Consider the following 221743-nt stretch of genomic DNA (forward strand, 5'->3'; position numbering starts at 1 on the left):
ATGACCTCTGATGATGGGGCTGAACCACACCTCTGAACATGCCCCAAATTCTTGTTTTGGATTCCTGGCTTTCCAGCTCCACACAAGTCCTTCTCAGCACCCTCACAGACCGTGCACATGCAGGGATGCCCCATGAGCACCCTGGGACTCTGGTGGGATGCCAGGCTTGTGCTGCACCCATCTCCCAGCAGAGCCTTTCAGGCTGAGTCCCATCAATAGCATAAGTGTAGGCTCAGCCTGTTCCTCAGCAGCTGTACCTGGATGAAATGTAAAATGGCCTGGATTGGACAGGACCTTAAAGGTCATCTAGTTTCAATCCACTGCCATGGGCAGGGTTGCAAACCACTAGATCAGGCTGCTCAGAGCCACATCCAGCATGGCCTTAGTGATAGAACAAGGGGCAACAGTTTTAAACTGAGACAGGGGAGGCTTAGGTTGGATCTTAGGAGGAAGTTTTTCCACACAGAGGGTGGTGAGGCACTGGAACAGGTTGCCCAGGGAAGCTGTGGATGCCCCAGCCCTGCAGGCATTCAAGGCCAGGCTGGATGTGGCTCTGGGCAGCCTGGGCTGCTGGTTGGTGACCTGCACACAGCAGGGGTTGGAACTGGATGAGCACTGTGCTCCTTTGCAACCCAGGCCATTCTCAGATTCTATGATGGGGCATCAACAACCTCTCTGTGCAGTCCGTATAGCAGTACATCAGTAGGCTCCCCTAACACAAATTCTTTCAAGAACAACCACATTCCCTACTCCCTGCTTGAGTAACTACACACAGCCAGCTGTCAGCATTACTTTCAATTCCCATTATGTTGGGGTTTCTTCCTGGACCATGACTTTTCTTCATAATTCTCACCTTTCACTGCTCATAACTTACTGCACAGAGCTACTTGGCTCTTGATTAGCGCTACTGAATTTCAACAGTTTTATTCTTAACAAGCAGCTCTGGATGCCACAAAATAACCATAATTGGTTTTGGAGGGCACGGGGTCTGAAGGCCTGGTGCTACAGCCTGGGAATGGAACCTGGGCAGTGCTCTGACCTCACCACTGCTCACCATCCCTGCGTGCAGTCACACTGCTGTCACACAACAGCACCAAACCAAAGCCTGAGCTTTCATCCTCCCCTCCATGGCACCAGTGAAACTTTCCTTGCCAATGCACAGCAGTGGTAACATTTGCAGCAAAGGCACATGGGTCAGACACAAGAGAATTAAAACCAGAAACAACTGTTAGGAGGAAAAAAAAAAGAATTAAAACACTTAATTGCTGCAAAGAAATACACAACAGCAAACAAACTGCAAAAAGTATTTTTTTATGCCTACAGCCATAGGGGACAAGCCAACGGCTATATAGATGCCAAATAAAATAAATCGCAGCCCTAAAATTAGAGGGAGACAGATTTTGCACATATACACAGCAACTCAGCATTCAGATGAATTTATTGCAAAGAATACAAGGCGTGTCATGTTTGTCACTGCTCCTCATTTCCTGCTTCCATCTGCTTAGACCCTGCTGAAATCTGCTGTTGTACATTACACTACCTCTTCTCTCGGGATCTATCTGGTTCTTACCATAAGTGTGAGCAATGGAAAGGCCAGCGTTAGGCCTGGTGCCTCTGTTTTGTACACAGAGACCCTGTGCCTTTTCTGCAGTACTGCAGGATCTAGAGACAAGCAAAACGCCCAGCAAAGTTGAAATAAAAATAAAGCAGAAAAAAAAAACTACTCCACAATCTGCTCCGAAGGCTGTTCCATGCTATGGAAGCATGGCACTTCTCAGCAGCAAAACCCAAATCAAATCGACAATCAGCCTCACCAAGAGAAACGTGCAGCATCACAAGACAGAAGAAGGTGCATAGAACCTGTTGTTCCATTAGGAGCTGCCACGCGTGGAAGCTGAATTACACTGGAATGGCAATTGCAGCTCACCTCCAATACTCATTAGGGCAATTACTGAATGGAATTTAGCACCATATCTCACTATCTCACAGCAGGGATGTGGATGAGTGCATCCCACCAGTTCAGCTCTCAGCAGGACCTGCACTGGGTATCACTTGGGGTGCCCAGCCTTCCTTGGGAGCGCTGTGCAGCTATGCTGGAACACTCTGCAAGCCTATGAATGGATCCAAAAAGGTAAAAAAGGTAACGTGGATCAAATACTAGGAAAATAGATGCCGAACAGATGGATGACTTGGAATAACAACAAATTTAACAGTCCACAGAATATTCTCAAAGAGTAATGGGTAAACGCACTGTCCATCAGAAGTGATGCTCCTGGAGTTGACTCAAGAAACTCCTTATAAATGAATCATGGAATGGCCTACTTACAGAATGAGCCTACTCATAGTAACAGCAGTCAGGATATTTCATTACAACAGTCTGTAAATGTTCCTCTTATCACTACAGAGAGATCTACATGTGGAAAAGAATATTAATAACACAGGAAGGTTGACTTTTAATAGGCTCTGCAATTCTTGCCCCATCTGTCTCCATTTCTGCAGGTAGTACAAAGAAACCCAGCAGTGCTCTCCAACACTCCTGTGTCAAAACAGCAACCCCCAGCCAGATGTTTTCCTGCACCTTCTCTCGCACTGCACGAGCCATCAGCACGCAGGTATTCCAAACAACAAACTTCACACTTTGCTGTCTGAGGATGCAGGGATGTTTTGTTGCCACTACAAAAATAAAAATAAATCACAAAACAAAACAAAACAAAGAAATGTCAAAACCAAAGATTTGGTCTGAGCTGGTAGTAATTATTAATTTTTGCTCCCAATGTCACCGTGCTCCCTTCAAGACAGCCCTGCTACAGATTGGCCACCAATCCAGAAGGCCACAGGAAGGGCACCAGAGGGAACTTCTCATGATTCTTTTTTGAAACCTAAGAGCGTTGTTAAGGTTTAGAGCAGAAGAAGGTCAAAAGCCTTATTCTAAACTATTCCAGGAGAAACATTTACACATTCTCGCTGCTGAAGAGAAATGATGAAATTTTACAAGGTTTAAATAAAACGAGGCCAGTAGCTAATGCTGAAAGCTGGCATTTTACCAGCTGCCAAGAGCAGATCAATAAATAACCACCTTCAACTACAGCAAGAAAGGCTTAGCAGTATATTATCAGTGACCTGCAATCCAGGGGAAGGACGTGGGCTGTGCTGTGCAGGTGTTGGTGCAGGGGGCACAGCATCAGCTTTTCCATACCAGTCCAAGCAGCTGTCCCGCTGTCCCTGGTGACACCAAGCAGCTGAAAAGTCCCTCGTTCAAAGTGTTACCTTTCTCTGCCTCTGATCACCCTTCCATTTTTGTACAGAACCTGCACAGACTGAGGATGCCTTTAATGTCATAATGTTTTCATGTCTCAAAAATATATATATATATATATATATATATATATATATATATATATAACCAGGGGAAAGCATGACTACAAAGCAAGGCAAGTGCCTGAGCTTTATTTAGGTGTTGTAGAAAACACTGCGCAGAGAGCACTGTAAGGAACAAAACTGCAATGCCCTTCTTTCCTCTTAAAGTGCAATTACTGTGAATAGCAGCTTTGGAATTCAAGGATTTTTCATAGAGGAACTACTTAGTATGCATGCAGACCCCGCGTGAAGACAGACAAACAAGTCAGCGCGCTTGGCAAGGCCTCTTGGCGGTGGCTGTTGGGCTCAGCACTGCAGCATCACCACCTGCAGCCGGGCTGCGCTCTGCCCCTGGGGCTGCAGGAGCTCAGGGAGCACAGAGTGCACAGCCCAGAGTGCCAGCAGCTCCTCATGGGTTCACAGAATGGCTTGCATTGGAAGGGACTTTCAAGGTCACTGAGTTCCAAGCCCTGCCACAGGCTGGGTGCTCCCAGCAGATCAGGCTGCTTTGGGCACCTCCATGGATGGGCACCCACACTTCTCTGGATGTTGGCATGGGTTGGCAGTGTGCAGCAAGGGGACAGCAGCACAAAGACTGCTGCAGGCAGACAGTGAATCTCTGCTGCACGTGACCTCAGGCCCCTGGTTACAAGACAGCAGGAGAAAACACGTCTCACGTTGCAGGCTGCCTTGCCATAGCATCCCGATAGGTGCCCAGGCTGATAAAATGGGGGTGATGGTCATGGGCAATGTACCTGTAGGTTCAATCAGAAACTTGCTGTTATTAAGCAGAATTACTATTTATAGAGCAATTGGCACCAACTTCTTCTCAGTGAATTGGAAAGAGCTCAATTAGGAGAATCTCAAACAGCTTCCCATTTTGTCTGCATTTCCGTGACACTGAAATAAACCTCATTTTCTAGGCTTTTAACCAGCAGACTTCCAAAACACGCAGTGAAAATAAAGTCCTGAAACAGCCGTCCTGGCTGTGTCAGAGATGTACAGAACAACAAAACGAGACAGCAACCCATCCAAAACAGAACACAACAGCAACATTCGTGACTGAGAAAGATCCCAAGAGGAACTCAGCAGGATGTGAGCGTGCCACTGCTGATGGAGGGCTGGCACCTGCACAGCACAGCACAGCTGCTAATAGGTGAACTATTAGCTGTGTTGCTAGGATTTTTGCATGTTAAAAACACAGCAATGTAGCACTGTGAGGGTGTTCATGCTGCTGCATACAGCTCAGGAGCTCCAGGTAGAACCATGAGCTACCTGAGCTACACAATACAGGCAATGCATTGGCACATCACCAAGGTGAAGTATCTTAAAATCCCAAATCAGCCCCAAATGCCTTTTTACCTCAAGCCAAAAATATCAGATTTATCAAATACAGGGCTGGGATTGGAGTGCACAGCTCTCTTCTGCAGACTGACTCTGCTGCGGCTCTGCAGCTCAATGCTGTGCTTTGTCACAAGCCTTAAAAGCTACAAAGCACATGTGTGCATTTAAAGCAAACGCACTGCATCAGCTCTGAGGCACTGCAAGAGGGCTGCTGCTTTTCTTTTAGAAGGGATAGAAAAGACACGAGGAAAATACTCTCGAATGCACATTTCAAATAATTTCTTTTAGTTTGGAAAAAATAGGATCTGGATTAACGATTTAACCCAGCATGAAAACAGACCATCTCTGGAACGAGCATGAAGCCGAAGTACTTGACAGAAATTAATATAGCAGCTGGAAACTGGAGTATGCAGCACCGGAAAAATCCTGACATATATTTACTACAGGTGCAATGGAAAACAACAGAATTATCTTCCAGTGATCCATAAAACAAGGAATATATCAACTGACATACAGCCGAGACCACAGCATGGATTATGGGGCTGCCGAACGCACCAGATAAAGCCATAAAACTGCAGAAAGCAGCAGCATTTTTTTTTGTTTCAGTCTGTTATTCTCTACATTTTTAATATAATTAAATATGTGAACCCAGAGTCATCTGTGTGACACTGCTGATTCAACTGTGATACAAATAACAGTCATTTGCTTCGTTATCTATGTTTCTTTCCTAGAGAAGTCCAAATGGCCAGAGTGCATCGATTATTCTCCAGCAGGGGAGCAGAGCAGCTCAGCTGGATGGGACCTTGCTGTTGTGCTCAGCGTGGAGCCAACCCTCACATGGCAGTGATAAGCCTCAGGTGTGCATCCCAGCGACAAACACAGCTGTGCACTCCTCTGATGCTCTTTGGCTTTTCGAGGGCTCAAGGACTCAAACCTCTTTTATCCCTCAAAACTCTTCTGTATTTGCAGGTTTAACATTCTCAGCTCCTTTGGATTGCAGCAGAGCACACAATACATCAGAACAGCAGGGTTTTTTTATTTAAAGGCTACTGCATTTTTATCAGATGAAAGATATATAGTGAATACTAAAAAGAAAAACCAACCCAAAACCAAAAGAAAGAATGACATAACCTGAGACAAGTAAATTGTTTTCCTTTTTCAATACAATCTCACACTCCCTGGCAAGGTATTGCTTCCATGTTAAGAACAGGAGGCGAGGGGTGTACAGATCCACAGCAGTGAATGGGAGAAGAGTCCGCGATGAATAATAGACTCAATAGAGCAGGAAGGTGAAAGCAAAGCAGGAACTAACTTGGCACCAGACTAACAGCCACCTGCATGGCACCAAAAGGCCTCAACGCTCCCTGCTGGAGCTGCAGCAAAGCAGAGGAATGTCCATGAAGGAGGGCAGCACCCTGGGCAGAGTCTGGGCCACCGGGTGCCTCTATGGCTGACCTCCTGTCCGTGCCCAACAAGCATCAGATCGACCCAACATAAAGCACCCCAGTGCCTTGCAAGGCTGCTGCAGGTGCTCATGTGCTCACCAGAAGCACAGAACAGCCAACACAAAGTGCTGGCAGAGCAGGAAGGGCTGCAGCACTGCACAGACAGGATGGCATAGAGAGGGAGCACAAACCAACTTTAATTTCATTCCCTCGTGGGGCTCAGTTTAAGGCCTAATGCTATCTTAATGCATTTCCTGGCTCCCATAATTAAATTCACTAATCCTCAGCCTTAAGGTATCAGCAAGTTAAGCTAATTTAAAGTTACTACCTGAGCTTATATCCCTCTTTTTTTTTTTTTTCTTTTTCTTTTTTCCCTTTAGCAGAGAAACAAAGTATTGAACCCTCCCTGTGACAAGTAGGTATTTTTGTCTTGCCTTTAATTGTTTGCTCCTTCTCCACTGTTCTCATTCCTCACTTTAGAGGTTAGGGAGGAGGTTTAACATATTACCCTGTGGACATTCAGATGCAGCTGTGTACCTAACACAGAGCTACAGAACAGAGCCTCACTGCAGCCTGGCCACACAGCTGCCCCACATCCCCACAGTGCCATGGTTACAATGCACTCATAGACTCGTATCTGCTTCACAGCCCCTACTTCTCTGCTGCAGGTGCTGGGTTTGCTGAAGGTGATCCCTAAGAACCCAGCATGTCAATCACATCTCCTAGCACAGCAATCCTGACTGACATCATGAGCTAAGCAGGCTCAGGTGCAATAATCTGCACACCACAGACAAGCACAATTACCAGATAAAAATCTCACAGAAACATGACTAGTTGGAAAAATAAACGCGTCCCGTTATCTGCAACGAAATCACATTTCTCCATCACTACAAAATTACCTGCAGGCACAGGGCAGCTCCAGGCAGACGTGGGCACCTTGCTGCTCGGGTACCACATACAGGTGTCTCACAGAGGAGATGCTGAATGCTCTGAAACCTCTTTTTCCTATAGACGAGAAAAAGGTTCTTAGACAAGATCTGCAAGGCCCAATCTCAGAGTTAATGAAATACTTAGCCATCTGTTGGCCCTTGGAAGCAGTAAAATTGCTTCTGATACATTTTTTGCAACAGCAGGCAAAGTTTGTTAGGAATAACAATAACCATATGTAGGAAAAAAGTTAACTCACCTGACTGGCAAGCAGGCCTCTAGCAACAGAACGCTCCTTCTCAGGAAGCAGCCTTCACCCAGCAGACCTTCTCCTTCCAGGGGTGAGCCTTTATGTGAGCCCAGGGAGCTCATTAAGGGTCCCACCCAGTCAGGTGGGAAGCAGAGGTGAATTGCATGCCCCCATGCTTCCTGGGCCAGCCACCCCCTGCACCAGGTGATCAATCATCAACTCAGGCCATGACAGAACAGTTCTCTTACACTAACTCAGGGCAAACTAACAGTGTAATGCTTTGAGAAAAAAAAAAAAAGTTTTGTTTTGAGTCCACACTTCCATCAATTTTCATATCTCAGGGTTTATGGTAAAGGTTTTCATTAAAGCACTACTTCCAAAGTGGATTTCTTCCCAAAACACCTGCAAGATGCAGCACAATTACTGTTATCTCTGTCCTCTTCTATTCCAGATGCTCTCCAGCTGATGTCAATCCCAGCAATACAATACAGGCAAAAAGAATAAGACTTTTCTCTCCCATACCTGCTGGCAGCTCACTGCTAGGAGCACTGCTATGCTGATGTGTTTCTCCTCAATGCCCCTCTACAAATACTGTCATTCAGGAAAAAGTTAATCCACCCAGGTATTTCCTTCTTGAAGTTTAATTACTCCCTTCCAGGGAAACAAAACACCCTACTGCACAGAGGAACCACGTTTCACTTATTTGTACCACTTATTCTTGCTGAAACGATTCTGGTGCCATAGTGCATTTTCTCCCCAATTTCTGTTTGTGCCGAATCAATACCTAAAATAAACCAGATGAAGCCAGAATGATGGATTACAAAATGTATACGCCAATAGCAGTGTATATATATTAACATCAGCCCTCGGGTGAGCACTATCTTAATTAACATCTTATCTGGTACAACAAAAGGCACAAAGGTTGCTCTGCCACCACCAGGAGCAGAGGACCCTGCCAGGTAGGTGCAAGAACTGATCCATCCATCCATCCATCGCTCTAGAGGAGAGCTGCTCACCACACTTCAGCTCATCCCACTTCACATTAATTACACTTTTAAAAGGTAGTCAGGATAAGAAATCACAGGAAAATAATCACTGCTTTATTGTTTATTCCCTAATTGCACATGTAATGAGGGAAATTTTAAGTAGGGTACCTTAGAACTTGCACTCTAATGATGCTTTTACTCTGGTCTGAGTGCTAATGCCCTCATTGTTATTACTGATTGCTGCTTTTTAGTGGCTGCTCAAAAATGCTCTTGTTAAGAAATCCCTGTAAGGCACTGCAGTTATACATTGCACATGTTAAAGTTTCAGTTAAGGAAGCCAACGATTTCATTTATGAAAAACACATTGTGTATCTTGATGTCCTTGTTACAGCCTCTTATTAATGTGTGAGGCTCAAAGTCTTGGCAAAAACCTTTTGAATAAATGTTAACATTGAAGCGTTTCCCACTGATGTGAAAAGCAGTAAATCAACATAAACTCAGCCCTATTTTGTTGTTTTCCCACCTCAACATGCATTTTGTCACAATTCAACAACACCACGCCAACAGCACTTTCTCCTTAGCAGTAAATGCTAAGAGCTGAACTCAATATTATTTCAAAAACTGGTTTTCAATTTCAGGTTCATTTGAAATCCTATGGTTCAACTCCTATGGTGGTTCCCAACAGCTGCCAACAAGAAGCAGGGTCCCCAGCCCAGTTCTGTGCGCATGGACCTACAGGACCAGGATGGCTCAGGCATGAGTGCCCTGCATGCAGAGTGAATGAGGGGCTCTGGAGGATCAGCAACTGGATTCTGTATTCTGCTCTTAGAGGTATGTGAAGAAACCTCACTTCAAGATGAAATTATTACCGCAGTGACAGTGGCACAATTAGTGATGGCTCGCCTGACCTTGAAATAATCGGCACATCAACAGACACCACACTTCTGTGTCTTCTGGGGTTTTAATTCTGGAAATGAAAGTTTCTGCTATTTGAAATTAAGTCTGGCACGAAGCAGAGCCGTTACCAGAGCTACAGAGTAAGACAAGTTCCAGCTCAGAATAACAGCATTGCTTCATATGTTTACTGCTACGTATCCAGTAGAGATACTTAATGAAATTCACTTTGAAATCTCTGCTGTGAGAGCAAGCCATGAGAGCCACAAGAAAATTCTATTAGGGTTCTTCTCACCTCCACTCAGTGCAGTGGCGGAGCAACGCAAAGCGTCTGACAGAACGTGGCTGGGCCCATCTCCATTCCCAGCAGGTCTGTTTCTGCAGGGGCAGCCCAGCAGCACGCAGAGGGTCCTTGCATGTCCTCACAGCCCTTCCTTGAGACGAGAGAAGCAGCATGATGTTCTCAAGCTGGCAATACTCAGCCTATCGAACACGATCTCATGTGCTTGTGAGTAACAGTACTTTGGTGCAAACCTTTAAAGCGTTGGAACGTTTTCTTTAAGCATACTTTTCTATTGTAAGGTTCGTACATAAAAGCTTAACCTAGAAAAATCTGTAGAAACGACTCCTATGAGACATTCTCAAAAGCTTCATAATGCTTATGAGCAGACAAAGATTGCCAGAACAGCACAGAACCATTCATTGCATTGGGACACCATCCTCAAAACAGAATGCTGCTCTGCTCCCCCTGGGCTCCTCTGGCCCCAGGCAGGTGAGCATCCTCCCCACCCCCCTGGGACCCTCAGACACTCTGCATTCTGCATCAACTCACCTTATGATATTTCAACACAGGATGCTCAACTGCTGCAAGGAAATCAAAATAGCTGAAAGGCTTCCCAAGATGAGTCAGCAAAGCCAGCATTTTACTCTCAATTCCTTCCACAACACAACAGGAGGCAGCGATAGCCAGACGATTCAACAGATTGGGGCACCTGCTTTTTCTTTAAGCTTGCGCCATGAGAACCTTGTCCTTCATGCAAGTTTTGTAACAAATGCTTTCTTTCAGCTGCATCCCAGCCCATCCCCAGCCACCCCACAGAACCATGGCTGCCCCACAGAGCCCCCACTGAGCAGCCCCAGTGCTCCAAGAAGCAAGGATGGGAGCAGCACACAGCCAAACCCATCTGCAGCCTCCTCATCTGCCTTCCTTAACACAAGGTCTCCACAGGACACAGCTAACGACTTTTTCCACCTTAAAATAAGTGGACCCATGCTGTGCTAGGTCACAACCTCACTTAGCTTTGTGTAGGAAGGCTCAAGTCAGGTTAAAAGAGAAGGAAAATAAATATTTTAAAACTAAAATTAGTCATATGGTTTCATGTCAACTTCCTAACGTGCACCACCAGCTTCTCTCATTTTTATTTCTTTCCTGCTCAGATCGAATCATCGGTGTGTCACCCTGAAGTAGCAATATTCAAGTTTAGCCTTAGGCAAGCAAGGGAGATGATTTTAAGATGGAACTAGAATACAAAATACGATACATTTCTTTATTCTGATTATATACAGCATACGTCACTCAGGACCATTCCTTTGTTTTTCAATTGTTTAAGTCTCCATCATTTGACATAAAGTTTGCTTACTTCCAGATTTAATTATCAGCACAGGATGCTGCTTAAGGGCAGGTGCCCATTAAGTCAGGAAACACTGCAGGATTAGCTACTGTTCTCCTGTATGAGAAAGTGGGTATGAGCACTGGGAAATATTTCAGCTGGCCCATTATTATGAACCATTCCTCACAGCAGCTATTTACTGGCAGGCTCAGGCTATTAGAAACCCGAGGGCACGTCAATTATATCTGTGCCAGCACACCCTGAAGGAGAAAGCCTCTCACCTGGTTTGTTTTCCCCACCTCCCACGGCACTGTCCTGAATCAGAGATGTGCACCTACTCACAGGAATGCAGTTCTGCTGCCAACAAGGCTGCAGCTTGCTGTGTTACATGGTGCTCACCCTCCAATGCCAAACGAGGTTTTTTATTCCAAGTAGAAACTTCATAATTGTTTTTCACACCTTAATACAGTTAGCACCAACAGCCCCATTTCCAGCAGCAGAAGGCTGCAGAAGGTGGCAACATCATTGATTTTGCAGTGGTTACCCAATCATTTGCAGCAGTGTAATGAGCTGCAACTGAGCTTTCTCTGCTGCTTTGCACTGCTTTGCACACTTCATTCGCTGGCTCTGCTGCTCTTGCATCCTGCCAGTGTTGTACTGCAACAATTTAATAAAAATGTCCATATCTGCACAATGTTTTGGAGAGACTGGAAGTTGAGCATTTAAATCACAATCATACCCAGGAGTAAGGCTCTAATTTCGTGGTCCTTTTGACAGAAATGCAAGTACCTGCAGTACTCTGGCTGCTTCTGCTGTTCTCGCTGCTTGTGTAAGAAAACCTTCCTGGAGACAGCCCTGCAGGTAGGGAACACCACACACAGCTGCCTGCAGCACCAAGTACATTTGATGAAAGCAGGACAAGAGTACACACAAAGCAAACTTGAAGGGGCTCATTTTCCCAAACGGTGGGAGGCATTCACCCCCTTCCCAGAGAAGATTATACAATCACAGAATGGCCTGGGTTGCAAAGGAGCACAGCGCTCATCCAGTTCCAACCTCCTGCTGTGTGCAGGTCGCCAACCAGCAGCCCAGGCTGCCCAGAGCCACATCCAGCCTGGCCTTGAATGCCTGCAGGGATGGGGCATCCACAGCCTCCTTGGGCAACCTGTTCCAGTGAATGAAGATGCCTGAGAACAAAGACTTTATAAATGCCTTTGAATTTGGAAAATATGCTTCCAAATTAACGTTACCTTGCCTGCACACATTTTTCAAATATCGCTGGTAGGTCTTCTTGTGAAGACACAACAAGTGGCACAGCGGGTCAGAGAACAGAAGGGGAATCTACAACCCACTAATCCCACTACAACCCATTAATCCCATAGCTGTGAGTCTTGTATGAAGTACTGCACAGTTGTTCCTGGAGAACCTTCTCTGTGCAGGTTCTGTAGAGCAGTAACACACATATAATCACACTATCACTGCACTATTCAGTCCTTTTCCTGACCTAATTCAGAGGCACTGACCCACACGGGACCAAAACTTAACCATCTGGACCACTGGAAGCCTCCCTCAACTCAAACAAAACACCAAGACTGATTTCAAAGACATTGTTGTCGTAGTTAACAGTCCACATTTAAGTTCCTTTTCCACCAAAGTTCTGCCATCTGCTCCTGCCATGTTCTCACCTGACCCATTTTTCAAACCGTCCTCTGCTGACCCCCATTTGTGACAGCAGCTCAGGTGATTCCCACCAGTAGAGCCTGAGGCACTTACTGCATCCAGCTCTTCTCCAACATCACTTTCTCGACCATGACTCGGATCGCTATCATTCTACTACTGATTACCCACTAACTACAAAAACAGGACAAGTGCCAGCCTTAGCTTTCAGAGTGCGTTATGTTACGGCTGTCAATTCATCAGAACCTTTTTAGCATATCTTGTGGTTCTACAATCAATCAGAACACATTCTGACTGGTTCCTTTTGTGCAGAAGATAACCTGGACGGTTCTCTCTCACTCACACTGTTAACCCTGATGGCTTTTGTCCTTCCCAAGCTGCATTGCCTGGAAGCACCACACTCTCAGCTGCTCCTTTAAAACTCCTTTTAAACAGACGTGGCTGTGGAAGTTAAAAGCTTTCCTGTGTTGGACTGCTTGCTTCTACCAGACAGCTGATCTGAACAACCCATCCTCACGGCAGCCACCTGCATTGCTGACCTCTGTGCAGGATTCACAGACTTGCTCCAGCCTTTCAGGTTATTTACTTTGCTCCAAAAAACAGAGGTCTGCAAGACAGAAAATCTCCAGTTCCCTGCAGCCAGCCCCACATCCAGCCAACACAGACAGAACTGCTGTCAATTTTCTGCTTGTGCAGCTTTTCAATCTCACTTAGCTTTTCAGGGGCATTATCTGCGTGTTGTAAGGGCAGCTTCTGTCACAGCCACAAGATTATAATCTTTCCACACAGATTTGAATTCCATAGCTCCTTCTGATACAATTCATTAATTTACCCTATTTGACTCTAAACTGTCTTGAATATATATATATATAGCAGAGTTCCTCCATAGCATGTCCAGCTCTACAGACCCTGTTTGATTTCAATCCTGAGGAGAAAAAAGGAAGACACTCCTCTCTCTGATCATCTTTCCCTTTTCTTCAGAGCAAAAGTAAAATACATGCTTGCCTAAACTGGCAATTGCATGAGATGCAATAATTTAATTCAGACTTAGCATGCTTGTAACACTTGAAACCTGCAAAGCCACAGAGATCGGGGTAGACAGGCTTTTGTCTCTTAGGTTCTTTTATTGTACTCAAAGTAATGCCTGTGCACCTAAGGCTGGATTTAAGGAGAATCAATGAAAGGATTTAGTGAACAGAAAGGAAAAACCATGCCAAGAACCAGCATCCACGTGAGCAGCCCACGCAGCACCAGAGGTTGCTCACCCACTGGTACATAAAGCTACATGAAATGCCACCTGGATCCAGGCAGAAAAGATTAACATCGATGCTCACAGAGCTGCCTACCAGAAAGAGACAAACTTCCCCTGAGATTTATCCCAAGTAAGAGCATCCTCTAGGCTTGGGAATTCAGGCCTGTGTCCCTTTCAGCCTGAGATGCAAAGCCTACTACTGGTGAAGAACAGAAAGCCACAGAACACCTGATTTCTGCAAACATCCCCAGTATTTTCTCAAACAGGAGCAATGCCATACACCAAAGCCCTCACCATTCTTGCTTATGCTGCGATCCTTCATTGCATTTCACTCACACATCTACCTCCCGAGCTTCCACATGGGCTGTAACAAAGGAGCACATTTGTCTCCCTGGTCCCCAGGAAAGCTCATTCCTGGATAGATTTTTTTAAATAATCCCAGCTTCCACCTCTCACTGCTGGTGCTCCCACCACCACCATCACCCAGCTGAGGACACTGCCCTGCTCCTTCCCAGCTTCCCCTGAGACCACGGCACTGGCTGTGCTCCCCCTGGACACTGCTGCACTCTTGCAAAGCAGGAGTGAGCCCCTTGGGTTGGCTGCAAGAGCACAGGAGAAGCTCAGATAAACCAGACAACAACATCAGGACCTCCTGCTGAAGGGCACAAGCTCCTCACACCTTCCTCCATACAGCGTGAGGGGCAGAGGCCAAGCTCTGGTCAGAAAGCAGCAACCTGATGTTTGCAGACAATTTCTGGCCAATTACAGACATAGAATTTAAAACACACTCAAGCAACATCATTAATGCTACAGCCAGAAAGGCACTGCTGTAATTCTTTACCATCTTAGGGGTGCACAACTCTGTTTGGTATAACGCTCATCCAAGCCTGAAATAAAATGTTTCTTCAGCTGAAGTTTCCTTCCGTCCCCTGGGTCATTCTCTCCGAGTTAACAGCATCCCCTACATCTGACTTAACTACATTGCATAAATCTAACTATTCAGTGACAAAAGCTTATATAAACGAGTGATAAAACTCTTCTCAATTCCCCCACCAAAGGCTGGAGCTAAACAGGAGATTTAGGGATTCAGATGAACCAGGAATAGTCAAAGGCTCATCTGAGCGAAGTCTGGGATAAAGCAACAGGAAAACATGGCATCAGAGCACCTCGTTCCTCACATGTGATGTGATCACCCACCCCAGCACCAGTCACCCTCAGTGAGCTCGTGGCAGCCCCTCAGGAGCCCTGGCTGCTGCCCTCACCTCGCTGGGGTCCGAGCACCTCAGCTCCGCAGCCCCACAGGACACGGAGCCCCACCAGCAACGTCCCACCAGCTCAGCACGCAGCTCTGCCACCTCCCAAAACGTGTGGGCCCTCCTGCATTCCTACAGCATGAGGATGGATGGCGCCCACCGCAGGACCTGGTGCTTCTGCTGGTTGACATCGCAGCTGGTTGTCATTGGAAGCTGACACTGCTTCCAAGATGAGCTCCAGAGCACTTCAGAGGAAGACCTTGGGCTGCATCTCCTATTGAACCTGTCCTTTTTTTGCACAAATAAATATTCAGGAGAGACAGAATTAGAATCCAGAATATCTTTGTCTCACTTTGTCCATCCCAGGAGTCCTCTCCACCATCCACTGTAGTTATTTTTTCCTATCACTTTGCTCTTAAAGCGCATGTTTTTCCTATTAAGTAGAACAACTCCAGTAGAAAAAGATTGAGAGGTTCGTTCTGCAGAATACTCCTTAGCCCAGTGCTTTGAATATTTATTGGATATATGGGAAAATAAAGAATTGAGCGCAAATCCCACACTGGAAGAAATTAACGACGTGTATTCAGGACTCTCAGTGCTGACTAAACTATTTGTACAATTCAATCCCAAAGATACGAAGCAAATGCGCCATGAAGGCTGGTGAATAGGGACCAGCACCCAGCACGGCTACAAAAGAAGGCCAAAGGAGGGAGAAAATGGTATCTATCACCTCAGGCTCCCCAAACAAACGTTCCAAGAAACCTGACCATCCTTATGAGGCAAGGATTTGCACCTGTGGCCACAGCCCACCCAACATTGGGCGCAGGCGGGGAGACACTGCTGATGGGCCATGGATCCATCACAGCATCCTCAGAGCAGCGATGGCCAAAGTGCCCCAATATGGGCTGGGCTGGGCTGGGCCTGACCACCGACACGTCTGCTGGAGAACTGGTCACAAGGCTGAGCATGGGGAGCCAGCACCCACCCTTCCTCTGCAGCCTCCACTTTTTGGGGTGCTTTTCCAGTTCACTGAAGGCAACGAAAGCTGCTATCAGGACTGCCACCTACCCAACATAGTTTGATTATCTAAAAGCCAGCGGTGAAGAGCTGCTAAGATCCAAAGGCACTCCCAGGAACAGCATGCTGCTGAACAACCCATAGGACTGAATGTCAGGGACTTCCCAAAACAGTGCATCCACCACCACTGCAGACACCTTCTGCCACCCACCTCTTTCGAGCCATAGCCCCAGCTCCAAAGCTGAACTCCCACCTTCCAACCTGGCTGAGAGCACCACAGCTGCATACCCTGCAGGAGCTTTGCCTAATGGCACAGAGTGCTCTGAGCCTCTGCAACAGCAAATATAACCTCTGTCATCCTCCCCTGGTTCCCGTTCCACGTGGTCTATCCTGACGTGTAACGCTGTGACCACTGAACACTGGTGCATGCAGCACAGACATTTTCAAAAGTCGTAGTTATTCAAGCATTCTCCCAGCTAGACACGGCTATTAGGTCTGTTCTGAACACAAAAGGCTCTTTGAGTACCTCCACTATTTCGAGACGTGAAATACTGTTTCTTATCAGCTTTTTAAATGAATTGAACCCAAGCATTAACACAAGAACAGTTAGACACTCATCATCTAGCTGCGGAATACGACGCTACAAATGCAATGGAAGCAGCAAGGAAGGACAGGGATACAGGAGCAATTCTTTGTGGGCACACTGAAGCCACCAGTGATCCAACATCTACAAACCAGCACAGATGCAATCAGGCTGCATGCGGCCTTCAAGTCCTCCTGACCATTTACCACCAGCAGGATCTCAGCCCTACAAAGCCAACCCCACATGAGCACTGTGCAGGGAGGCAGCTGGGTTTCCCTCTATTCTGACCTGGGATGGGCAGGCAGAGTGAAAGCAGCTGAGTGATCAGAGAGCAGCACCACAAGTACGATGCCAGAAGACATGCTAAATGTTCTCAACATAAAAACACATCAGTTTGCTTTTATTAGTATGTAACTGTGCTAACAAGTCTCGGGCACAGATTTAGTGGGATGAGGGCCAGGAGCTCTCCCTTCCTCAGGAGCAATCCCCAGTGTAACAGCTTTTCCACATCGCAGCTCACACCCTGTGGATCCACATATGCTCCCAAATCCCAACCTCATGTATACAACAGGACTTAATCCCTGGAAGAGACTACAGCTACAGTAGCCTTTAAAAACAAGCAGGAAAGAAAACCATTAGGAACAAACAAACAAACAGCCACACCGGGATCTGCTTCTAGCAGGGCTCTGCATTGCAACAGCTGCTGCAGTGGGAAGGGAACAAAGGGATCCTGCTCTTCAGGCCACCCCAGCATGATGGTTTTAGTGAGCCACAGGAAGAGGAGCAGCTGATGCTCAAAGCTTCCCAAAATGCTACCCCTTCTTTAGGTTGCGTCTTACCTTACAATAGCTTGAAGTCATCTACATCATCTCATGATTTAAAAGCAAGCAGGAAAAATAAAATAAAAAGGAGCGTGCTCAGATTTATAACTGTGGGGTTTTTTGGGGTTTTTTTTTGTACAGCTCTCAGCTTTCTCTGCATCTGAGTGCAATAACCATTTCCAGAAGTCTGTATTAAATCTTTACTGAAGTGCCTCTTCAGGAGGCAGGATTTATTGGTGGCAGCTGGCTGAAACAGCTCTGAGAGCACACGGGCTGAGCTCATCCATCTCAAAGAACAAAGCCAACCATCACTCGCGCTTATTTCAACTGTACACCCATTTTCTTGAGTTCAATGAAAGTACGATCACCAAAACAATCACTCTGCAAGCATTCTGTGCTCTGTACCTTCCCAAACCCAGCTGGCAGCAGCTCAACACACGGTGCAGGAGTGGGTTGGGCAGCCAGGAGATGCACTCAGCCCCATCACAACGACATCGTCCTTGAGAGCTGTGCTTGGGACAGGCCAGGCCTTGCAAATATGGATGAGTAGGAGGTGGGTGATGATGGGCAACTTCACCATTCCTCCAATGACAGACTCAAGTAGGAAGGCGCAAAACAGATTGTTTGGAATCGATTGAAGAATCCCAACTTCCACAACCCTTACAGCCCAGGGCTCAGGCTTCCTAGAAGAGGCACGTAAGATGGCTTCAGCTCCCCTCCAAGCAATGAGAAGAGGATTTCAACCCCAACGCCACAGATGAGGCCAGCACCCAGCAGTCTCTCCCCTGGCAGCATTCCTGTGCACATACACAGCTCTGGCAGCTCCACTTCCCGCAGGCAGGATCACAGCTGGGGAATCCTGTAGTTCTAAACTCACTGAGTTGCTTTGACAGAGACAACTCTGCACCCATACAAAGGGCTGTGCCACAGCTGAGGCAGCCTGATAACACTGGTAGCACTCGCATGCATTTTGCCCCCCAGTATTTGCTACCACATACATCAATTTAGTGGGGGGGGGGGGGAGGGGGGAGGTGTCTAAACTCACAGGTACCTAGGACAAGTGTACTTTCCCACAGTAAAGCTGGCTGGAATGTAATTAAAGCATGGAGGAAAACTTGGAATCCAAGGAAGCAATAACCTACAAAAGAGAGCTGAACCTACAGCAGGAAGGTTTGTACCAGGACCCAGAGCAATAGTACCAAATCAGGCTGGCTTCAGCCCGGAGAACTGCTGTTATGTGCCGTTATGCACTGCTTTTATCCTGTAACAAGAAAAGCTGAGCAGTCTGCAGCCTTTACTAAATGCAAAGGGATCACAAACCAGATCTGATAGCTCTGCCTTCCCTCCCAGAGTTATGGGCACAGAGCACCAATGAGACAAACTCAAACTGGCACACTTGAGGGGGGAAAAGACACACAAAAAAACATCCCAACCTGCTGCCAATCACACTGAAAGAGGTGGAAGTGGGTAAATCTTCACCAGCTCTCATGTAGGCTGGGTCTTGGTTTTCACATTTTCCTCTTAGCCAGCAGCAGTTAGAAGAGCATATACCTTGAGACACTGAAACAATGTGAGAGACTGCGATTAAGGATGTTTTTATTTGTTAAACATCTGAGCTTGCTAAAATTCAGAAGCAAAGACTCAGCCCTAACAGCACAAGAAGCAGAACGCCGACAATCAGCCAGCAGAAAGGCCGTATTTTTCAGCCATACACCTCCCTCGGCTCAGCCTTTCTTCTTGTGAGCTCAGCTGTAGCAATTAGGAGAATAATCTGTAGGAAGCTGACCCCCAAAAGCCTCGCTCAGCTTTCTCCAGCTGTTTCCTTCTTTATGTTGCCTTCAAACTCAAGCTCTGAAGAGACGATTCACCTCAGCAGGACTCCAAACTCTACATCTGCTCTGGGGGCATAATGTTTGCTGGCTACGTGGAAATGGTCTTTAAACTAATGGAGTCACCAGACTAAACAAAAATCCTCTCCGCTAAATCCACACGCTGAGGTTTTATTTTCAATTATATTTATGGCTGGATGTTTCAAGATTATTATCTCTCTTCTCTAATCATCAATAGCGCCGCTTTGCAGCACACCCAGCGTTCTGAAAGCATGGCACTCTAGAAATGCAAATCTGAGCCATCTTTTTGTAGGTTAAAACTGCCCACACCGACCTGTCCAGCAACACAGACAAAACTGCTGGAAGAAGCAGAAGGGCTCCAAACCACAGCGTAACGCTGCTCTGAAAACAACACGTCACCGAGCACCATGACAAACTTGTTCTAAAAGTCAAAGAATCACAGCATGGCCTGGGTTGAGAAGGAGCACAGCGCTCAGCCAGTTCCAAGCCCTGCTGTGTGCAGGTCGCCAACCAGCAGCCCAGGCTGCCCAGAGCCACATCCAGCCTGGAGCTGAGCTTTCCATTGCTGTGTGAAGTACGGCCGCATCCTGCTCTGCGGCCTGGGAGGAACCCTCAGCAAAACGGAGGAGAGCTCTGGAGATCATTTTGACAAATAGACTGAAAAAAATCTTTTTTTCTGGTAGGAAATCATTGTGGCTAAGAGTAAGGAAGCACACACCACGCAGCCATCTGCGTGCCTCCCTGTACGAGCAACACATTACTAAAGGAGGAGGAAGGAGAAGGTAAATGGTTTTTTCCCTCTTCTCGCAGAGGAGTTCCGGTATGTGATTCTAAGGACACGCGGGGTGAAGTTCCTGCAGATCACCCTTCTAACAAGGAAAGCACATTGCTCCTTGGCAGACTGCAGAAAGCAGCTACTTGGTGACTACTTGGAATAAAATTCGCACTGATCTTTATATTTGATCAGCAAAATTTTTCCTTCGTAATTTCTTTTGTAAGAAAGAACACATTATTTCTCTACAGCAAAGCTGGGAAGAGGAATATCTCCACTAATGCGAAGAATTACAAAGTTTGTGTCCTGTATTGGTCTTCAGCATATCCAACACCACAGATCACAGGCAGAAGCCCACATTTACATCTGTACACCTCTAATTAGATCAGCCAATGGGTTCCTGGATCTCCTTGGAGAGAAAGGAAAGCACTCACGTCTGGCCGTGCAGCGGGCAGCCGTCCTTCAGAACAAGCAGAACTTCAAGCCTGATCTGTAACAACTTTCATTTTTAACTTAGCAAAAACCAGAGGCAGATGGAACACAGCAAAGAGGGTAAGAGAAAACTCATTATTGCAGAAGATGAATTATTGCCCACAAGTCTCTTAGGTCACCTCTGCTATGCCATGAAACACACACACTTAGCACAAGGTTTATTAGAATAGGGAGTATGACAGAATGGGGCTATTTTTACCTGGGCTGAGCAATATCCAAGCTCCTTTTCAAGCAGTTAAATGAAACTCGTACCAAGAAGGACAATAGGAAGGAATTCATTCTAAGAGGACACCTCTGAGCCCAGGTTTTGCCCTTATTCCCAGCTTTCTGCTGCTATATGTGGTGAAGCAGACCGGTTCTGCCTTCTGCCAAGAGGGTAACTGGAGACACAGGAAGTGGCCATGGATACCCCAGGCAAACCCGCTGCTCTCAGAAAAGACACTGCCCAGGTTATGTAGCAGCCAGGATCCCACCACATTTGCCTTCCACAGCAACCGGGTATGAATGCAAACAGCGAGAGCTCGCCATCAGATAGCAGCAGGGCGATAGGAACTGCACACAGAAGTGCAGAGATAAAATTGTATTGACAACTTATCTGGCTGGTACAGTATTCCTTAGAACAGGAACGTATCCGCAGCCCGTGTTGATAGCATTCTGCTCAAGATGCCTTTGAGGAATCTCTACACGCCATGCAGAACACAAACACTGTCAATTCTCAATGGGCCAGAGCTTCACCCTTGGGTTGCATCATCAATTCCCCAGAATCCATGCTGGATTTCTGCCTCAGCCCCGACGCCTGCTGTCGCACATTTCTTGCAGCCGAGGCAGTACGCAGGAAATCCCAGCAGCACACACTGAGCAGAGCCACGCAGGGGATCCTCGCCCCTCCGCTCCCGTAAACAACAGCTTATCTGAAATGAAATCATTAAAACTTCATTTATTTTCACTAACCCAAACTGACGCGCACCAGATTTAATCCCAGAGTTAAAATCTTTTATCTTCCTTTATTTTATGTAGAGAAATTATTTCCCTTTCACACAGAATCCTACTGAGAAGTGCCCTCCTTACCTCCAGGCATGCTCCTGAGGGCACTCCAACTGCTGGCAACCCGCTGTTACTCCAGATTGGTTAGTGACAATTTCCCAGGACAGACCATGCAGAAAACCTATTTCCCCCATCACGGTTTCAGCCGGAGGTAAAACACGATACCTGGAAGCAGAGCTGGGGTCACCTCTGGCAGAGCAATGCCTGCAGACACAGCGAGTGCCTCCTGACAGCAACGTTTGTCAGAAGAGATTTGCACGTTTCTTTGAACTGATGTATTCACATCCCACTCGTTATTTGAGAAAAAATCTCACAGACCTTATCACAAAGGAACTCGATGCTACGGTTGTGCTTTTCCCCCTCAAGTCTGGGTTTGTTTTTAAAGCACCAAACCTTAACGGTTTCTTTGAAGAATTTTCTTATCAATCATTTCAGCAACTGCAAACAACGTGAGTGCAGAACGGGCTGCCTCTGAGCAACACGAGCAGTACTCTGCTTTTACAGCTTGGAATGAACTTACCTAAAGGAAACTGGCACTCCGATTCTGATCTGTTACAGCAGGTAATCCTGTCACCCTACAGAAACCAGCATTGACACTGGCATGGAGGCCCACAGTGCCCCCAAAGGACTGGGGACCCTAAAGCAGCGGGCACAGCAGGAGCAGCCGTCAGCAGCCTGCAAGCAGGCCTTGGTGCAGAGAGCTGCAGGAGAGATGAACAGATGGGAGGACAAAGGCAGGAATCAAAGCACAGAACGCAGCAAGGAGGGCCTCAGCCAGCGCACGCTCTGCAGGTTTTGTGCCCTAAGTGGGTCAAGTGAGTTTCGTCCCTTACTGCTGCCAGCAGCAACAAGTTCTGAAATGAGACAGGCAAAACCCTATGGGGCATAGACAGCGTTGTGAGTGTGCATGGAAAAGAAGGATATGCTGCAAGCCCTCTGAACAAGGAGATGTGGCAAGGACACAAGGCTCACTTCACTGCTGTGAGCAAATCACGCTTTGCACAGCAGAGTTTAGCCAAGGCACAGTGAGATGCACCACAAGACGACACGTGGATGTACAGAACATGCAAAGTACTTTTCTGACTAACCAGCGAGGTCCAAAAAAATAAGAACTTACACAGCATGCTGACAGAACAAACAGAGCCTTGGTAATTGCATTCAGTCCGCTTATCAATAAGAATGATTTTTCCTTCATCTTAAAAGTTTCCCAACACTCTGCTATCGAAGCAGTTTTGTGATGCTGATAAAAATCCACTTTATTTGTTGGCACCCTGTGACCACAGGTCTGTGAACACACGAGCTAAAAATCTCTGGAGCAAACCAAGAGTTTTTTGGGCAAGTCTCCAGAAATTGGCCAACTATTACAAAAACAAAATCATCGCAGCTACCCCCGTACAGCCATTAACAACAAAAGGCTCTGCTCTCCCTGCACATCCACATCATTCAGTGCTGCAACACTGGCATATGGGGAGATAATCCCAAGCAGGATGATTCTGGATGCTAAGCAACCATTTATTTAGACCAAGTGGGAACACAGATTGGCCATTGTACATGAGTTTCCACGTGACAATGCACAGCAGCTCCAGCATGCTCCTTGGCACAAGGCACAGTTCTAAGAAGAAAGAAGAATTTAGTCAATATTTGATCTAAAAGCCCCGGAACACAACGTGAATTACAAAGATGCTTAATACTGAAGATTATGTTCCCTCCTCTGCAACAACAGGCTGAACCAAAAGCCTGTCGGTGTCAATGGAAGGGTTCCTACTGCTTTCTCCTGCCTTTGGCTTGAACACAGAGGGAAAAACAGGATTGCTTCGGAGCCCTGGGGAGGGGAGAAGCCCGGCAGCAGGCTCCAGTGTGCTCAGAACCATGGGAAGGACCTGGCAGAGGCACCTGGCCGTGCCCTGCTGGGCCAGCCCTGCAGTCACCCGTGCCCCGTGCCTCTTCTGCAGTGCTTTGCTGCTTTTGTGACGAGCTTCAAGACGTCCTGATGTGTGGTTTCCAAAACTGAAATGACATCGCTTGGAAGCTCCACTGAGCTGACACACACAGATGAAGGCTCAGCCTCAGCCCTCTCTGGACTTTGGTCCCACTGCCTCTTGGCCAAGAACCAACTTGTGCCTTCCACATCAGCCACCCTGAAATCACAACTGCAGCCGCGACTGTGGCAGCAGTGCCACGAAGGACACCCGAATTAAGTTTACTTTCTACACGGCTATAAATTCTGTTCAGACAACGGCAGCAGCCTCAGATTTTAGCACCCATCTGTACCATTTGCTTCCCCGCACATACTTGCTGTAGAAGCAGCACTCTTAAAGAAGCGATTCGCAGCTTGGGCTGAAGCCTTTCACACACAGCGCCGACGCACCGACGGCCGCCCACGGCAGCACCGCGGGGCTGCGCCGGAGCCGCACCGCCACCTCCCGGCACACGGGTGGATAAGAAGGGAACCCCTCCGAAGGGACCTGAAAGAGCCGATAGAAGTACATAGGCACGTGCTTCTCTTCCCAGCCAAAGCGAAAAGGGATGAAGTCCTGTTGAAGGGCCCAGACTGCCCCCGCACCTCCCCGACTTGTAAGATGAGGACTTTACGTTAGGCAAACGTCTGCAGAACTGCCTTGAATTCCCATGTTTTGCTTCCCACCAAACACGTCAACTCGTTCCTATGGCTGTCTGACACGAGCGGCCTGTTACCACTGTCCTGCATTCAGGATTTCTTCCACATGACCAAAATGCCATCCTCGTGTTGGCAGAGCTGGGGGAGAAAACACACGTGGAGCTGCAGGACTCCCAAACGTGTTAACTCCAAACCAGCAATTAAAGCTACATAGCAAAGACACATAGAGACAGGAGCACTGCCTAATGCCACCTGGGCATTACGATGGGGTCACAGAAAACAGTGAGCAGCAGTTCCTGATGTTCAGCGTCTACACTCAGTGTAATACAGCACCTCAGGGATCTAAAGGTGCACTGAAATATTTCAACTGGCAGCTCAGAAAACAGCATCAGGATGTTAAGTTCTGACAGCTCATAGGGAACGGCCCAACCCAGTACTGAGCATAACACAGCCCTACCATCACCCACCCCCTCCAGCTGCAAAGGACAGCAGCTCAGCTCCTGCAAGGCTCAATTCCTCCCAAAGACAGGTGGGACACCTTGCAGGAGAACCTTCTGTGCAACAGTTTGGTTTTGAAATATCTACAGAAACCTTGGGGAAAAGAAGTTCTTTAGGTAGAATCACAGCATGGCCTGGGTTGCAAAGGAGCACAGTGCTCATCCAGCTCCAACCCCCTGCTGTGTGCAGGTCACCAACCAGCAGCCCAGGCTGCCCAGAGCCACATCCAGCCTGGCCTTGAATGCCTGCAGGGATGGGGCATCCACAGCCTCCTTGGGCAACCTGTGCCAGTGCCTCACCACCCTCTGGGGGAAAAACTTCCTCCTAATATCCAACCTAAACCTCCTCTGTCTCAGTTTAAAACCATTCCCCTCGTCCTATCACCATTCACCCTCTGGTATCAAACTAAATCTAATGCAAACCCAAGTTCCTAAGTTATAAACAGAGCTTAGTCTGAAATCCAACAACATCACAAGCTCCTACAACTGCGATCCATCAGTTCCACAACCACAAACACACCGTACCAACTGCGATGCACAGCACAGCCTCAGTCACTGCGCAACACACACCGACACCTCAGTGGGCACAACAGCACACGCAGAGCAACACGCTGCAAACAGTCTTCAAGCATTATTTTCAAGGGAGACTGGACAGAGATCAATTTGAGAACAACTCTTACAAAGCACCAAGCCCCGCTCCGGTGTAATTTACCATTGTTCCATTCGAGTGAACAGAAATAATTTGCACCAGTTCAGAGCCAGCCCATAAAACGTGTGTATTTGCAACATGCTATAAATGAACAACAACAGCGTGGTCTTTAGAAAAAAGCACACAATTATGGAATTGTGAGCAGTGTACCGAGAGAAACAAGGTCACTGCCTGCTTACTTGAGATGTGGTTATACGCATTTGACCTTTCTGTAATAAGTGGTAATTTCATCCAAAACAACCTTTCAGAGGAGAAGGAAAACAAGTAAGTCACGTATCCTGCAGCTGCAGTTCATGATGAGACTCCCAGCCCTAATTTAAAGGTCACCAGCAAGACTTTGAAAGTGAGATTGCTCTTCATTTCTCCCGTATTTCAGACAACGTCACTGGGGTGAGTGGTCCATAACAGCAACACTGCACAACTGCCAGGCCAAGGCTTCAAGCTTCCCCTCACAGTTTACCATCTCATTAGGCCTGCCAGCATCAAGAAGAACACTGGGATAAATAATTATCTTGCTAATGTGTGTCACAGCATCTCTAGCAGCACTGCACTCTGATAACAAGCTGAGCAGCTGAGGACCTCCCTATGCAAGCTCTGCAAACAGGTTGGGTTGGACAGCCAGCTCTCACCTCCATCCTGCAGTGCCTCCACAAACCGAACCGAGACAATAAAACAGCACAAGGCAGCAAAAAGGAGGACTTCATTTAAGAAAGAACACAGCAGCAGTGAGAGCTAGGGCACTTTGTCTTCAGCGGCAAATGAACGCAATGCATTGCCAGCCACACAATCAGAGAAACAGCCGACAGCAAGAAGCATTTTGAGATGTTGGGAGGAAAAATGAAAAAACACAAAACAATGTCATATTAGGGAAATACTGTTGTTAAATGCAGTTCCCCAAACATACCTGTCAGCTACTACTGTGCAGATGCTGTCAGTCCAAGCAATGCTTGTGAGGAAGATGCTGACTCCAGCATCATCCATGGGCAGCCTGACCAAGTCTCTTTTTCTTTGCCTCCCCAAACTCATTTCAACAACCAAGTGTAATTAAAGTCAGGTGATGCTAACCTAAGACCAGAGCAGGCTTCTTCCATAGCCATTCAACAGCTTTTGAGACAGGAACGATGTTTGGTCCTCACCTTTGCCTACTCAGCAGCCTGGCTTTTTTGACCAGAGCCATTTCTTCTACAGAGGAAACACCAGGCAAGGGCTGCTGGTGGCTCTCAGTACCTGCATCTGCCCGTTCTCACACCTAAGGCTCCTGCACCTTTCTGGAACACCTGAAAACCTCAGGCTTAGGATCAAGGCAACAAGAAAAAACTGAAGCCCTGGAAAAAAAAAACAACCCACCACAGCTTTAGCATTCATAGGAAATATACAGTGCTCTGGTCCAGCAAAAGCTGACTGTGAAGTTTTTATTAAAGTTTAGAAATGCCAAGTGAGGAAAAATCCAACTACAAACCTCCTTTCAAGAAAAACAAGACTGCTGCTTCCACATAGCCAACGTTACAATAAGCAGGGGTGACAGCGAGCTGGAGATGACTTGGACACACGTTCCAATGGTGTTCTTTCAGCTGCACACAACCAGCAGTGCTGATCTTATCAAACTGCTCCTCTCTGCCCTCCTGCACTCACAGCTGCTGCACCTGCTCACTGAAGCAGGAGGGGCAAAGCAACTTGCCAAAGAGCAGAGGTACAGAAAACTCAGTGCTGGAAGCACATCCAGCTTCTCAGGGAAACAGCCATTCATCCGTCTGCGCGTATCCTAAAGAATGGCCATGCAAAGAATGCACTTGTTTCTCTAGCTAGACCCTCAAATCACTTCTGAACCCTCTACCATCCAGTTACCTGCTTCAGGAAAGACCAAGTTATGTATTATTTAGATTCTGCTCCTCAGTTTTGCAGCCTCATATTTTCTATAGGGAAAATAACTAAGAAAAGCATTATGAAACTGGCTACTGAGAGCAAGGTGATACCTGCACAGACTATCTTCAAAGTTCTGCCAAAACCCAGATCTGCTGCTCAGTCACAACTTCCCTATCTAGTGCCTTTATTTCTGCCTTGCAGCCATCATTCCAGAGCAGGACTTTGCTGCCTGCATGCACAGCCCCAGCCCTGAACTGCAGAGAGGAACTCAGCACAGAGCGGCTGAGGCAGGAGCTGAGATGCCACCTGCAGCCTCACACCCACAGCTCCACATCATCTCCTTTTCCATTTTTCCTTTAGATGGAACATTTAGATAGTTTTAAGCACCCAGTCTCTGAGATAAATTGCATCTAAAGGTTACAGTGCAAAACCAGATATCTCAGTCCTATACAAGATCACTTACTAATTGCCCCACATACGAACGCTCATAAATTTGTTCATACACCTTGACAAAGGAATTGATTTACCATCACAGTGAAATACTGCATTAAACACGCATAATTCTTTCTTCATACTGCTCCTCCCCTCTTAAAAGCGTTGTTCCACTGCCTGTCATTCTGAATTATTCTTCTTTAATCAGAAATCCCAGTGATTTATTGAGCCGTTCTGCACACCCAGCTAACATTCATCTATACTCTTACTCTAATTTCAACACAACGTGTGCTGTTGTCATACCAACATAAGAAAGTTATGGATTTCATTTAAAGCCAAGTACAGTTCTGGAGCACTAAGATAAGATAAGGGACATTTTTATTCTTTTACAATATATTTTTCAACAACACAAATTTTAAAAAAAGACTTCAAAACGCCGTATTTTTGAGAGCATAAATATTATAGAATCAGCAGTTTGACACCTTGTAAGATATCAACCAAACATTGCTTTAAAGAATAAAACAAAAACCCAAACCCAGCATTTTTCTTACTCTCAAACCCTTTAACAAAGGAAACACTGCAGACCAAGATGCCACACAGGACAGGGGCTGCAAGGATTTGTCCCACGATCCATCATGGAGATAAAAATGCTCATTTCTTACCCAGCCCTCCGCTCACAGCCCAGCAGCTTTCATCAGCTCCAGCTTATGTGTGTTAGCAGCTCTGTTCCATCTCAGGAGATACCAACCAGCACCATGAAACCTGATCAACATTACAGCCTTGGAATGCACTGAGTTCCTCACTCACTCAGTACAAGAACCCCTGTGAGCTCATCTTCTCACCTTGGAAGACCACTGCAGCGTTTGCCAAGACCAAGCTGTACAATCTCCTCTACAGCTGCACCGATTTGGGGTTCATGCAGGCTGGAAACATGGCTGACACACAACACGTGTCTGAAACCAGCACGCCACCACAGAACTAGTGGTAAATCACCAAAAAGAATCGCTCCGACACAGTTCCACCTGAACACGATGAACAACCTGACTTCTCAGTCAAAAGTAACACTGTGTAACACTCATCCACACAAACTGCCTTGTGTGTGATAACGCACGACGTGTCGTTTGATAACGTTATCTGTCAGTGGACCACACTGCATCCCACGCCCAAACACCCTGCAGAACATTTGTGTTCTGCCACTCGGAGGTTTGGAGCTCAATAGCAGTAGATGGCAGGTGTCAAATCAAAGTGTTTTTTGGCTGTGCTGCATCACCAACAGCCTTGCAAACTTGAGAGCTGAACAAACCCTACCAGATGTGTGCTTTACTTGCAGAACCGAGGCCACGTGGGGAAACAACCCAACGCTTCCACGTGCAGACACCAGCCTGTGAACTTCACCGCCCTCAGCGCAGCGCAGCTCTGCCCCGCTCAACGGGACGTGGATTTTTGGTGCCCCCCAACCTGCGGGTCGATGTTCCAGCAGACACACCGCGCACTGGCAGAAGGCGCCTGCAGAGCTGATGGAGCAGCTTACCAGGAAACAAGCTCAAATCAAAGGAAGGCGCACACCCGAGCTGAGAAGAGCAGCACGGAGATGTGACCACAAACAGAGCGGTTAAGAAACCCTAAGATAAGCAGAGAAGGGAGAGGAGCAGCCGACCGGGCACGGACACGAGACCGCAGAGCCCTTCTGCTGCTGGCGCTCCACGCCGCGGTGTGAGTCCGGAGAAAAACCACTCCTGCACAGCCTGCGGGTTCAACGCCCACAGATGAGCTCGGAACGACACACCGCCATCGGAACGAGAGCACGGACCGACGGACCGCCCCACACAGGGCAGCAGCTTCACGCCCTCAAGATGGCGCCCTCCTCCTGCTCCACACCCTCAAGGCTCCCACAGCGCCCGCGCGATGCCCCATCCCCTCAGCCAATGAGCGGAGCGACCGCGGCCCGGGCAGCCAATCGGCGCGGGGCGAGGGCGGGGCTAAAGCATGGCGGCCGGGCGGGACGTGAGCGGCGGGCTGGAGCCCGTGGCCGTGGCGCTGTGGCCGCCCGGGGAAAGCCCGGCGCCGTTCCAGGTAGGCGGAGCGGGGCGGCCATCGGGAGCGCGTCGGCCGGGCGACGAAGCCGGCGTTCGGCAGCGCTGAGATCGCTCGCTCACCCGCGGGGGGCATCGGCGTCACCGAGCCGCGCGTCCGCCGTCCTTCCGACGCGGGCGGCCGTTCGGATAGCCCGGGTACCCGGGAGAGCCCGGTAGCGGGCTCTGAGTGCCGCTCTCCCCGCAGTACAGCCCGGACTGCGTGCCCGGGGCGGACGGAGCCATCGACCCCACCGAGGTGACCTTCCAGGGCTGCCCGTGCCGCGTCCGCTCCTGCACCGCCCGCTCCTGCCCGTGCGTGCGGCTCGGACGGCGCGGCCGCGTCCCGCATTGCGCCGCGCCGCTCTTGGAGTGCAACGCCATGTGCCGCTGCGGGGACGGCTGTCAGAACAGGGTCGTGCAGAGGGGTCTGCAGGTCAGGCTCCAGGTGTTCAAGACGGCTAAGAAGGGCTGGGGCGTCCGCGCTCTGGAAGCCGTAGCCGAGGGGAGCTTTGTCTGCGAATACGCCGGGGAGGTTTTGGGCTTCGCCGAGGCACGCAGGAGGAGCCGCGCCCAGGCGGCCCAGGATCCGAACTACATCATAGCCGTGCGGGAGCACCTCCACGACGGGCGGCTGATGGAGACCTTCGTTGACCCCACGTACATCGGGAACGTGGGCAGGTTCCTCAATCACTCCTGCGAACCCAACTTAGTGATGGTGCCCGTCCGCGTTGACTCCATGGTGCCCAGGCTGGCGCTTTTCGCTGCCACCGATATTTCTGCTGGAGAGGAGCTTTGCTACGATTATTCTGGGAGGTTCCGTAACTTACCGCCAACTGAGGGGGAACAAAAAGCTTCAGAAGAAGGCAGCGTGCTGAGGAAGCCGTGCTTCTGTGGGTCCCGGACCTGCGCTGCCTTCCTGCCCTGGGACGGCTCCCTGTTCCCCGCTGCAGACACACATTCACAGAGCTCTCCGTAGCTCCCTGGCCATACGTAGCGATGCCATTTTCTCCAGTAGTTGAAGTGCACCTAGATCAAACTGCAAACATCAAAGAACTATTTTTTGTAGAAGTATAAAGCGAGGTTTTGAGTAACAGCTGAGAACATAAGATTTTGAGACCACCTTCATGCAGCGTCCCAGAGGCTGTTTTCAAGGTGGATGATAAGAAGCTTCAGGGTGTTCCAGTCTCAATTACTGACCCGGGATTGGTGCTTTCTTCTTGTTTTCAGCTGACAGCTTACCATATGTTAACAAATTATGTCTTTAATTTGTACTAAAGCTTTCAGAACGAATGAGCGTTAACACAGGTATGGAGAAGGGAGCTGTGGTAACAGCAACAGGCAGCTCTGGCAGTCACACAGAGGAGTGAGAGAGACAAAGGAATGCTGGAATTTGCACTAAGAGGCATTAGATGTCTTAAACCTTGTTGTAAGAAATAAATCTTTAAAATGAGTTGCTACAGTTCTCTTGTTCCACCAACCGCAATTCTTACACATGTTCAAAACCTGCCCTAAAAGGCTAACTTAAATGCTTCCCACCTGCTTTTCCTCTTCCAGTCACATGAAGCAGCTTGCCAAAATTCCTCATTAAGGGACTGTTCCTTTTTGTTATTGTTTAGCTTCTGTGCAGAGCGCACAGAAGGCTCATGGATGTGGTTTAGATAGATGGGATGATTGCACTTCTATCTTGAGGCTCATCTGCTGTGATTTCTGCAGTAACAGCAAGCATTGCTTCTACATTACTTTCCAGCACTGTAATATTGCACTCCAAAAGTAAAATCAGAGTGCAGCCCAGAGCAGCGTGGCACTGCTGTTCTGGCTTCTGAGATGGATTAAAGTTGGAAAGTGAAGCACAGAAAACAACAGACTGAGAAGTTAGAAGCTATTGTTTTCTTTTCTCTGTTTCTACAGAGGCAAACAGAATGAGGCAATGCCTGCCTCCTGCCGCAGGAAAGAAATAATTACTGCATCTTCTTTTTGTTATCCTTGCACAGAGATACACACACGTGCTGCTGTGCACGGCCTCCCTGCGGCGCTGCAGGAGAGCAGCTGGGGAGCGTTCTGTCTGCACTCCTGTCACTACAGAGGAACAGCCACAGGAATGCAGCTGCTGTGAAAGGTACCATTCCCACACAGCGGGGGCAGCAGCTTGATTTCCTTTGGTCTGAGCTGGGCTGTCTGATTCTACAGAACTGTGTGGTTCTGTGACTCAATGCACGCTTTGCTAGGAACCAGAACACAGCTTAGACAGCAAGATTTCTCGTCTTGTTGAGGGGCTTATCTGGTTTTCTTCTCCCCAAGGGCATCGTGGCAGCCACCCAGATACTTTCAGCCTACAGGACAGGAGGTGTGGGAGTAGATGATCCAATCTGCTTCCTCTTTTTCCTCCTGGAAAAAGTTTCAAGATAGGTTTGTCTCCTGTATTCCTGTTCCTGAAGATTAGATGGGTTTTCAAGATGACAGCACTGTGTGTTAGCTTCCTGTTATGAATACATACTTGGCATGATTTCGAGTAGTTAAGGAAGTGTAAATTCAAAACCCAAAACAGAGGAGCACATTAACAATACCTGCTCCTTGCACCAGCAGCCTTAAATCCGAGCTCATTGCCTTCTGCCCCTGCAGTCCTACCTGCCCAGCCCCCACCCGCTGCTGCTGTCTCTAACAAGTGAGCTGAGCAGTTATTGGGCCAAAACAAACTTCCACACGCAGAGCAAGAAGGGTCTGCAGGGCTGTTAGAAACAGCTGCACTAAAGGCCCATCACAGCACACCTTTGTGTAAACAGCAGGGCTGTTAGCACTGCCTGCTGCCCTCGGGTGTGGACCGGAATCCTAAACGTGCCCTAGCAAGGAACTGAAAAAAAAAAATTGATATGAAGTTGTTTTTAAATAGCAAAGTGAACTTTCCACTATGCAGAGCTATATACAGCTTTCTGTTTGCTTTACTCCGAGGCATTTTTCCAGAACAAAAACGAAAAACAACTCCGCAGAATCTTTATGAAGTGTATCTCTTAAGGCAGAATTATGCCTTTTAGAAAGGGAGAATCAATTTTATTAAGAATTAACAAAAGACGTTTCTAATACACAGATTTAAAACCTTTCATGCTGGTAAAACAACCTCAGCATACAAAATATTTGCCACAGAATCCTAGCTTTCACCACGCTGGTGTGTTCTGAATCATTTTCTCTGCTGCTCACATGAGTTTCCCACTGCCCCAGAGGCTGATGCTCAGGGAAGGGCTCCCCTGATGCTCTCCTGTGCCTCCCAGCATTGAACACCAAGTGCAGAGGGAGCTGGATGGGCTTGTAAATACAGGTTTGTATTCACCTCACACTGCATTGACCCGCACCTACTTCACCACTGCTGGGAAAGAGTGTCATCAATGCAAAAGTTCTGTTAATCCACCACATTTTTCACTGTTATCTCTGAGAGCATCTGACAAGACTGCCGAGTTCAATCCATTTAACACAGGCACTTACACAGCCTGACAGAGGTCAGCACCTCTGCTGCATAACAGGTCCAGGAGGAGAGCGGTGCCGGGGCAGAGCTGACAGCACAGACATTCCCTGTGAAGGCTCCAGTTAGCACAAGCACCCCCTGCTGCAGCAGTGGTAGTTGAGAACACTTTGTGACAGGGCTGAACTACATTCAGATCCTGAAATGAGGTAGTTCTCAGTATACCCCCTTCTCCTTGCTATCGTTATTCTTTCAAATCAGGAGAGGTTGTTTTGTTTGGGTGTTTGCTTTGTGTTGGGGAACAGACAACAGCTTCTTAGTTTATCTCATTAAACCTTAGGGCTCATAGTTCCGTTTGCCATATTTTGATTTGAATGAATTCTATTCTAGCAGTCATTCATTAGCCTCAGTTTCCAATGCCATATTTGCAATTTGGAAGTTCTGAAATTAAGCCTACAACCCAGCCAAGAGAAATTCAAAGCACGTTGCCAGTATTTTTCCCCACCAGTAAAAGCTTTCAGCGTGAAGAAATGCTTGATATTTTATTCAAATACATACATTTCTAATCCTCACAGTGATGATTATCCCTCCCCTCCAGTTGCAAAAGGCACTTCTTCCTATGGAGCAGTTAGTATTGCACCAAAAAAGCACATTGCTGGATATGATTTTCGCTGCCATTAGAACGCAATACACCAGCTGCACTAAGTGTCCCTGTGTTGTCTTCGTGTCTTTTCCAAATGGTAAGTATGCCTCCTACAAGGTTATGGAAGCAGTAACTGCTTCAGATTTCTTTTAGAGCTATCCAGGAGCCTATGAAATCCTCATTTATCAGATCTGAGTGTGGAGATTCAAACGATACATAAATACATTTAGTTATTAAAGAACTTTTCCAAAGGATCTACTAAATACAGTTAACATTTTAAAACACTGTCAGCATGTTTCTGCTCAGGTTTGTGCTTATGTAACTCCAGGCTACTCCCACTGAAAGCAGTACCTCTAAGAAGCTTGGTCACGATGAACGTCCAGGCCATGCTCCCCAAGCATAGGCACACACAGCTTCAAGCAGTGCTGGTGAGTGCTGGAATCTTCCTGTCCAACAGGAACTTTAAGCACAAGATTTTCCATTCTCAGCAGCAGGTAACACTGCATGCCTCTTCCCTGAATGCAGTGCAGCCATGTGGTCACTGTGGGTCCGGCGAGGCATCGGCTGCACAGCGAAACCCCAGATTTGAAGCTGAGCTGTCAGGGGTGTTTTGGCTGCGAGCTGCACAGCGATACCTGTAGCAATAAGACTAGAGAGAAAGAGGGACAAAGATCACTTCAGAGCCTGTCTCATCTTGGGTTACTTCAGGCAAAAGCTTGTTAAGAGTGATAGAGCAAACCATTTCAAATGCAGCTGGGAGGACCAATGAACCAATGCAGGTCAATGTCACTGTGCTAGAAAGAAGGTAAATATCAGCATAACGAGAGCAATTGCAACAGACACAGGAACTACTTTGATGTTATCAGACACTTGGCCATTCAGAGAGCACTAATAACGCATCCTGCTCCAACCAAAGCAGAAGTGACCACCATCAATGCCTCCATCTCTATCAAGATACTGATGGCCAATAGTGACCAGGTGCTGACAGCTGTCAAAAAGCATTTTGCTGAATGAAATGTAAAAAAAAAAAAAGGAAAGAATGACCAGAAAAAAAGCTTTTCCCCAGTATGGTCAGGATTTAAAGGATATTTGTAATTGAAATATAATCTGGATCAGTGGCTATGAAAATATTTGTTTAAAATGATGCCACTGCTAAAGTGATTCAACTGCACTGCATTGCAGAGATCCCAACAAACAAGGCAAGGCCAGAAGTCTTTATAGTGAGATGCACACACTGGACTGGGAGGTGCTTTGTACACTGCCTGGCTGGGCAGATTTGGTCATGTCTCAGTGCACATTCATCTCATTATGCTCCTTAGGGGGAAAAAAGAAATGCTATTCAGTGTAATTTATTGTTAATTAGCTGACGTTAATCATGGTGATTTCCAAACACCACAAAACCAACCAGGTTTGGCGCATAGCTACGTTAGGTTAGGCTGCCCAGAAGCAGTCAGCACTGCAGCAAGGAAGAACAGTTGTGCTGTTACCAGGAAGGGCTGCAGTGGCTGCACAGCTGTGGCACATGCCAGCACAACGCACCCAAGCCGTGCCCCACTCCAACACACGTGGCTCAGGGATTTTTTTCTCAGCCCTGCCCTCTGCTCAAGCCTCCAACAAGCAGTGCCACCTCCCTCGGGCTGGGTCAGCTGCACACGGTCAGGCTCTGAACCACATTTCTGGAGCAACTGAGTTATAAAGCAAAGTGCTGGGGAGGGAAGGAACGGCTGGCAGTTGGTTGTTGGGTTTTTCCCTCCTTTAAATCCAAATCTTTTCAGGAATTTGGGCTCAGCTACTCAGCCACTGCCTCTGTACAGTTCTGAGGGCAGCCACAAGATGCCAGCGGGCAGACAGCACTGCTCTGTGCAGCCCTGCAGAGGCAGCAGGACCACCACGCTCCTCTCTGCCAGCACCAAGTTCTCTCCATCTAAGGAGATGCTCAAAGCCCCGTTCTTTGCAAGCTCTGATGCTGACACCAAGCAGAGAGCAGCTGTTGGCCTAAGCAGGAAGGGAGCGTGCTGCTCTGACCTCGTGCTGCACAGGTCCAGCCCTCGATTTCAACAGCAAACTGTTTGGAAGGATTTGGAAGCTGGAAAGTGCATGCTGGATTCTTTGTCAGCTTTAAGAGGTACAACAGCAAGTCTAAGTAGATTTTCAGGTAACCAATACAAAGTCCTTGTACTAATAGCACTTGGATTTTTGTCTCGATACTCAGCCTAGTTTTATCACCTACAAAATACACCAGGACAGACCAGAATCTTCACAAGCCTTTAAAATGGGTCACATTATTCATCACCAAAGACGAACCTATTTGAGCGTTAATTTAATCAAAACCACTAATTAACTTCTGACATTGATTTCACCTAAGAAGGAAATCAGTGTAGAAAATGGGATCTCACTGTATAAATATTTAATTTAATTATGAGGATGGTTTCCCAGCTGCAGACTTTGAAAGGGAAGAAGGAACAGAACAGCTTTAGTGACAGTGAGAAATACCCGAGTGCTTTCTGCAGTGCAACGTGAACAGTTTAATACATGCTTTAAGAAAGAAAGAATAATGAAAAAGATAAAGGAAGAAGCTTTGTAGACTCTATCCTGTATTTCCCACTCACAGTTAAGCCCAAATAACACGAATGGTGATTGCTCTGTGGCTGTACCCAGATTTCCAGGAAGAATTTCAAATCAGCCACCAAGCCAAAACAGTCATCATCTCCCAGCCATCCCTCTCCAAACACTCTGTATTGTTCGTGGGTCAAGAATCATTCTTGAAGAGTATTTAACTGTCATTACTGTGATGTAGTTCCAGAGGAAAGATCACTGAGCACAGATGCCCATCCTGAAAAGTGGTATTTTTATTTTTAATCTGACAAACTAACATGAATTCCTGCTGATTTCCTACAGAAGATGATTTTCCTACAGCAAATAAGTATTTTAATCAGGATGTAATAATATTTCTTACTAACTCCAGTACTGAACTCTTCAGCACTCTCCCCAGCATCAGAAAATGTTTATGACAACACTTGGGGTAAGAACACAGCTTGGCAATCACATCAGTAATGTATCCTTTGGAAGCTCTTGGCTTCTCCATATTTCTTTACTTCTTAAGAAGACATTTACACAGGGCTGTGTGCCAACCCAACTCCTTTCCAAGCTGACCAATCTGACAACAGCAATTCAACAACTCTCAACTGGAAAATAAGCTCAGGGCTAGGAGTCCTCCAAGATCAAAAACCACCTTCTAGGAAGGAGTGAAGTGAGACTGAACAGAGAGACCCCTACAGCTTATGCAGAGCCCATGGTAGGTGAGAAGCACTGGCAGCTGCCACATTCCTGTCCCACCAAAGACATCGTGTGTGAGCTCAGACCCAGCTGCACACGTTTCAGACTTAGAAATGTGCACTGAGTTAAAATTTGCACACAACGTTTGTGGTACTTTCCAGGTCAGGTCGGCCCTGGTGATGTGAGACAAAGGTTTTGAGTTTCAGATGACGAAAGGTCACCTGTCTTTTACACCGAGTTTCATATTGAGCTCCACATTATATAAAGATACACTTATCTAGAGCTGGAATCTCTTGAACAAGCAGTACCTTGGTCGAGTTGCTTTCAGTTTCCCATGCAACCGAAAATTCTGCAAGTCAGAACTAGAGGAGCTTCGGTTTTTCTGGCCAACACTATCTATGCTTACTTCCTCCTTGCCACACAGACATCTGTGTCTCCTTCCAGAGGGAAACAAGTACTATCCAGTAGAACAAATAGGAATATCCATATAGGTTTGTACAGGATGTTTTCAATTTTCTGGTGAGGTCAAGTACCAGCTGCCCAGTACCTTCAGGTTAGAGTTATATCATCATAAATAAAGAGAATGCAAGTAGAAAGTGGAAACTGCTAACGACCCCCTGGCTGAACAATTAATGGTGCTGTCAGCTGTTTCACAGTACCTTGTGGCACATGTATGATCCACCCTTCTTCACTCGGTCCGTCCCCGACGAGGGCCCTTTCTGCAGATGAGAGGACACTGTCAGCACTCGCAGGAACAGCAATTGCCAATCATAGGGTTAGGGGAAGAAGCTGTGAGAGCAGGGAGATGGAGAACAGCATCCAAAGGCGCTGATTAAACAAACCTTCAGCTGCGCCCGAACCAAAAAGCTTTAAAGCAGTTCAGATTGTGTAGTTTTTGACTTTTCCCAGGATCACATATTTCCACATACCAGCCTGCTATAGTGAAAGATGAGACTCTCATCAGCCCCTCGGCTCCATGCCACCACCACAGGGTGTCAGATCAACACATCCATGGGCCACTTGTGGCCGGTCAGAGATGGGGGGCTGTAATCCCCAACATTCGGTGCTTACTGCCTCCCAGTCCAAAGTGCAGACTGAAGCACAAGCTAGTGACTGTGCTGCAAGACATTCTGTAACAGCTCCCGCTGCTGCGTGCTGGATCTCTCATTATGCAGCTCTGTGACAGCTAAAAAGGTCTGCAGAAAGCACTGTGCTTACGAGCTACAATTCTGTAATTGCATGTCCATTTGCAGTGTAATGTAGGTGATTTACTTTAACTGCTTATGAAATTGGCTCTAGAATTGCTTTAACAAAGTTATTTCACCATTCTTCTTCAACTCCAACTCCAAATAATGGCCCGCTAGTTCAAGGAGACACTGGGCTCCCATGATAACACTTCTGCCAGCTTTGTTGCATATTTATTGAGCATGAGAGCAATTCTCCCCTGTGGTTCCTTTTAGCTGAGTGAAGTAGTTACTACTGCACTCATCTACTGCTTAACAGTAGAGACTCCTGCCATACTGCGTGTTCCTACTGTTGATATCAAGCATTCCTATAAGCTTTTTAGTGTCCATGCACATTGTGAAGCTACTTTCAGGATGAAGCCACAAGAATATGTCCTATAAAAGCAACAAGATCAAGAAAAGCTATTTTATTAGAGAAGTGGCAAGGCAAACCTAAAAGATAACACAGCCACTGAGCAGCCTCTCAGTTAATTTGCATGACGTTTTATTTCTGTCTACATTACGTTGGCGTGCAATCAAAACATTTCCTTATCACCTCCCAGCCTCAAAGAGCCATCCACTCAAGGCATAAACTGACATGGCTGTCACTGGATCATGCCTGTAAATCTACAGAAAATCTTATCAGAAAAAAAGGAGGGATACAGGAAGAAAAAAGCCTGTATCTTCTGCTAAGGCCATCACATACAACCAACAAAGGCAGGTTGCAAGAAAGTCATCAGCTCAGTTTTTAGCAGTTAGAAGAAAAGAATTCATTGCCACAGAGCATGGAGATGATAGAAGACAGACTACAGAAAGGTACCATAATAAGTTAAAAACAAACTACTGATGAAAAATAAAACCTGCCCGTTGTTGTTCTTCTCATGCCCAACTGACAGCCCATGCATCCAGGACATATCAGGAGAGAGCTGTGCTTGCTGTAAGGCACAAAGGACAAAGCCTTGACCAACAAAATGCAGCTACTGCAGCAAATTTTCCCTTCATGCTGAAGCCTTACCCTGAAACATCTCTCACTTACTGCAAAAGCTTACAGGAAATCGGACAGAAGGAGAACTGGCCCACATTTAACGTCCTGCAAGCATCCGAGGAAAAGCACATCCACACACTGTGTCTGCTGGCTTCCAAGCCTGGCTGCTCCCCTAGGGCAGGTTTCCTCTTTTTCAACATCTCTGGAAGCTGCTTTCCTAAAGAGTGCATATGGGTGCAGTGTACCCCACTCTCTCATAAGTCGCTAATGGGCACAATCAACTCAGGCAACCTGTTAATCTCATTTCAGGGAAGCCAGGGTACACCCAGCCATAAGAAAACTGACCTAAAAAAGCCACGAGAACAAGCCAGAACACAATGGAGCTGTTCAACAGGATTTCCCATTACAAAATGAAACTCAGATCCAGAGCTTCAGTCTTTGCTGTGAGCTCTGAAGTGACTCTTACACTAAGAGAGGTGTGCTACTTGAGGGTCGGGAGGGCGGCTGTCCAAACATGCAGCTCTAACTGCTGGAGCACGTTGGGATGGGGCAGCGTACTGAAGAAGCATGAGAACTAAAGTAAAGGCCTAACTTCTTTCTAGTAGTTCCAAATAACTTTGATACTCGATTTTTGCCTGGCAGAAGATACTTGATAACCATGAAGTTGAACTCTCCTCCCCCAGCCTCTGAAGATCACAGCACTGATACGCTTTACCACCACACAAACCTCACACGGGGATCTCCAGTAATCTATGTGAAACAGCATCCCCTGGGTAGATAATTCTCTCACATCACTGAAGGTGAAGAGTTCATCACGACACTGAGGAAGTTCTCTGAAAAGCAGCCAGTGGTTGTGTTCTCCTCCAGTGTGCAGCTCAGCTCCTCTACAAAGGCTCTGTGCATCACCTAGCTCCCTATCAGGGCCATAGGGGCTGATCTGGAAACAGCACATTAGATGTTCCAGATGTGTCAAGAAACTTTCACTAAGCTCTGACCCTCTTGAATCCATCTATCTTTCAGGCAAAAAGAACATACTCCATATATGGGTTATGTTGAGCTGCGCTCTGGAGAGGCCTAAGGAGGTTGGCACTGATAGTTACAGTGCTAATGATTTCTAATGTCTCAGAAGATACTGCAGCCTGGCTATTCGGGGACATGTCTTCACGTTATGAGATTCAGTTTCCTTTTCCATTTCATCAGAACTCTTCAGAGCTCACACTAGAGGGCCCAACCTCAGACACGATATCCTGACAACTTGTTTACAACTGAAAAACTAAAATCGTAATTATTAACACCCAATAATTAAATCCTTTCCAAAGCATCTGGGAAATGTTTGTGTTGAATTTAAAAATCCAGGCCAACTCACATCCTCTTAAGTTTAATAGAGAGCAAAATTCTCAAGTCAGATATAACACTTGTTTCCCACCATCACCTGAGTTTAATGCAGAAGCACTACTGCACCAGCATTATAAATACAGCAGGAAGAAACGAGTGGCCAAAACTGAAGTGGCTGTTAAAGTGAGCAGCAGATGAACAAGAACAGGGATAACTGCAATATGCTGCAAACCACCAGACCTGTGTTCTTTCCCAGGGACACAGATGCTGTTTGTCTCTGAAAGAGCAGGGGTGGGTGCAGGGTCCTTCCTGCTCTGCTGAGGTAGCACATGCCCATCATTGTGCTGTGGTGCCAGGCACTGAGAGAAGAAAAGCAGAAGCTTTCCTGGCTCGGACCATGGTTACCACAGTCTGGAACAAAAAGCTCAGTGCTGCTTACTTGCTTCCTTCTACCCTGACTTACCAGGCTGCACTGAATCAATACTCATCTGCTCTGACAAGAAAGTTCACTAACTTTGTTCTTCACTTTCATCCACATCTACATTCTGCTAACTATTCAAGGCTTCATCTTCATCTTGTTTCTTTGGTTGCTTTCAGCTATTGAAGACTGCCTGTGAACAGAAGTTACAAAATAGCCCACCCAATTTTTAAAAATCAAGCAAGGAAAAAAGCTACAGTCAAAGCAGTTCAGTCACCTGGAGAGATGTATGTAAATTCACCATCTGATCCATAGTTACACCTACCAAATAAAACCTGTGGTGTCTTCCTGGAATACAAGTAACCTGGAATCAGCCAATATGCTTGGTACATTGAGAGGTCTCCATCAGTGCACTGAAACTGCTAGAACAGACCTCGTGCAATTAGGCCCAAGGAGGTACCTCATGCTGGCGACACCATCCTGATGAAACAGCAGAATGTCAGCCTCTGCAAGCACTGACCAGCAAAGTTTAACAAGTTCCTCAAGCTGCTTCCAGCTGCTGACTTCCCACAGAGGTCTGTGATTATGCCCAGCACACCAGACAAAGACAATATGTACAAGACCACAGCGTGGGGATACTCAAATCCTGCAGGAAACAGATAGCTCCTGCCCAGAGAGGCTTAGCTGGTTTTCTCATTACAGATAACCATATCTGAACAAAACAAGTTCTGTGAGAGTGGAGCAGTTCACTTCTCAGATTTAGTCATCCTAGATAAATGAGAGAGGATATGTAACATTAGAGCTTGAATCTGCTGAGAGATATGGTGCAAGAAAACCAAAACACAAAGCTCACCCTGCTGGGCCTCTTCCACTGGCTGCTGTAAAGATAACCAAAGATTAACCCCTTCAAAGCCCAGAAAGCTACTTCTCTCCATAAACATCAGCTTTATTACATGCTCAGCTTAAGTGAGCTAGTAAAATCCATTAAAATAATCCAGGATGGTTTGTTCTCTACCTAGAAAAAAAATAAATAGTGCAGCTTGTAGCAAAACATCCCCCTCCCATTTATTCCATTGCATTAGCAAATTCTTTGTTTCACCTGATGTCAGTTTGGAAGCATTCAACTCCTAACCAATGGCAGAGGCCAAGAAAAGAAAATGAAATTGCACTACTGCACTGCTATTTCAGTGCTGGTGATTTGTGGTGTGACACACAAAGAGGAGCAAAGAACAGTAGGTTTCTGATCAGCAACCAAACCCAAGTAGTAAGAGGGAGCTGTGCCTTTATGTGTGCCATTAATATACTCACAGGGTCATGAGCTTCATCTGCTGAATGATGAACAGCCCACCAGTCAGATGTCCACTCCCAGGCATTTCCTACAATGTTGTACAAGCCATATCCATTGGGAGGAAACGCAGTGACCTATACAAGACAAATAACTGCCAGTTCTTTAAACCACCCCACATGAAATAAGGTATTTAAAACCTGAAGACCGTTTTGCTGAAGGTAAGTTGATTCCTGCCAAGAGCTCTGCCTTCGTGTCTCACAGACAGACAAAGCAGCAGTGCAGAACTGTGACGCCTTGGCTTACTCCACTCCAGTAAAACAGAACAAAAGAATGAACAGCTATGATCCTCGATGTTCTCAGCACTGGGTCCATTATGGCACCTGGCCTACTCTCATCAATTTTGCTGACTGATCCTCTCAAGAGGAGCACTGTCTGACAAACAAACACAGGACAGCACACAGCATCAGCACTCGTTCTTACAACTTCTAGATTCCCCTTCCGCACCTAAGAAAACAACAGTGGCTGTCAGCTCATCCAAGCACAGATTTCTTAACTGATTAAACTTTTAAACTGCCACTTAATTCATATTCCTATCTTGAAAAAAAACCCACCCCATTGTTTGCCATAGTGGACAGGCTCCAAAAAGGGAAGCTGCATTTCTTTTACTGTACAATTTTTGTAGCTTGGGAACACCTAATCAACAGTGAGAGCTAAAAAATGGTGATGTCAAAAGTAGAGGCATGAGGGAGTTTCAGCATCTGACTCAAAAGTGCTTGGAAATGGGGAAAAGGGGTCAGTTTGAGAAGGACTCAAAGTTAAAATGCAGGTAATCTTTTCAATTAAGCTTTTAAAACGTATCCATTGGTAATATGCAAGCCTGCAGTGAAATATACTGGAACTTGAAAATCAAAAGGTAAAAGTACAGAGATGGAAAACATCCACATTCATTATGTTGAACATGGACCTCGATGTTAGGAAGTTAATTTCCATATGGTGATTGACTTTGAGACACTCTTACCGGTGCAGTTCCTTTGTATCCATCTTCTGCAGTGTTGTTACTTGGGAAAACTCCCTGCCAGATGTTTGCATAATGCTGACCTTTCGGCTGAAGCTTGTTGCCCCATGGGAAAAGTCTATTAAAAGACAGAAAAACAGTTGTCAAACTCTTATTTTATTCTTTTTAATAAACGAAACACTTTATCCATCCTTTTACTGACCACCTTACTCTGGGGAAGCTGTTTGTATTTCAGTTCCATTTGTACTAATACTTTCTTTAAGCACGAAGGCTTTAAAGAATAACAAGGCTTCTACAAGGGCAATTTGTTACCAAATGAGGGAAAGGCAGCCCTTGCTAGCACTGCCACATGCAGCATGCAGTTCAGGACACAGGATGGAGGGGTCAAAAAAAACAAAAAGAAAACCAACAACTGTTGTTCACTTGGTCTCCCCCTTCTCCCATAGGCCATGGTCACCTAAAAGGTATATCCACTGATCCTAATGCTGTGAAGCAACACATGCAATTACTTCTCAAGCTCCTTTGTAACTCCTTCAGTCTTGGCACTAAGCCCTTTTTTGTTTTATCCTCCACCTCCTGCAATAGCAGCAGTCCTATACCTTGGCTTTGTATCACATCTCACCCTCCTGGGCTCTTTGCATTGACTTTCTGCTATACATCTTAGGTGACATAAAGCAATATGCTCAGAGAAAGCCTGCGTTACATTTACCATGGAGGCATACACTATACAAGACAGGCATGGAGGGAAACAAAAAACCCTCTCAGCTTTTCCTTATCTAGTAACTATCAGTTTTAAACACGATAAGAGACATCTGTGGCAAGTACCTTTTCTCAAGGCCCCCTCGACAGCTGTACTCCCATTCAGCCTCTGTTGGTAATCGCTTCCCTGCCCACGTGCAAAATGCTACAGCGTCATTCCAGGACACGTGAAGAACTGGATGGTCCATCCTGGAGGGCAAAACAAACAGGAAAGGCCATCAGCAGAAGCAGCTGGTCTCACAGCAGTGCAGAAAAAGGACTTCACAAAATTCTGAAGAGGTGGCCACAAAACACTGTGAGGAAGTTTACGCCTTCAGTTAGAACAGACAAGTTACCAGATCACTTCCACAGAAAATAAGCTATTTGAAGAAAAACAAGGAGCTATGGTAGGTGCTGGATGGGTAATGCAGCCACCAGACAGAACGGTGAATGTGCTTTTATGTGTAGCTCCACAGCAGCACAAGTCTGGTACAGCTTGCACTCTCTCATATCAGGAACCTGCTGCACCAAAGAGCCAGCAAGGAGCTGCTGAATTGCTGCCTTCTGGGGAAATGCTCAGAATCCCAAAGGAAGACACCAAAAGTAATTGAAGACTGCAGCAAGACCCATTTCTCAGCTGACTTCATAGTATCTTAACAAGTAACTAAGACTTGATAGGTAAATATACATTGCAATTTAATGGCAAATAGGATCACTGTTCAATCCCTTGCACACTCCTCTTTTTGCTGCAGGTTATTTGCTTTCAGCTGTGGGGTTTTTGATGCAGAGCAATGTGATCTTTTGCAGCACCCAATCCAGGAAGCAGTCACCTGCAGAAGTTTAACAAAAAAGTATTTTTCCATGTTCTTTAGGCAATCCACAGTTTACAGAAAGGCTCCCATCTTCCCCTTGGTTTGTTTCCAGGACTGCACTTGGAACCCTACGCTCTCTTTCCAGAATGAATGCCCAATTATTCTTGTCACAAGGATCATTCCATCTGAGCCTCTGACAGACTGATAGGCTTCAAGAGCTGAGGATACTGATCCAGAGGAATTCCTATTCACTTCTCTTCTCTGCCTTGTTTTAACAAGCCTGTTAAAATAGCCTGCACCTATGCAAGCAGAATACTGCTTTCATATGGAAGTTCATAGCAGTTGTACCAGCCTAAGTTTGCACTATACTTCTGCAAGGCAAGATTTGCATGGCACTTTTCCAGCTGTTATGTGCTGACTGTGACCTCAATTTCTCAGTCTCCCCCTAACAATGCCTCCACATATTATCTCTATTTTTGCCTCAGATAATTCTTTCATTGCCCTTGGAGAAGAGACAATGGATTTGTTACTAAGCAGTTCAGCCATCAGATGATGTTACATTAACCTAACCCTGTTCTTAGGGGACTCAAAAACATGCCAACATCCACTAGATCTAGGCTAGAGAGCCTGGCTATTTCCAGCAGCAGTTGTGAAACTTTAACTAGTTAAGCAGTTAGTGTCAACTTCTTTGTCATTTGCCTAGTGAGAGAAGTAATTTAAGAGGTCAAAAATGAGGACACTGACACCTAAGTAAGCACCCAAGTCAAGTAAGATGTTTACAGGCATATTTACAGCAAGCAGTGTGTATCATAACAGAACAGCCCTTGCACCTTACCTGCTCAGGATGCTGGAGCCAGGACCCTCGGGTTGCCTCCAGTTGGCTCCCTTCACAGGCAACCACCAGGGAGCAGCTGCAACCTGAAAGGAGACAGAAATGGACAGGGAAGATGCTCTCAAATTCCCATCTAAAAGCTATTCTGAAAACACAAATCCAGTAACAAATGGCTGTAAAGCTTTAACTCAGTGCTCAAGGCTCTGCTTGTAGCTGGCTTATCTACTACATTCCACATCACCTCTGAGGAACCAAGGCAATCTCTGGATTCACCTTACAACATTGCTGGCCAGAAAATAACCAAAAGTATGGATCAGAACAGTGAAAAATATACCCAAAAAATTAGTAAGAGGCAGGCAAAACCTTGAGCATACTTCCCTGCAGTGCTGCCTCCCGGCTGTCTCTTTCCCTCCCAGATTTTCTCACCTGCACACCCGATTTAAGCCAGGCTTTATTCCTTGGGAAGGCACGGCCTTCAGCACACTTCCTGAGGCAGATCAGACTGTCCTCTCTGAGATTCTCCTGTATAATTCTTCTGAAAGCACACGTCAAATGCACCTCGGGTGGCAGTGGTTGAAAAACCATCTAGAGTATTAGAGTTTTTCTCAATCTTTTCACAGTGTTGTTCCCACAGTACATTCAGACCAATTAACCTCCTGGCTGATTCTGGTCTGACACATACTGCAGGGATAAGAAACAGCGTTAGCTTAAAGTGTTTTCATTTCAATTTTTTTTTCTCCCCAGACTCCATGTTTTAGAATAACTAAAACAAAATCCTGATGACATCCTCTAACAAGGGTCAAAACACACATCTTACAACACTTCTGCTTCCCAGCTAACTTAACTGAATCTGAAGTACTTGCTGTCAGCTTCCAGAAGGTGGAGACGGGAGAGACACAGAAGTGAAGCTTTATGTATTGATTTAAAAGTTGGCTTAGTGAACAACATCAAGCTCACAAACTGAATGCTGTGTAACACTGCAAACATCCAGCACTTCTCTGACCAGAAGTCTCCAATTTGGCTTTGCAATACCAAGGAAGTATTCATGGAATACACTCATTTAAGGACTTCTCCTACTAGGTTTACTTCCAAATTACCAAAGCAGTAAAATCTCTTAAAGATCTTGCTTTCTGATCTCCCTAGCATGAGGAGGAAACAAATCCATATCAGCCACGTAACAGTAGCTCAGAATGTAACAAAACCATTGACCCTCTCTACAATTAGAGGCCCTCATGCTTTTTTTGGGAGGAGGGGAAGAAAAGTATTTGATCTCTCACTAGAAGCTACAGCTTTGTTACGGAGCACTCAAACCCCAAACAGGACTTTCCTTCAGCTCAGCTCTCATAGTGCTATCTGAAGCCTCAGAACGGCCAAGCTGCTGATCAGATACTACAGATAACAGGCTGAACACCAGCCTGATTTATCCAATTCCCTGTTTTGAGCTTTAGTCTACATTCGAGAGGACAGAAAGCTCAGGTCAGAATTTGCCAATTCTTACAGCAACAGAAAAGAGCCACGGTTCCATTTGCTGAAAGTTCTCCCTGAATACAAAATACCAGGAGTAGGATTTTAGCCTGACAGTCACTGAGTGCAATACAGCATTTTATCAATTAAACTGCTACTTTTCAGAAGAATGTCTGCAAATGACTGCAAAGACTTGCACTACAGAAGACTAATTTTGGAAAACATTTTCACTATGCAAAAGAAAAAGCAGATGCTTTCAATCAGAAGGGCTTATTTTAAACAGAAAAAAATACAGTCTCTCTGCATGAGAGCACTACGTGTGCTCGCCTTCTGTTTCTGGCTGAACTGAACACCAAACGGCTGCCAATACCTTCAGAACACCCAGATCTTCAGAGGACGCTGACAACAGTGATGAACTACATGCAGCCTCCAATAATTAACTGGAAGCTAATTTAAGTCAGCCACTGGCAGCACTGAGCACGCACCAGGATGCTCTTCCCAAAAGTGAAAGTCACGTACCTGAAATTTACAGCCCTTTCAAAAAACTTCTCAGAAGTCTGCAAAGCTTTTAATTGCTCTAAATCTAATTAGCGGGAAAGCTAATTAGTAATATTACAACATCACATTTAACACAGCAAAGCTCTCCCTTACCACTAATGAGCTTAGCTCCTTTCGTAACGCTCCGCATTCTCATGCCTCGCTGCTAAGTGTGCTCTGTGGGCTGGCAGCAGACTCCTGAAAAAGCAGCTGCAAAGGCTGCTGGAGAGATCCTGAAGACACACAACTAGAAGAGGCTACCAAATCCATACTGATTCCCTCCTTATAGCATAGCTATCACTTGCAACAGCACCAGCTAAATGAGGCTGCTCTAGTGTCGCACAGCAGCCCTGGTGCATAAGGAAGGTGCAGTTCTGGTAGCAAGGAGCATTTTGGAAGCAGAAAAGCTCAGTACTCATTCTGGTCTGATCAAGAGGGAAACATGGCATTATCCAGCTCTGCTTCAGGATTAAACTTCAGGAACTCACTGTTCTGCTTATCACTGTTAGTACTGAAGAGACAAGAACACATGATAATGCCATGAAGATCAATAGGAACTGCAACCTATTTGAGTTTTCCACTCAAATGAAGCAATTTGCTGAGCTGAAACCTACACTCCCACTATCAGCTTGCATTAAATTTAAAAAGCTTTAAGTACTCAATTTTCTTATCAAGGCAGGCTGTGATATCCTCACTTTAACTGCTCCATTAACTGGTGACTTTCTGACAACTTCACAACTGTCTTGAAGAAAAATTCCAAAAATTACTGGATAGGGAAACATCAGCAAAGTCAGTTTCATCATCAGCGTTATGCCATGTTCCTGCAGAAACAGTAGGAACATATCCCACATAAAACACAACCACAGCCAGCAGCCATGAAAACACCTGTATTGATCTTGGGGCTCACAGCACTGGCCACTTTGGGAGCTTCCCCTCCCCTCAAGCCTCACTTCAGCCCCAATTTTACTTTCTAATCACATTTATCACATCTTTAATTTGCAAAAGCATGCTCTTAGCTACAAAAGCAGTGTGTGCATAGGCTGGAAGCAGGGAAGTTAGGAAGCATTATCTTTGAGAAATACCCAGTGGTGTGGAGATCTTCACTACTGTGAGGTAGTAGTAGTTTTTCAGTCAGGAATATCATTTTGAGTTGAAGATTTGCAGATACACAAATCTGTTAACTTTTCTTCCTCTATGCCATATCCTAAACTTTGTGCAGCTGACTCATCAACTGAGGAAAGAGGCAGGCAGAAGACAGAAAATTCAGCGTTTTTAGTAGGGCAAGCAGTTTAAAAAATAAAAATTTAGAGCATACTGAGTAACAGATGAGCTACTGGCATTTTCCCTTCAGAAACTACAGAAATCTCTTTAGGTTAGGCCTGAGCCACAAGCCCCATTACACCTATTATCATTGGCGTATCTTCCTCATGCCCCTCAAACCCTTCCCCTGGCTAAGATTTGGGCACAGATGCCTCCCATCACCCCCAGGCTCATTATCACAGCACCTCCCTCCCCTGCAGCAGAGCTTTCTGCCATCTGCAGGTAGTGTTACCTGCACCTGCCTGCAAAGCGGGCCGTGGATCTGCTGAGCCCTGGGCTCAGCCCCAGCAGTGCCAGACACCAGCAGGCAGCAGCTATCCTGGTCTGCCGTGTTAGCATGGCCCTGCTCGGGGCTGACAGCCACCCACCAACGCTTTGGCTGCTTGCTGCCACTTCACATCCTGCTCAGGATAAGAGGGAAACCAGTGGAAGGCACAGAGATTTGCATCACACGATGAGGGGCAGTTTAAACAGGTGGAGCTGTGCTGTGGTTCCCACTCGATTGAAAAGCCATTTTCCAAACACAAGGCAAAGCCCTTCGGCAGATGCACGCTGCCTGCTCACCTCAGCCAGCCTGCAGTGCTGCTTCTCCTTTTTATCAGCACACTGCAAACGGCACAATCATGACCTATTTCTATGCAGTACATCATCCCCATAGCAACAGGCTTGTGTTTAAATTGAAACAGCTGTAACTGAGTCAGGGAGACATCACAAATGTAAATAGTGAGAAAGTGAATAGGGGTTCAAGGCTCAGGACAAAGAAGAGATCTTTTCCAGCTTGTCACAGTAGCTGCAGCAGGGACTCTATGTATGCAGCTATCATTCATACCTGCACTTGAAAATGCTCTGCAACAGGACAAACCTTCTGTAATTATGTATATAAACTGAAGTGAAACTTGATTGTGAGATTCTCCACCACGTTGGGAATTCAGTTCAATATAGTAGTTGGAAGCAGAAAGTTGAAGCATCTCCCCACCCCCATGATAACTCATCCTGGACATCAGCAGCACCTGTAATGTTACCACAGGTCTTACATTATTGATTATATCAGTTAAAATCTCAAGCTCCACCAGAAGCTGTAGTTAAAGAAGAATCTGTTCTCATCCTTCTAAGGTTTTTAGCCTCCCATATGAGCTCAGAAACAGAAGCACAAAGGCTAGATGTTCAATACTGAATATTGATATTGTTTGCATTATTGTTAAGAAGTTTTAAATTAAAGCACTGCAAAAATGAAGCATGACAGTTTTATAGAATTAAATATGTTTTAAGTCAGTTAGTGAAAGGATTTCATATTTAACTGGAAAAGAGCACTCTACCTTTCTGAAGAGACATTCTCCTTCACATAAGAAAAGGTTATCTCATTCAAATAGTATAATACTTCAATGCCATTTCAATTCTCCAAGAAAAATAGCTAAAATTATTCAATACTAAAATCCAGTGAGATTAAGTGCAAGTTTTGGAATCCAGAGAAGCTTCTTTTGAGGAGCTGATATTCCTGGTGCGTTCCATCTTTGGAAGCTCATTTTTCAGCCAACATCTACTTTTGCCCTCCAGCTGGTCACTTTTTCCAAGTGAATATAAGCTTTAAGAAAGAGGCACGCACAGATGCACCTACAGCCTGAGGCACAAGCTTCACCCAGCTTTAAAGCTGGAGTTTATGCTGATAAAGATAGACCAATATTACTGGTTAATTTCCAGTGAGAACTGCGAGCTTCTTTGTTTGGTCTCAAGATGAGTGAACAGTTTAAGAAAATCGAGTCCAACAGTTCAACAGCTCCACCTCCTCAGCTCCTTGCAGGGATTTCTGAAGCACTGAGGCCTGCAAGAAGGAAGCTCACCCACCTCTTCCTTTGATTTCAGTTTCCTCTGAAAGGTTTCTGAGAAAGCAAGAGCCAGCTGCAATAGAGGTGACTTAAAGTACCAATGGATGTGACTGCTTAAGCAGAATATATGTTGACATCTTAACAGTGTCAGGAACTGATACAATAACCCGATCCCTTTTCCCCTATGCCACAGATAAGCAAGTTATTATAAGCTGACAAGAGGTACACTTTCCCAAGTCCATAGTGAACGCTGGGAATGCTGTCCTACCTGCAAGCACGAGTATTTCAAATGAATCCTGAAATGCACAATGTTTTCCTCGTTATCTAGAGATAATGCTATAAATGAGTAAATTTGTACAGAAAGACTACTGCAGAGATTCCAAACAAAAAGGGATTAAAGGTGTCCAGTAGTTCTAGACTGAGAGAACTCCAATTTAATAGTGCTTGCTCAAGTCTGCCAGCAAACTGATTTCATTGCATTCTCAGGCCGTACATTAAGTACAACCTGAAAATAATTGATAAGCAGATTTGAATGCACTCTGTCTCCTCACTGCAGAGTCCATCTGGCCTAAAGGCAAAAATTAATTCTATCTTCCACAAGCCAAGGACTAAAATGCTCCCACAACTCTCCGGTGAGCAAATTTGACATACTCTGTGCTTCAGACTTGGTAAGTGCTGTTCTGTTTACCTTTTTCATAGTAGCTGCACAGCAAGCAAAAACTTGCAATTATTTGCAAGAGCTCTTAAATCCCTTCACGGGCAAGTGCACCTCACTGCCTGCTCATCTGGCAGACACAGCCTTCATGATCTTCTCTCTAGGAAGCATTGAAATCCCACACAAATGAAATAATGGCACCAGCCACGGATTTCCCCTCTCCACTTCCTCCTTAATTCAGTCAGGGAGACAAGCAGTCGGGCAAGCAGTCTCATCACAATACACGAATAAACATCATCTCTAAGTTTTGAGGCCTTCTTTCCCCATCCACCTTCCCATCCTCCAAAAACAAGAAAGAAAAAGTGCTGACTGCCCAGCTGTTGGCAATTCTAGTTTGTGCTCTCGGATATTTACACTGAAGACCAAGTATCCAGGAAAGGCCACAACTTAATACACGTAATAGATGAAGTAAATTAGCAGATGATTTTAATTTATGAAGCTATCAAAACAAGCAAGCCCATGCAAGTAGTTCTGTTTTCAAAGGTCTTCCCTCGCCCTACAAAATCCTACAAGAGAAGAAGCCCACGCCAGTTTTGTCAGCATCACCTTCATCTGTGACCATGCTACATTTCTACTCTCTGCCACGTTACCGCAGCAAACTCAAGAGACCAAAACTAAAACCTGCTTCTCCAGAAGCCTAGAACAATTCAGTTACTGGTTGCTACACCCCTTTTTACTGTTTCCTTCCACACAAGGGTTTGGTCCAACCTACATTCTTCAGCAGTGGATATCTAGGAGACTTCACCTTCAGGAAACGCACACCCAAAGCTCCAACAATTACTCTACGTGCTAAGCTGGCTTGCTCCTGATCAGCTTTCACAGCCCCACCTCTGTGCTAGTGCAGCTGTCTGCTTCTTTTCAGGGACTACAACAAAACCATTCAAATAAGACATGGAGAAGCCTCAGTGCCCAAATAGAGCAAAACCCCAGACAGATATCACCCCCACCTCCCCCCCCCCCCCCAACACTCCACTATAATCACAAGCTGTCAGACACAAACACATTTGGTTCAATACCTTCACTTCCACCTTTTCCCAATTTTTCCCCTGCGTTTGAAATACTGCTCACAAAATGCACCCCCCTATTGCTTTTCTTCTGTTCACATCTGCATTCAGCTGGAGAACAGCCTCAAACCACATCTAAGCCACAAAGGCAAAGCAGTAATAGAGTCATTTTTCCCATCAGTTTAGTGCAGTACAAATGACACTTGAAGAGTAGAAATAAGCCATAGATGTTCATGATGATGGTTATGGTTCAAGATACATACTACACTTTACAATACCAGCTGACTCAAGCACACTTGGACAAAGAAGCCTTAGTCTTCTCTAGTGCTGATCATGACAACTTATTGAAGCAGATCAAATTCATGCTGCTTATACCTTCTCTAATCACATTAACAGTTACACTGTGGTTGTCAAGTTTTAAAATATGTTCACTTTTTTTTTTTTAAATAGAGTTAGATTCCTTTCATCTTTTTCCCTCAGCTGGTATTAGCAGAACTGAAGCATTTCAGGGGCCATCTAGCAAATCAGAGGCTACCAGTGTTTCTGCTGGTGGTTCAGCAGATCTCTAGGAAGGATTTGCTTCTGCAGAGCCCTTAGAATCCCTCACAGTAGCTGGAAAGCTTCTGCATTTTAGTTTCTTGTCATTTGTCTATAGCAACGTGTTCCTTGAAAACAATGCATAGCAAACTGCCAGTGCACATCTTTTAGTTTCAGCAAGAGGGGATAAGCATTGCCTTCACACAACGTGTGTCTGAGAAGCAGTCTGAGCTGCATTCTGAAGTCACATCCATGTAGATGACGCTTCTCTTCCCTGCAACAGAAAAAACACTCACCTGTTCTGGTCTACAAACTGCGCTGTCAAAGGCAAAAAGGAAAAAAGAAAACCACCAACTTCTGCACAGTACTCTCAACATCATAATCTCTCAAAGAAAACGCATCCAAGAGCAACAAAAAGACAGAGCTGTGACAGCTCTATACAACAAAGGACTAAGCTGCACGCTCAGACACTAAGTTCTCCTTTCAGCCCCACCACTGATCTGCCTTCTGACACCTCTCCCCTGCTCAAGAGCCTTCCCAAGAGTCAGATGGTATGCAGCTGGTAGGGGGACAAGCAAACGAGAGGAGGAAAAAAGGCATTTACTTTTTTACCTTCTCACAACATTACAGTTTTTTAGAGCAGAAGTTTGCCCACAGCAACAGCATGAAGTGCCAAACAAGGCAGGCAGTCACTGTTTCACCAAAATAATCAGTACAATCTTTCTCCTTGTCTGTTTCAAAGACACTCTTTATGTCAGTAACTTGCTGAATGACCTAATAAGAAATACTGAAAAACACAGCAAAAAAAAAAAACCAGCTCCTGGAAAGTTTACTTTAAGCAAGCACAGAAAATGCTCATTAAAAAAAAAAAAAGCAGCCAAAAAGAGCAGAGTGGGCTCTGTTCCAGTTCTGTGGCATAATGCTTGCTCTGTTAGCACTACAGGCAGTACTTTAGGATCTGGTTGACACACCCAGCAAGCGGCTCCCAACATTGTGTTTGTTTACACCAGCAGCCAGGACTGAACTTACACTGGAATTCTGTTTATTTCTTTCAACAGAACGCCTGGTTGGAGATTTCTGAATTGTGGAACTAAGGCAGGAAAAAGAATTCTTCCATACCAACAGCTGAATTTTCTCTTGTGGAGCTGCGATGATTGCAGCTGCATTTATTCACCATTCAGCACCAATGATGCTAGTATTTGGCTACTGCAACGTAACCATCTCAGATCTCACAGGACACAAATGGTGACCTTCAATAAAATACATGTACTATCCTCATGCCCTTTCTTTCCTTGCAGTAGGAAAACAAATCCCACATTTTTGCCATTTACAGCACAGACTCACAGAGGTCAGAAGTTTCAATTAGTCTCTAAGTAAAATTAAGCTCTACCAATATACTCCCTCAACCAAGAGGTCAGTTTAAATAGAACTATCAATGCTGATCACTCCAAGTTACCACACCACCCATTTGCAAGGAAAATTCTACTATTTTGGTGAAAAGGACTCAATACAAAAACCCTGGGTGCTCTCAGCTGTTTGACATAACAGGTACTAATTGCCTTCCTTTTTAGCTACCAGACTCATGTGGATTCTTTTTGCTTTTTTTTTTTTTCCAATACTCAACTCCCCTAAAGGAGAAAACTGCATCAGCTCCAGCTTTACAAGCAGTGCAGCCACTGTCTGAACAGAGGCCACTGTCTTGCCTTAGAGGAAGTGAACTGGAAAGAAAAATAGCAAGGCAAGTGGGATTCTACAGATTTTTTTAAAACTCCTCCATCCATCACCTTTTTGTATAGCGGTTTGGAAATATCATAATTAAACATTGTTGCCATAATTGCCAACACATCTACCACAGTGATTCCCAAGCAGGCTTTTCTTTGCCACGTTACTCACTGCCTGATGGATTTCAGCCTTGACTTCTTCACTCAGCATTCCCTCAAACACGAAGGAATCTCCGAACTTCTCTGCCTATGGAAAGAACAAGATTTGATCACATTATCAAAGGAACATTATTTTCAAGATGCCAGTCGCATCTAGAGCTTTATTCTATCAAGAATAATGAAATTCAAACAGTAACTTTGAGTTGTTCTTCAAAGAATCTGTTTTGGAATGGAAAAGGCAGCATTTTATCCCAGGATGTCATTGTTCTTAACAGCCACTGGACAGATGGCTGCTCAAAGAGCTTCTGCAAGTTTTTTTTTTATTTTATTACTTCTGTTAATTAAAAATGCAGTTCCAATAGCCCCAATTGCTTTAACATGTTACAATGAATAATCTAACATTCAAGGACATATTGCTGTTTGCAACGAGCAATTCCTGTTCAAACTCGAAATCATTACACAACCTTCGTTCATAATTGAGCCAAAAACTAAGAAGAGCTGCTTTTATCTAGAGCACTATTTCTATCTAAAAGGATTCTGTCTTCCTGATGAGAACCAGCTTAACAAAAGAACTCAGTAAAATGTCTCCTTTGAGACCTGATCATTACCCATGCCTTTATTTGCCTAAACGTTTGACAGGGTTTTCTGAAAGTTGTGTAGGAACAATTGGCTGTCAGGAAAGATCAGTGCCTCATGCACAGGCAGCTCCTTTCTCCCAAGTACTTTAGCATATTCTTTCTTACCCCATTGTTCCCAGTACCCTGCACAAAACCATTATGATACCTGCTATTACATCATCTTTAGGCAGAACCTCCTACCACTCAGCTTGTTATCAAGTAGCTGCAATGAACTAGCCTGCAGATTCCTCAACAATCACATTATTTTTCAAATCTCTCCACCCCTGCTCCTTTTAAATAAGGGAAAAAAAAATCTAACAATGCTATTGTACTGATACAAAGATGTTCTAGGACCCAAAGGTTTTAAAAAAAGGGAAGTAATCCTCCTGTACTTGGGACTGTCGAGGCCCCACCTCAAGTACTGTGTTCAGTTTTGAGCACCTCAATACAAAAAGGACAGTGAGGTGCTGGAGCAGGTCCATAGAAGGGCAACAAGGCTGTGAAGGGCTTGGAGAATATGCCTTATGAGGAGTGACTGAGGGAACTGGGGCTGTTTAGCATGGGGAAGAGAAGGCTGAGGGGAGAGCTTATTGCTCTCGTCCAATACTGAAAGGTGCTTACAGCAAGAGTGGGGTTGGTCTCTTCTCACTGGTGACGAGGGAAATGGCCTTGATCTTGAAGGTCTTTTCCAACCTGAGCAATTCTATGATTCTACTCTTCTAAAAAGTCTGCATAGGCATCTTCAGCCATCCATTAGTTTCACCCAGGCTGCCTCAGTTACACTGGAAAAAAACTTTTTGTTTCAGACACTAAAAGACACTAAAAGTTGCAGTAGCATCTATCTTTGTGTCCTCATAGACTCCCAGGCAACAAGGCAAGACGATTCCATCTCTCTGCTACCTACATCCAAAATATTCTAGCATGCAAATCCCAATCAAATACTGCATTGCGATGTCCTTCAAAAAAGAAGAGGTTAAGTTTTTAATGTGGTTTTTCTCAACGTAGACAACAATGAGAAGGGGCTACACAATTCCACCTTACCTCAGTGAGGTACCCAGTAGAATTCACAAATCTCTCAAATTCCTGATTGCTGACCTCATATCGATCCATATAGAAGCTGTTAACATGGACTCTTCTTGCAGGCCACTCTCCATCTTGCTGTATTTCAGGCTCATCAGTGCCCATAGTGAACACTCCTCCTGGAATAGCAACCATCTACAAGAGGAAACAGTTAACATCAACAAGTTATGAAAATGTAAGGCTGAGAAGACTCTTATTGGTTTTACCCCCTCCCCCCCCAATCTCATCTTTGGAGGTACCTGTGCTCAGAGCAGCACCTGACAGATGAAAACAGCACAAGAAAATGACAGCCTTGACATTTCATTCACCATCTGCTTGAAGGGAACAGTAAGACAACTTAAACTGAGAGCAAAAATCCCATTTGTAGCTCTTTCTGCATTTAATCTGGGCAGTGCAGAATTTTCACCCAGGATAAATGAGCAAGAACATACTTTCTTACTGTATTAAAAGCCAAGAAGCAGTACAGAACACAGATATTTTTACTTATTCTTAGATAAGCAGTTTTACATTTTACTCAATTCCTAGGAAGAATGGAAAAAGAAACTTGAGATTACAGAACTGTCAAGCACTCTTCTGAGGACAAGCACAGCATGCATGTTTGCACACCAAGTTCTTATGGGCCTTCATTTCACAGGAGGCACTTGCAGCATTTGATCACTAGTCACACTGCTAGCAGGCAGGCAGCGCCTGCAGCAACGTGGGCAGAGGAGACACAGCTTCACATCAGTATATTCCACTCTGGATGACTGGCCTTCACAAGTAAAGAACAAAAGCAAACGAGGAGCAAAAGAACATTTTTACTGCTTCAATAAAATGTCTTTCAGCCATTTTTCAGGGAAACAAAGTTTCCCTCCACTTTTCTCAGAAGGCAAAGGCCCCAGAGGTCTTGTCCCAATGCAGCACATGTTTCCCAAGACCCCCCTGAAACCACAGGTGGATCAAACTATTTCTTGCCCAACAGCCATTCCCACAACACACAACAGCACCCCCAGTCCCACTCAGAAGCCTTTGTTAGAATGACAAGTGACAGCTACTGCTCTGCAATACCTCCCCAGGCAACGTTTGGAGGACTGATGTTACCAGGAGGCAGTTTGCCAAGACACTGCCCAACTCATCAACACAGGAATGCATTAGGGAGGAATTGTCTGTCTGCTTTTTTTTTCCTCCAGCATTCCAAAGTTCTTCTTTCACTTAGGTCTCACCCAGCAACACTTAAATTCACATAACTTGCAGCAGGGTTACGAGAAGCACTACAAATGCTTTTCCTTTGAATCAGCTACATTTAAAGTTAACTGTGTCCTCATTTACACTTCTCCACTACAAACGATCTGAGCACTTACAGATAGTCTGTAAAAGAATCCATAAAAGGGCTTCAGGATAAATCTGCTTACATTTTTCAGGCCTTTGGGAATGACAACATGGAAAGAGTTCACCACTTCCTTCTAACCTCATTCCAATGTACTGTAGCTAAAATAACTCCTTGAAGTAGCCTTCAAAGCAAGACTGAAATCTCAGCAGTGAATCACTGTCTGAAAGCACGTGAAACATTAACTCATTCTTTACAGTCTAGAATTCATTTCCCAAACCTGAAAAATCCTGACAGACTGCCCATCCAAGACTGACATCCATGAACTTTGATTCCACAGGACTACCAGCCTCCAGCAAGGCACATTTCACAGCCCTACCTCCTGTTTGGAAACAGGACCTTCCCTTGTCAGCTTTATGATAACATCAGCACATTTGGTGTCAACACAGGCTGCAGGGCTCAGATGTCTGGCAGCATTCTTCAGCAAATAATGGTGGAATGTGGCATTACATGTTTCTACAGCAATATCGCATCCAGAAAGAACACTGTAACATTAATTAAGCCATTAACAAACATCCAACTTCGAAGTACAGGTGGCTAACGACAAGAAACTAGTCCTTAAGAAGCATCACAGCTGAACTACGGAAGCAGAAATCCAACAGCAGAGGCCGACAAACGTCATCCACTGTGCCGGGCAGTCAGAGACTGTTAGCCTTATGGCGAAGCCCACGGTGAAACGCCAAGATCTGTTCCCTTCAACACCCCGTTTCCCATAACAGACCACGTCTCACGCAGCAGGGCACTGGGCGTCAGCAGGCCGGATATTAGGAACAATTTATTCTCTAAAGAGCGGTGATGCCCTGCACGAACTGCCCGGGGAGCGGAGGGGTCACCATCCCCGGCAGCGTTCAGAACGGTGGAGATGAGGCAGTGCGGGACGCGGTTCCCGGGGCTCAGTGCGGGCGGGTCGGACAACAGACGCCCCGAGAACGCGGCTCCTCGCCTCCCGCCCTCCCCTCGGAGAGCGCCCAGATTCCCGCCCCAGCCGCCGCCCGCCGCTCACCTGCCCGCGCCCAGAACTCCTGCCGCCATTGGCCGCCGCCGAATACCGCCGCGCCGCCGCCTCTCGCTCATCCCCACTACCGCGACTAGCGCCGCAGCCGCAATTCCCGCCGGGAGCTGCCTCCTTCGCGGCGCCGGCAGCCACCACCAGCCCCACTCCCAGCAGCAGGAACAAGCGGCGGAGTACTGCGGGCGCAGCCATATTGGCGAGAAGACCACGTGCCAGCCGCAGTCACGTGATCGCCCGCCTCTTAAAGGGGAAGCGGCGCCTACCTCCTACTGCCCCTCAGCGGGGTCCGTTATCTGGAGAGGAGCTGCTGCAGAGAAGCTGGAGGTGGAGGGCGCCAGCAGCACGGAGATGGCATTAATGGCAGAGACTTGGACTCGTTCGGGTCGAAGGCTGCGAACCCCAGTGTGCTGCGTTTAGTCTGAATGAGTTCAACAGCAAAGTGGAATGTGAGAGTGCACAGAGCCTTCTGGTGAGTGCGCCTGCATCTCCCCGTTAACGGGAGGCGGTGCAACCGAGCATCATCTGAGCATAAGGGCTGAGGAAAAAGTAAACAAATACTAAATTGCCGGGGGCACGTGTTTGTGTCCCTGTCCTGGGACTCGGATGTTTCATGCTTAAAAATGGATTTTACCAGGTGTGGCACAAGAAGTCTTTGTGGCAAGAACACCACTGTGAACCGGAGGGGGAAAGGGAGGAACCGACTTTTCTTTCCAGGTGAACACCAAACCCTGTTGTTGCAGCCCTTGGGCTCTTTTTGCAGGCGCTGGTGGCTGAGCAGCAGTTTGTCACCAGCCAGGTGAACGGCAACACGCTAATGTGCAAGTTGAGTGGGTCAGGACTGGAAAAATACTTTATGAATGCATAACAGCCTCCTACTTTGCCCTTGGGAGAGGCAGCAATTTGCTTCTAGTAGCAAAATAGAAATTGCTACCCCACTCTGTGCCAGCTCGGCTGGCTGGGGCTTTGCAATCAGAGCAGCAGCAATTTCCACTCACTGTCCCTCTGCTATGGAGCTGAGGGAGCAGCAGGTGCGCTCAGCTGCCTTCCTGTGTGCCATAAACCCTCAGCCCTGCTCTGGTATCCCCATGTATGCACTGCCTGGGGAAGGCATGGAGCCTGAGGCAGATCCTGCACCAGTCTGATGGTGAGGGACCTGTCTCACTCTGAACCTTCTGCACCCTCTGCATCAGAGAACAGCACCTTGTTTTCTTTAGTTTTTCCTGTAGGTCACTGCAGCTCTTGAAGACTTTGGTGCTCCAACGTGAAAATCTTTACTTTGTGTGGAAATTTCTGTTCAGGACCATCAGCAGAATGTATTCACTGGGTCCTCCACTACGCTGAGGGGAATTTTTATTCATTATGTGGGATGTTAATTGCATATATTTAATATCATTTTCCTCGTACAAGTGGGGACTATGCAGCAAAAAGCTTAGCTAGATAGAAGGCTCTTAGTTTGTTTTCTTTTGTATTTGTACAAAGGAGCACTACTTAGCTCTATTGGCTCCATGAAATTTTATTGTGTGCTAAAATGACAGTGCTGAGAGTCTTCACAGGCATGCATTCCAATTATCTATCATTAGTCCCTTTTGCCCTGTGACGTACTTAGAAAATCAGCAGAGTGGAGGAAAATAAAAGCATACAAATTTAATTATAAAATCAAGTCACCCTTGCTGCTTCAGGGTCAGAAGCCATAAATATTCCTTTTATGCAGAAACAGTGATCCTAGCCCCATGCAGTAACAGATCTATGAAAGCACAAAGTAATTATAACTTATTTTCTCCTTTCAAATTTCCAAAGCAATTTACTGAAATGGCAGCAAAATCTAGGTATCCAAATTCGACTGTCTTCTGGAACTCCAAGCAGTCTGCTAAGACAACTTGTCCTTATTAAAGCCGTGGGATCCTGGCTGTGTCAAAACCAGCTCAATTCCATCAGCTAGCACAGTTTTCTCATGTATCATGCCTACTTGTTCTCATTGCCTGTTTTCCTAGAATTCTTTTCTGCCTTGTTTCTGTACTTCCATCAGTAAGATTTATATTCTTGTGTTCTCTCAGGAGACTAAACGAAGCAATGGCAATGACAGTTTGATTCTGAACAGCATCCAACTTCCAGCTTCTAATCCAGAGGACTTCTGAGAACTTTCATTGGTGTCATTTACCCATCATCTTTATGCTCCGAAGTCATTACTTCACAGGCAGCTAATCTCTTCTGCACAGGGTTTAATTATTCTCTCTGCTCTCACTGATTACACTGTGCTCCAGAATTAAGACACTGGTTTCACTGTTATTTAAAATATTACAGAAATAGGATCTTTCAGCACTTAGCTGAAAAGCTGAGGTGTTGCCTAGCATTCCTCTGTGTTGCTAATGTTTTTCATCTCCTACTGCTGCAGTGCTAGCATAGACAACTCGTACTGGAAGCTTTTGTGATCATCTATCTCTTCATGGAGACAGGTCACGTGCAAATTAGCCTGTTTGATCCCTGCAGTCCTGGTGGCTGCCTGAAATATCTTCTGTTCCTCTTCTTCCCTGGCTTCTGCTTGAGCAGCTGAAACAACAGCAGAGGAAGAAGTATGCAAACCAACTCAGCAGCCTGGAGTGCTTTCTGACTGAAATAGTCCAAGCAAGTCAACAATTAATTGTAAATTAGGCAGCATTAAAAGAAAAAATTAAAAATCACATGCACAAACAACAAAACACTTCTTGCAAGGTGTTTTCTTGTGACAGAAATCACATAGATGGTTGGGCTGAACATCTGTATTACAGCTCTCTTAAAATTAAGGTGGTATCTACTATTTAGTCTTTTTTTTTTTTTTTCAGCACCTCCTCCCTGAATTCTTGAACAGCTTTTGCTCCTTGGACCCTTTTTTGTATTTACACACAACCTAAGCCCAGTCTCTTGTTTGCTGGTGATCTGATAGGACCCTATTCCTCATCTCTCCATTCTCCACAGTACTTTTGAGTGTGAATTCTGTCATTTCCAGGCTGCCCTACCATTTCATCTGTTCTTAAAGCTATAAGATTATAGGAGCCTTACAAACTCACTGTGCTTGCAACAGCATCCCAAAGAAAAATGGAAACTTTTCCTGTATTGGAAATGCCTGTGATTATCTTCCCAATATCCCTTCAAATCTTTGCATGACTTGGTCAGTATTTGTGGCTGAAAGGCCGTCACTGGCACATCCTCCACAGTCACTGAAGAACTGACCCAGCAAAGGTGTTCCGTGAGAAAAAACGTAGCCTCTGACATTCCAGAGAGGCTGCAGAAGGAGCAAGAGATTGACAACATGACTGCTGCAGTAGAAACAAAGAGGGGTGCCTGCAACACTTTAGACACCAAACTGGTCATTTGCAGACTGGGATGGTGCAGAACATCCCCAGGTCACCCCTGCTGTCTTCTGCGCACCTCAGCTTCGCGCTGGCAGGCTCTTTGGGAATTATTTTATGTGCAACTTCTCACATACTGCTGCTGCTCTTCTGTGCACCAAGAACAGAGCTCTGCACGCTGATAGCAACAGGCACAGCTCCTCATGTTGGCTGCAACGACTTTTCCTTCCACTGCTGCCCAAAGCACTGTGCCTACATGCACCCAGCGTTCTGGCCCTTGCCTGCCTTGGCTGCTCAGCTCTGCCAGAGATTAGATTTGATTACATGGGAATTCATTAGGATTACCTAACGATATTAGGCACCATTATTCTGCCAAATTTCTGATGAGTAACGGCTTTGTAGTACCGCAGCCAGGGATGGGAATAGCACAGCTCCACCGCCGACCTCCGCTTCAGTTTCTAAGCGGTGGACCTCAGCCTTGCACATCCGTGCTTAGCAGCACCGGTTCAACTTGTTCACGGTATTTCAGTGCAGGAGCAGCACGGTGGGCAGTGTGTTGGCAGCCCTGAGCCAGGCCTGCTCCTGCAGCTCCACAGCAGGCCAGGCAGCGGGCATCGCACCGCCTGAGGTGACCGAGGCCGGGTGCTGTGCGCTGCCTGAGGTGACCGAGGCCGCAGGTGGGCGGGGGACATTTCCCGCCCTGTACACCGCAGCCGAGCTCTGGACGTGCCCGCCTGTACCCCACGGCAGGCAGAAAACTGCGGTGCGACCACAAACCGCATCTCCAGAGGAATATTTTAAGGACAAATAGTTTATTTACAATAAACAAAAGCGAGCATCGCTTATTTCCCACTGCTGCTCGCTGCTATCAGTAGCGGCGTCGGCCCGTGGCGCCGACGAGGACCCCAGCCTGGCAGAGCGCTCCCTCAGGGAACTCCGCGGCGGGCCCGCGCTCCCGGCCCGGCTGCGGGCGCGGCGCGGTGCACGCTGGGAGCCGTAGTCCTGTCAGGGCGCTGCCCGCCTCCAGCGCGCGGCGCGGGGAGCGGCCGGGACTCCGCTACCCAGAAGGCCCCGCGCGGCTATATAAGGCGCGGCGGCGCGCTCGGGGCGCAGTAACCATGTGGATGCGTGGCTGAGGCGGCGGCAGCTCGGCGCAGCCTTCATCCTAACGGAGCGGGCAGCGCCGCCGGCCAGCATGGGGCTGCACCGCTAGCCCGCCCCGCGCGCCGCAGCCAGGTAGGGATGGGGGGAGGGCGGCGGGTCCGGCGGGAGCCCTCTCGGTGCGGCGACAGTGCTGCGGGTGGGAGAAGCGGCGGTGTGGGCAGCGCGCGGGGCAGCGCGCGTGGCCGCTGTGCGCTTTGGCTGTTAGCAGCGCCGTGCCCGTGCGGGCGCTCGGGCTCCTCACTCCTCCGCTGCCCCGGGGCGCCCGGCCCCGCGGTGCCGTCCCGGCCCGAAGGCCCCGAGCCGCGCTGCCCGGCCGTGTGCGGGCTGTGAGCTGCTGAGCCCGCTCCTTCCCAGCCGAAGTTCCTCCGTGCTCGCGCACCGCGCTGCTCCCCGCGCTGCGATGTGAGCCCGTTTCCTTGCACGGCGCTGCGGGCCCTCGATGCCCCGCGGTTCTGATAATGGTAATGGGCCGCCGGCTGACCGCTGCGGGGGGGGGGGGGGGAGTAGCGGCTGTAACGGAGCGCTTTGGAGCGAGCCGGGACTTCGGATCCAGAGGGGTGTGGGGCGGGTGGAGCGGGGCCGGAGGAGACCGTGGTGATGGAGGAGAACCTCCGCTGAAAGGGAAGGCTGAGAGCTGGGGAGGGCAGCCTGGGGAACAGAAGGCTCCGGGAGTCCTCGCTGCGGCCTTCCGCTACCTGGAGGGAGCCGATAAGCAGGAGAGAGACTTTGTGCGTTGTCTGTTAGCAGTAGGACACGGGGAGTGATTTTAAACTGTGACGGGGAGATTTAGATTGGATACGCGGGGCCAATTCTCGCAGTGAGGTCCCGGCAGTGCTGCCCCATCCCTAGAGGAGCCCTGGGCAGCCAGAACGCGGCGGGGATTGGCGTTGCGGGGGCTTTGAGGGCCCTTCCAATCCAACCCTTCTGTGCTTCTTTGATAACCAGATGTCAAAGCCAGCAACTTGTAACGGTGTGAATGGGCGGTGATTGGTGTGCGTCAACAAAAAGGAGTCATTGTGAGTATAAAAAACACAAACAATTCCGTTGTTTTTTCCAAACAAGTTGTTACAGGAGTGCTGTAGGGTAGAACTGTTTATCTAGCTAATTGCTTTTAATGTTTCTTAGCCATTTTTTTTTGTCAATAATATTTTTTTCTTGTTAAAATACCTTGTTCTGCCCTGAGGCTGAAGACTTTGCCCAGCTGTGTTTCCCCTGCTCCCACCTGCTTGTTTTGCAATGTTCATTAAGCCTTGAAATAGGGAAATGGGTTTTCTGTGAGAGAGGTTCATAAATTAGGAACTAAACCAGCAGAGTAACCCTCGTTTGCCTTTGCAGTTGTGGGGTGGAGCTTAACTGTGGGAAATTGTCTTCTAAGATTTGCTTGCTGTGAGCAGCAGCATTGGAGCGTGGAGAGCATGAGGGTGCACAAGTGGCTGGAGCCTTTGGTAGTGGCTGTTGGAGCTGCAGGTGTGAGGAAGGGCACCCAGCATGAATCCCTGGTTGTAAATGGAGGAGAGGAAGTCAGTAGGGTCTTATGGCACAGCACTGTGGAGATGGATGCTATTGAAGTGAAATTTGTGTTTCAGTACTACGTAAAACAGGACCCAGACATGCAGAGCCCTGTCTTGTCATCTTGTTCTGCCCTTTGGATGGAGCAGTCAGTGAGCTGACAGTGCTGCTCCCCAGTGATGCTGTGCAAGGTCCTTAGTGCATGGTGTGCAGTGCAACTAGTGGCAAAGCCACTTGTAATGAGAACTGTGGTGCTGCTAGGCTGTAGCTGTGAAGGCTGCTGTGGTTGTAGGGCTGTGCCTTGGGGCAGGAGGGATGCAGGACCCCATGGGGGATGGAATGGAAGCAGCTCACAAAGCAGCTTAGGGAGATCGAAGGGGCTTAGAGCTGGGAAGTGGTGTGCTGGGAGAAAGTTATGTAAATGCAGCAGTTCTGTCATAGTGTGGCTGTGATATTAATCTGGGTACATAAATATTTTCCTTATGGAATGTTCCAAATGAGTTTCTGCTTCTTGACGTAGTACTTTCACTTATTCCAAATGAGTTTCTGCTTCTTGACGTAGTACTTTCACTTATTCCAAATGAGTTTCTGCTTCTTGACGTAGTACTTTCACTTATTCCAAATGAGTTTCTGCTTCTTGACGTAGTACTTTCACTTATTCCTATTGCTTCTGTAGCTTTTCATTGTGTAATAGTGCAGAAGATGAGTGGGAAAAACTCTGAGCAGTTCTGTACAGCCCCTGTATTGAGCCTGAGTGCACGCAGGTGCTGCTTTACAGGTGGTGTCAGGCAGGGAACTCCATTGGCAGATCCTATCTGCGTCTGTGGTGACTCAGAGTGGTTCCATCATGCATCTCCTGTTTGGGAAACTGTAGCTCCAACTGGAATGAAGCTGCAGAATTCAGCTGTGTGTTCTGAACCTAGCTGTGGTTTTGGTGAAGCCTAACAAAACTTGCATGAGAACCAACTTATTTTTCCTTCCTAACAGTGCTGTATAGTGAGGAAAAAGTCACTGTAGACCTGTGCAAATTAACCCTGTAGGGAGAAAAATGTGTGAGAAGTGTGTGGAAACAAGCGTTCCTTTGCTGGCACACAGCTTGCAGCGGTGTAACTCCGTCCCTGAGTGCCAGAACACTCCCTGGGGGGTGGAGCAGAGAGCTCAGAGTTTGTGCTTCTAGCATCATTGCTGAACAGATCTGCAAGGGCTGGTAAAAGCCTCTGAGAAGCCAATTTTTGGATTGTTAAAGTGTTTAGGATGTTACAGTGTTTCTGCTGCTGGAGTAACCTGATACTGATACTCCCTATTACCTGAGTTATAGGGGAAGAGGCCTGGATGCTGAATCCGGATACAATGGTGTGTACTTAAAGGATTCATTGCTCTCCTCATCCCTGCCCTGTGCAGGGTGTGTGAAGGCAGAAGGCAGTGATCTCTGTCCATGTACACGCAAGAAATTTGATGACAGTAGGCCAAAAATGTATGCTGCCAGAGGGCTGTGGCTTCTTTTTTAATAATTTCTGGGAATTGCTTAGTAGCAGTTTAGTATGAATGTTCAACAAATATTTGGTTTGCATCCTGGCAAAATCTTTCCTCCTCTTGAAAAATTCAGGCATCTGCCAGGAAGTTCTGAAGAAAGAAGTGTTAATTGTAGTATTGTGGTGTCTGTGCCCTGTCTGCAGCCCATGCAGACACAGGGACAGATGCTGCTTGCTGATGGTGCTGATCTGAAAGGTTAAGTGAAAACTGATGTATCTTCTGATGGACATAAATCCAGTTGGCCACTCCTCCATCTGCAGGGGTTAAGCAGATTCAGTTGCTGATGCTCTTTATGAGCTAAGTTGGTACGGTATTTCAAAACTTTGCTTCAGAAGAATGACTCGTGCTTGAGTTCCAAATGATTGCTGGGAGGCCAACATGTTCACCCAGCCTGAGAGCTTGAGCCTCCCCTGCTCTGCAGCCACAGCGGCTGGGTTTTTGGGTCAGGAGGGTGCAAAGTAGGTCCCCTGGCCACCAGTGGTTGCCCACGTGCTGGTCATGTGCTGGCAGGGGCTCCTCCTCCCCGGCGCCTTGTCCCAGGCACTTGGGCTCTCTCTTCAGACCTGGTTGCCTGCTGAGGTGTCCAGGAGGGAAGGAGCCAGCTCACCCCATAGGGCTGCTGCAGCTGCGAGCCGGGCACGACTCAAGTCTTCAGCTGGAAGCCCTGCTAGGGGAAGAGAAGCGTTGGCACTACTGCCAGCGGGGACCTGAAGCTACCAGGAGCCATCCTGCAAAGCCCAATCCTGGAAGGAGACTCCAGCGACACCATGGAGGGCAGAGAACCTCCACCAAGGTAAAGGAGGAGGTGGGAAGTACAGCACTCAGGATAGGTGAAAGAGTTGTGTGAGGACAGTCTGGGGAGATGGACAGGCAGAACAAAAATGCTCCCCTAGATGTAGAGATGTAGAGTATTTGCCAGAAACTTGCATCTCCTGAAGGAAGAAGTGTGGGCTGTAGGAGGCAGCCCATCGTGAGTGAGGTCTGGTAGGTGTATGGCTATGCAGACTGCTCAATGTTTTATGTGTTTTCCTGGCCAGGCTTCAGTGGATGCTGTAAACCATGCTCACTCTCCTTATTCCTGACATTGGTTGCTCCATTTCTTTTGGCATGTTCCAAGTCTCTCCTAATAAAATATTCTGGAAAATGCTGTGTGCTCATAGGGCTTCACCAGGAAGCTGGCATCTAGGCTGCTTTCTCCCACCAAGTCTAGAGCCAGTAAGTATGGGCTTCAGTAAGCATCAACTTCAGCAAGTGCTGCCCACTTCTAATGGAATTAAAAAGTTGCTGTCAGGTCACATTTGGTTTGAAACTTTAAAAATGATTTGTGCCCTGACAGCGCATCTCTAATAGGTGCTCTTTTTTGGCTCCTGCCTGTCAGTGGGATCTGTCAGCTGTGTTTCTGACATCAGCCTGATGGCTGTGGTGGGAGCTGCCTGTCACCGCATACTGCTGCCCAGTGCCTTGTTAGGGGTGTTTAGGTGGCTTTTCTGTCATGGCCAGGTGGCTGTTTGCCCACCTGGATGCTCTGGACAAGTAAAAATAATCAGTGTCATGCATATTTGTTGTGTGGAGAATGTTCTTGAGGTTAAAGTTGACCAAATGTGTTCCTTTATCTGTTTCTCCCCTTTCATTAAATTGTGCTTCATTGCACCTATTCCATGTTACCTTCTGAGTAACTTTCTAATTGTAATGGCAACTGTAAATAAATGGGTTTTTCTGCTCAGCAGCAAAAGGTATGGCTAGAATGCAATTAACTTGGTCATTGTCAAGCTGGATGAATTTAAGAGGTGTGCAGGGAGCCCTTTATTGGCTCTGGGCTCAGCCTGCTGTGTGCCCGTTGCTAAGTCCTGTGTGCTGCTGCATCCTTCTCATCCTCCACCTGCAAGCTATAGAAAAATCTTCTGTGTTTAAGCATTAAGACTGAGAAATACTTCCTCTGAGAAAGCGCGTTTCTCCTTTTTAATCTGACAGTTCATCAAAAGAGAACTTGTCTGTGGATAGCAGGCTTCTGGACATGAGAGGCTGCAGTTAAATGGAAAACAAGATCGTGTGGTAGATAAACATACCGTGCTGATATCTTTTAAAATGTGTCATCTGTGCAATGACAACACCTGTCCCTGCTGTTGGAGCCTGCAGCCTTTGCTCCACGGCCCAGCCCTGCTGCTTTTCCTTTCCCACTGGGCTGTGTGTGCTATGGTCTGTTAAGCCAGGCTTTGAAAGTGGCAGCGCTGCATTTTGCAGCCCCAGAAGAGTGCTTATTCACTGGGTGGTCTTTAAATAGGAGCTTCCTCCTTGCTTTAGCTGCTTTAATGGAGTTCTTAGGAACCTTTCTGACAGCCCTCCGGGAGGAAACCTTCCTTCATTCTTTTTTAAATTGAAATAAAAATGGGCAACAGAAGCTTTTTTGTTTCAGTTTTTATGACAGGAATGGCACCTGTAAAAATAGGTACAAAATGCTGGGAGGATTCCATCTCAAGCATGTAGAAGCCATTAGAAAAGTGTATGTTAGGAGCAACATTAGACTGAGGCTGTAGGTCCGACTTATGGATCGGATCTTCTTGTGAAGTTTCAGTTTGCAGAGGTGCTCCAGCACCCAAATTTCACTTAAACCCTGGGAGATCAGGAGCGTTTGGAAGTAATCTGCATGGCCTGACGCAGAAATGTCAGGGGCACAGTTCTGCTCGATTCTGTCCCGTAGGTGTGTGTGGTCTGCTGGGTTCCCATCTGACCAAGTCTTTGTGGTGCTGGTGGTGCCTGCTGAGTGAGGGCAGTCCTCACATGCATGGTGATGGCTTTTGCCGTTAAGCAGTCCTTTGCTTCCTAGCTTTTGTTGTCTCTACTCTTAAAAACGGATTTCTTTACTGTTAAAAACCAAACCTGATCTTTGGCTGCGGAGCTTCCTGTGTGCAGCATTAACCTGAAGCAGTGCAGCACAGTTTGAGATCTGATTCCTGCCTAAACAGTCTAAATAGGGAAGAAGACTTTGATAAGTGCTGCCCCAGTTTCTGAAAAGTACGTGTAAGATCACAAGTCTCTATTTAATTGAGCAGTAAACTACAGTGAAAATATGATAATAGAGAACAGAGCACGTCATGGGACCACAAGGCACAGCGAGGAGCTTTCTTGCTCAAAATAAACATTATTAGAGCCATCTTCAAAAGATAAAGTCATTTGTATCGCAGTTGCTGGAGACCTGCTGTCAGTGATGAGATTTAGTGGGTCTTGTTTATTTTACAAATAGGATTTGCAGTCATAGGGTAGAGTATTAAAATCCCACACAAAGCAGATGCATGAGAAGTGGTATCTGCAAAATAGCTTGATATTCCTTGAGAAGCCTTTCAGTGCTCAATTGCTGAAGGTGAGGAATAGCATCCTGCAGGAGTTTTGTTTCGGTCGTTCCCGTCTGTAAGGAGGAACTTCAGACAGGGCCTCAACTCTTGCTCAAGGGAAACAAGCCTCCGGCGTTGCTCTGAAGCCTGTTTGCTTCTGAGTGTGGAGATTGGATGAGTGATGGGAGAAATTAGTGTGATATGTTTACAAAGCAGTTGCGTTTCCTATTCCGAGATCTTCAAAAAGCAGATGTCTCATTAAGGTATTTGATATGTAACAGTCAGTTTGATTTCTAAATGTTTTCACTGCTAATTCTGCTTTAGCTGCCATTATGAAGTGTGTTTGCATGGGAACACGAGTTGAAATCTCCCAGCTGAGATTCAGTGACAGTATCAAACTTGCTGTGGCTGAATCAAGGTCACTGGGCTGAGCACATGGCCTGCCTGCACTGCTCCTACTTGTTGGCATTCACTGTGTGCAGTGCAGCCCGTTTTAAGGGTGTGCAAGATGGAATCTGTATGGATGTGACCAAAAATAGGCCCTGTGTTTCCTATGGTTGCTGTCCCATCATAGAGCAGGCTCCAGCATGGAGCAGCAGGGCAGTGCTCATGCTAAAACTCTGGAGGTGTTCCCTTTGCTTTAGTTTGCTTCCTGATTTAGCTAATGCACTCTCATAGCCAGTCCCATGCATCAAAGCTATAGGAGGGCAGAATGACTTTGAGAGGTGCGCCTTGCAGATTCTGCGGGGTTCTGTATTTGTTATTTGTGTTTATCTTCTTAAATAGGGACTTAGTTCTGTTTTCCTGTGCAGGTAAATTGTGCCTAAAATGTATCTGAAGACACACTGGCTTTTACGTAGATGACAGGCGGGTTGAAGTCATTGCCTGCATAACTGGAAGAATTTAAGCTGTCAGGGCTTAAAAAGAAAAATAGTAGGAAGTGTTCATCTTTGAGGTGTTTTTCTGTGCTCATGGGTGAATACAGCCAACTTCCCAATGCAACAGCCTGCCTCTAGTTCATATTCCATTTCTCATCTCAAGCATTGCACAGTTTGTCAGTATTCCTCCTTTTCCCCCAAAGCAGAAGCGCCTTTGTCTCCTTTAACAACTCGTGTTGCTGCTGCCCACCATGCAGCCATCTGTGTTACAAACCTCCAACACGTGTCTGGAGAAACCCAGCTCACCTTTTCCGTGCCCGTATGCCCGCATTGCTGCACTGCTGTCATCTCCTGACCTTCCATTTGTTGAGGAGTTTTAGTTCAGCTCTGATGACGTCATGACGGAGCTGCCAGGAATTGGTTCTGTGCAGCACCAACGGTGCCCTTGGGGTCCTCCCCTCTAATAATAATCAATGGCTCTTGGCACTGGCATATCTAAAATAAACAAATTTCAGAGTGAGGCTTATGTTTATCTACAGAGCACAATTGCTTTTGGAGCAGTGATTTTGCTTTGAACACCACCACGGGCTGTGCATGCGGGAATCCCCATCCCTCGTTCCTCAGGGGTCACTGCTGCCAGCCTGTGCCCGGTGCTGTGGATCCCACGTGTGAGAAAGTCTGCATGCCCCGGCCGTGCTGTGAGCATGGCTGTGTGTGCCCAGGCTAACAGAGCTTTCCCTCCGGGCTCCCCAACACAGGGAACACACAGACCTCCATACAGCTGAGATTTCAGGGTCACACTGACAACCGGTTGCTTTGGGTTTACAAGCTGGTCACCTGGGAATGTTGCTTTCAAAAAGCTTAGAATTGTTTTTTTGTCTCAGATATCCTAGTCGTCCTAAGACTCAGAGGTGGCAAATACTCAATTTCTGTTAGTTTAATGCAAATAATTGATTAACCAGAGGACTAATTTTGTTAGGCATCACTAGTGCTTGGGAGGAGGCTAGGAAAGCAGCTTACAACTAAACAGAGCTGCTTTGGAAATGATTCCCTTCATGTATGACCACAGTATGGGTCACTCAGCCCCTCGCCCCACCTGCTGGAACCTGGGGGGAAATGCCAAGTGGGAAATAGTTACTGCGATGCCAAAATCTGATTGCACATCCTTAGGCCTGCTTCTGTTCAGTGGTCTGGGATATCAGGATTTGTTGGGTTTGTTTTTTGTTTTGTTTTGTTTTGTTTTGTTTTTTTTCAGAGAAAAAATTGATTTCCAGTAGAACAGAATAATTTTGACCTGCACATTTTCTTGGAAACTGCTTTGGTAAACATCTGCCTCTTCCAAAGGAAAATAATGCAGTCCTGGGAAGTAATTCCTGCTGAAAGGGATTCTTACTTGCCATGGTAAAACGGAGGAGTTAAGAGCTAGAAATGCAGTGTGTGTAGGGATGCTGTAACACTGCACAGCCCCAAGGCCCCGAAGTATCAGAAATCAGTGCAGGTGTCCAAGCAGAGCGGGCGTTGTGCCCCCAGAATTACCACACTTTCTCTATGCTTGGCTGCTCCTTGCTTGGGATCTATGAGCTTAAGGCAGAGCTTTCATTGTGAGGATCTGAAAGTTTGTTTTGTAAGAAGTTTTTGTAGTTAACTTCCAAGTCAGGAAATCAGGAAAGCTGAGATTCTGGTGATGCTAATTCAGTCTTTCTGCCTATATCTGATGTTTCTGGCATGTATTTTAAAATAGATAGTGATGGTTTCTGTCCACTTATGGAGAGGGAAGGGAAGTTTTGGTGTGTTGTTTTTTTTTTTTTCCACATTGAGGGTGCTTTTCCACACAGAGGGTGGTGAGGCACTGGCACAGGTTGCCCAAGGAGGCTGTGGATGCCCCATCCCTGCAGGCACTCGAGGCCAGGCTGGATGTGGCTCTGGGCAGCCTGGGCTGCTGGTTGGTGACCTGCACACAGCAGGGGTTGGGACTGGATGAGCACTGTGCTCCTTTGCAACCCAGGCCATTCTATGATTCTGTGGTCTGGGCTCTGTAGCATATGCAGTGGCTGAAGGACTTGGCACTAAGCAAGCAACCTGAAGCCAAACACATTGCTTCTGCACATGCAGGTTTGATTTCAGAGGAGCTGAGATGCCTCACTCTGCAACTCTGCATGTGATCTTAGCCTGTTCTCGTTTGGGTTTTTCTTGGTTGCTTTTTTTTTCTTCATTTTGGTTTCAACTGTACAAGAGGCACAATGACTTACGGCCATGAGAATGTCCAACACATGTTTTGGCTTAACAGCTATGTTTATTGCCCCCCACCCCAACGCTTTGGGCCAGGGAGTGAGGAGGGATGGTTGTTTGCAGCTTTGCAGAAGAGAAGTGCAGCCTTCGGTTTTTGCCAGCACTCTGATATCTGCTGTGTATTATCAGCATTAACTTTTAAATCCCTCAAATCTGTCCTCGTTGATCTCCAGCCTTGCTTAATAAACTTGAGCCTTACACCTTTGGTAAACAAGTTAATACTCAATGAAAAAGGATATTTATCCCACGCGCATGTCAGGGCTGAGCTGTATATCAGCACGATTTCCTGCTGTGTATCTCCTGATGGTAGCTCGCTGGGAGTTGATATTGGTGTGTCGTGCTTGATGTGAGGGAGGGTGAACGTTTGTGGTTATTTTTCCTTGCAGCCCTGTCCTGGGCTTTGCCCTTTGGAGCATCGCCGACCTGCGGGGCTGAGCGGCTCAGGGTGATTCAGTGCTGCCTGCTGGTAGGAGGCTCATGGGCAGAGAGCTTAACTCAGTGTTTTGAGGTTGGTGATCAAAAGCCACAGCTTAGGAACGTCTCCAAGAAACCAGTAAATGGCTTTTGAAAGGACATCTTTGAAAACTCTCTGGTCGGGCTTCTTTTTATCAGGGCTCCTGTTGTTTGTCTCTCTCTGTTGCTGTGGCAGATGGAAACTGGCTGTTCTGTATTTGTTTAAATGGCAGGTAAGTCCTGTGCCATTCAGCCCAGGATTTGGGGCTTTGAAGGAAATAATGGTGTTCTTAATGCTGCAGAAGCTGTCGAGGCTGAGTCGTGGCCCCTCTGCCATGCGTTTGTTTTTAAACAGGATTGAATGTTCCTCATTTCACAGGGATTTGGCTTCTTTATATGTCATTTAAAGTATTTGCCCCTGAAAAATCTGAAGCTTTACATTTTCAGATGTGAAATCCATTGTGGGGCATATTGAGTGGGTCTTGCTGTAATGGCCTGTTTGAAGCAGCAGCTCTGGGTACATGGCTCACCCCAGCATTCCTGTGGGTGACAGAAGCTGTTCCTTTCCAACTCCAACGATTTCTATGGTTCTGTGAATCATGGCACTGTTTTACATTACTATTCCTGTGAGTGCTATTTCAGCACACCAAAGGACCTTTAAATACACTCATACCTACCTCCCATTGTGGCGGAAGTGTTTTAGGCAGAGATACGGGCTGTAATACAGATGGTACAAGTAATGGAGCTTAAACCGAAGCACTCTTCTTCCTTTTTTCCCTCTTGCATGGGATGAGACACTCTGGCACGCCTGGTGTGAGGTATCTGTGAACATCTGTGGGGTAGGATATGGCTTCTAGAGAAACAATCCATGCTGCATGGGATGCCAGCAGCCTGCTGTTTTCCCCTAGCTTATTTTTCTAAGCAGGCAATTTGGCATGCTGTGTTGTCCTTGATACCTGAAATTCCTTTTTCCAAACAAATAAACACAAGGAGTCCTATTGTTGTAACCTTCAGCGATTTGTATGGTGAAATCGTTCTGCATAATAAGTAGTAATGTTTCACTTTATTCTTCCAGGGGCTCTAAGCCAGAGATGACTGACAAGATGTCGAGCTTCCTTCATATTGGAGATATTTGTTCTCTCTATGCAGAGGGCTCAACCAATGGATTTATTAGCACTTTGGGGTAAGAACAGCTGTTCTCTTGTACAAAACACATGTGTAAGAACTAACAGAGCTCAATCGGCTGTCGTGGGCCCGACTTCCAGGCAATGCTGGGCAAAGACAAGTTGCGTTTCTGTACAGATCTTGCCCTAAGTTTAAAAATGGCGTGAAATAACTATTGCAAGTTAGATTTCCTGGGAGGATGAAGGACATATCGATGGCTGTGGTATGGTGTTAATATACTTGGTGGGGAGGAAGAAGCTTTCCAAGGTTAAGCTGTGGGTAGAGGGAGTGAATGAAAATAAATGATTTTCATGTTGTCTGTGCCATGTCCATCCGTGTGTCCTGTCCTGTCCCTTCCTGCCCACCCCAGTCAGCAACAGACAGGCCCCAGAACTGATTGGAAAAAAGAAGATAGCGATGTACGTGTAGGCATTGGAAAAACAAAATTGGAAACCCTGAGCCAAACCATTTGTACACCACCGAATTACTGCTCTGACTAGTTGTGTCTTGTCCTACGGTGTTTGAGGTTTCTCAGAAAAACAAAACTGTACTTCTTCAGTCAGAGGAGAACATTTTCCATCTTTCGGCAACAGCCAGCCACCCTGGAGCTGTGCCGGGAGCCGTGCTGTGCCTGCTCCTGTGCCCTGAGCTTCCTCACACGGCTCCTCTGTGCTGTCTTCTGCAAATCCATCTGAGCAGGTGCTCTGTGGGAGAGAGCCTCTCGAGCAGGAAGACGTGCATCCCACCTCATTGAACAGAAAGTAGTCCTTCACATAGGAAGGCTCTGCAGAGAAAGCAGAGAATTGAAATGTAGCTTTGACACGAGCGGCAGGGTTATGTTTGATTCTGCTCAACTACCGCTTAAGAGCAATCTCTCAGAATGTTGGAAGCTGGCAGTGGAGCTGTGTATGAATTTGGAAGAGCTTCCAGGGGGCTGGATGAGATGCAGGCACATCTGCCACCTGGTTTTAAAGCAGTGGGAAATTAGTGGGAGGGAAATAGTGTGGCACGTTGCTGTGTTCTTCGGTAACGAGTAGCAAAGAAGCAACCAGAAAGCTTGATGATGTGGTGAGTGGGCACGCACACAACATACTCTTTCTCATTTCCAGTAGCCGTAAGGGCCTCAGGGTGGGTACAGTGACAGCAAATTTTTTGATGCCTACTGTCCAGATGCATCTGATAAATGAAGCTCCCAAGCAGGGTACAAAGACAGCATCCTGGTAAGTCTCTCAGCAGGAAACAATGGGCTGGAATCTCATCACAGTGACTCCAAACTAACTTGTAGGTTTAGTCCTCTAGCTATTAGGATTCTGGAAAATAAGGGGGCAGAGAAGGAAGCAGACACTGAAGATGCACCATGATCTATTATAGGAAAGAGAAGAAAATATGGGATGCTGCCAGAAGGGAAAGAAGGTATGATAAAAGCAAGGGAATGTAGTAAGTAGGGTTGGTTGAATAGTATTTGGCAAATGTATTTGACAAATTTCCCAGGTACTCGTCAAATATGAGATGCACACTGTGCAGTATTCGATCGGCTGCGTAACTGGCCAAATACTATCTGCTGAAAACTGGCACAATGAACTGAGCAATACTATACATTTGGCTTTTTTATTCCTAGTATTGAAGCAAGTTTGGCAGTAGATAATTCCAAAACAAGTAGAAAGTTGTTATGTTTAATCCTATACAGTGCATGATGAACATTATGCAGTGGCTGTGGCTTTGATGGCATTGCTGAGCAGATATTTTTCACCATGGGTAGTCCTTCTAGACATTACAGGCCTGAAGCACCTATTTGTTTTAGGCTTGATGAGATGTTCTGATGGCAGATTTGAAGATCCCTCAGCATTACAAGCATCCTCGTTGATTCGATTAGTACTGTTTTAAGGTAACGGCATTATAGAATGGCCACACGTCTTCTGAGCCTAATTTGAGCCAGAAATCCCAATTGCTATGTGAAACATGAAATGCATTATCATCTTAATAAGCCTTCATAATCAAATTAGCTTTGTCCCGTATTTAATTTAGTCTTTGTCCTGGAGAAAATTAAAGAACCAAAGAGAAGATTCAGTGTAATCGTGCTTTATACCATGTGGAGTTCTGACAGTCTTATGTCATAACGATGTGTAATGACTTGTTCATGTGGCTAATGAAGGTTGAGAAACAGATACTGCTCTACATTCTAATGTCATTTTAGCCAAATAACTCTCTTTGAAGAGTGTTCCCATTTAATGCTCCTATGACGTGACTGTTGTTTAATCAGGACTTTACTCTTGCTGTTTCCCAAACTCAGTGCTGTCATCACTATGATTGCTAGCGTATACAATATCCTCTTCTGTGTTTTGTACCTTGTGAAGTTATTTTCTTAGCAATTTGGGAAGCTCCTCCTTACTTTCAATTGAATCTCAGGATGAGAGGGATATACACTGCACTGAGAGTAACTGTATGGGGGATTATCAGAGTAACCCATTTGACTTTCAATACCTTTTGGCCATTCGTTCACTAGAAGCAGGTGTTTCAGTGAGCTCAGATATTAGTGCTGTCATTCTGGTTGGAGCACGTGCATGTTTGTAAAATACCGAACAGGGAGAAAATCCATGGGGAAAAAGCAACTTACTCTGAATGTTTGCATTTGCAAATCTTAGATGCATAGACCTGTCGAGTCCACTTAGTCTCTCTGACCTCTTAATTCTTATGCACTTCTTGACTTTCCCTAACTGTTGTCTCCAGATGCTCCCTGCATGTAACCGGCCTCTGCAAGGAACAACTCTCATATTCTAGATCTCAGTCTCTCAAGTTGATCCTGCATGAGAATGGACCTCTCAAACCTCTAAGACCTCTGAATTTTATGTTCTACGTCTGTGTAGAAAGCCTCTTTGACAGATTGGTTTTAAGCGGCCAAATTGTATAACTGAACATCAAATCAGAAACAACAGAATATTTGGTTCCAGTTGCATTCCTCGCAATTTGGAAATGCTGTCTGATAATGGAGCAGCTCCACGTTGACACAACATGCTAGGAGCAGAGCAGAGATGACAAGTACATCTTAAATGTTTAATGTACTCTGTGGGCTTTGCATTGAGCCTCCAGGTTTTTGGGTGTTTATTTTGTTGCCAGTGTGCGTTCACAGGAGAAGCTCTGTGCTGGCGTTTCCTATTAAAATCTCTTGGGTTCACTTATCCAATTCACTTCCTTTCTGCTAAAAGGAGGTTAGTTTGCCCTCCTGTCTTTGCTAGTGTTTATGACTGGGAAGCAGGAGGGTGTATTTATGCCTTCTTATCTGCTGAGGGTCAATTTTTACTGTGGCAGTTGATGCTTCTACCTTTCTTGATACTTAAGGAGAGCCGTGTAATCAGTGTCCAGTTCACCCGGTCACATTGTCCTGTTCTGTCTTTTAATGCAAACACAATTACACCATTATTCAAATCTGTCCAAGAGGCAATAATTGTTTTAAGGCTGTTTATCACTCAACTAGAATATGGGCTGTTCTGTCTGCACCTCAAAGAGGGGACAGAAAGCAGATGCAGTTTACAGGAGCAATTACTTACTTATTGTCCCACCTATCTAGAAGCATAGCTCTGGGCAACAGTAGAAATTAGCTGCATGCTTCTTAGAGAGATTTGGCATTTGGGCAATGTCTTCTGCTGAAGTGGCCACTCGGATATTTATTGTGGATAAACCACTTTGGTTTTGCTAGCAAGGATGTAAGCTATTGCAAAGGAAAAGAATCTTACTTGATTTCTCATTTCTTTGCAGCCTTGTGGATGACCGGTGTGTTGTACAGCCAGAAGCAGGTGACCTTAATAACCCACCCAAAAAGTTCAGAGGTGAGTTTGCTAGGCTGTTTGTTACCATCCAGGTGGAAGAAGTCCTTCATTTTGTGCAAACTGTTCTGAAGCACCTCCCTTTCTATGGAATATTTTAGCATTGCAGTCTTCCACAAAGGGCAACTCATAAGGGGGGTGGAAAAAATGCGTGTGAATGTCTGTGAATTGAATTGAGTTGTTGGACATGAAGGCTCTATGAGGGGTGGCTGCAAATGGGGTCTGGCTTTCACATCTGTCCTACCAGAATGTCCCTGTAAGTTTCAGTTCTCTTTCCAGAGAGTAGTTTGGACGCCAATGATTCAGGTATTGAAGAGGCAACCTGGAGAAACTTAAAAAGTCAGTGTTAAACTCTCCAGAACAAGGGTGATGATATTACATTATCTAGAGCACTAACTAGGCAATCAAATCAAGAAACAAATCCAGATCTGACTGAAATGGCTGGGCATAGAAGAGATTGGGGACAAGGTGGGGGATGGAAGAGAAAGGGAAGGGGTGGAGAGAGAGAAAAGCAATTATTTCTAGCATGGTTTAGGAACTGCAAGTACAAAGAAACATTTGTTTGGCATAAAATGTTGTTGGACGTTGTAAAAGTTCTCATGTTACTTGTAATTTATACATTGAGAAAGAATGGTATGAACCTTTTCCAACCTTTGTAGTCACTTCACTAAAGCTTTTGTGGGGAAGTTTATGCTTAATGGTAAATGGCAACGGAAGTCATAAAATTTTAGCAGGCATTTCAGTTGTTTATATGTGTGCTTTGTAAGCGTGGCTCAAGATAAAAACGCTTTCTGCACTAATATATTTGGAAGAAATGATGATGAAATTTATCTCACCATCTTCAACGCAAGTGGAAAATGCCCCTTTTTAATGCTGAAGCAGAGGCACTCAGACACGTGTGGGGGTGTCGTCTGTGACACAGTCAGGAACTACAGCCCTGTCTCTTCAGTCCACGTGTTTTAAGGGCACCTTCCAAAAATACCTTCCTTGCAAACAAAACACAGCCTTCCCTAAGGTATTTGTCTGAACAGCATCACTTACTTTGGGGATATAAAGCAACAATGGGCATCTGGTGGAAGCCATTCAGCAATCCCAGGATTTTGTTCCCACATACTTCAGGTTCAGACTTGCTTTGCTTCAGAAAGGCTGGAGGAGGAGTGGAACCTTGGTGTGAGCTGAAATTGGTGTGAAGTGCTGGGAGCAGTCACTGAGGAATAACTTCTGGAGATCTTGTTAGTGCAGGGCCAAAGTGAATCGCATGGCGGTGACTGCCATTATGGCTTTGGAAAGGCGCAGTACTGGAAAAATGCTCTGTGCCATAACCTGGCTTCTGGTGCCGTGAGATCGTCCTTGCTACGAGCTGTGCTTGAAGTTCACTGTGTTTGTGTGTTAGTAAGTCACTCCCTGCAGAATGCTGACTTTATGTTGGGCTGAGAACACGAGGGAAGCCCAGAGTGCATGTGGAGCGGCAGCGCGGCTGGAGCTGGGAGCGATGGAGCCCAGTCAGCCTGCTTCAGGGAACCAGGGGTATCCTGAGGACAGCAGGGCTGCTTTCGTTGGCAGAGCTGTGGTAAAAATAGGTGGAGAGATTTGTCTGCTGGTGGTGGAGCACGGGAAGGGAGAGAGTGCTGGAGGCTGTGAGGAGGGATGGAGCTCAGGTCAGCTTCGGGGTGCAGAGTAAGAGCATAACGGGGGAGGAAAAAGAAGGGCAGAAAGAAATAGAGGATGTGTTAGATGGGAAAACCTGAAGTACCAAGCTGGAAAGCAGTAATAGGCCTTAGAACTCCAAAGTTATTAGTTCAACACACTGAAGTTGCAATGATGGTTTACCAGCAGTTATTGCACATATTAAATGCTATTATGTCTTCTGTCCTCAGAATATTACAGGAATGCTTGGAGGTGTGCGAGCTCATTTTTCTCTCTTCCTTTTCCCACCCCCCCCAGATGCAGACAGCACCCAGAGTGGTTTGAGGTTGAGTGGTGATTACGGTCTGTGAGATTTCTTTTTTTTTTTCTCTGGCTTTCAGGACCACTTTAAATGATGCTGTGGTTTGGTTTGTTTGTGTTTGTTTGAGTTTGGTTTTCCTTTTTTTTTTTTTTTTAAAGTCCAGTGCATGTCTGTCCCTTCGTGTCTTCAGCTTCAACAAATTCCATTAAAAACCCCTAAAATTCCTTGCGAATGATAGGACTCAAGAATTGCATTCACTAGTGTTTCTTTTTTAAAATGTTGATATGAAAATTCATGGGGAAGTAAGTGGCTTGTCTGAATGCACTGTGTGCAGATGAGATTCCTGGAAGAAATCCTAGTTATGGAAGTCTCCAAAAAAAGTAAGTGTGACAATTCCTTAGTTATCTGCACTGCTTTGAACAAAAAAAGGCATTTTGCTATTTTATACAGCTGGAATTGATGCTCAGTCTGCTGCCTGTGAGTATGACTGTGCATCCAAGCAGTGACTGTAAATGAACATGCCTGAGATATGCATGGATTTATGTGGAAAGTACGAACTAGAGCTGACCCTCCAGACGGGTTAAAAGCAGCACACTATTTCATTAGGAATGATTTGTGCTTAAATGCACAGAGACAGATTGCTGCTTTGCAAATGAAACGGGTCAGACCTGGCGCAGTGGCAAAGCAGAAGCAGAGGCTGGGGCTGCAGCTGCTGGATCTGCTGTGGTTGCTTGGATGTACTTTCACAGAGGCTTCGCTTGTGTTCATTTTGGATGGGAGCGTAGCAGTGTGCTAAGCCCAGCGTGTTTGCTTGGTGTGGGACACTGGTGCTGCAGTGAGGCAGCCCGTCTGCCAGCAGCTTGTGGCAGCTCTGTGTTTGGGACACGCAGGCTGCTGGGCCCTGCAGTGCTGCAGGAAGCAGGCATTGATGGGTTAACTCCTCCAGCAGCCACCTCCTTCCAGAGCGCTGTTTTAGTAGTTGCTGGGCAACACGCTTTTTTTGGCAAGATGTTCAAGGAATGAACCCATATCTCTTAGACTTAAAATACCCTCATGGAGAAGCAGAAGATGAGCGATTCAGATTCTGTTTGTTCTTTTGATCCTAATCCATACTGTGTGCTCTTTATGAGCGCTGCTGTCAGGAAGCAGTTGCCCTGCTTGTCTGGCACTGCCACGGCCCTGCTGCGGTCAAGGGCTTCAAACTGCAAGTTCACCTTCAGCACATGCATGGCCTGGGCTCTGCAGAGAGGCTTTAACACAGAAATTTGATGTATATATGTGCACGTCCCAATTCTTTTGATGGATTTCTCTTAAATTTGCACTGTGCTTGGCACTGGTTGAAGTCAGCGCCCCTCCATCACAGAAATGTTTGAGAGCAGTTTTGTTCTTAGCTTTGCCATTAGTGGTGTGAAGGAGAGCATGGAATTTATGTGTTGATAAGTGCTGATACAGGCAGTGGGGTTGGAGGATTTATGTGTGTACTTCCTTATTTACCCCTGTTCAACTGATGCAGACTGGTGTGCAGCTCAGCATTAGAACTGAGGCTGAGGGAATTGGCAGTTAGAGGGTTGCGTGCTCAGCTTTCCCAAACACTTTAGAATGTGAAATAATCAAAATAAACACCCAGACTCCTCTGCCTCTTAGTATAGCAGAAACATTAGCAGTGCATTAAAGTGCACTTGTTAGGTGGTAAGGTAGGTCAGCTCTGTCCCTGTACTCATCAGAATAATTTTCAGCAGTGTAAACCCCTTGGTATTGTGTGTTTGGCTTCAGATAAGCGTGCAGCCTGAAATCCTTGCTCCCCACGTACCTGTGCATGTTGTCCTATGTCTGGTCTGCTGAAAGCCATTATATCAGCTCAGATTGCTTTTTAAACTTCGACGTAGAATAATCTGAAGTGGGTGACTTGTGTGTGCACTGCCTGAGTTGGGGTGGGTGCTCTGCAGAGTGGAGCAGGTTCCAGGGCTGACCTGACCGTGAGACAAACGTGCTGGACATGGCTGCGTGGCCAGGCTCAGCTGTCTTTTTCTCTTGGAATAGAGACTTGTAATGCTGGTGAAATGTGTGGGTATATTAACTAAAAGACGTTTTTTAAAATGCTTGAACTCGTGTCTAAATGGGGCCTTTTCACTTTGATAACAGAGAACAGATAACAGATGCAATTGCAAAATTCCTTTTTCATTCCAGGCAGAATGTTTGGAAGTGCCTGAGTGCTGAGTTGAAAGCTTAGCATGGTTGCCTGGAAGAGCTCTGTGCAGGGTGCAGTGGAGTTGTGACTCCTCTGTTCTGTGCTGTCCGAGTCAGACTACAATGCACGTGCTGAGTACCAAAACTGAACACCAAGTGGGACAGCAGCACTGAGCACCTGCTTATCTGACTTCTCTGTTTTCCCAAAGAGGCAAATGTCATGCAAAGAAGAACTGATGCTAAGGACACTGATAAGATGTAGTGGAAAATCAAAAGAAACTTCAAGGTTAGAATGATGGATGAGGGAAAGAAGGAAAGTAGAGTCTAATATTGTGCCTGTAACATCTTTAAGACTGAAGTATTGGTCATTTATTGGTGGAAGAATATATCTTGCAGAAGGATACTGTTAAATATCTGCAATACGTTTTCATGGGCTTGATGAGGAATCCTTTAGTATGAGTTGAAGTATTTATATAACTGTACCAGAAAACTGCCAACTGTGAGTAGGCCTTTGAATTTGATGCCCTTTATCTGATCAAGAAATCCTGAGCGCTGCCTCTGAAATGTGAGTTTTTAGCCCACTGCATCCTACATACAAGCAGATGTTATAGGCAATTGTCACAGTGGCATTTAGAGCTTTCAAAAAACTGGAAAGACAGAAATGTTGTGTTTTTGCACACAGTAATGTGCTTTGTATCTGCTGAAGCTTGAAAGGTTCTCAGAAGGAATCCAAGCTGAGAGCTGCTGCAGCGCATGCAGGAGCACACCCAACATCCTCCCACCCTTCCCAGGCAGGAGGCAGGCAAGGTGCAGTGCTTTCCTGAACACCTCATTCCCAAACATCTGCTGTATCCTATTGCTGGGGTACCAAGGCCATGGTGGAGACAAGGTCTGCGTGGTACGGCTTACAAGAGAGTCGTCTTCATTTGGCACAAGAAAAGAGCTGCAGGCACTGAACAGGAAGAGGAGATGGGGCTGCTCGGCTTCTGAGGCACACGCTGAGCACTGGCTGAGCTGAGTTTGCGTGCTGGTCTGTGCTTGGTGTGCTGTGGTTAAGCAGCTGTCTGCCAGCTTCTGGGGTAAGCGCTTTCATCTTAGCTGTTTTGCATCCAGATGAAGGCAGAGCGAAGCCCCTTTGAAATATAAAGTGGCCATTAATATGGTTAACTGGAGTGGTGTGTGCATGGCACAGTCTGTTGGCTCAGGTACTGCGAAAGAACAGGGAGAGTTGGACTGTGAGGTTTTAGGACCTGTGTGCTTCGTTTGCCCGTCTAAAAAATGCGGGTATAGGTTCTTTGCTGCTGAAGCAGTAGATGGGGGAACCAGGCAGGGCAGTGACCACGTACTGAAAATGAGAAATAAGCAGAGTTCTGGTTCGAATGATCATTCTTTCTCAACTGCTTTCACAGGTCAGAGCTTTTTCCCTTGTGGAAAGTTCAGCCTATTTCAGGTAGGATCAAGGGAGGGATTGCCAAAAAGCAGTGCTTAGCTATTAAGTAGAACAGTGCTGTTAATAAACCTAGCCCCAACCTTGTAGACAAAAGAATACTGTGGCTTTGTTGCCATAGTTTCAGTGCAAAATCTGACCTTAGCTACAATAACATTCGGTTAGAAAGAACTAGCTAATCAGTTTTCTAAAATTAGTGTGTTCCCTAGTACATAAGCCAGTATGAACAGGATATTTAATGAAATATTATACTTAGTCACAAGAGCCCAAGGGAGTGAAATGCCTTAATGAATTGTGGGGGTGGGGTGACATTGGTACATATCTTTTAATATAACAAAGTTATTAAAATTTGTGGCTTGCTTAAAATTTAGGGTATTTCAACAGTTGTGTTCCATATACTTTACTCTGTTTCTTCTGAAAGCTTTTGCTCTGTTCTGTAAGCTGTGAAGACTGAGATGCTAGTGGCCTTCATCAATACTGAGAACCCATGTGCTGCTGCCAGAGGACCCTCAGGGAAACTGCAGATTTACTGCCAGCACTTCTGGCTGGGAGAACCTGAGTGCTGCAGAGGTGGAGGGGTCTTACACAGAAAGGTGCAAATACTAAAGCAGGTGGGTAGAGTCATCAGTGAGAGGTTTGTGAGGAAAGAACTGTGTATGTACTGGAAGAGAAACAGGTGTTAGGGATTAGACCAACCCTTCCCCAGTTGGCTAGAGTGAAGTTTTCTTACGTGTAAGTTGTTGGGGTTTTTTTGGGTATAAATATGAAAAAAATGCAAATCTGGGGAGATTAACCAAGCTGGTGGTATCTCTGCAGCTGTAAGTCTGAGAAGTAATGCTGGCAGTGCTTCAGTTTGTCTGAGAGCAGTCGGAATAAGAATGGTGAGGCCCTGGATGAGCACAGCAAGCCATAAAAATGGGCTGTAGTGAAGGCCAGACCTGGTCCGGGTGTCTGCAGCGAGCAGCCTGTGACACCTGCATCTTCCTCTGTTCCCATATTGCTGCTGGAGATTGAATGCTCCTTCATTTCCATTGCAGGATTTGGGTTCCTCTTTCAGGATGGTCTTGCCATTCAAACTTCTGCCTCTGTGTGCATCACCAGGTTAGAGCAGAAGCAGTGCCTGGAACTGTTCAGGGAAGCAGAGGCCTGCCCAGCTGATGGGGAGCTGCTCTGGCCCTGCTGCACACAGGGATGCTGAGCACGTGAGCTGACTGCTGTCCCCTTATTGCGAAAGTCAGAGCCTTTAGGCTGTCATGTCTCATGGGAATGTTTCAGATACTGGAATAGCCATTACAGATTGACTGATGCTAAATGCAGTGTTCCTGGAAAATTTTATTTTAATGAAATGTGTATTATTCAGCCCATTAGGAGATACTCGAGTTACAGTTAACTTTGTACCTAATTTGTGAAAATACTTGCTGTTGAGTTCTCATATTGGCAACTACTGTGTTTTGATTATATAACTCACAGAAGTTCAGTGAAGACAGAACTCCTTGTATTTCAGGTGAGGGATCTTTCCGTGGCTCTCAGTCCAATACTTAGAGTAAGAAATCACCTCTGTGCTCCACGGCCAGCAGAGAAGCAGTGACACTGCTCAAAGCACTGCTGCAGGATTTGCTCCTGCTTTAGCTGGAACAGATTATCTCTGGTTCAGATTTTATTAAGGGTACAAAATGCTTTGCTATGCAAAAACAGTCTGGTAGCACTTAGACCTTGTATTCAGTGAATGTCAGCCCTTCTGCTTGTTGAAGTTAAAAATTATACAAGGGAAAAAATAAGCACAGGACTTGCAGGCATGAGGAAGTGAGAACTGGATGAGAGAGTAGCCATCCTGAAAAGGAAAAAATCTTGGCTGTATCCACAGAAATCCTTCCCCCTCCATAGCAGCACGTGGTCCCCAGCCAGCACCAGCTAACTTTAACCAGCCCAGGAAGGCAGGGTTTGGGAGGGACGGTGCCCCACAGCCTTTGGGACCGGGGTACGAGCAGAGTTGTTTGTGTTAGGGATTCCAGCCCATGACTGCTCCTTAGGCTGTAAAGCTGGGGCTTGTTTTCTAAGAAACAAGAATAAATCTCAGTATTATTAGAATGTAATCAGTCTCTCTGTGCAAAGAGGAAATGTTTGCTTCCCTCCCCGCGGACTCTGCAGTGAATTGTTAGAGCCTGAACATGCTGGGATACTGAGTGTGTCCAGAGAGGACTGAGCTGGAGTTCTGGCTCACTTCAGAAAGCAGAAATGGTGGTACTGATCTGATGAATGCTCCATCAGCCCCGCGTACAGGTTTGGATTAATCAGCACCAAAGGTTTCAGAGCAGGGCTGAAGAACGATGCGGTGAATTTATGGTGGCACGGATCGAGAAGAGTCTTGGCTGTCTGTGCTGAAGCCAAATTCCAGCATTCTTCTGCTCCTTCCTGTAGATGCTCCTATCCAAGGCATCCAGCTGCCTTTCGCTCTTCGTTCATATCGCAACTTCAGTACTGAGCAAAAGTTGTGTCTTGGAGTTTGTTGGCTTCTGTTTTTCAGAAACATACAGATTTAAAAGCAAGTATGTTATTCCATACTTGTATGATCACAACAGAGTGATGCTGGAAAGCCAATAGAACTTGTAGTACTGGACTGCAGGAGGAGCTTGGTTACTGAGGTTTTCTGGGAAACAGGAATTGTGCACCTTCACCAGGGGCTGCAGGAGCATCTGGCTGGGGCTGCAGGCACTGCGTGCTCATGGCCCAACACCACGCACCCCTTTCCATGCTTCAAACAGCAGTGCCAGCACCCCGCAAGCTGATGTCTTAAAGACTGCAGGATAAAGTCTGAAGGCAGTGCAGGCCTTAAAGATAACTCTTTATTGCTGCCGAATGCTAAAATAGGCAGAAAATTGATTCCCTCCTACTCCCTGTCAGGCAGATGGCCCTGGTCATAAAGAATGACAACAAGGAGAAGATCCTTCAAATATGATTTACAAGTTCTAATTTCAAATACGCATTTTTTTTTCCCCATATGCTATCAGTTGTGTTCTTAAAGGTTTTGTGTTGTGGGAATTTGGGATAAATAATCTATGGAGTGGTTGCTTCAGTGCTCGACTCCTCTTCAGTGAAAGTAGCAAATCAACCTCAGAAAGAGGAAGAACTGACAATTTCATCCCTATCCAATATTCCCTACTTCTTTGTGTGGTTACTGTAGATTACAGCATTAGTGCTGAAATATGAGACAACTTGACAAAAGATAATTCTGCATTTGGATCAGAATTTGTCTGCAGAGAGTCCTTTGGAATTTAACAGCTTATCCATCTTCTGTCTCCTTATAGGTAGTGCGTGTGAATGTATATTTATATAAGCACACATTAAGAAATACAAAAATGTAAGAGGAGGGTGTATGTATAGGGAATTCTTTATTCATGTAGAACCTTATATGAGCATCCACTAGGATTTCACATCAGCATCTTCTAACCTTGATATTATGGCTGGTGCATAGTTTCTAATTTTTCTGGTGCAAAAATCAAAGGGTGATTTCATGTTTCATTGCTCTTAGTATTTAGCTGAAGTTGCATGATTGATGTTGAATGGTCAGCAGCAATTGCCATGGCTTTTTGGTCCTTCCATTCCCAGTGCTCCCAAGCAGCTTTGAGGACCTCAGAGGCACATGGCTCTGAGAAAATGTTTCTATGATGGGAACAAGTGTGAGTAATTAGTGCTTTGTTTCTGTGAAGTGTTTGATAGAGGGAAGCCCTCGGCTGTGTTGCAGCTCTGCTCATTCCATTTGGCGTGGACGTGGCCTGAGCAGTGACTGCAGCAGTGAGGTGATGGTGGCAGTCGGTTTGGAGAGGGCTGTGGGGAAGATGCCCTCACATGAGGCTGTGTGGTGGGGAGGCTGTTTGTGGGCAGGGAGACTCTCACGTAACTGTTGAAAAGAACATGAAAACGTGTGAGGTTTTTCACTTTCTGAAATTCAAAGGGAAAAAGAAACAAACCAAAACTGTGGGGAAAGCTGTGAAAGTTCTTAGAGAAATAAGTCAGACAAAGCGATTCTTTTTTAGACATTTTCAGGAGAGGGGATTGCTCTTCTCACAAAGCATTTTCTTCCAGCTTGATGTTACAGCTTTCACTATGGAAATATCTGCTATAGTGAGAATCGTTGTGATCCTTTGCTATGGTCAGTTGGGCTCCAAATGCTTTTGTCTGATAACAGGGAGAGGATTAAATGGAGCTGTCAACTGACCGTGCAAAACTAATTCCTCCTCGCTGTGCCGTGCTTTCCCTTTAGGTGCCCCTGATGTATGCATTTCCTGCATTCTATATTGTCCCCTTTCTGGGGACAGCAGGAAGTCCTGGATCTGCTTGTCTGCCCTGCGTTGCTGAGTGCAGTGAGCCTGCTCCTCGCCTTGATGGCCTGCTACTGCTGTAGCTGTAAAAGCACAGCGGCAAGAAATGGGAAGGGATTTGTTAATGGGGCGGTTTTGTTTTTGTCTTTTAAATAAAGAGCTGAACGCTAAACCCTCAGATTAGTCCTGCAAATCCATTGCTGCAGACATTTGTGCTCACTGTGTGCCATCCCTGGCCTGCAGGAGTTTCTCTGAGGCATAGATCCTGGTCACCAAGCGGTTAACTGCTCTGAAGAGCAATGCTGTGCTCGTGCAGAGTTTAAATTATGGCTAATACAGGATTAAAATTAAACACTGTGTTGGGAACTAGACATCAAAGTACTTGGGGGGGGAAAAAAAGTGGCAGGAAAATGAACTGCAGCCTTAGACTTAAAAACCCAGTAACTTTAAAAGACTAACTTTTATCCTTCAGTGATTTGAAGTGCCTGTCACTTAGAGTTCCTTCCCTCAAGTCGTAGTTAAAGGCTCATTTCAGAAAACCACAGTGACTCAGCTGCTCTGAATATCTCAGCTAGCATGTGGCTCTTGCTGGAAGCCCGAAGATTTTCTTCCACCTCCGAAGATGATTTTTATTGGTGGATACATTATTGGAAGAATCTTTTGCACTATGCTAATTTTAAACATAATTTAAATATTTAGACTTTTAAAGAAGTATAAAGGCATGGTACTCTGGTATTGCTAAGTAGAAAGGAGGGCATTTATTTATAAATACTTACTGTTTTGCAAATACAAAGTTATGTTTATCTAGATTTTTTTTCCATCATTCCAAGTGACTGCTCCATAAACAGTGCTTGTATTTATTGCCATGTAATCCGGGATTATTCTGATCTCTGCTGAAGAATTGAAAACAAGTTTCTTGCACTTTTTTCTTCAACTCAGCTGGAAGAGATGGGCGGTGCTTTGACCTCCTGAGATCTGTGCCACACGGGGTCATCGGTGGACATCTCCGCATGGAGCTTGAATCGCACCTTGTTCTGGCTGTGAGCCTGGATAAATCCCCTGTGCATCTGTCCTGTGCGCCTCCCTCCAGCCCTGCACCTTGAGGACAGTCCCTGCGGTGTGCTGGGAGGTGGTGCTGCACAGCACTTGTGAAATTAGTTGTGTGTCCTGGTGAGAGAGGTTTCCATGTGTGTTGAGGGGAAGATTTTATCAACCTGCAGATTGTATAGGAAGAAACTGTGTCCATCTACGCTTTGATGTGGTAGGGTTGCAATATTTCTTTTCATCTTCATGTAGTGGACAGAAGCCCAAGGGAGCTATGGATACATGATGTTGGATGGATACTTGTAGTAATGAGAGACAGGAAGCTGTGTGATGAAACGCACCTTCCATAAGAGACGGTGACCTACAGAATGGCTTCTTCAGCAGTCTGCATCAGGCACTATCCTGTGTGGGTTTCAGTGCTTTACAGTCCTGGGCAAGCAGCTTTCAGGCTGGGCTTGTTGCATTCATGTGCAGTTAGTCCAATCCCAATTGAAATGTCAGCAACTGACTGAATTGCAGAAGGCGATGATTCCCGATTGCTAATAGTGTTCCAGTGCTCGATCTGAGGGCACAAATGATCCCTTTTTCTCTCTTTTTCCCTATGGTACGCAGAAGTGTTGCCATGGAGGAGAGCGGGGGGCGGCGTGGGCAGGAGCAGCTGCTTTGGGCCATGGAAGGCTGGGGGAGGAGAATGGGAAGAGCTGCACGAATCTGCTCCTGCAAACGGTCCTGAGAGCTCCGTGCTGCCAAGAGTTGGGTGCGATCGTCGGGGGAAGCTTTGAAGGCATGTAGGGATCTTTTGAAGAGCAAGTTGGAGTTGTCTATGGTGGTGGGCAGGGGAAAGAGATGGCGCTTCATGGCCCCCTGGGTTTGGTCAAGGTTGTCACGGCTTTGCTCTGCACCTCTCTGTATTGTTTGAAGAAATGCTGCTTTTCAGTGGTGTGGCTCTTAGAGTGTCTGCCTGTAGATGCTTCTGCTGTTCTAAAGTGCCAATATCACACGTCAAAAAGGAAGGTGTATCTGAAAGAAGGGCGTAAACCTGATGTTGATCTGGGCATAGAGGCTGGAAGATCTGACACCAACAGCTGGGAAGCATTTTTAGTGTGATTATGATACAAATAATACTTGAAAAAAAGCAATTGTAACAAAGGAAAGAGGGGTGAGGAGCCAGCAATGTTGAAAGATTTCAGTGCCGTTTTTCTGAACTTTAAGTTTGTCAGTGCTTTGTGGCTACTGATGGTGTCTGTGATCCAGGAGGGCTCCTTGCTGACTGCACTGATGCCGGCGTGGGATGTGCTCAGTTGGGGATACAGCTGGTGGTATTTAATAACTCTTCCCAGCCCATCCATCACTCTGAATCCAGCTTTCTTTGCCACTGATTGATGTATTGTCATTATGTCATAAGGCAGATGAAATATGGCTTAGAACACTGAAAAATAATGATTTGTGGAGAAGGAAATTTGGAAAATGGATCTAGCATGAAGTAGCTTGAATAAATTGATAAGTCAGATGCGTGTGGCCTCAATGTTGGGGCAGTCATTTGGTGCTTCCCTGGGCAGCGCCTGTGCATTGCTGCTGTGGTCTGTGGGCTTTGCATAGATTCTGTCCCCAGAATCAGCTGAAGGTTGGGAAAAACATTTGGATCTAAAGTGTGTGCTTTGAATGCTAAGGAAAAGCTTTACCTGGGTCGTAGCTTTAGCTAGGCAAGGATTATATCATCACTTTTTTCCCCTCCCCTTCTTTAGCTAATAGTGTTGCTGTGAAGGCCTCCCAGCTGTGCCCAAGACACACTGATGTGCAGATTCACTCATCTCTTGGCAGCTGGCAGAAGAGGGGACTGAAATGAATGGATATGTTGATTCACAAAGGCTGTGGGAAGGCACTAATTAATAGGCTTTGAAACTCCTTGACTGGTAAATATTGTGTTCTTGAGGCTAAACAGGCTTGGGAAGCAGGCTGTGCTGGGGCTGGGCGTACAGATGGGTGCTCCTTGCCTGGTGTTGCTGTAGCACTGGTGTCACTGCTGGAGGGTCGGTGGGAGCCAGGCGTTAGCAGAGGGGAGTCCCTGGAGCACAGGGGAGAGGAGCACCTCTTGGGTTGGTGCAGCTCCTGTAGGGGAGTTGAAGAAGAAGCTGGGAGTTCTATTGCTTGCATGCTTTTGTGAAAGTGTCAGCATCATGCTGGGTTTGGGTTCAGCTTTGTCTCAAACGGTCCAGTCAAAAGAGGCAGAAGTTGTCATGTAGCATTATGGCACCTAAATCCAAACTTCTAGCTCTGCTTAGCTGGACAAGGAGTTAAGGCAATGAACCTTAAACTTTCCCTTAAAGGGATGTTTTAGGTCCTTGTTTTCCTGCATTAAATTTCAGCTCAGTCTCTTTTGAAGTTGGAAAAAAGGACAGTGTTCTGCTCATCTTCGTCCAGCAGCACGAGGGCAGCTCTGTACAGCAGGGTGAGGCACGTGGCAGCCCCGTGCAGGGAAGGCTTGGTTTTCTCTTGCCTGTCTCACTGCACCAAGTGCAGGACGCTCCAGGTGACGCCAAGTGCCCCATCAGCACCTCTGTCCAGGCGTAATCAATAGGGAGTCTGTAGCTGGTTTGGGATGATGGCATTGCATTAAAAACTAAGGAAAAATCCCGTAAGAATGGAGCGTAGGCTCCCGCAGGCTGGGACAAATGCCTGTGAGCCTCTGCTGGCAGGCTGCGCTTCCGCTCCTGCTTTCTGAACATTTGTTCTTCCCATTTGCAATCCGGTCCAGTGCAACGGGCTGATTCGCCTTTCTGCTGTCCAGCTGTCTGACTGTAATACAACGTGGGTTTGCTGCTTTGGCTCAGAGCTTTCACTTGCCTTATTTGGTCAAGTAGTGCTGTTTGGCTGTTCCTGGAAGGGGCTGCTTTACTAGTTTAGGACTATTTTCCACTTTCATTTTTGATCTCTGAAGCTGTGGATTTTGTTCCAGCAGCAGCGCTGGCAAGGCTTAACTCTCTACACTAGCTGAATATTGTACGTTGTAGAAGTGCTCCAAGTGTTTTGTCCTGCACTGCAGCACACTGCTATGCTGCTGCAGGCAGTTTGGGCAGATGAAATAGATGGCTGCACTTGCACTTACAGTATGCACAGCATAATCGTCAGCATAATCTGCTTTTTAAAACAGCAGTCAGTGTGCAATCTTCAGTGCTAAGGCTGTGCCATAGAGGGTTCATCCAGATTTTAATTAGCTGCATGATTTGTGGGTGTGCTGTGTGCTCTGTTCCTGAGCAGAGGAGTGGCAAACGTGAAGGAGAGAGCTGGGCAGATTGGGAGGCAGATTCAATAGGCTTCAGCAAGAGCATCTCTGGTCCCCTGCCAAAAGGAGGGTGACTGTTTAAAGTAGAGACAGGGAGTGGGCCTCAGTAAGTGAGGTGAAAGGCTCAGCCAAGCACAGGAACGGGAAGTGAGGAATAAAGCTTTTACACTGGGAAAATGGATGGAGACACTGGTGTTAAACCTATGTGCGTGAGACTGGAGCTCAGCTCAGCAGCATGGCTGATCTGTTCAAATCCAGGATGTTGTTTCCTATAATTAAGACAGGTCTGGCTTCTTTCGTCGTTATTTCATTTTTTCTTTGGTTTGCTAAGGCCTACACATAGTGCTGCTTAAGTCCATCCATCACCCATTTATTGGAAATTGGAACATCTGCGTGGCAGCACCTTATGGTACTGCTCTGTGCCATGCTGCTGGTAGGTTTGCTGCAAGCCTTACAGAGCAGAACACAACTTGGAAATTCATTCGATTATCGTGAAAAATGAAGAAATGTGTTCAAAAATATCACTGCAGTTCAGTGGGGGCATATGGCAAAGCACTGAGATGGCCAAATCCAGGGAGGGAGAGAATACAGGCACCTGCTGCAGTGCCCTGGGGAAGGGTCTAGGTGTTTTAGGAATTGAGTTGGAACAGGAGGAGTCAATGTTGTGCTGTCAGTAAAAGTACAGATACTGCTTTGGAATATATAAAAAGAACAGATGCCAAAAGACATGGTAAATTATTTTTTTCCCTGTTTGACTTGTTGGCAGAGCCTCATGTGGAGCATGCTGTGTAATATTGCACCTTGTTCTTCAGGAAAGAGAGGAGCCAACAGAGTGCGATGGTCAGGAACAGGCTTGCGTTTTGGCAGCTTTGGGCACAGCATCCAGCTGAGAGAGGGGATGTTCTGTTGGCCGTGTGTGCATGGAAAAAGAAAGAAGCAATGGCTTAAATTGTAAAAACAAACAGGTTAGGTACAGAAATAGTGGGGCACAGGGATAGATTGCTACAGGAGCTATGTCAGGAATGGAGCAGGCATGGCTGCTTCTGCCTTTGAGAAAAGGATGAGCTGAGTAAACTTTCTGAGGGTCTTTCAGCCCTGTGAAGTTGCAATGTGGGCAGTTGTGTGGAAGGCAGCAGGGCCACGACCTGGGGAGTGAGCAGGAAGGAACCAACGGCCCTTTCAGGTGAGGTATCCCAAGCATGCTGTTACCACATGAAGAATGGAAGCACTGAGTTCAGGTTTATTATTTCTTCAGTTCCTCTAAGCTAGACTTCAGTAGTGTTACCGAGCATTTCTGTGGTGTCCCTCCAATGTGGGACATTACGTGAGCTTTTTGCCTAAGCCAAATGCGTTTGGTTGAAATGCATTAAAGGCTGAAAATCAAGTTACTGTATTGAACAGCTGAAAATTCTGCCTTTTGCCTTCTGTAATGTGCTGTGGTTTTCTTACAGCATGCACACAGAATGTGTTTAAACAGAAGCAACTTGCATTGTGCTGTTCAGCCAGCTCTAACAGCCCGGCCATGTTCACTCCATACTGTTCCTCACTGATGTGTTCAGATGGTGTTTGAAATCTGATCTACTCCTTGCTCTTCCCCTGCTCCATATCCAAACCCTTCCCTGCCTCCTGCCCCCACTTCCTGGCCCATCCAGGGCTGCAACTCCATCCTGGAGCAGCAGGAAAAAGTGAAGAAGCAAACATGGACATTATATCCAAAGGGGGAACAGTTGAAATAAAATGAAGTGCAGGCAGCAGATGCTTCTGGCAGAAAATGCTACAGACAGACGCTGAAAAGACCCAAAGGAAGAATGTCGCCGTGTTCACATTCTGACACTTGTGTTTTAGTGCCTCGCAGTGGGATTTATCGTGTAAACTATTAAAAAGGAAATAGAGGATGGCTTCCTGAGTTAAGAGTACAGCTCTCGAGGCTCTGACAAAGGTTGAAGCCAAGGTGCTTTATTTAAAAATGCTTCTGCAGTGCTTACGTATCTTAGTTTGCTGAATCCCCTTTGTATAAAGTATGACATATTTCTCTTTGCTGCATGTAGGGCTTAATTTTCAGTTCTGTGGGAGAGGGAAGGGACCGTCCCTCAAACTTGCCTCTTGGTGAGCTTTGCCTCTTGTCCAGGATTTCTTTTCATGCAGGACCAGAGGCGGAGATGATCTAAGAGGGTAAAAACGTTGGCTGAAACCACCGGCTTTCTTCAGATCCTGGGTTAATCCTAATAAATGTTTGCAGTTGTGAACTCTTCTCATGTGTTCCTTTAGGTGTTGAGGGTTTTTTTGCCTTTTTGTTTCCCTGCTCCTTAGCATCCATAGATACAATGTGCTCCATAACGCTCCAGTGACACAGACAGGCACTCTTTGCCCATCAGGTTTCTCGGGGAGTTGTGCTGATTCCTGGCTGCCTCAGGGTGTGATGTTCTCCTGCTGCTGCTGGGGGAGAACGTTGTGGTGAAGCACAGCTGGCCTTCATTCCTACTGCTGGTGTTGCTGCTCCTCGGGGCTTTGTGTCTTCATGAAGCACCTTTACTCAGCAGTGCTCATACCAGAGGTTGAAAAACGTAACTGGTCTTTCCTGCAAATGTTTCCTTTTGGAACTGCCTGTATATGTAGTGTCTAAATATTTCTCTCTTTTCGAGTAGCAGCTTTCTTTTTGAAGGAGACCAAAGAGGTTACATGCAGAAATAAAACAAACACTGGTGTATCGTGAACTCTTCGGTACCTAAAATGTTTACTTAAAGGTGTTTCTCTTCTGTTACTCCTTTGGTGTTTTTTTGGGCACTTTGTTACCATTGTGGTTAGGAGGGCTTCTGGAGGCCTTTGCTTGTTGTGCTGTGTGATGTCTTTGCTTTCATTCTCAGTTTTCCCCGAGGCATGGCCGCGTGTGCAGAGCATGGTGAAGTTATTTTTCCCTGCGGGGGGAGCTGTGTGCTTCTCCTCCTGCTTGGAATGAAGTTACCTTGCTCATTTTTAACCAAGGAGCAGCTTTATCCCACAGCGATGTTTAGTTGTACTGTGCATGTTGGCACCCTGTTTGTGACTGCAGAGTTACTGACAGCACTGGGTGGAGGCACATTCTGCTTCCTATTTAAAACATCTTTGCTTTTTAATGCATATCACAATAATAAGTGCTCTTGATTGAATAGACATTGATATTTAGTGTCCATCTTTCAATTGCGTGATTTCTTTCGCTTTGAAACCACTATTGTGGTTTATTTCTTTCCTTGATTTCGTGCATCAGCTCTAAGTTAATAATAGCTACCTTATTTCCTACACTGTTACAGCTTGACAAATCAAGTAGTGATTTCCATCAGTAGAACTCTTCATAAGTGAGTACTGTGGCAGGAGAGCCGTTGCCATAACATCTTACAGATATGAATGGAGGGTTGTTAATTTAACATTAAAAAATATCTTCAAATCACAGGTCACGCAGCCTTTCCATTGAAGTGTTAGCTGCAAGGGGGATTTCTACTTTGTGCTTTAAAAAAAAAAAAGCATTGAAATTTCATGGAAAGGGTAAGATGCAGCAGAAATTTCAGATAATTTAGTCATGTAATTGGTCCAGAGTTGGAATCTCAAAGTGTTGGTTGCCTTGCAGTGACGTGTGATCATGATGAGTGAGATCTGCCGGTTTGATATACGGATGTCCTTTTGACCTGCACTGATGTTTTCCCCAGTTGTTCCATGACCAAACTGTTGGCAATGTGAGAGAGGACTTCAGTGCTCTTCTGCTGGCAAACCGTATGCAGCTGAGGTTTGTTTGCCTGCTGCTTAGGCTGGAGCTGCTGATGGAGTGGGCTCTGCTGCGATAGTGGGGCAGACAATCAGTGTGTCCTGACACAATTCTGATCTGAAACACTCCTGCTCTACTGTGAGCAAAGCTCGTTCACTGCAAAGTGAAAATGAAAGGATGTCTTCTCATCACAAAGACAGTAATTTCAGTAGATCGGGTTCTTTTCTCCTCCTTCTTTATGGAAATGCAGGAATGATTAATAATGAACACGTTCCTGTAGCTGCTGTTGCTTTATGTTCTTTGAGCCTCTTAGGCTGTCATCTTTTAAGCATGTTTTAAACAAATTCAAATAGAAAAACATAGAAAAAATAAAACATAGAAAAAATATATAAACAAATAGTCAAAAAGAGCAAGTATGGAAGTAGACAGTGTAGTGCTGCAAGGGCTGCTGGGAAGGTGAAACTTGCATGGGATTGAATATATGTATTTTTCTATTCTGTATACCTCCTGCATGGAAATATTTCAATTAAACACAGAAAAGGTCTTCAGTTTGTCTTGAAATAATTTCTTTCTGTGTGAATGCTACCATCTTTGTGAACATGTGAGCACTGCAAGACCTTTGTCACTGGCACTGAGAACTTGGATGTCCCATGTTCCCCTCACTGCCAGGTTCATTGCCTCTTCATCTGCTGTCCTGTTATTTTTTTCCAGGATGCTGATTTTATTATTTTCTTGTATTTATTCTCTACTGCGTGCGGGTTTCACCCTTGGGGAAATACCAGCTATGGAGATACAGAACACAAGAAAGAGCAACTCCTAAATTCCAGTGGGGATTTGCTAATCTTTTAATTTTGTTATTGCTGTGCAAAAAGCAGTTGTTTTTTTTTTTTAATCAAGTAATGAAGGAGTAGCTGTGTTGGTGTTAAATACTCAGCAGGCTTTGTAAATGGCTTAATGAAGCATCTTCATGTTTTTCCTCCTCTGAAAGTGCTCTGCAGCTGGATCTGTCCGAAGGGGCAGTTGTGGTTGGAGCAATGGCCTGGAGGGTTATTCCTTCTCCACATCCCAGCATACCTCAGGACATGGTGTTTTCTAGTGTTCCTGATATGCCTTCATTATCCCTCTGTGTTTCTGGTGCATGCAGAGGACGACCACACATTGCTGGTGTATTTCTATGAGCTTCAGGTGGCAGAACCCGGGTGGAGATCCAGATGCCCAAACAGAGAGAACTCGCATGCATTTATGTGCAAATCCTCTTCACTTGAGGCAAAACGACTGCTGACAGAAGAGCAGAATTTAGCCTGGAAAGCTTGAAACACATGTTTAATACGTGTCTATATAAATCCCATTCATCCTCTTTGTGCATGTGCACAATGAGGTAATACACGGTTACGTGGGTGCTTATTTCCTCCCGGCTGGACCTTTGTTCAGTGTTTGTGCTTGACAGCGTGCCCTCACTTAACCAGCAGTTATGTAGCATTTCATTTTTCTGCTTGCTCAGTGTGTGACTCTGCCTTCTTTCACTGCTTCTTATGAGGATCTGAACACCAAATGCGTTCCTTAGCAGGTGAAGTTCAACAAGCAGTGTTTTGTATGGTGTGATTAACTCTGCAGTGATGGCTTTGTTTATTGGCTTGGTAAATCACAGAATGGCCAGGGCTGGAAGGGACCTCAAAGATGATGAGTCTCCAACCCCCTGCCACACGCAGGGCCACCAACCTCCACATTTAATACCAGCCCAGGCTGCCCATGGCCCCATCCAGGCTGACCTTGAACACCTCCAGGGATGGACGGGGCATCCACAGCCTCTCTGGCAGCTGTTCCAGCACCTCACCACTCTCATGGTCAATAAATCTTCCTGAGCCCATGAGCAGAGAGCTGGGCTTTTGTCTACAGGGAAGTCAATGAGATTCTTCACTGCTTTGGCTTCGTTTTGGATCTATTGGATAGGCCCAACTTACCCGAGGGCGGCATCTGACAAGAGCTCGGTTTCTCTGTTGCTGTGATTGCAGACCTCTGACCATGGTGGTGCTCAGCTGACTCGTACTTGCATGTTGATTTTTGGAAACGTGAGCCTGTAGAGTGTGCAAATCAATCTTTATGCACAGAAGGCTCGTAGATCTGTGGTGAAATGCGCTGCTCCAACCAGCCTCTGGTGACCGTGTTGAGGTGAATGCCAAATTACACCTGGTTTGTCTCCTCAGCTGCTTAAGAAACAGATTTAGAATGAAGAATAGAAGCGTTTTATTGTTTGTAGCTTTTTACCTAGGAAGAAACCTAAGAAAAACATGTCGTGTTTTTCTCTGTGGTGTGGGACAAGGTCAAATGCTCACAAGGGGGGTTGCTGCAGGCAGCTCTGCAGGTAGGAGTGAAGCCTGGCTGGGAAACTTCTCTGATTGAAGAGCCTGGAAGCAAGTGTGCTTGCACAGTGACTAAATCTGGCATGCCATTAATTCTTCCGTGTGGTTCTGTTAATTGCTGTCATTGTGTGAACTGATGGTTTAAGCAAAAATAGAAAATTTTATGACTGATGTGTTGCTTACAACGCATCATCTTCACTGAAAGTGCCCTTCTGCAGCAGCTCTGAATGCTGCTCTGTGTTGTCAGTCACTGTGATTCATCTTTATCTAAAGGAAAAATAGGTGGAAGAGTGCTTGCCTGGAAAGTGCCCAAGTGCTGTGAGGTCAGTGCTCCAGATGGGGCTCTGCGCTCCCTGCTGCTCCAGCCTGCTCCTGGCTGCCCCTGCTGCAGGTCCTGCACCTGATGTGCCTGTAAGATATGTGAGGTAGCAGCCAAGCCTTACAGCCACATTGTTTCCAAAGAGGTGCTGGAACAGCTGTGCTGGCATGTGGGGCACTGTGCTCAAACGTGCAGGCTGCTGCTTTGGGTGCTCTCTGAATAGCTTAATTTGTTTACTTGCCTGTATGGTTGCTTAGCGGCACATGGGCAAAAAATAGTAAATACAGCTAATTCAGTTGTATTACTGATAAGCCAGCATCTCTTGAATATAAAAATGTATGTTTAATGAGGCTTATCAGCTGTAATTCCTGACTTTTGCTGGGCAGGACATTAAGTAAACAGAGGTGGTGAACTTGGTGAGGAACCCGGCATCCCGGGGGTTACCTCTGCCTCTGAGCTGTGCACTGAGTGCCTCTGCTGCTTCACACTGTCACACAGGGGTGTTTTCTTCTGCTCACAGCCTTACCGTGCTGTTGTCACCAGTTTCTTGTGCCTTGTTTTCCTTAGCAATAGAAGGGACTCGTTTAAAACAAACAAAACCTTGAAACAATCACACGGGGTGATGCAACGTACTAACTGAAGTATGAAAAGCAAGATTTGAAAGTGTGTAAGATGGATCAGTTTGCCTGGGAAAGCATTGAGAAGTGTTACCATTTTAGTACAATGGGTTTTCGGACTGGGACAAGCGGTGAATTTTCCGGTCTTGCATCAGATGTTTGGCAGCAGCAGTTAATTTTTATCATTCATGGGGCAACGTTCCTGTTGCCCAAAAAAGCATGCGTCTGATCAAGAGCTTTCTGGAATTTGTTTATAAAGCTTTCCTTGCTGCTGAAATATTTGGACAATTCTAGCAGCAAAATCCTAGTTAATTACAAATGGTTGAAGCAATTTCCATGCTTATTTCGTTGTTTTTGTAGATTGTCTGTTCAAACTATGTCCTATGAACCGGTACTCTGCTCAAAAACAGTTCTGGAAAGCAGCAAAGCCAGGAGCTAACAGCACGACTGATGCAGTGCTACTCAACAAACTGCACGTAAGTATTCATGTTCTGGTGCTTGTTGATTATAAACACTCTAATCTGTACTGCTTTAAAGAAGCATTTCTAGTCACCTTCCCACAGTTACCAAGGAGGCACCAGCAGAGGGTGTTGAAATCATTACACAAGACTCCTTTTGAGGCATTGACTGAGATCTCACTTCTAAACACCTTTTGGTTTGTGATGGCATACTGTTCACAGCCTGTGTCCAAACAGTGGGATGCATGGTACCAGGTTGGAGTTACAGCCATTTGAACTTCTCTTGGTGACCTGTGCTGACTGCAGTGGTGCTCTTTGTGGGCCTGTACTTTTCTGTTGGTGCAGACAGGATGGTGCAGACAGCTACTCAGAGGAGCAGGCTCTTGGGATTGCAGCTCAGCACATGAAGTGATGGGTGCTAGCTGTGCTGCTTGTGCCGTGGGAGCAAAGAAAGGCTGATAGATCTGCTGAGGTTTCTCATGTAAACGCTGCTGCTGGATCTATGTAAAGGTTGCTGGGTAATTATGACTAATTTATAAGGCCAGACTGCCTCTCTTTCCTTATTAGCTTGCAGTATTTAATATTTTTCTGGGTAAGATGTTGTTCAGCAGTTGAAAACCCAGCCAGGCAGTTGATTGCTGTTTTTAGAGTTGCTTTTTTTTTTTATAAAAAAAGCCAACTAACTTAAATACCATCTGTTGACTTTAGAGTTAAATAAAACACATGTTTATGTTAAAATTGCATAGGCTGGAGTACTTCATGTCAAAATTACAATTCTAAGTATTTTTAGTTTCTTAAAGCCTATATTAAGCTCATTGAAGACAGAAATACAAAATGGCCCTGTAGGAGAGTGTCATTTGCTGATTGCCATATGGCTGCCTTGCTCCTGCGTTTTACTGAGACTGTTAGGCTCATTTTGCTTCTGAAAACAGAATTTTATAACCCAGGAGCAACAACTTGACCAGGTGAAAGTTACTTCTTCACTGGCTGTAGCACAGAGGTCAGTCCCTTGTGCTGTGTTTCTCCTTCCCCCTCTACGATGATATGAGAAGGAGGCCGTGCCATCAAGCTTTAAGCCTCAGGGGTTTCTGGTTTTATGTTTTCTGATGTGTCAGGGGAGGGGAGAGTTCAGGTTCATGTATTTTAAGGAAAGGTATGTTCTAAATACTGTATCACACGGGGAAGACACTGTGTAATTGCTCTGGATTGCTGTCTCATTTAAAGTTGTCTTCTCTTCCTTTAGTATCTTCCAGTTCAGGTGCCTGGGACTGTTACGTTACTGTTTTCTGACGGGGTTCCTGCAGAGATCAGGGATTTGATTTTCCCAGTGTTTATCCCCAGCTGAGTGTGTCCATACAGGCAGTGCCCCAGCCTGCACCTGCTGTCTGCTTGGCTGGCTGGGAGAGCCTGAGGCCGTGCAGTTGTACTGGGAATGGTTCAGCACTGAGCCTCTGCGGTGGGTGTGCGCAGTCACATCCATCCCAGTGCCTGAGTCTGGTGCATGGAGTTAAAATAATTTGATCGTGTGTGCGCTGCCTGTGCACCAAAACTCTTTTCTGTCAGTTATGTGAGCACATGTCACTTATTGGTACGTGGAAGGCACTAACGCCCCTGTGTTTTCTGTAATACGTCTTAGAGGAGAAGCAGGCTGTGTCCCCAGAATGTGTGCCTGCATCTGTTACCTCTGCACGTAGCTGGATTTCTTTAGCAGGACATGCAATTTTTATGAAAATCAGCAATGCAGGATTTAGTCGTATTCACTTGCCTTTTTTGGCTTCTGTTTGCCTGCTGGTGCAATTTATTGTCTGCTGTGGCATGTTCACTGCTGAGGTCAGGTTATTTTAAGTTAATGCCATTTAAGGGATTTAAAATCTGGGACACTTGTCTTTCTTTGGTATCGTGAATCAGTGCTGCTTGAGAAGCTGACATCTAGTGGCCAGAGAAGTGCTTCTTTCTCCTTGAGTGACAGTCAGATGTGGGAGATGGTTTTGAAACCCGTCCGAAGCCTTAATCATGTTTGCACAGAGCACACGATGTCCCTTGTTTACAATCATGTGATACCTCACCCTGTGCAGGCAGAGGATTTTTCTTGGTTACTGTCATGGATAGCTGAGGCACTGCTGTGTTACCCGAATAAATCTTTATTGATGCTATACTCGGAAGTCAAGGAAAAGAAAATGTTTTTCAGTAATGAAAAGAAAATTATGCAACAATTTATGCAGCACTCTATTTCTGAATGGTGGGGTTTTTTTGAGTTTGAATGAGCAGCTGTACCCCAGGCTCTCATGGAGAAAGAGCTGGTTATCATACATGGCAGTATTCTAAGAATAAGAAATTCTGTATGAGCTGAAGGTTATGGAACTTGAATATAGTATGCAGGTAACTTTTCCTGTGCAGTCGCTAAGATTTCTTTTCTAATCCTGCTCTACCATCAGGAATATGATAAAGCATTTATTTATTTCTCTCCTATCTTTTTTATCTCATGTTTTATTGCAAGATTTTGTCAAATTCAAAATATGTGTTGTTTAAATGGTGACCAAACAATTGAAAAAACGATGAGAAATAATGCTGTTGGAAATAACAAAGAGGAACATGCTGTATCGTGCACTCATTTTTTCCCAGTTCTGTGAAACACTTACAGATAACCTTGGTGCTTTGGCCACACTGGCTATAAAACAGCAAAGAAATTGTTTGGCTCTAATTTCAGCATGCAGCCGATTTGGAAAAGAAGCAGAACGAAACTGAGAACAGAAAGCTGCTGGGAACAGTTATCCAGTATGGCAATGTTATCCAGGTGAGTTGTGAGCATCTCTGCAAGCTGAATGGGGGACTTCAAGCAAAATCCTAGAGAGAGTGACTGCAAATTCATGAAGTTCATTGAGAAGAATCTGTAGTTTTGAGTAGTGTGGCAGCACTCTGAAGTGTGATCCCATGAAGCAAGGTCTGAAGTCCATAAGGATGCAGATAGACCAGTGTTTTTTGTGATGGATTAGCTGTGCTTTTTCTCCTCCGAGGTCGTGTAATGATTTCATTGGGAATTCTTTCTGTGCTGCTGCATCGCTGGCTGTGTGCAAATGGCACTGTGCAGTTCCAAGCACAATTTCTTGCAGCCAGGTGATCAGACATCAAATGGCAATCTGCCTCAGAGGAAAGTGAACACATATAAGCAGTTACGGTCCATTTAAGCAAAGGATATACCACTGAAGTTAAACCCAAGAAAAATGGAAAGAACGATAACTACATAATTGAAAAAGGCACCCTTAATAACTGGAGTACAACGTGAGCAGATGCTGGATCACCCTGAAACCAAAGCAAACTTACCTTCCAGTAGATTTGGTGCTGCAGCCCTTCAGGAGTAGGGCTAATTACCAACTAGGTCCGATTTGCCCTAATTCAAGGCAGTGGGTGACGAGGAGCACGACAGAAGGGGCTTGGTTATTGCATGAAGTTGGCTGGTTGTCTTTTACCATTTGGCACGTCCTAAAGCATTTGCAGTTAGGTTAGCTGGAAGGGCTTTGTGCAGGAGCACAGTGTGCTACTGAAATAAGCACCAGCAGAAACGTGCCTGAATTCATCACAATTTTCCTATAACGTGCTTTAGGTTTTACTTTGATTCCTGTGTAACACTGTGGTTGTCCTATACATGCTCACTGTCTGTTGAGGGGAGGAAAAACGAGCATTCCTAGAACTGAACTCTAATTCTTATTCTAGCTGCTTCACTTAAAAAGTAACAAATACTTAACAGTAAATAAGAGACTGCCAGCTCTACTAGAGAAGAATGCCATGAGGGTGACCTTGGATGAAGCTGGAAATGAAGGCTCCTGGTTCTACATACAGCCATTCTACAAGCTGCGCTCCATTGGAGACAGTGTAAGTGCTGAGAAAATCATCTTCATGTATTGTTTGCATGCAGCTTGGAAGGAGGTCTGTCATGCAATTAATGAAATACACAGGTATTTTAGTGCATGATATTGCAGAAACAACCTTTTTCCTGTTGAGAGGGAGTGGAAAAAATTGCTATGGTAACTTGTATTTTGAAAACATGCAATGGGTGAACGTTGGAAGGAATAAGGGGCTTAATTATGGTAGCTGTGCACAGTTCCTGTCCAGTTCTAAATGAGAGGAACTGCTGAGGTTCTTCAGCAGATTTGGAGTAAGTGATTAGCATCTAAGCTTTTGGTGTTGCTAGCTTTGAATCAAAATTACTCAAATATTTTACGTGAAGAATGAGGTAATAATGAGATCAAATGGCTCTGTTCATGGGAAGACTGGAAAATAACTCATTTGGTGTGTAATGCATTACTGTTGTACAAGAGATCATGCATCAAACTTAAGAAATTAAATATCTGAGTCACCTGGTTGTACAGTCTGTCTAAAACACAGCATCAGTAAGCATTAGTGTGCTCTGTGCTATAACCCAGCCGTATGCTTGGCACGTAAATTCAGTGGGCTTTATAAAATAATTCCTCCTGTGAACTATCCCAAGCATTTTCATGTAATTGTTCCTTTTGCACACACTTGCACGCATGCATGCCAAGGCAGTGCAGTTGTAGTGGCCATTAACCTCTTCAAATCCTGTGAATTTGCAGGTGCTTTATCGTAATGACCAGTTGTCTTCAATCCGGAGGAGGATTTGTATTTTAATTTAAGTAAGGCTTGGCCCAGGCAGAGGGGAAGAACAGGACATTTGCTGTCCATAATAAAGTGCATTTGCCTTGAGTCATATGCCAGCCTGGTCGAGAGTCTGATTTTACAAATGAAAGTGCATCTTGGAGGAGGAGGATTTTTGGCTGACCTTTTGCTATCGGAATTACTTGTTAAATGTTAACCAATGAAACAACTTCTTGAGAAGCAGCAGATAGATTTGTTACCAAAATTACAGGCTATGTTTCTTCTGTAAGCCTCTAAGTCCCTTGGTATGGGATTATTTTCCTGCCTGAATGACTGAATCTATAGTAAGCTTCTGGTGCAATGGAATCCTGATTTTCTTATTCAGACCGGCATCTCTCCAAACTACGAGGCTGCAATTTCCTCCCATCACTTTTTTTTTTTCTTAAACAAAAAACAAAAAAACATGCTTTCTGAGATTCAGGTTTGTCTGATGCTGTGCTTACCTACAGGTTGTCATTGGAGACAAAGTAGTCCTGAACCCTGTCAACGCTGGTCAACCTCTTCATGCTAGCAGTCATCAGCTTGTTGATAATCCGGGATGCAATGAGGTAAGGGCAGACAGACAGAGCTGGTAGCACAGGAGTTGGGAACAGCTGTACAAACCTCTGTAATTTCAGCTAAGCTGCTAGGGCTTGTGTTGTAGGAAAATTAAACCTTGGTAAGTTCATTAGCACCTGTGGTGATGTTTAAGAATTATCTTGTAACTCATCTTCTTAATGTCTCTGCAAGACTTCTCTTGTACCTTTTGTGCACTGAACAAAGGTTGAAATTTGATCTGTTTTTTTTTTGACTGGATAGAAATGAGATTATTCTTCAAACTCAATAGCCATGGCTCTATGATGTGTGACTTACTGGTGAGTCAGATCTGTAGTTAGGTTTTTCATGAGCAGATGCAGAAGTGGCTTTATTTAAAGTAATGCAGGAGTTTGTGTGCCCTGATGAACACCAGGTTAAAGAAATAAAGCAGTAGTTCTGTGGCAGAGCTTATGCAAGCACAGGACAGTGGGACTAACAGTTTTGTTTCTCCTTTTAGGTCAACTCTGTGAATTGCAATACAAGCTGGAAAATAGTCCTTTTCATGAAATGGAGTGATAATAAAGATGACATCCTCAAAGGGGTGAGACTCAAAAGTTTACTTGCTTGTAACTTGTTCACTGGTGGGTAATGTCTCTGTCTCTACTGATCATGCATTCTGGGCTTTGACAGGGGGATGTAGTAAGATTGTTTCATGCAGAGCAGGAGAAGTTTCTGACTTGTGATGAGCACAGAAAGAAGCAGCACGTCTTCCTCAGAACGACCGGGAGGCAGTCTGCCACTTCTGCAACCAGCTCAAAAGCACTGTGGGAGGTGGAGGTAAGATAAGAACTGTGACCTGGGCTGGGGGTGGCTCTGTGGTGGCTGCTGCTCTTTAAAAACCACATGCCTGCATTACTTTTGTTAGCTAAAAATCTTCCTGATATTTGAATTTAACATTTCCTTTATTTGCAATGTTTTCTGTGCGAAATCAAAACTGAGGGTGATTTCTAGTGCTGTAACAGATAGCTCTGAAATACGGGTTCTTGACAATTCAGAAAAGAGTACAGAGAAGCATCTGTGATGTCATTTTTCTTACCAGTCTCTGAAATCTAAAGCCAGCTAATAATCTCAACTGTCCCGCAGAGTGCTCTGAACATTCTGTTTCTGGTGTGCAATGCTGTGATTATGCATATCTCATTTGAAAGGAGATAGCAACCTGTGCTAGACTGTGCATTGTCTGAACCATTTTTCACTGTACTGGGCTTTTACATAGCGACTAACATCTGTGCCATTGTTGGTTTCAAAAAATACTCTCCCTCTATTGGTACAAAGGATAAACCAGAGCTATTTTATGTCAGTATGGTTTTAAACGTTTGCCATTTGCACTGCCTGTGAGAGCCATAGAATTAGTTGTAATGCTGCGTGTGTTTTTCCTATTGTCATTGCAGAAGTATCTGATTTGATATACAGCTTTTCCCTATTTCTGTTGAAAGCTTACCTGTAATGAGCATTACTTGAGAGCCTTACACAAAAGCCAATGATTGCTGTAACTGTTCATGTGCATGCAGTCACCCAGCGATGAGTGCAGTGTGCTCAGAGGTGATGCAGTCCCTGCTCAGAAAGCAGAGATCAGCTGTACTGAGTATTCCTAAGTGAGTGTACCTGGAGTGGCCAACACAGAGTAACAGGTCAGCTGATGTTGGAGGTTCTGCTTGCTACAGGGCAAGTTTGCAGTCTGTCAGATTTCTCTTCCAGTACTTCTGTACAATACTGCTACATTTCAGACCTTTCAGAAGGTTGAACATTAGATACAGCACACTAGTTAAATATTAGTTCCAGTGAAACTTGATGGCTCTGCTGCATCTCTTTAGGAAGTGTTTCAAGAACCTAGCAACGATGCCAGTTGCGAGCACTTTCTTTCATTACTTAATTGCCATCTTGCGCCCTGATCTTCCTGCCGTCACCCACCAGAAACTCCAAATGGAGCACTAGTCAGTACCCAGAATCACAGAATTGTAGGGGTTGGAAGGGACTTGCAGAGATCATCGAGTCCAACCCCCTGCCAAAGCAGGTTCCCTACAGCAGGTCGCACAGGTAGGCATCCAAGCAGGTCTTGAACATCTCCAGAGAAGGAGACTCCACCACCTCCCTGGAGCTCTTTGTTCTGTTTCCTCTTTACCTGTAAGGGAAATATATATGTGAAGTGCTGTATTTAAAGAGAGAAGTCACTCGTGTATAGTGTATCTGTTCCTCTTTCATTGCAGGTGGTACAGCATGATCCTTGCCGTGGTGGTGCAGGGTACTGGAACAGCCTTTTCAGGTTCAAGCACCTTGCTACTGGGCACTACTTAGCAGCAGAGGTAAGTGTTGGGGTTGTTTAGGAGCTCTCTGCCTTTCCTTCTCAGCATCCTATTCCTTTTATTCTTTCTGAAAACCTCCCATTTCCCACCCTAAAAAATGAGGGAAGGAGAGTAGTGTTTGGGTCCTTTAGAGTCGTTACTAACATGGATGGTAAACGAAGTCAGTTAAAGAGGCTCGGATGAATGCTGCAGTACAGGGATAGTCTTGAACATATTGCACCTCCAGTATGAATTCTAAAGGCAATTACTCTTCTACAAAGGGTAGGTGCTAACTACTGGTATACTGTTTTGTGGGTAGTGAGAATGAAGTTGAATTAGTATTTGAATAGCTCTTAAATGGCTGAGCCCCTCTGGGGAAAATGAGTTCCATCAACTAGTGTTAGCTTCTCTCAAGTCATGGATTTCCTAATAGGAAAGACTGACTGTAAGATGGAAATGCAGTTAGGCTTCAGAGCAGGCTGGTAAGAACTGCAGATAATGCTTAAGTGTCCAAGCACAAAGTAAGGTCTGGTTTGCTCACTGTAGTTGATATCTTTCCACACTGAAGTAAAATTTCAGGGCATCTTATAAAATTAAATGCATAAAATGTCAAAGCATTATAATTTTGTGAGTTTTGCTGCTTTACACTTGTAAATGTTCATTAAAACTAATTGTAAGTATTTCAGGGCACAGATATACCAATATGCCTGTACACAAACCTCTATAAATAATGGCTGTCCTGGATGTAAGGGTGCAGAGCAGGGCTGAAAGGCTGTCGTAGCTCATGTTGTTGACATGAGAGTTTCAGTGGGAAAGGTCTGGATTAAATATCCTACTCCTAACAAGCAGATTGGAAAAGCAGCAACAGTTTGTCATGTGTACATGAACAAATCCTTTTCAACTATGGTCCAGTATTGAGCTTTTTCAGTACATTTTGGGTTTGCTAATCAGCCAATTAGAAATAAATCCACTTGTGTATTATATCTGTTCTGCATGCCCAGTAGAACCATAGCAGCAGAGCTCATCTTTCACAAAACAAGTTTAGATTGTGCTGAGGTTGTTTCCCACTTGTAGCACTGTTAGAGTTTTGACATGCATGTGATTCTGTTTCATCAGGTAAACCCTGACTATGAGGAAGATGACCAGGAGTGTCAATCCTCAGTAAGTATAGGCAAGAGTATGATCTTGCCCCTGATTGAGAGGGCTTGCACAGGCTCTGGTACTCAGTTGGCCAGTGCATAGATCGTTGAGGCCTTGTTGCTAGTGCAGATGCTGAGAAATTGTGTGTCATCTGAAGGCTGTTAGGGCCCCTGCAGGGTATTAAAAACTGGAGTAGGCTTTAGTGAGAAGCAATACACCTGTGACCAAACTCACGTGTTGCTTGGACCCCTTGCCTTCCCACTTCATAGTGTGTCTTTCTGTCTTCCTCTTTCTTAAACCTTTGCTTTCTTGAAGCACTCTTTGTATAGGTCTGAAGAGCAAGTTGCTCAAGGTTGGCATCAAATGTCATGTGTTCCTAGTGGGATGTTCACATCGTGCTGTGCCAGTCAGCCATTCTTGGCCTCCTTGTTTAATTCATGAATACCCTCTCATTTTAGTGTGTCACGGGAAAGCCATGCTGAAGGGCCTGGAAAGAAAGAATGGCAGGGTGGGAATGATTTCAGTGCCCTTCTTTCTTCCATTCTTTCTCATGAAAGCAAGTCTGTGTCCTTCTCAGTAAATGTTTTTGTGTTGAAGATTGGGTGTGCTGATGCTTTGTTCTGTTAGAAGCTTCTCATTGGTGTCAAGGAGAAACAACATTGCTTCAATGGGAGAAAACAGAACTGGAACAGCATTTTCAATTTTAGCTTACGTTTTTTAACTTGGATGAAATTGTGGGCTTGTGTGAATTTCTCAGTCATTTATCCTGAGTAGTGGGAGATTTGCTACACTTAGAACTGAGAAGGAACTATTCCCATATTTAAAAGGAGGTGAACGCTTTGATAGTGCTGCAGGGATGAGATTACCTCTGAAAGGGATTTGTCATCACAGCCTAGCCATTAAGAAGCTCGCACTTGCCCCCAGATACTGAACTGTTATCCTTATTTCTTGGTAGCTTAGCAAACACTCATCTTCTGCCAGCTGGTCTTTAGTAAATGTAGTTGTACAGTGGGGAAAAGCATGAACAAAAACTCCACGCTGCTGTTCTTCCAGTGAGGGGGAAAAATATCCAATGCTAAACTGGTTTTTTTTGGCTTAACTTGAAAGTTAATCAGTGTGTCTGTCACTATAGATATCCTTCCTGCTGGTAGTGCACTAATGCCTTATTCCTGAGTGCAGTAATAATGGTAACACTCGGCTTCAGAAGTGTACTTTTTTCCCTACTGTGTTTTTTTAACCACTAGGTGGCAAAAATAGACCATGAAGAGTAGGATCAAGAGCACATAATTCATTTCTGACATAAAATTACTGCACTGCTTAACATTCAGTCATGACAACATGGTGTGGGCTGCTTACCTCTCCTTTCATACATTACTTCAAATTCATTCAAACATGAGCTCTATGCAGAACTGCAGGTTTCTTTGCATAGCTGTTTTGTTGCTGTTTTCTTTTAGCTCAGTGGAAAAGCAGTTTAAATGGGCATGAATGAGACACCGTGTAACACCCTTTCACCCTTTCAGTATTAGTGGGCTGCTTCTGTCAGTGTTGGTGCTGAAGTTTAGTCCTCCCTAAATTGCCTCAATTCCTGCTTCCCAGTTTATTGGTTTCCATTGTCAGCTTTGTTGCAGTTCTTGTATCTGCCCAGTTGTGTCCCGATGTGTCAAAGGCACATCATGGCTGTTAGTGATTGTCTTACTGTGGGGATGAAGGGCACTGCTGAAACGTGGAGAATTCAAACCCAAGGAGCACGTTTCTCCAGATGTAAAGCCTCCAGATGGACCCTTGAATGTATGGTGGCTTCTTTTGATGGCACATTCCCAGCATGTATTTCTGTTCCGTGCAGTTAACTGTCTGTTCCCCTGTGCAAAACCAAAGACTTTAAATGTCACTATTTTGCAGCCAAGTTCACCGAATACCAATGTGCAAATGACAGAGTATTCTGAGGCACAAACAACACTGGGTAGCTATTCAGTATTTTTAGGGATTGAAATGCCCTGCATCAAGACCCCAAAAGACTGGTACTTGCTTTCAGCCTCCTTTGGGTGCCTGTCTTCCAGTGATGCCAAATGCATTGCAAAAGCCAGTAGTGTCTAGAGTGGCCATCTCACCAGATGTGCATCATCTGGAGCTGGTCAGAGTTCCTGATGCACTGTGTGGTGAATGACTGGGGGGTTTTGAGTTTCTTCTGTTACCCTCTGCAAGACACAGCTTCTGTTGTCTAGGATTTAATGTGTATATCAATCCAGGAATGCTCAGAAGTTATTAACACTGGAGAAAGCTAGGAAATGTTTGACGAGGAGCTGCTGGTGCCCCAAGTCTGAAGTTACCTTCTCCAGGGCCTGGAGTGGTTCAGAGTTAGGTCTACAAACTACATAGGCAGTTGGGCCTGGAGAGCTTGAACTGACTTTGTGATGGGACTTCTTCCACAGCAGGACCCTGAGCAGGATGCCTCCAGAAGAGGCTTGCGCAGTGCTCAGGAGAAGATGGCGTACTCTCTGGTGTCTGTGCCTGAAGGAAATGATATCTCCTCCATCTTCGAGTTGGACCCCACCACCCTGCGAGGAGGAGACAGCCTCGTCCCCAGGTATGGCCAGCAATTTTGAGCTGTTTTCTCACAGTTTTTTTTTCCTTTGAAATTGAGGTGGCTCTTCAAATTAATGTAGAAATGCCTAGAACATCACTCTAGTACTTCACAGTGGAGTTATTGGTAACAGAACCCCATTTTATAGATGGGAAAACAGATGAAGTGTCTTTCTTGCCAGTGTAGAAACTGGCTGAAGTCTGTTGTCTATAGTGCTCTTCCCAGTACCTGTCTGTATTGCATTTGCTAAGACATGACTGGTGCTTAGCACTTCATTTTCTGTTGTATCTGGTTAGTTAACTGTTCATATGGTACCTCTTGCTACTTGAAAGACCCTGTATCTTTCAAAGATGCACAGTTTGAATGCAGGCTCTATGCTGTCCGCTCCTCCCCAGAAATATTTGTTGTATGGACTTTATCCAGCTGCCTCTTTGAATCAGCAGATACTGTAAGTTAGCATAAATTAACAAGGAAAAAAGAGTTATTCCTGTTATGGCAGCTTGGGTAGAAGTAGTTTTGTTACTTTCTTTGTTGTTATTTTTTATTCCACTTGATCCTGCTGGCATTTTGCATTTCTGAACAATGCTAAGATTTCTTGCCTGGCAATCTGATTCACACTTTGAAACTTCTGACTTTCTTTCAGGAACTCTTATGTCAGACTTAGACACCTTTGCACTAACACCTGGGTTCATAGTACAAATATCCCTATTGATAAAGAAGAAGAGAAACCTGTGATGCTTAAGGTAAGCTTTGTTAATTTTTTGTGATTGCATCCTTTTATTCTATACTTTCACTTATATGTTGCTTATAGGTAAGAATTCCAGTCCTTCAAGACTTTGGAGTTTGTCAAACAGTGATCAGTATAACAGCAATTAATAGTGCCTACACAAAGTATTTTATAGGCTTCCATAGTAGCTTAATAGCTAGCTGTTAAATCTCTGCTATATGGCAGTCAGCACATGGAAGATTTTTCTCCTCTCTATGGCAACATTTTGCAATCTCAGACTGAGATTTCTCTGTATTGGAAACACCTGTGAGCTTGTGCAGAGTGGGTCTGTTCCCATGTTGTCTGAGTGGATCTGCGTAGCAGTGGGGCTCTTTGTGCTAGTTGTTCACATACTTAGTGATACTGCTTTTTTGTCTTCTATTCTGATAATAATCTTTGGGTTTTAGATTGGTACTTCTCCAGTAAAAGAGGACAAAGAAGCTTTTGCTATAGTACCAGTTTCTCCTGCAGAGGTTCGGGACTTGGACTTTGCAAATGATGCAAGTAAAGTGTTAGGTTCCATTGCTGGCAAACTGGAAAAAGGAACAATAACCCAGAATGAAAGACGGTAAGGAAACAAGTAGTTCAGATACTGCTTGCTTTACTCAAGACCTGTTTCTTTTATTACTGATACGTGCACATAGTGGAGGCTCTCAAGCAATGTTCTGTCAGCCTTCACTGTCACTTTGTGAAATGAGAGCATGGGAACTGTTGTGAACGTAGGGGAATAATCCGTAGCGTGCCTCTTGATGGGCTTTGCAAGATGAGTGTGGGAATTTATAATCCATCTTGTGAAGAGTGAACATATGACTTATGGCAAATCCTCTGGCAATGTCTTTGAAAAATATGTGGCCACTCAAAAAGAATGTGCAGTCTGCTGTGTCAAACCCGCGTGCTTCCATAGGCGGTGTCTTTCATTTGGCCTCAAGGAGATTATAACCTGATCGATTTTTTTTCTGGCAATTCAAAAGAACTGCTGAAAACTTAGTGATCACATAGTGGCCTTAAAGTGATGTCGTTGTCTTTAATGCTTCTGCAGTTTGACTGTTGTACCTGTGCTATTGTAGCAGGCTGTAACAATAGGGAGCACTTGTTCCTAAGGTTAAATTTCATGCAAACGTTGGTGCTTTATCCAACATCTGGGTTATTAATGATGCTTTTTGTCCTTAACATGAAATCTGTGTAACCTCACACTGTCGTTCTTTTAACAGATAGAATCTGTAGTCTTGTATTAACAACTTGTGACTTTTCTGTAGATCTGTTACCAAATTGTTGGAGGATTTGGTCTACTTTGTTACTGGTGGAACTAATTCTGGGCAAGACGTCCTTGAAGTGGTATTTTCTAAACCTAATAGAGAACGGCAAAAACTGATGAGAGAACAGAATATCCTAAAGCAGGTAGACTGCATTTTTCTCTAAGCTATGCCTACACGAAGGGTTGTCTGAAAGGAGATCCTAGTAATAGAACCTGGTCAGAATGGTGGGACCAAAGGATCCGCTGAGTTTCTAGCTGTTGGCAGCTTGGCAGTGGACTCTGGGCGTAGTATTGCTAGAAGAAACGATTCTAGAATATAGTGATGATCCTGGCTGCTCTGTGGCCTAGGAACAAACAGCAGCTGCAGTGTGTTTCTGACGTGTCTTTCTGAAATTGATGAATGTTAACACAGTGCCTTTACGTTAGTTTTAATCAAATGCCTCATGGGATTCATGTTTGGGTTTTAATAAATCCGTAGATTTTCAAGTTGTTGCAAGCGCCGTTCACTGACAGCGGCGATGGCCCCATGCTGCGCTTGGAGGAGCTTGGAGACCAACGTCATGCTCCCTTCAGACACATCTGCAGGCTCTGCTACAGGGTGCTGAGGCATTCTCAGCAGGATTACAGGAAGAATCAGGTTTGGAATCTGTTTGCAGCTCTCAGCGGTACTAACGTTTATCCTGCTCCAAAAACCACTGATATTGCTCCTGCTGTGCTGTGGTGTGGTTGTACAGTCAGCAAGATGTTTTTTGGATTGCTTAATTTTACTGTCATCTTTCGACTCTATCAGAGGCTACGTGCAGTGTAACTATAGCAATACTTGTAAGGAGAACTTGAGAAAACAATGGAATTGCTGTCAATCCAGGTGAACTTCTTCACTCTTGTGTACTACAAGCTCCATTGCAAGTTGGCCTGTCAACTAAGGATGCATAGTTTTTTTTGTTGCCAGCTATTAAAAGCCAGACTCGGATAGGAAGAAATTCTTTGGTAGCCAGTCCAGGAATAAGGGAGATGTTAAGACTGTGAAGGAAGAACAATTAGAATCTAACTCAGTCACTGCCTGGATGTTGGAATTAACAAACGTCTTGTTGTTTTGTTATTGATTATTTTCTGAAATTCTGAGAATGAATTACATCACCTCTCTCTTTCCCTCTGGTTAAAGGAATACATTGCAAAGCAATTTGGCTTCATGCAGAAACAAATTGGCTACGATGTCTTGGCTGAGGACACCATCACAGCACTGCTTCACAACAATCGCAAGCTCCTGGAGAAACACATCACAGCTGCTGAGATCGATACTTTTGTTAGTCTTGTGAGGAAAAATAGGGAGCCCAGGTGAGATCTACATTTTTAAATACACAGTTACCGTTTTCCTCAGTCTTCTGAGAAGAATCTGCACCTGCCAACTTACTAGCAAGTGAGCACAACTTGTTCACTTCTTTTTTGGCATTTGCCATAACTCCTTGCGAAGGCAAGGATCTTCTCTGTGGTGTTACATCGGAGTTCTGAATGTTTTCTTTCTGAAATATAGATTGCCTCAGTCTAAACCTCAGCATGCATTGATACCCTCTTGGCTTACGTTTTCCAACAGGTTTTTGGATTATCTCTCAGATCTGTGCGTTTCCATGAACAAGTCTATTCCAGTAACACAGGAGTTGATTTGTAAAGCCGTACTGAATCCAGCAAATGCAGACATACTCATTGAAACGAAGTAAGTCAGTGCCTTTAGAGATGGTTTTCCTAGTGTGAAACAGAAGGGAAGGGATTCAAAGCTGAGAGCACTTCTGGCACATCTAGAGAAAGCAGTTAAATATGTGCAGAGTCCTCTTTGGATGCACAATAAATGGATATTGATGTCTGCAGGAGTCTGTGATGTCTGTTCTCAGACCTGCAGTCAGAGACTCCTTTCAGATATTTTGTTTTCTTTCCTTCAAGTAGAAAACCTTGCAGGAAAGGTGTACAGGATTCCATAAGCTGTCTTCTGGGTCCCAAGCTTCCATCTCTGAGCTGTCTGAGCACCTCTTGGGCAGTACGTGGACTCTGCGCTCAGCTTGCACCAAAGCAGAAGCTGATGCATTTCTGCTCTCTTGTTTCTCCCCCCAGCTGTAGGGTTGTGGTCTCTAGTTTTCTGCATTGCTCTGATGGAGAATCACTGCAGGCACCAAATCCCAGTTGTCTTTTTTATCATGATGAGATTATTCAATACGTGGAATAGGGTGCAGATAATCATGATCTAAATACTGTAAAAGGGAAGCAGACCTTTGTCAGGTAGTACCCAAAATCCACGTGGCTGAGAATATCCTTGAAGAGGCCATTCTCTTCATCAAAGCATGAAGACTAATTTATTTCCATCAGCACTTAAAGTTGCCTCGTATTTTATTTGTTCTTATCTCATATGCTTTATTTGCATGTTTCATATGTATGCTTCTAGTTCTTCAGCAAAAGAAAGAGCACAGTTACTGTTTTAGTGGCTGAATTGCTTCTAGATATGTCATATAAGCAGAGAAGTGTTGATCCAGTTATTCAGTTATCCAGTATTTACGGGATCTGATACTGATCAAGTGTTTTTTGTTTACCAAATCTTCCTTGTTTGTTGAATGAAGTGTTTGTTGTCAAATGGAAAGGTTTACATTCTAAATTTACTCCACTGCTTTTAGTAATAAAACCCAAGGACTTTCTGTAATAAATTGCTATTGCAGAATGAGTGTGATATTCAACTTCTACTTGGCATAGTTCAAGAATAAAATTTGTTTTCTTAAGGCAGGTGAATCATAAAATTACTTACTTTTATATCACCAGTACATTTCAGCAAGTGTCTTGAAAGAAATGTTCTGAAAGCTCTGCATGGGTCTTGGCAGCTTCTAGTCTAACCACACTTCATTCTGGCAGGCTGGTCCTCTCTCGATTTGAATTTGAAGAAGTGTCAAGTGGAGAAAATGCCTTGGAAGTTGGAGAAGATGAGGAAGAAGTGTGGCTATTCTGGAGAGACAGTAACAAGGAAATCCGCAGTAAGAGTATCAGAGAATTGGCTCAGGATGCTAAGGAAGGGCAGAAGGAAGATCGGGACGTGCTCAGCTATTACAGGTTAACAGCATGTGCAGTAGCTGGCTAGCAAAGCTCATCTACATTGTGGGGGAAAGCCTTCAGTGTATAGGCTTCAGTTAAATTGGGGGAAAGGATGCTGGGCTCGTGGATGAAGTAGCCGTTAAAAAGTGACTGTGTGAGGTGTGAGCTTAAAAGCGTTCAGGTTCATGGTTAGAAATCAAATTATCAGCATGGGAAAGTTTAAACTGATTTGAAAAGATTAGCTGAGGCTTACAGTGCATTAAACTTGCACACCATTTAATGCCTGTGTTTCTGCTTGCTTTCCATGTGAATGGATGTTAATGCAGCCTGAATGCCAGCTGTGTAGGTTACCTGTGTTGAAATGGTGACTGGGGGTGACTTCAGTGTACAAATGGTTTTACTTTTGGTTAGAAGAAAAAAACTTTTTTACCTCCTGCCTTCTGTGGTTGCTGCTCCTGTAGTATTCTGCAATCAAAGTGTTCAGCAGTCCTACAGAATTCAGCAGGGCAGTGTATGAACTTTAAAAAAAATACAAAATGCCACAGGTTGGGTTTGATTAATGCACTGTTCTTTCGTGCAGTTTGAGCTGTGCTTTTAGCAGTTTCTAATGTGAGGTGATGTTTCCAGATGACTTGACAAGACACCAAGTTCTTGGCATAGTGTTAGATCAAGTTTCAGCCCAGACCGAATTCCTGTGTCTGGGTTTTAAACTTCTGAAAGCAGTGTGACAGACTGAGCTCTGGTGGTACAGGGAGTACAGAGAGAATTTTTGGGTACCTTTTTTTTTTATTTTATTTTTTGCATTATCTCCTGCACTGAAATAATTTCAGTAGACTTCCCAGTGTGTTTTCAATTGAACCTGTTGGAGGGCTGTACTTAAAATACGATCTTTTCTAATATCAACTTATAAAAATTATAGTTGCTTTCAAAATGGATTACACTGTATTACACTTTCTTCTAAGCAGAATTGCCAGCGTTAATTACTTTTAGCCCACCTTATAGTCATGTGCATGTTAAAATAACTAGAATCCTGGAATGGCCTGGGTTGCAAAGGAGCACAGCGCTCATCCAGCTCCAACCCCTGCTGTGTGCAGGTCGCCAACCAGCAGCCCAGGCTGCCCAGAGCCACATCCAGCCTGGCCTTGGATGCCTGCAGGGATGGGGCATCCACAGCCTCCTTGGGCAGCCTGTTCCACTACAATTTAGTGTAAAGTTGGGTTAAACTACCATAAGGAGCGGTTGGAGATGAAAAGCAATCTGTTGTCAATTAAACATTCATTTCTCTAGGAAATCTCACAGTTGACACTGCTCGACAAAAATCTATGAGTATTTATGAGTGTTGGATGTTGGTGACTGAAGGTTAATTATCAGTCTGCTGAGTGTGCACAACTTAAAGGCCAGTTATTTGCTCCTACAGGCTGGGAAGCTAAGGAACAGTTCATTTTTCAGTTACCATCTCTTTGACTGGAGGGAACTGAGTTCAGTACTTTTGAGGCATCTTTTAAGGGTTCTGTAGTCCAGCTGTTCCTCAGTGAACCACCGTGGCATCAGCATTACTTACAAGTGTTCCATCTACAGTATTCAGGCTGAGCTGCCTTAAGTGTTGTTTGGATCCTTACAAAACTTTTGGTAATAGTATTGCTTCTGTATAACTCTCTGGAAAATGAAGAACCCTTTTATTTTATTTTTACACTCTTTCCACTTTTACTAGTGTTTGGTTAATACCTTTTCTTTTTCTTTCGAGTAAAGACTGGAAAGTAGAAAATTCATCCATTGTTACTGCATCTAATATCAGTGCTACAGGCAGTGGATGGTTTGGAAACGTTTGTTTGTGTTTCTCCCTTCTCCCCAAAGATACCAGCTAAACCTCTTTGCTAGAATGTGCCTTGATCGCCAGTATTTAGCCATAAATGAGATTTCTGGCCAGCTGGACGTGGATCTCATCCTCCGCTGCATGTCTGATGAAAACTTGCCCTATGATCTGAGAGCATCTTTCTGCCGGCTGATGCTGCACATGCATGTGGATCGTGACCCCCAGGAGCAAGTTACACCAGTGAAGTACGCACGGCTGTGGTCTGAGATTCCTTCTGAAATTGCAATAGATGAGTAAGTACTTGCTGGAATGGTGTGGGAAAGGAAATTCCATCGCTTGATTATTAGTAGTATTTTTAAATGAAACCGGATCAATCCGAATGGTTGTTTAGTACTGTTTTAATTTGTTCTTATAGCCATGTACAGATTCATTGCTTGTAATGTTTGGAGAGGATCTTCCTCAGTAAAAAACAGAACAAAAAGAAGTAAAAACACCACCTTCCTGTCTGTGTGGTGTGAAGTATGAAAGGTGGTGTTTCTGCAGAACACTGTGGTGTCTGCCTCGATGGGGGTGATGCGGTCAGTGACCCTGGGGAGGGGAAGCAGGGGGGGAGGGAGGGCTGTTTCCTTCTTGCCTGATTTGATCCGAGCAGTGACTCTTCAAAGCTGATTGTCTGTACAGCAGCTAGTGCCATCAATAGCAAAAACAAGGGGAAGTGCAGAAACGAGTAACGTGCTGGATGCAGTCATGCTGCTTAATCACCAATGGAAAGTATTCTGCTAGAGGGGTAGAAAACCTAAACAAAACATCGACCTGGCTGGAAACTTGATTTCTTGACTGCAAACCCCTATCACCTCTTTATAGTAGAAATAATTTAACAACAGTTGAACAGAATTGAATAAAACAGGGAAACGGGAATTGACAATCATGTTAACCATCAGGAATTTGATTCTTTTTGGTGTTAGCACTTATGTACTCCCCTCCTCACTAACCTACTCTTTTATGAGCAAATACAGCAGCTCATAGTCAACCTTAAGTGCCAAAATAGAATAATGATTAGCTTAAGCTAAACAATGGGTGAAGCATGATCAAAAAGGGAGGAGTGCAGAAGGTAGTTAACAGGGATTTTCTTTTTACAGTTATCTGCACAGACTGAGAAACACAATGTTTCTGTTACAAAAAAAAGTCTGCACTGAATGAATATTGCTTTTATTTAACATCCACAGTCAGCATCTCTTGGCCACAACTGCTCTCCTGAGTGCTGCATGCAGCTTGTCAGTTTGCAGTTAAAAAAGAAGCGACTTTACTGGGACAAAACTCAGTTTTGTGTTTTGTTTTTCTTGGATACTTTTAAGTAGTTTCAAAAGTGACCCTATGGGATAAAGCAGCAAAAGCCAGGAAAGTCTGGTGTCAGTTTCCTGGCTGTCCGTTGGACAGGCTGTTCAGGAGCCTTTAACTTTTCCTGGGGGAAGCAGCCCTGTGTACATTTGTGCTGAATTGTGTTCTGTTTGTTTTCCCCTTCAGCTATGATAGCAGTGGAACTTCCAAAGATGAAATTAAAGAGAGATTTGCACAAACGATGGAATTTGTAGAGGAATATTTAAGAGATGTGGTGTGTCAGAGATTCCCTTTCTCTGATAAAGAGAAGAATAAGCTCACTTTTGAGGTAGTTATCCAGTTCTGATATTAACCTTTTTTGGTGGGATGTTGGTGCTTATTTCAGCAGCAGGAAGATGAGCAGCACTTAGCACTGAGCTGCCCTGCCTGCTGCCCTCCTCTCGTGAAACAACACATCCACTGAGGTTTATGAGGTTTGCTCTTGAAATGCAGTTAATGAATGTGAACTTATGTGTTGAAATTGCAGTGACTTTTTTACTTCTCGTGTGTTGTGTTACTACCAAAGCAAGCTTTCCTGGCATGGTCAGTAAAACAAAACACTCCGTCTGCATGCACAGATATTCTCTCCATCTTACAGTACCACAATGCATAGAGCAGTGCCATCCTCCAGGGCTTATTGTCCAGTCCATGTAGTCTGTTTGTGCAATCAAATGTAGAGGATACGTGCAGTAGTATTCTTGGACTATGGATTAAAAATATGGTAATTTAAATGGAGAAACACACTTGAGCTGATTGGTCTGCATTCAATATTTGCATTTTATGTTTTTGTTGATTGTGAGGCAGCGTGTTGGGAGGACTTGTGGGGGAACTTAGTAATCTGTGGATGTGGCATATGTATATGTGTTGTCAAGCAAAGCCCTAAAGGCAATTTATATGTACCTTCTGGTCTTGACCTATCTCAGCTGGTTTGTAATGAAACAAATACAGTAGCTAGGGAATATCAATGGTAGCAGGGAATATCAGTTGTAGCTAGAGACCTGTGCCACAAGCATTGTAGTATTTGTGAGCAAGTAGAAAACTTTCTAATGACATGCAGACATACTAGACATACAGTCTAGTATGGAATTAGGAGGTATCACAACCAGAATATGACTCACAGCCATATCATTGATTTTTTTTCACTCTTTTAAAACTTGATTTTTTAATAGCAAAATGTTTAGTACTGATCAGACTTCTTATTGTTATTTTTGTAGGTGGTTAACTTGGCCAGAAATCTGATATATTTTGGTTTCTACAACTTCTGTGACCTCCTCAGGCTAACCAAAATCCTCCTTGCTATATTAGACTGTGTGCACATCACTACCATCTTCCCTATTACCAAAATGGCAAAAGGCGAGGAAAGCAAAGGTAAGACTGAGAAATGATTGTTGACCAGCAGGTTCTAGTTGGTGTAAAAATGTTAGCTTGCTTCCAGCACCTTCTACTCAGTGCTGTCTGTGGCTTGATTGTAAAGCAGAGTGATGTCTATGATGGAAGAGGGAGCAAGCAGGGTGGTTCTGAACCATTCCTCCCATTGACTTTCACCTGTTCCAGGGAGTTAGGTGTCTGGCTGCCTTTAATGTTGACACAAGTTCTCTGTAGGATGTGAAGGGTCCTTGGGCTGTTAATGCAGTCCCATTACACCAACATAATTACGTGTTTATTTACCTCTCTGAAGGGAGCAATGTGATGAGATCAATCCATGGAGTCGGGGAGCTGATGACCCAGGTGGTGCTGAGAGGTGGGGGGTTCTTGCCCATGACCCCACTTGCTGCTGCTCCTGAGGGCAATGTCAAGCAGACTGAGCCAGAGAAGGAGGACATCCTGGTGATGGATACGAAGCTGAAGATCATTGAAATACTTCAGGTATCAGCATCGTAAACTACTGGACATCTTGTTCTGCCTTTAAGTGTCAGTATAGCGCCATGCAACCGTTTCATTTACTCCTGCCTTGCATGTACCTGTTTTCAAGTCTTACAAGGGCAACTTTCTCAGGCAGGAAGCACTCACTGTACATATGATAATATGGTGCAGTGACTGAAACCATGTGGCAGGCTTGAGTCTACAGCAGACTCATGTGTATTTAACAGTGGCTTTTGAAGGGCTGATTTGCTGAAGAGGAGAGCTCTTGCTCTTACTCCCTGCACTGTCTTAGTTTGTCTGGATCTCCAGGACAATCTTGTTAAGTGTCCCAAGCAGGGGAGTCATGCTTGATGCTTGTTTCTGGATAGCTGTCAGCCTGAGCAGTTGATGCCTGTACATTTCCCAGTCTCTTGCAGTCCCTTCCATCTTTGGCTTTTCCTTCTTGTTCACTCCCTAGTCTTCACAACATGAAGAAAAAAGGGTTTTTTTCGCCCTTTTCCACAGCTCTGTTCTGGATGTGACACAAAAATACTGTGCTCAGATCCATCTTCCCTCCCTCGCTGTACAAGTTGAGAACTGTTGGGAACTTCATGGGCGAGTTCATGTAGGCCAAAATGCTGAAAGGGCCGTGTGGGCGGAAGCATGCAGAGCAGCAGGAAAGCCATGGTGTGCCTTCCCCCTGCCCTCCGTGGGAGGCTTTGCACGGAGCTGCATCTGAGGTCGTGCCCTTCCTCTCAGCAACAGATGCAGCACGTAGGGGAGGCTTGATTCACTTCCTTTCACCATGTCTAATTTTAGTTAAACCAAGAACTTCTCTCGTACGGCCTGGCATGTCACAGTGGGGTATTTTAATGTGTCAGTATTCCCCTTTACCATAGGTTATTAAACCTGGCATTAAGCACTTTCCCTCAAACGTGAGGATGCATGGTTTGGGCAGCAGTGAGGAATTAAAACTCTGCAAAGGCTTTTACTTCTGAGGTTTTGTTACTGTGTGCCTGTTGTGCTCACTGAAGTCACTGGAAAAAAAAATTAATGAGTCTGGGACTAGAAAACAACAACGACAACAAAAGCATTGCAGTGCATATTTCCACATACCTCTTCTGCAAACTAAATCCACATTTCTAAAATGTTGATCTTGTGTTGGGAGTTCAGTGTTGTGTAAATGGTCTGTGTGTGCACTGGGAACAAACAAGCCATTTCAACATTTCTACTACTTCTGTGTCATCAGTTCATTCTGAATGTGAGATTGGACTACAGAATCTCCTGCCTACTTTGTATATTTAAACATGAATTTGATGAAAGCAACGCCCAGATGTCTGAGTCACCCACTGGAAGCAGTAGTCAAGAAATGCCAGCAAATGTACCAGGTTAGTTACCTTGCAAAGAATGAGTTTGTGTTAGGAAAGGTTCTCTAATCTTAGTAATCGATTCAGGTTCTTTCTTTGGTGTGTGAACATTGGTCCCACAGAAGCAGTGCAAACAGAAGGTTGCCTGGTAACATCAGCAGTCTCAGTTTTGTACTCACCATCAGTTTTTTATTCAAAATGTCCTTTTTACTTCGCTGCCTATTGTGCTCAAGAGTTGGTCATGTAGTAAACTGATGTATAAATTGCAAGTCCTGTGGCATTCAGCTCAAGCTGATGTTTGTCACTCCTGCTGGTTGGAGAGATGGGGCAGCAGAGAGGGAAGCAGCTGCCAAACTTCCTGCAAAAAAATGCCGAACGCTTTACTCTTTCATCATTTTGGAGTAATAATTATTGCCAGTAAAATAATACATACCTTCTACTGGAAAACACAGAGCCCTTTCTGTCTGTTGAGCCATAGGAGTATTGCTGCCACTGCTTTGGAACTTTTAGCTGCAGTCAGGTGTTCCCTGTGGACAACCCCTCTGAAACTTACATCAGTCCTTCAGTCCAACTTGGATGTTGCTGAAGTGGTTATGAGTTCAGTTTGTGAGCTGATGGCAGGTTGATGTATTTTCTTAGGGTATCAGCATACTTCTTCAGTAACGTATGCATTCCGTTCAGGTTTCTGTGACTCTGGCATACATCTACAGCAACTCTTGTGATTTAAGATGTGTTTGGACTGAAGAAACATCTCTGGTGTAACTCTGACACTACATATTTGTCTGCTCTTCTGTTCTTAGGAGCCCTAGACTTTGAACATATTGAAGAACAAGCTGAAGGAATCTTTGGTGGAAGGAAAGTATCTCTTCAGTAGCACTAATCAAGATGTAGAGCTGCAGTCCCCAGTGTGCTCATAAGGACTGTGGATTGCAATTGCAAGTGAGGTGGTAAATGGGAAAAGATTGGGAACAGCTGCCCCAGTTGCGTAGGCTTTGTTTTCCTGAAATACCCTTGATAGAGCTTGAAGTAATGTCTGTTTAAATTAAAAGCTATGGAGAGGGTACAGGTGGCCCTCCAGTCAAAAAAGATCTTTGCTGCAGTGCTTTGCTTGTGTGGGTGAAAGCGAAGCTGGAGGATCAGTGCATCTAAGCTCAGTGCTGCTGTAAAATTTTAGGTGGAAAAGTTTGTGTAGGGAAGGAGCTTCTGAGACAGATCTGCTTGGCCATGCTTGTTTTTTTATAACGCAGAATTAGATTGCACATGTGTGACAGAACAAAACAAGCCCTGTCTTCAGTACCTGCCTTCTTTCTGGAGTTGCTTATACCCTTTCTTAAATCACAGCATGTAAAATTAGTGACAGACATAAAGTTCTTGGGCTTATCTTGATGTTCCACCCACTCCCTCTGTTGGAACACCGTGAAGGTGTATGTTCTAATAGCCCTTAAGCTGTTCAGAGAGGTGCAGCTCCTTTCTGTAAACCTAAGGTAACTGATTACTTAAATGAGGGGAGATTCATTTACAGAATTAATAACCTGTTGGTAATGCAAGTGTGTGTATTTGGTTGGAAGCAGAATTTGAGAAAGATTCAGAGTCTCATTGGTAAGGAAATCAAAAAGGGATATTTTAGCACCTACAGAAAGGAAATACAGAGAACAGATAGCAAAGAGGAAAACTACAAGAGCTTGGCATAATTAGTATTGCAACCTGGATGAGAGGGAATGGTTGTATGTTGTGGATAGAAAGGATACTATTAGGAATGGACAGGAATTATTTGAGCAGTAGGATAAGACTGACGTGGGGACAAATAATTAGTCATAATTTGTCTCTGAAACACATAGGTTGCACACAGCTGCATGCTGAGTGAACTGTGAGTAATGAGATTGTGGAATAGCCTTCCAAGTAAGCAGCACACCAATAAAAACCAAAACAGTATGTCTTCATATAGCATTTGATAAATATGCTCCTCGTTTAAAAAGAAAGAGATTTTTTTCCAGCACAGGGAGGATAGGCTTAGAAACCTGCTGGAATGATAAGCCCAGTGTTCCAGTAAATTCCTACACTCTGTTTCCAGTGAGGAGAATACACCCCTGGATTTGGATGATCACGGTGGCAGAACGTTCCTCAGAGTTCTGCTGCATTTAACGATGCACGATTATCCTCCTCTGGTCTCTGGAGCACTCCAGCTTCTCTTCCGACACTTCAGTCAGAGGCAAGAAGTTCTGCAAGCTTTTAAGCAGGTATGTGTGTTCATTAAAAGCATCACTCTTCATCTGAACGTATGTATTGTGCTTAAAAAAAAGAATAAAGGTCTTTTGTGTGACTAATGGGTTGCATTCATATAAGGTTCAACTGCTTGTTACCAGCCAAGATGTTGACAACTACAAGCAGATAAAGCAAGATTTGGACCAGCTGAGATCTATTGTGGAAAAATCCGAGCTTTGGGTGTACAAAGGCCAGGGCCCTGATGAGACTATGGATGGAGTGCCAGGTGAAAATGAACACAAGAAAAAAGAGGTAATTAGGCTGTGCTTCTCCAGATTTGTATGTTAATGCTTTCTGAAAATGTAACTGTTCCCAGGCCTGTGGCTGAAACAAGTGTCTTGTCAGCAAGTTGCATGGCCTGGTAATGCTGACTGCTGGTTTTGGACTAAGGCAAGAATTAGGGGGGAACTTAGATCAGCTGATGGCAATTTGTCTCAGGAAACTACTCAGAACTGTATGATGTTGCTGCAATGTCAGCTTCAGGTTCTGACACCAGGGTGCCTGCACCCAAAGTCAGTCAGATGGAATGTGCTCTCAACATAACTGATTTTTTTTTCTGTATCCCTTGGCTAAATTATTTGCATATATAATGTGGGGTTGCTTGTGACTTCATTGTAGCTATTAGCATGGTGTGTTTATTAATTGTATTGAGTTTTATAGTAAGTCCACTAGTGAAGCTAATGAATGAATGCTAAGATATACAGAGTATGCTAAAGCACCATATCCATACGACATCCAATACTATAGAGAGAAGTCTTGATTAAACTCCAAATATTTTTCACTTTAAAGTATTTACTGTTATTAAAAGGCAGAGAATAGTGCTTAAAGAACCTGTTAAATGCTGGTGCTTTATTGTGCCTGGTAGTACTGGGCTCCTGCAGTGCACACATGTGGCTTATGGCTAGCTAAATGCCTTTGTCCTCAGTATCATTTTAATTAAATAGAAAACAGTGGATGGAAGAATGCAAGAAATGGTCCCTGGGAAATGAATGCTTTTTGTTGGGAGTGCAAGTAATTTACTGATTGCCTTCCTTGTGCCTAGTTAGACATCCTTTGCTCCTTGTACAATAACAATAATAGTAAAGGGGGAGAGAGAGTTTTTGAAGTAAAGGGGGAGAGAGAGTTTTTGATGGAGAGGACCTGCTTACAGATGGAATGTGACAAATGAAGGAAAGGATGGGAGGTTACTGTCTCTAAAATTATCCTACCATCACATTATTTTATGTTACAGAGGTCTTGACAGGATAATTATACGTATTTTTCTGAGACTGAGACTGTCAGCAAACTGAAGGCTGACACCCCTTTCCAGGAAGAGAGCAGTCACTACCCTAGAACAGTAATTTCAGTCTTCATGAAGAGCATACTGCAAGCTTCTAATAAACTGCCTGATTCTTATCCACAGGAAGGTCACAGCAAGTCACAGAAGCCTGAAAGTACGAGCAGCTACAACTACCGTGTAGTGAAAGAGGTAAATCTGCTTCTTGATAGTTAAATGGCAGTGTGAGTGAGTAACACAGCTCTGGAGAGCTGACTGCAGTCAGAGGGAGACACCCGGGAAAGTCTGAGTCACTCTTCCATTGTGGAAACTATTTGCTGAGTAATAACGCATCCCGGCGTGAGTGAGAAGCCAGGGGTGCAATAAGCACGACGTGTGTTCTTTCCTTAAGAATGGATTAATGAGAAAGACAATGTTTTGTTGCTGTTTCAATGGTAACACAATATTTTTACTATCAAAGGCTATGAAGGAAGAAAACAAGTCAAGAAGCTACTTTAATTGTTCTGCCTTGAGTAGTTCACATGCAAAACTGTGCTGTTGAAATTGAATTTCAAAAACACCAGACAGAGAGCGTGCATTGGCACTGCTGTGTTCTGGTAATGGGTTTTCTGCAGTGCTGTGCTGTGGAGCCAGATGTTAGCCTCACTTTGCACAGCTCAATTCTGTAAGAGCAGCACTAGTCAGATGAAGTGGATGGTGCCCAGGCCAGGAACCACCACGTGTGATGATGGATCTGTTGCCTCACTGCTTCCCTTGCTTGTGCCAGTGACAACACTGTGCTGGCTGCTGCATACTGGGAGAAGGGTGAGTGCCACAGTCACGGCTGCTGCCTCTTCCTTCTTAGCTGCAGCTCAGTCCTTCTGTCTCCCCACTGCTGTTGCAGGAGCAACCAGGCTTTAACCCGGTCTTAACTCCTCATCACGAGGCTGTGAAACTTGATTTTGCTCACTAGAACCATCACTGTTGATGCAGATGTGTTTTCTGACATTGATTCCCTCTGGGAGCCATCTGACACGTTCTGAAACTCAGCCCAGTTCTAAAGCAAATCTCTTCTCCAGATCCTGCTCCGGCTGAGCAAGCTGTGTGTCCAGGAGAGCACCTCGGTCAGGAAGAGCCGCAAGCAGCAGCAGCGACTGCTGAGGAACATGGGAGCACACGCAGTTGTGCTTGAACTGCTGCAGATCCCTTATGAAAAGGTTGGGTTCTTGTACAGCTACCACTTCACTGCATGTTAGGTTGATGGGCTTTAATACCTCATCAAGTCTTCCCTGTTGCTGTGCAGTACCTGTATGACATCCGTCCTGGGATTACAGGGGAGCTTGATTCCCTGTTCGTACATCAGCAGATCTGTCCAGTAGTTACATACAGAATACAGACCTCCCTTCCTCCCAGTTACAGTCCCAAGTCCTCTTAGGTGTGAGTTAATACCAACAGGGTGACCAGCAGAGGGCTGCAGTTCATAATCAGACATATCAGAGTGCCACGTGTGGTGTCAGTGCTACAGGGTGAAACTCTTGGACCAGCCTGCTGTACACACTGCACAGCACTGCATTGTGCTGATGGAGCACACCCTGAGTTCATTGCCCTGCTGCCCATTAGTCACTGGCAACAGGCACTTATCACTGTGTAGGTGAGGGACCTTGTCACATTTTTTACCATTCAGTCCTGTCCTCTGTTCCAGACTCCACAGGTTTCTGAAAGCCAGTAACTCTAGGCGATAGCTTTGAATAATGTTGTCTCACTGTCTTGCTTCGTATTTTGTTAAGAAAAATCAGCAGAAACAGCCCCTCCGATAACTCTTGTTGCCATTCTGTCCCATACTTGTGAATATGCTACTGAACAGGCAGTGTGGAGAGGATGTTTCACCCTTGGAAATGTATAAAACCTCTTAAGAATAAAAACAGTGATTTTCCAAACTGCATTTTTTGCCATCAGTAATCTACACTGATGTCAGAGGAAAGGCACTGGTTCCTGAACTGTGTAAGCAGTGTGCACATTCCAGTAAACATAAATTGGGCTTAACTGCTGCAATAAGAACTTTCCATCTCCTCTTTGCCATGAACTACCCATCTGTCACTGCTAAAATGCATTTCAACAGGACGTGGCAGTTTTCCTTGGTAGCCCTCAGGTGGTGATGTGTTGTGGTTTGGCCAGTGAGCTTCTCTGCTCAGAAGTGTAAAAGTGACTAAAGCACGTTGCTGGCAGGCCTGGGTGTGGAGTCTGTGATTTTAAAGAATGAACTACTGTGACTTCTATTATAGCCTTTAGTTTTGATGATCTTTAGTACTGTGAAGCAGGCCAAACTCATCCCTAATGTCTGTGAACTGGGTGGAGGTTTGTTTTTCTTTGGAGAGTGAGAGATACGTGACAGTTCTCCTGCAGAGCTGGAACTGGGACTCATCTAGTGCTCACCTGCAAGTGAACCCTCAGATTCTTTGTAACCCCGTCGTATTTGTCATGCAATCACAGGCTGAAGACACGAGGATGCAGGAGATAATGAAGCTCGCACACGAGTTTTTACAGAACTTTTGTGCTGGGAACCAACAGAACCAGGCGTTGCTGCACAAGCACATAAACCTGTTCCTTAACCCAGGGGTAAGAATAACCTCATGCCATAATTTTTCTTATTTTTTATTTTTCCAAAGAGAAAAGTGAATGGAATGTCCTTGGTAGTTACCTTTGGGCCTGTTCTGATGAAGATTGATTGGAGGGGGGTCACACTTTGTTTTCTTTTTAAAGCCTCCAAAGCTGGTTTGGGACCACTTCACTATAGAAAGTTCAGGAGGCTGAAGTGGGCTAAAACAAAATAAGCTGAGATACGAGGCCTGGTGTTGAAAGGTTGGCTCCTTGGGAATGGTCTGTGCTGCCATACACCCACTCTGCAGGGATGTTGGCTTTCTCCTGACCTCTCTGTGGATTTGGTGATTTGTTTGTTTTCTAATTTCTTTCTTTCATCCCTTTCATCAGATTCTGGAAGCGGTAACAATGCAGCACATTTTCATGAACAACTTCCAGCTTTGCAGTGAGATTAATGAACGCGTTGTTCAACACTTTGTCCACTGTATAGAAACACATGGCAGGAATGTTCAGTACATAAAGTTCCTGCAGACGATTGTCAAGGCGGAAGGAAAATTCATTAAGAAATGCCAAGATATGGTAATGGCTGAGGTGAGAGCTGCAGAGATTTGCGAGGTCTGAGCAGAAGTTTTCACATACCATTTGGTGAAAATGACAAATTGATCCTCTCGCTTCTGGGACTGCCAAGAAGCTGACAGCTCTCTCGATGCAAAAAGAGCATACAGCTCCAGAAAGCACAGGCTGTTTTTGTGACCAAAAGCCTTCTGAGCTCCTCACCTAGAGATACGAAGAGCGGTTGGTTATGGATGATAATTGCGGGTTATTTTCCAGGCTTCTGCAAAGCAGTGCATGGGCAAGCTTAGTTTGAAGAAAGGCTGCCTTTCCATAGGAAAACTGTAAGAGAAATAGTTAATTTCAATATTCTGATGCTGAAGGAAAATTTTACTGATAATGCCGTAATTTGATGGGAATTTTTTTTCTTAAGTAGGTGAATATGTAAATTGTTGGTAAGTGCTGAAAGAGGAAAAGTCCGAGGGTCTTTACCAACATGCGTGTAGGGAACTGGGAGATCGGGATGTCAGGATAGAAGGGAGAGGTCAGAAAAGGGTCAGAAGTCCCTTCCCGTGGGATTTTGGAGGCGATCTGGCAGTCTGTCTGCTGGCATTGTTGTTGGCCTGCTCGGCAGGGGGCGCTCGAGGATCAGATTTGTCAAGCTCTGGTTTCTGCATCAGTTGATCAGAGCTCTTCGATATTTTGCAGCTCAGTTTAAGAATGGTTTTGTGGGCTTCTCAACGTGAGGTTGGGTTGGTGGAGGTGTTCAGCAGTTGGCTTTGACCACGGTCAGCAGCTGCTGAGGAGGAAGGAGTTGCTTTCTGCCTCTTATCTAGCTGATGGCCCCACGTTCTGCCTGGAAGGCTGTCTGATCCCCACAGCTGCGTTCTTTGTAGTGCTCAGCCCCACAGCGGCTCTCAGTCTGCTTGCTATCGTTCTGTTTGTGGAGTTACAGGAGAGCCTCACTGCTCTGGAGCTCTGGCCATCCAGACCTGAAGTGTCAAGTTGATAGAAATCTTCAGTATGTGACTTAACATGTCACTTGCTAGCCTTGGAAAATTGATGGTGTTTGTTCAGAAGGGTGGAATTACTGAGCCTGGCAGCCCTCCCACCCGGCGTGCCCCCAAGGCATTTTTCTGAACAAAATGGTACATCCACAGCTTACTGCATTAAGAAGTCAGCTGAGGCAATATATGTGAAACTAAAAAGTACAACGGAAAGTCACAAGCTTCTTGGCACAACTTCTGTCTGAGCAGTCAGTTGGGCTGACTTTGAAGTTCCTCAGCAGGTTAGAAGTGGTAAATTTGTTAAGAGACTGTCATTTCTGAGCCCTGCACCGTGTGAGGGGAGCACCGGAGGAATGCCCAGCTGACTTGGCGGCTGCACTTCTTTTAAGGTTCCAAAGAATAGCTAATTAGCTAATCAGGACTTGCACTGCAACAGCCTGCTGATTAGGGGAGGATGCTGTGGGGCGATGCCCAGGCTTTGATCTGTTAATGGAATATTTTTCTTTCTTGTTAGCTGGTGAACGCAGGAGAAGACGTCCTGGTGTTTTACAATGACAGAGCCTCCTTCCAGACTTTGGTGCAGATGATGAGATCAGAGAGGGATCGGATGGATGAGAACAGCCCTCTGATGTACCACATCCACTTGGTAGAACTGCTTGCTGTGTGCACAGAAGGCAAGAATGTCTACACAGAAATCAAATGCAACTCCCTCCTTCCTCTGGATGACATTGTTAGGGTAGTAACCCATGAGGATTGCATTCCTGAGGTGAGGGCTCTTTGCAGACACTGGCCTGCATGAATTTGAAATGCATTGACTTTGGGCAAGAGAGATTTAATATTGTTTAGTCCTTCTGCTGTGATAAAGCTGGTGGGGCAGGTGAGCAACAGCAGGTGAGCTGGGAAACTGAATTCCTCTCCTGGTCCTGCTATAGACAACCCTAGTGATTCAGGATAGCTCAGTGAAATCCTTTCGTTTCCTTGCCCTTAACGGGGGGATGTGATGCTGTGCTTGCTTCTTTTATAGGATTCTTGAGGCAGAGAAGTTTATGGAGTACGCTACGAAACTTGAACAGATGGTTCTGCAGAACTGGAAATGATTATAATGCTGACGTTTTGTCTGCAATAATCCCAGTGTTTTTTATTGGATGATGTCTTGCTATTCATGGCATTAAATTTCACCAGTGCTTAACTAAAAGGAAGTTGAGCTGCAAATGATTTATGTAGCAGTTTTAATGTGACATTATATCCATTCACAATGCTTCTCAGTTTTCATTTTTTTAATGGTAATCTTTTTCTCCACTTTTAGGTTAAAATTGCATACATCAACTTCTTGAATCATTGCTACGTGGACACGGAAGTAGAAATGAAAGAGATTTACACCAGTAATCATATGTGGAAGCTATTTGAGAACTTCCTGGTTGACATCTGTCGGGTAATGATTTCTGTATCTGGGAACTGAATTGAAAAAGTTTAACCTCTGTAGCATATAGCAATAAAAATAAGGCACGGTGCTGCTGCATCCAGGCAGGGAGTGCCCCCAGCTGCTGTGCCTTTTCACATTTCTATTTGCCTTTTTCCCGTGCCTGTGGATTTCATTAGTCATATTCCATGGAACGCATTGATATTTTCCTTTAAAAAAAAAAAAGCCCCACACCCTGCTCCTTTGTCTAATGCATTTTTATGTTCTGCCACCTGGCTTGCTTATTCTGGCTGTGATGGCCAGTTCCTTCCCAAGCAATAGTCAACGTTTTTTGGCAGGTCAGGACCATTTTGTTTTTCCAAGCTTGGCATTTGTTTGTCCCTATGGCTTTCTGCCTGGGATTCCAAGTATTTCCCCATATGAAAGCATTACACCTTGGTCCTTCCTATCCTCCAGCATATTTCTTCTAAGGAACTCTGCTTCTTCTCCTTACTCCTAAACATGCTCGATGCCAATGTATTGAAACAGTGAGAGTGTTGGGGTCTGCCTTTGCACGTACTGGAAATACAAAGATGCCAGAATCATAAGTGTTGTTCTGGCAGGGCACTGCCCTGGCTGGAACGATGCAAAATCAAACATCTCCAGTCCATAATCCTTATTAGTCTGTTTTGGTTGAGTTGCTTCTGATCTAGTGATGAATTGTCTTGCAGGCTTGCAACAACACCAGCGACAGAAAGCATGCTGACTCCATATTGGAGAAGTACGTCACAGAAATAGTGATGAGTATTGTCACCACTTTCTTCAGCTCCCCGTTCTCTGATCAGAGCACTACTTTGCAGGTAGGAAAAAACTAGAGGCACAGATGAAGAGATATGTGTTAATTCCACTTCGGTTCTGTTACCAGCTCAAAAGAGACACGTGGGTGCAGATGTGTATTCTTTGTGGCCAAGGTGTTTGTTTTGAGGTAGAAATGGATAGAAGATTTTGTGTATCGATGTACAAACTTTTTCTGTGACAGCAGTTACAACTTCATGAGTAAATTCAATTTTCCTTGGAACCACATAAAAACACCCTCCAGAGGGCCTACAGTTATGAGGCTAGCAGTTGGGTGGCAGGAAAAAGTTGTGCAGAGCACATTGAGGAAAGAAGATAAAGCTTCGGTGGCAAGCCTTCAAGATGGGGGAGTGAAAGTCGCATTACAGAGGGTACAAAGCCAGTGTATTTTATAAGATTATGATTTCCTTTAAAAACAAAACAAAAATGCAAAAGCTCTGTTGTATTAAGCTGAATAACTTCTGGTCTGTAACAAAAAGCACGGGGGGAATTTGGAATGTTTGTGACAGTGACGGAGATTTCCTTTGCAGAACAGCAGTGTCAGGACATTGCCCTAATGTTTGTGTTGCAGCACAATGATAACATCATTCTTTTATTCATAAATAACTTCTTGGGAGGAGTGTGGGCGGAGTGGTCAGGTGTCTGGCTGATCTCTCAGGTTTAAATGTGGTGATTGCTGAAACCTGATGCAACCTCATCATGCCAAAGGCAATTGTTCAGAGTGCAAACTCCAGGTTTGTAATTCAATGCAACTGGCAGCAGGTTAGGAAGCATCTTGCTTCCCAAAGGCAGCCATAAGGGGCGTCTGCCAGTTGACTGTGGCAGTCCCTCATCACGGTGTGAATTGTAACCCTTTGGATCCTGTGTGCTGCCTGGGTGCTGCAGGCTTCCAGGAAAACGAACAGAGCACTGCTGCGTGCCTGCATCAGGTGAGGAGTTCCTTCTGTCCAATGTTAACAGTGTGTTCCTGCCCTCACTGAATCAGATGTGCAGTTGACCCGTGCCTGGATGACCAGTTTCCAGCCCGATCTATTCAACTATTTTATATTCAACAGAGGTCTGCTTCTCAGGCCTTATTCAGGCAAGAAGTCAGTCACATTGCAAGCAGCAGAGCAGCATTTGAGCCGATGTCCAATGCTCTTTAATTGCCAGACTGTGTGCGTTGCCTGTGAGAGCACTGAGAGCTGCAGCAGCTGTGTTTGGCCTGAGCAGCTTTATTAGAGTTGTGTCTTAACCAGGCAAGTCTGAGCAGTCCAGCAGTTCATTTGCTTCTCATGTGACTTTAAAATGTCAGTGAGTATGGTACATCAGCTTCCATGAAAGTTTGTCAAAATTTCATCCAAAGATAAGAAGTTGAGATCAATGGTTAGCCTTGTTCCCCAGGGCTCTGCCCTTCTCCTCTCATCCCTGTGTTGTATACCTTGGCTGTCATACCTTTAATTGTCATCTGAGAGTACAACATTTGAATACACTTCCTTATCATCACGTTAGCTATCTGGTAACTTTATGTGTCAGCAGGTTTCTTCAGTATCTCGTTCACTCCTCCATACACAGTGATTTCATCCGTCCTTACCATCTCACTTGACAGCTCTGTCTTTGTCTTATCCTGGATTTGCCTTGCTTCTGTGTCTTTGGGTTCAAAGCTCTCTGTCTCTACCTTTCCCTGCCTGTCAACACTCTTGCTCACATCTGAGAGCTCTCCCACCTGAGGAGTACAGCCTGCTGGAGTACCTGCCTGGTGCACATAACTCCTCCAGGTGGGATTTTACCCTCAGATCTGAGATTCTGCAGAGCTCCCTGTCTCCATAGGCAGACGACCTTTGTCGCTCAGCTTTGCCTTGCCTCTGGATTTGCTTGCTCCCCATTCTTCCTGCTACGCCTTGTCCTCTCATTTCTTTTCATGCGAGCCTCTTCTTGTCTGATGTTCTTTCATGTTATGGCTTGTTGGACTTGAATTGTGCCTCCCCTGAGTCAGGACCAGCCTTGCTTGTTCAAGGAACACCTTGTACATCTATCATACAGTTCAAATAATATAAAATTAGGAGAACATAAATATGTCTTTTCAAAGAACAGCTGTCCAAAATTTTCCTCTGTAACAAGTACTGTTTAGCTTGCCTGCCTCCTAAGGTTGCTGCTGCCCGAGGCTTTCCTTCACAAATGTTCTTGGAGGGATGTGGAACGTGGAATAAATTTCTTGTTTGATTTATGGACCTAATTTGAGCAAATTAAGCAGCTCTGAAGCCTTTTAGACCAGCAAGTCTTTGGAAAGGAGCTGGAAGGTCTGTCGGTGGCTGAAGTCCAGAAGTGCAGATATTTTCAGTGCCCTCAGAGGACAGTGCTATCTGCCATGTTGCTGGTGTTTGGCTTATTTCTAGAAAGGATACTGGGTATTTGCCTTGTAGTAATTTTTTGTTCTTTAATTTTGCCTCTCCTTTTATATATTCCGTAGTGGTATCATTTAATGTATTGATTTAATAGATGTAGTCATCTCATAGATTTGTTTTTTTCCCTCTAACTCCATTTTTTTCTTACGAACAGACACAGATCTTGACCAGAATAAAAGAGGTATTTTTTCTCTGGTTCCTAAGTCTTGTGGGCTGTGCACTGTGGTGTAGTTCACATAGCTGCTAGACAGATGACGTAGCTAATAGGTAGTGGGATGTGGGTATTCCCCTCTTAAGAAGAGTTCATTTGAAACATTTTAAATACTCTTTCTTCTCTAGGTAAAATAAACAAATTGCTATAGAAAGTAATTATTCTATAAAACCAAGTGAGGAGGTCTGATTGATACAGTTGGGATGTTGCAGAGATGAAAGAGCAAAGCTCATGTGCATTTGTGTGGCAGATAGCTCACCTATCTGCAGTGACAGATCACCGTGCAAAGTACAGGGCTAAAAACCACACGTTAATTTTGGCTGCTCTGTAACAACTGCTATGATTTACCACTAACTACTACCTATGTTCAAAATAACAAATACCCAGCTGGTTTCTTCAGTAAATGAGGTACCAGGTGATATTTGAAGTGATGAGTTTTCAGCTCTGCAGCTGTGCTGTCGTTCAGCCCAGAGCCAAGTCCCATTTACCTGTGGGCTGTTGAGTCAGCTGCTGGTCAGTGCGAAAGGAAGAACCTCCGTGTGCCAGGCTTGCTGATAACTCTGATTAAACAGATTAAGATTACTGCTTATTTCCTTTGCTTAGTCAGTCTTCAATTACTAAAGCTTTATGCTTTAGAAGCTGTCTATTTAGTATTTCCCTTCCAGCCCTTGCTCCCACCCTCTCCATTCGGTTGCTGATGGTGTGGTAGATATGCTGCCTATGCAGTATATTGTGTAACTAAAGGATGCAGACCAGCTGGAAATGAGTGGTGTGCAAGAAGTCATGGTTGAAGCTGGAAACCAGTGTTACCTCAAGTTGATTCTGGCACATCTCAGGATGATGTGATGCTTGATTTTTCTTTCGTCTTGTGTTCCAGACTCGACAGCCTGTGTTTGTACAGTTGCTGCAAGGTGTGTTCAGAGTTTACCATTGCAACTGGTTGATGCCAAGCCAAAAGGCATCAGTGGAAAGCTGCATTCGGGTGCTCTCAGATGTAGGTAAGACATGGATGCAATCAGATCTCAGTGCTGCAAACATGGTCTTGTGTTTGCTGCTCACGTGTCGTCCTTCCCAAAACAAAGCTCAGCTTCTTGCTGGCGCAGTTTGCAGCTAATTCAGAGCCAAGTTGCCCTGCAAAGCCAGAATTGTGCCCATGGATTGCCACGGCTGAGCAATAGGTGTTGTCACAATAACCTGAAGTGCTTTCTTGGTTTAACCTCAGAGCTCTCTGTAATCCTGTTGATCTGTGACTGGGAAATGGTCCATCTAGAGTTTTGTAGCACTCCTCCCAGTAATTTGCTCTGCTTTGAGTAGCAAAAAGAGTAATTTGTACTGGATATGCAGCCAAATTCTGTTGGGTAGGTGCACGTGTGTGCTAGCATGGGATTAATGTGTGTCTAAAGATGTACTCCTATTCACACAGTTTGAGTAAACAGCTCAGAATTGTGAAATCCTTTAAAGCAGTGCTACGGAGAGGTCTGACCATTACACAGTTGCATAGTTTAAAGTGCATACCAGGCAGATTGCAGAAAGAACTGCAAGCAGAGCCTTTCTTGTTCTTGCCTTGATTGTAATACATGGGCTAAAGGAACCTCTACTTGTTGTTGCAGCAAAAAGCCGAGCCATTGCAATTCCTGTGGACTTGGACAGTCAGGTCAACAATCTCTTCCTGAAATCTCACAATATTGTGCAGAAGACTGCAATGAACTGGCGAATGACTGCAAGGAATGCTGCCCGCAGAGATTCAGTGCTTGCTGCTTCCAGGGATTATCGAAACATAATTGAAAGATTACAGGTGACTGTGCAGCACCCCTTCCTCCTTTGATAAGCACCTTGTATTTACATGGAAGGAGGAATTCTCTAAGTAGAACAATGCTTGGGAATTGCCTAGTCAGAATGCTCTGTGGTTAACAAGTTTAGCTGATGCTGAATGTAATCCTGTGCATAAAATCAAACGTAGGGCATCGTATGAGGAAACAGAATTGAATGTACACTTAATGAATAGTGAAGCTTTACTCCCTTAGGAAGGAATGGCATTTAAAGTTACTGGTACTTGAAAGATTCTTTTTCCACCATCTGTTAGGAACAAAGCATTCCTTTGGTTAGAGAGGACGTTTTCACTGTCACAGCCTTCCAGACCCCTTGAGTGCATTGCACCTTGTACACCAAGCCTCTCAGTGCAGTGAAAGGTGCCACAGACCTGCATGGAGGCACTGCAGAGCTTGAAATGAATGGGTGAATTGCTTTCCTGTGACATAGTTGCATCCAGAGTCATTTTCCTGAGGTGTGCTGGCATCCCCACTCTTTCTGCTAAAAAGCAACACTTAGAGATAATGCTTTGTGTTAGAAACAGGGACTGTTTTAGCTATATTCTATGCTCAGACCAGTAGGTGGTTCAGTAAAACCTTTCTCATACTGAAGGAAATACATTATCTTAAATTATGTGTTTTTCCTTTGAAGATTCATCCTATGCTCAAAACCTTTTTATAGCAAACAGTGCTAACTAATTTTATGTTAATTTAGCACCCAATGTAAAAACTGTGCCCAGCCCATTCTCACTGAAATGGTTTGTCCCTCTCTATCCAATCCCCACTGTCCTTTTCAATGCAATTAAACTTCTCCTCTCTGCCTTTGCATGTATCTCAGTGTTTTGTGAGTGCTGAAGTGTTAGCATGAACATGCTTTTATTGTCAGGTAGCTGCAGCTTTCCAAACATGAGTGAAAAGGCAAGAATCCCATGCATAATTTTAAGTGATACTTCTTATGCTTATGCATACTGATAACACTACCTGAGAGTGCAGGCAGGACAGAACTAACTGTTCAGCTCCTCTTTTGCAGCTTGTAGAATTAATTTGTATATAACTATACAGGTGGTTAATTATTGTATCTCAATATGATCCAGGACATTGTGTCAGCTTTAGAGGATCGTTTACGTCCTCTTGTCCAAGCAGAGTTGTCTGTACTGGTAGATGTGCTTCACAGACCTGAACTGCTCTTCCCAGAGAACACAGACGCAAGGAGGAAATGTGAAAGCGGAGGTTTCATTTGCAAGTAAGTTGTCCTGAAATCTGATGTGTTGGGAGGCTTGCAGTATTTTGCTTTTTACCAGTTTTCACCCCGTGCTCCATGGAGGAGTGTGCTCTTGCCCAGCTTTGTGCTGGCATTTCTTGCTATAACAGTGCTTGTCGTCTGGGGGGGGGTGAGCTCCTGGAGTGGGGGAAAGGCTGGTGTGCTCCTAGAGCTGGTATTTAGGAGTCTATTTGCTGAATTGTATATAGTGCCTATAAATGAGGATGCAATTTTGAACTGACTCTTGTCTTCAACCTCAATGATGTTTGCAAGGCACTTGTCCTTGCAGCTCTTGATGCTGGGGAACTGTGTCAAAATCAATTGTTATCGCATGCATCACATAACTCAGATGCCCGAGTTTGGAGTGAAGGAAGGGAAGAGATTACAGGGTCATTTGGAGGGCAGTTCAGAGCAAAATCCAGGTTCTCAGATCATCTCCTGGAGAGGTGGGTTATGGACAGAGATCACAGAAACCAGGTAACTGAGTAATTAATAAATGCTGGGTAGAGTGGATTTCCAGTTTCACTACTGAGGACTCCCAGTGTGTTTTTAACACAGTAGCTGTGGAGCAGTTTTTCTCCTTGCTGTTAGGGTTTGTTCTGAAGATTTATCAAGTTTTAAATTATATGGTGCCTTCCTCTGATTTCTTTCTGCCTGTGATCAGATGGTTTTTATCTGGTTCTCCTGCCTGCTACTCTGTGCATTTCCTTCACAGCTTCACTGAAGCCCATAGTGGCTTCTGACGTGTTGCTGTTGAGGATATTCCCCAAACAGTTATATAATGGAGAGACAGAATTATGTTTTAATAAAACCCTGTTTGCAGCTTAAATTCAGTAAGAAAGCCACGTATCTTATCCTACTTTTAGAATGCTATTATTAAAATGAACTGTAATTGATTGTTTATTTTCAGATTAATAAAGCATACTAAACAGCTGCTAGAGGAGAATGAAGAGAAACTGTGTATTAAAGTATTACAGACACTCAGGGAAATGATGACCAAAGACAGAGGCTATGGAGAAAAGGTAATGTAATTGACAGTTTGTCATTCCATGTTCAACATGGCCTTTATTATTCAGTAAAGGAGAATAAACTTCTGGCTTCTTCAAGCTGTTTTGTATGTGTAAGCATTTCTGTGCTGGAGAAGGAACAAAAAATTTTTATTCAGCTAACAACTTCAGATAGAATTGGAAAGGTTAGCCTGGTTCTGTTTTCTACTTGAAATTTGCAAGTTTAACTCCTAATTCCTGCAGTTGCTGACAGTGGTTACCTTTTAACGATGAATATAACCTCTTTATCTTTTTTTTGGGTCCAGGTGACTCTTCATCAGGTCACATAGACTTGCAATGAGAAGATATTTAGTGGTTTGATTTTAATTTACATACATCTGAGTCATCATCTTGTGAGTTACACATGGAAACTGTACAGCCACCCCTGTATTTTCCTTTCTCTTCTTTGCCTTTCCTATGTACAGTTCCTTTGTCGAGTTGAGAGGGATGTTTTCCTGTAGCTACAGACCAATTCTCTGAGTTGGAAGCCTGTCTATGGCAGTATGTTTGGGAATCTGGATGTTCCTGCAGTCCATTTCAAACTCCCAATCTAAAGCATCTCCTACATTTTTTAAACAACCCAGCCTAACGACATGCAGCACAGCAGCACGCAGCCCAGCCTCTGGGTGAACGTGCTCACCAAGAGGTCAGAGCTGGCAGCTGGGGCTGGGAAGCAGTGGTGTGGAAGGATGCTCCCTGCAGCTGGGAGCCTGTGCCTGGGAGCAGATGGTGTCTCGTGTCTGACGAGCACGTGCTGTAGGGTTTGAAGTTGCTGCACAGTGCTAGATTCACAGCCCAGAAAGGCAGAAGCTTTAGAGCTCAGACAGTTTCATAATATGAATATTAACTGTTTGTAGCTATAGCTGCAGCTGTGAGAAAGGGAGAAGCTGTGAAGGCAGAGGAAGCTTTGGCATCACCAGGTGAATGCCCACTGGGATGGCCCAGGCAACCTCTGCTGTGTCTGGCGTAGCTGGAAAGGAGGATGCAGGAGCAGAACACAGTGCTCTGCTGCCTGTTCAGCAGGAGGCTGAGACCTGGAGGAGCTGACAGAGCAAACACAACAGGGAGGCTGCACACATGTGGCTGTGCACGTGCACATGTGTGGGCTGCAACCGAGTGCACCCAGCTGAGCACGCAGCAGGGCGGGATGGAGGGAGGCTGTTAGCAAAGTGCCCGGAGGGCAGGGATGGCCAGGGCGTGCTTCCTTCCCTTGTGCTGCACCTCTCCAGATCCAGCCCGCCTCCGGGCTGTGGCTGCACATTTGTTCTGCAGTGCTGTGCTGCTAAGGAATCACCTTCACTTTGCTGTAGCAGTGTTTTTCGATAAACTCATTGACTTTGGGAAAGGGCCCTAATAAACTGCAGGGAAGAAACGTGTATAGGTGGGATGAGAAAGGGGGAGCAGATCAGTACGATGAGGCAGCTGCAGCTTTCAGCTTGTTTTCTATGAATTGTCCTCCTCACAAGTGTCAGGGTCCTGTGCTGAGTCATAACCCTCTCCCTGCAAAGCCCTGAGGCAATCTGCTGACCTCTGCTCAGCCCCTTGGTACAGCTGGAAGTCTTCAGCTGTCCGTTTATGAAGATGTGCAGTACTGTGCAGGTCAGGTCTGGCAGGGGTTGGCTGCAGCCAGCACAAGTCAGGCTGCTCTAGTGATAGGGAGCTGGGCGAGGTGATCAGGTGTTGGTTGCTGACACTTTCTCATACCCAAAGCAAGGGGATATAAAAGTTGAAACACAATCTCAGATTTGGTATTAATGAATTTATCAGTGTACATTCTCCTGTTAAAAAACAGCCATGAGAGGCTCTTCAAGGTCAGCTGGTATAATATAAATGGTGGACATTACATGTGAAAAAAATAAAAGCTTTGAGTTCTTAGTGCAATATGCCAGTTGGTTTTTCTGGATGGAAACTCACTCACAAGGGTACCTTAGAATTTTACAAACTTGGGTAAAGTGGCATCTCCAGAGGATGCAGTTGTTGGGACACACCATTCTGTTGGAGAGCCCAACACGATTCTCAGGCTTCCAAGTGTAGAAAATGCATTACAGCAGATCAGTTACATAATGCAAAATCAGAACATCCCTTGAAGTGGAGCTCTGAATATGAGAAAGCAGCTGAGTGCTTACAGATAGACTGCTGGTGGTGTAGGACAGCTGCTGCCTGGGTGAGAGGAGTGTAACCATGGGCTCTCCCCTGTGCTCATATAGCTGGATTTAGTCACCACTTAAGAGGCAATGCCTTTGGTTTTGCATTCATCCTGAAGCGTAAGAAGAAGGAAGAGAATCTTATCCACCCATTCTAAAGCAAGGAGGCCCAGAGGCAGGCAGCAGATCTCAGCGCTGTGAGCAGCGTGCCGACCATCCCCGCTGTGCAGCTGGAGGTGAGGGGTTGCTGCAAGCAGTGCCCAGCAGCAGTGGAGCTCAAGGCCAGCTTGGGCACAGCGTGCGGTTCTGCTGGCGTGCTGAGTGCTGCTCCTGGAACAGTCTGATTTATAGAAGGCCCCACTCCTCCTCTCCCACTGAATCTTCCAGCACAAACAGAAGCGCCTCACCCTCCTGGCCGTGTGCTGGCCCTTCCGGAGGTGGAAGCGTAGAGCACAGCGCTGCCTCATCCCATTAGCTGAGACCTTCATTAAACAGCTGGGATTCCTCTGCAGCATGCAAAAAGTGTGGTGAGAGCACAGATGCACAGAAGCCTGTGGGAAGGCTCGAAGCTTTCCATATTGCTGAAGGCTCCTGCTCTTGGCACACGCTCAGGCGCTCCCGGCGATGCGGAGCGCACCGCAGTGCGTTCGGGATGCTGAAAGCTCTGCTCCATTGACAGTGTAGGCTAGACCCACGTTTTTCACTTAGCTGCAACATGTCACTCATGCACCTCGTCCCGCTGCCTACCAGATGATGAACTCAGCTCTCCAGTTGTTAGATTTCAGAATTCTGCTCCTGTTCCAAACTGGAAACCCGACTGCCAGCCTCCCAGCTCAGCTGCCCTCACACGCCTGGGGCAAAGCAATGCTGTGAAATGAGCACAATGTTGGGTTATGGTGTCAGTGTTAAATGATCGATAGGATCCTAATGTAAGATTTGTTTGTAATTTCTCTTACTAATGCTTGCTTTCAATTCTTCCCCTCTTTTTTTCCCAGCAGATTACCATTGAATTGGATAATGCTGAGGTTTTAATTTTATTTCTCTTCTCCGGTGTTGTTTGTATGGTGTTTGTTTCTTGAGCAGCCTGTGACCTGTCCTGTTGTCTCCAGCCCTGTATGCCTGTGTTAGTGCAGTAGTGGAGATCTCAGTCCACCATGTGTCTATAGTGGGAATAGTTACCATAACTAATTCCATGTGTTGCAGCTTGCAGCATCAGTCCAAATGCTGTTAGAATTCCTGGCAGTCTCCTGGTGCCAAAGGAGCTCTCCTCAAGTCTGGGACCATCGCTGAGTGCCTCTGGAGCACTAACTGCTGTGAGCACTGTCAAAGCATCAGCCTTCAGCTGCAATGAAGCACTGAAAGCTGTGATCAGGTTCTGTCAGCTCTTTGGAAGGCCAAATGTTTTAATGGTGTTAGCAGGGAAAGTGGAAGAAGCTGGGAGGCCGTGGGAGCAACCCCTGCCTGAGCTGCGTGGCAGTGGAACGTGGACTGTTCCCAAGGAGCAGCAGGAGGGCAGTGGGCACCGCTCTGTGCTGGGCCTGCTGCCGTTGTTTGCAGGCAGGAAGGCTGTGTGTGGAGAAGGGCTTTCAGTTTTACTGAAATTAGGCTTTCTGAGGACTCCAGAGGTGGCATGTTTGGGGTAAGCTGCCAAGGTGTGAGCTGCTTCTGCTGCTGCAGCTTCCTCAGGCAGACCCAAAAAGTCAATGTGGGCACAAATATTGGGATTCTTTTTGCATCAATGTATGATGCTCAAAAGTGATGGATTAGCACCTTATTTCATTGAAATGCCAGGGAGATAGAAGCGTTTTCCTCTTTTTGTTTCCTGTGTTATCTCCTGAACCGACCATTTAGAGGCAACAAAATTCAACCCTTTAAAATATTCACAGTGCTGCTCCTGTTTATTCAGTGGAAGAGATGATGAACTATAAGCCGCTTTCTGCAGAACTCCATTTGGATGCTGATCAGCTGCATTTATCTGGGTAACTTTTCTCTGAGGAGAAACACATCGGATTTGAAATAGCGACTACTTTTTAAATGAGATTTTTTCCCTTCTTACCTGGGGCTTGCATACCAGCAATGTCTCTGAAAAATGATCCTGCTGACACATAAACACCTCCGTCAGGTGCTGGACCCCCAGGTTGTGCGGCGCATCCCAGAATAGCAGCAGCATTTCATCTTGGAGAACCTTCAGACAAAACCATGAATTGTTTAATTGCAAATTAAGTCATAACATGAAACTCTTTCTCACTTAGTTTCTGGCTGCAATGCACTGCCTTTGCCTGCAATAAATCAGCCGGAGCGTGTGGAGCAATTTGGGATCTGCTCTTGAGGCTGCAGCGTTGGAATGCAGTCGCTCTGTGGTGGAGCAGCTACTGGAAGGCACAGGTGTTGGGTGTGTGGGAAGGGGATCCAGCAGGGTCTGGAAGCACTGGTGATTCCTGAAAGCATCCCGGCGTTGCCTTTTTCAGCTTGTCACCCCTGGCCATGGTACACGTGTGTGACAAAAAAACACAGCAATCTCTAGTGGCAGCAGAGCTAATAAATGCCCTCCCTGCCTAACTCTGCATTATGTAATTTTTCTGACCAGCTGAAGTGCTCCTTATTCGCTCAGGGTAAGACTCCAGTAAAATAACTGAGGGCAGAGCTGCCTGATTTCTGAGGGCTCCTGGGATGGTACGAGCAGTCTGAGCTTCACATCCTCCACTTGCTTCCTGCGGGGCGATTTCAATGCGGGGTGTTCCAGAGTCACTGAACCCCGCGATGTGAAAAGGTGCATGCATTTGTCACAGAGACTTGTGGCAGGAAGAGAACAGGAGCTGCAGCCCCTGCTAGCATTTGAGGGCGAAGAAAGGGAGTGCCTTTCTCAGCAGTGAATAACTCTGGAATCCACCGTGGGGCAGGAAATCCCCTGCAGGGCAGGAAGGATCGGCAGTGTGGTGTGGGGCGTGCTGGCAGGGCAGGAGCGAGCACTGCTTTGATCCCACTGCCTTCACTTGGCCAGGTTCTGTGCTCTCTGCTGAGGGATTTATCCTGAGATTGCTTTCAGCATTGCTGCTAGGAAGGAGGGACAGGAAGGAGCTGGAGTTCTCCCACGGAGAACTGGTGGAGTTCTTAAGCTTTTGTAGATGTTTTTCAAGCTCTCCAGCATCCAGTACTGCAGCAGGGTTCATGCAGGATTCTTCTGAGGAGAGGGATTACGATGCATTAAGAAGAAAAGCAATTCTTGCAATATTTCCAAAGATTTCAGGTTCCTGTAGAGCTGTAGACCTAGAGCTGTAGGGATAGGATGTGCATGAGACTGGCTTAAAACGAAGAACAGAAGAGGTATCTTAAGGTTGAGGAGAAACAAGATTTGCTTTGATAAAAATAAAAGCCACAGCAACCCATAGCCGGAGCCTGGGGAGTGCTTTGCTCACAGCCTGCCCTGGGGCTGGGGCTCAGGAAGGGGCTGCAGAGCTTGGAGCCTCAGCTCTATGTGAGTGCCTTGAGCAATAGAGATGCCCGCCTCCAGCCTTGAGGTTCATGGTCTCTGTAAAAGCCCTTGGGCTGAGCCTTTCCTAATGTACTCCTCTCAGGGTTGCTCTGCTGTGTTTTTATTTCTGGGAAAGCTGCCAGCAAGACCAACCTAAATTTTTCTTAGGTGCCACTCAGTGTGAAACTGTGCCCAGCAGTGATAACAAAGTTGTGTCTGGTTACAATAAGCTTGCTTTTAATTAGATCCCCAACATGCAGAAGCCAAAATCCAATGATAAGTGTGGGTTCTGCAGTTCCAAACCCGAGCTGTGGGCGCCAGGCTGCACCCTGGGCTCCCCTTGGCCCCAGTGGATGGCTGTGCTGCAATGAAGTGCAGGTGTCCTGAAGGAGCACGTGAATCTTGTTGATTAAAAAGGTGAGAAGTCTGAGTGCTGACCTGCAGGTGGCATGCTCAGGATGCTGAATGTGACTGGGAGATGTCCTACTTTATTTTTTTTTTTCCCTCTCCCCTCCCAGCCACATTGCAGCGAACTGCTCCATTGGGCACCTGCCAACATTCAAGCAGCAGTTACATAAGAACAGCTTTTTTTCCTGGAATTTAGGCTCGCTGCTGATGTGTGACCTTCAGCAGTAATTGCCAATAAAGGCGGTGGAGCTGTTTACAGTGCCTCAGGTCCGTGGCTGCCAGCAGCCGACCCTGTGCTGGTGGCTGTGGCAGTGGCTGCCTTGCAGCCCCATGGCTGCAGTGGGGTGAGGACAGGCAGCTCCAGCACGCTGCTGTGGGGCTGTGCTCCTGGTCCTGCCCCCATCGATGGCCTGAGAGACCCAGCCCTGCACCCGCGACAACCTGAGTTTCCATTTGGTGCTGAGGATGTTTAGGACTTGAAGGAAACTAATGGAACTGAGTATACCTCCTTTTCATCAATTTATCTTTCAATTCACTAACAGGCTGCCTAGAGAGCTGTGGGTGCTCTGTGCCTGGAGGGGCCCAAGGCCTGAGCTGCCAGAGGCACCCAGCCCACACAGGGGTTGGAACTGGCAAGTCCTAAAGGTTCCTTCCAAAAAACAATCATCACCAAATTACATCTTTAAGCCCACTCCATATAGTTTTGAGGTTGTGGGTTTGTGTTTTTTTTTTCCCCTCTTCGCTTTGGTCTTAAGGTTTCACATAGGTGGAAAGGGAACTCAAAATCCTGGCACAAAGGGATGGACTGAAGCAACCTCCACGATGCTGCTCATCAGTGATGAACTGTGAAGCTGAGCGGAGTGCACAATATAGGCCATGTTGTGCATATTTGATTACTGAAATTGGAAAAATTATTAACCTCTTAAGTGCTGAGGGGATGCATTTTTAAATTGTTTTCCTCGCAGGGAGAGCTTGTGCCAAGGTCATCTCTGTGTATTTTGCTCTTAGACAGTGCTTCACTTGTTATGTCTCCAGGAGAGGAAATGCAGGCTCTCATAAATTTTTGTGGGCTGCTTTATATTTTTTTTCCTTCGGAGATCCTGCAATCTTTGGACTGTTTTTATTGCACAAACTGGAACTGGAATTGGTAAGCTCTCTGGAAAAGGAGACTGGAACACTTCTAGTTGTTTGTAAAAAGAAAAAGAAAAAATGGCACCATCTTACTGCTTAATTAAAACTGCTAACGCAGAATTTGTAGAGAAGATGGAAATGGCAGAGCTGGTAAGAGCTGCGCCGCCCCAACTCTTCTTGGTTCTACACAGGAACAGTGTTGGCCTTACATAGGAGACTTAGCACGTAACTCATGCAGAGCTGTCAGTTATTTCTGAGGACTTAGGAAGGACAGCTATACAACTGGTTCTCTTGTCTGCTGTCGTGAGTCAGAATAGCTGGTAGAATGACAACGTTTTGCTTTTGCTCTGTGTGTTTCAAGAGCTGCACAGATGTATTTCAGAGAGAGAACAGAGGCTCAGAAGAAAGGAGAAGTGTGGGGAAGGACTGGCAGGGCAGCGCCTGCATCCAGCTGGAGCTCTGCCTGGGCAGGAGCTGAGGAGCAGAGTTAGGGCAGAGAAAGCAGGGCAGTCGGCTGCTAAGCTGCATCTGACATCTTCGCTCTATTTCTTGATACCTGCATATCCAACCTAGCTATCAGAGGCCTGAGTGACGCTGGATGTGTCTCTAGTTGTTTTGCCCCCTATTACTTCTTTCTCTGCCAAGTCTCTCCTCACCACCCTGATAATGAGATGCCATACGCACAGATTTCAGGACCAGAAGGCACTGCTCTGTCACTTAACCCAACGTCCTAGGCAGCACAGGGCAGCTCCCAGTTCCTCCTGCACCGTGCTATTAATGTGGTCCACTCCACAGTGCTCAGCATTGGTCCTGAGTGCTGCTCAGTAGAGATGTTAGTTCATATTGCTCTGCACTGCTCGATCCCTTCCGTGTCTGGTTGAGACCTGGAAACGACCCAGAAGAGATACAGCGTGGTTTGGAAAATGTAATTTACTTGTGCAAATTGCACAGCCCAGGTTTGCCACCTGCCAGTCTTCTGAAGTTAGAAGTGTCCAGGACTGGAAGAGGCTTTCTGCCTGCAAGTATTTTGGGGTCAAAATCCTGAAGTTCAGTAGGGCTGAAGAAAAGAGGATCTGTTTTTTGTTTTGGAAGTGTTTGTATGCGTGTGCTCACAAATGTGTGCAGCCTTTCCTGGTACAACTGTTTTCCGGCCATTTTTGACCTAACGATGTGAGGTGCTTCCTATCCAGTGCTGCTGAAGGTGTTATTTGGAGGAGACCCCATCTGCACGAATGGGAACCTCTGCCTGCCTTTTAAATGTGCTTAAGGCATTTTCACTGCTTCTGTCCTGCACTGTTACTCATTGTTGGGTTTAAAAAAATTAATGAGAAAACTAATCTTGAGGCTTTAAACCTAAATGAAAGTCTGTATTTCCTCAAACCATTTTCCTTTTTTTTTTTTTAACCTGCAGTGCTGGGTGCTTGAATCCTTTATTTTTTTTTATTTCTTTTTTAAGCAAATGAAAATAAAACTTTCATACCTTTCTATAAGCAAGAAAGAAAAAGGACCAGAACTTCTTCCATACATCAGTAGGTTGAGATGTAACAAGTTCAGGCTTGAGCTGTCAGTGCTGTGGTGGTTTCTGAGGTGGACACATCCACTGTTGAGTCAGATAAAAACAGCCCTGGGAAGCACGCACAGCCCGTGTTGGGGAAATGGATGGTACAGGTGTTACAGTCACCGACGGGTCAAATGAAATGCAGTCCTCCTGTTATGGCTAATGATGAGTGGTTTACTTGCCAGCCTTGTAGGAATGGAAACTTAAAAGGAAGAGGGGTTTTTCTGTACAGCAAGTGGAAAGGAACTTTTACTGCTGCTGGTGAAAAGGCACGGCGTTGCGCCCTGCCTCTGCTGCTCATTGCCTTCCAGCTGACAGCTCTCAGCACGGTGCCCTGCAGCTCTGGGCCCTGTGACCCTTCCCAGAGCCACTGCATTTCTTCTGGGTGGAGAACTGAGGGATATTGAGGCATGGGGAGTTTAGCAAAATGAATGCTTCCATCTGCATTCCCTTTTCTTGTACAGCATAAGCGAGTGCTTTGCTTTTGCAGTACTGAGGGTAGTGTGAAGCAGCGCGCGGTAGCTCAATAATTCTTTGCTGTTTTAACCCATTTTGTCGTGGAGAATAGTGATTTCGGTATTTGGAGTGTATGTTCTTACTGAAAGGTGGCTGAAGGCCATGGTAATGTGAAATGATTGCTGGAGCCCTGCCAAGGCCTGCAGCTTCTGTTTGCAGATGAGTTTGTGAGGCTGGTCCTGACACGCTGAGCTGTGCGCACGTGCTGTCTGGGCTGAAGTGGGAAGGTATAGGAATTTGTTCTTCAGTCTGAGTTGGGAAGATCAAATTGGTTTCGTGCTCATTCTTCATCTCTACTGATTTTCAGCCCCAAAGCATCCATGCAGGTTTTATTAACTGGGGCTTATCATGGTATTAGCCTGAGCTTTTGTTCGGAACCTGAAATCCACTTGTAGTCGTGTCCACTTGGCCTCCCAGCTTCTGTCTCCGTTGGAAGGAAGGTGCCCAATTTCCCTTGCAATGTACGTGCTGTTGCTGATAACCCATAAAGAGGGGGGTGGTTTTTGCTCTGCCTCAGAGCAGGTTGTGCTGGTGGTGTCAGGACAATGTGCCCAGACTCACTAATGACTCCATGTAGCTTTCCCAGTATCCAGTCCACAAGCAGCCAAGGGTGTGCTCAGTGGAGCACGCTGAGCAGGAACTGTGTGTTCCTCTGCACAAATGAGGGTCTTCCTGTTAACTTTTGGTCCTCTGGCTCAAGTACTCCATGCTCCAAGTTAGCCAAGAAAGAAATGGTTTGCATGCTTGTGTGGTTTCCAAGAGAGGTGACAATGCAAGGAAGCGGTGTACTGAAGGCTGTGCAAAGGAGCCAGGAGGAAAGGCTATTAGGAGCAGAACAGAGTGGTTCTCCCTGTCAAGGAGCCCCTGCACGAGGAGCAGGGGAAGGGCTCACTTCATTGGCTCCCTCCTGGGAAGTGGAATCTCACCATATTTAGGCTTTGGGATCCCAGCAGTTTTCTATCCTCTGCTGTGTGTTTCCTAACTGCAGCGGATGTCAGGTTAAAGCCCTGCAGCTGCTCTCCCAGCCTGTGCCCCATTTGTCTGTCTAGTTTGTGTGCCCTCTGGGCAGATGGAGCAGTCAGCAGCGGGCTTAATTGGTTGTTGCTGCATCATCAGAGCCTGATTTCTTAGCCTCTGTTCCTGAGAGGTTAAACCAATTTGCCCACTGTAAAGTAGGCAGTTCCATTTGAATGCTCAGGTCTCTGTTGTACGTCTAAGTTCTTCTAGATGAAAGTTGCTTGTCTTCATCAATGTTCCAATGTGGTCAGTGTTTTAATTTTGAGAAGTTGTTGCCGTTAAGCTTTATATTTCATTACTTGTATTTGGTTCTGCATTACTTGTCTTTTATCTTAGGAAAAGTACGTTTCTAGGTTAGAATGCACAGAAAATTTTAAACTGGCATATTAAGTCTCCTAGTGATGCTTAGCATTTGCTGCTTCCCACTGGGGATGCGTGCACTGCGTTCCCGTGATGCGTGTGCTGCTGTTCTCCATGTGCACGTGGCAGATCCCTGTGTGTGCAGTGTGAGCACGCTGCCCAACAGCGCAGCTCCGGGTTGAGCGCCCCGTGTGCACCTGCAACGATAGCTTTTAGCTCGTGCCTTTGTGCTTATGCCAAGTAGTTTGGGATGTTCAAGGTATACCTGCTCCGTTTTCAGAACTTGGGAGCATGGTGGGTGGCTGGGAGGGTGTACGTGATGATTATGCCATAATTCATTTGTGATGACTCAGGTGCAGTTGAGTGGCTTGCTAGTTCCCTTCCACTAAGTGTTGACCACTAGATTTCTGTAGAGATGAAAGACTCTTGAAGAATGACTAATTTTTCTGCATTTTACTTTCAAATAGCTGCCGCAGCCTCCAGAAGCAGAAAGCTCCGTAGAGGTGTGTCACCCACCCATATTTGTGCAACAGGCAAATATTGGTGTCTTGAAGTAGTCCTGGTGGAGTGTCTTGTTGCTAGAAAAAAACTGTGAAATGTGTGTTTAAGTGGCGTAGACAGTGAAAAGTATGGTTGGAGTGGTACAGCATCAGCAAGAGACTCAGAAAATACACAAAAGCATGTAAACCAGTCCCAAATCTTTTGTTCCTGGATGAAGCTAGGGACCCAAAGGACAAGCAGCTTAATGTGTCCTGGGTAGTGCAGGCCTATCAGCTGTTGATCTTATGCTTTTAATAGAGGGGCTCTTCGAGAAGTATCTGCTGAAATCCTCCCTTGGTAGCAGCCGAAGACTTCATTTCTGTGATTCCTTGTAAGGAATTTTGTTTTCCCCTTATCTCACTGTAAAACCTCTGATAAGGAATTGGAGCTGATGAAAGAAGCTAGCAGAAGTTTCACAATTCCAGAACAGCCTGGTGTCCTGTTTGAAGGGCCGCAGTGAAATAATTAATGGCCCCTTCACTGCATGAAGATCCCCAGCTCTTTAGTGACCTGCTGTAGGCACTTTTTGTTTTTGAGACATCCCAGCATCAACAGGGGATGATAAGACATAAAAATCTGTCAAATCTCAGCTCGTTTTGGAATTAGGGGGATGCCCAGAAGTTACGTCAGTAGATTTTACATCTGGATCCTTTATGAGTGCAAATCCAAGTGAAACAATACAGAAGTCTTAATCTAGGAGTATATTGATTCTCTGTTTGTGTTTTGAAATTACAAAGGAAAAAATGCAGACTGTGATTCTTTAAACCTTTGTACTTGCAATTTTTGTGGAATTGTGTTCAAATCTAAGTTGCAGTTCTCAGTGGTCACAGAACGACTTTGAGATGCTTGGAAGATGGCTTCTGGTTTAAGATGGGTCCCTGCATAGCGTGGTTTCAGAATTTTTCAGTGTTTTCAGAATGCTTTAAAGCAACAAGAACGTGAATGTATTACTGCTTTACAAGGTGGAAGTTCCAATCTGTACTAAGTTCCCGAGTATTTACTCCCTTTACATATTTCTCATCTGAAGTGAGAGAGATTTTATTTGGAAATCTACACGTGCCAAGGGGCTTTGTTTAATATATCGGTGAAGTCCTTGGCTTTGGGATGAAAAACCCATAGGTTTTGGCAAGGGCTCCCCAGGATCAGATGCATTCAAGTGCCTTCACTTCCACCAGAAATGTGTGTAGAGTGGGAAGGGAGTGTTTGTGTGTGTGTGTACACGTGTCTATGTGTGCATGGACATAATGCATGGTCTGAGCTCTGACAAACTCTCATGTGGTACCTGTGCAATTAGATAGACTTTGTGTTTCCTTTAAATCCATGAGAATGCCTTGGCACACGTGCATGCCATGTGCTCTGCTGGCCGGTGTCAGAGCAGACGGATTGAGTACTGTTGGAGCTAGGGAAGGGCTCATGTGTTGTTCAGTTTGTCAGTTGGTCTTTCTCATCTCCCCCTTGCCTTCAGCCGTGACTTCCCTTAATATTTTCCATGAGTGCAAAGATGTTAGTGTCTCTTTAGTGTTTTTCTGCTTTAAAAGGAAATTTTTACATGCACAGCAGCAGGAGCTTGATCAAAGTCTACCACAGAGGCAACTGGAGGATCATAGAAGGGTATGTACAGCAGTCAAGCGTGTTCAGAACTAATCCTCTACCTTTTCTTTGCGAACAGTGAAGTAATGTAAGACACTTCTGTGGTTATCTGCTCGTTGTCAGCCTGTTGAAGTTAGCAAGGCTAGCAGCAGTGTTTACAAAACGGGGCATCTGGGCAGCTCCTGTTGTATTCTGAGGAAGGGTGAGGCTTGGCTGCTTGGGATTCAGCCTCGAATCCTGCTCTGGTCACACTTACAGCACCCAGTGGTGCCAGTGGAATTTGCCTGTTTGGCCCCACCTGCCCGTTCATAAAGAACGAGGCTGACAAGTTGACGTTGTTAATACATGTATTAATTTCTTCTACTCTCTGCTAGGAGCAGCAACTGATAAGTGCTTCACTCTTAAACTGTATTAAAGATTTACTGTTTCAAAGTCATAACAGGTTTTTGATAACACCTGATCTGTGCACCGCATCTGTTTTACTGACATATGTTTAATCGTGTTTGTATGCTGCTTACTGTTGGTTTACCTTGAAGATGCGTGCAGATAAAACTGAGTGCTTCTGGATTTCTTTAGGTAGCATATTTGGTTTTCCTTACTGCCACCAGACATCTGATGTGTTTGCATATTGTACGCATCGCAGTGCCATAGAACTCAACACGATGGCCAGGAAGGAAAGCCCGGAGGCAGCCCCAGGAGCTGGAGTTACCCCCTGCGCTCAGGATGCGGGCAGCTCGCTAAGCAGCACTTCTTGTAGTCACATGTGTGCTCTGATCTTCATAGCATTACTACAAAGTGGTGATCTCTGTAGTACTGTTACCAAGGAGTAGAAACTGCTGCTTTTAAATGCCGGATGCTGAGACAGCCACTAGTCAGCTTAACAGAAAAGGCAATGGGGAGAGCAGCTTGGGTTTGGCACGGGGTGCTGTAAGTATCAGGTTTCCTTTTAATCAGTACCCGTGTGGAAGGAAGATGTAGTTGAGGGTTTTTTTGCCTGTCTTGGCCTTGTTCTGTCACATATCCTTCCTTACCTGCCAGACTGAGACAGAAAGGGTGAGTAAAGCACTCCGTCATGTGCTAAATGCTGCCATGTAGTCAGTCACTTGCTCCCTGGGGATAAGTTTGCTTGAGCTTTTGAGCTAGTCTCTTGCCTCTCCTACATGTTCACAATTTGGCCCAAGCAGTGATAGGAAGCGTATGCCCTTGGAAAAGCTCTGATATTTTCTTCTCCTCTTACTTCCAAAAGAACCTTTTTTTTTTTTTTTTTTTTTTTTTAAACTTTTGGAAGCAGCTGGTTGGAAAGCTCCGCTAGAGCTTTTCTGACATCTCATCTCCCTGCCATTTCCCCCGTCCCCATCTGATTCCATAAAATGCAGTTCCTGTGCTGCTGCTCTCACAGTGATGGGCGGTAGGAGCAGCTCTGCTCTGTGAGCAGCACGGCTGCCAGCAGACAGCAGCGATCCCAGCCTGCTGTGGGGACACGTGGGGTCTCTTGGCCTGGGAGTGACGTTAGCGGGTTGCTAGATCAGGTCCCAGCAGGCTTTTGTCCCTGCAGTGCACCGAGTACAAGGCTTCACCTAACTGACATTTTGGCTGTGCTAGCTCCGTATCAAAAGCGGTCTGACCGTGGCAGTGCTGGGTCTGTATGACTTAGCTGATGCACGTCTAAGCTGTGTGCTTAAACACATTTACTTGTGTTTTAAGGGCCTCTAGTGAGAGCTGAAAAAGCAAGGCTTCACTTGCACGATAGCTAATACTCAGCCCTCTATTGGATGATGACTTGAATTTATATGCAGACAATAATTTAATTTGAAATACAACTGAAAACAAGCATCAAACGTTTTGCAAATGGAGAGGAAGATACTGTAGCTTATCCTAACGGATGTTCAAATTGAAATGCTTGGTGGCTAGTTCTGATCTTTGGGGCTCCTTATAAAGTCCCTTTGTCCCCTCTGTGTCGCTGGCACTGCTGCAGGCACAGCACGCGCCCAGCAGCAGAGCAGCAGCTTGCTGTTAAATAATCGCCCGCCTTCCTGAATGCACAAAGGCCTTACATAAGTCTGTCAACCCAAGTGCAGCGCTTCTGTATCTGCCTCTTGCCAGCAGTACAGCCAGCTTTTGTACAGCCCTCTCAATTACTGGGGACTCTTGCAAAGGCTGAAATGAGCACAGAGCGAGCTCTGTGGGCTAACATTCGACCTGGGAGGTGCTTTGCTCTCCCTTGACTTGTGCTGATGACAGCAGCATGTGCTTCGTGCAGACATCCCTGGGATGTCAGGGTCACCCAAGGAGCGGCGCCCCGCGGCTCTATGCTCATGTGCTCGGCTGCTGTGTGCTGTGGGAGCTGCAGGGCTGTGCCTGCAGTGGGGCTGGCAGCCCTGCAGTGACCAACGCCGGAACCACAGGAGGGGACGGTGCTGGGGATGCGGGGTCACAGAGCTCCTTCTGATGTTAGTTTTTCTCTCGTCCTCTTCGTTTTATGCGGGCGCTGTCAACGTTCCACTTATTGACATTGAAACCTGAGACAATAATTCTTAACTAAAAAAAGGAAAAAAAACGAATGTAAAAAGTCTCTTAGAGAATAAAATCTGACCAGAAAGCTTTAGGATGAAACCTGGACTGCCGCCATTTGCAGCGCTAGGAACCCTTAGTCTCATTGGAGACAGACGTGGTGTCCCAGGCGGCCCCGGACCGCCGGGAGGTGTGGGGTGAATTCCTCCGGGATCTCCGTCCCCCTCCGCTGCTGCACGCAGAGCAATGGCAGGGCGGTGCTCTTGCTGTGACTGTTGCTCATTCACCTGTTCCTTAACCTCAAGTCATGCTCTCCTTGTCCTCTCTGAATCAAGGGCGAGGCGCTGCGGCAAGTTTTGGTCAACCGTTACTATGGCAACGTCCGGCCGGCGGGACGGAGGGAGAGCCTCACCAGCTTCGGCAACGGGCCCCTGTCTGCTGGCAGCGCCGGCAAGGCCGGGGCAGGAGGTGGGCTGGGGGCAGGCGGGCTGCTGCGGGGTCTGGAGGTGGGCAGGGGGGACGGAAGCTGGGCTGTCGGATGTCTGTGTGTCTCCATCACCCAATGGTGCCTTACCGCCTTTTCCTTCAGGCTTTTCCTCTGCTGTTCTGTTTCTACAAAATTCACAAAAATAAATAAACGAAAACCCCAACAAATTGCTCGCAGATGGAGAAGAGCTCGTACCTCCTGCCTTTCCCAGCTTTGTGAACTTGGGCAGAGCGTAGTTTTTAAAAAGCCCCACTCAGTGGGTTTTGCCACTGCGGACCACAGGGTAACCCTGTTGCAAGCCATCAGCAACAAACAAGTGCATAAAAACTGGCCCTCCAATTGAAATTGGGATGCAGTAACATTTGCTCTTGCACAGCACTGCCTGCTGTCATACTCCTTCGTTTTCTAGATCATTTTGCTTCAGTTCTCAATCTCCCTGTCTCCTCCACCAGCTCCTGTGTGCTTGTCTTGTTTGCCCTGTTTATCCATCCAGTTCTATGTTTCTGTAGTTGTACGGCATGGCACTGGCATTGCCATCTGCTCAAATTTGTCCTGCCTTCCCTCTGTCACCTCGCTGGTGCTGCAGAACCTTCATCTCCTTGTATCCCTTGGTTCTCTTTTACTTTCAGCTTTTCATACATCAGCCCTCTTTCCAGCTTGTGCTGTGAACGAAGCTAGCTGTGGCAGTAGCTATTTCTCCTCTCCAGCCCAGGCTGTTCTCCTCAGGGACAGCACCCACCTGCTTCGCACGTATTGCCTCAGTGTTAAGTGCCCATCACACAGTGTGTCCTACCTGTGCTCTTAGTTAAAAAACAAAACAACCACAAAAAAACCTTCCTTGCAGAAATGCTGGATGTTGAGTTCGTCAGTGTTAAAAAATGGGTGCAACTTGGGATAGTTCACCGTTTAACCAGAAGAGAGGTGCCATCACTTCAGGGTGGCAGGATTTGACTCTCAGGCTATCATCATCACTTTATAGGAGGAAGCTCTGGATCGAGTTCAATGAGCCGAGGTGAGATGAGTTTAGCAGATGTTCAGTGTCATCTGGATAAAGAAGGTGCATCCAACCTGGTCATAGACCTCATCATGAATGCCACCAGCGACAGAGTCTTCCACGAGAGCATCCTACTCGCCATTGCCCTTCTGGAAGGAGGCAACACTACAATACAGGTAGGAAAATGGAAAGTATTAATCTTCTGACTAAAATGTGTTGGGAAGGGAAATGTTTTTGAGATCCAGGAAACCTGAGGAGGTTTAAGCAATGGAAGGGGAAATGACTAAATGATCTTTGACCTGTAATTAAGGGAAATACCAGTGCCTGCCATGCAAAAGTAAATTTATTAAATGTTTGCATGGGCACTAGGTAATTGAGGTATTTCCCAGGGCAATATGGAGGAGTGAACGTGTAACAAAACAGCTTTGTAGTGTCAATGTGACTGCTTTTATGAGTAAGTTTTAAGCAACTGCAAGATGCTTTGGGACTCTTACAACTATAGGTCCTAAATTTCAGATCAGAATTAAAGATAACACTGCGTGGTAAATTCCAAACTACCACTGTTCTCCTGTAATCATGCTGTGCTTCACTGCTGTGTTTTAAATCAGCATTTGTTGTCCCTACGTGAGAATTGCATTTGCTATGGATTCTAGTGAATATCCAGCAACTGGCTCATTGCATTTGAGAAATGGTGTATTCTTCCAAACAGGAAGAAAGTGTCACTTTGGCAAAATAGCCTACCCTTATTGATTATGTAGTATCTTATTCTGGCTTTTTATTGCAGACAGTTTGTTCCAGACGTGGACAATGGCCCTTACATAGAGCTATTCTTGACTGATTTCCCCTTTCCTTGCCTTGCTGCCAGTTGTTTCACATCTCTGAAGGCAACAATCAGTGATTTGTTTAGAAAGGTCGATTTTACAGGTTGTTCCTTTCAGAGAGAAGACAGATCCAAGCATTTGATATACATACAGATTTAGGCTTATAATTTGATGCCATTTGTGCTGCTGAGGAACAATTGTTTAAGAACTTAAAGATAAAAGAAAACCCAGATAGCATTTTCAGAACAGGACTAAGAAAACCTTATATACGTGACCCTGCTGTTCTCTGTATAACATCACCACCTCTATGGTCCTTGACTTGTTTTTCTGTTCTGAAAACCACACTACCCAAAATCCACAGCCATTCTCTGGTGTCATTGCAGCAGATAGGTGCCCCTGCAGTGGTGACATTATTTTTGCTGGACCCTCCGTGGCAGCTATTGGAATAAATGTTTCAACAGATTGAAGGCAGCGTTCCACATTGTGCTCAATCTAATGTAACTGTGGGCTGTAGCCAAAACGGACGTTACTGTTTTTGTTAGCTCTGTTTGTCCCCTTTTTGTATGGCTTGTGCAGCTGTGGAGTGAGCTGAACTGAGTTGCTGATTGTTGGGAAAGCAGCCTGCCAGCAAAAGCAGATCCAGTGCCATAGAAAAGGTCTCCTGACTGGAGATGCGCAGCTATGCTGTCCTCTGGGTAGCAGGAGGTGGTGAGACTTGGTGAAGTGCAGCATGAGGCTGAATTCTGGGAAGTTATAATAAATGATTATGATTAAAACCGCCAGTTACATCTACAGTACCATCTTGTTTTCACACAAACCTCTGCTAAGAGAAGAGGGAACCTTTTAGGGTTCCTTCATCTCTTCACTCTGCAATCAATCAGTGCCCTCTTTTTTCCCTGTACGAGTGCTCTCAAGTGAAGTTTTTGCAGAAGATAAAGTGGGAACAGAGCATTTGAAATCCTATACCATCTTAAAATACAATGACAGAATTAACGCTCCTTGGGGAGAATCACAGGTAGCCTCAGATAACCTCACACTGTCATGCTGGAAGGAAAAACAAATTCTACACCAGCCTGAGATGGAGAGAGCCTTTGCTTGTCCTGGAATCCAGAGCTAATGGAGTGAGCAGAGCCACTTCCTGCTGTGCATGTGTCTCTGTTGGAAGTAGATTCTTAGCTCATCGGGTCAAAACAAATAGGGAAATGTTCCATCCATCTCCAAAGACACCTCTTTCACCAAAAAAGCAATTTATTTTTTTTTTTTTTCAGTTTGCATTTGCAGTCTATAACTGCAGGTTGGGAGTCCGTGAAATAGCTGTGGTTAGGAGCAAGCTGTTGGCATACAGTGGTTACAGAAGATCACGTCCGTGTGTCGCAGTCCTGCCAATTTCTGCTGTGCTGTTGCCTTTATAGAAGTTACTTCCGCTGTACCAGAATAACTATTTTCCATCCTTTCCCTTTGGGAATAAGTGTTCTGTGGCTGCCTTTACCTTGTCCTGAACAGCCAGCAGTTGCTTTGTGCATGTGTGTGTGTGTGTGTGTGTGTGCCCTGACAGGACAGTGGGAGCTGGGGGTTACAGATCTGCTGCTTTGCAGAACGGAATGTTTTAGGAACCACATCGCTTGGCGACGCCGGCAGCTGGTGCTGCAGACTGTGAGGTCTTGGCACACCCAGCAGCTCTTACTCTTGCATGCAAAGTACAGATGAGATTTTATTGAAAATATTCTATGAAGTGAATATTCTATCAGGGTAGATATTCTATGCTATAACAATCCAGTGACCTAATAGCAAAAGGCAAAAAAGGCTTATCCGTGCTCAGAGGGGTTCCCTGACTTATCTCTGCCTAGATTAACATCCTGATAGCTAGTGAGTTCCCTGAGGCCCTGCTTTGCTTGCATGGTCTCCAGCATCGTCAGGCCCATGGAAACTTCCAAAACTTTAGTCAAGAGTGGCACTTACTCAGCTCTCTCATCTTTCAGTAGTAGTTGAGTCATGAAAGCCAAGTAAATAAAACTTTAATGTAGGCAAACGCCAACCACAAAAGTTAATTTCTGGGAGAACAGCTGGCTCAACACCAGTGAATCAAAGTGAACGTGCAGGCTTGCTCTTCAGTAAAATCACCATTTCAGTTCCGTATGCCTCGCAGTAATTGCTGAATGATATTCAAGTTAAACTGGCATCTTGACATGGTAAAGTCATGGAACCAAAGCTTTTCTCTCTTCAGGTTAGTAAGACAGCATAGCTGCTCACCTAGCTGGGGGGAAGTCTGCCTTTGCATGGGGTAGTTCCTAGCCTGCACAGCTGCACATCTAGCATATTTTATGAAGCAGTCTTTCACTACAGTACAGATTTAATAACAGTATGGCAGTGTGGTGCTCTCCTGTCTGGTAAGACTTTATTTTCTTACAGAACAGGCTGCAAATTTTTTTGTTGGCTTATGGAAACTAGACGTGCTTGTGAGACTGGATGTGTTTATAGAAATTAACCCAGTACTCTGTGATGCTTTGTCCCAGTCGTTCTCCCATTGATGTTCATGCTGTACATTTTGCATATAAGGTAGGGCTGCACAACCTCTGCAACCTGCAGCGTGGATTTTCTGAAATTCTATGGCAGTTTCCAGTATGTGTCAGTGGCAGAGTCATCTGCAGTCATCGGGCTCATAATCGTTCAGTTTCATCAGATACGTTTGTCATTGTGGCAGTCAACCTGGCCAAGTCGGCTCACGTTGGCACTGTGTTCTAACACAGTTTGTTGTCATTTCAATTCATTTTTTTGTTATTATTAGCAGCTTTTCATTTGTAGGATTCTGAGTAAGTTCACTCTGTGCTGCATGTGAATAGTTTTTGCTGAACTTAAACTGCTTATACCTACAGTCCTTTGAGAATAGGAAACTAGTGGGATCGGGACGGGTTACGTAAAAAGGCTTTGACAGCAAAGCCAGAAATGCGTTGCCTCTGCACGGCATTTTCCTAACTCCAGGTTTTCACACGGGAAATGAGTTCAGCCTGAAGTTAAGCAAAAGTCTGCAGTGACACACAGGAACTGCACATGACGACTGTAATGTGGTTAATAATGGGAGTTCCCGGGTAACTCCCATGAGCTTTAGTGGGAGAGCAGATCCCGGTGATGCTGGGAAGGGATAACTGGAATAGGTGTTGCTGTTTCATTAAGTGCACGCAGGGCCGATATTAAGGCTAGGCAAAGTAGGTGGTTGGCAACTCCAGCAGAAAAGCAAATTAGAAATGTTCCTTATTATAATTGGCAGGAGTGATTTTTATTGTATTGTTAAGAAAATTAATATGGAGGAGAAGCAGGATGAGAAAAGTAATTCCTGGTTTATCTTAGGTTAGAGGCCAAGAGGACAGCACACACGTTACACCAAACTGCTCTGCTTTTTTTTTTTATAAGGGCTGAACTGTTTGGGGAGAAAGACAGAGAAGTCTTTGCCCACTTAAAGCTCTCCAGATGGAAACTTTTAGAAGTTTGTTGTTGTTTCTAGCTTTTGGTGCATGTTAGAAACCCTGTGAGTGCTTTGGTAACAGAAGCACGCATGGGGGGCAGCAGCTGGGGCAAGCAGGATGGCTGCTCCCCCTTCAATGGATGCCTGCCTTCATTTGTAACGAGACAGAAGTGGAGATGGGACTGCAGGGTCAAGGCCAAGCAGCAGGTTAATTTGACGAATGCTCCTGTTCACCGAACTGAAAATTATGTAAAGCCTTTTATTAATTTATGTAACCCTCAGCATTCGCCTCTAGAGAGCTCACATCAGCGCTGCAGGACAGGCAGCCCTGGCAGGATGGGTGCCCTTCACCTGGGTGCTGCCGGCCGGCACGTGGAGCCTGGCTCTGCAGGAGCAGTGGGGCCATTGCTATTGCTTGTAGGCACGCCTAGCACTGAGCTCCTTGGGAAGAGATCAAAGGGTGGCCCATTCCATGCACAGACTGCAACGCGGCGAGTTTTCCTCTGTTACAGCAATCTCAGCAATGAATGACAGTAGAGAAAATTGTTGAAGACTTCTGTAACACTTCTCTCAGCTTCCGGATACAAATTAGAAGCACCATGTATTTTTCTTCCCCTCCGTGGAGTTTTGAGTTTCCTTCATCTGTGAAAGGTAATGACAAGTCCCTTACATAACAGCCTCTCCATGGAGACTTCGGTCCGCTGGTTTAATTAGGGATCTTCTTGAAAGTTAGATTACATGACAAACTGCCCACATGCACTTGTGGGTATTTTCAGGAAGGGAAATTACCTGAGGTCGATAACTTCAGCTTAAGGCAGTTTTAGTGCTGCCCCAAAGCAGTGTGATGCAGAGCTGCCGATTGGAAGCACAGTGGTGCCTTTCCTCACCCCTTCATCCACATGGCTTCCCAAGGTGGGCTGCAAACGCAAAGTGAACGGAGTCAGTACTCAAGGAAAAAGTGATTATTTTTCAGGAAAGAAGTGGGGTTATGTGGCTCTGTTGCAGAATTAGTAGCAGCTGGCTTCTCAATCCTCTGGTTTCATAGGAAATACGGTTTTGGTGAAATGGTGGACTGACACGGCTCTCTGGCCTCCAGCTCTGTCTTGCACTTTAATACATGTGCTTCAGCTTGATTGACTTTACTCCTCATGTACTGCTACCAGCAAGAAAGCTCCTGCAAAATGGATTGTGGTTTCCATTGTTAAATTTGGTACCTCACTGTCCAACAAGGGTTGATGGTTATTGAGCAATTGCCTGTTTGAATGAAAAGCAATTGAATCCGGATTGCCCAATTCCTACTTGTATTGCTGGTCATAGGAAAGAAGCAGATACCAAGTGAACCAAGCTGCTGCGTAGGCTCAGGGAGAAGACCTCCCCAGCTGGTGTGCATTGTGTTGGTAGTAAGGGAAGGAAGCGCTGAGGAGCACTGAAAACATTCCAGGTGTTGGCCTTGTGCTGAGAACAGCATGTGGACACCATGGAAATCTCACAAGCTGAGTGCAGCTGCTTCTGTTGGTCGCTTATACCTGAGGATAACCCTCCAGAAGCTGCTGCTGGGAGGTGCAAGCTAAAATCTAAATTCTAAAATCAGGAGAAAACTTTGCAAAATAATACAGAAGTGTTACTGATGCAAAACAGAGATGTGGTTACAAAATTGTGTTTTAGATTTGGCAGTTTGGGTTTGTTTTAACCAAATTTATTACTTAATCTCTATAAGGACCTGCTTCAGGCATCACACCGAGCTGTGGGCTGTGGCCGAGAGAGGGAGCTCTCTGAAACAAAGCACGATGCAAATCCAGACCCCATAGTTACCTTCCAAAACAAGGCGTTGCACTTGCACTAGCAATTAAACTAGCGCTGAGGAAATCCACCTCCTGATGCGCTGTTGATTGTCATGGGTGTGAGGAGACTTCAGATTGCAAGCCCTTGGGCACACGGTCTCTTTCACGTGTGTTTTCATGCATTTAGCACAGTGAAAGCTAGGATCTCCGCTACCATTACACCCCACCATGTTGAAAACTAACAAGACCTGCTAAGAATGCACTGAGAGAGGCAAAAGCTGTTAGGGGGCCTTGTCTTACAATGATGATTAATTTTCACTGGGGGCAGCATAATGCCTGGATGAGGCTGAAGGTGGATGAAGTGAGATTGCTGTGACAGCGCTTGGAGTCTTTATATGTCAGTCATGGCTGATACCCCTTGGGGTATGTTGGAGCCACAGAAGTTTTGCATTACTCTGTGCTGGCAGCCTGTCTGGATATCCCAGGGGACCTGTCCTGTGGCTCTCCCTTGGTGTTCAGATGAGGTTCTGGTGCTCCAAGAAGTAGGGATGTAAGTCAGCGATTCTCCCTGTTCTCTCCATGGAATCCAAACCCAACTTTTAAGATGATCCCTAGCAGGATTAAAGTCCTCCACAAGCAGGCAGAGGCAAGCTATTCAGAAAAACAAGGTCATGCTGCCTTTTTTTTTTTTCTTTTTGGTAAGCACAGGAATCAACAAAGAGATGTTATATAACTTCTATTTATATCCCACTTGCTCACTAGCTGCAGGCACACACGAGTAGCTGAGGAGGGAATTTAATGAGCTCTCAGGGCTTGCTCACCTTCCAGAGCTGGTAGGAGCCAGCTTGTTTTTGAAGTGCGTCAGCAAATGAAACTGGTGGTGGGTGGGTGGTTTGGGTAGGTGGACTGACTTGTTGCTATGGTTTTCTTTAATTCCTCTGTCTCTCAAGAAGATCTTACACGTTTTTTTTTTTTTCTTTTGGGGAGTCTGCAGACTTCCTTGTTTCTCACACCTACACACAGCTCGCTGGTTCACCAAGGAAGTGGGATTCGTGCTCCTGCCACACAAGAGCTGTGCACAGATTAGCTGTGTGACCCGCCGGTGCGTGCTCGCACATGCACACAGGAGGAACTCAAATAAGGCTCCGTGCTGAAAGCGGGTCAGGCCCCCAAGTCTCCCACGCTGTGGAAGCCATCTGCTCCCTGTTCAGAGGGATCCGCAGCGGGCGGAAGGCACGGCTCTGCCTGCAGCTCCTGCAGTGTGCCCCGCTCCCCTCTGCTCGCCTGGCGTCACGCTGCTGTCCCCTGGGCTGGCTGTGAGGGCATGCCCTGCCCTTGGCTCTGCTTTGACTCTCCTTGAGAAATGATGGAATTGCATCAAGCTTTTGAATGTTGCAGCAGGAAGACACATAGGGGATAAGGGCTCTTCCTGATATGAGCGATGGAACTCTGCTGCTGCTTTCATTTAATGCTTGTTGGGAAAGATGAAGGCTTGCATAGGCTAGGTTGTGTATGTATGTCCACAGCCACCAAAACCTTTGGGCAATCCCCAGCTGAGAGCGGCAGGGCTGCGTGTGGATGCTTATAGCAGAGGGGGTTGGTCATGCTATGGAGAAAACAGACTGGAAGTCCCCCTTCTGCTTTCATGAGAAAGTTTGTTTCATAGCTTGCAAGGAAAAAAAAAATCCAGTCATTGAGCATTGAGATGTTCCAGCAGATTTTCCTTATGGGTTTATTTCAAACTGTGACGTATGTTCATCATGAAATATTTGGTGGTTCCTTAAGCTACAGAAGGCTGATGATATCCATCAGTCATGTCCCAGAACGGTGGATCTTCAGTGAGCCAGGATGTGGAAGACTTTGGGAAGAGAGGAGCTCAATTGTATTAATAACCGCATGAGATGGGTGAGAAAGAAAAAGTTAGGTTTCAATTCTGTGATGCATCTGGGCAGAACATAAGGAGTTGGCGTTTGTGCTTAATTCCTTGCTTGTGTTAGCAAAGCAGTTCCCCTTCTTCAAATGTGGCTGCTTTGAAGTAGTCCCGCTGTAAGGAATGGGATGGGAGGGGCAAGCAAGTTCTGCAGCCGTGGGGTAGCACAGAAGTTTTGCATTACTCCGTGCTGGCAGCCTGTCTGGATAGCCCAAGCAAGTTAACAGCCCCATAATAATTTCTCTTTAGCGTTGGAATAAAATGTCCTGAACGGAAGCCAGAGAGCTGATCTTCCTCTTCTGTCTGGAGGGACTTTCCTCTTTGAAATATCCCTGACTCGTCAGCTTCATCGGATATTTTCTCTTCACTGACATTAGAGAAGCAGGGAGGGAGATGACAGCGGCTCACGGGGATTCATGTGAGGCGCTTGCTGGGGCTTTGCTTCTCCGTATTTATTCGTAATCAAATGTTTGTTTTCCTGGGGAGTTCTTGGGAACCTGCTCAGATGGGCTGGCGGCGGCTGCGCTCTGTTGGAACAGCTTTGTGAATTGCAGAGGGTGTGGTGCAGAAAATACTGCGGCCTCGCAGAATGACGGCGAGCTCTGTTTGGGCTCTGCAGCCAAACGCTTCCCTAAAATCAGGCCACCCTCCTTCAGGAAGAAGCGCATATCTGAACAGATGTCTCAAATCCAGCACTTGCTAATAGGTTTTGGTTATATTTCACACAACGCCATCATTCAGATTACGTACCGTCCACCCGTAATCACTGAGCCTGGAAGGAAAGCCAAGCTGTCTTGTGCAAAGCAAGCCAGCAACTGTGCCTCTTCCAGACAGCAGAGCAGATAGCTGCGCCTTTGGGCAAATCCAGCTGGCAGGTGCTGGAGAACGGTGTGCTGAGCAGAGGGGTAACACAGGGTAAGCCCTTGGATGGCATGAGCTGGAAGCGGGCTGCTTTCAGCTGGTTCTGATTCTCCATTTAGCAGCACTTTGCCGGGTACAGCTTTGCTCATTGTGAGGTGAATGCACTGTGAGTTGGGTCTGTGTTTGTAAGGCGCTCACAGCCTTGCTCGTGTCACTGCTGTGCCTGTATGCACTGTGTCCCATCCCCATAGTCCTGCTGCCCTGAGCTCCCTGTGCTCAGCTGAATCATCAGATGGCTTAGGTTGGAAGGGACCTCAAAGATCATCCATATCTAAACCTGCCATGGGCTGGCTGCCCTCAGCTCGGGCTGCACAGGGCTCCATCCGTGGCCTCTGGCACATCCAGGGATGGGGCACCACAGCTCTTGGCAGCACTGTCAGAGCCTCACTGCTCTGAGTGAAGAATTTCTTCCTCATATCTAACTGAAATCTACCTTCTTTTAGTTTAAAGCCTTTCCTCCTTGTCCTGTCACTATCAGACCGTGTGAAAAAGTTCTCTTATGAGCCTCCCATCAAGTACTGGAACAGGGAGCTGATCTTCCATTCATCTTTAGGGATTGTGTCTTCTGTGTCAGAAATCATGAATGGGAAAGCACAAGAGGTGAAGTGGTAATCCTAAGAAATGCACCTTTTCTTTACTGCTTTTTTTTTAATGTAATTCTAGAACCAATATTTTCAATGGCTTACAAAAGAGAAAGGACTGCCAAAAAATAACAATCATTGAAAATGTAATGAATTCTGAGTGAAATGGCAGCAAGCAAGATTTGTGGAAATATTTCTTCAGTTTGGCAGAAAAGAAAAAGATGAAGGGGTGAGCATTTAATAGTGTCTATACATGATGTGAAGAGAAGATACCAAGTACCTGGGATGGCCATGGAAAGAACATAGACTTAAAAGATAATAATTTAAAAAAACAGACAAAATAATGGCTGGAAATTGACATGAAAGTAGCTTAATCACACATTTCTAACAGTTGCTAACCACTACAGAGAGATATTTCATCACCTCTAACGCCTTCTCAAGACAGGATGCTTTTCTTGAATAGCTGCATTGTTTGAACTCCACTTGAGTCCCTCTTAGTGAGCAAGACCTAAGGGGGCTGATGGTGCTCGGGGGTGGGCTGGGCTGTAGCTAATAAATACTCTGACATTTAAACTTCACCTTTAATTTCTCAAATCGGTCACTTGTCTCTCAGCTTTGCTCCTGCAAAATGTTTTGCATAAATTGGTGAAAAAGAAAAGTCATAACACAGAAAACGATTGCTGGTGTTGGTATTTACTTACTGTCTCTTTTTTAGCTCCAAGGCAGCATGCTGGAGTTGTGCAAGGGGGTTATTTTACTGCATGAGGGGTTCTGGTTGGATTTCTTCAGGAGCAGAGCTGGGCGATGGGGAGAAGGAAGGACAAGTTGTTGTGCAGGTGCCCTGGTACCCCTCGTGGTGCTGGTTTTACTCCTTCGGTGGCTTAATAGACTGCGTTGGGTGTCACAAGGTGTCTGCTCAGCATGGCAGTGCAGATCTGCCACGCTCATGCAAGACATAGAACTTGCAGACCTTCATGTGGGGAACTTTTCCCTTTGTGTTTCTGTGCAGTTGAACAAAGTTCTTTCCATTGCCCAAACGAAAGCTGCGAAGTTATTGCTGGGTGGGTTCATGTAGGTGTCTGTGCTTTAAAAATGTACCCTCACCTACTCTGACCTAACGTTGTGTGAGAAGCTGTGTGCTTCATGTGAGCGCTTTGGAGTTTTTCCTCCTTTGTCTCTAGTTAATTGCAGCCACATTATCTGTTTTCTGGTTGCTGTGCTGCGGGGTTGCATTGCGTTTCATTGAGGTGCATTACTTGGAAAGCTGCGTTTGCTGAATCCAGCACTCAGAAAACAAACCTCATGCTCCTCTCTATGTCATGCGATGTCTTGTGTTTAACGGCAACAACCGGTAGCAAAACAAAATGTAGTCTCATTCTGCACGGCGTCGGAGCTCAGTAAGAGCAGAGGACTGGTCCACTGCCAGCTCCTCGGCTACAGGCCGTGCTCGTACCTCTGCTCCTTTCAGGGCCTCGGGTGCCTCGTGCTGGGACAGCCCGCTATGGCTGTGGCAGGGGCACGCTGCCCTGCCCTGTGCCAGGGCTGCCTCCAGGAAGTCACGCTTGGCTGTAGCGTTGCACTCGTCTCTCAGCAGGCCCCCAAAGTTCTGTCCTTCTGAAATATGTATGAGCAGAGGTTGCTGGTCTTTATCCTTGCCCGTGGCAGAGGGTTGGAGCTAGATGATCTTAAAGGTATCCTTCAACCCAAACTGTTCTGAGATTCATGTTCCCAACTTCTGTTCTAGTACACCAGCCAGCCTTGTGGTTCAGTGACTCTGCAAGCCAGGATCCTGGCGTGCGATTAGGTAGAATGGCTGCTCTATTTCTGGTTTTAAAAAGGAGATTTTCTCAGTTTTTGGTTTGAGGCTGTGTCAGGAAATAAAGTTTAGGATTTCTACCTTAATTATCATCACCAGTTACCTGTTGGAACACAATTTCCAGGATCATACTACTTAAAGTAGGGTATCTTTGGTAGCTGGCATGTGGTTGATACGTATGTGTGAACTGACCTAAACTGAAACAGTCGTGTTGTGACAGCCGTCAAATGCACGCACAGCACGCACAAGAATGCTTTACTGGAAATGTTTGTTTCATTTGTTTTTTCTCTGAAGTGCAGTGGAAAGTCAGTTAAGAAGCTTGAAAAGATGACAAAAATCAAACCTGTCAGCAAGTCACGGCACTTGCGTGCAAGGTGGTTCTTCAGCGTGGTTCTTTAGAAAAAGGCTTTTGTTCACTATGGGTTCATCACAGGGAAAATCCTCCTCTATGGGCTCCTCAGTTGTGCCACCAGCTGACACGGTCACCGGCTCCAACTGCAAACAGTGCTGTTTTTCATAAAGCAGTGACTTTTCCTGGAGCCAATGGTTTATGCTGCTCTGTCTGTCTTATGATTGATATGTTTGTTGTTAATTACCATGAGAGTAAAATTTGCAAGATGCAGCTGATACCAGCTGGGTTTGGTCACTGGCCAGCAGCTCAGGGAAATCATGCTAAGGCCTCGCGTGGCTGCGGCTGATGCTTGGCAGCATTCTGTTTGCTGAGCCTGGCCAGGTCAAAGAACCAATTTAGAGTAAGTATGCGATCTGGATAAGTAACTTATCGTTCAATGGATGCTTTTATTTGGTTACATTTATAGAGACAACATTAAAGTTATTGATAGAAAATATTAGATTACAGAATAATTCTGCAAATACTAAATGATTTGGGCTCACCAAGTCATCCTGGTCAGGTCAGAAGGCCTGGGATGGTTTCTGTGCTGTTGCTAAGCTCATTGCAATGCCTGTTGGCACAATGTGTCTCTTCAGTGTTGCCTGGTAGTGAAAGGAGCTTGTCCCTTGTGACAGGTTGGCTGAAACCTTGGTCACTTCCCAGGACAGTCTTCTGGACCTGAGGCATTTTCTCTCATCTTCATGTTTGAAATCTCCACATTTCTTCCTTCCATGATTCTTAGATGTCCTTGTGGCCGTCACATACATAAATAACACCGCATGTCCTCAAACATCTCCTTTTCTTTCCTTTTTTTCCTTGACGTTACTCATTTGTGGATAGTGACAGGGCCAAACGTTGGTGGCTCCCTCTTGCTTCTGACAGCTCCATGTGCAGATGTGCTGCTCCTTGTGCCCTCTGTGTTAATCACTAAGATAAGAACACGCTCCTAAGCTTACCTGAGGGGCTTTGGGTCACCAGAAGCATTGCAGAGATGGGAGGGATGTCTCACGTGAGTATTGACCAACTTCCTTAAATAGCAGCACTTCTCTATAATGAAAGCAGCGACTTTGTAGCGTTTCAAAGTCATGAAGCGTTGTCCTGGGAGCGATCAAAGGCAGCGGACAAGGCTCTGTGTATTCTGCTTCTCAGACAAGCAGGCAGGATATATTGCTATTCCCGTTCTCAATTTGTTTTTTCAATAAATCAGGTTTCATTCCTATTCATCATGTAAAGCTGTTGGGTTGTGAGCCGCTGCAGAATGCTAACTAATTTCATAATACTCTGCATAAGGTGACCCACTTACAAGTTCATCCTTCAGTCGTGTTTAAGCTCTGGTACTGATTTATGTAACAGCATATTGGTTTCATCAAGGATTGTCTGACCGCTCCCCATGTTGGCTCCTCTTTGTCCTGGACGTGATTTGTATTCTCCTCAACTTCAGATCAACTTTCTGTCCCTAAGTGTACATGGACAGAAGAACATTACAGAACCTTTCCAAAACTGGTCAGTGCTCTGAGCTTCTCTGTCACTTAGAGGTGTACTGGAATAGGAACTAAAAGGAGTTTAAACAAGTGTGCAGACAGGGCAATGGAAACTGAGCACAAAATATCCCTTGTTCCATGTTTGTACATCTTCAGACAGAATGAAGATCAACTATTGCATATTATGAGCCTTCGGTATCTGGAGAGGAAGGCAGAATGGTTTTCCTCTACACATTTCATAGTGTTTCTTTTCTGAACTGAGAATCAAATTACAAATAACTCCTTTGTCCTTACCTTGATTTGTTTTATTTACTTTAATTCCACATTTGAGGGAGAATTCTGCTGCCTGAACGTGTGAGGGCTAGCACAACATACTGCACCTCTTTAAAATTACATTTGGAAACCATTGACAAGGGAGCTGCTGAAGTTGAGACACTTTGGCTTCTATAACAATAAGATCCGAGTCTCCGTTTTTGTAGGTTTCAGATTGCTGAAAACTAATTAACTTTCTGGTCCTTCAGGATGTCACACATTGCAAAAAGGTGAAATAATCTGCATTCATACCTTTGTAAGAAGATATATATCCTGTTCCACTTTCTCTTGTAGCATTCGTTCTTCTGCCGACTCACAGAAGACAAGAAATCCGAAAAGTTCTTTAAGGTTTTTTATGATCGCATGAAAGTAGCACAGCAAGAAATCAAGGCTACCGTCACAGTCAACACGAGTGACTTAGGAAACAAAAAGAAAGATGAAGACTCAGACAGAGATGTTCCCAACAGAAAAAGAGGTAATCTCCAGTTGTGCCCTTTCTAAAGCGTCAAGGGAGAGGAAAATGCTTTTTTGAACTCATTTGACTGATGCAATAATGCTCTGATCTCTGATCCCACAGAACAGAGTTCAGAGATCAGTGGTGCCCTGCCATGGGATTTCAAGAGCTCCATCCCCCTCTTCATCCATTTGTGAGATTGTGCTATTGAAATGATGAAAGGTGTTTTTGAGATGAGACTCTGCCACCTTGTCCATCGTGACAAGCTGCCCAAATGTGATTCGTAGCAATGACCATGGGCTGTGGGTTGTGGTCAGTGCCTTCTCTAACAATGAGTGGAGAAATGCTAATTATCTTCTAGAGCAAGTCCTTTTATTATAACTCCTGCTAGTGTTAGATGTGTGTTCCCTAACCAATTAATATCAGTATTTGTAATTTTAATGTCATCTGCATAAAAGGTGGGAAGGGGGTGATGTGATACCCTGGCATCACACTAAACATACTTACTGGAAAGGACTGGTGACAAATAGCTCACCTGTATGTGGAACTTCCCTGGGAGGTGTGCAACTGGATATTTGGTCCTTTTTATTCGATTTGCCTGAGGAAGATCTGTTCTTGTGTATTTTAGTGAGGGAGCCTATGACCCAGATTACTGAAGAAGTCCGGGATCAGTTACTGGAGGCCTCTGCAGCTACAAGAAAGGCGTACAGCACCTACCGGAGGGAAGCTGACTCTGATGACCATTATTCAGCAGCAGAAGGAGCACAGTCAGCAGCCGACAAGAGCAAAGATGACCTGGAGATGAGTGCTGTGATCACCATAATGCAACCCATCCTTCGCTTCTTGCAGCTGCTTTGTGAGAACCACAATCGGGATTTGCAGGTCAGTGTGATTGCTGAGCAGCTGCGCCCAGACCGCCTCGCGCGGTCGCTGCAGAGAGGCAATGGACACAGACTGGAAAAGTCCATTTAAACAGCAAGAATGCTATCACTGCCAGGGTGATGGAAGCATGGAACGAGCCACCCTTGGGAGTTTGTGGCATCTCTGTTTATGGAGATGCTAAAAACCCAACTGGTGGCAGCCGTGGGAAGCCTGCTGTCTGTGCCACCCCCAGTGGTGTGTGATGCTCTGATATGTTTGTACAGTTCTGAGTGGTGAGCCCTGTCTCATCTACACATACCTCCACAGGAGATAAGATTTTTGCTTGCAAATGGACTGTAATTAACGTGATTTTTGTTCAGCATAGTAACTGCTGCTGCTGGATTAGAAGTGAAGTAAGGAGACACAGTACAATGCGCTAAATGCCCTCATAAAGGAGGAATAATTGCCTTGATTGCATATTGTTGTACTGTGTGCCAGAACTGTAAAGACCCTGTGTGAGTGCTTTTTAGACCTGCCAAATCACTTCCGCTGAACTCTAATGCCCTGCTGCTGGCAATACTTGGAATCAAAGCTGTATGTTAATATTTCTGTGCTACCAACGTGTAATTCTTCTCACATTTTTTAGGTGCTGAGGTTACCTACATCAGGCTTTCTCCTAATTTTTCAACTATTTGATCTTTGTTTTGTCAAACAGTTCTCATGCCGTTAGCAACGTTGGAGACAAGTAGGATGGTAGTTTCACATGGCAGTATTCCAAACCACATGTACAGGATCCTTTCTTGCTGCTGGCTTTTGGCTAGGCACCGAAAGCTATAAGAACAAAATTGAACTCAAGCCACTGTGAAAACTTGGCCTGAGCTGTTCACCATCCCAAACAATTCAATTCCCCAAGCAGCAGATACTGTCATTCTGCTCTAGGAAAGAAAGGGTAAAGTAAAGGTAAAGGGAACCGTCTCTCAAAAATAATTCTATTTCTACTTGCCTACCTTGATCCTTGCCTTTCTCCTTTGGTACTGAAGTGGAGATAGGAGCGTATCAAAAGCTTCAAAATCTGTCTGCAGCTAATAGTCAATATCTGAACTCATTGTCAATATTACCAATGTGTTCACAACCTAAAGGGATAAATAAGACTTGTTATTTATTCTAGGAACTGAGGCTTGCTAAGATTGCATAAGTTCAAATTTGTGTAATTTGTACTCCTTTCTATTAGTGCAGTGACAGGTTGGTCCAACCAAGCATTTTACAAGCCATTAGCAATTGTAAGTAGTCTGATATTTTGCAAAAAAGGAAAAGGCTTTTACTGTGAGCTTAGAAGGGTTCCATGCTGCGTGTGTTGCTTTTCTTGAGAACAATCAGTCAATCTCAATTCTTGAGAACTATTGCTGATAGGTGGATGGTTGGACTGGATGATCTCATAGGTCTTTTCTAACCTTAGTGGTTCTATGATTCTACCTTCCTCCAGCTTGCAATGCCTTCAGGTGAATGGAAAGTCTGGGACAAAGCAAGTGGATGCTGCAGTACATTGTGTTACCCTCTTCAGGCTGAATGCATTGAATGTTGCCACAGAGGGCATCCAATAGCTGTTCCTCTGCACGCAGATACTTGGGGTTCTTATTACGCTTACATTAGGTGTGACCTTTTGATTCTGCATGAGCTCAACCTTGAAAGCAAAGTGTAATAGCTGTGGATGGCTGCAGCCATTTGTTTGCTGCAGGCTGCAGCTGTTTGTTTGGCTTAGTGACAGCCACGGCAGTTTCTGTAGGAGGTCTTTCCTTTACTGTCTCTTTTCTGAATGGAGACATCCCTGTGCACTACAGAATTAGTCATATGAACTGAAGCTGGTGATGGAGTGAAGCATGTAGGGATGGAAATTGCAGAAAGCGAGGAGGGAAGGGAAGTGGGATTCCCAGCAGGAAGAATCTGAACGTGTGTGAGTTTGTCACCAGCCTTTCCCTGCAGCCACATTTAGAGATGCTGCTTCAGTGCTGCACTTATTTTTTCCATCAAGATCGAGTGTTTATTGTTCTGATTCTTTTTCTATCAGGTGAATAATTTCTGTGAAATAAAATAACAATATTGTAATAATGTGCTGACCAGCCATGCTCAGATTAAAGCTCTATAGGCTACGTGCTGCCCTTGTGCAAAAAAAAAGCAGGAATTGATGCAACTTTCGTTGCTGTTTCTTACTGCTTCTTTGATTCCTAATTACTGAAGACACAGCACAGGTAATAAAGAAAAGTAGGGCTTTGCATGCTGCAGGATAGTGATCCCACTTGGCCGGCAGAGCAGTACTGCAGAATGCAGAGGATGAGCAGGGTTAGCTTGTCATGTAGGCAGGAAGCATATCTGAGAATTAGCTTAAGGTCAATGCAGACTGTAGTGTTCAGAAAAAAATGCCTTGCCTTGCCTGATTGCTAGGAAAACAGAAATCTGATCATTGCAAAATCTCTTTACTGAGACTCGCCTCTTAGCTGTCTTCTTTTTTGCAAAGTTTTTTTTCCAGTCAGGGATCAGATTTCTTCTAAAACAAAGACTGTTCAATGACAACATTTGGGCTTCTGGGGGAGTTACCCATGTAGATGGTAGAGCTTTTCCTTCCAAGGATTCTGTGCCTGTCCATGCCTGAACGCACTGAGCTGGTATTCTTCAAGCAGCCAATTTCATTTTAAGTCTGTATGTTTTCTCCAAAGGATATTCAGCTTCAGGCTGTGTACTGGGAAGCAAAGTCTGAGGCATTAAGCATTGCCTGCAGATGCTGCCTACACAAACGTGGCCATATCTGCTGGTGTATCCTAGAAGTAGGGAAGATTGTGCTCCCTACAAATGGATAGTAGCATGAAGCATCTATCACAGAAAGTTATTCACAGAAGCAGGACTTAAGGCTGCCTTTGAGTCTACTTCATCCCATTGGAAAGCGTTCGTCAGCTGAGTACTGAGGATGCTTGAAGTCAGGCTGTAAGTTTGCTCTTTTCCTCTTTTCTCCCTAAGATCTCATAAGCTGTTTATTTCTCGCGTGTTCCAGCTGAATCTGCAACTCCATTGCTCTTTATTGTGAACACAGAGGGTCTGAACTCAGGTTCACAGAATCACAGAATCACCTGGGTTGGAAGGGACCTCAAGGATCATGTAGTTCCAACCCCCCTGCCTAGCAGGGCCACCAAACACACACAGTCACATCAGGTTGCCCAGGACCCCGTCCAACCTGGCCTTGAACACGTCCAAGGACGGGGCATCCACAACCTCCCTGGGCAGCCCATTCCAGGGCCCAACCACTCTCATTAGGTTCATTACCATCAATCTCGTTGGGATTGCATTTTCAATATTGAAGACTTGTGTTCCCTCATCCCAGCCCGAAGGCTGATCTGGGTGATAGAAAAGGAAGAGCTCAGACTATTGGCGGGGATTCCCTTGGGCAGTTTCTCCCAGTTCTGGCAGTTCTTGTTTTCTGCAATACCTTCACCTTGTTTAGCCATCTAACACTGTCCTCTTGCTTCTTTCCTTTGTTTTTATTGACTTTGAATTAACATGTCAAGGCTGGTACAAGCATAGCTATTATGAGAATAAATTTATACCACAGAGAAAGTTGCTTTGCTCTGTTGCTTTCACTATTACCCATTATTTTTGCTTTTTCTTCTGGAGGGAAGGGAAAAGCTCTAATTTCTGTAGCATCAACCTTTCTACGCTCTGACAAGTTAATCAAAAGGCAGGTTGTTAAATGAGCAACTGGTTGAAATGTGCTGAATCACTGTCACCTTTAGTCTGCATTCATAGACAGCATTTTCCTCTCTTAGCTTAGCCTTCAATTGAATCTGGCAATTTCTCAGTCTGTTTGCCTTAGACTTATTAGTCTGACGCAAGCACTGGAGGCAATCAGTTGACAGCACTCAGCTGCGGGCTTGTGGAGAAGACCTTATCATTCCAGAGTCCCATGCATTTTGTTCATCAGCTTTTTTTTCCCCCACCTTTACAGTGTTTTGTGACCTGCCTGCAAGGAGCCAGGTGGGCCATCTCCCATTGACACTGCCAGGCAGGGAGGTGCTGGTGTCTGTTTGGTTATCCAGAGCATTGCTGGGAACTGACTGACAGAAACCCGAGTCCTTGGGAAATTGTTTCTCATTAATTGTCCCTCTTTGGGCTGTTTTATTCTTTTTATTTCCCATTTGGAATACAAAAGAGAGGAAACACGTTTAATCCATGCTGATAACTGTGGTATTTCATTAAACGCACTGTTCCTAATCAGCAACTTCAAGCAGGGATTACAATAATTACGTGGGAAGAAATGCAACTGAGAGAATTACACGGAAGGACACTTCCCTTCAAGTCATGCAGTCGGTGCCTCCTCACCAATTCAGGTGGTGCTGCTGTGAAGCAAAGCCAGGGAATTGTTTTCTCTTGTCTTGGAGAAGGGTCTCAGGAGGAGCCTTCAGTGATCATTAGCAGTGAAATGTAGCAAGCAGGATGGAAGAAAGCTTCCAAGCTTAGAGGAGCTTTCTGATCCGTACTGTATTGCCCATTCTGTGCTGCTTTTAGTTCTCTAATGGATGCGCTCTGTTTATTGCATGCTGTCTTCTATAAAAATGTGAAGCCAATAAGCTGCTCGAGCACATTGCACATGGCAAGCAAGCCCTGGAAGTCTTAAATTGTCTGTCCAGGCTCCCTGTAATGAAGTTCCAGTGAAATTAGAGCAATATACCATGCAATGCAATTGCAGGTTGATTAACTTAATAAAACGTTATGATCCAAACATCAATTTGTATGGTTTATTTCTTTCCTCCTCCCTGCCCCGGCTGTAACATGCTGCAGAATTTCCTTCGCTGCCAGAACAACAAGACCAACTACAACTTGGTGTGTGAAACGCTGCAGTTCCTGGACTGCATCTGTGGAAGCACAACTGGTGGGCTTGGACTTCTTGGTCTGTATATAAATGAGAAAAACGTAGCTCTGATCAACCAGACGCTGGAAAGCTTGACAGAGTACTGCCAGGGGCCCTGCCACGAAAACCAGGTAATGTGTCTGTGAGGTGCACATCCCTGCCTCCCTGCGTTTGCAACATGTGCTCTGCTGGGCTCAGCCCTCAGCCAGCTCTTGTGCTGTCATACAGGGCTGCTCACGTTGCTTGCCCGACAAAAGGGATTTGGTTGTGTTTTACAGCACTTTGTCTCTGTAATACAGGCCACAGAATGGGTGGAATAGCTGTCTTTTAAATAAAACTGTATCTTTGCAGAGCAACTCCGTAACAGAGCAGGACTGCATTTGAAGCTGGCAAGCTGCTGTCAGTTTGTACATTTTAGTCATATGCCATTACGAAAGCAAGGTTACAGGGCAAGCACAAAGGTTGTGGAAAATTGCATTCTTTGATTAGACGTGTCCACAGTTGGTGTTGTTTGGCACATCTGAAATAAAGAAAACTATCCCTAATCTTGGCAAAACACTGTTCTTCCTTAGCTGCTTATTCAGCCTGAGCGCTTTGGCATGTAAGCACTTCGTTTATCAGCTGTGTTGTTTTCTGTGTCCTGGGTTCGGGTGGTTTCAGGAGGACACGCCATGGCTGACTGTAGGAAAAGTGCACAACCAAATGCATTTATCTCATGTTATTCTACTGTCTGGAGTTTTCTGTGCCATTATTCATCATGAGCAGCTTACCAGGCGATGAAAGAGCTAACTCTTCTGTTCTGGCTGGGTCACTGACCTGGGCTGCGTTTTCAGTGTAGACAATTAATGAAGTTTGACTAATTTTATTTGGACAGAACTGTATTGCTACTCATGAGTCCAACGGTATTGACATCATCACAGCATTGATTCTCAATGATATCAACCCTTTGGGAAAGAAGAGGATGGACCTCGTATTAGAACTGAAGGCAAGTGAATATTTTATGTGGTCCTGTTAGCATAAGCAAGATGAAACATAATTTTATTGCTGGAATCATGCTGATGTTTATTATATCCCAATAGTCACAAGTGCTGAAAAGTTACACAGAGCTGAACGCAGTGCCCAGGGATTGTTTGTCATCTTCTAAATGAAAACATGGAGTCACTGTTTTCACACGTGCTGACTGCAGGCAATACTGAGGAGTCCTAAAATAATTACTGATAAAAAATGTAATTCCAATTAAAAATTCTGTTGTTTGTGAGCTTTTTATACGCAGAGGAAGTCAAATTTCTTGTGCTGTACCTAATTGCCTCATACTTCATTACTGCTGTTAAATTGGTTGATGTTTAGTCATCAAGAATTTTTGAGGCTACTCATATTAATGCTGAATGAATATCAGTCCTCGGACTGATTTCAAAGTACATTAGCAGGTTGTCTTCTCACTGCAGTAATCATGGAGTACTCCCAATTCAGCCCATGTCTGAGAAGTATTTCCTTTCTGACTGCTTGTCCTGTCTCACAGTGCACTGTCTGGTTGTCTTCCGTTGCCGCCTCGCACCATTAGTATGGGTAGTGTGGGTTTTTTATTATTCTAAATAAAAAATGCTTTTAGACTCAATTAGCATTATACTTCAAAATTAAATACTTTTATTGGTTTTTATTGTCAATCACGATGGATTTTAATCTTAATTATTCGTATTAAAGTAGTCTGGTGCCTTGTGGTAGTTTCCCATTTCCTTCCTCCTCTTCTTGGCATGAGCAGGTCACAGAGTAATTTTCAGTTAAAAGCAGCAAAGCACGTCTGTGTCTTCAGCCTTGGCTGTCCTTTGATTTAATCAACAGAATCTCCAGTAGTGCTGAGCTGCACCACCGTGGAGCTGAAAGCGTGCAAAAATGCTGCAGTGTTTTTCACACAAAACAAGATACACCAACCTCGAAACCTCAGCCTGTGACAAAACTTGAGTTGTTAATTTGGTGTTCCATGATAAATAGGGTTTGGAAAGTAAAAGGAAAAAGAAGAGGCATCCGAAGCGATTCTGGGCAGCATGTGTGGAAGCTGGGGCTGGGTGTGCTCTGCTTTCGGCTCCTGTGATGACTGATGTTGTTCTTCCTTCCCTTCAGAACAATGCTTCAAAGTTGCTCTTGGCCATCATGGAGAGCAGGCACGACAGTGAGAACGCAGAAAGGATCCTTTACAACATGAGGCCCAAAGAGCTGGTGAGTCCCTGGGCACTCTGCATTCCCTTGGAGCGAGCCAGCAGGTGCCGTCGTGGCTCTGGGTGACCCCATCAGCCCCAGCACTGTGTGAGAGGACACTGACAGCCCACATCCTGATGAGGGTTGGATTGAATGAGTGCCGTGTTTGCTGGCAACGGCCCTGGCTAGTTCTCAGAAAGCAGGAGCTTTACCTGGTTCTGAATGCTAGAGCCAGCTGCTTCACTGCTTCTTAAGGAGGAGATCCTCATCCTATACTTCAGAGCCTGTGTAAGGAAACCATTGGCACAAAAGACAAATTTATTCTGTCCTAAAAGCTGTTTGTTAACCAGCCCACAACACTGCTAGAGTTTAACGTGTTAATTGATGAAAACACAAACAGGAGATTCACAGCACAGCTGAAGCACTGACAGATTGTCTCAGTGTGTTGAGCTGTGGTGTGGCCAAAGATCAGAAGGTGGTGAAGGTGGTGTGGTGTGCCATGAGTGTGGCCAAAAACACATTCATTGGAGGGAAACATCAAGTCTGGTATCTTGTGTTGATGAGCTGGGCTGAAGGTGCTGAGTTGAGGTTTCCTGTTTTACCCTGGGTGCTGAGAAGCCCTCTGACCTTCCTCTTGGAATGGTACATGTTCAGATGCCTTCTGCTTCTGTAAGAGTACTCTATGTGTGCTGGCCTTAGTGCCCTTCAAACTGAATTGTCTCTTTCCAGGTGGAAGTGATAAAGAAGGCATATCTACAGGGTGAAGTAGAATTTGAGGATGGAGAGAATGGAGAAGATCTTGCAGCATCTCCCAGGAACGTGGGACACAACATTTATATATTAGCTCATCAGGTAGGATTTCACCTACGGTTTCTGTGAGCACTAATTATCACAAACTGCAAATACCAGGCAGCCTGTTTTTCGCTTTTTAAAGCCATTGTTTTAATGGTACATCTCTCAGAGACAAACTCACTGCAAGTTCTCTTTTTATAGCACAATCTTAGCTTTAAAAAAAATCAGAAAGTTCTGCAATAAAAATATGAAAAAAAAAATGGAGTTTTGTAATTGGAAGCGGGCAGATTCATGACTGAGTTTCTGAAGCCTCATAATGAAAGTTCTTAGCAGTTTAAGGGAGTAAGGCTGGTATTTTTCAGCTTTATCAGAGGTTATTTCTACACCTAAAGAAATTCTTCTTGTGGGTCATTTAAACCCCGAGGAGAAATCTCAGTCTGCTTTTATTGTTCATGCCACATTCTCTCTCCCATCACTTATGTTGGAGCCAGCCAGTTCCAGTGCACTGCTGTGTGTTTGAAAGGTCAAAGGGAAAAAGTAATCTGGGTCTATTTATACATTGATGCTACGTAGATCCCTCCATTAGAGACTCCATGTTCCTTTTACATCTGAGAAGGAAATTTGTCATCATGCTGTAAAATGAAAGTAGAGCATCTAGAAACTTTTTTTTGTTGTTGAAGCACTGCTCTGTGAATCTGCTTTTCAGTTGCTGCAAGCGTTCTCCTCCATCCCTGCTTCAGTGCTGGATCAATCAGCACACCTTTGAATTAGGGTGGGTGTAGGACAGACTGAATGTTCAGGAACTTTCCCCAGTCAGGTGAAGGGTGGGAGAGAATGGGTGAAAGAGGAATACAACATAGATATTAAAAATATATATATTTGAATCATTATGACTTGCACCCAAAATAGAGCTGCAGGGTGTCTGGTTGGAACAGAACAAGCCTTCTGTCAACTCTGCCCTTTCTTAGCAGCTGACTGCATACTATTTCTTTTTTTATGCCAAAAATCAGAAATTTAATATCATAGAGAGACATCTGGTGTTTCCCACTCCCTTTGCATTCCTTTATTTTAGTTGGCTCGTCACAACAAAGAGCTGCAGAACATGCTGAAGCCAGGAGGTCAGATTGAGGGAGACGAGGCTCTGGAGTTCTATGCCAAGCACACGGCACAGATTGAGGTAAGAGGGAAAATGGAGACTGCTGGGAGAGTCCTGGGGATGTGATCTTCTGTGGGAAGACCAGTTGGAGAGGAAAATCCGTGTAATTGAACGACGGTGACATTGCACGCGGTATTTTGATGGCACTCGCTACCTGTGTGGACTGTCATCTTTGACATGAGAATATATATTTATTTTTTCTATTTTGTTTTTTGACAGCCTCTGGGGGAGAGCTATTTTTGAGCTGTCATGTGTGGGCTTTAAGATGGAGCTAAGCAGAGCTCTGTTGGCAGGAGGAAGTGTAACTTCACTTATGTTACATTTTGGCCGGTGCTATTGCTTAATCCGTAAAGCTAGTGATATCTTCTGCTATTCTTTCTGTATTAAAATGAGAGCTTGGCCTTGTGCACAGTCGATCTGAGAAGCTTTTAAAAGGTAAAACATTCACAAACCTGGAGAGTTCACAAAGCTCTCTAATAAGCAAGTTAAATAGAACTGTTACTCCTCAGGCGACGCGTGGCTAAAACTTGCTAAGATCACTGAATTGGGCAACCAGATTGTACTGAAATGCAGAGCAGCTTTGGAGCAGGATTTACCAGGCCCTTTGGAAATTCCAACTAAGAACAATATTGCCAGAGTAAGACCGTAGCAGAGAATTTATCCATCTTGGAGCTAAATGTAGGCCTGCTTTGAAAGGTAAATTAACTGGAGTCTCTGTCAAGATGCTGTTCTACAGAAACGCTTCCAAGTTTCTGCATGTAGCTGATTTTAAAGAGGGGAAAGAAGAAAGCAGGCAAACTAAGAAGTAAAAAAATTTGAAAGTAGGGAAAACTCCACTAAGACTGTTGTTCAGATTGTCAGGTCAGACCGTACGATGGAGCAGATCGTCTTCCCTGTGCCCAATATATGTGAATTCCTCACCAAGGAGTCCAAGCTGCGGATATATTACACCACGGAGAGGGATGAACAAGGCAGTAAGATCAATGATTTCTTCATGAAATCAGAAGACCTCTTTAATGAGATGAACTGGCAAAAGAAATTGCGAGGTAAGTGGTTGTTGCCAGTGTAGTTGTGTGGAGTGTTACCAGCAGAGTATTTAGGTCAGCATTTAAGAATGTAAAATGTTGACTTGCTAGCAGATGGTTACCTAGTGCGGCAGCAACCTTGTTGGTTGTTTGAAAGAATCTGCTTCTCTGCATGATGGTGATATGCTGTAACAAAATCAAGCTTAAAGCCGCCGCAATATGGACCAACCGGAGGGGATCCAGGGAGAGCAGCAAGAAGGATCACAGGTCATCTTTTTTAAGGTTCAAGAGAAGGGAATGCGTCTGTGGGGGCTTTGCTGAAATGAGATGGCATTTGGGGACAGGGAGAAATGGTGAGGACAAAACTGAAGAAAGCAGCAGCCTTCTCTCCTTTCTTGTGCTGGGTACAAGGAGCAGTTACCCTGCGTGGCAAGGGAGAGTAAGGCCAAGGAATAGCATGGCCCTGGGCTGCCCGTGGTGCATGTGGCATCTCCAGCAGTGCAGAGATTTAAGATGAGTTTAAACACATGTTTTCCAGTAATAGTAAAGGCAGAGTTAATCTTTTCTGTGGGCAAAGAGCAGACTGGAGGACATGCTGCCCTGCACACCTTTTTGCTCTCAGGCTCCCACTGGAGTCAAATTATATTTGACTCCTTCCAATGCCAACATCACTTCACCCAGCAAACTTTCTAACTTGTTTGCTTCACATATATTTTTTAAAAGAAGTTCCTTCTTTTTTTTTTTTTTTTGGATGAAGGAGAAATGTCACACATGAGGCTGAGCTTCAGTGGGTGGTGATGAGTGGTTAGAAATTACCAACAGTGACCCTCTGAGGTGTCAGAGACAAAGCAGTTCCTCCTCGAGTCGATACCTGCCATCTGATACCCGTGTTGTTCCCATGCCCCCATCAGCTCAGCACCAGCTCTTGCTGCAGGAGCTCAGTGTGGCCACTCTGTCCTCTAGACTTGGATGTTCTGGGGCTCCTGTGCAGCTGTGTGGCCCACCGAAGCCACCTGCAGTGCAACCCCAGCAGTGAGCTGCCAGTGCTTCATCCCTGCCAGGGGCCCTGGTGGTTCTGTGTCATCGCTGTGTACTGCAGGCAGAAAAGAAGGGCTCAGAAGAGACCTCTTGACCTTTCTTGTGAAAACGGCTTTTTGTGAAATGATTTCCTTTGTTGCAACCTCTGATGATTGCGTTCTGCCCTTTCAGTGCGCGTCTCCAAGAAGAGCCTGGACTCTCTCCAATTCGTGGTTAGGTTGCTTATGCACAGTTCACACTTGAACTGATAAAGTCTTACACGTTGGCAAAGGAAATTCAATATTTGCTTCTGATTGTCAAGCTGCGTGTATATATATGTTAATAGGCTTCTTAACAGAGGAAAACAATTGTAATTTTATTTAAAATCATCAAGATTAAATATAGATAAGACAGCCTGAAGCTTGATTAGCTCTGCTGAAACATTTTTCATGTGTATGAATACTGTAGTGGAGCTGTTTCCACTTGGCAGTGGATTAATACTTCTGACAGCATCAAACTCCCTAGAAAGCTGCTTCCTGAGGGGGTTCTGAGGACCCTGAGGAAGACAGGAGCATCTGACATCATAAGCAAATGGACAATGTTGTGTTTGACAGCAGCCATACATTATGTTGGCTTTTGTTGTTTAAGTCCAGATTTGAGTTACAGTAATTGTCTTTGAGGCAATCTCTGGGCAAGCAAGCAATGAAGATGCTCAGAATTAACAGACTGCAAATCGATCAAGATCCATCAGAAGTGGAGAGTGTTTCTTTTCTCTTTGAAGAACTGGAGTCTTCTGTTCAGATGGTAATCCTGTTATACCGTGCAGGAAGGCACTGTCTCCTCGTGTTTGGGGTTAGATATGGCTCAGTGATAGTCCACATTTCTACAGTCATTTCTACATCCTCACTGCAGGTTGGTGTGTTTGTGCCATGACAGGCTGGCACTGCTCTGTTGTGCTCACGTGCTGCCACTTAAGGTTTATTCAAACCTCTGTTAGATGTCAGCCTCAGATATTAAACTCATCAACCAGCTTTTCTGAGAAGTCTTCAAAGATTATTGTTTTCCTCCTTCAGCTCGTAGAGCTGACTCATCACCTGAGCACCAGAAGTGTCTGCTGAGGTCTTAATTAAGAATTCAAATGAGCCTGCCAAAACCAGGCGAAAATGCTTCCTAGTGCAGATTGTCTGTGCCCACCCTCAAATAGCAGCTTCAAGTAAAACCTGGCTCTTTGTGAGAAGTAATGTAGAAATCAGTGCATGATGTATTTGAAGCATTGCTACCTCTCATCTCATTGAGGCTTCACATGTACCTGGCTAATTAGATGCAACGAAGCTTGTATTCTTGCAGTGGCTGGGTGCCTTGTAGTCTTTTCTTTTGCATTCAGCTGTTCAATACATCCACTTTTAATGTGCATTTCAACTCGATATAATGAAGCATTGTGTAACTCTTCTAACCCACTTTTTGCTTTGGAAGAGGTGATTTCCTGAAGAGAAGTGGTGGCTGCTGTGAGCTCAGAGCTGCTGCATTCATTCAGTCAGTCAGTCATCCTTTCAGCCTCAGAGTTTGCATTTTCATCTTTTCCCTAAATCTCACCGTGAGCTTCTTTTCCTTTGCTCTCCGATATCTATACATGTTGCTTCCTTCCAAGGGAGGAAAACATGAGTTCCTTTCCTTCTTTGAGAGGATTTTGATAGATTTGTCACCACTAACTCTCAGGAGTACCCGATTTGCTGCGCAGTAAGCCTGCAGGAGCTGAGCTGGGGGTGGTGTTGGGGTGCAGAGGGAATCGAGGCCATTTCTGAGCCGTCCTTTGCGTTCTCTTGTCCACGGCTGCTTCAGGATACAGAGCCTTCTGCTCGCTGTGCCTGCTGACTCTAGCTGCAGAGATTGGTGAAATGAAAACTCTTTTTAAAGGCACTTGTGCTTATTTTTAAAATACACAGCTATGTAACAGCACTGTGCAGCCTCGTGTGTGTCCTTTGCCCACGATACAGAGGGAAGGCAGGCTGAGCTTCCACTAGATGGTTACTTTGGGGCTGTATTGGTCCATTAAATGTTTCAGCCGCGTGATTACACTGTGCTGTGTTTTGTCTTTTTGGGCCTTTGCAGGGTGTGCTCTGCTGGCTGCAGTGCAGGAGGAGCCTGGGGGTGGGCAGGAGCTGCCAGCAGGGAGGGCTGCGTGGCGCTGATGGGAGCGTGGTCAGGTTTTCTTCCTTCTCATCATTCTGTGTGCCTTCAGTGCAGAGTGCATTATTAGGGGAAAGAAACCTGGAGTCCTTGACCTCTGGTATTTCTGAACTTGTGATGCTGCTAAATCAATTCGTGCTGGAAAACACTTTCCTTTTTAACACAGCCCTTTGCCTTAAACCACGACTCAGAAGCAGGAAGTACCCCAAAGATAGAGAGTAATCAAATCAGCTTGAGAATAAGCAGAGGGTGCTGGTGCTGCTGATACTGTGCTTTTTGGCAAACTGCAAATCAGCTGAGTTTTGGGGGAGCTTATTTTCATATAGACATGTTTCTAAATGCTGTGTCGCTAAAAAGAACGATGGTGGTTGTTTTGCAGCTCAGCCTTTCCTGTACTGGTGTGCTCGGAACATGTCCTTCTGGAGCAGTATTTCCTTTAACCTGGCCGTCCTCATGAACCTGCTGGTAGCATTTTTCTACCCATTCAAAGGAATTCGTGGAGGTACCAATATTCAACATATAAAAATATATGAACAAATAAAGTCTGGTGAGACAGATTCTGTTTGTAACACACCTGTGCATCCCTATTGATTCTAGTGAGGACAGTTGAACAGAATTAGGCTTTTTTAATTGCCTTGGATTAAGTAGTGCTGTTTTCTGACTCTTTCTTAAGGCATTTGTAAGGAAAACATGGAGCTGTGCTTTTTCCTAGCAAAAAAATTATCAAAGGCAGATATCCACCATGAGTTACCTGACAGTTTTACTGTGTTTTAAATTCTGTAGTTAAGTGTTGAACTAAAAATACAAGAAATGTTATTTTTTCCTTGAGCTTGCATTTTGCTAATGTCATTTTTGTAAAACTCTAATGGTCACATGGCATTTCTTTGCCATGAGCAGGCAGCAGCTGGGCTTGCTATCATCTCTGTAATCAAGTATGGGTTAATGTGTGCTGGTTTGCACAACCTTGCTGTAGAAGGTCTCGAGGAAGTGGCATTTGATCAAGCAGGGGGTTTGTGCCACAGTCTCAGAGCCAACTCAGTAAATACTTCCAGTAGGGCCCTGACTCGATTCAGCTGCTCATCCTTAGATTCAGCCTCTCCATAGAGATGCACCTTAGCACAGGTCGGTCCATGGGTTCACATCAGCAAGAACCAGAACATTTGGAGAAATGCTCTTGTGACTGCCTCTGTCGTGTGTATCTCCTACACAGCTGGTATGTGGATGTGACTGGATAGGAGATCTGTGCCCACAGGTAAATTAAGGACCCCAAAAGTACCACCCCATCCTGGGGAGGGACCTGTGTCCAGGCCTTCACTTCCCCTTCTTTAGCATTCATGGTGCAGCGGGGACAGAGAGATGCTCATCTCTTCCACAGCACTTCCCTCTGCCTCCTGCTCCTGTCTGACTGCAGACCCCCTGAAAGCACAGCTCAGGGGCAGCAGCAGCCTGGCCATAACAGTATCAGCTGAGCTGTGTGTGTGCAGCCTGGGAGCTGCTTCACCCTTTTGGAAGCTCACCAGTTCACTGAAATGGGTTTGGCTGGAACGAGGAGCAGCTGCATTCTCTGTCTTCAGTCACAAAGATCACAAGTTAAAATTTAAAAGTCTGAATGGATGGCTGCTAGCAAAGTTGGTCATTAAACAAGTTTGTTGGGATTACAAGTTGCAGCAGCAGGGGTGAGGGAATCACTTGGCATTTTGAAGCCGCCCTACCTTGCATATTTGAAATACTTTATGAGGTAAAATGTTGATGAAATCTCTTCCTCTACTAGTCACAATCAAACATCCAAGTACCAAATATCTGTGTATTTATTTAAGCTTTTGAAAAAATCAGACTTTTCAAAGCGAACTATTTGGGAAAAGTCAGATCCCAAGTTGCCCAGATGTGCTGAACTGAGCACTGCTGAGTGTAAGGCTGTAGCACAAAGTGCAAATCTTCTGACTTGAGGAGCAGGAGCAAAACCGGAGACCTGGCATGAGACAGTGATGTTGTGACAGTTCCAGAAGCATGGAGAGCTTCCCACCCAGACCTCCAGCTTACACCACCCTCCTGCCTACGGGCGGGTAATGGACCCACGTGCTGTGACAGCAAGTGCTTTAGGTTGGGTCGTATGGACAAGTTGGTGAGCACTGGCTTGTTGATGTTCTTTGTCAGTGTATCACATTCATGAATAAAAGCATTTTTAATGCAAGTTTTAAGAAAAAGATACCTTTCATATTCTGCATAAACCCAGGTGAAGCGGTCTTTTGGGCTGAGTGTTTTCCTTGGTTCTTTGAGAAGTATATTTTTAGCAACGCAAGCTGATGTTATGTAAGGAGGCAGTCTCACGAGACAGCTGAAATAGAACCAGAAATAGCAAGAGATGATACAAACTGGCACAAGGTTTTGACCAAAAGCTAACAGGAGACTCGGGGTGAGTGTGTGAACCAGAGCCTGCATGTGTTTGTTGTCTTCACGCGCCCATCCGTTCAGTCATCTATAGAGCACACCAGCACAACTCCTCTCCGTTTCAATATTCAAGGTGCCTAACTAATGAACACTAAAATGAAGAATCCTACAATACTGGTGTTTATCATTTACATAATGCTTTAGTAGTAAGTTTGAAATTAAACTGCTGAAGGCATTGGGCTCAGACGTCCCACTTAGCACTTTGCAATCAGCAGCGTCTGAGCATGAGAATTAATGGCACTCCACCAAAGATAAGATAAAATGGTGTTTACTTGGCTGTTTTGTTTTTGTTTTGCTTGGTATACAAAGCATTGAATTTGTTTGTTTTTTCACTCTTCGTCCTAGGTACTTTGGAGCCCCACTTGTCAGGCTTGCTGTGGACAGCTATGCTGATTTCTCTGGCTATAGTCATTGCTCTTCCTAAGCCCCACGGCATCCGAGCCTTAATAGCTTCTACGATATTACGACTAATATTTTCAGTTGGTTTACAACCCACTTTATTTCTTCTGGGTGCATTCAACGTAAGTATCGAGCTGGGTGTTTGGAAGTCCCACTGCTCCTTATGTAAGGACTTCTTGCCTGCAGATGTCAGGCCGAAAAAGCATGGAACACTAGGGCAGGGCTGGGCTGTGGGACCACTTCCTCCTTGGTCGTTACTAGCAGGAGAACTTTGCTGCTCATGTAACCCTGGTTCCCTAAGCTGGAGAGCTCTGAGGTTTCTTTTGGTGTTGTTACAGTCCAGGAGCAGCTCCCAGCCCAGCCAGCAATGCAAAGAAGTCTCTGTGACCCTGCACCACTCGGTGTTTGTTCAAACCCAGCTCTGTGCTGCACTGAGCTGCAGTATTTCCGGGTTGTGCAAGATTTACTAAACACATTTCCCAAATGTCTGCCTGCACTGTACCTGCCAGCCAAGAGCTGACACTAAGCAGTTTTGCTACAGTAATATGTGGACTGAGCATGTAAGCAGAGCCACCAGAGAACTTCATTAGTGCTCAAACCAAGATATGTGTGGTTTCCAGGCAAGTAAGCCAAAAATGTTTCTTTGACTGAGTCAGAGGGAGCTGTGCAAAAATGCATCTTCTCAGAGCCTTGGCCTTTCTTGTGAAGTGCCCAGCTTTCAGGTGCATGGTTTAATCGTGCTCCTCATCTTCAAAGTACACACCAAGTGTCCTGTGCTACAGGATCCGGCCGCACTGTTAGAGTTGCTGCTGCTGTTGGTAACTGTAGCATTTAGCTGTAGCTTGAAGGCAGCTTCCATTTGGTGCTGGTGGCTGGTGCCACACAGTAGGGCTGCTGTGTGTGTGATCTGAGGGAGCACTGAGCGTGAGTCAGGGGCACTCACTTATTGGCAAGCAGTAGGAGCTTTTGAGAGCTTCGGAAACGTAAGGAGGCTAGAAAGTAATTTGATTGCAGAAAGTAAAGAGCTTAGAGGGTTTTGTGTGTTTTGTTTTCAAGGAAGGTTTACCTCTCGCATAAGGGAATGTTTTTACTTCTTTAAATCTTAGTTTTGATGACCTTTCATAAGCTGGAGAGTGGAGCCCACGTGCCAGTTTTATAAACGTGTTTAGTTTTGGCTCAGTCTCTGCTTTGCAGAAAACACAACACAAATCTGCTCTGATTGACACGTGAACGCTATCAGGGAACAGACAGCACAGTTGCTGATATCACTGTGTAGCTGACTGGCCACTGCTTTGAAAAACTGCCTTTTTTCCTGCAAGCTGTATGTTATAACTAAGTTATGCTTCGTCTTTCCTTAGGTTTGTAATAAAATCATTTTTCTGATGAGCTTTGTGGGTAACTGCGGAACCTTCACTAGAGGATACAAGGCAATGATCATGGACGTAGAATTTCTTTATCATCTGCTGTACCTCCTGATTTGTGCTCTGGGGCTCTTTGTACATGAATTCTTCTATAGTTTGCTGGTAGGTTTTCATTTTGCCCTCAGAATGCTCTTCTTCCTTTGTGCTTGTGAAGCCCCATCTCACGTGTATCTGGATGTCATGCGCTGCTCGCTTTCTGTTTGACTGCTGCAACGCTGTTGTGCAGCCGCTCTTGAAAATGGCGTGGTGGTGATTTTGGCTGTGTTCCTGGGGGAGCCCACAAGACTCCTGCTGTAGCTCCTTGTGCTTTTTTACAGAAAAACTCGAGACTGCTTTTGTTAAGCAAGTGATACACGACACGTTTGAGGTTAAATTCTGTTAAAATTGGTTATTACAGTAAACGTGTCTGCAATTCCAACAAAGGTATTTAGCATTTCCCTTTGTGGTAGTTAGTCATCTTCACAGGCACCAAAGGTGTACGTTCTGTAGGTTCAGGGCACTGCTTGTGACCCTGATCTGACTTCCAAGATGATAAAACAACTTCCCTTGTTTTGACTCCAAGTGATCACAACCCGGTAAAGCTTCAAGTCTTAAGGTCACATAAATTCATGCACAAGGAGAAAAAATGACTGAAAAATCTGGAAGTGGTAACTGAACAGTGGGCATTTGTGGTGTTACTGTGCTACAAGGTACTAATTTTTTAAAATATATTAATGTATAAAAAATAAGTTTATGGGCATGCAGTCTAGAAGACAGTTTTCTCCATTACTGTCAACAACAATAAGGCAGTGTCCGTGTTTCTGAGTGCTTGGCTGACTGTGGAGCATCTCTGTAGCCACGGGCTTTATACAACTGAGAGGGTGCTTGGCAGGTGTCTGTTTTCTCTTTGGGGTGGAATTTATCGCATGCAGTGCAGTACTTCTAAGAACAGGCAGTAAAGGATTATATCTAGAGTTGGTGGAGAAAATGTGTCACTTTTAAAGCAAACTCTAAAGCTCATTCAGAGCTCTATTTTTGTCCCTTTGTTTGATGTCTGCTACATCCTCTGGTAACCGAATTTGTTATTTTCTGTATAGCCATAGGTTCCATTTAAGAAATACCTGTCCTCTCGTTGTCAGCCAATGTAGCCACCAACCTGACCGGGCTACAATGGAGAAATGTCACAGACCCCAGAAGGGAAGTGAGAGACATAACTGATTTAAACAGCGTATTTTCTTCTCAGTGCTAATTTGGTGAAAATGTTGCTGGTTGGTGATGTGCCACCAGTGGTATCAGCAGTACATGTGAGAAACACCTTTGCCTTTGGTTGTTGTCCCAGCTCTTTGACTTGGTGTACCGAGAGGAGACCTTGCTGAATGTCATCAAGAGCGTCACCCGCAATGGGCGCTCCATCATCCTGACCGCTGTGCTCGCGCTCATCCTTGTGTACCTGTTCTCCATTGTGGGGTACCTGTTCTTCAAAGATGACTTTATCCTGGAAGTAGACAAGCTCCCCAACGAAACATTACTGCCAGGTTGGTATTGAAGACTCACTGTGACAGCAGTGAAGGTAATGGGCTTCTGTCTCCCAGGGCACGCTGAGTGTCTTCCACCTTCAGTGAGACGTCCTGGTTCTCTTGCAATTTTGACAGCTTCTTTCTTACCAAATCTACTTAAATGAAAGAAACAAAATAAAACTGATTGGTGCAAATTGCCACCAAATCTACTTTGTAAATTTTTTCAACATGCTGCATCTGCTGCAATATAAAGAGAGATGGGTAGAAGGAACCTCTGGAGATAGCACCGGGGCTTTTCTGAACAAATTGGACACTTTTCCTCAGCATTTGCTGAAACAGTTGAGATTATCTAATTCAGATAACTCCTACTCCCTCCCCCACTTTAATTACAAGCAGGCTTTGGGTAGGCATTGATGCGAAGGCTCTACACTACAGGAATTCAACTCTACTTTGGTTTGCCAAATCTTGAATGTTTGTACTGGCTATTAATGATGGGTCTTAGTTTCAACACAACAAAAATTGATCACAGAATCACAGAAATATTCTATCTGAAATAACCCTGTGAGTATAAGGGGAGCGACCTTCAAAGAGGTGAATCCTGTGAGGTAGAGGCTTCTCTGCCAAACTCTGATTTGCTCATCACTTCTATGTGTGTAGGAATCTCAATTTTTTGTTGTAGTCTAAATCCCGTAGTGGGCTTCCCAGTGCTGACTTTATTTTGCTTATTCTAAGTTAAAAGCTGTTGGTTTTTATTCTGCCCTACAGCATCTGGTGCACAACTCAGTGGATGGGAGGCATAGAAATGAAATTGTTGGAGGAGGAGTTTGGGCTTGTTCTGATTTTCTCGCTTTTGTTTTCTCTGACATTTGTGTTATTCAGACAAGCATTATTTGACATAGCCACTGTTTTTTCTGGTTATTCTGCTAATCCTGTAGGAGACCCAAACCTCACTGACCTTATTAATTCATATTTGCACCAAGCTGGAGCAATGCCTAAGATATATTACTGTGTGGCACTTTGATACTTGCAAGATGTTGAAGTGCAGGTTTTCAGTCACCTTGAAAATTCACTGTGAACTGGAAGATAATATTGCTGGAATCAATTCAATGACTTTGCCAACTGTGGAACTAATTCAAAATAAATACACAATTGCAGTCTTTAGTTCACGGAAATAAGAAGTTTGTATTTGAATTTAAAATCACTGACTGTGTGAATCGGGAAGTACTACGGCCATCTAACTCTAATATGCAGCTCTAAATCTGCTTAGTAATGCAACACCACGTGTGATATCCTGAGGTATCTTAATATCTGAGAGGTAACTTTGCAAAGCATAGAAAATATGGAGCCATTCTGTTTATCACTGTCTGCTTTCAGATCGCACAGAACCAGGTGAGACCATGACTGGGGAGTTTCTCTATTCAGATGTGTGCAAAGCAGGTAGCAGTGAGAACTGTTCTTCAATCATTCCTTCAGATCGTGAGTATCTGCTTTTTGAATCCTTCATTCCCATCCTGACTTTTTACCCTTTTTCCAGTTAAACGCCTTAAATGTAGACATATATTCTTCAAAATTAAAAAAAAATCCTGACTAATTTGGGTAGGAAAGCTGTTGTGAGACTAATGTGAAATAAAACCAACTTCATGCAACAGCATAAATGACGTTTGTTGCACGAAGTGTTTGAACTGGAGAAACTTGAAACTGAACCACACTTTGATAAAACATTTGATATATTCTTTAATTTTCTGCCTTATCAATTTGAAAAGGAAGTGATGCAGTTTAGGTCCTTGCAAAGTTTATTATATTAGGCTATTAAATGTGATCTCAGAGGATAATACTCTGAAATATGGAACAGAACATTGTTTATTGTCAGCATTATTTTATCTAGTTAACTAAGGAAACTGTTTTTAATATCATGTCAGGAAGTGCTCAATGGATTAAGCACACAAGGTAGTTTTGGGAGGTTTGGGGCTCAGGAAAGTGCATGTGAGATATTTCTTGTAGCATAATCACCAGCCTCAGATTGGATGCTGAAAATTCTCAGTTTTATTTTCTAGAAAATGTAATTTACTACTTAAAGATTTATGACACTGGCTGAGAAAGCCAGACAGAGTAACGTTATTTTTCTTAGAAGTGGAGCTCTTAGATGGCCAAGTGCTTCAAAGGTCAGTAATGGCCACAAGCCCATGCTCTCAAGGAGAGATGGCTCTGTTTTGCTCAAGTGTCCTCTTTAATAAACTAAGATTCAACATAGATACAAGAATAGCCTCTTTATTCAGCTTTAGCAGGAGAGCACTTTGTCTTTATGTACTTTGGCTGCAGAAAGGAAAACTCCAGAGATGTGCTTGTATGAAAAATAATCAACCTGGTATCAGGGTCTTATGTGGCCAGAGATATTAACAATATCCAAATCTTTGGCTGTTTCTGTACTCTCTTGGGTTTGGGATATTCTGGGTTGCTCTGGGCCATCCGAGGCTTGCTGAGGACAGGTGGGATCCACTGATGAGCATTTTTTGATGAGATGTAAGTCATGAGACTCCCAGTAGGTACAGGGAGAGTGTATGAAATTTGGTTATTAATTCTAGCGCCCCTGGATCTGAAACAGTGAAGTTGGAAGCTTCAGCCAAATGGAGAGAGGGTCATAAAAAACAGCGTTACGTTTCTGCAAAATGCTGTTTCCATAAGCAGTGGTATTTTAGCCATTGGAAAAGAAGAGCTGAAGTTGCCATTTTGAGCACAGCCCAAAGGCTGTGCAATCTGTTAGGCACCAGGGGAGAGTTTAAGAGGCAACACTTTGTCCTCTGAGCTGTCAGAAAGCTATGATTCTGTATAAACAGGCATCTGGTGATCCAGAGCTATGCATAGGCAAGGAACAGAGAGATGTAACCAAGTCAAAGCATTTAAAGCACAAAGGAAGACTCTGCTGGTGGGGAAAAGGAGGGCAGGCTGGAGCCAGAGTGGGGACTTGCTGATGGTCTGCTCCCTGCGAATGCTGTGGAGGTTCTCAATGCTGGCTGGAAATGTGGCGCTTTTTGCAAATGGGAATGAGAGCATAGCCAGCAAAGAATGGAGAGAATCACTTAAAACTGATCTTCTTGCCTTCTGTGCGTGTCTTTGCTTGCTGTGTTAACAGAGCTGATTGCTGAAGAAATGGAGGAAGAGAATAAAGAGCATACGTGTGAGACGTTACTGATGTGCATTGTTACTGTACTGAGTCATGGGCTCAGGAGTGGGGGTGGAGTAGGTGATGTGCTCAGGAAACCATCCAAAGAGGTAAATTATCACTGAATGGGGGTGGAAGAGTGATAACCATGTAGGGCTGGGGATCTGGTTCTGCTGGGGAAAACGCATTTACACTCTTGAAACAGATGTAGGAGACATCGCAAACTAGAAGGAACCACGCTTTCTCTCTGTGTAATACAGTTAAATCTCAGTTGTATTAAATTAAGCAGCAGCCAGTTCAAATAAGCTTTTAACTTTTGTCTTAGTAAATGAGACCTTTTTCAGCATGAGGGCTATTTAGAATGAGGCCCAAATGAACAGGTGTAGCCAACAGTCTGTGCTTCAGGAGTTCAGGAATTGAAGAAGAGAGAGAGGTACAGGCTAGAGAAAGAGTAACGTAGCAGAATAAAGCTGCAGTGCTAGTTGCTACCTTACTGTTGGCATGAGTTCCTGTGGGGAGCATTGCTGGAAAGGTAAGATATGTAAAACAGGGAATGGGATGAGAGGAGGGAACTGAGATGAGACTTTGGGCAAGGAAGGAACTTCTTAGGAGCCATCCTTGCAGAGCAAAGACCTTCATACCTAGAGCAGCCCACAGGGCTACTAGCAGGATGGTGCTTACTGGAGTCTCAGGCTCTCTTCCCTTTGGTCATTCTCCAAGACCATGCTGGAGACCAGGGGGCCAATCTTGGTTGGAGTGAATGCTTTGCACCTTGCAGCCAGGGAAAAATGGGACCTCTTCAGCCACATTTTTACCCTCTGTCTGCTTTGTTCACATGAGATAACAGAAGTACATGGTCTGCAATTTCAAAGTGTTCTTCAATATTTAGCCTTATTTTCAGCTTAAAATGATTTGAAAGCTCAATAATTCATGAGCAAAGTTTGGCGCTAATCTGGCCAGGATGGCTCTGAAAATGGGGGTTAGGTAATGAATGTGATGTGAGTGGTGGTAAGTCCAATTCTGGTTCCATTCAAAGCTACGAATTGGTGAGATAAATGAATACTGTTCAATTTCGGTGACAGTTTGTAATTAACACTGGTACACTATTGTGTATAACCAGATTAAATGCAGATACAATTGGAATCAGTTTGCAGGGTGAGGAGGGCAAACTTCAGCCTGTGAGAGAATAGCACAGGCTTGGACAAAGCGAGCAGGAGGAGCAGCCTGGTAGTGATTGCATCCTCAGCTGACTAATTTGGCTTTTCTCTGTAATCTTGCACTTTAGTTTCACTTAATGCTTTGAATTCTAAGGTATCATTGGAGAGCATCAGAAATGGAGACTCTGAAGGGAGGGGTTGTGGGGCAGCATGCTCTTGCTGCTGCACTGCCAGAAATGTATTGTAAGGGTTAGCTGCACACGTATTTGGGTTGTTAATAATTAAAATACGTATCTTGCAGGAACCTCTCTTTGCTGCTAGAGTGATATATGATCTGTTGTTCTTCTTCATGGTCATCATTATTGTCCTTAACCTGATTTTTGGTGTGATCATTGATACTTTTGCTGATTTAAGGAGTGAAAAACAGAAGAAAGAAGAGATTTTAAAAACAACTTGCTTTATTTGTGGTAAGTGTAGAAACGCACCTAACGCAGAGTTACTCTGTCAAAGTCAGAGATAGTAATTCCAGACTTGTTTGCAGCTGATTTTGTTCCCACCTTTCATTCCCTAATCAGTTGGTGCTCTTGGGTTCCATGTGCATAGCAAACAACTCGACAGGAGGAAGGAATAGGAAATGTAGTCTAACAACAGTCCTGAACTGTTGGGTTTTTTTTCCCCTCAAATCTTCAGTTCCTGCCTCTCCTTTGCTTCAGACATTTTTTGCAGGGTGCATTGTGATGAGAAGGGTCTATGAAAGTTTCTCACATCATTAGATTTGGAGTTAAGCTGCTGAGGCCAGTGCAGGTAACTGGCAGGGCAGTGCCTGGGCTGCATGACAAGCAGATCAACAGAAGTAATTTGGAATTTTGCTGCAAAGCACATGCTGCACGTTGCCTGCAAACAGTGGATGCTTTCTGAAATGCAACAGACTGCATACATGGTGGCTACCATTTTTTAGCCCACAGTTTTTCTGTGATGTGTACCAGCTGTGAGCAGCACTTGCAGTGCCTGCTCCCTCCCTCCCCCCCCCCTTCCCACTGCACTGTGCTGTTTGTCAGAGTTTAGGCCATTCAGTGTTCATTTAAGAATGGTTCTTAATGGTTCATTTAAGAATGTGACTTAAGAACTGCAGGAGGCTGTAGAAGTTTTGTTCTTAGAGCTCATTTTCTTGGTCCCAGTTTGTAAATACTAAGAGTTATGTATGTGTCACTCTCGTAGGTTTGGAAAGAGATAAGTTTGATAACAAGACAGTCACCTTTGAAGAGCACATTAAAGAAGAGCACAACATGTGGCATTATTTGTGCTTTATCGTGTTAGTGAAAGTAAAAGATTCAACAGAATATACAGGACCAGAAAGTTATGTGGCAGAAATGATCAAGGTGAGTTTGGAGTTTTTTTCCTAGCACAGACCAATCTCCTGGTGCGTCTGGTAAATGTGGCACTAACTTGGAGGAAGTCTACTTCTACACTAATAGGCTTAATGCAATGCCTTTCCTTTTGGAAGTGCCTTCTAAAGATACTGCACTTCTGATGCCCTTGGCAAGTTAATACAACCAAAGACGTGGGGTGTGTGTGTGTGTGTGTGTGTGTGTGTGTGTGTGGCAGCACGCTGTAGGGCAGGGCTGCAGTGGGAGGCAGTGTGCAGCATAGAGCTGTGCATCGCTGTGCCTGCAGCACCCTGCGTGTGCCCAAGCAGGTGGCAGCAGGGCACTCACTGTGGTTTTAGATCTGATAAAGAGAAGCTGCTGTTTTGAAAACTAATGCACTGCTGTTTGGAAGAGCGTTGTCAAGTTGTTGGGAGTGTCTGAAGTATAGGGAGCAGTTTATGAGCCATCCCAGTATAAATAACTTCAATTGGCTCGGAGGATTTGCCATCATATGATTTTAGCTTATTACTGCAAGAAACTAAAATTAATACCTGCTCAATTGTAATGCTTTTTAATGAGTGAATTAAAAGCTGTGTCTCTGCCAAGCAGCAGGTTCAGAGCTCCTGGAATTAGCTCCTAACCCCCAGTTACTGATTTGTTTGTCTTCTGGCCAGTTAGCATGAGCTGTTTCTGATGCAGGACGTTTAGCTGGTTATTTATTTGCCTTCAGCCAAATAAAAGCAAAATGTTTGTCTGCTGCCTCCCCTTTTTTTGCTCTGGAGGTGCGACCTCCTGTTACAGGGCAGTTTGCCTCAGCCTGGTCAGAATGCAAATCCTCTCCAGATCTCCTGGAGGTTAGACGTGTTACTTTGGGGTCACTAACGTGTATGTCCTAGTTCTGGATTTCTGCCTCTGTAATGAGGGCTTAAAGAAATCTTGTGAGCAGTCACCTGATGGAGGATTAGCACAGTGAGATAACGAAGCACATCGCTGCTGCTTTCTATTCTGCCCAGCTGCCTGTTGATGGCCTGCAAGCATTGCTTTGGGAGGAAGCATTGCACTCTTTAAAGTACTTCTGCTTGTAAAAGTATTTTATGTATTATATTCGAGATACTTTACTAAAAAAAAAACAACATTTGAACTGGCTAGCATTTAAGACGTTATTATTTCAGATTCAAAGTATAAATTAGGAACTAAAAAACAATCCTTGCAGGTGATTGCAGTAAGCATGAAAAGATGGAAAACTTGCTAGAATCCCCATTTGCAGAAGTGTCAGCAGTGGGTAGTTCCCAGCTGTTCCATGGGAATGTGGATCAGTCCTGCACAGACCACGTGTCTCATGCAGATGAGACTTTGCTCAGCCATGTGTCCCAGGTCCAGGCTCTGAGCAGGTCTCACAGTGGTTCCTTTCGGTGTTTTGTGAAGAAGTTTTAAACCAAGAACTCAGAGTCTCAGTGCAGTGCTGTCTGTAAGCATCGCAGAGCTGTACAGGCTGAGGAGCAGGCAGTGAGTTTGCTCTGCACAACGGTTTCTGCCACGGCAGCACATGTGTGCTGGAGGAGCCTGGGCTCTGCATGCTCTGCTCGGCAGCATTCCCCTGGGCTGCTGACTCTGAACCTTGGAAACAAATTCTTTCCATTGCTCTTGAATATTAAAATCATTCACTTGTTCTTTTTTCACTCCAGAAAATCTGAAAGTAAAACACGCGGGCTGCTTTTCTTTACCAGACCTTTTCGGTGTTCCTGTGGAGGTCAGAAGCCCTGCTTTCTGCCGAAGGTGGCAGCCTGGGGCACGGCTGTCTGGCTCAGACGGCCGGCAGGGTGTGCGGGAGGAGCCCTCAGGTGTCAGTGGTTCTGAGATTCGGATTCGGTTCCTTTTGTGCTGTACGGGGTGTGAATGGGAACCTGGCGCCAGCAGCTCCCAGATTCTCCCTGAAAGCTTTCCTAAGAGTTTTTCCCCTCGTTTTCAGACTGAAGGTGGCACTCTAACATCTTTGATGCTGACGCAGATGGGGCAGTCGTTTTCCATGGGCTGTTAGCTGTACCATTGTTCACTGAAATCTATACCCATTTTAGTAGCTGAGAGTAGGAAGCATAAACTGCTCCAAGTCATCCTGTGATTGCAGAATACGCCTTGATACGAATCACCTTTGCTCCGACTCCCAACGCAATATCTACAGACACCTCCTGGATTTCTGCCTTTTGGCAAGTGTTAACAAAAAATAAAAGAAAAAAATAATTTGCCATTCCCATTCGATATTTGTGTTTTTTCAGCACCAGAGGACATTAAAAAACAAACAAAAATAAAGCCCTACAGAATTTAGGACACTAAAATGATTTGCCATCGGACTGTAAGTGCAACGAGTGCTGCTGTACAGTGCTTTAAGGGTATCTGAAACAGTGCTTTAAGGACATCTGAAACACTGCTATCAAAAGAATCCCGGGCAGTTTCACTCGGGCTAGTTAGTGAGTATTCAGAAGCCTTAAGGCTGATATTGAATGTTGATGTTCTCTTCTCTACAATTAAAAAAATGTAAGAAGTTTGAGGCTATCTCCTATCCTGGATATGACAAGGCTGAATCTTGCCCAGAGTTCATCCTGCAGCATGCAGGAAACTGACCAGGCAGAAAAGTGACTTGTAGTCATGAAAATCAATGATTAACTGCAGGTCTCCAGTGATATCTGGATTTTTTTTCACGGATAGCAGCTGATTAAATTAAAATGCTATGTGCAGAAACAAGTCAGTAGTCAAACTTGGAAGCAGAACTTAAGATGCATTTTGAACACTGTAAGCATGTTCAAAACATATGACAAAATGGAACCTACCGTGTTTCAGTACTCTGATTTGTAACTGTACCATCATAACGTTTTTCTGTCCCATGAGACGAGTGTGGCTCTGAGTTTGTGCTTGTAATTCTCAGGTTGCTCTTGTTCAGGTTTCTGTTTGGTGGTGGAGCTGTTTGTGTGCTGTGCCGTGGGAAGCCGTGCTGTGCTGTCATGTAGCTACAAGTCAGGGTTTTTGATAGGAGCTCTGGAATTCATCACCAGCTTTCACCCCCACAAACAGGGATAATATTTACTTTCTCCAATAAGGTGAGCGCGTGCCTGCTATGGTACGTGGTGTAAAGCTTGCAAGAGATATTAGGAATCTTAGGTGGGAATTGCTGGAGAAATGCAGGAGGGAAGATGCGGTGGCTGCTTCTGTTTGATGTAAAGCTAACTTTGCCTCCACGCCCTAGCTGCTGCAGTGAATCATCTGCCATCCTGAAGTTCTTACCAGCACTTTCAAGGTTGATAAGTTTATGGTTTTCAGGAGGTGGCAAGCAGAAGCTTGGCATGAGGCAGATTACCTTCAAAACGCATTCTTGAACAGTCTCCTAACCTGTATGTAATTGCACAGAAAGTACCCTAGGATGTGAGAGAAACCTCTGGTGGTAATAGAGATGACCTTCAATTTTTAGTGCTTATGAAACCCTTGTGATGACCCACCTCCTGTTCATCTGGCTAAATCACTGCAGATGTGCACTTAAGATAGCGATGCTTCAAGACGGATCAATGTCTTTTGAAAAGTGGTTATCTGTAAGGAATGCTTATGGTGCTGCAGAGCTGGTAGTCCAGTGCATCTTGTGTTTCCCAGGAACAAAGGCATACAGTTCAGCTGCTGTGTTGCTTTGTAGTCACCAGGGAAGATCAGGTGATGTCTGAATAATAGTATGTGTGTAGGAGGTGGGGGGATCCACTTATCGTGTTGGCCAGACATTGACATCCACACCCAAATGACTAATGTGAACTTGGTGCAACTCCCTGTAGGTTAATTCATTTAAGTGTCTTATCTGCCCATCCTCTCAGGAGGAGAATTTCTTCTTCAGTTTTGTGCGTTTGCCCCCAGTTGCTGCAGTGCCCTGCTAGTATCAGCCCCTTCAGCACAGCTTCCTCTAAGCCCTGGCAAAGCTGTGTACAAACAGCTGTTTGCAGGCATTTATAAATGTAAAAAAAACCTGAAGCTGGATACACAGAGAAGCAGATCTCCATATCGTTTCTGTGCATTCACAGGCTGTCGTGTGTGCAGCTGCAGTATGCTGTCTCTTGCATGGGCAAATATTTGCATACAGAACTCTTGCATGCGCTAAAACGTGGATTTGCATATATGCCTTCACATCAGTGTGGGTAGGAGCTGAGTGGTTTTATGCAGGCAGATATGCATATTAACAATTAAAAAAAAAAAAAAAAAAAGACTTGGAAAAGTTTGTAACAAAAAACTTCCTAACTAGCCCTTGCAATTTCCAGAAACCTTAATCTAGTGCGATGCCAAGGATACATGTCATTAACCTCTATTGCAACACCGTGGCAGAGAGGTGTAAGGGATTGCCCAAGCTCACATGTCCTGATCCAGAGTGCCAAGCCCTGAACTATAAATTGGATTGTGTTGTCATTTGAAAATGAACCATTTATAAATAGAAATGATGGTGCAGATAGCCTTAAACGAATTTGGAATGGAGATGAGGACTAAGGATTTCCTTTTGTGCCCAAGTTAACCTCTGTGTACAAAACTGGGCATTTGCAGATAGCACTGAACGTTTTTCTTTTTGCCCTGAGCTTTGTGCCTCGCCATAGTTGGAAAGGGTTTCTTATGATTGAGTATCCAGGGAAGCCTGCAAGTTCTGCCAAGAATTAGCTCCTAATAAACGAAGGCGAGGTTTCAGCAGTCTCAAGATTCAGAATTACATTCTCGTAGAAGTGCAAGTTGAAGCTGATTTGAAGGATCGAAGCACCCAGCCATGGCTGTCGTGCTCTGAAACACACAGGAGTGACTCGTGACGTGCACGAGGCTCATGTGCCTCTGAGGGCTGTGAGGGGTTGCTGTCCCCAAGCTCTGCACTGAAGAAGTTCAGCTGGAGGTGGCCAAGGCTGGGTTTGAATTAAAGCCCCTGTAGCAAGTAGCCAAGCGTTTGGAAAGGAGCTCTCTGGTTTCGGTGCTGGTGATTGGTGAGTGTATAGCTAGAATGAGTCTGAGAAAGTGCTAGAACTTAGTTACATTCATGTGTAATTTTGCCTGGAAATCCTCTACTTTGGGACAAAACTAAACAGAAAAGAATGCCTTGTCTGTGCTGGGCTGTGGCACAGGAGAGAGCAGCCCATACGAATCACCTGTATGCAGCTGCTTGGTTGCAGATGAGGAGCCCAGGGCTTCCAAACTCCCAGCAGAAATGGGCACTGACTGCAAGCCAGAGAGCCGGACCAAAGGAGGTCAGGGCTTAATTTGGTGGTACCTTCCCTTCCAAACAAGCTGTGTCTTGAGATACCGTACCAAGGTTAGCTAATATAATTACAGAGTTAACTAGCAAATAATAGCAGGGGCAGAGGAGAGCCAGGAGGTGCACTTGGCAGAAGGCCCTTGGCTGCTGGAAACACTGCGTCACAGGCACGGTCTGCAGCTTTGGTTTTGATAGCTGAGCTCCTCGTCCCACCCTCGGCATGAGGCAAGGTGCAGGTCAGAAGCACGCTGGTCCCTGGTGAGGTGGTGTGACCTGTGTGTACAGCAGCAATGGCTTCTGCTGCTGGCCTCCACCTGACGTGGCCATGGCCTTGGTTCTCCCTGATAAGTGACCGGGGCAGCGCCGTGCCCTGCAGCAGATCTGCGCCTGCAAAGAGCGTAAAGGTGCAGAGGGTGGTAAATGGAAGGAGCTGGTCTTTGCAATTAAATGCATGACGTGTCTGAAGCCATGGGGAAACGGTTGTCCTCCTTCTCTTGTCACCCATTCGGCACGGCGTGGGGAGGTGCTGTCAGCCTTGCTGCTCTGTAACGGTGCCCAGCAAAACTTTGTTCCTGTTGTGGTTTTTTTTCCCTTCCTTCCCCTTGCCCTCAGCATCCTCTTCATGTCACAGCCTCGTGCCCCCAGCACACGGTGGGAGTGCCAGCCCCGTGTCCCTGCAGGCCTGCCAGGCTTTGCCTGGATCCTGTGAGACTCCGTGTGCCAGAAAAAGGGCCTGGGTGGGCGAAAACAGCAGCACATACCTCAGAGCAGTTCCGTGTAATGGTTTGTTTGCATAATGTGTTCAAACAGGGCTGGATCCCAGCACTTGCAGGTACACAGCACGCAGTGCTGCCGTGTCCTTGCTGCTGGAGCCCAGCCGGGACAGAGGGAGGGGAGAAGCACCGACAGCCCCGAGGAGCTGCATGTGCTGAGATGGCCGTGCCTCCAGGCTGTCACAGGGCAGTGCCCGTCCCCTGAGCAGTCGCTGAGCAGATGGCCGCCTCCTGAGCCACCACTGCCACTGCTCCAGAAGTGTCGCTGAGGCCTTGACCCCGTGCTGCAGGCGCTGCAGAGGCTGCGCGGGCTCTTAGCGGGCGTGTTGAGCAAGAGTAGGTGGGCCGTCGCTGCCGCCAGCCCTGTTTGCTCAGTCTTTGCGTGTTTAATTGTTCTGTCCTGCCTGGCTGATCGTGATGTAATACGTCCTACTTCACTTAACATCTAGATCCAAACAACCAGCGGTGAGCTGCTGGGAAGAGGTGGCACTGCCCAGCCTGGGAGATGTCCTGCAGAGCTTCCAGCAGCGCTGCACTTCGCAGTCACGTTCTGCTTGGTGGCACTGGGAGAGCTCACCTCTCTTCTGATAAACAAAGTGCTCCGTTGCAGTGAGTCATTGGGCAGAGCTGTTCCTGGGATACACGGTGGGATCATTTCCCATGCAGATGCGACCTTCCTCCACCTTTGGAAATGGTGTCCGCCTTCCAGGCCTCCCGCTACTGCCTCGCTCTGCAACTCTGCAGAAGCCCCTTCTGTATTTAAATTAAATGTTAAAAAAGGAGAAATATTTTTTGTATCATTAACCACAAATTGAAAGACATGGGTGGAACTTGAAAATATTTTTAGTGCGGAGGGGGGAGGCAACGCAGAGAGGTGAGAAGCACGCTTTGGTGTGGAAGAAGTGATGGTCAGCCCTTTGCAGAAGAGAGAACCCAGTGTGGGGCTTTTTCTAGGAAGCACAAGAAAGAACCAAGAGGGGTTTCATCTCGCCACAAACAACAACAGCAACAGAAAAAAAGCACAAAGTTTGTCAGTTTCGAAGCACTCCAGAAGGCTGTTTATTAATTGCATGACTTCTAATGACGTGGGACAAGTAGAAATTCACTGCTGTCGCTTTCCCTGACTAAGCAGTGCCTGCCGGCTGCTCTTGAGAGGGCAGGCTATCGGAATTGATATTTTGACGAGCACTGATCAGCCTTTCAGCACCCTATAAATAAGAGGCGCAGCGCTGCTGCTGGAGCGCAGGCCCAGAATAGCAGCGACTTCCTTGGGGCTGCAGCGAGGCCGAGCCGAGCGCAGTCACCTCCAGCTCAGGAGCAGAGCTAATGCATCTCCTGGCACGTTCCGTATGGAGGTTGCCTCAGAAACCCTTCTTAGAATAAACTCTTCGGCAGAAGCAGGGAAGAACAGGCATTTCTCAGAATGAATTGCATCTGCATCATGCAACGCAGCTTCCTTTTATTTCAATTTCCAATCGTGGACGTTTTAAGAGGCCGGTCAGCGTCGCCCCCATGTCTGAGATTTAATGATATTTGCTTTACAAGAGGGACTTTTCCAACTTTACCTAGAAAAGAGCTAACCCGAAAACCCAGCCCTTGTGGTTAGCCAGCTTCCGTCAGTGGCTGCAGTCAGCTCGTCTGTTCAAACAGAGGAAGCTGCGACTGTGACGGGAAGAGGGAGCTGAGTGCACACCAGGATCGCGGTGCCTCGGCTTGTACGAGGACCACAGCAGACAGTGCATAACTGCATCGGTATGTGGGATGCCAGCAGCCGGGCGGCGTGCGACCGACAGGCAGGAAAAAGGGATCAAGGAGGAGGCTCGCGCTTCGTGGCTCGCTCGGTGCTTTTGCAAAACAAGAAAAAAAAGCTACCAAACCTCAAATAAAAGATGTCAGGCTGCATCTTTAAAGGCACCCTGCTGTTGAGTTAAAGTTCAGCAGAAACTAGATCATCGAGATATAAATCTTTTATTCAGCCCTGAATCGCGCCCAGCGCTGCCGGAGGCGTGGGGCCGGGAGCCGGGCTGGCTGCTGCACAGCGCCCCGCGGGCTCCCGACGGTGACCTTTCCACATTCCTGCTTCTTTCCATTTCCACCAGCTCTGCCCAAGGCATCGTTGTTTATTCATTCGACAGGACCCCCCTCAACGGCCGGAGTGCAAGCGTTTGTTTGGACGGGACGCTGTGTGTAAGCAAGCTGCTTACATCCAGGCTCCGAGCTCCTTTCTGCAGAGCTGGGGCAGGCTGTAGGAACGGGCTGAAGGTTTCCCATGAAGGCAGCATAAAATGATGTGGGGCTGTGTGCATGGGGAGGAGGAAAAGCAGGAGCAGTGCCTCCCTACAGCACACCTGCCCAGCTCTCTGGGTGGACATCCCTGTGCTTCTTGCCAGGCAGCAGCTGTATGTAAGGTGCACTTGGGGTTTGTGAAACAGCTACAAGTGGCACAAAACAGGAACAGGAGTGAGGGCTGCGTCCAGCCCAGCAACACTACTGGAGTGATACATAGGCATTTACCTCAGCCCTTTCCCTGTCTGTGCACAGGAAACCCTGGAGCTCACACCAGGCCCTTTGCACGGAGCAGAAGTAGCAGCAGTGCCGAGTCTGGGCTCAGGTGTGAATCCTACCCTTGCCGCTCAGAGGGCAAAGGGAAGCTATCATCTTTCTCTCTTTTCCTTCAGCCTTCCCCTTTCTCAGCTTGAGGAATTCACGGAATCGTTTTTGTTTTTCATCATTCACCATAGCCATGAGAATTAGAGAGGCGCTTTGTTGCTTTTCAAGTGAAAGCCAAGGTTTCCCGTCCTTGGTGATATGAAGAGCAGGGGCTTTCAGAAAGCCAGTAAATGCGAAACCCTGAGAGCCCTGCAGGAGCTGGCTGTGCTGTAGGGCTTGCTAGGTTGATTTCACAGCTCTCCGAGACCACCAGCCACCTGCCCTGCCCTTCCTGCAGTGATCGAGGTGCAGCCCTGCAGCAGCTCTAGTGTTTGCTTGCGTTGCAGACTGATGTCGGAAAAGGTTGTGGGAGACTCGTTAATAAAACACTTCAGGTAGGGAAAACCTGCTGTCCCCAGGTCCTGCTCCCATCGTGTTCCACGAGCAGAACAGATGGACAAGCTCTTGGGAGTGCTCTGGGCATGGAAAGCTCACTTGATGGGGAGTGAGTCAATGCCAAATATTCCCCCAGTGAGCGAGGAGCGGGCAGGAGCTGCAGGGCTCTGCTCTTGTGTGAGCCTGGGAGCTTTGGGATGTGGAGCTGGGCAGGACAGAGCAGTGGATGTAAATTGTGCTGCAGTGTCATTTGCTCCATCCTTGAAAACGCGTGGCATTGAGGACAGCAGAGAGGGGAACGACAGTTGTTTTTTAGTTGGCGGGGAGGGGAATTACTTTGTGGCAGAGGAGCTGGGCTGGAGCACAAGCAGTGTGTGTGCCTGCTTGTCCCTCCTGAGTGCTTTGTGCTGCTGGAAGAATGCAGGGAGCTGTTTGCCCATTGCTGCTCTTAAGGCTTAGTTGTAGAACTGTCTTTCCCTGAAGTCCAAAATATTTTGGCACTTGTCACGATAAAGGCATATTTTCTGTATATATATATTTTTCTTTTATTAGCAGAAACCATCTGCCCTGTAAACAGGGATCAGGAGAAAAGCCGTTCTGGCAGTTCTGCATCACGTGGGAATCCTGCATTGCACTGCATGGGAAAGGGCCTCATTTATGCCTTTTAATCTCTGCAGTAGTAAACTCTGAGCAGATCAGAAGCAACTAATTTAAGATGATGATTCTTGGCAAGAGATCTGAATTGCAGAAAGGCCGTGACTGTGCCTCTGTGTAGAGGTGCACAGCCTCGATTTAAGTAGTGTGGATGTTCCTGGAAAAGAGTGAGAGTGGAGGGAGGGGGGGCAAGGAGTTGGGGAGAGGTTGATTCAGAGGTTTAGGCAGGGGATAACGGCAGAAGTCCAAAGCGAGTTTGCAGTGCCATAGGAGTAAGCCACAGTTTTGAAAAAGTCCATAATGCCTGGCCTGTGGAAGTGGTGAACTTTGGCTGCAGCTAACCAGCATGGCTGACGGAGCTCTGGTTTGGGATGCTGCTGATCCCAGGGGCTGCCGCCAGTCCATCTGGTCCATGGAAAGCAGTGCCAGCTGCCCCAGGGTCAGCAGTGAGAGCGCTCAAATCCCCTCACCCTGCACCACCTGAACAGCCCTTCCAGAGAGCATCTCCAGCGTGGGAGGGGAGCCGGACTAGATAGCAAACCAGTGTTAAAACTCAGGGTGTCAAGATGCACCCCTCCTCCTCTCTTGTGGCTTTCTATTCCGTTCCCGCTTTTATTTTTAACGTCATGGTGTGTACGTGAGTGTACTTGTGAGCCTCTGTGTACACGTTAGTAAAACCTCATGCCTCCGCTGAGTTCCTGGCTGTGACTTAAACCTGGGCTACCAGAGAGCTGCAGGCCTGAAGGAAGGCTTGGTGGTCAGCGGTGCATTGGAATTTAACCCGTCCCACATTTTAGATTGAAACGGCTGGTCGTAACAGGGATATTTTTTAAGTTTTCTTTTAAAAGAAAGTATTTCAACTGTAAATTTTCAGCTTCAGGTAGAGCACGTTTTCTTTCAGTACAAAGCACAGCCAAACTTTGATCAAAAACCAAACTCCAACTTTATCAGCAGAAAATCTTCAACAAAGGCTGGTTGAAGAAGTGCACAAAGGCTGTGGATTTCTCACATGGAAGGATGTGTGTGCAGACACTAAATGGAGTCTGCTTCACCGTCTGGTGTTTGTGTGTTGTGCTGAGAAAGAAATGGCTGGGGAGGATGAGTTGCTGGAAAGGAAAAGCCAACAAGAAGCAGCCTTAATTTTCAGTAGTTGCATCTGAAGTGCCTCGTTGCCTCCAGTGGGTGATTTTACAGACTTTCCAGTAAGACGCAGAGGAAGATGCTGCAGAGCTTATGTATCTGAGGAATGTCCCAGTGTGGCATTAAAGATACGTCTGCACTGAGCCGCTGGGGTGCAGGTTTTCATGTGGTAAGAGCTAATTATGAACTTGTGCCTGGTTCTCAGGAGCGAAACCTGGACTGGTTCCCCCGGATGCGAGCTATGTCCCTCGTCAGCAGCGACTCGGAGGGAGAGCAGAACGAGCTGAGGAACCTGCAGGAGAAGCTGGAGTCCACCATGAAGCTGGTGACCAACCTCTCTGGGCAGCTGTCAGAGCTGAAGGACCAGGTAAGGGTGAGCAGAGCTGGCAGCCAGCCTGCGGTCACACGCCCACAGGCAGCTCAGCTCCTGCAAGCCTGTTCCACCAAGTGGGTTTTTACAGCTCCGTGGACTCTGTGAACCCTGTGCAGAGTTTTTCTAAAGTAATTTGTGCTTAGGAAGGCACTGAACAAAAAAAAACACCCTCCCAAAGCCCAGCACCGTAGCTGACCTGCCTGTCAGTGCTGCGCAAACTAGATGGGTGACACCTCCCAAAAGGAAAAACTTGCACTGAGAAAATCAAAGCTGACGTTGATGTCAGTCAGTGTTTGCTGGTGCACAGAGCCCACGTCTGTATCTTTGTTTACAGTTCTGTTGTTAATACAGCTTTCACCCCCAATACCTCAGTGCAATCCTGCGAGTCAGAGGGTGTGATAGTGAGAGAAGTGCAGCGCTGCTCGCGGACCTCAAAACCCACTGAGAAACTGGAGAAGAGCCTGAGCAGTTAGCGTGCAGTGGTCTCCTTCATGTTAGAGCTGTGCTGCTTGTGCAGATAAGAGTCTGCTACTGTGGTGCTTTAATCTGCAGCACAGACTGCCCACAGTATTATTTTGCATTGCAGCATGCATTGATTCTGCTCCACACACAAACGTTGCACAGACCTTAGAGGAGTATTTCAGTGCAGCAGTTGTCGGTGCAGCGAGAGCTTGGAGACTTTGCTTTAACTTTTAGTTTTGGCCAACTCCTTCCCGTGTGTAATTAAGATCAATAGTTTTCAATGTTGGAAGGTGTATTTGGGTAAACATTATTCTTTCTGGGAGAGGTTCACAAAGGATTATTTAAGATAATGTGAAGGTGAAGTAGCAGCTGATCAGAGGCTTACCAGTTGTGAATGAACTGAACTGCACTGTCAGATATTACTCTTTGTACACGATGCTTCATTGACAGCGTGCTTTCCTTCGTGATGTCTGCATGGGTTACAACCCAAGTGGAAGTAAAAGGCAAAACTGCTTCTGCCTGCCCTGGTGGAAGCCGTCTGTGGCAGCGAAGCGACTGCTTATCATTATGGATTAATAACCCGAGCCAGATGGTTCTGCTCCCTACGTGTACGTGGATAGCTGCAGTGGGTGACATGAATTCAGGCTTGCACACAATTGTATCCCCGGGCAGCGGGCGGAATTGTGCAGGGCAGAAATGGTCAACAGATTTGGACCGTTGCCTTTTCAGATTTGATCTGCCTCCTGCAGGATAGTTGGCAGAACTCTCTTCAGTACTAATCTGATGCCTGTTTCCCATCTCTTCTCTGCTCCGACCTGATGTAAGCAGTTATCTTTATAAAGATGGTCTTTGGGAGATGGCACTGGCTGCGATCCTGGCGCTGACTTCCGATCATGCTCTGCTTTCTGATGGAGCTGGGCCCTTCTCCCCAGCACCCTGCAGAGCACAGGGAGGGATTAGTGTCAGGTTGAGAGCAGAAAGTCTTTCTGCTCTTGGCTGTAATTAGTTTTCAGACGCTGTGCCATGGATCCCCTCGCTCCAGTTGGTTTTGAGGACAGAGGATGGAGGCAGTTGCTCTTTTGTCTGAGCTTTAATACTTGCTGGGTAGCGTTTTTGCTCTTTTGCCTGGAAACAATTATCTTGAAACATGTGTCTTACGTCTTCCTGTTGAAGGGTCTGACTCAAAGTGGTCTGCAGACAACAGGAGTCTTTCCATCGGCTGAAGCCAGCTTTGGATTGGAACGCATTTATTTCTAAAGCTTGCAGCTCTTGGCTGCCCAAGCACTGAAAAACCCTTCTTACTCTTTGTGAAAATAAGAATGAAGGATTTAGCTTTTAAAGAGCTATTTGACTGTAAAAGCAAAAGAGGAAACCAGCTTCATTAATGTTGTGATAGCTTTTAGGAATTCCCCTAAGTACCGTTATTGAGAGCACCCTGCTTCAGTTGCAGGATGTTCCAATTATGTGACAAAGCCAGTTCGGCCCTCTTCCTGATTAGGAACTGTCTCCAGGAAAAGGAACCAGCTCAGGGAACTTTTATTTGTATTTATTTTATTGCAATTAAACAGAGGGCAGGCCTCTCATTCATTTGCTTTTCAAGCTTGTTAGGTTTCTGGAGACAGTAGTTAAAATGTGAAATCCAGCATGCCTGCTTTCACAAAGGAGCGAAACGCACACAGAGCCATTAAAATCTTGATCATTTTAATTCTGTGCAAAAAGATTACGACAGAATTGTCTGCAACAGCAGGGGATTCGATGCAATCATCCAGAAGTCCTTTCCAGCGCTGCCTTCCTATGTCAGTAAGTGTGAGGCAGCCACAATAGATGTTGGCTTCTTTCAAGACAGTGCTGTGACACCACCGAGACCCTGGACCTCTGTCCCCCACACCTGACTTGTCCCCAGCAGTCGCAGCCAAGCAGGTGAGGCTGGCACGCGTTCTGAGCGTGCCCATGGAACCAGTGCCCTGGTCGTCATCTGCTGCACGCACTGCGCTCACTTCTGGACTGAACTCCAACTCACAAGCAACCTTTGGAACTAGGCAGAGTGCATCTACGTAATTACACACAATTATCTGAGAGCTCGGCTCTGATGAACTTTGGGAGCCTTGGGTTTTGGTGTTTAATCACGTGCCGCTGGGGCTGACAGCTCCCCTACAAAACGTGTGTAGGCTGTTATCTACTGGGCTGGGCTTCAGGTCACTGCAGCCTCAAACTTCTGCAAGAGATTCTCTGCCCAGGTAAATGTGCTAGAGGCTCAAACTGCTCTGCCTTGCAGCCATGTGCCTCTGAATGTGAAAAATATCAGTCTTGTTTTGTTGCACTTTTTTTCTCGGTTTTTTTTTTTTGTTTGTTTGTTTGTTTCTATTCCATAGAGTCATAGAATGGCTTAGATTGGAAGGGACCTTAAATATCATCTAGTTCCAAACCTCACATTGTGGGCAGGGTTGCCAACCTCTGTATCAGACTGCCCAGGATCCCATCCAGCCTGGCCTCGAATGCCATCAGGGATGGGATATCCACAACCACTCTGGGCAGAGATAAGAATGTGGTGCAGGTCAAATCAAAGGCCTCACACAAGTCCAGGTAGACAACATCAGGTGGTCCAGCAGGGAAGGGGTGTGTGTGTGTGTGTGTGTGTGTGTGTGTGTGTGTGTGTGTGTGCTAGGAGTTGTGCACAGGCCTTCCCTTCCCTGCACCCACGCCTGTCTGCCTGTGAAGCCCCCTGAGCTTGTTGTGAAAGTACATTTCCAAAAGTGTGTCACAGAGAATGCGAGGTGTGACCTCTCCTTGTGAGAGCGTGGCAATTTTTCTTAAAAAGTAACAGAAAAATGACAGTTCTGCCTCCCCCTTGGTCAGACGCTGAGCAAGGCACCAGCTGTAATAATGTTTAATTATGGTTTCAGGAGTGCTGTTGTATTTCAGTCCTTTCCCTGGTGCAGAATTGGGTGTAACTGCACACCCAGCCTGCCTGGGTGCCTGGCCACAGCGCCGTGTGCAGGGAGCATCCAGTGCCTTTCTGGAGCTGCCCAGCATGGCTGGGTTTGACCGATGCATGTTCCCATGGTGGGCTCCACACCCCACCCTAGCTGTGCTCCAGCTCCTGGCACACAGTGCCTCCTTCCAAGTGCGAGGGAAGGAGGATGCCCTGCCTCTAACTGCGTGTTTTTAGGTAAATACATTCAAGGGTGTGTTGTTGACGAGCAGTGTGTGAGCATTCTGTCTCCTTTAGAGTGCAATCGATTATTCCTGCAATCAATTCTGTTGATCAACGTCTGCAATTAAATAACTGAAAATTGAAAAAAATTACATGATTGTGGAGGTAGATGTTGCAAAGACAGCATTATCTGGCTCATCATCACGGAGCTAATGCTGAATTAAGAGACAAGGTTAGCTCCCATAAAGCAGAATGCTCTGTGTAGTTTCTCATGCTTGAATACAAGATGACTTTATGGGGCCATAGTGATTCTGTGGCAGGGGCACAGTTGCAGCCACAGGTTTGTGCCATGAGGCAGGGCACAGCTGTGTGCTGGATGCTGCTTTGAGGCGGTTGGTGAAGGGAGCTCCATTTCCAGGTGGTTGTGGCTCCAGCATCACCCTTTGAGAGCAAGGTGTGCCTTTAGGGGTCAGGAGGGATGTCTGCCCTCTCCTGATGTGAGCTGCAGCTGTCCAGCACCCCCAGCCTCACGTGAAGGCTCAGCTTTTCTTTCCACCCCCTGCCTCCTCCTGCCTCATCCTCGTCCAGGTTACCAAGTGTTCCTATTGGGAAGCTGCTGGCAGCCACCTGTGTTCATTCCTGCACCAATTCCTGCACAAGCTCATGTGTGCCACCAGGCTCTCCAGGGCCGTTTCCTTGCAAGCAGAGCTCAGTCACACAAGCAAAGCCGTGGCTTTTCCCCGAGGAGATGCGGAGCTGCCTTTCCCATCTGTAAGCACTTGGCATAGGGAGCAGGAGAGCATTATTTGTAGCGGAGGGTTTCCGAAGCAGCCCTGACCACGATGGCTCGTTCCATGCTGACACACAGGAAGCGGCCGGGCCTAATGAGTAAACTTTTTAATTTTCCAGATGACCGAACAGAGGAAGCAGAAGCAGCGCATCGGTCTCCTAGGACACCCTCCTCCCATGAATGTGAACCCACAGCAACCAGCATAAGTCAGAAGGGTCGCTTCTCCCTCTCGCAGCAGCGTGAATAATGCTAACCGAGTCCAGCCCAACCGCTGAGGCTGCATCCCGTGTACGTTTAGCTCATCCTGTAAATACCCTGTTTTTATACTGTATGTATATGACTGCTACTATATAAAGTTTGGGGCATACGTATTGTAATTAGAACTGTTGGCACACGCCAGAGGTTAAACTTGTGCCAAAACTATCAAAATAGCCTTTTTATTGGAAGGACTAAAGAGAGCACCTGAATTGCACTTGAAAAGAATATTTGACTACGTGACATGTATTTTGTATTTAAAGAATAGAATAGCTAGTATTTATGTTTTTATACAATTGTGCAATATGAATTATGCAATCACAATATATTTGTAACTCCTGAATGTCCTAAAGGGAGTGCACATCTTTGAATCTGGTGTGTTAGTACAATGTAATAAATGGTATAAAATTACAGGTGTAAATGAGGCTGCTGCAAAATTGTGTTACTGGTGATTTTTCATACCCTTGGACATTTTTGTACCATGTGTGTAAATATCTTGCAATGCCATATCTGTTGCCTCTTCTTCCCAGGGACGACACTGGGAATCCATGAGCTGTTAAATCGATACCAGTTAAAACGAAACCTTACTTTGAAGCTTCCAAAGGGGGAAAAGAGAAAGTATTTTTTCAAGTGATTTCTGCAGAGTACTGAGGCTAAGAGAGCTCAGATATCGGGTTTTTTAAACGGTGAGATTTCTTAAAGGGAACTTTTTATGCAAAATGAAGTTTGGGACGAGTATGCACTACTGGTGAGTCGGCGCAGTCTCCTGCAGGCACTCTGTGCCACAACCCATAACCCCATCGTGAGGCTGTCCGGGCTTCGTGTTCCTCATTGTAGGACCTTTTCCTTTTGTTTTTCCATGAGAGACCTCTGTGCCTGCCGGAGCTTTTTGCAGACAGGCTTTGCACCAATTGATCCCGTTAGGACTGTAGCTGAGCACTGACATATGTAATGCTTGTGAGAGAGCCACTGTTCTGAGGGTGTTTTGTCCCACCCCGTTCTCTCCCTCCGTTTGGTCACTTTGGTTTCTGATTCTAGAAAGTATGAGGAGCCTTTTGTTTTCTCCAATCCATTGCTTCGTTTTATACATGGACTTCCTTTTACAAAAGCTGACTTCTCTGCAATACTGTCTACAAAAAAAAAAAAAAAAAAAAAAAAAAAAAGGCAAAAAAAAAAAGAAAAGCTACAAACAGAACTATGAAAATTTGTAAATGCATAAATATAGGTATTTAAATAAATGATGCAAAATCCCACATGTTCACAGGCTGCTGTGGTTTGTCCCCCGCCCCGAGGGCTGCGTGTGGTGCTGTCACACACACTGGCGCTGGGGAAGCGGCGCAGGAGGGCCCTGCAGGGCAGCACTGAGCTCATCCCCCTGCAGCTCCAGGGGCACAGATGGGTCTAGAAACAGCAGCACCAGTTGGGCCCTCTGCAGCTGCGTGCAAACGTGCTCCAGGTCCTGCAATTGAGATGTGGAGTGCTCATATTTTGGGCTTGTCGTCCTCAGGCTGAAGCGTTGGAGTTCTTGTTGTCTTGTTTGTTTGGGTTTTTTTAAGGATTTCTTCAGCTCCATGAGCTCCACAGAGCATTGCCGACTGTGTGTTTGATTCAGCCCTACAGCTGGATCTACCTGGTACAATTAATCACCTTTAATCTGCACACAGCCATCTGAAAGGGGCACGTCTTACTGCCATGGAGTGTCACCGTGTGCCGTGCTGGGCACGTCTCGTGCTGCAGGGAGCCCTGAGCAGCGGCTCCAAGCCAGAGAGCTGCTGGTGATTTGAGAGTTCTTCATCACACCTCATTTCCATGCACATCCCACTCGATCTGTTGGTGTCTCCTCTGCAGCCACAGGCTCCTAGCAAGGTGCACGCACAGGGAACGTGACGTGCGGCTGCTATCGGGGGTTGTGCAATAAAGGGAGGAGGATCTCATTTTCTCTGAACAGTAGAGACATGCATCTGACTCACTCCTTCCCTCCGTGCCATGCAGGGATAAACAAACACACGCAGATCCGCCAGGCTTCCTGGTGTCTCCCACAAGTCAGGTGAGAGGGAGGAGGCTGTGTGCGCTGTGGGAAGGCAGCAGCTTCCCGTGTGCCCTGTGCAGGGACAGCTGTGCTGCCTTGCTTCATCTTTGCCTTAAAAAGGCAAAAACTGAGTGGGTGCTTCAGCGAGAAGTACAAGCCCCAATCTGTGCAGTGATCTGTGTGAAAGCCAGCTGCACAAAACCTGGTGTTTTCATGTGCGGTTCTCATTTCCCAGGAGATGCGGTGAGCTGCAAAAAGTGGTATTTTATTCCCCATTGCTGCAGCTGCAGCCGAGTGCTGGAAATGAAGCGCAGCCGCCCTGCGGTAGCACAGAGGAAGCCACCTTCCTTACCTTTCCTTTCCTCCCCTCCAGCAGCAAGCACCACTCCTAGAAATCCATTTTGACGATGGAATTCTGTGTGTAGCCATCACACATCTTAACTTCTCTTCTTACGCTGTTTGGCTGCTAAGCCTCTTCTGCCTTTGCCTTCCACCTGGGCTGGGCTGGGCTGAGCTCCACACCCATGGCTGTGGGGCGGGCTGGGACCGGCACTGGGGACAGCTGCTCCCCTGGGAAAGCCACCCGAAGACCGACTGCCCAGCAGCGGAGGGAGTCTTTTCCACTAATATGATTATCTATTGAAGTTACAAGAAGTTTTATTCACAGTTCAGGGACTTGAAAGTGAAAACATGCCCAAACCAAAGATGCAAGTCTGTAATGACACCCATGGTTTCTTTGCATTGACCTTTGCTTGGGATCCCAGAACGTCACCTCTCAGACACCACGCGATGGATACGAGGCTCCTGCTGTCCACGCCGGCAGAGATCTGTGCAGCAGTTGTTCTCAGAGATATCAGAAATGAGCTGTCGTGGGAAACTGTCCACAAATGGTGAGGTTGGTGCGCGCTGCTGGTTGGGTGGAATAGCTCTGAGTTTCAGCAGGTTACTTCAAGGAACAAAACTCGCCCTGCAGACCACAGCCAGAAGCGACGCTTTCCTTGTGATGCAAAACCCAAATTCAGCGGTGGCCAGGAGGAACCGGCACCTCTCTGCCCTGGTGCTTTCATAGAATCACAGAAGGGACCTTCAAGCCCATCCGTTCCAACCCCCAGCTGTGGGCAGGGACCCCGCTGCCCAGCTCAGGCTGTGCAGGGCCCACCCACGGCTTTGGGCATCTCCAGGGATGGGGCATCCCCAGCTCTGGGCAGAGCTGCTGGGACCTCACGGCTCCTTCTCTCAGCCCACAGCCGCACATGTCCATGAGCTCTGCATAGGAGAGGGAGGGATCTGGGCGCTGCTCATGTGGATCCGCTCCAGTGCATGTGGGTACCCGTGGGACCCGCGCTGCCGGATCGCACCTTCAGCAGAGCGGTGGGGATGTGGCGGAGGGGCCAAGAGGGAAGCAGGAAGGATTTGAGGTGCGGGAAGAAGTGACTTGTGAGGAGCTGGAAGTGCACGATGTCGGAAGCAGGGACTCGGAAAGGAAGCAAGGCTTCCGGGTGCTGTTTGGAGAGGATGCAATGACTTGTGCAGAGGATGTCAAGAGGAGCAGCTGCTGGTTGGGAACCCAGAGGCTGAGGGCCCACGGTGGAAACTCTGTGACTGAAAACCCCTTCCTGACCTCCACTACACCGAGCGGTGCGGTGACGCATCCCAGTGGCAGCTCAAGAATGAGATTAAAGTTGGGCATCTCCACCCATCTGGTGGGCAGCTGCAATGGCTCCGTCTGGAGCCTGGGTTTGAAGCAGGACCGCTGTACCTGAAACTTTGGGAATACGGCTGTGTCATCTTTTAAACAAGAAGTTTCATTCGGAGGTGAAAATGAAAGTGACCTTCGGAAGAGGAAGGAACAAAAAGAATCTACCCATTTTTCTAATAATGGAAAGTCCTCGAGGGGAAGGATCTCCATGTATTTTTCAATTTGCATGAATGGCTGAATGTGTGGATGAGAATTTTCGTCGCTAATGAAGCAGGCGACGTGCTAATCAAGGCCATGCAAATAACCGCTCAGAAAGCACAGCCGCAGCGCCGCGGCCCTGAGCCAACTAAACGGCAGCTCCCAGCCCCGTCCTCGATTTCACAGCAAATTGGCACAGGGCAGGACAAAGGAGCCTGGATTGCAGCCGCGGCGCTCACGGCAGGGACTCGCGATGGGGCGCGTGTGATGGATCCCTCCTTACATAATGGAGTCTTGATTGATACTTTGTCGGGAGAGTCATAATATAGCTCCGTGTAACAATTCAACTTGTCTCCCGGAATGGGAAATGCTCCTACACACAGGCTTAATAGGGTTTTTTAAATTGTCCATTGTATTTCTGAACAAGAGAAACTTATTTGGAGTACTTTCCCTTTTACGTTTCCAACATAAGCACCTGCAGACACTGCGCTGTGTTCCCTGGGTGCTCTCCTGCAGCTCCACGGCCGCCCGACGTGCGATGTCGCCGTGATGTCAAAGTGCCTTCAGGTTCATCGGGGCCAGCAGAGCCCCTCGTTGCATGTGAACTCGGTCAGTAGGAGGGGTTGGTACCTGGGACAAAAACAGTATCGAGTCATCGAAGTCGGAAAAGATCACCAAGATCATCCAGTCCAACCATATAAACCTTCCAGCAAGGTGAAGCTGGCATTTTAATGGGGAGATGCTATATGGGGATATGATAACTTTGAGGGAGATGCAGTACTTTTGTGTCCAATTTGTTATTTACTACCTTTGCAACCTTCTTCCAGACTAAACACGTTAATTTGATGAATGTCAAAACCACCCACAAGTAAACTGAGCTGTCCCATCCAGTACGCTAATGTCAATTTGTTTTTAGTAACTAGAAGGGATGCTGGAAAACCCCTATAAAGAGTTCATTTTTAACAAAAAGTACCAAAAACTCCACCAGTTTTGCATCACAAAGTAGTGGTTAAAGTAAAGATTTGAGTAAAGCAGCATGTCTGTGGTTTTTGTGGGTGGGTGCATCTCGGAATGACTATCAATCTGTCAAAGGGGAGATCTGCATGTCATCTCTGCAGATGACAAGCAAAATCTGCAGTGACAAATATCTTTCCAGTACTCAGCTGCACTGTGAGCTTCATAACCGCTCTGCCAGCCAGAGTGCTTGAGCCTTGTCAGCACGTAGCTCAGGAACCCGCTTGTTTTTTTGGTCAGAGTTTAGAGCTAGCTGAGGAAGGAAAGGCAAATACGGAGCAACACTCTGAAGGTGCCATCAGTGCATGGTCAGACAGCAATGCAGCCCTGCGCACGCGGGCGGTGGGGTGCAACAGCCACTTCTGGCACAGCCGTGGGTCTGTGGGACGCACTGCTGCAGTTCTGTGTGTGAGGGGGACCCTCAGAAACGAAGCTGTGTAAGGTTGGAAGAGAAAAGAAAAAGACGAGAGCTACTCTGTACTGAACCCACGTAGCTTGATGCGCTGCTGCAGCTCCTGCTGCTCACAGCTGGGATCCCTTCTGTGCTCCCTCGTGGGAAAAATGGAAGCTGTTTGTCCCAGCGCAACACAGCAAAACCTTCAGAAATGCCAAAAATAACCACAAGATGGGAAAACCATCCTGCACCTTGCGAGCTCACAATCCCAGGATGCGCACATTGTCTGCACACACGCGGGCTGACAGCCGCACAAAGCACCGCCGGCCAGGTGCTTCCCTGCCTGCACCCACAGCAGCAGCCAGGCTGCAGGCGGCCGTTCATCCAGGAGAGCATCACTTCAGGGCCACCTCTTGGCTCCCTCTCACCATTATTCCTCGTCTGCTGTCTGTTCTCACCCTGGAGCTCCATCCTTTTTTTTTTCTCTTTTTCTCTGTTGTGTCATTTTGGGAATGACTTTGCAGCTCTCACAGAGTGTTTCCTCTGCCTGGAAGCGGTGCTCAGTCCTAAGGGAGAGGATGGAACCGACGCCTGTTTACTGCCGCTTTTTCAGATGATAATTTTGTTTTTACTTTCCATCCCTGGCACTAAGTAAACACACAGAGCGCTGAATCTGAAGGCAGCAGAGCGGAATTTAGTGTCTGTTCCATGTGTTTCAGTACAACTCTGAAGATGGCATGTTGTGATTTTCATTTCACTTGTGTCCGCACTGCTGTTTTTACACAACAGAGATGGAAACACAATCTGTTACGTCTGCAAGAAACTTTTACTTATGAATGAGGGGAACAACGTAACGTGCATCAAACTTACGGGAAGAAAGCCGCATCCCCCCAGTGCTGGCGTACCTGAGAGCAGCTAAAAATGGCAGTTTGTGTCTATTTACACACCACGGGACTTTTCACAGCAATTAAATCCCACGATGATTCATTGTTCATACACCACCAGTACCACTGCCACCCGCTGGCACAGCTGCCTGCCTGATGCACACTGCAGAATGTCTCCCAGTGGTTCCTTTGTGCCTGGTGGTTAAACTGCCCCGTGGTTTTGAGAAAATCTCCCCATAGCCATGAATTTAGCATGGGCAATGTGTCTGCCTGGGTTGGCCATGCCCTCTTTGCCTCTGGTCTGAATGTCTGCAGCCACTGAGGCTCATTCAAGTAGGACAGCGCATCTCTAGGGCTTAGGAGGATGCACAGAGTGATGCACGTTGCACTCACTTAGATCTGGAGCTGATGAGAGGTGTAGAGAGCCCAACCTGCAGAGCCCCACATCTCCGGCTCACCCTGAGACACCCACAGCTGCCCTGCACCTGGCAGAACAGGGCCAAGGGAGGCCGTCAGTGTGTGTCTGTGGCTGGCACCAAGGGCTTGCTCATTGCCCTGGAATTAGGAAGTGGGAGGAAGAGAAGGAAACCAAAGGTTGTTCCATGTAAACGCTGGGAAGAGATGGAAATGTGGGCTCCTTGCAGTGCCTTTGAGGTCAGTGGCCTCTCCCAGGTTTCTCATGGCCTGGTGATGATCTCCTTCACAAAGCTGATGGCAGCAGGATGGAGGACACCCACGTGGGGCCGTGGTGAGGGGGGTCTGGCTCACCCCACACTGCTGGGCAGCCCCAGCACTGCTCCTGAAAAGGTCTTTTCCAACCTTAATGATCCTTCGTTTTATTAGGCAGTTCATAGTGCACGTGCCAGAGCAATGAAGGAGCTCCTGTCCTGGGCTTGAGTTGCTATTTACAAGGACTGAAATTTCCAATTCTTGTTTTCCAGCCCTTTCCTGAGTCTCATCCCCACTCCAGACTCTGCAGATGTAGTGCCAGGACAGCACAGACAAGTCTTGTCCTCGCCCACATCCTCACCCTAACTGAGCAACATGAATTATAAAGCAAAAGGGAAAAGACCACCTGCCTGCAAAGCCCCCACAGAGTTACCCCAGCCCCTCAGCCAGCTCCTCGCTTTGGGAGCTCAGGGCCATCTCAGCCCACGCTTACACCAGATTTTATAAACTGGAAAACTAAACAGGCAGAACATGAGACTTCCCCGAACCAAAAAAAAAAAAAGAAAAGCAGAGGTGGTGCATTGGATCCCACAGGAACAAGGCGGGCAGACGGGATGAATCAGAGGGCCCAGTGACAGCGCGGAGGAGGAAAGCCGTGCTGGCAGTGTGCCCTGGGGAGACGCTCCCCAGCATCCTGCAGACATCCCTCCCAGCAGCAGTGAGTAACAGGGAAGCCGATGGCCGAGGGGCGGCTCCTCTGCCTCATGGCTGAATGCTGAGCGTGCCATCTGAAAACGAACTGCTGGCAAATTTGGAGGGATCCCATCCAGGCTTGCCTGGGGTAGACCTGTGATTCAAGTCGTGTGTGTATTGCACAACCCTACATCAGCAGAGGGGAAATATAAGGTGGCCACGCTCGGTGCTGTTAGCAGGCTGTGCTCAGCTGCTGGCCTTCGTCTTCATGCCTATGATAACCACAGGATGACCAGTGTGCACAACGGACTGTACTCAGACTGTGCTACACCATTACTTGGAACAAGTTTCACTTTTAATTTAAAATCAAGGCAGCGAGAATTGAAATCATCAAGCCATTAGTCCTGCCTAAATGCATACATCACAGCCTTACAACATATGTGCCAATGAGTGTGCACCAGTGTTCGGGTGAGCACTGTGGGACAAGAGGGCCCATCCTGCCCCAATCTGGTGCTGTGGCTGTCCTGCTGGGCAGTCCCATAGGGTAACATTGTCCCGTCCTGCTGGGCTGCCCCACAGGGTAACGCTGTCCTGCACAGGGTGAGCCCAGCACAGCCCCGTGTCCAGCAGCTCTGCCTGGCCGTGCTGCACTGCCTGCCACCAGCCCCGTGACAATGAGGTAATGTCTCTGTTCCTGGGTCAGATAAATACACTCATTTTAGAACCACCAGACGTGTTACTGAAAAACAGATAGGGGGAACAACCAAAAGTCCCCTGAGCGGCAGAGTGCGAACTCCACATCCAGCTCTGACTGCAGGAAGCAATGTGAATGCTCAGTTATTTTCTCCCAGAGGACGTTAAGATGCAGCCACAGAACCTGCCCAGGACACAGCACCTCTGGCTGCTCTGAGCTCACTGGGACCCTGTGCCCTACAGCTGGGGAGCAACAGGCGTGGTGGGAAGCAGGCAGCAGGTGAGAAGCAAGAAGACTTTCAAGAAGAAACTGAAGATGGTTTCCAAACAGCAGTGTTTGCTCCAGATGTAACCCTGCACATCTCGTGCCCCCTGGCAGCTCCCCACAGCTTCCCCTTTTGGGAAGAGATCGCAGCAAAAGGTGGCATCCCTGGCAGAGAGAAATAGCATCTCTCCACAAATGAATGAGCCACGTGCTCTCCTCACACAGGCCCTGAAGCAGCCCTGCTGCCCCTGGTGCCAAACGTACCCACAGTGCTGCTCTCTGCATCACCAGTACTGGGAGCAGCTGGGAGCCGGACAGCCCTGCTGGGAGCTGCACAACACAGGTGTGATCTTACAGCTGAAAAATAACCACCCAAATATGTATAGAAATGAATCCAAAATGAACACCACGCACAGACTGCCTGCACAGATCTGCTTACATAGCAAATGGTCACATATTTTGCAGATCTTTGAGCATCTCCCACATCCCCCACTCTCCCAATTCCTCTCTTGCACGTGTTCTGACAGGAAGGGAGGTTCCTTGCTCTGCGTGTGATGGATTTTGCCACGTTTCTGCACAAAACCATCCCCTCTGCACCAGCACTGCTCTGGCTGTCTCTTGCATGAATGCAGGAGTTTGCTGAGCATAAAGCTGCACAACTGATCCGTTTCTTCCCCCGACACTGCTGGCATTTACAACTTCATTTAGGAAAAGGGCTTTAGGAGAGAAAGGTTCAGTGCCTGTGGTGGATGCCAGCAGCTCTGGAGGAGTTCCACATGGCCACTGAGTACAACACTTCACTGTGGCACCACACTTCAATGCATCAGGGAGAGCCAGCAGTCCTCACTGTGCCCATGTGTTAAAACATTTTAAAAGAAAGCTTTAAAATGCCCTCTTTCAGGTTCGTCATTTACTCAAATAATTCCTCTCTCCAGATGCAGCATTCCCAACAGAAGTCCTAAATACTGGCAGTGCTGGGCAAAGCGACCACACGCAGCATCACCCTCTGCTCCCTTCCAAGGAGCCCCAATGAGCGGAGTCCACATCCATGTGCCACACAGCGTGGAGCAGCTCGGGGACCAAACACCTCCATGAGCTGAGCTGAGGCGCTCCCCATACACACCCAGGCTGTGATGGGATGCACCACATCTGCCATCCCAGTTCAGGTTAGATGTCCCAGGATATCAACCACAAAACATTAAAGAGTGTGAACGTGAGTTTCTGAAAAGTGCAGTTCTAACGGCTCCTTTGGTGGAAAGTAAAACTTAATGTAACTGCAGACCCAGTGTTTGGATACTATGCAAGTGCATGCTTAAGGCTTTTGGGAAGGCCCAGGTCTGCCACGCTGTGCTGTCAGGCTGCA

General features: G+C 45.7%; 3 protein-coding genes across 3 annotated transcripts; 2 read left to right on the forward strand and 1 right to left on the reverse strand.

Annotated features, from left to right (window-relative positions):
• Positions 1-29638: 29638 nt before the first annotated feature.
• On the forward strand, positions 29639-31217 carry LOC128078291 (histone-lysine N-methyltransferase SETMAR). The gene is made up of 2 exons (XM_052678314.1): positions 29639-29765; positions 29973-31217. The coding sequence occupies exons 1-2, from the start codon at positions 29679-29681 to the stop codon at positions 30741-30743; spliced, it is 858 nt and encodes a 285-aa protein (XP_052534274.1). The 5' UTR covers positions 29639-29678; the 3' UTR covers positions 30744-31217.
• Positions 31218-33733: 2516 nt separating this feature from the next.
• On the reverse strand, positions 33734-59362 carry SUMF1 (sulfatase modifying factor 1). Its single transcript, XM_052678313.1, has 9 exons — positions 59130-59362; positions 56722-56895; positions 55077-55151; positions 45787-45869; positions 44227-44349; positions 43405-43519; positions 42407-42520; positions 37797-37856; positions 33734-34510 (listed from the first exon to the last, which is right to left on the reverse strand). The coding sequence occupies exons 1-9, from the start codon at positions 59328-59330 to the stop codon at positions 34400-34402; spliced, it is 1056 nt and encodes a 351-aa protein (XP_052534273.1). The 5' UTR covers positions 59331-59362; the 3' UTR covers positions 33734-34399.
• Positions 59363-67444: 8082 nt separating this feature from the next.
• Positions 67445-213095, forward strand: ITPR1 (inositol 1,4,5-trisphosphate receptor type 1). The gene is made up of 61 exons (XM_052678430.1): positions 67445-67463; positions 74695-74802; positions 78537-78607; positions 100225-100340; positions 103030-103116; positions 104034-104192; positions 105443-105541; positions 106027-106110; positions 106200-106346; positions 107774-107869; positions 108965-109009; positions 111421-111572; positions 112213-112312; positions 112743-112903; positions 113592-113733; positions 114069-114227; positions 114753-114925; positions 115182-115301; positions 116480-116674; positions 118511-118762; positions 119994-120135; positions 121061-121214; positions 121525-121712; positions 122938-123076; positions 123856-123914; positions 125131-125292; positions 125399-125569; positions 126720-126785; positions 127652-127789; positions 129063-129188; positions 129561-129761; positions 131244-131495; positions 132036-132161; positions 132860-132988; positions 136456-136576; positions 137189-137373; positions 138481-138629; positions 139558-139669; positions 142833-142862; positions 150767-150802; positions 152397-152450; positions 155276-155408; positions 156407-156597; positions 170210-170390; positions 170998-171251; positions 176055-176255; positions 176999-177109; positions 178243-178338; positions 179047-179169; positions 180182-180286; positions 181119-181311; positions 184874-184996; positions 187288-187463; positions 188700-188864; positions 190081-190276; positions 191633-191734; positions 193389-193528; positions 194877-195042; positions 195794-195954; positions 207014-207175; positions 211707-213095. The coding sequence occupies exons 2-61, from the start codon at positions 74711-74713 to the stop codon at positions 211791-211793; spliced, it is 8256 nt and encodes a 2751-aa protein (XP_052534390.1). The 5' UTR covers positions 67445-67463; positions 74695-74710; the 3' UTR covers positions 211794-213095.
• The last annotated feature ends 8648 nt before the right edge of the window (positions 213096-221743 follow it).

This window comes from Tympanuchus pallidicinctus, unplaced genomic scaffold, assembly GCF_026119805.1.
Source record: "Tympanuchus pallidicinctus isolate F22 unplaced genomic scaffold, pur_lepc_1.0 scaffold17, whole genome shotgun sequence".
NCBI lineage: Eukaryota > Metazoa > Chordata > Aves > Galliformes > Phasianidae > Tympanuchus > Tympanuchus pallidicinctus.

Bases quoted from the DNA above. Each gene is read 5' to 3' on its own strand.
- SUMF1 (XM_052678313.1), bottom strand. From the start codon at position 59,330: ATGGCTGCGCCCGCAGTACTCCGCCGCTTGTTCCTGCTGCTGGGAGTG. The intron at 55,152-56,721 runs GTAAGGTGGAAT...TTCTTTCCATAG, and splicing joins CTACTGGGTACCTCACTGAG to GCAGAGAAGTTCGGAGATTC. The intron at 42,521-43,404 runs GTAAGAGTGTCT...TGTCTTGTATAG, and splicing joins GATACAAAGGAACTGCACCG to GTCACTGCGTTTCCTCCCAA.
- LOC128078291 (XM_052678314.1), top strand. From the start codon at position 29,679: ATGGCGGCCGGGCGGGACGTGAGCGGCGGGCTGGAGCCCGTGGCCGTG. The intron at 29,766-29,972 runs GTAGGCGGAGCG...CTCTCCCCGCAG, and splicing joins AAAGCCCGGCGCCGTTCCAG to TACAGCCCGGACTGCGTGCC.
- ITPR1 (XM_052678430.1), top strand. From the start codon at position 74,711: ATGACTGACAAGATGTCGAGCTTCCTTCATATTGGAGATATTTGTTCT. The intron at 109,010-111,420 runs GTAAGTATAGGC...CTTCCACAGCAG, and splicing joins ACCAGGAGTGTCAATCCTCA to GACCCTGAGCAGGATGCCTC. The intron at 193,529-194,876 runs GTAAATTATCAC...CGTATCTTGCAG, and splicing joins TCAGGAAACCATCCAAAGAG to GAACCTCTCTTTGCTGCTAG.